The sequence below is a fragment of the Caretta caretta genome, chromosome 3, assembly GCF_965140235.1.
Source record: "Caretta caretta isolate rCarCar2 chromosome 3, rCarCar1.hap1, whole genome shotgun sequence".
Classification (NCBI taxonomy): domain Eukaryota; kingdom Metazoa; phylum Chordata; order Testudines; family Cheloniidae; genus Caretta; species Caretta caretta.
In genome coordinates, this window is record NC_134208.1 from 64,563,298 (window position 1) to 64,807,090 (window position 243,793).

The window sequence follows — 243,793 nt, forward strand, 5'->3', positions numbered from 1 at the left end:
CCTCTTCACACCCCCATCTCTTCCCACATGGGGAGGAGGTGGAGTGGCGAACAGCAGGTGCCTCGGGGGAGGGGGCAGAGAGACGTGGGCGGGGGGGCCTCAGGAGAGAAGAAGAGTGAGCAGCGGGTGGGGGGGGTCTCGGCGGAAGGGGTGGAGAGGCGTGAGCAGTGGGTGGCCTTGAAGGAGAGGATGAGAGGCGTGGGTGGGGGGCCTCAGGAGAAGAGGCAGAGTGGGGGTGGGAAGAGGTGAAGTGGGGGCGGGGCCTCGGGCAAAGAGGCTGAGCTGGGGTGAAACGTGGGTGGAGTCTCAGGGCAGAGCGGGAGGCAGGGCACGGTCTGGGCATCGGTGCCCCCACACACTTCTAGGGAGCTTCTGGTGCTCACACCCAGCTTCCCCAAACACAAGAGTCATGTGTCACCTGTATGTATAGTCCAAACTGAGCCCCTTCTTGGGGATTGCTTTCACTGGTAATAACACAACAGATATTTCCCCAAACTTGGACATTCCTAGGGTCTTCCCTACAGGACCTCCTTTGTCCAACCCCTAGTTCCTTCTCTCACCAACACATATAGTCCCTTTTCTAGTGGTCTTTCATCCCTAATCTCAGTCTGCCAGCCCATTACACTATCCTGCATGCTTGTAAAATTTTAGGGCCCAAAAGTGCACACACACACCCCCATGCAAACTAAATCCATATCCAGCCTAAGGTAAACACATATTCAGGGAAACATTTTCAAAGCAGATATGAATGCCAAAAGCAAATGGGGAGCCACTGGAGTTGTCTTCAGCTATGGTTGCCCTCCTATAGATCCGTAAGACAGCAGCAGCATTCTGTACATACGAGATTTTGGAGAGCTGAGACTTGTGGAACAGAGAGAAGGGAGTTGCAATGGTCAAGGTAAGAAAATATGAAGGCATAAATTAAAAATGCAGCGGAGTGGAAAGAGGCTTGCGTTGCAGCGTTGTATATGTGGCAACAGGCAGATCTGCAGGGAAGTCTGTTGCTGTAGCCTTGGTCAACAGAAGCAAATGAGAAGTCCGAGTTGAAATCTGGGATCGAAGAGATGAGGAAGTTCCTCTATGACAAGCACGTATGTTCCTCAGACATTTTATGAAGGGAACTGATGTGAAGCTATAGGTTGTGGGATGTTCACACTGCAATTGACGGTGTGATTTACAGCTGAAGTAGACATAATCTAGCTAGCACGGCTAAAAATTGCATTGAAGATGCAGCACAGGCTAGCTATGCAAGAATATATCCAGAAGTATGTATCCAGAATCCCTAGAGTCCTTGCACAGCTCATACTGATGTCCATGCCAACGCATCTTCACTGCTATTTTTTAGCATGTTAACTAGATAAAAACTAGCATGGAAATGCCCACACAAGTTGCAAATCACACTTTTGATTGCAATACAAACATACCCTTCGTCAAGACAAAGACTACAAATAGGAAGGAGTCACCCTTTAAAGGAATGCCATCAATTTAAGAGTGCTAGCTAACATCGAAGGCAGAATCTGTAGGGAGATGGCAGATAGAAACTGCCCCCAGCAGACAAAGTATTGATGTGAATGTTACGTAGGACTCCAAAATGCAGCCCTGGCAGAACACCAGGTCTGCATTTGGCCTCTTCTAAGTATAATAGCAGGTTAGCTTTGTTGCTGTGGCCTACATCCCTAACTGTATTACATAAAAAGGTTATTGGATTGAAAGATTGCCCACAATGAAATATAGATACAAAGCGAAATGAATCCACCAGCATCTGCAGCACAATGCACTAGATCACAAGAAAGCAGCTTCCCATGCTCCCTACAAACTCTCAGCTATTAGCAAAACAAATATTAAGAATGTGTGAAAATAAATTACTTTTAAGATGAATACAAATAATACAGTACAGCATATGCCTAAAGATTAGTAGCATGTGTCCTTGAATTTCTTGAGTGACTCAGTGTTATATCCCTGAAGACCAGAGCAAAATGCCCTGTCAAGTGAGAGAACAGAAAGAAGTACAGGACTAAGGGTGGACTCATGGGAAGCTTGTTCTTTAAAGTTCAGAAGTGGCTGGATGAATTAACTTGCATGCTTTGATCACCCCACAGCCATATCAGAGGATTTATGAGTCGCTTTGGGATGCTTCTGGTTGCTATTGTTTCGATTTACTGTAGGTTCCCCAGAAATGCAAAAAAATCCTATTTTTCACCATCCTGAGATGTTGCTGATGGTCGCTTGCTTCTTTATATGTAAACATATATAATCCTCATTACTTACTATCAGTATTAATGTAGACCTAAGGGATGCAGTCAGTGAGTTGTGTTTAGCATTGTACTCAGCCCTGTTGTGCTAAGCAATGTACTAACACATATTGAAAAAGACAGTCCTTGCACCCAAAACCTACATAACTATTACTCTTTCTCTAGAGTTATCATTCACCTGTGATTTCTGCAACAAAACACAAGAGGCGAATGAAATAAATAAATCGAGAAAGCTGAAGTTGGTATCAGAATAAAGAAATAAAGATATTTTAGCACAATAACTATTAATCATGGCTATGAAAAAAGTTGTAGGGATGTTAAAAGATTTGACTTAACCCTATAAGGATTAGGTTGAGGAAATTCAATCATAGTTAAGGCTGCTGCTCCATCTCTCTCATAACTCACTCAGCAGTGTCTTTGTTCAGCAAGGATATCAGATAAAAACACGCAGTTATATTCTATATCCTTGTGCAATACTCAAGCACAGCAGGTTCAAGTTACTGATGGAATAGAGTGAAGACTATCAAACTATCAAATGTCCTTATTTTTATGGACTGTTATTTTTATGTAGTTTTGTGCCTGTTATTTCCATATGTTTTGTCATAATTTTTAGTGGGGATTTATCTTTCAAATAAAGAGACAAATCAATATTTTAGTTGAAATGTATAAGACACTCCTAAAGCCCATACATTATTGTTCTAACAGGCCAAAGTTATCCCTGGTGAAACTCCACTGGGCTCAAGTTACACTAGAAACAAATTTAGCTCATTCTCCATTGTGGTCTATTGGGCAAATGTGTACTTTAGAGCAGAGGTGGGCAAGCTACGGCCCGCAGGCCACATCTGGCCCACGGGACCGTCCTGCCCGGCCCCTGAGCTGCTGGCCTGGGAGGCTAGTCCCTGGCCCCTCCCCTGCTTTTCTCCCTTCCCCACAGCTATGCCACCGAGCAGGCAGCGGGGCTGCGAGCTCCTGCCGCTCTGAGTGGCACGGTAAGGGGGCAGCAGCGGAGCATGTGCGTCGGTGAGGGGTTGGGTAGGAGGACCCTGGAGGAAGTCAGGGGACAGGAGGCAAGGGGTGGTTGGATGGGGCGGAGGTAAGGGGTCGGGGAACCAGGGGGTTGGATAGGGCGTGGGAGTCCCGGGGGGGCTGTCAGGTGGCAGGGGTGTGGATAGGGGTCGGGGCAGACAGGGAGCAGGGGGGGTTGGATAAGGGGTGGGATCCCAGGGGGGGCGGTTTGGGGTGGGAGGTCCCAGGAGGGGGCAGTCAGGGGACAAGGAGCAGCGGGGGTTGGATGTGTTGGGGATTCTGAGGGGAACATTCAGGGGGTGAGAAGTGGGAGGGGTGAATAGGGGGCGGGGGCCAGGCTGTTTGGGGAGCACAGCCTTTCCTACCTGGCCCTCCATACAGTTTTGCACCCCAATGTGGCCCTCGGGCCAAAAAGTTTGCCCACCCCTGCTTTAGAGACAATTAAATTGGAGATTTTTTTATGGCCTGGACTGGAACAGCTCTTTCTGAACTATCAGTTGTGTCAGTACATACTTGATCTTTAATCCTCATATTACTGAAATAGACTGTCCCCTTGGAGATATGTCCTGTTGTGCTAACACACTGTTAACTACCTCATTGCTGTCTGCCATAGCAGGTACATGGGGCAAACTGGATCTCTAGCAGTACTCCATGTACCTGTTGCATCTCTATTGAACTGCGAGTTTAAAAGAACAAAACCACATTCCATTGCCACGCAGAAAGTAAAATGAATCAAAGTACTTAAAAAGGTTACTCTACAGGAAAAGCCAAACAACGTCTACAAGGTCTTATCCTGCTTTGCAGAACACCTGGTTCCAATCCCAATTCTAGCCCCTCACTTCCTGGAGCAACAGGAGGTAGGAACATTGTCATGGAGGTAACGCTGCCAATTCTGAAAGAGGAAGGCTCATATGCTACAACCATGACAACCCCTGTCTGCTGTGGGAAGCTATTTTAGCTGGAGTGGAGTTGGGGCGTATAGGAGGTGGAAGAAGGCCACTTAGGAAGCTAGACTGTAATTTTTATAGCTGAGCTTCCTTCATGATGGATGGCCTAAAACTATATATATTTTAATAAAGGTAATCCATATACAAGCAGTGTATTATACAGAATAAGCACTGAAGTACAGTATACTCATTTTAAAATTCACATAGTTAGTAGTTCCTATGCCTACCAAACAGGCCTTGTTTGAACTACAGTCTTAGCCATTATCTATATTAGTTGTTTGGGGGGCGGTGGGGAGAGAAGAAAAAGGAATATTCACATCAGGTGATTCTCCTTCAAATGCATCTTCAATGCTTAAAAAAGTCACGTGACAAATGGCAATCTGGTTCCATGTTTTATTTTTCTTTCAGTGACTTACAGATGAAACGTGCTGAGTTCACAGGCAAAAAGATTTTTTTTTAACTCCGAGTCTTGTAAACTCAACTTGAGATCTGAGTCTCAAATTCGATTTTCTTGCTTCTTGAGCATTATCACTAGTAATAATGGTTCTGTGTGCCAAATTATGCCCTCAATTCCACCTTTGCAACCCCTCTGTGTCCAGAGTGTGCCCTCAAGTAAACCTGAATAGCCACATTACCGGCAATGGGTCACTGGCTCTGTAAGTGCAAGTTGGTAAACAATTCTGTTTATAATGCTCAAGGAGATATAAAACCTGGTTCATTCTCTTTAAGCAATGTTGACTATGCAGGGATAGCAGAAGAAAAAAGTAGTAAAAATTTGTCTCATCATTAGATTTAGCAGCTATCATCATGAACACACATGGTATAGAATGGATGAGTAAGAAACGTCCCATGTTAAAGAGTTGTTTTCAAAGTAGAATTGCACTTTAAGGAATAGCATCCTAACAGATATTTTCAGCTAAAGTTGTATAAGGGTTACAAAAACATCTCAGAGTATATTCATTCATTTCTTGCTCCCTCTGACCTGACTGCCATTAAGCAAATGTGACCCAATAAAATCAAATGTGCTTGGAAAACAAAATTTTCTTTTGGACTGGAAGCTTGTGTGTCAAATTTTAATTTCCAGGTCCCTGTAAAGAACAGAGTTATAAACATGCTCAAGATAGGGTTTAGGTGAGAATGAAAATGCAGAAAGACCTGTAAATACAGGGTCTCAGTGGGAAAGTGATCCTACTGCACTAACTTTAAACTTCTGGATATGCCGATTCAAGGTCACTCTCAAAAAACGAGACTAGAGCTCTGATGCTAATCTTTATATCTGCACTTCACAAATCCACCACACAAACTGGGATGGAGATGATAGGCAGGAGAGCTGGCTGTCTTTTAAAGAATCCTTATTGAGGTTACAGGGACAAACCATCCCGATGTGTAGAAAGAATAGTAAATATGGCAAGGGACCAGCTTGGCTTAACAGTGAAATCCTTGCTGATCTTAAATACAAAAAAGAAGCTTACAAGAAGTGGAAGATTGGACACATGACCAGGGATGAGTATAAAAATATTGCTCGGGCATGCAGGAGTGAAATCAGGAAGGCCAAATCACACCTGGAGTTGCAGCTAGCAAGAGATGTTAAGAGTAACAAGAAGGGTTTCTTCAGGTATGTAAGCAACAAGAAGAAAGTCAAGGAAAGTGTGGGCCCCTTACTGAATGAGGGAGGCAACCTAGTGACAGAGGATGTGGAAAAAGCTAATGTACTCAATGCTTTTTTTGCCTCTGTCTTCACGAACAAGGTGAGCTCCCAGACTACTGCACTGGGCAGCACAGCATGGGGAGGAGGTGACCAGCCCTCTGTGGAGAAAGAAGTGGTTCGGGACTATTTAGAAAAGCTGAACGAGCACAAGTCCATGAGGCCGGATGCGCTGCATCCGAGAGTGCTAAAGGAGTTGGCGGATGTGATTGCAGAGCCATTGGCTATTATCTTTGAAAACTCATGGCGATCGGGGGAAGTCCCGGACGACTGGAAAAAGGCTAATGTAGTGCCCATCTTTAAAAAAGGGAAGAAGGAGGATCCTGGGAACTATAGGCCAGTCAGCCTCACCTCAGTCCCTGGAAAAATCATGGAGCAGGTCCTCAAGGAATCAATTCTGAAGCACTTAGAGGAGAGGAAAGTGATCAGGAACACTCAGCATGGATTCACCCAGGGCAAGTCATGCCTGACTAATCTAATTGCCTTCTATGACGAGATAACTGGCTCTGTGGATGAGGGGAAAGCAGTGGACGTGTTGTTCCTTGACTTTAGCAAAGCTTTTGACACTGTCTCCCACAGTATTCTTGCCAGCAAGTTAAATTATGGGCTGGATGAATGGACTAGAAGGTGGATAGAAAGTTGGCTAGATTGTCGGGCCCAACGGGTAGTGATCAATGGCTCCATGTCTAGTTGGCAGCCAGTATCAAGAGGAGTGCCCCAAGGGTCAGTCCTCGGGCCGGTTTTGTTCAATATCTTCATAAATGATCTGGAGGATGGTGTGGATTGCACCCTCAGCAAGTTTGCGGATGACACTAAACTGGGAGGAGAGGTAGATACGCTGGAGGGTAGGGATAGGATACAGAGGGCCCTAGACAAATTAGAGGATTGGGCCAAAAGAAATCAGATGAGGTTCAACAAGGACAAGTGCAAAGTCGTGCACTTAGGACGGAAGAATCCAATGCACTGCTACAGACTAGGGACTGAATGGCTTGGCAGCAGTTCTGCAAAAAAGGACCTAGGGGTGACAGGGACGAGAAGCTGGATATGAGTCAACAGTGTGCCGTTGGTGCCAAGAAGGCCAATGGCGTTTTGGGATGTATAAGTCGGGGCATAGCGAGCAGATCAAGGGACGTGATCGTTCCCCACTATTTGACATTGGTGAGGCCTCAGCTGGAGTACTGTGTCCAGTTTTGGGCCCCACACTACAAGAAGGGTGTGGAAAAATTGGGAAGAGTCCAGCGGAGGGCAACAAAAATTATTAGAGGACTGGAACACATGACTTATGAGGAGAGGCTGATGAAGCTGGGATTGTTTAGTCTGTGGAAGAGAAGAATGCAGGGGAGATTTGATAGCTGCTTTCAACTACCTGAAAGGGGGTTCCAAAGAGGATGGATCTAGACTGTTCTCAGTGGTAGAGATGACAGAACGAGGAGTAATGGTCTCAAGTTGCAGTGGGGGAGGTTTAGGTTGGATATTAGGAAAAACTTTTTCACTAGGAGGGTGGTGAAACACTGTAATGCGTTACCTAGGGAGATGGTGGAATCTCCTTCCTTAGAAGTTTCTAAGGTCAGGCTTGACAAAGCCCTGGCAGGGATGATTTAGTTGGGGATTGGTCCTGCTTTGAGCAGGGGGTTGGACTAGATGACCTCCTCAGTTCCCTTCCAACCCTGATATTCTATGATTCTATGATCTGTTCAGGAGTGGAGGCACAGTATCAGAGGCATGTGAGAGGCTAAGCGAACAGAAGACCTTTATGAGAAAGCATCTTCCATGCGAATACAAAAAGATAGATAAGAGTAAGCCGATAAATAATGAGCCAGTATTCTCTTATCAGCTCATTCTATTATATGCAACATAGCTGACATATGATTATTGTAAGAGAAAATAAACAATACACACAGTTAGAAGACGAACTGGCCAACCTATTTTGAGCCAATACTGATGGTAACAATAAAAGCAATTATGACATAGGATCATTTGTCTTTCCTTAGATTTCTATGAACCTGGGGCAGGATTTTCAGAAGCACCAGTCCCCATTTTAAAAGTGAACCCCTGGACTGCTACTGCAGCTGCAAACAGCATGACTTGGCAGGAGCAATCACAAAAGGCTACGGTGAGCATAATTTACTCCCCTACCAGTTACCCCTGGAGTTAGATCCTTGGAGTAGTTTGAAAATAGGGAATAACTAACTCCCTGCATGTTTAAAAGTTTAATTTTAATATATTCTTTAAAAATAGCATTTACACAGTGTTCCTCTGATCATCAAGCTAGTTTTAAAGCAGGATGGAAATTGGTTTACAATCCCTGATATCAGGCTTCTGATATGGTTGTGTGAGAAATGAGAGCACTTTTTGGCTGCTTATCAGAGGCTCTGAAATGCTCTATTTCAATTAAAAACAGTAAACTGAAATACAGTTGACAGTGTATATATATGGTGAGAGCTGCATCTTATCACAGGAACTTCTAAGAGTTCTTTGCCTAGCAAACTAGCCCTCAATTCTCGCTCTCTGTCAGCAAGGGGGAGAGTGAGGAGCAGGCTAAAACTTCAATCAAGACCAGATCCTAAATTGATGTAAATCAGCACTGCAGTCAATGGAGGCTCACCAACTGACACTAGTTAAGGTTCTGGCCCTAAAAATATGCAGTTAGATCAAGTACTAATAATTTACCGTGTGCATCTATAGCACTGGTAAATCCTCGCTAAGAATATGTGGTTTAATTCTAATCCCCAAATTGCAAAACATAAGTAAAGGAAAGTTAAAAGGAAAAGATAAACTTGCTCCTACTAGTAGTTATAAGTAAAGGAAATGAAATGAGTAAATGAAAGAAACACTGAAAGTTTTTATTTAATCTGCAGTTTGCAGTCTTGGAAAGAGTCTGCAAGCTTTCAAATCCTCTGTAGTTAATTTCAGTGCAAGCTAAATTATTACTTTTAATTTCCCATCAATGCCAGAGCTGGGGAACCTTCAGCAGATATTTCTGAAAAGATTCGTGTTACCCCACAGGAATTTTCAGCAGATCACTGTAATCTGCTTCATTTTACAGCATATTTGCATTCAGTGTACACAGGAGTCCAAAACAAACTATCTCAGAAGAGAAGACAGAGTTTTGAACAGGGACAGGAAAAAACATGTCTTGATTGACTGTCTGGGCAAGATTGCTCAGGTAACACCAGATGTTTAAGAATCGATTTGATGCTTTTGGGGCATATTTCAGAGACGTGAAAGCAACTGCTCATATTTTCAGGTCTATGATTCTCTCTTTCTGCCCTTCTACTGCAGGAGTCTGAACAAAAATATAAAATCACAAGAAGATAACTGAATAGATCTCCTCAGAGATTTTTGATGAACTTCAACAGTGGGGAGAGAACAAAGTTGTTTAAAAGTAGGGTGACCATCCATCCTGTTTTGGCCGGGACGTCCTTTTTTTTATCCATTGGCAAGAGCAACCAGGACAAATGCCCACCTTTGTCAAAAACATGGGGTGCAGAGGAATGTGTGAGAGGCGTGCGGAGATGTGTGGGGGGAAAGGGTTCTAGTGCGCAGGGGGTCGGCAGGGTTCGAGCGACCAGCAACAGTCTCATGGGGAGAGGGGCGGGTACCTCGGGTGAGCAGCTGGAGCTAGCCCCACGGGGATGGGGAGGTGCTCGGGCCAGACCCATGCAGTGTCCTGTTTTCCCTTTGGGAAATATGGTCACCCTATTTAAAAGGGTATTGAAAATAAATGCAAAGACTAGCCCAGAGTACTGGAATTTCATGAGACAGAGCTGGGTTCATCCCAGAGGGCCATGGGAATGAAAACAAAACAAAACAAAAAAGACAAGAGATCTGGAAAGGCATTCAGAGAGTGAAAAGTAGTATTAGAGAGGATCAAGAAGTAGCTGGGGGCAGGGGAACTTTAGAAAGACAGAGAGCATTAAAAGAAAAAAAAAGGCTTCCAGTTTGGAACCAAAGTCAATGATTTACACCTTGTTGCTAAACTTGAAATCTGACCTCACAGTGAACATAGAAAAAGCCATTCTGACTAGTAATTACCCAAAGTTGACAAGGCAAGACTGCAGAACCAGTCGCTGTGGTATGTGAATTAATATTTGGTGGCCTGTGTGAACTGAGCTGATGATCTCAGTTCTCTTCCTAGTAGATAAATGTCCATATCACAAAGACACAGCGACAACAACTGGTGTAAATTAGGACACCTGCTAGCAGTCTCAGCAGAACCCAAAGAATGAATAGGTATGAAGACTGGGCTACCTATCACTGCAGAAGACATTTCTCCAGGACATGGTTAAGAAACATTTTTGGAGCAGTATAAGAGGAAAGATTGAACTGTCACTGTCTACAGAGTACCTATACTATGGATAAACAAAGGATTTTAGTTTCCAGATCTGTCAATCCAGAACTTGGTCACTAGCACTAAACAGATTTAGGAGGAAGGAAAAAAGTATATGATGCTTGCACTTCATTAGGTCTGACCAGACCTTCCTCATCATACAGTGCATTTTAATTCTACTTAATTATAAGGTATACTTCTCAGTTTTTGACGCAAATTTAACTCAGCCCATACAAACCTGGCATCATCCCACTTCTCATTACTGTTAATTACTGACGGCAGAAATGCTGATTCATAAAACTGAGGTTACAGAAAACTTTTCACAGTGTGCCATATGTTACAGAACCTTCATCTTTTCAAGCTTCCACCTCAGATATTTAGCATCACATCCCTCGTTTGTGGTCTGAGTCACCACAGATTTTGAAGGTCAGCATTACACATTTAGTTGTAGACAAGTTGAGAGCCATGTTCCACGCGTATGCAGTGGAACATAACTAGATTCCTATTCCCCAAAGAGGTGAATGGAAATCAACTGAAGCAGGGTTTTAGCTATCTGGATAGATAACATACAAACATTAAAATATATATTTGCCAAGAGGTGGAAGGGTACACTGTTTACAAGCTGAAATCCACTGAGTGATCCATAGCTTATAAGGAAGAGAAGCTAAAGTCATGCTGTGGGAAGTAGAAATACCAGGCTGTTAAATGGGGTTCTTAGAAATACAGTAAGAGAATGGAAATAGAAAAATGCTAGGATGAAAGTTAGATCGAGAAAGTGAAAGCAATAGTCTGAACTCACAGCAAAAAACTTAAGCATCAAGCTGTGAACATTTACTCTCAAAATACTCTTATAAGCAGATTTTGATCTGAGTTTAGAACTGTATCAACCTCCCTTTCTGGAAGGTCCTGTATTTCAAATGCTGATTTGGAAGTACAGTGTGGTAGACAGTCATTTTCCTCATTTGGTTCAGAAAAGCACAAATAACCAGAATGATATATAAATGTAATTGTCACTGTCTTGCAGTTATTTTTTAGTAACTACCACAAACCTGAGCTTTGGTATTTAATGAACATCCCAGGCAACCTACTCAGATTAAACACACAGTGCATTTTCAAAGCTGTAATTTCATGAAAACAAAATGCCTGGAGAGAGAGAGAACAAGCTAGCACTATTGTTTTAATATCATTTTTAAACTATAGCAACAGGAAGGTTGAAATAACCCGCCCACCCACTCTTCACCGGATATCAAGAGGTTCAATTCACCTGATTCTGCACTACTGAAATCAAGGAGTGTTTGCCACTAATTTCTCATGGGAGCAGGATCCCTACTCTTCCCTGTCAACCATCATCCTTTATTTCACTTTCCTGTCCATGGCAATCTCTTTCCCCAAGACTGTAAATTTGTTCATCCCTTGGTTTAACAGTGCTCCCCAAGTTAATCTGCAGAATGATTTGGTACCCATAACACATAAGAGTTAGCAGTGAGCCGGGTAAGGGATACGACCGAGAAGACAGCAGTACTCAGATGCCATAGTGACAAGAGTGATATCAGACCCACAGGAGATCAGGGGTAAATGTGAATGCTATTACTCAAGTAATCAGATATGTGTCACTTGTCTGCCTACTTCCTGCTAGCTCTAGGAATTAATAAATGCTTCAAGCTATGGTTAGTCAAATTTTCACTTTGACAAGTGATGGCAGTGGTTTCACTTTTAACCATAGCTCTAAGTAAAGTCAGTTTGGGACCAAATTTTAATCTCCAGCCCGCACAAATCTGGATTTGGAGCTGGAGAATGCTGTAGGGAGGTAGATAGGGCACTGAATGGTGAAAAGGAACAGTAGAGGGATATGGGGAAGTGAGGGTGTTTAACTTAAAAATACCTCCCCACTCCCCCAAAAATGCACACTTATCACTATCCTGGTCACATTGCTTATGTGCTGTAATGCCTTCCCCAAGCCCTTGTCCATCTTTGTATTTTTAGACTCTGGAAAGCACCTAGCATATTTTATCTTTCTAAAAGATATGCTTTAGTTCACCCACTGGTTGCTGGGCTAGACATAGGAATCACTGAGTAATATCTGTGCCCTGTTATGCCTTCTGGCCTTAAAAACCTAAGAATTGTAGGTGCTATCAAAATACAAATAACCAGCATCCAACAGGTCTCACACTTTTATCATCACAATTTCTCTTCATCCTAACAAATGCATTGTGGAAATTTGATACTAGTTGTTGTAAAGAAATTACTCCCTTGGCATGCTGGATTCCCATCTGCCTGTGTCCTTCATTGAAATGGAGTGTGACATGTCATAACAACTTGATTTGGGAAAATAGGAGTTGAGCACTGATGAGGTGAAAAACTGTGGTGTTTTAATGAGATCTAGGTTACAGCCATCTTCACCTCTTGCTCTCTGCTGTCCTCTCCACTGTCCAAAGGGCTAGTGCCTTTTCACTACGTCTTTGGTTTACCATTATGGCTAGATTGTTCCTGCTCAAAGCCATACATGGAGGGATCCATGAGGAAGGGGAGACTATTGTTGGTGTTGGAGCCACAATGGGGGAGAATGTGCATCATCCCTCCCCCTCAGCTTCTGCAGAAAACAGTCTAGAGGAGGGATGATCTTGTGAATAGGGCCTGAATTTGGTAAGCCAGGAAGTTGTCACCTGACTTCCTGTATGGCCTTGGGCAAGATGCTTAATTTACCCTATACCTCAGTTCCCTATCTGTAACATTGAGATAATACTTCCCTACTGCTCGGGATGTTGTAAGGTTGAAATCTATTTTTGTTGTAGTGCTCAAATACTACAGGGATAAGGGCCACAAAACCATCTAGATAAGAGTAAAAAGAAAAGGAGTACTTGTGGCACCTTAGAGACTAACCAATTTATTTGAGCATGAGCTTTCGTGAGCTACAGCTCACTTCGAAGTGAGCTGTAGCTCACGAAAGCTCATGCTCAAATAAATTGGTTAGTCTCTAAGGTGCCACAAGTACTCCTTTTCTTTTTGCGAATACAGACTAACACGGCTGTTCCTCTGAAACCTAGATAAGAGTGACTCCTGAGTGGATTCTGTGCGGGCACTCCAGAGCTTCTCCACTCTGTGGAATTTTCCTCCTTCCCCTTTAAGGAGGAGGTTCCAGAGCTGCAAACCACTGGGAGTGGAACTGGTGACGAGCCATGTCAAGGACTAGAAGGCACTGCAGAATCCTTTTTATTTCCATACACACGGTGGTGGCCTGTGCTGCCTCACCTGAAATCCATGATGGTTGGGGCCTCAAACCCCTGCTCCTTTCTGAGAGAAACCCTAACCGCCCCTCCCCCACCCCAAAAAAACATGTTGTGAGAAGAACCTCAAAGGATTTTAATTCCTCCCTCTCTGAGCTCACTGCTGTAGGTTTTGCAGTGGGAGACAGCAACCAGGACCAAAGGCCCTTTGGAGTAGGGCCCTCAATTTTACATTTGCCTGTAAAATCCTATGCCTGTAAAGTCCAATGCTTATAAACAAGTGTTGTGTTTCAAGCAATGCTTACAATTTTATTCCAACTGTCACAATATTTGGTGTTTTTCTTGAAGCCCCAGCTCTCAAAGTCTTGGGACTATGCAAAAATCTCAACTTGCATTTTTTTAAAGCAAGTTTCTAATACTTATAGATGCAGAGAAAGGCTGGGGAATGTGTGACCCAAGTGTGACAGAGACAGGAATTTCCTGCAACAACCTTGAAAAACCTGATTGAATTAAGCTTAATCATCTTCGGGATCCATTACATTAAATGGAATGTTTATTTACTACTGTAAATAGGGCTGGGATTGTATGTAACCTCTCTAGGGGAGAAAGGTGATATGAGGCGTAGGAGTTCAAAGTTGAAAACATGAAAGACAAGAATGGAATTTTGGGACAATAAGTGTGAAGTGGACTTCCTGGGGGACACCTAGAGAGAGGTTAATGCAAATCTCCCCTCACCCCATTATGCAAAAATCTTGCCTTTTGAAGCTACATCCTGAGGAGAAAGTTTTTGTCTGCTGATAACCTGTAGACAGAGACTGGAGATCAAAGGGCCAAGCTGTGTAAAGAAATGGATGAACTGCTGAGCTGGTTGGTCTGGCTCTGAATCTGACAGTCATAGGCACTGACTCCATGGGTGCTTCAGGGTTGGAGCACCCATGGGCAGCCCACGATCAGCTCCTCCCCTTCCCCTCAGCACCTCCCACCCACTGGCGGCCCCACCGATCTGCGCCTCCCACCCGCCACAATCAGCTGTTCCGCAGGAAGCGCTGGGGGGAAGGGAGAGGAGTGACGGCAGGGTGTGCTTGGGGCAAGAGGTGGAACGGGGAGGGAAGAGGCAGGGCAGAGTGGAGCGGGGCAGAAAGATGCAGGGCAGGATGGGGCCTTGTGGGAAGGGGGGCAGTGGGGGCGAGGCACATTGGAAAGTCCGTGCCTCTGCTGATAGTTATGGACTTATAGCCACAGGGAAAACCAGTTGTGGGTTTTGAAGGACTGACACTTACCAGAACCAGAGCTGGAACTGGGGGTGACCTCTGGTAAGCATTTTAACATGCATGCAGGTTCTTTGGTTATTTTTAATGTTTTCTTTGTAGTACTTTCATCTTAAGAATAAATGTGCTTGCTTAGAAAAGGCTGTGAAATAACTTATAACTGCTAGCAATTATGCTGCTTATAGCCTTTGGGGAGAAAGCAGAGCACAGACGCTGGCCTGCTGAGGTGGTCTGGCTTGCTGGGGATATAACAGTGTAAGGCAGGGAACTGTCCTCAACCTAATCCTTATAGAGTTAAGTCAATCTTTTAATATCCCTACAACTGTGCAGCCTGGGGGGAAAAAACCTGATCAGGAGAGAAAGACACAGGTTTCTGCCCAAGAGAGGTGGCAGCTAGAAGCCAGGAGCCTTTGAGTGGTTGCCCAATGTGGACCACAGATGAGGAATATAAATGCAGTTACCCTGAAACTGTGACACTAACTACACCCTAAAGGCTCAAAAACAAGGTAAACAAGAACCTGTAAATAAGAACCTGTAATGGGGCACCTCCCTCAAGTACGTGGCTTTGTGGCCCTGTCAGTGCACAGCCCTCAACATCCACTCAGGGTCTTCCAGTCAACTACCCAGACCAGATTACTTCAAATCAAAATCCCTCCTGGGGGGGGGGGGGGCTGGTTTATTAACTCTTTACAGGGTGCATGCCACCTCTTTTAGTCTCTTGAGTTCACACACACTCAGGGGTCTGTATAAGAATCCCAATCAGTTTCCTTTCCTCCTGTTCCTTCCAGAGCTGGGTTGTACTTTTGGCCAGCTGCAAGTCCTCAGTCAGCTTCTCCTCCAGCTGGGCCCTTTCCCGCAAATCAGTCTCTTTACCTTTATTCTTTGAGGAGTCAACACTACAGGCAGACCTTCTCCTGATGGTGTTTCTCTCTGTTATGAGGGAGGAGGCATCAGATATGCTGATCCCCTTCCCAAAGCTCATCCCCACTGGGGAAGAAAAGAGGGAACCTCACTCCACCTACTCTGCAAAGGTCCTGGTCCCAGGTCCTTAAGAAACAGTAACAAGGATTTCTCCCAAACTCGACTTATTCCCAGGATTGCTTCCTCTCTATCAATATCTCCTAGGTCCTTGTATGTATAAGACCTCTCAAAAGCTTAAGTGGCCATGCCAGGTGACAGGGGGTGGACTGACCTCTAGGCACTACTACCCTTAAAAGGATTACCCCATCACAAAATCCAGCTTTTTTAAAAGGTATGATTTGGGGGTCTGATTCTTGATTTTTTAATGTCTGAGGTTGACAATGCTGGTTTGCTCTGTAGCTAATGGGTGTGAGCTCTTTCTTGAGGCTTATTCCCAACTGGGCTGCTCAGAGCTGGGAGATTAGATGGGGAAGGATTTCACCGGCTACAGGTTTGTTTACACATTTCTAATTTTAATGCCTGAATCGGATGAAAATATTAGCCTTGACATTTTCCTTCATTGAAAAATATTGAGAAAACAGCTAAGAAAAAGAACAGCAAGCCAAAGTATTCAGTGTTGCAGAATATAAAGCCATGTACTGTGCTGGCAAAGGATGTGACCACTGTACTGTTCACAAATGAGCTACTAAGACTGAATGAATGCTTTGAATTTGAGTAAATGTTCACAAGCCTCACAAAAATGTTGCACTCTTTCTGGCATGAGCTTTTAAGAAATTCCTGTGCCAGAGACTGTGCATCACGCAGTAGGCTCTCAGGTTTTAAGTCAGATTTCCCCTTTTGGGGAAGTATAATAGGTTCATATTTGGAAGCATTTACTGGTGTTTTTCAAAAGCAATAACAAGTTTGCGCACTGAATTTATACAGTGGAAAACAGCAGATGTAAAATCTCCTCCATGCAGAGGTCATTCTGGAGTTGCTCCTACTTTAACAGCAATATCATATTATCTGAAGTCCAAGCTGTGATCCTTTGTTACAGAACAACGTGCAACGTGATCCACATAGAGCCCAATCAACATATCTGAGTTGGTTTTAGTGGAGGGGGCTGCCATTTTTAAGAGGAGTGAGCGAGTTAGGAATACATAACATGGGCAAAAAGGTCTACAAGAGGTAAACCAAAAATGGTACAGTCAGGCTTTTATGTGGGCCTGGGATACATGAAAACAGGACAGTGGAAATCCCTGCAGAGATTGTATTTGCCCCTTCCTCTTGGGTTTCTTCAGAAAGTTGAGCCAGCTGGCTGTCTCTCTAATGCCACATTGGTAAGTAGTTATTGATTTGAGAACTTTCAGAAAAGCCTTGTTTGCGTTCCACCTCCCAATGGCAACCGAGCACCCTATGTGCCAAGACCCGAGCAAATTCTGATTAAGTGCTGGTGGCATCTAATCTCCGTTGTTGTTTATTTTTTTAAATTACAGGGATACAGCAATGATCAAAGAAATACTAATAAACACAGCAATGTGATTTCTTGAGATTGATCCTACAAGATCATTAAGTCTTCCCTCAACCCAGCGTTCACTTCCAAGTAATACAATTTCAACACTTACCATACAATTAAACCATACACTAATTGTAGTGTTCAGGAACAAACATACATTCTGGCATGAGCAGCTACTAAAAGTTTACGTGCTCAGTAGCATTGTCTCCCTCTTTGCTTATGGTTATGAGACAGTGGTTTCTTTGTTGTTTTCCCACTTAAGCAAACAAATGTACAAGCACCAAAGTCCTCACCCCTTCTCTCAGAAAACATACATCCCTAGCACAGTTCATAGAGTTCATTGCAAGCTTAGGGGGAATATTTGAGAGTCCCTTGCTGACATATATACTGGCATAGTGAAACCAGCAAAGGTTTCATTTCACTCAGGAAATAGAGGAAACTTATTCAGAATCGCACATGGGACTGAGGGGGAGTGTGAACCACTGACAGCTGCGGGTAAAAAGAGATCTAGGCTAAGATTCTAACAGCTTTACCAGTAAGGCTTCTGTCTGAGCTGCAGTGAAAATGAAGGTTCCAATGTAAAACAAATGCTCTTCATTTTTAGGTCTGAATCATGAACCAGATCCCGAACCTTTGAAGTCAATGGGAGTTTGGCCATTGACTTCACAGATGAAATATCTTATTTTACTTCCACAGAGCGGGCTGGAGTCCACAGATAGCATAGCCTTTGTGACACTCTTGCTTTTCCACTATGACTGAAAAATAGTCCCCTTGCATACAGTAGCTGCAAGGGGTGTTGAGACATCTGTTGTGATGCAATGAGAAATAACTACACAAAATTACAAAGCATTGTACTTCAGTTATCTTGCAAAAAACAACCACCACCAAAAAGAGGCAGATATGAATCTGCGGGTTCCCTTTTTGAGGTACATGAAGAAGGTGAGCAAAAAGAAATCTGTCTATGATTAATAAGCTTTTTTTTAAAAATCAGGGCAGAAAAGTTAAAGTATTTTGTGCTGAAAGGTGAGGAGCCAACTTCTGCTCTCAATGATACACCACTAACTTCATTGGGACTCCATGCAGGTAATTGCATGTGTGTGATATCCAAGGATAGTAAAGATATTTCTCCAATATCCATCAAAGAACACTGCAGTAAAATCAAGTTGCACCTAAAATTTACAACAAACCATTTCCCTAGGTGACGTGAGTGTTGAACATAAATATATTTTTCACTACAAGGAAGATATTATCAAGTTAACAACAGAACATCACTCTCACCGGCCTGCCCCAGATTTTATTGTGAATTAAATGACAAAATGTTACATGCTTTGTTTTATTTTAACCACCATAGTTTACATCTTGTTCAAACAGGAATGGTCACCTTCTTAAAAAAAAAAAAAAGAAAAAAAAGAAAGAGGAAGCCGAGACTTTTCAGTGACGTCATCTAGACATACTCACTGCATTTAGATCAAACTTCAATGGGCTGTAGTTTTTCCTCTCAGCTTGTTTCGTCACATCTAATATCACACACAACACCCACTGCAAGCAAGCAGTCTGAGCTCTGCAAAGAGGAAATGTTATAACACAGGCAAATAGAATGTGTTTAATGTAGCAGATCCCCATGCTAGGGTAGCCTTAAAATACTGAGAGTTAGACAGAAAGTGTGTTTGGACAGAGAGCTGTTTGGTGAGCTGTAGCTCCCGAAAGTTGATGCTCAAATAAATTTGTTAGTCTCCATGGTGCCACAAGTCCTCCTGTTCTTTTTGCGGATACAGACTAACACGGCTGCTACTCTGAAACCAGAAAAAATATGAAAGATGATGGAGTGGAAAAAGGTACCATTCATTTATTTCTGCTAATGAATTAACAAATCGTGGACGTTCAGCATCTGCAGAGACAGATGCCCTTACAAACTATCTTTATTTTCCTGAGTCTCAGTACTGTCAGCGGATACAAATTAAGATCTCTCATGTCATCCATCCTACTGTGTAACACCAAATTATACACACCAGAGTGTTGGGGGTTTTTTTGCGTGGTCTTTTGCGTTGCCATTTGCTCTCTTCTCTAAGTGATTGCACTGTTATTAATTAGAGGCTACAATGAATTGGGCTATATCTGTACAACTTATGAATGCTGATTGAGACTCTGAAGTTTTATTATGAAAAACTGCTGCACCATCTGTGCCTATATTTATGTGGCTGTACCGTGGCTTACAGTTCCTGTAGCAGAGACACACCAGACAGGGCCAGTGTGAAATACTTACAATTAACGACAGTACTTTAGACGTCACAATAGATTATGCTAAAAAAAGCAGCTGCATCCTTAGAAAAAACAGTTTAGCTGATTCCTCTGAAGGCGGGGGAAGGCAGAAGCAGTGGGAACTTACCTGGAGAACAAAAGATGCCAGGTAATGAGAAAGGGCTTAGATAAAGAAATGCACCTGAACAGGGGCCAGACAGGAAGAGGAAGAGTGAGGCAGGAGAGATCAAGGTCACAGAAGCTAGGGTGGGGGGTGAGCTCCAGGAATGGCAGCTGTTGCCTCATGAGACACAGAGGCCTGGCCTGTTTCCTTAAGCCCAGATCTTGGCCCCAAGTATCCTGGACAACCCAATGGACTTGGATTCCAGCCCAAATAATGCCCTGGCATGGTGAGGAAACTGAGGCAGGGACATGTGTGTAGTGTTTATTGTTTTGTATAATCTATACTCTCTTGTGCTTTACATGAGAAAGCATAAAAGAGCATAAACATGTTAGTCTGCACAAAGTATATGTGCTGACTGCTTTACAACTACTGCATGCCCCAAGAGAGTTAAACTGGATTCCAACTCTGGGTTTCGTGAACATTAGTTCCCATTGAAATATTAGAACTAACAAAGGTTTGCCAACACTTCTCATAGGCTTTTATAGAGAGATGTCCACCAAACCATGTCAATGACACAGATTCAACAATTCAAAAGGGAAAGGGATCATTGTGATCATCAAATCTCATCTCCTGTATGGCACAGGCCATGGATCTTCCCAAAATAATTCCTAGATCATGTCTTTTAGGAAAAACATCCAATAAAGAATGTCCATAAAGGACGAGGAAAGGAAAGGAATGTTTCTTTAAGGTTCAGAACCCAGCATAGCTCATCCTGAACAACCCAATTTTAATCTCAGTTCAAGTACAATATTTGGCAACTTTTTTATCTTTTAGACATTTTGCAGATACCTGTGCTTTGGGACTGTGGGGGGCGGGGGGACATGAAATTTTAAGAAATTGGATTAACCGAAAACAAATCATGTTTTTTTTCTATTAAATGTATGCAAAATCCCTGTTTTAGTGCTCTGTATTATCTTTCAGCTTGCATCAGAAAGATGGCAAAATATTGTGAACAGCATGCCTGCTGCCAGTTTTATACTGTTTGCTCTAAAAAAAACAGAGAGGCAAGGTCTCGTTCACAGGAAATAGACAAGAAAGGTCTTTTATTCTTTGGCACATAATCTAATGGTTGCCACACCCCCAAAACTTCAGGCAGATTTGAACTGTACATGCATAAATAGTACGAGTTATATTGATCCAGTACACTTCTGAATAAGTGAATCAATGGAATGAAGGACTCAAAGAGCTGAATGTTTCTTGGCAGCATCTAGGTTATCAGAAAAGCAAATAAATGGAGATTGGCCAACGTAAAAGTTCAACAGATGTCCAAAATGCACTGTAGACATAATGGGTCACTGAGGCTAGGGCCCAGCTTCCCTTTTTGCAGGCATAATTTACGCCTAAAATTCTCCAATTTGCTCCCACAAAATAATGGAAGACTCCCCTAATTAACAGTTACCTCATCCTCATATGTTTTTAATAAAGCCTTTGATACGGTGTCTCAGTCTCTTTTTTATGTGGGAGAAGAAGAGTGGTCCTGTGGTTAGGGTGGATGCTGGGGACTCAGGAGGCCGGGGTTCCTTGCTCTGCCACAGATTTTGTGTGTGACCTCGGGCAAGTCATTTAGGCTGCCTACAGTAGAGGGTGTGATTTCCCTGCCTCGTGTACATATACTTGTGCTAGCTTTCACTGAGGTAGCACAAGCAGAAATAGCAGCGTTGCCCAGATAGCAGCAGCAGTGTCATGGCTCAGCCACGCAGAGTACAAACCTTCCTGAAACCAGCGGGTACGTGCACAGAACAGCTAAGCCATGCTGCCGCTACACTGCTATTTATACTTGGGCTAGCTCAATGAGAGCTAGCATGAGAATGTCTACATGAGCAGGGGAGCCTTAGTCTCTTTGTGCTTCAGTTGCCCCTGTATAAAATCGGGGAAATAATACTTCCCTAAGTCACAGGAGCATTAGAAGGATAAACACATTCAAAACTGTACGGTCATTAAGTATTATGGTAATCGTACCTAAGATAGACATTTAGAGTACATGTTTATTTTGGTGGGGGGGAAATGGGGGAGGAGGGGAGGACTTACAGACACCCACCAGAGTAAGTAGCATTAGCACCACTGCTCTTTCATCAGGAGCAATAAGAACAAACATCAGCTACAGGCTAACCTAAATAAGAATGCCTTGCATGATGCCCCAAAGCTAATTTCTGACTCTGGTCAACCATCACGAAGGGCAGCCAATACCAGAGGAAGAGTCCCTCATAAAAAGAAAGCCCTGCCACCAGTTGTGGGATAAATGAGAGCAAGCTGATCTTAACTGCTGCAATGGGGATAGACGGAGAGATGGCTCACACGGCTTTGTAGATGGTCCTTAACACTGACTTGCACCCAGCTACGAACAAGAAGCTGGTAAAACGTGTTCCTAAAGGCTTTCCTCCCACAGGTGGTGGGCAATTGCATTCCCCACCAGCTGCAGCTTCTGAGTGGACTTTAAGAGTAGCCCTAAATACATAGCATTGCACTAACCTACCCTGGAGATAACAAAGGCATGAATGACCATTGCTTGGTCTGCATCAGACAGGAGTAGTCACATCCTCCTGGCAACTTGTTGTTGCTGAAAGGCACTGGAGACTACTACCATACAGTGCAACAGCTCCAAATGAGACAGAGGTTGCAGGCCACTTTGGAGAGAGGTAGAAAGTTGACAGTGCATGCCTTCTACTAAGTATTTCCCATTGACAACAAGCACCATTGCCATGTGGCTGAGTCACGGTAAGTGTGTGTTCACCTATGACCCTAACTCTGTCAGGGAGTAGGAGAGCAATGACTCAGCAGCATTTCAGTTTAATGAAAAGCGGATAAGGCTGCCCTCCTTCACATCACTCCCCAGTGATCTAACTGCTGGGAAAACCAAACTCAAACTCCACTCCAGGGAGAGGGGTGGGCCTGGATGGCCACAGCATATACATATTCTAACAGGGCTCTGCTTTGACATACAGGAATGTTTTCAAAACTATCAGTATTGCTTAGATTTCACCACCTACGTTGCTGTCTACTCTCTGTGGCTCAGCCATGGTTTTGGTCATTTCCAGAAGTGATCTATCCAGGAATGACACTGAAGGACTGAAAAGATTGATTGGCAAAAAATGGAATTTTGGCCGCCAGTACGTTGAGGATGGATTTTACAAGATGGCTTTTGAGGTACCCCTGAATATGGGAGCATTGTGTGTGTGGCGACAGTTAACAGGTATTTGCTAGTCAGTTCATATTTAAGCACATATGCAGTGCTGCACATGTACTTGCCACTTGTAGAATAAAATGTTTTCATGTCATAAAGGGTATGATCACATAAGAAATCACAGAATGGACCAGATAAAATGTAAGACAATAGTTTAGGTAAGAATGACATCAAGGGAGTCCATCCTTATTTTTCTTATCTAATTTAGCGTCTGTCTAAACAGCTTTTACACAGCGCTCATCTCCATGACATCAGGGTGCTTCATTTTAGATACGGTACATCAAGGACTGAGGTTACCATAAAACAACAAATTCCACCTTTTCAATAATGGTCCCCAATCCATGATCAAAGCCTTCAAGTGGACCAGGATAAGAACTGTAATACACTGCAGCTCGGTAGTCCTCTCCCATCCTTCAGTCTGCTATTGATTGTTCAGCAATATGGCAGAAATGTGCCAGCTAAAGATTTTTGGCTACACAGCCTTTTCAGCAGCTTCTCCCAAAGGCAGGATGGAAATCATCTCATGCAATATTTTAAGAAGCCAGGGAAAGCATAATTAAAAACATTGCTGGATTACAAAGTAAAACACAGGCCACATTAATATTTGCTGTGGAGTTCAGTAGAACAAGAGATACCAGATATCATTCTCACGAAGACTGATGAGCTGATTGTCGGAGGCACTCAATACCTCCATGTGAACCAATGGGAAGATGTGGGTAATCAGCATCTTGGGGAAAAAATCAAGCAGTGAGTTTCTGATGCATGAAGAATTGTGTTTCCTTCATTTCTGGTCTTTGAAGCCTCAGCAATGGGTGACAAGCGTTCAATAGCTATAATTAAAGATGTAAAAAGATTCTGCACTTGGAATACTGATCTGTAAATGCTCAAAATAATGGCAGTTACCTTTTTCACTATCGACTGTAATCCACAAGGTCCAGGTTGAATGCTTAAAATGTACCTCTCACAAAAGCATCTGTTCTGTCAGAGTTTGCATTTCCCCAACTATTGTGCTACCATCTACAAAGCACAGCATTGTTCAACAATAGCTACGGAACGGAACATGGATCCAAGTTGCTCACACTTCAGCCTTACTTTTGGGGCAAATCCAGTCCTCAATCCCAGCATCCCCAAAGAAGGCCCTGAAGGACTGGTGCATTTCTAGGGTGCAGAGGCAAGAGGGCAGAACGTTGGGAATCTATGCAAAGGCAGTGGCAGCGGCAGCAGTCACGTAAATGTGCCGTATCTTTAATTAGGTCTTCAGGGCCACAAAAAATAGCAGCACCGGCCACTATAGCATAGTAACTGAACAGGGAAAGCTGTGTGGGGCTTTCCTCTGCGCAGGAGTGTGGAGTGTTCTGCCTTTCTGTATGAGGGAGGGAATTTAATGATGTGATTGGTGGAGGTGGGTGAGGCCCATGACTGGCTAAGGATATGGCCATGATTGGCTCTCTGTTTTGACAAAGAAGTGGCACTGCTTCCAACATTTCTTGCCCTTCCTATGAGATTTGATGCGACTGTCATGGACCCCAAAGGAATGCTGCTGTCTTAGCTCTGCCTGTCTGAGACGATATCTTTATCTCATGGACTGCTTCCAAATATACAGTATTAAATCTCCAGGTGGCAATTTTAACTGATACTCTACAATTAACATTTGATGGCCCACAAATGCAGTATGAAGTTCACTACTCAAAATGATTTGAGCTTCTGGGATTGAAAGAATTATGCTCTAATCGCTTGGCTTCATCCAGCCCATTTGGAAAGTTAATGTTTTTCAATTAAATCTCCCACTGGGATTCATCTACTTTCACAGCACCAGCACAGCCAGGTTACACAGATTAATTACCAGTACTTGCCCCTCTTCCTCAGAATATCTCAGTAAGATGTCCAATAACTAAAGTGTTTTAGTAAAACTACAGGGTGAATCAACATGTTATGTAATTCTTAATCTGAAACTTCAAAGGGTTTTACAAATTGAAAAAAGGAGCCAAAGGATTACAGGCCTCCAGCATTTAAGAACTTGGAGTATGCAAGGTTCAGACTTGACTCAGTACCCAAACAAATAAATCCCAATTCATACTGGTAAGCCAGCCCACATAGGTAATCACAGTTCATCAAACAGAATATGAACGTAGGAATTAAATTACACTTTTAATTCTGGAGAGGCAATAGATCTGCCAGATTTACAGTCCTCAATTTACACTATGTAGATCTTAAATATCAAGTGTGTAATACAAGGGAGGAAGCCCTCCTTACAATTCTATCGCTCATGGAAGAAATTAAGCCCAGTATTTTCATTATTATGGAGCCTGCATACTGTACTGACCGCATAGAGGATGTAAGATCATTTATATTCTAAACCCAATTGTGGACACAAACCTCTCTCCAGTTATTGCAAAGAAAGGTGAAAGCTCATTTCAGCCTGAATTTTGGTAGGCTGAGCCTTTTGTGACAAGTTTAATTACACAGTAATTTCCACATTGTGAGTCTTGAGGAATAAGTGTTTTCCCCCTAAAACTTGTTTGACTTTTTATCTGCTCATGAGTCAAAACCAGTTTTGCCTAAAGACCAAGTTGTTCTTCACATTTATACCAATAAAAACAAGCAGATACGCCTTCTTTTGTATTTTTGGAATTCTTCAGTTATTCTGTAGTTTTTCCACCAACACTCAAAACTCTATAAAATAGCTATGGAGTTGTAAAAGTCTGTTTTCCAACCAGAGAGATTTCAAGACTCACAGACATCATAGGCTCTCTGTTGGCTACTGCAGCATGAAAAGCATTCACATGCACAGTTAATAATCATTCATCTATTTTATTTTATTTTTAAGTTGTTCTCAACTTGTTCCATTTCCCAGCTTCCTTTGTTGTACCAGACCACACTGTGGTACCTTGCCAAGGGGTCTAGCTGGGACTATGTCAGCTGGCACTACCCTCCAGTATACCTCTTTGTGGCCTCTCATGGCCCTGCAGATGCATTGCACTCAGCACCCTCCTTAGGTTCAGTCCATTACCCAGACTAGATTGGTTCAGAATTTACACCCCTTTCACAGGGTCTGCTTTAAGTCTTTCTACAAAGAGTAACTCATTTAGTTAGTTGCTAGGGTTCCTCCAGGATTGGCCTGGAGTCTCCAGGAATTAAAGATTAATATTTAATTAAAGATTATGTCATGTGATGAAATCTCCAGGAATACATCCAATCAAAACTGGCAACCCTATTAGTTGCCCCAGTTCACACCCACTCTGGGTCCATAAAACAGAGTCATAGTCAGCTTTCATGCCCTTGTTCAGAAGGTCCTCCCCAGAGGGCTGTAACACTCAGTCTCTCTTAAGCCAAGAGTTCCCAGCTCAGCTCCATGGAGCTGGGTTGTAGCTCATCCTCAACTGATGGGGCAAAAGGGGACCTTTGCCCATAGGCACAGGAACTAGAGGCGCGGGGGTGCTGATTGGTGGAGGTGCATGTTCCCAGAGTCTCGGCTGCCAGCCCCATGAGCCCAGGGTCCTGGCCTTAGCTCTGCGGGGCCGGGGGGAGTGGACAGGGGTAAGGCAGCTGGCTTTCAGCACCCGCACTATTAAAAATGGCCTTGCCCAGCCCACCCTGCAAGGCTCCAGGCCCCACATCCTTAAAGAAACAGTAACTGATTTGCTCCCAAAACACTACTTATTCCCAGGGCCACTTACTCTGGACCAGTACCTCTTATTTAAAAAAAAAAATCTTAAAAGGCTAAGATAAGTGATGGAGATGGAGAGGTGGGCTGACCCCTAGGCACCGTGACCATTATGGGACAGACTTGACCCCCTCATACACACTCTTACCATTTAGCAACATAAGAGCAGGGTGGTCACAATCCCCTGGCACTTGTTTGTAGTCCCCACCTTAAGCACCCCTGTTTTTAAATCGTTTTGATTATGGTGGGAAAGCTGATCAAAGAGGAGGGTCCTGCAGCATAACCTAAATGAGACCAGTTGTTGGATTAAACAAATCTTTGGTAGCTTCTTCTGCAGATGAACTCACTCATCCTACATGGTTTTATCTCCAGCTCTCAGATGCTTCACCTGGGGCTTTGTATGCTGTACTGTCCCAAAGGAGCACAGCTCTCTTGGGGGACCCAGAGAGAAATGTGGGCTCGGATCCACAAAGGGACTTGGGCATTGCAACGTTGAGCATTTTGGCACCTAGAAAAATCACAGGAATGCTGCAATCCACAAAGCCTGAGTTATTCTACCTAGCCTCCCTAGACAATCAATGGGGAGAACCAGCTGTCTTACCAGAGATAGGCATTTAAGTCACTCCTGGTGAGAACTCACCTTATGACTCTTACCCCATTGATAAGCACGCTCTCTGAGCATGTGAAAGACCCAGGTTCAATTCCCTCCTCTGCCCAAGGAGGAGAAATGATTTGAACAGGGGTTTCCCACATCCCTGATGGGAGTGCTCTACTCACTGAGCTATGGGATATTGTTATGCCGGGCTCTCTCAATCTCTCCTGAAGAAGCTGTTCTACTGGAGATAAATAAAAAAAATCATTTGAGCAAGGGGACCAGACCCTGGGTCTCTCACTTGGGTGCCCTAGCCACTGGACTACAGAGTCATCTCTTTCTCTCTCTGGCCCAATGACTAATTATTTATCCACAGTGGATAAACTTCAACAGGAGAGACTGAGGGAGCCCCACATCAGTGGTTAGACCATCTCTTCTCAGGGGTGGGAGACCCCCGTACAACTCCCACCCCTCCGCCTCTGGCAGAGAGATGGGAATTGAACCTGGGTCTCCCACATGAATGCTCTAGCCACTGGGCTAAAAGTTACATGGTTGGTGGCACCGCTACCTTTTTCTGTCACCAGGCTTTGAAGGGGACCCACTGCAGTAGGCACCCTGTGAGCACACCTACCGGATCAGGCACCACATGTGACTAGGGGGATGAATGTCCATCTTGCCCTGGTTCATGGATGGCCCTGGAGCTTAGGCAGGAGACAGGTGTCTGCATACATAAGGCAAAAAGGTAGACATCAAGGGATGTTTAGGCACTGGGTGAGTTTAGGCACCTCCAGGGTTCAGCATGGGACTTAGCTGGCTAAGTACCTTTGTGAATCTGAGCTGTAGTTGCTGTATCCTGACCATTGACAGCTCAACCTCTGAATAGCCTCTTTTCTCTCTACACAGTTATAATGTTGACTAACTAGCTACCCTCTTCCTTATGCTCCCGCAAGCTACTCTACATGCAAATGAAGTGCTCCTACTGTCTGACAAATTGATAAACAGGCCAGTTTTTGAACGGCATGGGAACGAGGTGGAAACACTGAAGCAAGTTCTCACCAAGATAATGAAAGGTTCTGACATATGATTCTTCGTATGGGGGTTAGTGAAAACAAAAAGCATACATTGATACTGGCCCTACCTGCCACTTACACTATAGGTCCGCTTTCTGTCATAACAAGCCAAAACCATATCAGTTTCTGCCATCCCTTCTTCATTATCATGACAATACCCAGGCTCTGCCAAGGAATCACTCAAAGCATGATCACCTGGCTGCTCCAAGGACTTAGTTTCAATACAGTCCACAGATATGCCACTGCCCCCATTCCCAGCCAAAATATAGAAAATAGCCTCTGACCTGGTTAACCCAGATCAATTTACAAACTCTATTTTCATTTGAATTTAAAGACAAAACAGAGCACCTTCAGATTAACAGCTCAATAAATGGCACATGTATGTATGTACTGCGGGATTGGTGATAACCATATCGTTAGATCAGTTACTGACACATGGATAAACCAAGTACAGCTTACTCAAGCCTATACCTGCAAATAAGCGTCCCGTTCTTTAAAAGAGAAGGTTTATATTCAGGCAGTATGATCCCAAAAAGAGGCCCAAAATGGACTGAAAAGACACAAACTCTGCAACAGTGCCACTTTGTACACCCATTACTCACACAGGAGAGAATTTAAGAACCAGCCCTTCCACTCCCATTCTGCATCTCTGCGTCCTGCTAGCATTCATACACCAATAACAATATTTTTCTCCTGTGTAACTTCAGCTACAGTCTTTCACACAGTCAGATTTTACTTTGTCATTTACATAAAAAGGCACCCACATCAATTGAAATTTGGCACACATAGATACCGTAACACGTGGCACAATAAAACCACACAAAAGCTCCACTGTGGTATCTCTCTTGAAACAGACCATCTCTTATTCATAATCGATAAACACCAGCTGCATATCTACCCAATTACCCATGTGCACATCAGCCTCTTTTGTACCCATCACTGGACTGTAACTGGATACAGCATGTTTGTGTATATCACTGGTGTATCAAGTACCCATGCAGATCCGGTAGAGCAATACTGCACCAGTACTTATGTTCTTATCCAAACATGATGCTATACCTATAACATGAGGTTTTTGCCATCTTTGATTCCAATAATGTACTAAGTGAAGGATGGTGCCTTTAAAAGCACAGTGCGGCTGTCGTGGGATGGAGAGAGGCCACAGAGGGGGAGAATCCCAGGAATAATTGTGGCCCCGGCAGTAGGCACTCTGCCGCCCTGTTAAAGGACATGACATACACTCCTCCCCATCTGCACCCAGCCAGCCCTGACGGTTTGTGATGAAGGGGTAGGGCCTCACCCTAACCTTGACACTTCTGGGAAAGCTAGGGCTATTAGGACTAGCTCTGCACTATACCTGCCCTCTCCAGCCGTAGGACCCAATTCTGCCACCTTACTCATGTTGAGCAGTGCCTTGCCCTGTGAGCTGTCCCACTGAAATCAAAGGGGATTAGTCCCGGGACCAAGTACCACCCACAGTGAAAGAGGCTCATAGCAAGGCTGGCCCATGTGCCAAGGCTCTCTCCCCCAGTTATGCACCCTCATGGGTCATGCAACAATTAGGCCTTTAGTGTATGATTGTTTGCATCCTTGAAACTCATCTATGTTCCAGGTGTATCTCCTTAGCTGAACTTATTGGTAGCATAACTGAACAACTTAATGAAATAGCCAGGAATAAGGTTTACAAATAGCTACTTGTACAAAACCATTAAAAAAAAAAACCCTAACCTCAGCCTAGAGATATTGTGAAGCAAACTGCCCTGTATTGCGGAACTGTTAGCCATAACTCTGACAGACAGAAAGGCCTCTCTTGCCTCAGAATAATATATGATGAAAACACTGTAGCCTTTAAAGTTCTGGGGTTAGCATCAGTTTGTACAGGACTGTAATAGATAGGTTACAGAGAATACTCTCAAGCAAATACAACTGTCCCTCCATATCCAGGGGCAGAGGGTAAATGTCTTCATATGACTTTCCCCCAGCCCGTGGTGGAAGGGAGATCATCCATCTCTGTTGTACCATTCTCACACCTCCCTGGCCATGCAGAGGACAATGATGAGTGGGAGTAGGGCCAGGAATAACAAGCATCATCCATAGGCAGCAGGTGAACCCCCCGTTCAAGGAGGCTAACGTGCTGCCCTGTCCGCGGATTGAGGCCCCGCCTCTACCCTTCCCCCCCATCACCCGCTGAGCCAGAGTAGCCCTGAGACCCCCACTGCAGTGCTAGCCCCCCTGGGCCCTGAGCCAGCCAGCCAGCCAGCCCAAGCCCCAAGCTCCAGGCTACTAGCAGGAGCTGAGCCGACGCTGGTTTTGGGGGAAAGGCAAAGTGAGGGCGGGGCCTCAGTGTGGAGTGTGGGCAGAGCCATGGCGTGGTGTTTGGGGAGGCTTAGCCTCCTCTAGCCTATTATACCCACCACCCATGGCATCATCCCCCCTTAGGCCCCAGAGGGGAGAAAATGACATAGCTCCAGCCTAAGACTAAGACAAACCATCAAGAAAGGAAACGCCTCCACATTCTAAGGTGTAGTATGCACAAAACAAAATGGCAGTGTTTCCTTTCAGTTACACAGCTACATGCTCCACAACTTTTAGATTTCTGAGCACTGTTGAGCACACACAACTCCCACTGACTTCAGTCTTTTCATTTAGTATACAGTAACTAGCCTATCAAATGGGAAATTAATGTATATTAGTTTAGGACTCTTCATTTAAAGTGTTACCAACAAATGTATAGCCTTCAGTAGACGCTGAAATAGAGCATAAGGATTCATGTGTTATTCATACTGGGAGATGGATGTTGTGATGCAAATAGGGTGTGTGTTAATATATAAGGCTACAACAGCTGATCAGTATGTAATTATTTTTAGAGGACACTCCTGAGGTTGTGTTCTTTATTTAATCATAAAAGTACTTGTTCCTCGGTGGAAACAAAAACTGACTGCAAATTACAAGGGCACTTCTCCCCACCCCCATCCTTTTCCCAATACAGTGAAAAAGAAAAAAACTGTGCTAATTTGCTCTGTCATTTTAAAAAAAGGCACAAAAAGAGACCTACAACACTGCTGATGTCCCTTGTAGACAAATTTCTACTGGGAAGAGAGCTCTAAATACTATAGTGTATTGATCCTGTGCATAGTGAAGTGGCAGATATATGAGACAAACTCCTAGGTTCATAATTTGGATTTTATCAGTACTTAATATACGTGTAAGTAAAACTTTTTTTAAAGTCAGTTTGGGTGGACTGGCTAATTGGCTATACTAGGTAGCTGGTACAGAATAAGAACTTTCCCTCATTAACCCCCTACTTTGTTGGCATATAATTTCCTTGGCTAATAAAAACATCCTTAATTTTGAGCAAAGAAGTGGAGGAGCTTTCATCAGAGCTGACAGATGTGTAGAATACACTACATGATATAGGGACCAATCTATTCTAATATAATGAGCCAGGAACTCCAGAAGTGACAGGAAAAGGCAGTAGCATTGGGCCTGTCCCAGGATGAGACCTGTGTGCTCCGCATGCCAGTCAAGCAGCGAAAGCAACAGACGGTAACATGGATAGAGCAGGAGTCTGGGGGGGATCTAGGACACCACTGGCAAAGGTAGATGTAGTGGCTGGGAGCTCAGGGCCTACAGCTAGTATGAGGGTTTCCTTAACAGAGGGAGGGGAAAAGAGAGGCTGGTGTATGGCTGGGTTGGAAACTCCCTGTGACTGCTAACTTGCAGAAACACACCTGTCTCTGGTGTTACTTTGTCCTCCCACTCCCCTCTTGCTTTATTCACCTGTCGGGTATGGGCTACCCTCACATGGTAAGCTCCCTTGGGCAGGGACTGTCTCTGTGCTATGGGTACATATAGCACGTAATGCAATGGAGTCCTGGTTGGGGTTATTTACGGTGCTGGAACTAGGGGTGCGGAGGGTCCTACTGCACCCCCAGCTTGAAGTGGTTTCCACCACATACAGGATTTACAGTTTGGTTCAATGGCTGTCAGCACCCCCACTATACAAATTGTTCCAGCACCCCTGACTGCCGTGGCCTTGGACAAGTCACTTCTCTGCTTCAAGAAGTCCGGTGGCACCTTAAAGACTAACAGATTTATTTGGGCATAAGCTTTCGTGGGTAAAAATACACTTCTTTAGTCTTTAAGGTGCCACCAGACTCCTTGTTGTTTTTGTGCATACAGACTAACACGGCTACCCACGATACTTCTCTGCTTCAGTTTCCCAATCAGTAAAATGGGGCTAATCCTTACCGACATATTTCAGAGGAGCACACTAAGGATTTATTATTACCATCAATAAAGAACACCAAAGTTCTCAATTTGCAGCACCAAGTAGCTTTGACCTGCTTCCAGAGTGAAAGTGCAGACTAAACAGACAGGAGGATGTTGTCTTAATCTTCTTTCACACTTTAATGTCTTCCTGCCAAACATTAGAGAGTTCCCTAGGGACCTTTCTTTTGTCATCATTGTGTTATTCTTCTCTCAGAGAGCAAGCCTCTGCTTTTCTAAATGCTAATGCTGCTAACCCCTATCAGTTATCACATGTGGTTAATGCTTTCTCAGTGCTCAAGATAGATATAGGAAATGGACCCCCCACACACACTTGTGTCAAACACCAGAACTCAACTGTGAACAGTCTGGTGTTCAAGCCAAAAACAAAGCTATGCAATGATGTTTTGTTATCCCTCTATAGGAAAGAAAGTGGATTCAATATATTATATTCCTGGCTAGCTTTTGATAGATTCAGAAATGAGAAGCTTGTTGACAGTGGCAGAACATTCATCATCATCATAACTTCATTATTTGTTCTGCAGAATCAGTAAGCATAGTAGAGTTTCTGAGGCTATGTGCTTGATCATACCTTGTTTCGGTGTAAAACTCCTAAGAAAACAATAAGATGAACTCCCCCTCCATATTTTGTACTAGATTTTTCTAAGGGTTGCCAGACAAAAGGATAATTAATTAACTCTCCATGCCATCTAACATTCTGATGGCTAATTAAATCCATTGTGCCACCTGCCATAGCATGTCTTGTTTAATCTAATGTATAAGTCTATACCAGTAGGGCTAGATTTTGCCATCATTTACACCCTAGCCAACCCCAATAAAGACAACGGGTTTGCATGCGGTATGATTGAGGTCAGATTTATGATTTTAATAATTTAATCCACTGATTAACGGTAACCTGACGGCCAATATGTCTTTCTGTTCAATAAATAAATGTTCTTTGAATTCCAAATTGAATAATTTGTTATCCAAAAGCCCCTCAAACATGACAAAGTGCCTCCAGTCTAATGTCACTTAGAAGAGAGTAAACAAAATGAAGCTCAAACTTTGTGCTTGTAACTTTCTTTCTCTACAGAATTCAGCTGGGTGGATGGGGTCCGTATAAGGAAATGCATTGTGTATACATGACAAACAATTCATCAGCAGTCAAAAATAGACAATGCAGGTTGGAAATACAAACAATGAAATATGTGTGAAACAGGAATGTAACAACATTGTTTAAAATGGACTATACAGTCATTTAATATTGCAAATAAAAGCTCTAGGCTTGAGACTGTGATAGTTAGAGCCGCTCTTTCACAAGAACATAGTATGCACCATCATATTAAAAAAAAAAAAACCCAACCCCTAGACTATCCACAAAGCTTAACCACCAAATTGCCTAAGTAACTGTCTTTTGTTTTAAAGTCTTCAATTTGTTGGACATGGAGGAAGTGGTAAACCAGAAGATGATTGAAATCTATGATCTGTCACCACAGAAAGCGTTGATGCATGGACACTGTGAAAACAAAAAGCAGTAAAACAGAAATAAGATAAGTCAACCAGATAAGTACAAGATGGTGCCTCTAACTCGCCTGCAAATTATGAGAAAATGGTGACCTTATTGCATGGGAAGCCCACAGAAATAATGGCACGTTACACTATGTCCAAAGCACAGCGCAGATGGTGAATAATGTACAGTGTCAAAATGCATTACCGTTCATGTTCTTGGAGATAATATGATTACATCCCAACTAGCCATATTGAGTAGATGCTATTTCTGGTTTTCATGGATTTCAGTCACTAGAGGCTGGTGCCACATGCTTGCAAAAGACTACCCAAATAATACTGTGTGAGAAGACAGGCAACCTCTGTCCATGCCAATTAAGAATACATGCTATGTCACATCACCCGAGAAGACATTACATAGCACATCCACATAGACCACAGCCTAACATGCTGACCAATATTGTCTCATTATTTCTCTTCTGTAAGTATCTTTCTGTTGTCTCTTGTCTTATACTTAAATTGTAACCTTTTCTGGAATAGAATGTCTTTTTGTTCTGTGTTTGTACAGTGCCTAGCACAATGAGGTCCTAGAGATCCATGACTAGGGCTTCTAGGCACTGTGGTAACACAAATAATTAATAACAACAAACAACAACAACAGCATAGCCCCACCTGTGAACACATGATTGTGCCATCAGATGAAATATCACCTATCAGCCAACCAAATATTACACATGCACTTACCACTGATTTCATGTGGAGTGTGGATATAGCCTCAACATAACAAAGCTACACTGGCTCCTGAACGGAATACAAGCACTTGGTACGTCCTTACAGGAGTGCTAATCCTCTTAAGTTTGCCATGGTTAGTATTAAGGCTTCAGTTAACAGCCATATTAATGACACTGAAAAACCTGATGATCATGGCACTTGCTAGTTTTCCCCCAAGTTATTTTCAATCCTCATTGCCTTAGCTATCAGCCATACAGGCCCCACAACTCTTCCCTGAGAAGATGACTATGAGCCACATCAGGCTGAATAACCAGGAGGCAGGAAAAAGTTTCTTCTTTATTTGGTATAATATTTACTAGTACATTGGGTCTGAAGAAGGAGATTGAAAGGCTGTAAATATTTAGGTTTTAAACCAGTATCCTACAAATACTATTGCACTGCACTACAAAATTACTAATAAAAAAAATTGACTCTGGGTTTTTCTGGTGACTGATATTGAGAACAAACTGTCATAGCTAATACATGAAATACATTATTTCTGATCTGTGACAGAAACAGACATTTTCAGGGCATTTATTGGCTTTGCCAGAGCTTCTGGAAATTTGGTAAATGCTGTATAAGGCATGGAAGAGCAATGAAGTTTTTCCCCTATTAAATAGTTGTCTTGTAATTGTGTAAACCTTCTTTAGTTAAATAAATATGCCTGAAGCCTGCAGGTTTTCATTTTCTATGGCACCTTAACAGTAGCAATTGCTTCAGTTCTTGCATACTGGAATCTCCAGGAAGCAGCCAGCATTTTTCTCTCTCACTAAAAAGGATCCTATTCCCTTTCTTTGAGCTGTAGGATTTCATTATCAAAACCTTCCTGAATTAAACCAGATTAAGCTGAATGGCTCAGAAAAGCAGAACTGCACAGCATAGCTGTGAGTAACCACCAATTTATGTAGCATAGGAGTTAATTATTAGCATCATTTGATTTCTAATGAGTAAATCCCCCTGGAGATAAATTCTGAAGATTTATCTCAGACCATCAACAGATTCAGCTCTCTTTTCCCCATAACCAAGATCCACCTTCTCTCCTACACACATCCAAATGTAGCCCTAGTGTTAGCAAGCACAATTACACTGAAGCCAATGTGCTAGAAATATATGTTATTTCAAGAAATTTGAATCACACTTTTAAAATTGTTTAAATTTCAGCATTAAAGGGTTTTTGAACTTCTTTGGGGGGCCTATTGAACTAATTGAAGTTTCCCCTACTTGCAACAGATCCTTCTTGAGGCCCCTAACCTCTCTGTAATTAAGACACCCTCGAACATAAGAACAAAAGAACTGGCCAAAGGTTCATTTAGCTCAGCATCCTGTCTTCTGACAGCGGCCAATGCCAGGTGCCCCAGAGGGAATGAACAGAACAGGTAATCATCAAGTGATCCATTCCCCTGTCATCCATTCCCAGCTTCTAGCAAACAGAGGCTAGGGACACCATCCCTGCCCATTCTGGCTAATAGCCATTGATGAACCTATCTTCCATGAATTTATCTAGTTCTTTTTTTAATGAAATTCAAATTAATTTAAAATGAACTAAGACCCCTTGACCTCTGAATGAGAGCATCCACACAGAGGGTTAATGTGCTTTGAATAATACACTTTAACATCTTTAACTTTTAGTTAATCCACCTTACTTTTTCTGAGGATCCTTGTGTAGACAAGCTTTCTGACAGACTAATTTTAGAGTGTAAGCTCCTTAACTGCAGGGGTGATACCTGGAAAGTGCCTAGCATATCTGTGGTGCTGTCAAAGAGAAAAAACAACAATGTTCCCAAAACATGATCCTCCAGAAGACTTGCTTTTTTCTAGTAAAAGTTACACCATTTAAGCAAACTGCTTAGAGAGTTGTACGTTTAATACATTCAAACGGCTTTTTGCAATAGGCTTCTCCAAAACAGATTCATGCCTCATTTATTACATACATTGTATTTGTATGTTGCACAGATACACCACATATCAAATCCTTTTCCCCAATACTTTGTCAGCAAGGTTTTGGATCCTGGATCTTCAGCATCAGAGAACAGACTTCTACTACTTGAGCTCCATTAGTTGGTAGCAATGGTGGACAACACAGAAGCCATGCATGCTCATTCAGAGTTTCTTCTTAATTCTGCCATTAAGGGCACAGCTTGGCCCCCATGGAAGAAAATAGGGTCTAGCTCACAAATTCCACATACCCATGATCTGCGGAGATTAGGTGCATAGGCCCAAATGTGCAGAGGTCCTCTGTGCCTTCAGGATCATTGCACCTCTGCCTCATCTCTATTGGAGCTGCCTCTATGTTGCTCAATTCCTCCGCTTAGAGGCAGCACTGCAGAAGTTGATATCGGCTATGGTTGCACTAAATTCCTCTGCCTCTTGCTGCTGGGTACCCTGGGGTACCCAGCCCCATTCTGCCCACTACCCACTAGTGGATCCCTGAACCTGCAGCAAGTTCTCCATGGGGGTCTAAGGAAAGGTAAGGATGGTTAACGATTCATTCTTCCACATGTTGCGGAAGGGGGAGGGAATCTACACTCAGATCCGAAGTATCCATTTGTAGCAAGGGGGTTGCTACAGAATGGTAACCCCAATTGCTCTGCCCCTGGAAAAAAAAAGTCTGAATAAAAATAAAATAAGACTGGTTTTGAGTTACAGGTCATTAAAATTAGCACCAGAGGTCAGCGGTAGGTTGGGGGCCCAGCACAGCTCCTTGGACTCTGCAGGGCACTGTGCGCTAAGGGAAAATGGGAATCATGAAGAGTTTATAAGCTCTGCAGGGGAGAGAAGAGCAGGGGAGCCAGGAGTTTGAGCTCCACAGGGAACACAGCTTTTTAGCTCAGTATTTTTAAAAGACATGGAAATTAAACAGCAACCATTTAATTTAATGTAAACAGCAACCTTTCAGTTGAGGTTGTTACTTATTGTTATTTATTATTTGAGTTGCAGCAGCAGCTAGGAGCCCCAGTCATTGACCACAACCCCATTGTGTTAGCTACTGTACAAATACAGAACAAAAGATGTTGCATTCCCCAAAGAATTTACCAAAGTTGATGTGTACGTAACGTACTGTACCCCAAGGAACACTACAAACTGGAGCAGTTAAAGATATGCCAGTGAACAGGTTAATGGACGATATATTCCAGTATTTTCACAGTTCACACATTCCTTTAAACGAGGGCCTGATCTAAATCCTAATGAAGTCAGTAGGTCTTTCCATTGATGGAAGTTGATTTAGGGTACATCTACACTTCAAACTGGAGGGTAAATTCCAGTCTGAGGAGACATAACCAAGCTAGTGTGCTAAAAATGGAGCATAGCCACGGTGGTGCAAGGGGCTAATTGCCACAAGTACATACCGGGCATCTTAAGCAGGCCTATATTCAGGGTGGCTAGTCCCTTCCACCACTGTGACTACACACTATTTTTAGTGCACTAGCTTGATCAGAGCTAGTGCAGGTATGTCTCCTTGAGCTGGAATTTATACCTCCAGCTCAAAGTGTAGATATACTCTTTGGAATCAGGCCCTGGATATATAAACACTATATCACACGGCATAGTCAAAACACAGGCATAATCCAAATGGGCAGAATTCTCAGTGAGTGACGCAAAGAAAGCTTTTTGTATGTAGCCATGAACAGGGTAATGGTTTTGCACCTAGCATAGCCAAAAGAGTGAAGCAGCAGCAGTGTTCCCAGAACCATACAGTTTTTAATAGCATGAGCCATAGCACCCAGGGAGGTCAACCTAGTCTCTACATAGTCTCACTCTCTATAATCATGAACACCAATCCCAGATGGAAAAAGAAAATTGAAGCAGGAAGTGTGAGACCGGAGGACTCTTGACACAAACCACACTCTTTGCAGCTGCTAACAACCATCTTCAAAACTGCCTAAAACAAAATTCAAAACAAAACAAGAAATAATTGCTCCCTCCCAGTCACCCACGTTTAAATGTTAAGGAATCAGAACAAAAGCATGATTAAGTTACTCCTGGGGGAATTTTGCACAGAAATTATCATTCTGTGCAGAATTTCCTTTTCCCCCCGCCCCACAGAAATGGGCTGCAGAGCTGTGACTGCCATGAGTGGCCGATGGACCCGGCAGAGCCCAGCTCACAAATAGAAGACATTGCTGGGGAGGAGGGGGACAGAGCTGGAGGGTTCCAGGCAGCTGCAGCTCCCCCATGTGCCAAAGGAAGGAGAGGGCGGTGCACAGGAAACTCCACAACTATCCGGGACTCAGCATCAGGCTGTTTCTCCCTCCAGATCCCTGGACTCTAGGAGGGTAGGGGGTGCGTGTAAGTGCCTGGGCTGTGGGGGGCAAGGGGCTGGGCTCTTGGCGGGGAATGGGGAGCAGGTGTCTGGGCTCAGGGTGCCCTGTGGCAGGGCTGGGGAGATAGGGTGTGCAGATGGCTGGACTAGAGGAGCCCTGTGGCTGGACTCTGGGGGTGAAGGGGTGTGGGTTACTAGCACCCCCCACTGGGCTCTGGGGAGAAGGCAGAGAAACAGGAATTCAGTTATCATAGGGATTTCTTTAAATCTCTACTCCTGGGGAAATTATTTTGTGTCTATATTGTTACAGACATAGTTGCTGACAGGTATTTTGAAATAAATTACCAAAATAATTCAAACTGGCATGATTATATAGTGTTATTTTGACAATAAAATATGCAGAATTTTAAAATGTGCACAGAATTTTTAATTTTTGGTGCAGAATTCCCCCTAGGAGTATTCGGTTCATAACTATTATTCAGACTTCAGCAGCTATGCAGCCACCAGAAAGCAAAATGCTTTTAAAAACCTACTTTATTGGCTTTTTTATTAGTGCTGGGACACTGAAGTCATTCTTGTTACATTTCCTTCTACTACCACCACAGGCTGTGTCTGAAACAATCTTCAGCATAGCTGGCATTAACAACTTCAGATTACCAGTACAAAACCAGTAACAGTGACATTTAATAGGGCAATGACCAACACATGCCTATACCGTCTGCTCAAATCTTACATCCAAGGCAGTAATTTAGTACCAATGGGCCACAGGTGCTGAGCACCCCTCATTCTGTTGGAAGTCAATGGAATCTGCAGATGCTTGGCACCTCTCAAGACCAGTAATTTAAGGCTCCAACATGCCACGAGACCCCTGCTGAGATCAAGGTAAAGTGCTGTAGGCTAAATCTCTAGTTTCTAATGTGTGCACACTCCATATGGAAGATAAGGGGCCATACATTTTGCCCCAACTCACACCAGTGGTTGAATCATTTTTCCATCTTTGCCTCCTTTGTTCTTTGGCATTTATACAGCTAAAATTCAGTAAAGTCATTTTATTCTTCACTGGAGCATTGTACACTTAACTTTGATTGATTTGCAAAAGGAGAAAGAAAACCATCTCCCTTTCTCTTTGTATGCTTTTGTTCTCTTATAAATAGAAGGTTCTTTGTATCCGACCTTTGGTTTGCAATGACTCCTCCACCCTATGGCTCAGGAGAAGACATCACAGTCTTTCTGGTTTTGCATTTTTCCCAAGAATATAATTTGCTTTAAAAAAAAAAAACCTCCCCTTCATATCAAAATCCCTTCAGCCACTCCTAATTTTAGTTTTCCTGAGCAAACACTATCCTGTAATTAAAACACTGACGGAGGAGAACATTATAGAGCTTTCTAGCTCCAGTCAACATTATTGTTTAATTCCAGAACCTTGTGTCTGAGAGTTTGGTAAAGTGACTGATTATGTAAAAACTTAAGGATTATTGAGGCAAATGGAGGGATGGCAGCAAAATGGCCCTGGTGGGGTTTAGAATAATTCCTTGACTATAGCTTGCCTAGGCCTTTAATCCTAAATACCCTGAATGTATCCAGATCCTCCCACTTTTGTGTCTATCTCTGCCTTTGGACTCTGTGGGTCAGATTCTCAGCTGATGGAGATAGATGTAGCGTTTCTCTCCTTCAATTTCTCTCCTTCATTCACACCCCGTAGGTACTAGACAACAATGCCAAGTATTATTACTTCTTTCCCCAAAGGCCAGACATGCGGTTTCCACAGCATGCTTAGTTCCTACTGGCTGGGGAAACCAGGGCTTCAGGTCGGGGGCACTGTCCCAGGGAGCAGAGGAGGCCCCCCATCTCTGACATACCTAATAACAGGATTTTTGTGTGTAATTAAAAAATCCTGTTGAGAAGAGGTTTGAAGCAACAAGGGGATTTTTACATTGGGCACATGTGGAGAGTACTAACAGGAGCCGTACTGGCTTTACCATTTTCTAAGCATCTCTGTTAAAGATTTTAAATTGACAACACAAAATATGTAACAAACACTGTGTGTGCCATGGAGCAAGGGACCACTGGGGATGTGAACATCCATAGGGCAGAGCTATTGAAGGGTTAATACAGAAAGGAAGTCGGGTATTATCAATTTCTATTATTCACACAATATATAGAGCCCGCAAGGAAGAAACAGAGAGACCCAGTTGCAGGAAGCATGCTACAGGGGTTTCTTATTTCTTCCCTTCCTCTTTCTGCCCTTGCAATACAATAAGTAGAGAGCTCTGCATGCTGTTACTTGGGCGTGCACCTTTCTGCCCCACCTGAGGGGTCTCTAACATCAATAGCACTCTCTCTTGGACTCTTTATTTTAGGCCATGTGAGAGGGGCTGGCTCCTTACACCCTCGCACAGCCCCATCTGGTGTTGCAGCTTCCCAGTGAGGAGAGGGGAAATTGTTAAATATGAATTGCTTGTGGGTTGTTCTGGTTCATGGGGTGGATTGGTTGTGGTGTCACCCTGCTTTCCTGTTATTCAGGGGAAACTTATTGTTAATTAAGAAAAGAAAAAAGGAAAAAGGGAAGCAGATTGGATGAAGCTAAAAAGAGGAGCTAAGGAACTAGAAAGGTGATTTCAACACCCCAGCTGCTCAGTCCAGGTTTCTGACGGGAGTCGTCTCAGACGTAAAACAAAGCTTAAAAAGGGGGTAATAAGGCCACTATTCAATTTTGGTCTCTTGTCCTTTGTAAGTCAAATTAAATTTACTTTTAATAGTGTTTTAAATGTGAGTCCCCTATTTTTGGTACCCACAGTGACCTCTTGACTTCTTTCTGCCCTTTTTTTCCCCTCACTGCTTCAGAGGAAGGCAAAAAAACCCAGAACAAATCTGGCCAATTGTGTATTGCGAAGGGTGGGGGGTGGAATCCTTTCTGACCCTTGCAGGCAACTGGCAGAAGTTCTGAAGCATGAGATTTGATTATAGTAATTGTCTTAGTGCACAGCTGTAAGTGTTATGAGCATGTTGAGGGCAATGCAGAACTTCCTGTTCTCTCCAGGGCCCATTGAGGATGGGGAGATTCACAGATTCCAAGGTCAGAAGGGACATGTGACCATTCAGCCTGACACACATACCAGCCCACCCCACTCACAAAGACAGGCCATAGAATTTCACCTAGAGCTAGAGTAAGGTATATATTATAGAATATTTAATCTCATTTAAAAGACTTCAAGTAATGGAGTCCAGGTTTCAGAGTAGCAGCCGTGTTAGTCTGTATCAATAAAAAGAAAAGGAGTACGTGTGGCACCTTAGAGACTAACAAATTTATTAGGGCATAAGCTTTCATGAGCTACAGCTCACTTCATCGGATGCATCGGATGGCTTTACTGGGTCAGACCAAAAGTCCATCCAGCCCAGTATCCTGTCTACCAACAGTGGCCAATGCCAGATGCCCCAGAGGGAGTGAACTTAACAGGTAATGATCTAGTGATCTCTCTCCTGCCATCCATCTCCACCCTCTGACAAACAGAGGCTAGGGACACCATTCCTTGCCTGTCCTGGCTAATAGCCATTAATGGACTTAACCTTCATGAATTAATCCAGTTCTCTTTTAAACCCTGTTATAGTTTTAGCCTTCACAACCTCCTCAGGCAAGGAGTTCCACAGGTTGACTGTGCGCTGAGTGAAAAAGAACTTCCTTTTATTTGTTTTAAACCCGCTACCCATTAATTTCATTTGGTGGCCCCTAGTTCTTATATTATGGGAACAAATACATAACTTTTCCTTATTCACTTTCTCCACACCATTCATGATTTTATCAGAACTATCCCTATAAAATCAGGACATCTGGTCACCCTAACTTGATATCCCCCTTTTTATCCATCCGACAATCACGTTAGCCCTTTTTGCCACAGCATTGCAGAGTGCTCAAGTTGAGGCAATTATCTATGATAGACCCCTAAGCCCTTCACTAAGCCCAAGACAGTCTCCCATAGTGTAGGTATAGCCTGCATTCTTCATTCCCAGATGTACTACCTTGCATTTGGCTATAATAAAATGGATTTGTAGAATTGCGATCATTTAACTAGGCGATTCAGATCACTCTGTTATTAAGTTGCCCTCATCATTACTTACTACCCCACCAATCTTTGTGTCCTCTGCACACTTTGCCAGCAATGATTTTATGTAATTGTCTAGATCGGATAAAAATATTGACTAGAGTTAGCCCAGGAACTTGTGTGACTATTGTGGTTGCTTGGAGTAAAATCCTTTTTGGAAGTGTGTAGAATAAAGCAGATGGTTCAGCTTACTGAGATCTTTGCTCTATTTTCATTACAGTACACATTATTTTGGCTTATTCCACCTGTCTGCATAATTTCCCTGCCCTGGTGAACCTACAATGCCTTTTATAAACTAGTTTCATGCATCTGAGAACGTATTCTCAGCCTCTCAGGTGCCAGGAGGCAAGCTGTACTAACATATCGTATTGCCACTGAAAGCCAGCATATCTTTTATATCTTTCCTCATCCTGAAAACTGGCTGACTACTGTAGTTTAAAGAGGTTTCTCGTGCCTAAAATGCATGTGATAAAACAAAGTTACAAATATTGCCAAAGTTCACAGGAACCCACGTGGGTGAATCTATTGACTGATATGTTGCAACTTGACAGGAACACGTTATTCTTTGAAAGTATGGGAATATCTCCAGTTCAGTTCTTCAAGACTAACTCACGGAGAGAAGAGCCATATCACACATACATGAGTGATTGCTGCTTGAACCAAACTAGCTTTACAGAAAGTTATGCTTAATATCAGCCAAACTAAGTCTAATATTCCAGAGTCTAAACTTATGGATCTGGAGCAATCCAAGCAGTGAATTTATTAACAGTACAATCTCCAGACAGCACAATGGTGGCAGATAAAATGTTGGGGATGGAGTACAGTTCATATATCTGGCACGGGATATGCATTTCAGCATCCTCCATTCCTCCAAAGTCCTGATTTTATTGTGCATCTATGCTGAACACGGTCCCATATTTTTTCCTGCATCAACGTCCCAGAGTCATCTAAACTATAAGCTTTTTCGGAAAGATCTTGGTCTTACTTTTCTGTATGGATTGGGTCTACACCCAGAAGCTGCATCTGTTTAATTTTGATACCAGGTTAGTTAAACTGGTGCAACTTTGTGTGTGGACACTCACATCAGTTTAAACCTCAATATAACTGGTTATAGAAATGTACATATGCAAGCTAAACTGATATAAGCCAGGTTCACACTGATATCAGAGTGTATTAAAACATTTAATCTGTTACAACATGTGTAGAACAGGCCAAAAGCAGCCAGCACATTGGTTCTATATAACTAATGAATCATGTGGAATACTAGGAGACATTTGCAAATGTAAGCCTCACTTCTGAACACAGGTAAATGAGTTCATTATCCCATCTCTAACTGTCTGGAATCTAGATAATTACAGTTCACCTTTCCCTGTTCATAAGCTGATTTCATTTGATGGCATTTGCAGACCGTGAGATCACTCCTACTCCATTAAACTGATGCTAGATACAGGTTCAGGTACATTTATTCTGCCTACATCTACTTACAATGTTTTCAGACAATGACACCTTATCCATTAAAATTAAATCTACATTTGATTCCTGGCTTGAAGCCAGGAATCCCTGTGTTTGAGTCCCTTGATTGATACATGTTAAGTCCAGGAGGACCATTAGATCATCTAGTCCAGCAATTCCCAAACGGTGGATCGGGACCCCAAAGTGGGTCATGACCCAGTTTTAATGGGGCCACCAGGGCTAGTGTTAAACTTGCTGGGGCCCAGGCCAGAAGCCCAAGCCCAAGCCCAAACCCCACCACCCAGGACCAAAGCCAACCAAGGCTGAGGGCTTCAGCCCCAGATGGTGGGACTCAGGTCCTGAAGCCCTTGAGCTTCGGCTCTGATCCTCCCACCCAGGGCAGTGAGGTTCAGGCTTTGGCTCCCCTGTCCAGGGCAGTGAGACTCGGGCTTTGGCACTCCCACCCAGGGCAGTGGGATTCAGGCAGGCTCAGGCTTCAGTCCCCCGTCCTGAAGTCTTGTAGTAATTTTTGTTGTCAGAAGGGGGTCATGGTGCAATGAAGTTTGAGAACCTCTGACCTCCTGTATATCACAGGTCAATAAATTTCACCCAGTTCAATACACAAGCAACTTGTTATGTATCTACAGAATTCTATATTTAGAAAATTAGCACCTTTATTCTTTAAACAGACTTTTTGTTTTACTGTTTTAAACCTCTAGGTTACTTTTGAATGTGTTTCTTCTACACCTGCATGGGACAGCCCTTCCTTCCCACTGTGAGAGACTGCACTGAGTCTAACACTTCTAAATGAAATCTTCTTCAACTTATTCTTAATTTAGCAAAGCTTCGCTGACAAGAAATGAAAAGCACAACTGAGGGAATTCATGACACTGTGGAATACTGGCAACTTAATAGTGCGGATAGTTTTGCCTTAGGGAACCAGTACATTCCATCTACTGTAGGTGTTACCCCTTTCCTTCAGTTTTTGGTCATTCCCAATAATATTCTTTTTTCTTCTGAATTATTTTTATTCTTTTTCAAAACTCTGAATGATAGTTATTCCTGTTGCTCTCCTGACAGGCTTACACCCCGTAGACAAATTAGAGGGAATTCAGCTCAGAGCAATGAACATGATTAAGGGGCTGGAGGGATAGACTTACTGCATAAAGAAAGATTAAAAGAGATAAATACAGTATACATAGCAGGCTATGCAATGATTAAGTGATGAGGAAGACATGATAACAGTCTGTACTGCAAATATTTGAAGGGTATAAACATGAAGGCGGCAGAGCAATTATTTGGGATAGAAGTGATAGAATCCACACCATCTCCCTTCTTAGATATTTAAATTAATTATATTTATTACTTATTTTAGCAAAGTAGCATCCCAGAATGGGCGAGGCACTTTCTAAACACAGGAAAATGTGGCCCCTGCCTTGAAGAGCATACAAGACAAAGACAGATGAGAGGAGAGGGGAAAAAATGCAATGCACAAGCAAGATAGGAAGGGATAGGCACCTATCTTAGTAGCTGCAAGGCTGTTCATTTGTTTGTTTTATTTAAACACACCAAATTCCCCTTCTCTCTCTGCAGTTCTGCCTCCTTATCTTTCCCCCACACCAATCACCTGGTTTTAATGCCACTGTCCTTATTCCAAGCTCTTCACACAAATGAGTGGCAAACTCATAAACTAAATAAATACAGTAAATAAGCATACGACTTAGCTAGTTTTCTGTAGGTTTTGCCGAAGAAGTGGGTCTTCAGGAAGGACTTAAATGAGAAGGTGTTGGATGGCAGAGGCTGTTGTGGGCCCCAGTTACCATAGCATGCAGAATTTAAATTAAAAGGAAAATTTAGACTGAATAAAGCAGGAAAAGCATCTGACTGGTCAAAGGAGCAAAGCACCAGTAAAATAAGAAGCTGGTCTCTGTGGAGGTGATCAGTGAGCTCCACCAGAGCTCTTGGGAGAGGTATGCGGATTCCAGCCAGGGTAATGAAGTGCAGAAAGGAGACCAGAAGGGCCATTGGGAAAGTGACCATTGTACTACAAGATAATGCTTGGAGAGCTATTTAAACCAGCTGTGCTAATCTCTGTCCACACTAGCACCTGAATAGTTCAAAGTTATCAAGCAGGGAAATTTCCCTTTGGTTCCTTTACATGCGGTTAAATTCACACACCCTTGTTTTTATGTTTGACATAAGTAGAGACTCTCGTGTAGCTCATTGAGTCTCCTTCTTACTTTATATTCATTTTTAGAAGAATACTATTCTTTCTAAACCTTTTGAATTGTGGTCCTTGAGACAGTACCATTCCAGTGGCTCTTTGCTAACTACTACTAATAATTAACACGAATTAGCAGTTTCCATTCATGAATTCCCAAGCATTTCACAAAGGCAGCTAAGATTATTACTCTATTTTACATATAGAGTAGCTGAGGCACAGAGAAATTAGGGTCTATATTTTAAAAACTGACTTTGGATTTTTGTTGCATCCTAGTTTTTGGGTGCCCTGATTTTCAGGTGCTCAGTTATCCTGACAAAGAGAATACCATGCATTCATGACTGATGGCACAGTCAGGGCCCAGAGGTGCTGCTGACAACTCACATCTCTTATTTATAGTTATGGGTGTGTAAAACTTTTGAAAGTTAGTCCCAAAGTCACTCACGTTAAACACCCAGAAACAGGTCCTCAAAATCAGAGACTTGGACCAAGACTAAAAAAGAAATCAACAGCACAGACAAAAATAGAACCCAGCTCACCTGACCTATGTTGAATCCACTAGACCATACACCATAGAAATAGTCAAGTGAAGAAGTGGAAATAGAGAAAAAACATTTAGCTGTGACTGACTGTGGTAAATTCCACTGGCATCAAACCAGTAAACTGTGCTTTCTCCAGTTCTACAATATCCTTTTCACACTAAAATGAATCAAATTGCAACTATTATTCCAAATATGTCCTCATCAGACCCCTTAAATGGCAAATACAATGAAATACTCTCCTTCTCTTCTCTGTTAGCACTGTGGATTTTACTTTCAAATATATCTTGTCCTTTACATTTGACTCTGCTTCCCTCACATACTATATTGTTCTACCATCTATCACTTTTGCCTGCTGTTTATCAGACCCAACATGGACTGCAACTGCAGACTTAGAAGATGTATGGAAACTGTGTCCCAATCTCTCCAAAACTTGTCATCTTTCTTATTAACAACTCTTCTCTTTCTCCCTTCCCCATCATCAATGACAACCAGGAAGATGTTGTTAGCACTGTGCATCCCCATGCAGCCCAACTGCAGAATCTGAGGCTTGGGAAAGTTCAGTGAACTCTTAAGGTGCTATGCCATGTAGATGCATATTACCCTAACTAATTTCTAGACCGCTCAGAACTGGGTTTACTTGCTTTTTTCCCTGCTATTTCTCTAAGTGCCAAAGTTTCAGTTTAATTGCCCATTAGAAATTTGGATGTCTGTCCTGCTATGCATTTTGGAATGTGACTAAGGATGTGATTCAAGACATGTTCTCCTTTTGTGCTTCTTTATCACTGGCCCCATTATCTAATGTTTCATGGCTGAGCCTCACTTTATCTGGAAGATTTATTTGTTTCATATGTTCCTGGTTGCAACCTTCTGTTCAGCCAGAGTTGGATAGCTCTGCATTCCAGGGCTTTCTGCCTCAACGATCTAAAGCAGAAAATGCTGTTCCTGGATCCTTCCAGAGTGCAGTCTATTAGATTAGTACATCTAGGCATAAAGTGCGAAATGCATGAAACCACTTAGCTGCCTAAACTCAGATTTCAGCACCTAAATCCCATTCTTAGGTACCTATGTCCCCCACTGTGATCCATAAAACTCCAGCCAAACTCTGCAGGTGCCTGAACTCACTCGGAGCCCAACTTTTTCAAAGTAAAAATTCCCTAGGCACCTAAATTTTTGCCTCTGGACATTCATGCTCCTGCCTTAATCTAGGCATCTGGCCTCCTAGCTCCCACCTAAGCTCCAGAGCAATTCACAAACCAGGAAAAGGTAGGCGTTTGGCCAACAACTCACCCAAGGGACCCAATCCAGTAGGCACATTCAGAGGTCATCTATCTGATCAGGCCAAACCGGGTTAGAGGAATAATGTTTATCCCAGTGGTTAGAGCACTTGCCTGGGATGCGGGAGGCTCAGGTTCAATTCTCCACTCTCTGCCAGAGGAGGAGAAAGGTAGGAGACCCCTTTTCAAATCCTAGGTGAGTGCTCCAACCATGGAGCTATGGGATAGTCTGATGTGGGGCTTCTTCAGTCTCTCATGTTGAAGCTGTTCCACTATGGATTTAAAAGGAAAGAGTAATTGGGCCAGAGAGAGGGGGAATGACTCTGTAGTCCCGTAGTTTGGATACCCACCAAGGGTGCAGAAGACCCTCCCTCACATGCCCCCTGTAAAACCACTACTTCGCCACAGTGGAACAGCTTCAGCAGGAGAGACAAAGGGAGCCCCCACCTCAGAATATCCCATAGCTCAGTAGTTAGAGTACCCTTCTGAGAAACCCCTGCTCAACTCCTTCCCTCTCCCTCCAGAAGGGTGGGAGGAATTGAACCCAGCTGACTGTGCTAATCATGGGCCTAAAAGTTACATGGTGGGAACCTGCTCCTCTGGCTGTTTTGTGTGTGGGGAGGCAGGCTCCTAACTTATTCCCTCAAGAATCTACAAAGGTGCCTAACTCAGGTGACGGGCTCCCGTTCGTGGATTCCCATGGCCAATGGGAGCTGAGGGTACAGTGCCTGCAGGTGCAGGCAGAGCTATGTGGTCATGCCTCTGCCTAGGAGCCAGAGGAAGATGTTGCTGTTTCCTGGGAGCTGCCTGAGATAAGCGCCGCCTGGAGTCTGCACCCCAAACCCTGGCCACACCCCAGAGCCTGCACCCCCAGCTAGATCCTTCATCTCCCCAACCCCCTGCCCCAGCCCAGATCCCCCTCATGCACCCCAAACCCCTCATCCCTAGCTCATCCCAGAGCCCGCACTCCCAGCCAGAGCCCTCACCCCATCCCACATCCCAACCCCCTGCACTAGCCTGGAGCCCTCTCCTGTATCCCAAACCCCTCATCTTAGGCCTCACCCCAGAGCCTGTACCCCCAGCTGGATCCCCCACCCCCCAAACCCCTGCCCCATCCTGGATCTTCCTCCCACACCATGAACCCCTCATTTCTGGCCCCACCCTGGAGCCCACACCCCCCAGCCCAGAGCCTGTACCGCCTCCCACACCTCAACCCCCTGCCCCTGCCTGGAGCCCTCTCCTGCACCCCAAACCCCACATCTCTGGTCCCACCCCAGAGCCCATACAGCTAATCACCAGTGCAGGCTGTTGCTATATTTGACTAGTAATGTTGTTAGTTTAGAGATGCACCTGGTGGAAGCTTTAACAGATAAATTGTCAGGAACAAATTTGTAAGCTGCAGGTGCCACTTACAACCAGTTGCAGCCATTGGAATTTCTGTGGTAGGTTCCTGTGCAGGCCATGCCTCATGCATGCCTCTAAGTAAGTGCAACTTTTGTCTGGCACAGTAAATAGACCCCTAATTGTGCTCTCCCTTGAAAATACTTAACAAGCACAAGTAGAATTAGCAATTGCTAGTATAGGTGCAAAATTCCAATGCAATGCTGCAAACCCTTTGAAAACATAGCCCACACGGCATCAAGTCTTGTCTGAAATTGTATGTTTTGGCTCTATGGGGATTCAAGGGTGGTTTACTTTTCTTAGTCTCAGGGTAGAATGCTTCACCTCTTGTTTACCTGACCCAAATTGTGAGCTAATAACTATGTAGCAGGCAGCAAAAGTCTGTACTCAAAAAATACAAATACGCTCGCTTTACAATGCAATAGAAATACAGAAGCCATTCCCTATTCTCTTTCTCCCTACCCTTTCCTGCTCTGCTGAGCAATGATCACAGGTGTGCTGTTAAGCCAGACACTTTTTTACAAGAGGCTGAATAAAATTGCTTCTTCAGTTAGACCGCTCATCCTTGAGGAGTGTTCAAAGAATATGCTTATTTGCACATCGAGCCTTTAGGAAGGCAATAGCAGCAAGCAGGACCAGGAGAATGAATAAGATGTCCTTCCCACAGGAACGGAAAAGAACGTGCTTATAATAAAACTTAGAATGTGGAAACCCAAAAGTTTCTGTGCTCTTATTGGACACACACATGCACTGCTGCCTACTTTACAAGGGGTTGCTGGAACAGTTAAACTGCTGATTCTTAGAAGCAGGCTTCTGTGACTATTCAGAGGGCTGGAAATAATGTTCTTCTGGGTCTCTGCAGAAATGTGCTTTTTAATGCAAGAAAAAAATCCCTCTTTTCTCCAGTAACATTCCTGTCTGCAAATGTATCAATCTCTTCTCCACCTGATGGAGTTTTTCCATAATGGGGTAAAGAAGAAAACCTGCTATTATTTCTGCCAATTGCTTATTGTTCTTCCTTTGAAGTAGTCTGTAAATTGGATATTTTATAAGCACTAACTAAAAGTTCATAGAATATCAGGGTTGGAAGGGACCTCAGGAGGTCATCTACTCCAACTCCCTGCTCAAAGCAGGACCAATCCCCAATTAAATCATCCCAGCCAGGGCTTTGTCAAGCCTGACCTTAAAAACTTCTAAGGAAGGAGATTCTACCACCTCCCTAGGTAACGCATTCCAGTGTTTCACCACCCTCTTAGTGAAAATGTTTTTCCTAATATCCAACCTAAACCTCCCCCACTGCAACGTGAGACCATTACTCCTTGTCCTGTCCTCTTCTACCACTGAGAATAGTCTAGAACCATCCTCTTTGGAACCACCTCTCAGGTAGATGAAAGCAGCTATCAAATCCTCCCTCATTCTTCTCTTCTGCAGACTAAACAATCCCAGTTCCCTCAGCCTCTCCTCATAAGTCATGTGTTCCAGACCCCTAATCATTTTTGTTGCCCTTCGCTGGACTCTCTCCAATTTATCCACATCCTTCTTGTAGTGCGGGGCCCAAAACTGGACACAGTACTCCAGATGAGGCCTCACCAATGTCGAATAGAGGTGAACGATCACGTCCCTCGATCTGCTGGCTATACCCCTACTTATACATCCCAAAATGCCATTGGCCTTCTTGGCAACAAGGGCACACTGTTGACTCATATCCAGCTTCTCGTCCACTGTCACCCCTAGGTCCTTTTCCGCAGAACTGCTGCCTAGCCATTTGGTCCCTAGTCTGTAGCGGTGCATTGGGTTCTTCCATCTTAACTGCAGGACCCTGCACTTATCCTTGTTGCACCTCATCAGATTTCTTTTGGCCCAATCCTCCAATTTGTTTAGGTCCCTCTGTATCCTATCCCTGCCCTCCAGCGTATCTACCACTCCTCCCAGTTTAGTATCATCCGCAAATTTGCTGAGTGCAATCCACACCATCCTCCAGATCATTTATGAAGATATTGAACAAAACCGGCCCCAGGACCGACCCTTGGGGCACTCCACTTGATACTGGCTGCCAACTAGACCAAGTTACCTAAACCAAATTAATAGTTAAAAATAGGGGGTGCAGAGGTGTGTTAAATCCCTGAAGATTTCTTTAAAGGTACAGTTCATTACAAACAAGATGTGAGAGGGCAGAGAGTACGCAGTCTGGAGTGGCACAAGGGACGATCCTGGTTGATACAGAGGGTCAGGCATGATACACAGGGAGGTCTTTTCCAGATCTATGTCATCTATGATACAGAATAAATCTTTTGAACAAATCTTTGGTGGAACAGCAAATTCCCATTGACACTGCCAGCCCCTTTTGGAGGTCATGTTTCTGTTGAAAATATAAAACGGACTTAATTATTTCCATCCCTGACTAATAGTGTCTTTGGTTGTGCTTGCAAAATGTTGAGCTGCTTTCACCATTTACCCACTGTTCGTTTGGCCCCTTCACAGGAAAGAAAAGTATTAAGTATAAACCAGCCCAATCCAGCAGGAAGGCTGAAGTACTTCTGAGCTAAGTTTCTACGAAGAATGCTTTGTGTCACCTTTGCACACCCTGAGCTTTGCTTTAGGTTTTGGATTTGAAACCAAACCTGAAATTGCTGAATTTTGCCAGGTTTCAGGTCAAAAGTACGTGAAACCACAGGGTTTTCCATGATTTCCACCCAACAATAAATTCCTCTTTGCATCTGAAATTCAGCCCAAGCTCGCTTGAAAAGTTTTGCTGTAAAAGTTTCTCACAGTTCTAGGTTGAAGGGAGTTGGAGCACTACACTGTTCTCTTAGGGTTTGATCCAGCTCCATTTAAGCTGATGGGAGACGTCATTGATATCCACCACGCCCACCGCGATTAATCCTCCATCTGCAAGTCAATGGCAAAGCGCCCATTGATGTGAATGGAGCAGGATCAGACCCTTAAATTGTACACCGTTGATGGCACTGTGAACAGCACCCAGTTGCATAAAAACGTATAGCATTGTTTCTTATTAATTTATTTACAGGAGCAATGCTGAGGGCAGGTTTTCTGTGAGTCCTTTCTAATACTGCTTTCCTGCAGACTGCCATTCATACAGAATCAGAGTTCAGAAGCAGTAAGCAAAGTACTGTAATATTTCATCAAAAATGTGGAAGCCATTAAGGTTGAATTACAGCACAGTCTATAATGATAGACGCACGTACTTTTTCTCAGATAGTATGACCGATTAGAACATTTTTCTAACACCTCTGATACACAGATGTGGAATCAGATATTGCCACGCACTCTTCTGGTTATGCTATACAAGCAATCCATAAAAGCCATTTACTTATACCAGATACAAAGTGATTCAAACAAGGATTTCTGAAGAGCCCTGCTGAATTCTCTGTGCTCCCTATAAAGATGTAGGGGGGGAAATGGATTATATGCAGTGGTACTGGAATAATTTGTATAGTGGAAGGTGCTGAGATCCATTGAACCATGTGTAAAGCCTGTATATGATGGAAACCACTTCAAGCCAGGGGGTGCAGAAGCACCCCTCCTCCCCACTCCTTTAATTCCAGCACCTATGATTATATGAATGCAGAATGGGACTGTGTAAAGATTATACCATAAAGCCACACAAGAGATCTGTTTACATGGGTGATCATAACTTGATATTTAGTAACCAGAAAATCATACTATTTTTAATCGGGATTTTGATAGAATTTTCTCAAAGTTGTTGCTTTGTTTTTACTTTAAGAAAAAAAAAAACAGAAAGCCAGACCATGCCAGAATGCTTATTCTATGCACCATTCAAAGGCTATGAGAGAGAGCATCTTGCTTTCAGGTCTTATGAACATCACAATTGTTGCCCTACAAGATATACAGAGGCTGATGCTTTGCCTCAATCCTGGCACATCCACAAGATGCTCCTGGAGAGCCCAGCCTTATTCTCTGCCAGTGGTCAAAGTGGGGGAAAAAACTGATGGGGCTATTCTTCCATGCTCCACCCATGAGTATGCTCAAAAGACATTGATGAGCAGATGCCACTTTGAGGGTGTGACCTTAACACACAGAATAGAACTAGAGTGAATTTCACCCCATAGAAATTAGATAACAAATTACAGGAGCCAGTTACAGGAATGATAGAAGTGAGATGAGAGGTTTCCTTCCTTGTGGAAACCTGCAGGGATTGCAATGGTGAAAACACTACCTGCTTTTGTGTAGCTGAGGCACCTTTTGTGCAATGTGGCTTAGTGCATAGAGCATTGGCTTAGGAGACCGGAGTTCTTTTCCTGTGTCTACTGCTGGGTGACCAGGGACAAGTCACCTCCCCTCTCTTGGTTTCCCCATCTATAAAATGGTGCTGATCAGACTGGCCTACCTTGTCAAGTGCTTTTAGATCTCTGTATGAAAACCAGTAGGTATTATTCCAGTCAGAGGTGAATGTCCCTCCCTGTGGATTTTTGGCCCCATGCTGGGTGAGCTGGATGTCTCAAATTGAAGTGTTGTGGCAATGAAGGAGAGGTAATGATCTACTAAGTGATCCCTAATTAGGAATTTATTTGCCCCAATGATCATTAGCAGTAAGAATAATAAGCCTGGCTGACTCTGCCACGGGCACTGAAAGCCTCTGCTCCTGAACACCAGCACTTATGTGAGCTTTCACTTGAAAACAATGTTTCCAGGGGCTGGGCGCTGAGAAAAGATGGGAAATGTGACTCGGTGCACTCCAAGGGCTCCCAAAAGGTTATTTAAAAATAAATTTTATGATTCTTAAGACAATTTCCTGATTTTTGAACATTGGGAATTTTCAGAGACCCTTCCCCTTTAAAAGTCCTTCCAATTATAGGGACACTCAGTCTCCAAGTTTTACAAAAGCATCAGTGGAGGTCTGTCTAGTTTATAATGGTTAAATACAGCTACACCCCAGGTCAGGGCTTATCTTCAACCCCTCCCTACTGCAATCAGCTTGTACCTTGGCTGGTGAATCCTTGTGGGTGGCAGAGTTCACAAGGTGTCTTCCCTACAGCAGCTCTGCTGTCAGAGTCAGCTAATACACAAGCACCTCCTGCCTGCTTGCCACTCTTTCCTGTAACAAACTCTGCCTTCTAAAGCTCTTTTTCTCCGCATAGTGCAGGCTCTCTAGCAGTGCTGATTTACTACCAGCTGAGCCCAGAGGCACTTGTTAGGCTTTTCCTAATTGGGATGGGGGTATGCCACACCACCAGTTCCGAGCGTTGGGTGCTGCTGGTCCCTATCTGGTTGCACTGAGGATTTCTCGTTCAAGTGCTAAGGGCCTCCGATTGGGGAGTGTCTGATGCTCCCTACTGGTTAGCTTGGGTTCAAGCACTGGAGTCCCAGGTTCTTTGCTGGCTATGTGAGAGCTGGGACGGGGTCTCAGATCTTAGGAGCCTGGCTACTGTGAGGCTTCTGTTGATCCTGGGCAGTTTCACCAGCTAGGCAGCTACTCTTCCTTGGCATTGGAGGTTGCTGGCATTGGAGGTTGCAGGCACCCACCACCACCACCGCTGCAGTAGCTCCTCAGACTTGCTCCTGCTGCCCTTCACCAGCCTGGAGGAAAAGAGCCATTACAGTGGCTCCTCTTCCTGTTCCCCTTGGGTGACTAGTGTGGCTCCCTTTGCTGACAGCTCATGCCCCAAGGTCAGGCAGCAACTCTCTTTAATTTTGTTGTCAGGCTAATACACCTGACAGGCTACTGGCAATGATAGGCAGCTTGGAGAAATGCTGGGACAGCATATGAGCATGTATAAAATGTCAGTTGTAAGAGATGGTCCCACAACACCTCAGCACTGTCTGGATTGTTAAACAATTTTGAAGTGACATTGTTAAAAAAGCTTTGTTGTGAATGGGGTGCCCATGAAAGGGGCCAAACTGCCAGCCTGTGATAATATTATCCATTACTTCTGCATGAAAAGCAAACACTGTGGGCGGGAGTCCTGCAAGTAGACGTGGCCAGAAAATTTTTCATCTTGACCTTTCTTTAATGAAAAATGTCTTTTTAAACAAACCAGAAATGTTAGTAAAAAAAATTCATTTTCTTCAAAATGTTTGGTCTTAAACTGAAATATTTCAGTGTTTGACTTCTTGTTTTTTCAGCAAAAACCTAAACAACTTCACAAAACTAAAAAATATTCTTTGGAACAGAAAAAATTTTCCCAGTCAACTCTACCTGCTAACCATAGCCCTTATCCCTGAAGGCCCTTACTATATACTGTATTCAATCTCTATATGACTATACAAAATACTAACTCTAAATATCAGTGCTGGCCAAATTTTCATTTAAACTCTTTCATTTTAATCTGAAAACTTTTTTTGAAAAAAAATTCTGATTTTCAAAATTATCTGCATTGTTGCTGAAACCAAACATTTCAAAATTTCAATTTTTTAATCCCTCCTTCCCACTCTTTTTCCTTTTTGCCCCTTAACAGAATTAAATGATTGAGGTCCAGGGTGGGTCTTTCTTTCTTTCTTTCTTTCTTTCTTTCTTTCTTTCTTTCTCCTTTTGCCAAATTTTTCCACAGGTGAGGAAGTTTTGAAAAGTTACATAGGAGCACAACGAAAAAATGAGGAAAAACTGTGAATTCAAAAAAAAAAAAAATCCCAACACCCCAAACACAACCCCCTGAACCTCATTCATTATTCTTCACACAGTGCAAAAATGAAGTAAGGCACAACAAAAACAAAATTTGAAATTTCAGAATTTTTTTCATATATTTCATGTGAAATTTAAAAACAAAAACTTGTTCCATGTCTAACTCTGAAAAATCCAGGGAAACCTCTGAAATAGCATGTTAGATATTGGCAGACACTGAGAAGCGACATCCAATCCAATATTTGTTGAATATTTAATAGATTCAAAGTCCTTGAGGAAAAAAATGTTCTATGTAGAAATCACTTTGAAGCTTGATTTTTTTCACTGCCAGATTATCTGGGACAGTCATTTTTTCCAGGCCCTGTCTAATCCTTGTTATCACTATTGCTGACGCATCTCCTAGTGCTGAAAGTAAAAACCGTTTTATGGGAACACCAAGAGGGCCTAATTGAATGAAGAACAGGAGTATTTGTGGCACCTTAGAGACTAACCAATTTATTTGAGGATAAGCTTTCGTGAGCTACAGCTCACTTCATCTGACGCATAAAAGTGGAAAATGCAGTGAGAATGTCTTTATAGTCTCTAAGGCGCCACAAGTCCTCCTTTTCCTTTTGCGAATACAGACTAACACGGCTGCTACTCTGAAACCTAATTGAATGGTTTTGTTTGCCCCAAATGGCGCGGCAGGTACTTCTCCACAGTGCTATGAGACAGATCCAGGTGTCATAGTTTCTGGCCCAAGTGTAGTGGGCCCTGGGCAGAAAGGTGCTAGGTGACTTGTGGAAGATGCCTTGTGAGGAAGGAGTGCCTCACATCAACCTACAGTGACCCTTTGGCTCTTGCAGGAGTCTCCCAAGGGAATCGCATTCAGGTTTATCTAGCTGGAAGGAAAGTTTCCCCAGCATAGGTCCTTATGAGGCAGTAAACCAGGGGACAATGCTCAAGACATGCTAGAAAAAAAATACATTGAATTATTTGCCTTACCTCCAAACACCTGACCGATTATCCTGTGTGCTCTCCATATTCAAGACAGAGCTGAGAAAATAATCACAACAAATAACTTCTTCAGCAAATTTCACCTTTATTTCCTGTTCACAGTGCTCACAAACACTGAAATTCTCAACTTTATTCAAAATGCTTTGTGAATTTCTTTGACAAGTAATTCTTGGTTTGCAGATTACCTGGGAACACTTCATTGTAAATATTTGGATTTACACTGGGTTAATTAGTTACATTAATCAGGTGAGAATGTTTCTGTTTCCTGATTGAGGACAGAACTGATGTGGTGCAAACTGAATTTTACAAATGATTTATAATATTCAAAATTCACTTTCAGTGAGTCTGAATATTTGAGATAAAATTCATTTTCAGACATATTCATAGCAATACCATGGGTTCAAGGTTTCATGGATGGCTACCACAAGAAGGTTATTAATAAAGATGACCTGAAGTTCACTTTTTAATCTGAACAAGTATTCTCATTTTCCCCCATTATATCCTCTGCTGTATTGGATGCGTATAAGGGCCATAGGCAGACAGATAAGGCCAGTTTAAGCCTATCTGGTGAAAATCCCCATTCATCTGGTGAAAAGTCGAATGACCCCTTTGAATTGTAGTTATAGAGCTATGTCACTGTCTCTCGGCTTGTGTGTGACACTGGGCCATTCTGATTTTCAAATGCCATTTGATGTCCATGTCAGTTCTGCAGACTTACCTGGATGATATCATTAACACAAGAGCCTGAGTTGCTTGGGCCGTTGCAGAGACACACCCCACAAGCAAGTTCTAAGCGCAATAGCGCTTCTAGAGAGACAGTCTCCAAACTCCCTGCAATGCAAGGGGAAAGTGCAGTGGGCCAGCTCCACAGAGCAGTGAAGAGGAGAGGCAGGGACGCAGCCCCACCTCTCTCTGTTTCCTTTGCATTCCCAGTAGTGCTAGGAGCCAACAGACCCTGCATATCCCTGAGTATAGGGATTGCTGTTGTGTCTGGATATTGTGCAGAGAATACAAGAAGGAAGGTTCCTTGTCCTCCCAAATCTCCTCTCCCATGCTCTCCCGTCTTTATACACTCATGCCAGGGCAGATACATCCTGGCTGCTAGCCTGGCTGCAGTTTAGAGAAATCTAGTGTCTGGTTTCTATTTGCTCTCATTAAGTCTTCCCCCCTACTTCAGACTCGGAGACTCTGCTTTGCAAGGCTAGGAACTTGACGAACTTTGCTCCACCTGAATCAATCACTCAGAGTCTTCACTCAGACTTGGAAGGTTTTTCAGTAGGACCTGCTGAGAGAAATTGAAATTGCTGTGATGAAAAACGCATGAATAACTCATCTCAGTACATGTCGAGATGAGAGACAATGGCTCAGATTACTGCTGGCATCATATGCTGCTGAGCATTTCCAGTTCTGGCGCACATGAACACAGTGATAAAACATAGCTGATGTCAATCAAGCCTTACTTCAGAAGAGTTCTCAGTGGAATAAACAAACTTCTAAGGGCTGTAGTGTGGGATTTTTTTATGCACATATCATCTTTTCCTTTCCAACTGAAAGTGTCTTTCATCGAAATTTTAAGATAGATAGGAGGGCAAGTACAGTACACTTAGCATTTGGTGTTTATCAAAGAAAGCCTCCAAAATAGGCAAAGAAGCCCTAGGAGTTCGGTGGCTTCATTCCACATGGTGGGAGATAAGCTCATTTGCTCATCTTCACACTGCCAGCTCTCATGCCTGAAAAGATTTTGCCTCCACATCAGCCACCTTAACAAACAACACTTTAAGGATTTAACTTGGGAGGCTGATGAAATGACAAAGAATGAACCTACAAAGGAGGGTATAGCCCCAAATACTCCCCTCCTTGGAGTTTTACTCCCTGAATTGATGTAATAGCAATCACAAAACTGTGATGTTTTCACACAGAATAACCATGTGCTTTCAGCCTGAGTTTGATTAAGTAAAAATTTGATTAAGTAAAAATAAGAACAAAAGTAATATCTCCAAGAGAGAGTGCAGCGTATGTCTCCACTGCAGCAATTAAAAGAACAAAATCCCTTCTTTCTTTGCATAGGCAGCATTGTTTCAAATCTTAAAATGTAGTAAACAGAAACTAAAGACCTCACAATCTCACAGCTATTGCTTTATAGCTCTTTCATTTCTCATTGAAAAAATGACCTGCAGAAATCCTCATATCCATCTCTTCCTGCCTGTAGCTTTTCAAAAGTACATCAGTTCCTCTTGGTTTCAAATTTTGTTTGTATATTTCCTCAGAAATTGCAGACAATGGGACATTTGCATTGATTTCCATTCTTGTTTTTCACATGACATACATTTACGCTAATTCAGTGTGGAGCATTTAAGTCCTCTTCGTGCCACAAGACATGTTCTCAGAAATTGGATAACTCATGTGCCATTAGGAGGCATATATTCTGAGATGGGGTCTGGCAAATGCTAATGCAGACAGGTTTGAATCAGCAGATGAGTTATTTGTAACTTCTTCTGTACCCTTTTGGTATGCGACAGGCCTGGACACATTGGGTGAAATCCTGGCCCACTTGAAGTCAATGCGTGTTTTGCCACTGACCTCTGCGGAGCCAGAATTTCTCCCCTGGGGTCGTCTTACCACAGCCCCTGTACTGCAGCTTGAGGAAGAAATGTTAATAAGGTCCCCAGGCAACAGGTTTGCTGACGTCTTCAGAGGCACGGAGATCCCTGTTTACCTTCATCTTTGGAACAGCCTTTCTCCCTGCACACAGCACGCTGACAGAAGCATTTATTTGACTATAGACCATTTTTCCATTGTCAACTGGAACACTAAAGCTGTATCCAAAGCTCTTTCCAAGGTGTGTTTACTCATATAAATAGTGCACAGCAGCCTTTCTATTAATCCACAGTTCCTTGTTCCAGAAACAAAACTCTCTCTAGATGCTGCTCACACAGAAGGTCACCAAGAGACAGCTCTTTCAGACAGGCTACAGGTTCAGAGAGGTTTTCTCCTCCAACACTGATTTCTTTTTAGGTAATGTGACAAGGCTTTGTTCCTAGCCCAGTGAACCTCTGACCTAAAGTGGATTCAAGAAGCTCAAGAATAGTGAACTAGTAAGTATAACAGCAGTTCAGAGTCTGCCAGGGGTTTCACTGGAAAACTATGGTAGAAATCTCTACAGCTTTCAAGTCTGATTCCTCCCCAATTATTTCCCCTGTTTCTTTTTCTCTCTGATATCTTTACTATTCAACAGGAGGTTCCCTTGTGACGTTATCTTGAGATTAATTTTACAGGTGCTTAATTTGATCATGTATAGCTGTAAGAAAATGTTTTTGCCCCAAAAACCCTGTAAAATTGTTCATTACTTTGGCATCAATTTAATGATTTTTGAAGCTCATCTTTGGTGCACTTCACTTCTGTGAACATCTCTCAACTCAGAGTGGAGCCATTTACAGGTGGAGAAGGTGTTTACACCAAATACAATTCTCTACCAGATACAGCTGATCCTCGCTGACCTTTGGCTTGAAAGAAATCTTGGTATCAAAGTCTTTCCATTATAAATCTGTTATGTGTTGCAGAGCTTGTGATCTTTTTGGTAATAAGTTACAAGATGTGTTGATGATCACTTTTTAACCCAGACATCAAGAGCATAAGAGCTTGATAGTTGTTCAGAACAGCATTACACTATCACACAAAGCCTCTGTCTCTCTCTGGTTTCAAAGACTTATGGATTGTGAGCAAGGCAATGATGATAAAGCAGCAGGGTTGTGGATTTCCTACTTCTCGACTGCATTGGAAGTGAGCAGACTGGGACACCATGGAAAGTTTCAACAAGAAATCAGATTCTTGTCTGAGCAATGCTAAATTCCACAGAGATAATATTTATTCCCAACCTCAGCAATTGCTAATGTGACTCATCAGAAATGACTTCATTACTTTGGAGACCAGTGAGCACAGTGTAAATTGGGGGTCCCTACTGTATTACAGTAAAAAATAAATAGTAATTCTTGCCTTTACATATCGCACCGTAGAAGTCAACTGATCAACATGGCATACATCTGAAGTGGAGTCCACACTGAATGAATAATAATTTGCTTTTCTTAGTTCAGAATAATTGCAAACAAAACTTTCTCTCCCATCTGGGTGATACATTCTTCAAAAATATTCACAGATAGGAACAAGACAGTCTCCTTCCCAGCATTTCCACATTTCTTGATGTGCTCATTCCAAAGTTCCCACATAACTTCCATTGTGCTGTGATCCTATGATCTGAGCGTCTCCTCGGAATGCCAGACTCCTTGATGCCAAGAATTTCACAACTTGCAACAATTTATTTTTAATACTTCCAGCCACTAAAGTTGTTCACAGTTGAGTTGTTACACTAATTTTGAGTCAATACGACCAGCTTCCCTTTGTCTAGTGTCATATATTAACATACAGTTTCAAGGCTCTGAATCATTTTCATGGTCAGAAATACATCTAGGTGCTTGCTTCCAGTCATTAAAACCAGCTGTACTGAATGCCAAATCATTAGCGGAAAATAACCAGCACATAAAACAGTAGATTGATCCTTGTGATGGAGAATGTAACAGCCGTTCACAATTTACAAATTTGTCATCACAGTTCTCGCTTGAAAGTCGCTTGCATTGAACACCTTTTTTTGTGTGTTTTATCACCAATTTGACAAATGGGGCAGATTTACTAAAATTGCCAACCTGATTCCAACAGGTGGAAGGACCATTATGGATCCAGCAGGAATGTAATTAATTCATTGTTAATAGGATTCCATATAGCTGTGTAGGCCCCCTTTACTAGAGGGGCCTCTGAACTTTATTGGGAGTGTTCCAGGGGGAAAGCCTGTGTGCCGCAATCTAGCCTCAGAGACTACAACTCCCATGATGCCTTGGGAAAAGGGGGGTGACTTCCTCGGGCAGGGAGACCAGGCAGTGGACTCCATTTTGGGAAAAGGAGTGAGATTGCTGCTGTGGAGCTCTGTCCATTCCAGGAGCTGCTGCTAGGGAGCCAGATGCTGCTGCTGGGATCCTGCAGGGGTTTTGATCGAGCCGGGAGCCTCAGAGGCTGTTGGTAGCTTCCCTGGAGTCAGAACAGAGACTGTTGCTATGCCTAGAGCTGACTGTGGCGGGCCTGCAGTGAAGGGCTCTGAGTAACCCTGGTTTGGGAAAGTACTTGCAAGGGAAGGGGCACAGCAGAGAGACTGAGTCTGAGGAGAGGCAGAGTGATCTTCCCACCGAACCAGGACCCAGAGCTGCTGACCTTTGGCGGAGCCAGCTCCAGACGTCAGAGGGGTTGTGCAGCTTGCTGCCTTGGCTGGACTGATACACAGAACCGACAGAGCGCTGTCTCCAGCTGCAGATCTTCCAGCGCGCCCACGCAAGCCTCTAGGACTCTGAAATCCAGAGGAGTGTGCACTGCGGGGTGGGGTAAATGGGGGTGGGGTAAATGAGAGTTACATAAGTTTCATTTGTTACTGTTTACTATATTTGCTAATTGATTTTATTCAACTGCCCCTGTGGATTTAAATTAGCAGTGACATTTCATCTTAGTCCGTTATACCGTTTCTTTCAGTTGTTAAGTAAATGAGTGTTAGCTCTAATGTAAGTATATTGGCTGCATATTATTTATAATTGGTATTTGAGTTAGACCCATGCCACAGGTTATGATTATGATTATTATTATTACTACTATTTGAAGTGGTTTATTCCTGGAGGTTCCCAAGGCATGCCATTGAGTGTGTACAGGGGCCAGCCAGGTGGAGGAACCGCCAATTTTAACTTCCTTTAGGAGTAAAGGGACTGCAGCAGAAGGGTGGATAGAGGATTCCCACTTATTCAACATCACCACTGGGATACTCAGGATCTCCTTTAACGTCAATAACAGCAGGCACCCAGGCACACAGGTGAGTGTTGCCTGTTCCCAAGTAACTCAGGGAAGAAAGCGGGGGTTACAGCTGGATCTGTTGAAGGGCACAAAGTGCTTCTTGGTTCTGATATTCTTTAGCTTCATTTTCTTCACTTGCCGTTGCAGTTGCAGTTTGCATTCTATATGACGCAGTAGATTTTTCTTTATCAGCAGGAATGTCTTCTCTTTGACTATGCCTCTGAGTAGGAGTAGCATTAGTAGATGGTGTGGATGAATGTACAGGAAAAAAGCTACCAAAAATGGTTGTATGTGAGCTTCTATTTTTCTACAGGTGCTATTTTTCTTTTTGCCTAACAAAGGCAATTGCACGACCTGAAACTGGATAAAAAAAAAATGATATACATCAATGCCAGGCCCCCTTTCGGCAATTCGCCCAGTCCTTAGGACACCATTTCTCTGGAGCAAAGCTCAGAACCTTCTCAGTGTAGGAAACAAATTAATTCTCAGTTTGAGCTGTGGCTGGATGTAAAGAGCAACAAGTCTACATTTACTTATTGTTGCTTGAAACGATTCTCACTACTTGTACATATTCTTACCTGTCAGTGGCACACTGAAACTCTGATTACAGAAAGTAAATAATTAAGAGATGGTCCTAAACCAAAACCATTTCTGTGAATTTGGATACAAATTCGCTCCTTCTTCTATGACGGAGCAACATATAGAATCCAAATACCCCCAAATTTTGGAAACTTTGAGTCCAGCTCTAGACCTGGATCTCAACTTTGCAGCTTGGGCCTAGTTTTAAGATATCCACCAAGTTTTAAATCTCTCTACCTAGAGAGGAAAGATGGGCTTGTGGCTGAGGCACAAGGCTGGGAATCAGAAGATTAGGACTTGATTTCAAGCTCTGCCACAGGTTTTGTGTGATTTTGGGCAAAACACTCACCTTCTCTCTGCCTCAATTCCCCTGCTCCAAAATGGGCATCTGACTTTCTTACTTTATAGGAGTGCTGTGAGGACAAATTAATTCATGTAAGTGAGATGCTCAGATGCTACCATGAAAAAGCCTAAAATATCAAATTTTAAAAAACTTTAGTGATCTTTTCCTAAATAAAAGGAAATCCATTCCATTTAGCCACCCTCATAAAGGACCAGACTGCAGTACATGTACACACATTGAGTGGTGTCTTCATCCACAAGAAGCTCCATCCATTTCAGTAGGATTACTCATGGTGAAAGGCATTATTCAGCTTGAGTCAGGGTATCAACAGTCTGGTCCAAAAGCAGCAGATTCCTAGTACATGCCATCAGAAGTGCATGCCAAAAAGACCTAGTGCTATATTATTCACTTCAGATGCTGTTTAAGAATGCCATAGCTTTAGCTGGACAAATCATTACTCTTGGATATTCTTCTCGTCTCCTTACTATCTGGGGTAGGTTTAATTTTGCTGCAAATGTCTCCAGCCATGTTGTTACACTTTTAATTTCTTTCTATTTTTATCCCCTATATTATTCATAAAGCATTGAATGATGGCAACTCAGATTTATCAAGGACAATAGTTTAATTAATTACCGTAAGACATCATTTAAAAGCCACAAAGAGCTCACATTTACTCCTACACTTCATCTGGATGATGTCTTTTTGGTTAATTAACTTGCAAATGACTTTCTCTTCCATTTTTTGCCAGAAGTCTTACAAGAACAAAAATGATGAGTGTGCTGAGATTGCTAAAAGAAATGTCCTGTTCTTTCCAGTGGGAGGGAAAGTTCAAAAGGAATTATTCTGGGGACGTTCGATGGCCTGTGATACAGGATGTCAGACAAGATGATCACAACTGTCCTGCTCTGGCTTTGGAACCTATAAAAGGTGAACCACTGTCACAGGGTAAGAAGGATAGATCTGTAGTTAAGAGACAGGACTGGGAGACAGAAGATTTGAGATTCTGGCTCTGTCAGAGAGTATCAGGGCCAAAGTCTCTGCGGGTATAAATGAGTGTTGTTCCACTGATTTCAACAGATTTTTGACCATTTACACCAGCCGAGCATTTGGCGCAGGGAATCTTCATGCATCTGGCTTGAGGTAAGTGGTTGCTCATGTGGAGCACAGGGTGGTAACTTTATTATTTATTTATGAGGGTTTGTCCCTATGCTCAGCATGCTGTCATTTTCACCAGCATAGCTTCTTCAGGTGGCTAGGGCTTACACAAACCAGGACCAGACTCTGTTTTTCTTAAAACTGACAGGATCACATTGTTCCAGGAACGGTCCTCGCTGTTTTTTGGGAGAGGCCAAAAACATTATCAGTGTCCCCCAGCTCCCACATGCAGCACAAGAACACACAAACAAACAAAAAACCAAACAAAAAACACAAATCAGATGTCAAGAATTATAACATTCATAAACCAGTCGGAGAACACTTCAATCTCTCTGGTCACGCAATCACAGACATGAAGGTCGCTAGATACAGGCAAACAAAAAACCGCAAACCCAAATGAACAGCTGAGTGGCTCAGAGGTATGGCACCCCATGGAAGAAGGTACCCAGAACAACCACCCTCCTTGCCTGCCCCTAGAACTGGCCCTGCATGGTTACCGTGTTTATTTATAAAAACTGTGATTGTGCTTCTCATTTGGGTGTGCTGCTGTGCTGGACAAGCCAGGTGAATTTAGTTTTTGAAGGCTGTGTAAGTGAGCAGAATTACACAGACTGGTTGGGGTAGCTCCTGCTCTCAGGGCACGTCTACACTTAAAATGCTACAGCGTTGCAGCTGCGCCACTGTAGCGCCTCAATGTAGACACTAACTACAGCAACGGAAGGGGTTCTTCCAGCAGAGTAGTTAACCCACCTCCCCAAGGGGCAGCAGTTAGATTGATGGAAGAATTCTTCTATCGACCGAGCATTAGCTACACCAGGACTTAGTTCAGCATAGCTTTATCTCTCGGGGGAGGAAGGGGGTGGATTTTTGACACTCCTGAGAGATGTAGCTATGCTGATGTATTTTGTCGGTGTGGACCAACCCTCAGCTACGCCAGTGTATGTTAAGAGTAACTCCGTTAACAGATGCACACTAGGGGCATGGCTACACATGCAGATGTAGAGCGCTGTTAGTTAAACCCGCCTTCGTAGAGCACAGCAGGGAAAGCGCTGCAGTCTGTCCACACTGACAGCTGCAAGCGCACTGGCGTGGCCACATTTGCAGCACTTTCAGCGGCATTGGGAGTGGTGCATTATGGGCTGCTATCCCACAGAGCACCTCTTCCCATTCTGGCACTGTGGCTTGTGGGAAGGGGGCGGGGAGTGCGGGGCATTCTGCGTCCTGTCCCAATGCCCTGTGATGCATCGGTTCACATCCCAGCATTCCCTTTGCTTCCATCCACATTTGGCACCATCTTTCAACGTTTTTTGTACTGCGCGCTCTGTCTTCCCTTTCGGTCTGCGGGAATGGAGCCCAAACTGCTGAGGAGTATGCTGACGATCTCGCCAGCACGTTAGGTTTGACAGTCGAGTTATTCCTTATGATCCAAAGTGACAGTGAGAGCTCCAATGATGATATCGACTTGAGTAACGCATATGACACAAGTTTGCTTGTGGCATTCACAGACATGCTCACCACCGTGGAACACCACTTTTGGGCTCGGGGAAAAAAGCACTGAGTGGTGGGAGCACGTCATCATGCAAGTCTGGGATGATGAGCAGCGGCTGCAGAACTTTCGGATGAGAAAAGCCACTTTCATCGGACTGTGTGAGGAGTTCGCCCCCACCCTGCGGCACAAGGACACGAGATTGAGAGCTGCCCTGATGGTGGAGAAGTGGGTGGCTATTGCAATCTGGAAGCTGGCAACTCCAGACAGCTACCGATCGGTCACTAACCAGTTTGGAATGGAGAAGTCAACCACTGGAATGTGTTGATGCAAGTTTGCAGGACCATTCATTGCATCCTGCTCAGAAGAACCGTGACTCTGGGTAACGTGCATGACATTGTGGCTGGCTTTGCACAAATGGGTTTCCCTAACTGCGGAGGGGCGACAGATGGCACGCATATTCCAATTCTGGCACCAGCCTGCCTAGCCTCTGAGTACATTAATTGGAAGGGGTATTTCTCGATGGTTCTCCAGGCACTTGTGGATCACTGTGGGAGTTTCATTGACATTCACGCAGGCTGGCCCGGAAAGGTGCATGACGCACGCATCTTTCGGAACACTGGCCTGTTCAGGAAGCTGCAGACTGGGACTTTTTTCCCAGACCAGATTACCATTGGGGAAGTTGAAATGCTGATTGTGATCCTTGGAGACCCCGCTTACCCTTTAATGGCTCATGAAACCCTACACAGGGAGCCTTGACAGCTGCAAGGAGTGGTTCAACAACAGGCTGAGGGAGTGCGGAATGACTGTGGAGTGTGCTTTTGGCCATTGAAAGGGCCGCTGGCACTCTCTGTATGGGAAGCTGGACCTGGCCGATGACAGCATCCCGCTGTTATATCTGCATGCTGTACCCTCCATAACATTTGTGAAGGGAAGGGTGAAAGATTCACTGAGGCATGGAACTCGGTGGTTCAACACCTGGAGGCTGAATCTGAACAGCCAGAGAGCAGGGCTATTAGAGGGGCCCAGTGCACGGCTGCAAGGATTAGAGATGCCTTGAGGGAGCAATTTGAGGCTGAAAGCCAGCAGTAATGTCTGGTGCCCTGCACGGGAGTGAAGTGCAGTGGTTCCAATGTTACTAGGAATCTGTGTTTGCTACGCTGACTTGCAGTGCCTGTTTCTTTCCTGGGCTAAGGTATCTTTTTCTTTATGCAATAATAAAGAATGTTTTCAAAGCCAAAAAATCCATTTATTGAAAAGAAAATTTTTGTATTGAAAAGAGACACAACTGCTTGGGAAACAGAAAGGGCAAGGGGGTGGGGAACAGTACAATCACAGATTTGCGTATGTCCTGTCTGGAGTGCTGTGCAATGGGTGCTGTGCTTCAGGATGGCTATACTGCATGGTGATGGGGGTTGAGTGCAGTGGGTAAGGGTCGTAGTTTTCAGGGCTGGGTGGTGAAGCTACACGTGTTGGAGGCAGCTGGTGGCGGTAAGAACCTGGATGTTGGGGAAAGTGGGTTGGAGGTGAAATGGGGGCACAAGGGAAAGAGTTTTGGGACAAGGGCTGCTGGGGGGTCGGGTCTGGTAGTGCTCCACCTGCATTACTCTGAGCACCTGTATCGAGTCCGCTTGGCGCTCCATGACAGATGCTCCATGACAGATGCTTAGCAGCTGCTCCGTGCTTTGGTGCTGGCGATGCGCATTCTGCTGGCGGACCCTCCTTTCACTCTCCCGCCACTCCTGCACTTTTTGATTTTCATTTCTTGAATGCTGCATTACTTCATGCAGCATGTCTTCCTTGCTTCTACGTGGCCTCTTTCTGATTCTTTGGAGGCTTTCGGCCGGTGATAACACGGACGGCTGAGATCTCAAGGTTGCATTTGTAAAGGCAAAATGCAACACCTAACAGAGGCAGCATTGTTCACACCAGACAGAGCAATGATTTCCCCGTACTTAAGAGCAAGCACAGTCTACACAATAGCATAATTTGCCTGTCCCAAAGCAAGTGCACATAACCCACGGGAGCCCCAAAATGGTGAGTAAGCACAGGGTCAAGCATGACTGATTGTTTCACGGCTGTACTGTCCTCTGGGTTTCTGTGCCTTGGGGAGAGCCAACAGTGTTAGGGGGCCCTTATACTGAACACTGATCCCATATTTTCCACAGGAGTTCGTCCTGGAAGATATCTCGCTGCTGAGGGTGACCTGGGAAGCAAGGGAGGGTCTTCTACTGCAATGCGGCTTCTGCCCTGGCCCATATGCAGCTTGCCTGTGTGCAGCAGTGGTCCCCCCACCCCTCATGGCACAGTGGCACGTACAAGTTAGCCTGACTGGGACAAGGACCACAGTGGCTCTCCCGAGAAACCTGCGCAAGCGCCTTGCCCAAGATCTTTGAAGAGATCACTGAGGCCGATTACCGCGATGTGAGAGACCACATCAACGCCCTATTCCACGTCTAGGCATGCATTCAGCCCTAACCCTCCTCGCCCCAAGAGCCCGCACCGAATAACTTCCTTCCCAAAATAAAAGCCGCTTACCGGGAACCTCCTTTGGTGTTTGTCCTTCCCCAAGCACCAGCCGCCGCGACTGGCTACCTTCCTCCTGGCTTGAGAATAGCTCCTGGCTGCATGCATCTAGGGAGTCCGGGATGTCTTCCTCCACACCCTCGCTCCCGCTTTGCTGCTCCTCCTCCTCCTCCCCCTGCCTTGTTGCACTGAGCTCTGAAGTGTCCATGGTGGTCCCCGGAGTGGAGGTGGAGTCGCCCCCAAGTATCATGTCCAGTTCTTTGTAGAATCAGTAGGTCGCAGGGGCAGCACCAGAACGGCTGTTTGCCTCGCGGGCTTTGCAGTAGGCATTCCGCAGCTCCTTCACTTTAATCCTGCAGTGCAATGCGTCCCAGTCATGGCCCCTTTCCATCATGTCCCTTGATATCTGCCCGAAGGTATCGTAATTCCTACAGCCGGAGCACAGCTGGGACTGGATAGCTTCCTCCCCGCAAACACTGATGAGGTCCAGCACCTTGTCATTGCTCCATAGTGGGGCTCGCCTGGCGTGTGGAGGCATGGTCACCTGGAAAGATTTGGTGAGAGCACTCCACACGTGGCTGAGCAAACAGGAAGGGGATTTTCAAAATTCCCAGAGAATTTAAAGGGCGGGTCTGACAGTTGGTGACCTGAGGGCAGGGCAGTAGAGTTCAAAGTGATGACCAGAGTGGCTAGCACAGGCATTGTGGGACACTTCTGGAGGCCGATCAGAGCGCACTAACAGACCAGGGCGTCCACACTGGCGCCGCGGCACTCCAGCGGGGGCGCAGCAAACGTTATTCCACTCGCCGAGGTGGAGACCCGCAGCGCTGTAGCCGTGGAGTCAGAGTGCTCTACGTGCCTTGTCAGTGTGGACGGTAGTGAGCTAGTGCGCCCGGGGCTCCTTTATTGTGCTGTAACTCGTAAGTGTAGCCAAGGCCTAGGTTACCGAACAAGCAGGATTTGGCCTAAAGCAGCAATTTCAAACAGAAAGGAATAAGGTCTGCTGAAGGATGCGGTTCATTCTGAGCACACCACCGTGGATGCTCTGCTCTGTGTACTATCTCCCCATTGAACACAGAGCCAAGTTCAAGGTCTGTGTCCTGATATTCAAAGCCCTCCAAAGGATTGGCTAAACCAACTCAATGTAGTGTTCAAATGGAAGGTTGTACATTAATAAGTAGTGATGTGCATTGTGGGGCTTAAGATGAACAAATGAACCTTATTATTTCTCTGAACTGTCCATGAGAGAGTTGGACATTGTGGGGCAGATTTGTTTGCGAAAACTTGGGATTGGCAGTGTGTTGGGATCACCTTGCTGCTTGTAACCAAGGCTCGTGGAAGCCAGAGTGAGGCCCTGGGACTGTAGACAGGCTGCTGGGGGTAGAGCTGCTGAACCAGGGCCACCTAAGCACACAGACACTCGGGCTGTGACCTGCATGTTTGTAGGCTGATTGTGAACATCCCAGCTGGGAGCTACAGCTGCAAAGCATTGTGAGACACCCAGGGTTGCAGGGCCAGTGGTGACACAAGCCTTCACAGGTCTGCGTTGCAGCCTGAACTGTCATGGTGCCCCAGAAGCATTAGGAGAGACTGCAGTTGTAGTTGGTCCTTTCATGGGAGAGCATGGAAGACAGTGAGTAGGCTAGGCCTATCCACAAACTGGCCCTAAACATTTAGGGTGCTACTTATAGCATGCAGCTGACTCACTCTGAGCTGAACCACAAAGTGGTTGAGTTTATTTAATACAAATTTCTGGGGATAAGGCATAGATTATTATTTATATAAAACTGATTCAGACAGTTCTATTGGAGATAACCATCAGAGCTCCCAACCTGAGTCTTACTGTTCATTATAGACATCTCTGTCATTATTCAGATAAGCACGAGCACTATTAAAAAGAATGATGGTTTACCATGGTCAATCAACTACCTTTAAAACAGGTTGTGATATTCCTGAGGCACAAAATCAACAGGAGGAACTAATCCAATTATTACAAGTCAGCTAAATCTTCTAGAACGCCTAGACAGACATTCTTCATGAAAGGAAAACCAAAGGAAATAGGTAATGGAGCGCTAACTAATTGGCATTCTCTGTCTGTAGAGCAGAAAATAATACTTACAGAAAAATGATGTTTTCAGCTCGGTTTTCTAGCAAGAATACTTGAGGTGTGTCTGTAGAATGCCATTTTTGTTCTCCACCTGTAATTTAAACATCTTCACCTCAGTAAATATTTGTTTTGACATATTTATAGCTGAACAAGTAACAGGAACAAGTGGCTCTTTCAATTTCTTTTATTAGTGTGCTTATTAATGGTTTGAGATCTTCTGGCCAACAGACCATTTGAAATATATACCCCTTTCACTCTATAAACGCCTACTTTGACACACCTTGCTCCATGCAGTTCGTCAAGTTTATCTCACACAGAGTTGTGCAAATAGTGTTATTTTGGGGGGTGAAGGAAGAAAACTGTGTCATGACTAAAGTGCAGCACTTCCTGGTATAACTGAGATCAGGGAAATTGTTGCATCAAATGAAAACTTTGCCCTTGTTGATATCCTGAGAAACAAACAAGGTCTGAGCTCCATCCAATGAAGTATCAGGTACTGCCATGAGGTTAGTACCTTCAACTCTCATTGACTGCATGTGCTCAGGACCTCACAGGATCAGACCGTTTTATCACAAGCAGACGTGAGGTAGAACTACTGCTTATGAGCCTGAAAGGCTTGACTGTTTACTTATTGTATAGTAGTTTACTTGTTACCCCTCAATTAACCAAGGCAACAGCCTTTGCCTGATAACCATAAATATGTTTCTGTTTAATGGACCATCTCTTGCAGTTCACCTTTGCTTATAAATCTGAACTGAGGCTGTCATGCCCGTTTTTATACGAATTCATGTGAAAATCACAATCTCCAGTGCACATCAGATTACACAGGCCTGATCTGCACCTGTCCATTTCCATTCCTTTTAATTGAGGGAGAATATTCCTTGGGAGTTTGGTCTTTGGAGGGGTGGGGATAGGGGGATGCTGATATAACAACTCCTCTTCAGTGCTAGCTGAATGACTGTGTAGAGAAATGATGTTTTCATCAACCAAGCAGCACTTTTGGGTTAAGTCCACGTCAAATTGTCATTATTCTCAATGAAGCATAGGACCAGATCCTCAGCTGGTATGAATCGGGGCAGCTCCATTGACTTCAGTGAAGCTATGCCAGTTGATCCCAGTGGAGGATCTGGCCCTAAGCCTTCTCCCTAAATTATGGGAATCGTTCATAATACAGCAAACTGGACACCAAGCAAATGAAAATAAGTAGCATGTGTCCTTTATTTCCCACTGGGTTGCTTCTCCCCTGGGATACAATAAGTAAATGGGGCCACAAGGCCGTTGAGCATGGGGATGTGGGGAACGAATAGTGCTGCCACAGAATGCTCCCCCTGATCCCACCAGCCATAGAAGCTACACCAGGCAAGAACTGCATCACAAGGCTCCATGGATCTGCAAGAAGCCAGGGGCAGAATGCCAGAGGACAGCTTTGTAACATCATTCCCTAGGCTGGGGGAATTACCCACATAAGAATGTTTACTGACTAAATCCCTGAGTCGGCAACTATGTGTCCAACAAGTGAAGCTATCCTGACTGTGTGCCCCTACTTTAAAGCACCATCTTGGAGACCCCATTGTCCTGGTTACCATCCTTCTGACAAAAGATTGGGAAGAAGATTCCTTCTGAAGTCAGTGCCCCTTTTAAAATTGGCTACTCTCATTATTCAGCGGCTGAGGCACTCCCAGCCAGAGGAGCAAGACATGAAATCTAATATAATCCAGGACTCTGGATTGACAGCATAAGGAGCCTGGCCACTAGAACTTTGTCTGCAATTACTTTTCCACCCTCTGTTGAAAAGAATGTATTTAAGAACACTTTAAGTTTGCTGGCAGCCAAGTTGCTTTCTAACACAACCGAAAGAGACATTGTAGCTGGGGCCACGGTGACTGTGCTGGCATCGTCTGTTTTACTAAAAAAAAAAAGGATCTGGCCATCCAAACTTTTGAAGCCATTTAAGTACATTTGTATGTATTCTTCGGGTATTCCATTCAAAAGAAAAAGGGAAAAGCAGTCGTAAGAGGCTTCTGGGAAAATGTGCCCCTTTTTTAAAAAGCCCCTCCCCAAGAAAAACCCTCCTCCGACTGACTAGGTGCACATGCAGAAAAATCATTTCATGGAACTACAATATTAGAAAAGATTTAACAAAAAATATTACAACTATTCATTAACCACAGTCAACTGTAAGCTAGGATTGCACAAGAGAAAATACTCAATTTAGAACAACTGGCAAAGTATTCCAAAAGCACAGGAATTTAGAATCTACAGGGGATGTGTTTATTTACACCAGATGTTGCAGCACTAGTGAAGAGTGGCATACGCTCTCCAAGTCTGAAAATATTAAAGCTTTTCAAGTGTGACTAGAGTGTGAAACTCATAAATACGCCAACTATCTACTGAACATCCTCCATCTGGAGTTCTGGGGCATCACCTTTTCCGGCAAAAATATTTTAGTGGACATCTTACGTTGCCTAAATATTTCTACAAAAGTAGCTGGCTAAATCAAGCATCCTTCAGTGCAACCAGTTTCCTTTTCCCAGGAAACCCAGCCATGAACCTTCCCATCTGTGCATATATACAATGAATGAAATCAGTTCTCCTCTCTCCAACCCAGTGCATGGCATAGAGGAATGGTACTGCAGGAGAGCTACTGCTGGCACTAGCTAGCTACTGCTGGCACTAGCTAGCTAACAGTACTAGCTGTTCCAGTGTCCGAGTGCAGTAGCTGCCCAATACCTTCATTTTCGGTGGGAGACTGCACTTGCCTAAGCTCTACATGCACCCATTACTTAAGAACATTTTGAAGGGATAGGTGTTCCTCAGTGCATTATATTTGCTGCCTGACACGTGACCAGATCACAATCTATGGCACCAAACCCTGGAAGAGCTGTTCTAACAACAAATATAAAGGGTGGAGAGAAATGGCATGATGGTACAAAATTACCAGAGCTTGATCTTATTTTCTCCTGACTGGAGCAGTAACTCAACAGATTTAGGTGTAGAGTAACTAGATCTTCCATAGGCTAGAATGTATTATCCTAGGCTAATCACAAACTAGGGGACGTTTAGGCAATAAACCCTGTTTAATAGTTGCTTTTGTTTCTTTTTATAAGCACATACAAACTGTGGGCTTTCTTTTTTCTTTTGGGACTTAAAAGGTAAAAAGAACAGAATTACCAAAACAGTATTTATTTTTAAATTTAGTTTTAGCTACCTTTTTTGTCTTGTTCACAAGGTTGTTGCCCTGGGAGATTCTAAACAGAGAAGAAATGCAAAGGGATTAAAGGGATTTATCTTTAGGAGAGAATGCTGAACCAGGGTAATAAATCAGCAGGCGATAATGAGGCCTTTGTGAAGTCCCTTGCATTAACTGAAGTTGTAGTTTACCAAATGCCATAAAAAGGGACTGTGATCATGGTTGGTCTATAGTCACCATTAAGAAAAACAAACACATGAGATGGTAGAACTGACCTACATCCTATATATTATGACAGTAATTTGTTATATGGTCATCATACTGGGATCCGAGCCTTAAGGAAAAAATGTTCTACTTAGCAACAGTTTTGTTGATACTGTGTAACATATTTGCTGTATTTTCCCTTCCCCTGTTCTTTATTACTAAGAATATTTAGACTGAGATGCTTCTGAAGAGGTCATCTGTTCCTCCTGGCATTTCCTCCTTCGATATCACCAGCAGCTGGTCAAGACTTTGAAACAGAGAATAAGCTGCAGGGACAGATGAACGCTTCTGAAACTAAAGGTTCTGCTGCTAATTCAAGAGCAAACAATGCAGTCTAGTGGCAGAACCGCAGGTCTGGGAGCCAGGAACTTGTGAAAACTAACTACAGTTCCACAGTTGGCTCCTTGAGTGGCCTCTCTGCAAGGCCTAGTTAATTAGTCTATTGTGCACTTTGAAGTTAATTGCCAGTTATTATTGTTAAAAAGAGCTAAAATAATGTTCAGATTTTTGCTGTCCTCCCATGGTCAGTCTTAGCCTGGGAGGAAGGTAGAATTAAATACCCATATTCCTCTCCATAGACCTGTGGTGCCCAAACTTTTCCTGTTGCCCCCTGCCCCTTTACCAGGAATGGAATCTGTCTGTGCCTGACCTGACCTCCCCATTACTGCACAGTTGGCTCAGCAGAGGAGTTTGGGGGCAGAACTGGGAATGGGGGAGGAGCTGGGGCTAGAGGTGGAGCTGGCCTTGGGGCAGAGCAGGGGTTGGAATGGAGCTGTGAATGGGGCCAGAGCGGGGCTGGGGGCAGAGCAAGGATGGGTGGCACTCCCTCCATGCCCCCTATAGGGGCTGGCCCTGGCCCTGCTGTGCGCCCCAATGTTCCTCACCACCCCCACTCCCAGGGGGGCATGCCCCACAGTTTGGGGACCACTGCCATAGAGCATGCCTCCCTCTTCTCCTGCTTTGTCGCCTGCTGTGAAAATCAGAGAAGCTGTGGAATTGTAATGTTTTGTTATGTTGACACAATGTAGTTTTACAGAGATATTTATTTAGATTTAAAGCTGCTAGAGTCACCCATCACATACCTTAAAATATACAGTATAAAACAATACAGGACTGCTCATCTCAGACTGAGGCATTAATAAACAACCACTGGGAAATATAATGAAGACAATAAACTGAAACCTATGCGAAATGCCGCTTAATAAGTGGACTGCTGCATTCTGCACTAGCTTTACTTTCTAACTGGATGCGAGGCACAGCCCTGTGGAAACAACAAGGTAGAACAGGCTTTTCAGCTGACATACACAGCTGTAGTTCTAGCAGAGTGAAGCTGACTGACACCAGCTGGGAATCTGGCCCTTTCGATGACAAGTGGATGAGTAACAGGGGCGAGGACTGCTTGGAAAGGAAACCCCACAACTTCTCTGAGAGCCCGGGTCAAGAAAGTGCTCTTTGGCCACAGCCAAGCTGAAACTCTGTTGTGCAGGAAGGAGCCATTCGATTTGGGGAAAGAAGTGGAGCTTTGCCCTTTGTACTGATTAGAAATGCCACCAACCTTCCTCAATGAATGGGGCACTTGATGGGGCTGGTGGAGAAAGGAGGACAGCCCCAGCAGTAAGGGAAGGAGATATTCGCTGAGGGACATCCAGGTAACTCCACCCCACTGGGAGTCTCTGGCACCGACTCGGGGGGAGCAGTTCCAATTGGCAAGCAGTCCCTCAATCCCAGGATTTAACTTGGCCTCGTGAAGCCTCTTTTGGTTTCATTCCAGCAGCCCACCCTACCCCCCCTACCCCCGACCGAGGAATGGAAACCTGGCCTGACAAAGGCGGCGGGTCTAGCCAATTACCCGTTTGGGGCTCAGAAGGAATTTTTTCTCCCATGAGCCAACTGGCAGAGACCAGAGAGTGTTTTGCCTTCCTTGCAGCATCTTCAAACCACAATAGGTTAGGTAGGCATATGCTTAGTACCTAACTGACGTAACTGGTCAAGTTGTTAAGTCATCGCAACTTGGGGCTGGTTTCCAAAGTGGTTAAAAAGAATAAATGAGGTGAAAGACCCAGAGGTGAAAGACCTGGGATTTTTTTATGGGCCTTGGGCTCATGTAATAGGGTTTGACCCTGTGGCCTTTGTGGGCTGAGGTCAGATCTTGTGGTCCTCACAGGCTGAGGTCACTACCCTTCTCCACCTTCTCTCCCCCTGGCGGGCTCCGTGCGTGTGTGTGTGGTAGGCTGAGGAGAACGTACCCCAAGTGACAGGTTATATGGTAGGAGTCCTGTAACCCCCACACTGGAACCAATTAAATGCCCGGTATGGTTGATGGGCAGGTAGCACCCTGCCCCTGTATTTCAATTTAATATAAGTTGCAGCCTGCTGCTTAAAATCCATCCAAGTGTCTGTCCTCATTTCACCGTTGTGTCTGCATCATTTAGGACCCAGTCCTGCAAACCCTCCAAATGCTGAATCCCCCTTCGTTTTCAAGTTTCTTGCAAGATCAGCTCATTAATCATTTCATGTTGAGACTGCATTTTCTGCCTTTTTTTATGTCTGCCAGTGATCTGCCTTTGCTGCTGAGATTGTACACTTTTCTAAGGACAGTTTTGTTTTACCTTTCCGTTTTTCAAAAGTTGCAGTCGGGAGATTGCTGCAATCTCCCTATGAAGTCAGTGAGCGTCAACATAGCTAAAAGTATGAAAATATTTTGATACCATATTGCTTAGCGTCTCATTCCTCTGTCCAGTAATCTTGATAGAAAATGGTGGAACTCCAGCGTGATATCCAAAGTAATATCTATCGTGCTATGCAACCCTGACCGCTAGGACTGAAACAGGAGCATGACTCAAAACTGTACAATCCATTATGAAGAGCGCTCAGTATTATGGTGGAACAGTGACAAATCAGATGACCATCTTCACCACTGCCAGAGAATCTGACTCAGGTCTCACCACAATATTTCTTTTGGATTGGATTCTGCGGATGAGACTGCACAACACTTGAAAACCAGTTACCGGACATTTGTTTGACGGGGAGTAGTTTAACTTTTCCATCTCGTCAGAATTGTCAGCCTTTGGCAGGAATTCATAATCTTATAAGCCTCTGAAAATGCCCTCAGTGGTCGCAGTATTTTACACTGAGTCTGCCACATAGAAATTTGTAACAGAGTTGCTGAAAGAAAAGGAGTACTTGTGGCACTTTAGAGACTAACAAATTTATTTGAGCATAAGCTTTCGTGAGCTACAGCTCACTTCATCGGATGAGACTATCTCGCAAATGTGACATGAGAATCTTGGACAAAGTAGTAACACCACAATAGCAGACAGACAATAATTGTCATCTGCCACCATCTCAGGCTCTGATCTTCTCAGCTCTCACTAGGACAAACCTTCAAGGAAAAGTATGACTCTGCAGCAAGAAGTGGTGTTGGTGAATCAGTAAGTGGGACTTTTCCTTCTGAGTAATGGTCCATTTCAACTCCCTTTGAAGTGAAGTGTCTTTCCATTGACTTTAATGGAAGTTTTTAAGTGTTGAACCCACCTTTCAGTCTGAAATGAAATGTTGTGGCCCTGACTACTTGGTAAAGATCCTACACTACTTTTTGTAAAGGTGTTATCCCAGATGTCCCAAATATAGTCATGGCAAATAAAGAGAAAATGGGGGTTATGGCAATGTTACTGAGCAGGAGAAGGCGGCAGGAAAGGGCATTTTTGTGGAGGATTTGAAAGAAAAAAGAGGGCCCTTGGAGAAGAAGAGGAAAATGGTTCTAGGCACAGGGCACAGTACAACGGAAGAGCCAAAAATGAGACGCCAAAAAAGAAACTAATGGCCTAATCCAAAAACCATTGACGTCAACACAGTTCTTGCCATTGACTTCAACGGGCTTTGAATCGGTCTCAAAGGGACCAATAAGATTAGTGGGTTGGGAGGAATGAGTCTGGTATTCTTCATTTCCTGTTTTAAATTGCTGTAGAGCACCGTTATGCACTTTTAAACAGCTTCCATGTCCCATCCCAGCGCTGGTCAAGCAGTCCTTGTGCAGGGCTGCAGGCCATTCAGGGGGAAAGGAGATCTATGAATGTGGGATGATTATTAATATGAATAAGTGTCGGCACCCCTTAAAAATTAAAAAGTTCCTCTACTTTCATACAGCCACAACGAATGAGCCTGTCCAAATGCATTGCATGGCCAAAGGGTCCTTTGGGGACAGAAATTAATTCTGGGCTCCTACTTCCAAGGTATCTTACAGACAGGAACAGAATAGTTTGTGTTCACAAATCCAGGATTCACTGGCCAGCATCCTTAACCAGCTGTTTGAGTTATGGGAGTGAAAATGCAGACAGCATATTTCAAGAAATAAGATAAATTACCTTGCAGTGATGGCTTCTGTTTTGAATTTTCAACTTTCTGTATTTCAGTGGGAATAAAAAATGAAGACAGAAACACTGTGAAGACAAACCAGGACTGGAATTTCCATTTCCCTTACACTTTATAGATGTTGTCATTCCTTACTTGTAATTCTTTACAAATAGCTTTCAAATGAATGCTTTCAAACTGAATTTGGTGGCCATTTTCCAAGCACAGAAGACCAAGTGTCTTCAATGTATACTTTAGATTTACAGTTCTGCAATAAATTTTACAGGATAGTGCAACACACAGCCCATTTATTGCAGAAGGGTGTTGGTTTTTTCCTCCCACCCTCTCCTGAAAGTGATTCCAAGATTTCTTTTTGACAAAACCTCCACAACGTTACCATTCTGGTTCTATAGTTTGGCTCTGAAAACAAAATTACTAGTACAGAACAAGACAATAAAATTTTAGCTATAAGAATTTTGTGGAAAGAATTGATTACCTTAAAACTAGTGCAGAGGGCAAAATATGTATGTATGTATTTAGGACAAAAAGAGTTTCTTTTTCCTTCAAATGTTTTCAGACTGTACTAACGCTGTCTGCAATTTACTCCTTACCTGCAGCTTGCGGACCACTTCGATGCTCACATCTGTTCAGTTGTATTTGATCTTTTATCACAACCTGCCACCAGCCTGCTGCACCTGTTCCTCCTTGACCTTTCCCTTGAAAGATATTCTCTCAAAGCCTATTAGACTCTATTGTGCTAGGCTGCACTTCCTCCAGGATGAAGCACAATCCTGGTAAGGAATTAGATGCTCAGAAGGGGGCTTATTATTGATTCAAAGCACCAGGGTGCCCACATGGGAGGAGCACAATTACACAAAGCAGAGCAGAGTTTTGCAAGTTGTTTCAGTCCAACCAATAAAATGGTGATGCTGAAGAGAATTAGCAGCAGATATGTGAAATGTTATGCTGCACAAGAGAAGAAACACAACTCATTCCGCCTCCTGTTTTTAACAAACTCACCTTGTCAAGCATCCAGGGCTTGGAAGTGACAACCAGAGAAGCTGCTCGAAGAGGGGCCTCTGCCTTCAACTATGCTACAGCTCTAAGGGTTAAGTCCTTCACTGTGAGTAAATAGAGTTTTGCCTCTGCCTTCCTCAACAGCTGCTTTCAGGGCATAGCTTCATAGATGATAAATCCAGGAGAGACCATGGTTATCATCTAGTCTGCCCACCTGCATAGTATGGGCCATAAGACTTCTGTGCATTAATTACTGTTGCAACAAGAGCATATATTTTAGAAAAATATCCAGTCTTGATCTAATAATTGCCAGGGTTACTGCAGGAGGTGCCGTGTGACATGGAGGAGCAGATCCCTTGAGCTCCAGAGCCATCCATTAATATCCTTTTCCATCCAAAGTCCTGGGCCCCTGGCCCCCCACCTCCCACACACAAAGGAACTGCTGGAATGTCAGCAGGCAAAAATTTGTCTACAGGGAGCTCTACAAGTAGTCAAAAACCAAGTAGATGCAGGTCCTCCCCCCGCCACCCGCTGAACAAGATGGCTGCTGCTTAGGGCACTGTGGCTATGATGGCCCTGCTGGAGAAAGTTGCTGCAGACCCTGTAGATATCAAGGTCACAGTACAACTGACTGTTACCTTGATTAACTCCTCTCTGCAAGCACTGACAGGATGAGTGAATGAAGCAGAATGGAGAGGCACATCTGCAGAAGATCAGGTACAAGGATTCTCTGCCAAGGTACAGAAAAGCCTCACAGACTTACCCTCTCTTAAATCTAAAGTGGCAGCACTTGAGGGAAGATGTCCCTGCAATATTTTGAGAATTAAAGGCGTACCTGAAGGAGCAGCAAAAGGCAACCACTTAGAATTTGCTCCCTGGCTCCTTTCAGAAGTGCTCAGCCTGCTGGATACTTCTACATTTGGTTTAGAGAGAGCACATAAGTCCCTGGCCCCATACACAACCTTAAATCCCCAATCTCATGCACCGATTGTCAAATTTCTCAGATTAACGGTAAAACAAACAACAACAACAACGCAGCCAGCTTGTGGGGGGGAAAGGAGAGTTTTGGGGAATGCCACAAAATAAGATGATGATTTTTTCAAGCTTTTGCAAAAGCTGTGGTTGAACGCAGCTCAGCCTTTAGAAGAGTAAAAGAACTTGCCAAGCAGCAAGGGCTCAAATATTTTATAAGGTTTCTGGCTCAGTTTCATGTCAAGGTTGGGAAGTGCCTCTGTTCCAAAAGCCACAAGCAGCAGAATGTTTTTTTTAAATAGCCTGCAGTGAACTGAGTAGCTGTTCTGTTTTTTCATCCCAAGTTTACTTCCCAGTTGTTGTGTCTGCCCTACCTGCAATTATGAACATATCCAGTTACTGTGACTGACTTACTTGCTGACTTGGGTTATCTCTTCTGCTCCAAGCTTTTATGTTATTAACTTATGGGCCATGTAGATTAATTCTCAACAAATGGCTGAATGTGAAACACCCTAGCAGGGTAGTTAAGGGAACAACTCATCCCAAATGGAGCTGATGGGAGTGCAGTGACTGTGCAAAGATTTATTTAAGTGGTGTATGAGCGCTATTAAGTGCCTTTGCTCCTGCATTTGTGCTGGGGAAAGAGATCACCGGGGGGCAGTGCAGCTCCCTGTTGCTCTGTAGAAATTTGAGAGGGCTCAGGTACCACTTTTTAAAGTTGGTGCCAGTGGGTTACCTGGCTGTGTCACCACTCCTCATTACAGGCCAGGGTCTCACTATTTTCTGGGAGGGCGAGAGGTATCTCAGAAAGCTGCAAAGGAGCTGAGCAACATAGTTGCACCCCCTGGGGCAATGGAGCAGAGACGCCCAACACAGGTTGCTGAGCTAAATGGATAGTGATTTCTGCTCTCCCTATCAGTCCTACTTCCTTCCTTTCCTCTGCCCTTTTTTCCCCACATCCCCTGCCCTTTTCTCCCCCATACTCTCTCTTCACCCCCCTTCCCACGTTCCCAATCTCACTCCCCTTGTTGTCCCATCCCCCACCCTCTCAACTTCTTCAGGCCCTTCCCCGAGATTAACACTGTCTATAAGCTCAAACCTGACAATCATGAGCATGGAAAGAAGGAAGGAATAGTCACTTGCACACATACAAAATGGGAAATGACTGCCAGGAAGGAGTACTACAGAACGGGATCTGACGGTCATAGTGGATCACAAGCTAAATATGAGTCAACAGTGTAACACTGTTGTAAAAAATAAAATGAGCAGCATTCTGGGATGTTTTAGTAGGCGTGTTGTAAGCAAGACACAAGTCGTAATTCTTCCACTCTACTCCGCGCTGATTAGGCCTCAGCTGGAGTATTGTGTTCTGCTCTGGGCACCACATTTCAGGAAAGATGTGGACAATTTGGAGAAAGTCCAGAGGAGAGCAAGAAAAATGATTAAAGGTCTAGAAAACATGATCTATGAGGAAAAATTGGGTTCGTTTAGTCTGCAGAGGAGAAGACTGCGGGGGGACATTATAATAATTTTCAAATACATAAAAGGTTGTTACAAGGAGGAGGGAGAAAAATTGTTCTCCTTAATCGCTGGGGATAGGACAAGAAGCAATGGGCTTAAATTGCAATAAGGGCGGTATAGGTTGGACATTAGGAAAAACTTCCTAACTGTCAGGGTGGTTAAGCACTGGAATAAATTGCCTAAGGAGTTTGTGGAATTTCCATCATTGGAGATTTTTTTAGATCAGGTTAGAGAAACACCTGTCAGGCATGGTGTAGATAATACTTAGTCCTGCCATGAGTGCAGGGGAGTGAATTAGATGAACTCTCGAGATCCCTTCCACTCCTACACTTCTATGAAGATTGAAGTTAATATAGAAGAGTCACTTTCTCAGCTGGATTGTTTGTTGAGTTCTTTGGTGCAGTAATTTATAATTTGAGAGAACAGTCAGATTTCTCCCCCGTTAGCTATGTGTTTATTTAATATGGGGAAAGGAAAGTGATGTTTAGTTGTAAACTAAAAGGCGGTATGTGGCCCTGGGCAAATAATCCCCAAACCACTCCATGTATCACCCACTGTGCCGAGTTGTGCTACTGGTACTCTGGTGCTTGGGTTGTCAAACAAAAAAGATTACAAATTAGAGGATAATCCATGGGCATAACCTTATCATACTAAGTTAAGAAATATTATATTTGTGGAGTGTGTGCTCCCTTTCTGTCTCCTCAAAATGCAGTTACTGCTTTGTGGTATGACAAGAATATGATGCCTGTTAAAAGAAAAGAAAAGAAATAAATAATAGTTTAAATAAGGGGTATTGATGAAGCTGCTGGCCTGTGTGGTGCATCTCCCCAGTCAGCCTCCTCCAGAACTGACAATTGGTTTAGTTTTGTTTCTAGTGTTGAGTGTTTGAAAATTTATTTTTGCTTTAACTTGTCTTTTGTCCTCTTTCCTCTCCGCCCCACCCCCCACCTGAAGCCCTCTCCTTTTTATTCCCTGGAAATCTGGCAGGTGGCAAGCGTCTGGCAAGGTAATCCAAAATCTGTGAAATAAGTGTCCGATGCTTTTCATCCTTAGATTTCCCTCCTTCTGTGTAGGATGGAATGTAATAGAGCAAATGACACAAACATTCCACCCCCCTCTGTTTGTAAGACTATGTATACAAAAATAATTCTTAACACAGCCAAATGGTCCTGATTCTTCTTTTTATTTCCTGGAATGTAAAGGGTCTCAACACGCCAGTTAAAAGAAAAAAGGGAACTCATTATTAAAGAAAGCAGTGGCAGACATCTTGCTTTTGAAGGAGAAGCACTTGGCAGCAGATGAGGCTGCAAAGTTAGAACGTAACTGGGTAGAAAAAGCCATGTCTTGCTGCTTCTCATCCAGCTCCAGAGGGTGGCCAGCTTCTTGCACAAAGCACAGGCAGTCTCTGAGTCCATTTCAGATTGTCAGGAGAGCTTTTTATCCTTAAAGTCACCATAAATGCATCTGAACTAATCATTTCTAATATGTATGGGCTTAATCTTGATGATCCTGAAAACTTTCATGGGATATTTTTTCCTAAATTATATCCCTACCGTGATTTCTGGGGAATTTAATGAGGTGTTTGGTGCTTTGGTGGACAAATCTCGGCTTCAGGAGCATAAGCCAACTAAAACTAGAATGGCTCTGAAGTTGCCCTTTAAGAGCTGGGATTATGTGCAATCTGGTGATTTACCCATCCAATGGGTAGGGACTGTTCATACTTTTCTCTGGTACATGGTTTCTATTCCCGTATCGGTTTCTTTTTGATCTCCAGTGAGTTGGTTAATTCTGTAATTGACGCCTCTGTTAATACAATTGCTCTGTCTGATCATGCCCCTATAACTCTTCAAATAGCAACAAGGGTGAGAAACAGCCATGTAGATTAGATCTGCACTTTTATTAGATCTTCACTTTTATTAGATCTGCACTTCAAAAATTTTATTCAAAAAAGAAATTGGTCTGTTCCTGAAGACAAACAAATCCTCAACATCTTCTAGCAACCTACTGTGGGAGACACTCAAGGCCTATTTGAGGTGTAGAATTATAAGCTTTGTGTCTACCAAGAAGAGGGAACATGGATACAACATGATAGCCCTTGAGGAAAAAAAGCAAAATAGCTTGAGATTTGTCTATGCCACACCCCTTCTCCATATGCGCTATGATCCTGACCTCAATAAGCTGCACTCGGTGCAGGCTGAATTCGCCCTATTTGACTTAGGAAACAGGTGAAAAACTAGCAAGTTGTTGGCACACTGCCTAAGACAAAAGACTTCTGCGTGTAGAATCCTGGCCATCCACGAACAATATGTCGAATTATGTACATCACCTAAGGATATTAATAAAGAGTTCTATAAAGAGCTGCACAAATTGGACACAAACCCGTTCACAAATGCTTTGGATCAATTTTTCAAAAAATGTCATTACTGCAAATTACTACAGCCCAGCATCGAAATCTTGACATGCCCCTAACTGAGGTGGAGTTAACTGAGGCAATTAAGAATATGAAAGTGGGGAAAGACAGCAGGTCAGATGGCTTCCGTGCTGAATTCTATAGACACTTCCTTGAACTCCAGTCTGACAAGATGCTTAAAATGTTTAATGATTCACTCCTAGAGGGCATCCTTCCGCTACACTGAGGGAAACCCTAATATCAATTCTTCCAAAGCCAGGACAGGATGCCACACTATGTTCCAATTACAGGCCAATTTCACTTATTAATAGTGATGTCAAAATATTGGCAAAAGTTCTGGCGATGAGACTGGAGAAGGTTTTGGGTTCTATCGTACACCCAAATCAAGTTGGGATTGTTGGAGGCCACCATGGCTCTGATAACCTTTGACAACTCATTGCTATTAGAACAGTGAAATATGATGACTCCAAATGACAATGCATATTAGTCTGAGGTGCAGAAACGGTTTTTTGATAGAGTGGGCTGGAGGTATATGTTTTATACCCCAGAAAAATGTGGATTTGGACCTGTAACTGTGGATTTGGCCTGTAACTGGATCCAACTGTTGTTTTATCAACCTGTGACATTCCCCAGGGTACAGTCTGGACTGCTGGACAGTTGTGTCCCCTTAATTCTCCAACCTGAAGTGCCTTTTACACTACTTCACTGTGAGAGCTATCACTTCTGGTCTGCTCGCACGCAGCCTCCAGCATGTAATCACTCCTAGCCATACTGCATGAGTGCTAAAGCCAGCCACTCATGAATTACATTACAGGGCAACACCAGCAACTTTTCAGTCCCCGCCCTTCCCCCAGAAATGTATGTCTTGTACTGCCCAGCCCCTCCTGGACAATACAAGCTCATATAAAGTCCATTATTTCATTAATAGAAAATGATATGCACAAATCTTGTTATCCCAAATGAAGTTTCCCAAATACTTCAATCCAAGCACACTGATTTACATAAAACACTAAAACAAGCTTATTAACTACAGAAAGATTTTAAATTATTACAAGTTTATTTATTTCATGTATGCAATCTGGTCAAGCCAAGCCATAGTGTTCTTATCAACAATGTTCAAAACACAAAGACTTTCAGTAAGTTCAGTCATTTTGCAGTCCTCAACGAAGTGTGTCATGGTTTGTGGCTGTCCATATTGACACAGTGGACTGCCTCTAAAATGCGAAATTCTGCTGCAGCACAAATTTCATATCTGGTACAAAACCGGTTCAGAAGGCTCCATTTGAGGTAAATCAAACCCAGGTTCATGATGAATGGGATCCGAGGTGAGATAATTATTTGTCACTTTCTATACGGACCATGAAGCTTGCCACACATCCTCTACTGTAAATCCCTCACCCAGTTAACTTATCCACAGCAGGCACCGTGAGGGCAGACAACCATGTGATGGATTAAACAAGTCTTTAGTTAATGGTAGATGTGGTATATCATGCAATTGCATCACGGGCTTTGCTTCGCTTTCCTCTCTGTGAAAACTGGGTGGAACAATATTGCAAAGAACCGGTAACCCTGGCAGAGGCGTAGATTTAAGTGTGCCTGAAATAATAATACATGCTGGAATTAAGTTGTATGTCAAACCTCCTTGTGTGAGATGAGCAAGCTCCTACTGGAGTGCAGTACTCCACAGCCGAGTAACAAAGTGCCAAGGCTGAAGTGTGTAATGTTTGGGCACTGCCACCCCATGTCGTTCCAACCAGTTTTCCAAGCAGGATGTTGAACATTTTGACGTTAGTCGCTGTCTTTGTACGATGGTCATGATATGTGAGAGTTCTATCCAACGTGATGCCTAGATAGGCTGCGTGTGAATCATGCTTTATTCGCTGATCATGGAGGACTGTGTTCGGCTCTCTGTCTGTTTCTGCAGGCTGTAAGTGGAGGACACTCAACACAGTCTTACTTCCACTTGGTGTCAGGTGCCATCAATGACAATAATCAGCTATAGCCACCATATGTGCTTTCAAAACACTCTCAAGTGTGTCAAAGGAATACAAGTAATGAGGCATAAAAGTCAGAATTAGTTACAAAGAAATATCAGGTAAGAACGCAATACCAAACTTAAGCTAAAGTGAATTCAAAGCAAAAGGTCTCTCTCACCACATGTTCTAATAGTCTTACAAGCTAAATCTTTCAGCCAGGATCCCTCCCCAGTCCAATGATGCTTCCTTTATCCCTCAAGTGTCGTTGATGCTGTCAGTAGAGAGGAAGGGAGCAAGAAATTAGAGCATTTGTTCCCCATTCTTTATACTTTTTCCTCCTCTTTGAAAATCATCTCCATCTGGGGTTCAGCAGGCAGAAGGTCTGTGGGGAGGGGAATCTGCAGCTGTTTCTTTGCTCAGATGTAAATTTCTCACTCACACCCTCTTTCCTATCAAAGAGTGGCCACTTAATCAGGTGATGGCCCATTTGATTTCATTGACACCTTGCTGAGGTGTCAGTTTGCTTTTTTTCTCTGAGGAACTGGTTTGTGGCTGTTTTTGCAGACTTGAAATATGTCTCATTTATGTCATACAGTAGAATCTTATAATTTTACATGCAGGGTTGCTACACACATTTTACAAGGACAATAATGGTCAGTAAATTTATGAGTTTTCAACTGATATTTCACAAGGCATAATTTGTACAAAATGTATCATAGTCTTGAAAAAGGGGTGAAGATACAGTACAGACTGTCACACGTCCAACCTCTTGCATCACAACCAACAATGTGACGTATACAATGTTATAGAACACCCCAGAGCAGAGGAAAAGGAGCAGGCTTAGGCACTCATTCACATTTCCTCTGTTCCTATGCACAGCACAGGTTTGTGGGGGTGGGTGATAGACGATGGCTTGGTTCCTCCCAATCTCTGGTGACATAGTGGGCCTCAGTGTGAGAAAGATTTGTCAGCGATTACACTTTACTGCCGGAGCCCAGAATAGCTGGAGCAAAGCATGCTCTGGCCACATCCTTGCTAACCCTTGACATGTCCTTGCCCAACCTGAGCTGTGACCCTCTGCCAGGAACTGTGAGGGGGCAGGGTAAAGCCATTCCACTGAGGTATTCCATTTACAGCTAGTCATTGCCAGCAGAGCAGGCTGTAGGGGGCCGCAGGGAATTGATGAATCAGGACCCCAGTTTTTAATGAGCTACCCTGATTTTCCTCTGACTGCCACTGCCCCCCATTTCAGGCATTCCCAGGCAGTGGCTGGTAGGACAGCCTTCTGGCTACCTACTGCAGCTCTCATTCCATCCCTGCTCCCACATGCTGTATGAATGCCTCAGGAAATGTACAGAATGCAGGGGCTGAAGAGCCAGCACATGCTCTGAGTGTTAGTCAGACCAGACAGTCAACTGCTCAGCAGCATAAGAAAAGTTTCCCCCAGGTAATGGCCCAGTGGCGGGGAAGGAAAAGAGGTGGGGTGCTTAGAAGAAGTCAAGGTGACCTAGGGCTCCAAGGAGAGACAAAAGAACACTGTGGAGAGCAAGGAAAGACCTGAAAACAGAACAGAAAGAGTTGAACACTGAGCGGGCAGGGTTGCCAACTCTTGCACGTAATGTGATTTTGGCCCCCGCTGTAGGTAGTCTCACTAAGTTGGAAAAAAGCTTCAGCCTTTGTGTCATTTTGAGGGATGATACTAAACTGGGAGGAGTGGTAGGGGAGGGATAGGATGCAGAAGGACCTAGACAAATTGGAGGATTGGGCCAAAAGAAATCTGATGAGGTTCAATAAGGATAAGTGCAAGGTCCTGCACTCGGGACGGAAGAACCCAATGCACAGCTACAGACTAGGGACCGAATGGCTAGGCAGCAGTTCTGCGGAAAAGGACCTAGGGGTGACAGTGGACGAGAAGCTGGATATGAGTCAGCAGTGTGCCCTTGTTGCCAAGAAGGCCAATGGCATTTTGGGATGTATAAGTAGGGGCATAGCGAGCAGATCGAGGGACGTGATCGTCCCCCTCTCTTCGACATTGGTGAGGCCTCATCTGGAGTACTGTGTCCAGTTTTGGGCCCCACACTTCAAGAAGGATGTGGATAAATTGGAGAGAGTCCAGCGAAGGGCAACAAAAATGATTAGGGGACTGGAACACATGAGTTATGAGGAGAGGCTGAGGAGCTGGGATTGTTTAGCCTGCAGAAGAGAAGAATGAGGGGGGATTTGATAGCTGCTTTCAACTACCTGAAAGGGGGTTCCAAAGAGGATGGCTCTAGACTGTTCTCAATGGTAGCAGATGACAGAACGAGGAGTAATGGTCTCAAGTTGCAGTGGGGGAGGTTCAGGTTGGATATTAGGAAAAACTTTTTCACTAGGAGGGTGGTGAAACACTGGAATGCGTTACCTAGGGAGGTGGTAGAATCTCCTTCCTTAGAGGTTTTTAAGGTCAGGGATGATTTAACTGGGAATTGGTCCTGCTTCGAGCAGGGGGTTGGACTAGATGACCTTCTGGGGTCCCTTCCAACCCTGATATTCTATGGTTCTATGATTCTATGAAGGATTCTCCACAATGCCCTTCAGCGTAGTGGAAAGTGTACTAAATCTTAAGCCCAAAACCCATGAGTTCCAGTGCTAGCTCTTACACTGACTGCTTTTTACACAGGGTCTTTCGCAACCTTTATTGTGGACCAGGGATTCATATCTTTTGATTCACCAATTAACAGATAAGTACATTTCAAGCGCAGCTGGGATGAGAACTCAGCTCTCTACTATAACAGAGCAATCTCCCATTGATGTTGTCATCCAGCCTTTCAGGAGGACCACGTCAAATTGGGTACTTGTATAACCCCCACTAATGCAATGTGGCTGTGTGTCACCCTTTAGGTATACAGAAACTCTCACCTGTAGGTCACCAGTTTGAATCCTGCCCAGCACAGCAGGCATCAGAAGTTATTACCTTCAAAAAGATGTTTGGTGGTCCATATAGGACACAAGTTTGGCCAGTTCCAGCTCCCATATCACAAACTCACCCTCAGGCTTTGCACTAGAATGTAAAGTTTTTAGGTCAGAGATTATCTCCTACTTCATTTTTGTACTGCACCTAGCACAATGGGGCCCCAACCTCAATTGAGTCCTCTAGCATTAGCTCCTGCTGCAGAGCCAAGACTGTCTTACTTGCTATACATGTAAAGAGTGGATAACATTGTCTCACACAAATTAGAATTGAAGAGGGTACCGGAGGAGTTCAAAAGTCTTAAAAATAGACCAAAAACAAGTGTGGGTATTTTAAAATCTCATTTTGGGGTGTGGGAAGAGGTCTGATTTTTGAACTGCTGGGGTTGCCATACTGGGCTGGGAGGAGGAAGATAAGGAAAGTAACTGGGAAATAAAGGGATAAGAGACTGTGGAACAGAAAAGAAGGAAAAGAATTGGTCCCCAAAAAAAGGAAGATAATAGGCAAGGACAGAAAGAACAATGTGGCAGGGGGAGAAAGTGGAGACAGAACAGAAAAGGGCGGAAAGAGGAGATGCAAATAAATAAATTGGAGAACTGGGCTATAGACAACAAAATGAAATTCAACAAAGATAAATGTAAGGGGCTACACTTAAGGAAGAAAAACCAAATGCACAAGTACAAAATGGGAGGAAACTGGCTTGGCAGCAGCACTGCTGAGAAGGATCTGGGAGTTGCAATGGGTCTCAACCTCAACATGAGTCAGCAATGTGATGCTGTTCCAAAAAAAGCAAATTAAATTTGGGATTGCATTATGTGACATTATCTGATTAAAATATGACAATATAGATCATTGTTGCAACCAATGTTATATACTTGCAACAAATCTTCCACAAAATGTGGCATGTAAGATGTCCATGGAAAGGTTATGATTTGCTGAATATGATTATGCTACTTGTATGCATGTATCATTTTTGTATTTGAAGTTATGAGTATTAGCTCTATACCTGGATTTTAAGTGTTTGCTCCTGGGGTAACGACCACAAGATAAGAAAAGGAGTACTTGTGGCACCTTAGAGACTAACCAATTTATTTGAGCATAACCTTTCGTGAGCTACAGCTCACTTCATAGCTCACAAAAGCTTATGCTCAAATAAATTGGTTAGTCTCTAAGGTGCCACAAGTACTCCTTTTCTTTTTGTAAATACAGACTAACACGGCTGTTACTCTGAAACCGACCACAAGATAGTTAGCCTGCACATCTTGAAGGAACTATTCAAGTAGAATGGCCCATTAAAGGACCCTTAGTTCACAATGGAAGACACCTCTCTACTCTTAATGGACTTTCCTGCTATGACTAAGAGATATGCGGGGACATGTGACTTGCCCATGTAACTCCAAACTCCATCTTTTGCCTGTAATTTTCCACTAGCTGTGCTGAGGGCTTTGTTTGAAACAATTGGTGTCCCTCCACATGGCAGAAGCTATAAAAGTCCCTGGAAACACCTCCATTTTGCCTCTTTCCTGCTCAAACCTCTGGACTATGGACTTATGGGAGCATTCTAACCAAGGGACTGAGGTCCTTCCAATGATTTGTAAGCAACCAGAGACTTATCAAGCCAGCAGTTTATTGGATCACGGATACAAGTCTGAACCAAGAACTTTGCAATTACTGTATGTATTTGATTCCTTTAACTGATTTTTAACTCTCACCTTTCTTTCTTTTTATGAATAAAACTTTAGATTTTAGATACGAAAAGATTGCAATCAGCGTGATTTTTGGGTAAGATCTGAGTTGTATATTGACCTGGGTATGTGGCTGGTCCTTTGGGATCAGAAGAACCTTTTATTTGAGGAGATTGGTTTTAAAGAACCACTCATCTGTAAGTTTAGTGGTTTTGGTGGTGATACAAGGACTGGGATGCCCAAGGAAATTGCATTTATGACTTCCTGTTAGCAAGTGTGGTGAAACAGAAGTTTACTTTTTTTGCTGGATTGGTATAGATCGTAAGAGAATAACCTCTAGTTTTGGGGTGTAGCCACCCTATTTCTTAGCAGTTTGTCCTGAATTTGGTATTCCCAGTTGTGACCAGTGGTGAGCTGGAGCCGGTTCGCACCGGTTCGCTAGAACCGTTGGTAAATTTAGAAGGCCTTTTAGAACCAGTTGTTCCATGAGGCACAACCGGTTCTAAAAGGGCTTCTAAATTTAACCGGCCAAAAGTGGCGCCTTAGGCACCGACTCCATGGGTGCTCCAGCCCTGGAGCACCCAAGGGGAAAATTTGGCGGGCGCAGAGCACCCACTGGCAGCTCCTGGCCCACCTCCACTCCGCCTCCGCCTCCTCCCCTGAATGCGCAGCCCCGCCCTGCTTCTCCGCTCCCCTGGCTTCCCGCGAATCAGCTGTTTGCATGGGAAGCTGGGGCAGGCTGAGAAGCAGGCCGCGTTTTCCCACTCAGGCCCAGGGAGTCGGAGGTGAGCTGGGGCGGCAGGGGAGGGCACGAGGAGGGCCGCCCACACCGCAGCAGGTAACCCGCGGGGGTGGGGGCCACGCAGGGGAACCGCTCCTCACCCCAGTTCACCTCTGCCACACTCAGCCTGAGCGGGAAGCCGCCGCCTGCTTCTCAGCCCTCCCAGGCTTCCCGCCGAACAGCTGATTTGTGGGAAGCGGGGTGGGGTGGGGGAGAAGCAGAGCGGGGCGGCACGTTCAGCAGAGGAGGCGGAGCGGAGGTGAGGTGAGCTGGGGCTGGGCGCGGGACAGGGAGCTGCCGGTGGGTGCTCTGCACCCACCAAATTTTCCCCATGGGTGCTCCAGCCCCGGAGCACCCAGGGAGTCAGCACCTAAGACACCACTTTTGATGTGATCAGTGGGAGAGCGGCTGCTCCCTCTGCTCCCCCCCAGCTACGCTCCCCCGCCCCTAGGAGCCAGAGGGACCTGCCGGATGCTTCCTGGGAGCTGCCCCAGGTAAGCACCTCCGGGATTCCCCACCTCACCCCCCTGGCAGGTGCCTCTGGCTCTTAGGGGTGGGCACCCACTACGTGGCCCATGAGACCCTCCTGCCCGGTTCTGGGGGCAGTCAGGGGACAGGGAATGGGGGTGGATGGGGCAGGGGTCCTGGGGGGGCATCAAGGAACACGGGGGGGTTGGATGGGGCAGGAGTCCTGGGGGGTAGGGGTGGGCAACGACCCCCTCGTGGGGTGAGGAGGGAACCCGTTGTTAAGATTTTGGCAGCTCATCACTGGTTGTGATCCACAAAGGCACTGTTATACATGAACAGAGGCATAGCACGCAAGTCACAGGAGGTGACCGTGCCACTCTACTCAGTGCTGGTTAGGCCCCAGCTGGAGTACTGTGTCCAATTTTGGTCACCAGTGTGTAGAAAAGATGTAGAGAAACTGGAAAGGATCCAGAGACAAGCAACAAAAATGATCAATGGATGGAATGCAAACCATATGAGCAAAGTTTGAAGGAACTGGGTGTGTTTAGTTTGGAAAAGTGGAGATTAAGGGGGGACATGATAGCAGTCTTCAACTACTTGAAAGGCTGTCATAAGAAAGATTGAGAAAAATTGTTCACTTGTCACAGAGGGCAGGACAAGAGGCAAGGGTTCAAACTACTGCAGAGCAGATTTAGATTTTATTGCAGGGCACAGGCACCAGCTTCCAACTTTCCAAAGGGGGGCTCAACCCCCATTCAGCTGCAGGCCCCCCCACTCCACCCCTTCCTCCAAGCCCCCACCCCGCCTCGCCTCTTCCTCACCCACTTCTGCCCCCTCCCCCGAGCGCGCCCTGTCTCCCCACTTCTCCCCCTCCCTCCCAGCACCTCCTGCACACCATGGAACAGCTGATCCTGGTGGGAGGGAGGCACTGGGAGGAAGGGGGAAGAGTTGATTGGCAGGGCCGCTGGTGGGTGGGAGGTGCTGGGGGGCTGCGGGAGGGAGGGAGAGAGGGGAGCCTGGCTGCTGGTGGGTGCTAAGCACCCACTAATTTTTTTCTGTGGGTTCTCCAGCCTTGGAGCACCCACAGAGTTGGCACCTATTTCCCTATATCTCAGGGAAAACTTCCTAACTGTAAGAACCGTAGGACAATGGAACAAACTGCCTAGGAAGGTTGTGGAAGACCCGTCACTGGAAGTTTTCAAAAAGAGGCTGGATAACCAGCTGTCTTGGAAGGTTTCGACACAACAAATCGTGCATCTTGGCATGGGGTTAGACTAGATGACCCTTGTGGTCCCTTCTAACCCTATGGTTCCATGATTCTAAGTGGGAACTGAGTGATCAAACCAGGGAGGGAGCTAGTGGGGAGAGACTTGGGAGCAGGGATGACACAAACCAAGGGCTTGTAGGAGCTCAGTTTTTCCCATGCCAGATTAATTAGCAACAGCATGGCAGGAGGAGGGAGAGGAGCCAACCACAGTGCTGCCGGAAGTGTCTCCTCCATTCCTTCTCAGAGTGCTGGCTGTCTCATCCCAGCCTGCCTGCCTGCCGGGAATGCTCTTCCCTCTTCAGAAACGGCAGGGCTGCTCACAGCTGACTCATTTTTCTTGTGGCGGTGGAATTGTGTCTGCTTCTGAGCTTCTTCGTTCTGTGTGGAATGTCTCTGGTGCCACAATCCAGCCAGAAAGCATGCTGCTATTTCTCTCAGCAGCTTGTGCTGCCTTTTGAAAAAGGTGCCTAGTAATAATGAGTGTGAGGCTTATTTAGAGTCTGAGCCCTTGGAAAAAGATATTGGTATATAGACAACATTGCAACATTTCCCCTTTTTGAAATGAAGAGGGGAATTAGGATACTGAATTCTAATCAGTTCCCTGAGTTTAATGGACTTTTAAGCAATACAGTATTCATAAACACACCACGTTTTCATTAAAAACCTAGAAAGATAAAATCAACATGACACACATGAAATTGATTATAAAATCTGGCTTGCAGATCTCAAAATGTAATTGTAAACAGGGAATCAATATCGAATTGATGTGTTTCCAGTGGGGTCTGCAAGTGCTCAGTTTTTGACTGTACACTTTTTAACATTTTTATTACTGACCTGGAAGAAAACATAAAATCATCACTGAGAAAGATTGCAGATGGCATAAAAACTGGGAGAGTGGTAAATAAGGAAGAGGACAGGTTGTTGATTCAGAGTTATCAGGATCAGTTGATTAGCTGAGTACCAGCAAACAGTATTTAATACAGATAAATGTAAATGTATGCATCTAGAAACAAAGAACGTAGGCCATACTTACAGAATGGTGGACTCTATCATGGGAAGAAGCATGTCTGAAAAAGATTTGGGGAGTCATGGTGGATAATCAGTTGAACATGAGCTCCCAGGGTGTCCAAAAATGCTAATACAATCCTTGCATGCATAAACCAGGGAATCTCAAGTAGCAGAAAAATTATTTTATGTCTGTATTTGGCACTGCTATAACGCTGCTGGAACCCTGTGTCCAGTTCCGATTACCACAATTCAAGAAGGATGTTGATAAATTGGATAGGGTTCAGAGAAGAGCAACAAGAATGATTAAAGGATTAGAAAACCTGCCTTAAAGTGATAGACTCAAAGAGCTCAATCTATTTTGCCTAACAAGGAGAAGGTTAAAAGGTGACTTGATCACAGTCTGTAAGAACCTACACGGGGAACAAAATATTTAATAATGGGCTCTTCAGCCTAACAGAGAAAAGTATAACATGAGCCTATGGCTGGAAGTTGAAAGTAGGTGTAATTTTTTAACTGTGAGAGTAGTAAACCCTTAGAATACCTTGCCATGAGTTATGATGAATTCTTCATCACGGGCAATTTTTAAATTGAGACTGGATGTTTTTCTAAAAGTTATGCTCTTGGAACTATTTTGGGGAAGTTCTATGCCCTGTGCTGTACAGGTTGGACTGGATGATCCCAAAGGTCTTGTCTGGCCTTGGAATCTATGAATCAATGAACTAAGCGACACTGTAGATTGGGAAGCATTATCATCCACATTCCGCACAAAAAGTTTAAATGATTTACACAAAACATCTATGACAGAGACAGAAACTGAACTGGTGCCTTAACCACAGGGCCATGCTAGACGTCTCAGCTGTGTGGCAGGATGTATGTTTTGAAAAGTGAGGGACATTGGAAAAAGATTTGTAAAGCCTATTTCTAGGCACTGTGACCCTAATTCAGAAAAGTACTTAAGCAAGTTTGAGCATTTTAGTCATTCTATTGATTTCATAGGCTCAACGTTAGACACCTGCTTAAGTATATTGCTGAACTGGGGCCTATATAGCCACACCCAAGAGTGTTATAATTAGAATAGCAGGAATAAATGTATTTTACTGCCTATCACCAATATTGTCTCACCGTTTCCTTGTACTTCCCCCTTCTGTCTGTATCTATCTCTTGTCTCTTGTTTTATACATGCATTATAAACTCTTTGAAGCAGGGACTGTCTTTGTATTCTGTTTGTGCAGTGCCTAGGTTCTGGTCCATGACTAGGGCTCCTAGAGTAATACAAATCATACAGTAATACAAATAATAAATAATCAAATAAGAATTTTCTGATTCAGCTTTTACCTGGGGGCATCCCAGCAGAAGAGGGAATTGTAGAGAATGTCAGGGAAAAATCACAGCAGTGCCGGAGCAGCATTCAAAAAGACTATATTTTAAAAGACCAGACTAACATTGCTACTTCAGCTATTCAAGAAAAAAATCCATTCCAATGTAGTGCTGTAAACATCTCTCTGGTAATCCAATTTAAGTGTACTGTTCTGAAAGGCATGGAAATTTATTAATCAGACAATAGGTAGCCAATCTTGGGGCCCACATGATGCCACTGATTTTTAAGGAGAACACTCTCTCAGTGGTTTCAATGGGAGCTCTGTGCATAGAACCGTGACAGAATATGGTCCATTGGGATTAACACCATGTTACAAGATTGATATTAAACTCTGTGAGACGGAAAGGGAATCACATCTCCAGAGGAAGAAACAAAGCTGAAGAGATGCTGCCCTTGCAACTATTCGCCTTTTCTGCCATTTGTCATCATACAAAAGCTGATTGAATGCTCTATGTTTCACTTCATTGCATTGGAAAGTGTAATTAGGTCTGTCATTAGAAACACAAAAGGATTTCATGTTGCCTTTACCATCTGTTTAATCTATTTGAAGCCCCTTACACAAAGAAGTCATAAACTTTTACACCATTAAAATGCATGTTACTATTTCTGAAAAGAACTTCTAAAGGAAATTCAAAAGAAATGTGTTTGGTTCCTCAAATGGTATGGTTTTACTGAGTTTGGCTTGGCAGGTGCTAATAGACAAATGTACAAATGCTGTTACTGCAAGAGAATTTTGAGAGATTTAAAGTGACTCAGTTCCCCAAGACAACAAAACACAGTTTACCAATTGTAATGGATAATGAGTAGTTCGCTTTGCCTGCCCAGCTGTGTTATATGTCCTTGCCAAAGCGGTGGGCTAGAAGTCTCAAGTGATCAGTTTGTTCCAACTCAACACTCTATAAAGTTCTAGGAATCCTCTCTGGAAGCCCCTCTTCACAAGCAGACCATTTCAACAGAAAATGAAAGATCATTAGGAATTTCCTTCGCCAACACAATTACAAAGTCTCCAACACAATTACAAAGTCTCTTTATTCTGTCGTTATCTTGGCCTGCTTTCCTATTGGTTGTGTGGAAGGAGGGTGAGAAAACACAAAGGATTACAGATAAGCTTCAGTTTTCCCTTTGATTAAACAATACTTGACATTCTTTTTTTATCTGAAGCCAAACAAATTGGAGCTGGGATCTACTGAACCGATGTTGGCAGAGCTCGCTCATTTACTCCCATTATCTCTTTCAAAAATAAGACACTGGTGGCATAAATTAATGGCATCATTGACATTCTCAGAAGTGAACTGGAAACTAACTGCAGCTTCCCCCTTATTAAGTGGACAATATTCAGTTCTGCCCTCTTTAATCTTGCTAAGGATTAATAATTTCTCTGTATTTTTCCCTGCTGCAATTTTCTTAGTATATTTTAAACCTACATAGGTCATTATTATTAATGCTTTATTGGGATGCTAAGACTGTCCTCTGCCCCTTCCCCACAAACAAGATACAGGTAAACACCATCCTGTGTTGAGACCAGCTCAGTAACAGGAAAGATGCCTTCTCTGAATGCTCCGTTAGTCTAGCCCGACGTATAGATCAAGCAGCTACCTCTAACTACATGATAATTGTGGTTGTGACAGGATCTATTCTACCAGATGACTGGGCATCGGCAGTGCTCAGAGAAGGAAGAAATAAGTGAGGGGATCTGCTGTAATACTGCAGTGTAGACATGGGCTGGGGACCCTTAGCACGTAAGCACTGTAGAGCAAGTCCAGTAAGATCTTCTTGTTAACTATTCACTTCTCTCAGGTTTTATTTCATTTTAACATACTGGCTTTGTCCACATGACAAAATTGCACTGATTTGAATATCTGTTTTATGTGCTTATATGGCCCCTGTTACCATAGTACCTGACTGCCTCACAATCAGGCTAGCAGGAGAAAGAAGAACAACTAATGTTAGCAAATGAATGAAATAAGAACCTTGAACAATACAGATTTACATGGCTTAATGGTCACTTACTTACAAAAGGCCCAATCCTGAAGTCCTTATCCAGGCAAAACTCCATTTGAATTTAGGATCAGCCCCATATCATTTTGTCCTAATCTGTGCTCCAGGCACTAATTAAATGCCCAAGAACAATCTAGCTGTATAGTGCTGATATTGATTGTCATATACTTGATTCTAAAAACATGCAGAATTATTATTAACAAATCACCAGCTGTATACTGGTTCCTTTGCAGTTAAGCATGAAGACAGGGTCCCTACTCTGGAGAATTTACAGAGCTTAATGCATCAGGTTTAAAGCATAAGCCACATCCTTCAGTTTATGTTCACTGAAACCATCTTTTCCCATGTGCTACAAATTAATTCTAATTTGTATTCCCAGAAGATTACAGCTGATGCAAACAGAATACTATCCAAATAATATTTTGTTTTGTTTCAGCATTTGCCAATATGAAATTACAATTATTTCACAATCAAACTTAGTTATTAACCTTAATAAAACAATCCTCAAGCTGGAGCAGCAATAAGATTGCAAAACAGTTACCATTCTAAACTCTTATTTTCAGACACTCAGAACTTTCTAAAACTTCCACCTTTGGGTCTAAAATTGTCCAGGCTTTGGTCTCTGCCTTGGCCTCAATCACTTTTTCACAATAGATATGGTCTGAGGGAAGATTTGTACAGGGCTGGCCCAGACTTGGTATACACATCGTATACCCTGGTGGCAGTCTCTCTCCCATCTTCACCAATGCTTGCATAGTATCAGCTGTATTTGGTACAGTTTTTTTAAGTGGCTTGCAAAGAGGTTTGGGGTTTGTTTTTTTTTTTAAAAGGGGTGGCTGTCACCTTTTCCACTTTTCTTTATGATGTATAAAAATAGCCCTGAAAAGTTTGTTTACTTGCTTCTTTTAAAGCAGGGTGAGGGTGGGGGGAATGGTTGCTTGTTTTTTACCTTAGGGCTCATCTACACTGATATAGTTAAAGTGGTACAACCCTCAGCTGTGGATGCAATTATACTGGTATGCTTATTCCCATAAGTGACCTAAGCACCTTTATACTGGTATATCTGTGTCCATGCTAAGGGACTGCATTACTTTAATAGTTTTTAAACCCATATTGTTATAGAGGTACAAACACTGTGTAGACCAGCTTTCAGTAATATCCTGAATGTCAGTTTTGTGGTATCTTCTCCTTGGTATCTTAGAGAGATCTTTTGTGTATTTTCACATCTTACTTGAAAGAGCCAGGCTGATGAATCTTCAACAAAGTCATCCTCTCTTCAAAGAATTAATTAGTCCTTGGCATTAAATAGGTGCTGTTAACAAAATCAACATGGGGAATAGATGGCCAGCCCTCTGTGGAGAAAGAGGTGGTTAGGGACTATTTAGAAAAGCTGGACGTGCACAAGTCCATGGGGCCGGACGAGTTGCATCCGAGAGTGCTAAAGGAATTGGCGGCTGTGATTGCAGAGCCATTGGCCATTATCTTTGAAAACTCGTGGCGAACGGGGGAAGTCCCGGATGACTGGAAAAAGGCTAATGTAGTGCCAATCTTTAAAAAAGGGAAGAAGGAGGATCATGGGAACTACAGGCCAGTCAGCCTCACCTCAGTCCCCGGAAAAATCATGGAGCAGGTCCTCAAAGAATCAATCCTGAAGCACTTACATGAGAGGAAAGTGATCAGGAACAGTCAGCATGGATTCACCAAGGGAAGGTCATGCCTGACTAATCTAATCGCCTTCTATGATGAGATTACTGGTTCTGTGGATGAAGGGAAAGCAGTGGATGTATTGTTTCTTGACTTTAGCAAAGCTTTTGACACGGTCTCCCACAGTATACTTGTCAGCAAGTTAAAGAAGTATGGGCTGGATGAATGCACTATAAGGTGGGTAGAACGTTGGCTAGATTGTCGGGCTCAATGGGTAGTGATCAATGGCTCCATGTCTAGTTGGCAGCCGGTGTCAAGTGGAGTGCCCCAGGGGTCGGTCCTGGGGCCGGTTTTATTCAATAACTTCATAAATGATCTGGAGGATGGTGTGGATTGCACTCTCAGCAAATTTGCGTATGATACTAAACTGGGAGGAGTGGTAGATACGTTGGAGGGCAGGGATAGGATACAGAGGGACCTAGACAAATTGGAGGATTGGGCCAAAAGAAATCTGATGAGGTTCAGTAAGGATAAGTGCAGGGTCCTGCACTTAGGACGGAAGAACCCAATGCACAGCTACAGACTAGGGACCAAATGGCTTGGCAGCAGTTCTGCGGAAAAGGACCTGGGGTGACAGTGGACGAGAAGCTGGATATGAGTCAGCAGTGTGCCCTTGTTGCCAAGAAGGCCAATGGCATTTTGGGATGTATAAGTAGGGGCATAGCGAGCAGATCGAGGGACGTGATCGTCCCCCTCTATTCAACATTGGTGAGGCCTCATCTGGAGTACTGTGTCCAGTTTTGGGCCCCACACTACAAGAAGGATGTGGATAAATTGGAGAGAGTCCAGCGAAGGGCAACAAAAATGATTAGGGATCTGGAACACATGATTTATGAGGAGAGGCTGAGGGAACTGGGATTGTTTAGTCTGCAGAAGAGAAGAATGAGGGGGGATTTGATAGCTGCTTTCAACTACCTGAAGGGGGGTTCCAGAGAGGATGGTTCTAGACTATTCTCAGTGGTAGAAGAGGACAGGACAAGGAGTAATGGTCTCAAGTTGCAGTGGGAGAGGTTTAGGTTGGATATTAGGAAAAACTTTTTCACTAGGAGGGTGGTGAAACACTGGAATTTGTTACCTAGGGAGGTGGTAGAATCTCCTTCCTTAGAAGTTTTTAAGGTCAGGCTTGACAAAGCCCTGGCTGGGATGATTTAGTTGGGGATTGGTCCTGCTTTGAGCAGGGGGTTGGACTAGATGACCTCCTGAGGTCCCTTCCAACCCTGATATTCTATGATTCTATGATTCTAAATCAAATAGCAATCAAAAAGTTTTAAACAATCCTATTGCATACCCTCACCACTTTCAATTGCTCAGGCCTGCTCTACACTGCAGAGTTAGGTCGACACAAGGCAGCTTACATTGACATAAGAACGGCCATACTGGGTCAGACCAAAGGTCCATCAAGCCCAGTATCCTGTCCTCTGACAGTGGCCAATGGCAGGTGTCCGAAAGGGAATGAACAGACAGGTTATCATAAAGTGATCCATTCCCTGTCACCCAACCCCAGCTTCTGGCAAACAGAGGCTAGGAATACCATTCCTGCCCATCCTGGCTAATAGCCATTGATGGACCTATTTTCCATGAATCAACCGAGCTCCCTTTTGAAACCCCATTATAGTACTGGCCTTCACAACACCCTCTGGTAAGGTTCCAAAGGTTGACAGTGCTTCGTGTGAAAAAATACTTTCTTGTGTTTGTTTTAAACCTGCTACCTATTAATTTCATTTAGTGGTCCCTTGTTTTTGTGTTATGAGCAGGAGTAAATAACACTTCCTTATTTACTTTCTCTATACCACTCATGATTTTATAGACCTCTATCATATCCCCCCTTATTCGCCTCTTTTCCAAGCTGAAAAGTCCCAGTCTTATTAATTTCTCCTCATACGGAAGCTGTTCCATAGGCCTAATAATTTTTGTTGCCCTTTTCTGAACCTTTTCCAATTCGAATATATCTTTTTTGAGATGGGGCGACCACATCTGCACGCAGCATTCAAGGTGTGGGCGTACCATTATATAGAGGCAATATGATATTTTCTGTCTTATTATCTATCCTTTTCTTGATGATTCCCAACATTCTGTTCGCTTTTTTGACTGCTGCTGCAAATTGAGTGGATGATTTCAGAGAACTATCCACAATGACTCCAAGATCTCTTTCTTGAGAGGTAACAGCTAGTTTAGACCCCATCATTGTATATGTATAGTTGGGATTATGTTTTCCAATGTGCATTACTTTGCATTTATCAACATTAAATTTCATCTGCCATTTTGTTGCCCAATCACCCAGTGACCTAACTCTGTAAGTGTCTACACTAAAACGTCACTCCCACCGACATAATTCACCCGCTACACTGACTTAATAACTCCACCTCCACAAGAAATATAGAATTTAGGTCGACGTAGTTAGGTTGACACAGTGTCAGTGTAGGCACTGTGTTACTTACATTGACTTTAATGGTCTCCAGGAGGTGTCCCACAAAGCCGCACCTTGACCCTTCACAAGTTATTTTCCCTTTATTTATTAAGTTTTATTCAGTTATAAATGTGTCTGTTTGCTCCCCCCAAAACATTCCTCCATGCCCGGCCCCCCCAGGGCAGCACGCCCCGCTTTTTCAGCAAAACTGATTATTTATCCTGTTTGCTCTTGCCAAAGACCATGTGGCAATAAGAAGGATCTGGTGAGGGTCTGGCCTGCACCGCCCTTTATGCCCTTGATTCAGAGCACAAGGAGAACTGCGCATGCGTGGACCAACACACACAGCTCACTAAAAATCTCCAGACTCAGGTGCATGGTGTGTATGCGTACCCATGTGTGGAATATATACAGGGACCATCACTTGAAGAACTTCTTGATTCCTAGCCTATGCACTATTTGACTGGCATCTTTTAAAAACATTTCTTGCTGCCCATACATTGATGCAGCACCAGTAACAAGAATTTCTACCTTCTCCTAAAAGCCAACTTCTCTGATATGATAAACTTTTGAGCACCTAAAAACCCCTGGTTGTCTTGAAATATACATCTTTATAGACTTTATATCTGTATGAACCATAGATCACTTATGATTTACTGTCTCCTGAGCTCTTGTTATCCCATTTTTCTATTTATTAGGATCTGTCTACAATTCAACTATTGACATAGGCCCCAATCCAGCAAAATCTATGGCAAAAAGTCACTATGTAGGCACAGCTGTAGACCCATGTTCAGTGAACTACAGTATTGGAGCCCCAGTGAATGATCAGTGAGAGAACTGGTTCTGAATGTGATTGCACACAACATGGCTAATATTCAGCTAATAATCATGACAGCTAACAGTGTTCTACTCTGCCAGGAGCCAAGGTATGATCGTCTTCATGAAATACGATTGTCGTCCTGTTTATTTGCAAAGTAGACAAGATACTCCCTCCCCCACAACTCTGCCTGCATAAGCAAACTTGGCTGGTCCTCCTTTCTCTCTACTCTGTGAATTAAACAAAGACTAGTTACTTACCCTACAGTAACTGAAAAGGGATGGGAAAGGAGATGGGCAAGAAGTGGGAAGGGACTGGACCACGTGTCATCTAATCCCTCACTAGCGTCTATAATTTCTCTGCACAAAACTTGACATGGAGATAAGATGACTCTTGGACCACATAACACTAGGCCTGGCACAGATGTTTGAAGTAACCCAAGAGCCACGTGTAGTGCAGAGAAATTATAGAAGCAGATAACACAATGAAGATTATCCTAAAATGCTCTTATTTGGATGGGCATTTACCTGAGATAATATTTGTTTATTTGTGTTCTGATTCGTGATGCTAAAGCAAGGCTGGGATCCCAAATGAGGAAGTTTTGAGCTCACATAATGAGCACACTTATTACACTAATCAGACTTTTTTTCTCATGCAGGTGCATAATAAAATCCACACATCATTAAGCTCTCTTTATGAGTTTTCTCTTTAAGAAGCCAAAACCCTCTGCTAGCACAATATAGAGTGTTTGATAGTTTGGTACTGTGTGCTGTAACTGCAATGAGATTAATATAACCTCAAATAGAAAACTGTACCGGGCACACAGAGAATTGCTCGTTAGTTTGCCTGAACATCAGCCTGTAATTCTACATTGTGTCAAAAATAGTACTGACAAAACATTCAAAATAAACGTCAGTGATTAAGACCAACTAAAATGCCACTTATGAATGTTACCTTCATTAGTGGATATGACTCATTGTTTTGCTGTTTTCAGAAGTGTAAAGCTGCATTAAAGCCCACAGAGATGACTGGTAGCATAACATCTTGCTAGTGTAACTAGCAGAGCTGGATTAGCAACTCAAGCACTGAAAATCAGAGAAACAACGAGGAGTCCTTGTGGCATCTTAGAGACTAACAAACGTATTTGGGCATAAGCTTTAGTGGGCTATGACCCACTGCACCTGATGAAGTGGGTTATAGTCCACAAAAGCTTATGCCCAAATAAATTTGTTAGTCTCTAAGGTGCCACAAGGACTCCTCGTTGTTTTTGCTGATACAGACTAACACGGCTACCCCTCTGAAACCTGAAAATCAGAGGTAAGTCTGAGTCAAAACCTTGGTTCTGATCACCTCAGTCCCTGGGGAGATTGGATCCAGATCTGAACTTCAGTAGGTCTGTTCTGTGGGATGTGTCCTGAGATCTTTACTCCGTTAAATTCCCATTGGCTTCCGTTGGATTTGGTCCGCTGAACTTTGCTGCTCCTTCCCAAGGCTAGTAAAGATGATGCATTCATCCCGTAGGACACGACAGTCACACTAAATACAAACCCAGCCATTCTTAAAAACCTTCCCTTTTTATTCCATGTATGTGAGGCAACGTTCATGTCAGCTTTGGAGAAGAAGCTGTCTGCCATCATTTCTCAGCTGCAGAAGAACCGATGCAAAGATAAACAAAAAATGTTATTGAAATTGTCAATAAAAACTAAAATGGGAAAGCTCATCACCCAGAAATGCTGACTCTCCCCCTGCATGACTGTATGGTAAGCCAAGCAGTTTCAAGTTCTAACCAATCAGCCAGACAGAAAATAGGTGAGACAAAAGGTGGTTTCTCAATGCAACGTAAACCTGAGCTGCCAGCATATTCTACACCCAGACTTGGAAGTCCTGTTGGACAGATTTCCACCAATCACATATTTTGTCAAATAGAATCTTTTTACAACCATTTGAGTGGCTTGCAGAAGACAAAGCACATTGTTCCACACCTACTACCATTCAATCCCTACAAATGCAATAAAAATTGCTAGAATCCCAGGCACTCCAATTGCCTGCTCCAGCCTCACTAAAGATGCTTTCATTTTGCCAAATAAGCTCGAGAGTTGTAAATGTGCTTGCACAGAGAGGGGGGGAGGCAGTAGGGGGCGGGCAGCAGAGAGAAACGAGAAGAGGCATTTGAAACTGATAGCGTGTTCACTGAAAAGCAAGTTTTTCAAAGTTGCGCCCTGGTTTTTATATCTCCATATAAGAATTTAAAGCATTTTATGAAACAGGGAGGGATGGCAGTTTGGTATGAAAGCTGAGATAAGAAATGAGGATTAGGATAAAGACATAGAACAGGAAAGAAAGAGAGGTAAAGGAGACAAGAGGATAGGGCAGAGCAGGAGCCCAGCTTGCAAGAGATCATAAAGTGTTTATATTTCTGGGGTTATACTCATGTTCAGGGGAAAATGAAAAGACAGACTCAGGATATTTATTTGTTGTCTCTGTCTCATTCACAACAGCCAAATCTCCACTAGCTTGTTTTCTAACTCCAATGGACCTTCACCAAGGGTAACAGCATTTGGAGCGCTAGCGTATACAAGGCACCATGCCTGATTGTGTCTTAACCACTCTGTTGTCTAGATCAGCCATGAGCAAGGTTAGAAAACATTGATATCTAAATTGCCGGTGAACATCAACACTATGTCTGCACTAGTATTCCCACCAATGCACTGACGTTAACAAAGGTAGGAAATAATAGGGACAAATAGCCAGTATAAAACACAGTGAGCCAAATCCTGAAGCCCTTATTCAGGGCCAGACTGAGGCTGAACCACCCTCTATGTCAGTTGTTGCCAAACTGTGGACCACTGATGCTCCACAGAGTTCTTGCTCGTAGACTGAAGGTAGCCAGCTGATCAGAGGGTGCTGGTTCTCCTCCTTCTTTCCAGCTGCTAAATTGTGTGAAAAGTTGCCACAGGAACGTTGTGTGATCATGAATGGTAGAGATAGCCTGCACCACTGTGAATCAGAGGGCCAGAGGTCAAGAAGGATCCTTAGTTAAGGTTCTGATCCACCCTATGAAGCTCTTTGAGAATTTCTGCTTTATTTTATCCCTCCAAGTCAGCATGCAGGCCAACTGAGAAGGAATTGTGGACAAAGTTGCACTCCCACTGCCTATACGGCACCCTTTCTTTAGAGAAATCGAGGACTTCAGTTTCCAGGGCTGTGGTACACGTCTCACAAAAGAAGAAAAGAGCACCACGGAGGGCTCCAGGACAAGTTGCCTTGAGTCCTTTTGAATGGGAAGGGTGGTGGCTTTGATTAAACTAAAGGCGGTGAAGGTGACTAAAGTGAAAAAATGGCAGAGTAGTCATAAGTACTTCTCAGGGAGATGGGTGATGTCCTACCCCTCAGAGAGAGAGAGCATTTTGTATGAAAGGTTCTATCTCTAAATCTAATCTGCTTTATTTTGCACGTGTTATTTAGCCAACATTGTAAATTGAGTCAAAACTTGTATTCTCCTATGCTATTTCAGCATTTTCTCTTAACCTCTTTCTTTTTTGATCTTGAAATTCACCTGTATCAGCTTCATGCAATATTGTTAAATGTTCTTTTCTTACTGTGCAGTAATTATTCCCTCCCCCTTCTAGCTTTCCTCTTTGAAATTAAGTACTAACTGGTCAAATAATTTTGGATTAAAACATATATTGTACAGTCTAACAGCTGATCCCATGCCACTAACTGCAAGTGCTGCTGGTTGGTTCTGTATTGAAATAGTGTTTTAGCATTGTTCTCACTTTTCTCATCACATGGAAATGTAATCCTTTACTTAGGATTCATTCGTAATGTCTGTAATAACATCCAGAAGAAGATCATGCTACTATAGGTCTGTTTGTACTAACCGTAAATGCTAACAGTTAAAGTTAGAAAAAGCTTCGGGTAACCATCACCACAAGCACTATGGTTAAACTAAAAATATCACAATACAATTGGATGGGTGTTGATCACTGTGGTTTAGACAAGGTTTTTTCCTTTCTTGCTGGGTTTAAGGCAAAGGTCACTACAAAGTCAACTATTATTATGCCAAGTGAAGTCTAAACTCTACAAGGCCTCATGCTTTCTTACAAAAAACAAGTTCTAATTACCTTCGTTCTAATTACCTGGGGAAAGTTTATTCAATCCCAAGTCAAATAATTGACTAATGGGTTTTATTATTAACTATTACGACAACATATTATAAGGTTATTTATTACTATTTATTATTATTATTATTATTAAAACATTAGGGCATTACAGGGCATATTTCATGCTGTAGTCTTAATATGTCTCCGGAATATTATTCAGCACAAGTCCAAGTGTCTTAGTTAAGAAGGTATCTGTTAACTGAGCAATAACAGATGTGATGTGGGAGAATTGGCTGGCTGTTTCCGAGCATCTGGAGGAGTTGGGAGGGCGGGAGAGCTCATTTAGCTATTATAATCCACGTGAAACAGAGAACGCATATATAAAGTAATTGTTTTATCCTGTGTTTCTTCTTCCTGCGTATGCTGCATCTGGGTGGCACTGCTATGTATTTTCATTCATAAGGACCAACTTTTTGTTAGAATCTAAAATTGTGAAACTTGAATGCCTGAAGATGGGCACCTAAAATCCATATTTATGCTGCAGATGTGCCAACCACCTGCTTCTGCTAAACTTGAGGCACCAAAGTTTCAGAATCTTGGTCATTGCTTTTAAGAACTCAATATGTTTTTTAAATGTATATATTTTACATATACATGCACACGCACACACACGGAGTATAGAATCTGTGTCTTAGTGTCACTCAAACAATTCAAGGCTCTTGAAGCTTTAAAGAGCATTTAGAGTGGAGGTGCATATGAGAAACGACTTGTTGATAAAATAAGATCAAAATCATTTCTGGTCATACTTTAAGCAAAGGTAACTTTAGAGCAGTGAAAATTGATAGTCTGCTCAAATCTTACTAGTCAACCATGCTGCACTAGATTTATGTTTTGGTGTCTATTAGTTCTTTAATTATTTTCACTTCAAGAATTGATGTGTGGAGATTTGATAGCTCTCTTGGGTTTTATAAATCACTCTAAAAGAATTTCTCCTCACAAATTTGTCAGTGTTCTTAATAAGTCACAAGCCTGAGTGCTTAGCTACATGATTCATGAATATTAACTGTTATTAAGAACTTACCACAACAAATATTAAAAGTTCAGTGTAGTAATCACAGCCTTTTATGCAGAAGCTTTGTTCATAATAACTGCCTTTGAAAAGGTCCCTGCTTCAGGTTAATGTCAGTGTTGACAGCGGGTGTTTCATTGCAGGCTGCTGATAATAACTTTTGACTAACCTCTAAGTAGCAGGGTATCTGTTTGAGGCATATCACAGTTAAGGTTACAAGAACTGCCAAATCCACCATCTTTTACTGAAACACATTTAACTCCAGGGAGGAAGTTGTTAGCATTTTCAAAAGAACCTAAGTGATCTAGGATCACAAATATCATCTGGGTGCAAGCAAACAATGTGTATTTTGATATGGCCGAATGTAAGGTCACATATCTAGGAACAAATACTGTAGACCATATGTACAGGATGGGAAGCAGGATGATCAACTGAACATGAGCTCCCAGTGACATGCTATGGCCAAAAGGGCTAATGGAATATTTGGATGCATAAACGGGAGAGTATAGAATAGCAGTAGGGAGGTTATATTGCCTTTGTATTTGGCAGTGTTGCAGCTGCTGCTGGAATACTGTGTCCAGTTCTGGTGTCCACAATTCAAGAAGGATGTTGATGAATTGCAGAGGGTTCAAAGAAGAGCCACGAGAATGATTAAAGGATTAGACAACATGCCTTATAGTGATAGACTCAAAGAGCTCAACCACCCCTGAAAAATTAAAAGCACCAGCACAAACTGCTGGAAACTTATTTGTGGTCTAGAACAAAAGTGGTTTAGGAAAGGGAGCTATCAGTGGGGTATTTTCCTTGGGCAGCTTTGTACACACCAACGTGCAGGGCAACATAATTAGCAAAGATCGTTGTGAATGAAAATTGTTTCCAGAGGACTGTCTAAATTTGAAACAGTAGGTATATACTGAGCAGGTGACCAACTATCCCTTTCTGAATTAGTACAATGAGAATGAAGAGGCAGGCCAAGCAGTGAGATGAGGATTTGGGCACTATACCTACAAAAAGGGCAGCTGATTGAGACTGTGACATGAAGGCTATCATCAATGGAAAAGAGAGACGCTTAAATTGAAAAAAGAATGTCTTGTACTAGTGTTTGCAGGTGAAAAGTTTCACCAGTATGTTCAAAGACGAGCAACCATTGGAGTAGAAAGTGAGCCTAAACTGCTAGAGAGCATTTTTTAAAGCCCTTGCTTGCAGCCCCAAAACACTTCCAATGCATGCTACTGACACTGCAATGCTACAACTTAGATATCTGCTACATGAAACAGACTGAGATATGCACAGCTGACTTCTTATCCAGAGCAGCCTTGCAGCATGAAAATCTGGCAGTTGAACAAGAATGAGTTCCTTAACCTAAGAGAAAGCAACAACCAAGCCAGTACTGGGCCAGTTTCAAAGCAGGGGCTAGAAAGAATCCAAGAACAAACTATACAAGACAAAGATTTACAAGTGCCCCGGTCGGTCTGTCAGAATGTCCAGATGCCAGGGGTGAGGCCCCACCTGCCTCTCAAGAATACTGAAACTACTGATGTGAGCTGAGTGTACAAGATAGCATCATGTACAATGGCAATCAAATAATAATACCCAGATCACTGAGAAGAGAAACTCTCTCAAGAATACGTCAGAACCACTGTGAAACCAGAATGACAGAGATGCCGAAACCTAGCCAAAAATGACCAAAGATATCAGAGACCTGGTGAGCAGTTGCGATACATGTGGAGAAATGCAAGCCAAGCAGCAAAAAGAGACAGTGAAAATACCCAGCATTCCCAATAAAGTAGGGATGAACTTTTTACTGCAAACCACACAAACTATCTCACTTACTGTAGACTACTATTCAGATTTGTGGGAACTAAACTAACTGTCAGATGCTACCGCAGAACCCCATCATGGACAAAGCAGTAAAGTATTTCAGCAGATGTGTTATCCCAGACTGTGTGATTTCAGACAATGGACCTAAGTTCACTTGCAATAAGTTGTGCAATTTATCTGGAAATGGGAATTCAGTCATATCACCTCATCACCATATCACAGCCAGTCAAATGGGAAAGCCAAATTGGCAGTTAAAATTGCTAAGACCCTATTAAATAAAGTTACCAAAAGCAAATAAGATATATGTCAAGCCATTCTTGAATGGAGAAAAACTCCCACAAAAGACCTGGTACAACGCTTGACGTCAAGACGCATACGAACCTTGGCGCCTGTAGCCCCAGCATTTCTACAGCTGGCAGTGGTTGAAACAGCAACAGACAAAAGGAAGGAGACACACATCACTTAATATGATTAATAAAGCTGTGGATTCATTTGTAATCTCTTCTTTGTGTTTCAAATACTTTCAGAAGACCAGACTTACCAGGGCAAGTGGCAGTCCCTGTAACTTTCCGTTGGCCAGCATGGCTAAAAGGAATTTGACATCCAAAGAATGAAACTAATCATTGTTCCTGGCTGGCAGCTGCAGCACTAGAATCTGAAAAGGGTTTTAATAAATGTGCTAGAAATATTTAGACTGGTGTGAAACCCAACAGCTAATTCCTTAGCCTTTGGGGATCAAAGTATTATTTGCAAACTCAAAATAAATATTTATTAAAAAATCACTTCACAGTTCTGTATTTGTGAAGTTATTTTATTAAATACCTTTCAGCATCAGACCCTCCTTCTCCCAGTATAGAAAGTAATTACCTGCCACCATGTAGAAGATAATCAGCTTTGCTTACATGATAAGTCTGTCAGTGATAAAAGTGTATGCGGTGTTATTTGTCTGCCATGCCATGCCCCACCCCTGTGCTTGCTGCTTTGAATGATTGTTAACGTCTGCAGCAGAAAACACAGAAAACACTTCTTGCATCTTCCCAAAATGTCAGAAGCGACAACTATGAAATACAGTGACTCTGAAAAAGCTTTCATCCTTTTTGGCTTTATTTTCTAACTGAAGGGAGCTAAAGATACAGCAGCTGGTATGAAGGGAAATACTCCTATTGGGGTACATCTACACTGGAATAAAAGACCCGCAGCATGGCCAGGGCTGGCCTGGATCATAGAATCATAGAATCTCAGGGTTGGAAGGGACCTCAGGAGGTCATCTAGTCCAACCCCCTGCTCAAAGAAGGACCAACACCCGGCTGACTCAGGCTGTGGAGCTAAAAATTGCAGTGTAGACATTCAGGCTCAGGCTGGAGCTGGAACTCTGGGACCCTCCCCCCTCATGGGGTCACAGAGCCTGGGCTCCAGCCTGAGCCCAAATGGCTGCACCACAATGTTACAGCCCCGCAGCCCAAGCCCCACAGGCCCAAGTCAGCTGACTGGGGTCAGCTGCAGGTGTTTAATTGAGGTGTTGATGTACCCTTGAAGTCCAATAGGAGTTTTGCCTTTGGCTTCTTTAGGAGCAAGCCCTGTATTGGCAAAGGTAGCCTAGAATGAAAACTTTAGTGTGTAATTCCTATGGTCAGAAGCAACTGCGGGAGGATTAAGGTGGAGGAGGAGAAGTCTGCTCCCTCTATTGGTGAAAAAGGACACGAGGGAAAGGTACCGCCACAGAGTGCTTTATTTGCATAGACTACCTAGGGTTGCCAATTTTGGTTGGACGTATTCCTGGAAGTTTCATCACATGACATAATCTTTAATTAAAGATTAATCTTTCATTCCTGGAGACTCCAGGGCAATCCTGGAGGGCTGGCAACCCTAGTGACACCTGAGAAGTCCCCATAACTATAAATGAAGAATGGGTGAGGTGGTGCGGCCAAGAGATTGTAGGACACTCTCACAGCTGGGTGGATGGGAAGGGAGTTAGACAGACAACTGTCAAAGTTACTAAAAGGGGGAGGAGGGTATTTTACTTTCTCTTTGCATAGAGTCTCTTTTGCTCCCCCACCCCAAATTTATGACTGTTCCTTTTCCCCTAATATTCTTTACTTTGTACAGTTTTGGAATGATTGCAAGTGGGGAATTTCTGTCTGTTAAGGGCACTTAGGGAGGTTGTCTTTCATTTCCCCAGGTTTCTAAGTGAGGGCTTGAGTCTGTTGAATTATTTGGCATGAATGACCCTAGATCTTGTGAACCTGGCCCCTGTTGCTGCCACCACCTCTGGACAAAAGGGTTACAGGTGAAAGCCTTACAACTCCCACACCTGGATCCCAAGCAGAAAACAGGAGCAGGATGTTTGAATTCCTGCTTAGAGGAGAGCAGCACTCTCTCATCAGCCAGTATTGCCTGGGATAATAGAACAGAGGCCTAGATCAGTGCACGTGAGGAGATAGGGGGTGGACTAGATAGCTTTCCAATAGCATTCTACCTTCCTCTAGAAGAGGTGATATAGAAGTATGTGTTAGGGTTGCTAAATTTCTGATTGCAGAAAACTGAACTCCTGTGCCCTGTCCCCTACCCTGCCCCTGTCCCAACCCTTCTCTGAGGCCCCACGCCCCGCTCACTACATCCCCCCTCCGTCACTCACTCTCCCCCATGCTCACTCACTTGTTCATTTTTACCAGGCTGCGGCAGGGGTTTGGGGTATGGGAGGGGGTGAGGGCTCCGACTAGGGGTGCGGGCTCTGGTGTAGGGCTGGGGATGAGGGGTTCCTGGCCAATGGGAGCTGCTGAGCTGGGGCTGGGGAAGGGGAAGGTGCATGGAGCCTCCCTGCCAGCAGCTTCCAGGAGCTGAGCGGAGCCAGGGCAGTGAGGGAGCCTTCTGTAGGCCAATTGCACCACTGACCAGACTTTTAATAGCCTGGTCAGCACCGCCAGGGTCTCTTTTCAACCAGGCATTCTGGTCAAAAACCAGATGCCTGGCAACCTTAGTATGCATTATGTCACAAACAGCTAAAGCCTTTTGATCTCACCAGTGCATTTCCTGATCAGCTTCTTTCATAGAATCATAGGATTGGAAGGGACCTCAAGAGGTCATCTAATCCAGTCCCCTGCACTCATGGTTGGACTAAGTATTATCTAGACCATTCCTGACAGTTGTTTGTCTAACCTGCTCTTACAAATCTCCAGATTCCACAACCTCCCTTTCTCCTGCCCCAGTAAGAATTTAGTTGCACTTTGGTAACCAACCTATTGTTTTAAGATATAAACATCCTAGTTTTCAGAAACAGCCAAAATATTCAGAGCTTGACTAAACTAATTTGAAACATCCAGTAGACCAGACATTTTGTCAAGACAGCAGTGCTGCAGCCAGAAAAGCACAGTTGAGAGCTGGTCCATAACAATGCCACTAGTCTCCGTGCACTGTTTGCTACTTTGATTTTGCAAGGGCTTTTCAGAATGTGCAAATCTCACCTACTACATCTAATCACAGGACACTTTTTCAGTCACATTTTCTTAAAGAACAGTGAATGTAAATTTTTGGAATATTTTCATATATACGCCACTTACATAGTGAATGAAAGAAAGCCTGACTCAGCAAGTATGAAATCCAACTTCAGAGCTATGTGAATTCAGACCTTATTTGCTTCAGTTTATAAAAGTGCTCACCTGAAAATCCCTCAGTCCTGAAGAGTATTAAAAGAAAAACACACAAAACTTACTGACCAATAACAGTGCTGGAGGACTCTCCTGCAACACTGAGCTACAGCCTCTGCATATAAGTAGTAAGAAAGACAGGTCTTTAGGGCTGTGTCTACATCAGAGATCCTTACCCCCCCACCAGTGGCAGAAGTGGAGAGGCTTAGCGTAGACAACGCCCCTGCAGCCACCAGCCTGTCTAACATGTCTTCTAGCACTGTTCAGAGCAGGTCTTAATTACACAGCATTAAACACGCCACTAGGTCCCAAAATTTTATCTACACTAACCCTCTTATTATTGTTACCACCAGTGGAGCTGCAATGGTGGGAAATTTTTGCAAAAAGCCAAGTAGTGGTGGTAGTGCGGGAAGGAGGGATGTAAAGCTTAGAGGTAAGTTACTCTGGGGAAAGCAGCAGGTTGGCAGCCGCAGAATTTACTGCTGAGCAGGAATTTTAGATGCCAAGAACAAAATACAGCTTGTAGTTGACTAATGTAGCACCTCTTTCAGAAGTCTTTCTGAGTTCAAACGGTCATCCAGACTGTTACTCTCTAGGACTACTGTTACTCCCAAACTGTCTGCATGCACCTTTGACCCTTGCCAACAGGGCACTGTGCCGGCCAACATGCCAAATGACTAGATTGGGGCCGAATCATTTGTTTTAGAGGTGATCTGCATACAACATTTTTTAAACACACAAATTGTGCTTGTGTCCTCTTTTAGTCATCATGTTTGAAGTATGTCTGAAAGGTACGTTTATTTATTAATGCTTGTTTTTTTTTAATCTTGGAAAATAGTAGGCATCTCAAGTTAGGCCTTCCTTTCTTTTACTGGAGGATTTCCTGGAGGTCACAGTGCTATTTGTTGTTTGCTCTCACCACTTAATTAAAGGAGCAAGGATGCTGAATCTTTAAACAAAAGTTTTTTTTCTTCCAATTGTTTATTAGCCATTGGTAGTAACAACGCCTTCACCCCCAAAAAACCTAACCCTAAACACAAAACAAAAACCCAGCTCTAATCAGTGATTAAAAACCCCTTCCCTTCTCAGTTACTCCGCTTTCAATCTCTTCTTTCTTGTAGTCCTATTTTCACTGGTAGTTCTATCAGAACAGGAGACCTGAATTTCTAATGCAGAAAAGGAAATGGATTAAATAAACCCATTCAGACCTTCTTTATAAATCATAAACACAAAAAGGGGCACAAACTCCATTTTCCTTTCTTTGCAGTTCACTTTTAAGGGTCTCACTCAAAGTCACCATCACATTTTCCAAGCAGGTAGTATATATCACTTAAGGACTGCCTTGTCTTGTAATTAACATGACTGCAGTTAGGCAAAGTTCTCCAGGAGATGGCTTATTTAAGAGATAACATTGCAATTTAATATGTATAAGTCAATTTTTTGAGGATTTGTAGATTCCAAGGCCAGAAGGGACTATTGTGATCATCTAGTCTGACCTCCTGTATAAAATAGAGGCCACAGAACTTCCCCAGCATAATTCCTAGACCATATGTTTTAGAAAAACATCAAATCTTGATTTAAAAATTGTCAGAGACAGAGAATCCATCTTGGCCCGTGGTAAATTGTCCCAATGGTTAATTTCTCGCACTGTCAAAAATGTACACCTTATTTTCAGTCTAAGTTTGTCTAGCTACAACTTCCAGCCATTAGATTGTGTTATACTTTTTTTCTGCTAGATGGAAGTGCCCATAATTAAATATTTGTTCCCCAAGTAGGTAGTTATAGACTGTAATCAAATCACTCCTTAACTTTATTTTTATGAAGCTTTGTTAACACCATGTAAACTGACTCAGGGTTGCACATAGTTAGAGCTCCAAGCACTTTTAGTACAACCCTCAAAGTTTATGGGACTACCACTTGCTGGTGCATAGAGAATACAGGATAGGATGAAGACAAGATTAATTGCTTCATGCCTCCTCCCAAGCATACGAACAAAGATCTCATCGAAAGCTTGGCAACTGATTGAATAGCATTCTGGTAGCAAACTTAGGGCTTGTCTACACTGGCAAGTTTCTGTGCAGTAAAGCAGCTTTTTGCGCTCAAACTGCAGACGTGTACACACTGCCAAGCCACTTTCTGTGCACAAACTCCTCAGTTGCAGCGCTGCAAAAAACCCACCTCAAGGAGAGTTGTAAGGCTGTTTGCGCAGAGGCTCCAGCGCTCTATTGCCCGTGTAGACACTTGATTGCTTTCTTCATTGTAATTAGCCTCCAGAGCTGCCCCATAATGCCTCAAGTGACCACACTGCTCATTGTTTTGAACTCGGCTGCCCTGGAGTCATGCGCCCCTCCCCTTTCAAAGCCTGGATTCCGACAGCTGATCTGCTCCGGGACACAAAGCAAATCAATAATGTGGAATGCTCCTGCTGTGTGTGTGTGTGTGTGTGTGTGTTTCCCCCTGCCTCAGGATTGGTTGCTTCCTGCTGCTGTCGGAACTTACAAGAGAGCCTGCTGACACCCACTCTCTCCCCCGCTCCATACACACACACACTCTCTCCCTCCCTCCCTCCCAACCCCACTGGACTTCAGTTGAAAAGCAGCTGGCAATGTAGTAGGATGTCCATGGAACAATGGGATTGGGAACCCTGCATCATGGGACGCTGTGCCTGCCCCACTGCAAACCCTTCCCAAAGCACCCTGCTGCCAGTTGCACAGTGGGATAGCTCCCACAGTGCACTGCTGTCTGTCCCGTTGCAAGAGCTGCTAATATGGATGCACTCCAGCGTCACAAGGAGCGCAGTGTGGGCATGCAACAGTGGTTTAATTCCAGTGTTTTAATAAAAGTGGTATAACTTGTGGTGCAGAAACTTGCCAGTGTAGACATACACTAACTTACTTGAGTTCATAGAATATCAGGGTTGGAAGGGACCTCAGGAGGTCATCTAGTCCAACCCCCTGCTCAAAGCAAGACCAATCCCCATCTGAATCATCCCAGCCAGGGCTTTGTCAAGCCTGACCTTGAAAACCTCTAAGGAGGGAGATTCCACCACCTCCCTGGGTAACCCATTCCAGTGTTTCACCACCCTCCTAGTGAAGAAGTTTTTCCTAACATCCAACCTAAACCTCCCCCACTGCAACATGAGACCATTACTCCTCGTTCTGTCATCTGCTCCCACTGAGAACAGTCTAGAGCCATCCTCTTTGGAACCCCCCTTCAGGTAGTTGAAAGCAGCTATCAAATCCCCCCTCATTCTTCTCTTCCACAGACTAAACAATCCCAGTTCTCTCAGCCTCTCCTCATAAGTCATGTGTTCCAGTCCCCTAATGATTTTTGTTGCCCTCCACTAGATGTTTTCCAATTTTTCCACATCCTTCTTGTAGTGTGTGGCCCAAAACTGGACGCAGTACTCCAGCTGAGGCCTCACCAATGTCGAATAGAGGGGAACGATCACATCCCTCGATCTGCTGGCAATGCCCCTACTTATACATCCCAAAATGCCGTTAGCCTTCTTGGCAACAAGGGCACACTGTTGACTCGTATCCAGCTTCTCGTCCACTGTAACCCCTAGGTCCTTTTCTGCAGAAAATGTTACAGTAATAGAATCACTGAAATTAAAAAATTCTTATCAGTCCAAAGATTAGGTTTTGGGGCAGCTTATCTTGCAAACAGCTGCAATGCTACATGTGGTTAGAGCAGAAGGCTCAGAGAGGAGACTTTGGGCTCTTTTTCTGGAACTGCCAGGAATTTACTGTCTGATCTTGGGTAAATCAGCTACCATCTCTGAACCTCTGTTTCCCCATCTGTGAAGCTACGCTAATTGTGCATTACTACTGTGCCTCACTCTAATTTATTAATGTTTGCAAAAGATGATGAAAGGCATTTTTAATTGAAAAGCATTATTGAAAATATATGTATGAAAAAACATTTTATTTGCTTTCTTATTTTCCGGCAAACAGAAATGTACCATGTAAACAGAGAAAGCTAAAGAGAAACAAATATAAATATTTTGCAAACAGTATTGCACCCTTTTTAAACTATATGAACACACACACACACACACACACACACACAAAACCGGTTAGTAAAGTTACAAATAAAACTCAGGGTTACCAATGATGCGATCAGCACCCTTTGTTGTGTTTATAGTCTTATAGCTCAATTTCACCTCCTCTGAGTATGTACAAGTGGGCGAGTATGTATCTGGAAAACATCTTAAAATACAGACAACAGGAAAAGGAGCAGTAATTTTTTTCTTTGCAATAAAGGCTTATACAAAATACAGTGTAGGATCAAAGCTCTGAGTGTGAAAAAAACACTTCTCTAGTTCAATCTTTTTTGTAAGTGCCATTTTCTCCACTTATTGTTTCAACCACTATCATCAGGTGAGGCAAGCATAGTTCTCTGAGGAAGAGTTGGGTTGTGATCAAGGACATTTAGCAGATGTGGCACGGTGCTCTCCAGATCAAAGCTACTAGTATGAAATTAGACAAAAAATAGCCCTAAAAATGAGTCATAATGCAAGATAGTGCAGCTGATGATTCGTCACAACTGCAGGAAAACAAAGAGGAGCAAATAACTTGGGTTTTTACTGGAAAGTAGGTGATCCTAACACAAGTAAACAGTGACCTATGAATCAGATGTAGCTGCGATGAGACAGGAAAACTAATGTTTAAGGCTAAAGGCATATGACGCTATATCAGGGGTTTTCTCAACAGTGAGTTTCCTATGGAAAACGCAGTAGTTTTCTTTCAGCCCTACCACTGACTGAAGGATGCACTGGACACTTTCCTCTAGAAGTAGGATGGAAAAGAGATTTTTAACTAACGGAAGGCAGGCCCATTTGTACCATACAATTTACACTTAACTGAGTCTATGGATTAGGTCTTCAGCTGTTATAAAACAGGTATAGCTCTAATTCATTTACAATTGAAGTCAATTGATTTACACCAGTTGAGGAGTCAGCCTCAAATGTTTTGCCTTTATGCTTCAATTTTCCCCCTCCCTCATCTTTGACATTTTCAAAGAAATGAAAAAAGATGGGAAGAAATCATAGGACTGAACACCAAAAATTAAACTTTTAGGATCATTTCCCTTACTTTCTCATTTCTTTGAGAACTTTTCAAGGCAGATAGAAACTATTGTTTCCTGCTGAGTAAGAGGAGAGACGGTTGCTACTTGGTTTACTCCCAGATGTGTATTCTCCATTTCAGAGCAGTTGCAATGGAGCTCTTCCAGTCAGTTCTTAAATAAACTGAGTATTCCAACAGAGAGTCACTAAACAATTTCAAACCATCAAAGATAAGGTCCTCTGCTGTGCTTTGGACCTTCTGTGAAAATTCCAAGCACTGGAGCAAGGAGGATCTACACATGACTATGGCAGTTGAGATGGAGCTACTTGACATACCAGCTGTGCTGAGAGAAGCCTCCAAGATGGTTCTCATCAAAATCTGCCCCTCTGCAAAAATATCCTGAAATTGCTCCTTGTGGTAAATGCTCAATGAAAGACCTAAACTTGGTATAATTGATGTGGTTATATTTTGCCAGAATTGCCTGATAATTAGCAATCTGGAATTACAGGGTTGCAGACGAAAAACTTTTACAACCAAAAAAGTCTAAGCACTTCTGGTCCTTACTGTGTGGGGTTACCTTTGAATGGTGTTACCTATTATGCTAATTCACTGCCTCCACAATCACAGAATGAGGGGGAGGATGAGAAAATAAAACTTCTAATGCTCTAGCCAGGGCATAATATTTTTTAATCTGCCCTCTTAGCTGTCAGGGTAAGGGAGCAGCAGGAGTCTGCCCAATCATTTTGGCAGGTTTTAATAGCACCTTATTTGTAGAAAAGGCTGACAATGGTGCATGTACACCAAGCAATTTATGCTGGGTATCTTGGACTTCTTCTAATGGAATTTGTAGAGTGACTGCCACTCTTTTCATCAAGTTCTGAAATATGGGAATGGAGGAGGCTGCCAGGACTGCTCATACCAGGGAAGACACTTGGCAGATCATGGTGGTAAAAAGCCTGGAAGTATCCTTCGATTATGCAGTTTCTTGGTAATCAAAGGTGGTCAGCCAGCCAGCAGAGCCCTGTACTGAGATCTGAGAGTCTGAAAAACTCTCTTCCTTTGTCTGCTCCTTTATCGGAATATGAGGAAGAGGAATTATCCATCTGTCAGTGCATATTGATACACCAGGGAGGCAGGCAGTAGTAGTGAAAAGTGAGGTCCAGGGATAAGTTAGGCTGCAGTACTGGGAGTCTTGAGCTCAACCCAGGAGACTCTAGTTCCTCAGAAACAAACAGATCTCTGGAGCATATGAAATCCTGTGGCATCAGCTGCATTTGTGCAGATATTTGATGAGTCCCGGATATTAAAGCTTATAGTACCGAAGAACATATGGGATTTTCTGACTCTTGCTGTACCAACACTTTCAGTTCTGGGAGGCAACAGCAGAAGAGGGCAGTATCAACTTCTTCAGTGCTGAGTGTTTAGAGTCAGAAGCACTTGATGAAATTCTATGGTCTGTGTTATGCAGGAAGTAAAACTGGATGATCATCACGATCTCTACTGGCCTTAGAATCTATTAATACTACTTTGCTGAAACTATTGGCAAAAAACTTTTAAAAATGCAATCTACTGTAGTCGTTGGAGTCAGAAATAAAATCATTTGATATCTGTCGCAATATCAGCAGCAACATCCAAATGCAATGTGAAGACATTGCACCACCTTTACTTTGTGGCTGCCCGAGTCACTCAAGAACAATGGAATGGCTTAAGTGTTCAAGCATGGTTTTAATTATTGGATTGCTTAACATACAAGACTCATTGCTATATAGGGAAATTTTAATACATCTATAAACTAAGGTTTTTAATTGCAAAAAGATGCTGTGTGAAAGATTCAGATTCAAACAGTGATTGTGGTAACAAACTTATCTAGGTAAGCAAAATTCCTTCCATCAGTTTTCCTACAGTAATTCAATGAACAACATAAAAAATATTTAGGAAAAAGTAAACTATTCATTAAGAACTGAAAGAAAAAAAAAATACAGTACCCCACTTTTGTCTCTAGAGAGCTATTTCCCAACCTCACCACTGCCTCCACGTTAAAGACTAAGGAACTACTAACAACTATGCTTCATGCATCCGATGAAGTGAGCTGTAGCTCACGAAAGCTTATGCTCAAATAAATTTGTTAGTCTCTAAGGTGCCACAAGTCCTCCTTTTCTTTTTGCGAATACACACTAACACGGCTGCTACTCTGAAACCTGTAACTATGCTTGTGTTATTCACTATTCACTGTTACTGAGGCCTCCACTTCCAGAAAAGAAAAAGACTGACAATAGATTTTCTTAATCTGTTAGCACATCTCAGGAGACAAAATAAGATTTATTGGTGAAATCCAGGCCATACTGAAGTCGGTTGGAGTTTTACCATTGACTTCAGAGGAGCCAGGACTTCACCCCTTGTGTTTTGAACTTACCGTAAGGCCTAGTCATCACATGGTTTTTGTAATGGTGCAACTATTTTGGTTTGGGGTCTGATTCTTCACTGAAATAGTTATATTGGTACAAACCCTAATGTGGATGCAGTGATGCCAGAGTACATGTTTACCCCATAAATCTTATTGCCCTTCCCCTATGGGAATAAACTGTACCAGTATAAGCACTTTATCCCAGTATAAGTACATCTACAGTAAAGGGGTTATACTGCGTTAACTACAGATGTATAGTTAAAGTAGTACAACAGTGGTTACTGCCATCAAGAGGTTCCTACAACAAGTTAAATGAGCATATGTGGTCAGTAGTCTCCCTCCTGTGAAATTAAAGCAACAGTATGTATTATAAGATTTTCTCCTGCATGCTCCATATGGAGTCTGCTCATAAACAATGAAGGTTACTTGTAGACTACAGCAATTACAGCTATACTAACTGATTGAAATCACTCATTTGGTCTCCTCTCTAACTAATCTATCCTGTGTTGCAAAGTAACAGATTAGCCATATTTCTGAAATGCCTTAGAGCAGGTGACTTATAGCACAATGCTGTATGGTATCAAGTGCCGGAAACTTCAATAGCCTGGAGTTACTGCAGCAGTATAAAAAGAGACAAATTAAAATTGTTTAAACATAATATTGTCTCCATTAGAAGTGAAAGTATTGTTTTCAAATCAGCCCCTCCCCCCTCCCTTTTTTTTGGAGGGGGGGCAAGTGGCTTTGAAGTTTGAGATAATGAATGAGAAGACAAATCAATAAAGTACTTCGGCTAATCCTTCTCAAAACACTCATCCCACCCAGCAACTGGATATTTGCATATATTGAATCAAAAGCCTTTTATTAACTTCCCAATTCTTATGCCAACAAGCCATAATGTGAGGAGTTTTGAAATTACACACCAAGATGCCATATGTTCATTTCACTGTAAACAGTGAGGCGCTGCCTTTTGTAGATACCAATTTACATTAAGTCCTGGAAATTTAACCCAGGAACTAGACAAATTTTTGATAAATAACTATTTTACCAAAACATAATAGGTAATAAAGATAATTACAAAGTTCCTGGCTGTACTAAGGCAGGTTATTATAAAAAGTTACTAGAACTGATCATAATTAGATTTTGCATTTCATTTCTTCATAAAGGTAGGATTTTTATGCTTATCTTTACAGGAAACACACCACAAATTCAAACAAGGCATAGTTGTTTATGAACAGATGCAGTGGCTCCCTTAACAGTTCACAGTGCAGGCATTTTTTACAGAGTGTTGAGCCACTGAAAAGGACAGAACTGCCGCAGCTTTGCTTGCAACAGTTTAATCTAAATCAGCGGTTCTCAAACTATGGATCGGGATCCCAAAGTGGGTTGTGACTCCATTTTAATGGGGTCACCAGGGCTGGAGTTAGACTTGCTGGGGTCTGGGGCTGAAGCTCGACCCCACTGCCCGGGGCTCAAGCCCAAACCCAAGGGCTTCAGCCCTGGGTGGCAGGGCTGAGGGTACAGGCCCCCTGCCTGGGAATGTCTAGTTGGCAGCCGGTATCAAGTGGAGTGCCCCAAGGGTCGGTCCTGGGGCCGGTTTTGTTCAATATCTTCATAAATGATCTGGAGGATGGTGTGGATTGCATTCTCAGCAAATTTGCGGATGATACTGATATTCTATGATTCTATGAAGTCCTTGGGCTTTGCCCCCCCCCCCCCCCCCCTTGCCCAGCGGTGGGGCTTGGATGGGCTCAGGCTTTGATCCCTCCTGTAGTAATTTTTGTTGTCAGAAGGTGGTCGTGGTGCAGTGAAGTTTGAAAAGCCCTGATGTAAATCTATTCCTTCCTGCTATAGCTAGATAAGAATTGGAATTAAGTGCTAGTATACTGTATAGACAATACATATAGAGGATTTGTCTTTGTATAACAGGGTTTTGAGAATTAATTTTCAAGTTATTAAAATTAGCTACATGGGAATCTTGACACAGAGTGCTAAAATGGAAACTCTTGCCTTGAAGTTTTTGATGGTTTTGAATAGGTGCCATGTATTCACAGAATGCTCTGATTGGGTTTTAAATAATTGGCAGAAGGGAGCATGGTCATAACTAGGAGTCGGTAAGTCTGGGTTCTACACCCAGCTCTACAACCGGCTTGATTTTTGATCTTCTGCATGTCACAACTTCTCTTGCGATATGAGGCATCTGAAAGTTAGGAAATGCCAGAGTTACAGTTGCTTGTGCAACCATAATTTAGCACCCTTGTGCCTGTGCATTATGATCTTTAATTACGTCATCACATGCTTTTTTTTCCCCGGAAGAACCTGGCCTCATTAAGTTCAGAGGTTGGATGCACAAAGGGGCCAAATTCAGGTTACACAGTCTCTACGTAAAAGAATAAATGGACACAAATCAGATGTCAAGAATTATAGCATTCATAAACCAGTCGGAGAACACTTCAATCTCTCTGGTCATGCGATTACAGACATGAAAGTTGCGATATTACAACAAAAAAAATTCAAATCCAGACTCCAGCGAGAAACTGTTGAATTGGAATTCATTTGCAAATTGGATACAATTAACTTAGGCTTGAATAGAGACTGGGAGTGGCTAAGTCATTATGCAAGGTAAAACCTATTTCCCCTTGTTTTTTTCTACCCCCCCCCCCGATGTTCTTGTTAAACCCTGGATTTGTGCTGGAAATGGCCCACCTTGATTATCATACACATTGTAAGGAGAGTGATCACTTTAGATAAGCTATTACCAGCAGGAGAGTGGGGTGGGGGGGAAGGTATTTTTTCATGCTTTGTGTGTATAAAAAGATCTACACTTTCCACAGTATGCATCCGATGAAGTGAGCTGTAGCTCACGAAAGCTTATGCTCAAATAAATTGGTTAGTCTCTAAGGTGCCACAAGTACTCCTTTTCTTTTTGCGAATACAGACTAACACGGCTGGTACTCTGAAACAGGCAATTGTAAATCTGACATTTCCTAACTTTCAAGTGCTTAACTTTGCAACCTAAATAATGTCCTTTTCATGAAGGTTTTTGTATGTAATATGTTAATTATATTCTCAAATTGTGTTCTCCCAGCTTAGAGTAACTCCAATTTTAATAGCAACTGGTAATTACTATCAGTTTTGGTAACTATCAGTTAACAAGTTCATAACATTCAGATAGTTTTCCCATGGGGTAGTTTAATTGTTTCCTAATTATTGCTGGAAGAATGAAAATATGTACATGTATTTAGTTAACATACATTTTAACATGGCTTGGGATTTGTCATTCTAAATAAGTTTTATACGTGTATGCTACTAATTTGTTTGTCATTAATATAACTATTTCTTAATACTTCCTTGGGCAGTAATATATTATTCATTACAACCAAAGAAAGTATTGTTAAAGAGAAGGTGCTAATTTTAAAGATTATTGAGGTAAAATTCTCTAAAGAGAAAACTCATGCATGTATTTCCTAAGAGATGCTTTTAAAAAAAGGATTGAATTGATAATCTCAAATTTATTTCACTGAGTTGATGCTGATGTATCGTTTAGTTCAAGAAATTAAAACATTCATATACAAAATTGTTTGATAAAATAAGACTGGCCTTTTAAAATACCTTTCTTAAATATTTAAATGCAAGCTTTTGGTGACATGAACCTCAATCAGGAAAACAGAATAAAGTCCTATATTAGTACATGAAAATTAACATATTGCAGACTAATGGCATTATACTTGTATCAGGACAATTTGGCATTTTAGCTTTTGTCTATCCTATCAGTCACAACTCTTTAATCATATCTATAAATAAAGGATTTCACATGTTTTTGAAGAATTTCTGTCTTCAGATTACGCTTTTTAAATTTCACTTCCACAGCAATCCTCTCCCCCTTGTAGGGGTTTACTTGACATTTTATCTTGTATTAAGCACACTGTTCATGCGCCACATAAAATGAAAATACTTTTAGAATACTCCAATTGCCACAAAAGTCAATTTTTATACAATGGCACACAAAAATTTAAGTACACAAATTTGTGTGAATCAAGATTTTAATGTTTATTGAATTTGTTTACACGGGGTTTCTTTTTTAAATGTAGCTCACCTGAAGCCATTAGATGCAGCTACATTCTTTTCCAAGACTCAATTTATCACATAGTGATTGCTTTGTATATCCATCTGGGTATACCTTCTCTAAGCTTGATCCTCTCCAGTTTGCCCAGGATCTGTAAACGCTGAGATTACTGAAACTGGTAAGTCCACATTTAACTACCCAAACACAACACAACCCAACAAGACAGCATATTGTACATAAGGCTATTAAACAATTTTTATAAATCTGTTCAGAGAAACCAGGCACAAAGAACTTTTTGAATACACAATACTGAAAAGCCAGCCATGAAATCTTTGCAGGTTAGGCATTCTCAAAATCCACAGTTAAGCATTCGTCCTTTTAGCTCTAATATTTAACATACAGGTTTTGCATTTCCTCAGCACTTTAATACAGTGGTTCTAAAATTGTACCAATTTACCAGAATACACCATGGATGATCCAACTAGTGATACCACATCCCACTGAACTGTGTTTGTTTTAAGCCATAACAGAGCTTGGGCGGCTCAAAATGTCAATCTAACAACAGTGTAAAAACACACACAACTGAACTGGAAGCAGGTAGTAGCAGAGCACATCAAGTCCAGCACAGAGGCTCACCATGAAGACTAACAGTCAAAAGTACTAGCCACCATAGCTGAGAGAACCAGTACTCATACACACACATCAGAGGTTATGAAAAACTGCATTTTCAAATGGTATTTTTAGACTAAATTTAAGCAAAGATACATTTGGGATATTTCTAATCTGTCATGTCAATCCTGATTAAAACACCCACATTTAAAAGATGCATAATTTTGCACCATCAGTTTTACAATAATCACAAAATTAGGGCCTACTTTTTCCCCACCACCTGTGAATTTAACAAAAACCCTTACTGTCCTAACATGGACTAAACCTCAATATAAGCAAATGTATTTTCAATCTACAATTTTATATAGAATGTTATTAACACAGGGTATGGTAAAAAGTTTGTTGTCAAAACATACATACATCATATGGTGTGAATAATGGACACTAACAAATTATAGTCTGCATTCTCTCCCCACTATAATCAGATGCATGCAGATTATGTGCAGCATTTTAAACACTGATACTACATTTACAAGACTGCTCCCGCACTCCAATTCTACCTGTAATAAAAGTCAAAAACTCTGAAGTAGACACATCTTCATGAAATTCATGATGGATTAGCTTCAGTGCTTGTTCCACAAAGGTGTTGCAATAGGTCCCTGTGGAGCCCTTTCAACGACAACAAACTCATCAGGGTTGTCAAAAGCTTCGTAGTGGATTAGCAAATCCTGAATAGCACGCTCCTCAATCTGAAGGACGAAAGAAAGAGAGGAGGGGAAGGGGAAGTCAGCATTTTATAATCAGGTCTAGAAGAAATCATCTCATGGGGGATGGAAACTGTTCAATGTATAACAGCGTTACCTTTTAAAACAAATTACCATTGCCAATAAGGTTTAATGGCCCTGAATAATGATACATCCTGCACGTCAGTAATCAATGAATATTCTTCATTTCATTCAAATACAGATATGTTTTGCATGCTAGGTCTTTAAAAAAAACCAACCTGTTAGCCAGGCAGGTCCTGGGGCCATACATCCTAACAGATTCTAAAACACTCATGGACTGGCTGAGTGGGAGAAGGCAACACACTCCAAACCATGAGAGCAGGCAAAGAAAATTGGGGAATATAGAACATAGCCCTAGCAGTTAAAGTCCCCAAATACTGTCAGGCTAGCCCAGGGGTGGGCAAACTATGGCCCGCGGGCCGGATCTGGCCCACCAGCTCCCGTTGGGGAGCAGGGTCTGGGGCTTGCCCTGCTCCGGCGCTCCAGCTGGGGAGCGGGGTCAGGGGCCGCTCCACGCGGCTCCCAGAAGCAACGGTTATGTCCTCCCTCCGGCTCATACGCATAGGGGCAACCAAGGAGCTCTGCTCCGCACGCTGCTCCCACTCCAAGCACTGCCCCTGCAGCTCCCATTGGCCGGAAACCACACCTGCGGATGGGGCAGCATGCAGCAGAGCCACCTGGCTGCACCTCTGTGTAGGAGCCGGAGGTGGGACTAGCCGCTGGTTCCAGGAGCCTCTTGAGGTAAGTGCCACCCGGAGCCTGAACCCCTGAGCTGCCACCCCCACCCACCGCACCCAACACCCTGCCCCAGCCCTGATCTCCCTCCTGCCCTCCGAACCCCTCGGTACCAGCCCAGAGCACCCTCCTATACCCCAAATCCCTCATCCCCAGACCCATCCCAGACAGAGACCTCTCCTGCACTCTGAACTCCTTATTTCTGGCCCCACCCCGGAGCTCGCACCCCCAGCCAGAGTTCACACTCAACCACAATTTCGTAAGCATTCATGGCCCGCCATACAATTCCTATACCCAGATGTGGCCCTCAGGCCAAAAAGTTTGCCCACACCTGGGATAGCCCTACCCTCCCAAAACGAGCCTGAAGTTATGTTTTAACAGCTGGTAGACACGATGCAGCATATGAATAGCTCATTCTAAAATGTCATCTCTAAAAGAGGTAGTGAAAAAAATACATCTTCCTTTACCTGGATCAAAGCCAAAGGTTTCTCTCTGCTCCTGATAAGAGCTGCTTCTTGCTGGAGCTCTTCCTCTATAATAGCTGCAAACGTGATAGGTGCTATTGCAGTAGAGCTAGTCAAGGATGTCACTAACCATGGACTGCAAGGTAATACATTACACAGTGAAGTATATCACTGACATTCTGAAACAAAAGCAGTATAAAGAACTAACAGAAAACATGCTCCAAAATCTTTATATGTCAGAAATCAAACTTACTTATGACTCTCCAGTTGTGGTAAATCAGAAACACGATCTTCTTCTCTGATTGTGCATCTGGGAAGAAAAAATATGAAAGTTGCTCATTCAATACTCTCTTGGAATATAACAGGACTGTTGGCAACCTTCAGACTTATTCTACTGTGCTAAACATGCTACTTTGGGGAGAGGAAAAACTTGGAGAGGGGAATCTCAAGCCACTAAAAAAAAAAAAAAAAAAAAATCAGTGAAATGAGCGTCCTTTGCAAATTGCAGTGTGACAGCCCACAGTGAACACAGTTACTAAAACATATTCCTATATTGTTCCTATTCAAACAACTACTTCGGTAAGAAGCATACAGGTGCCCCAGCAGAAAATGAATTCAGACAAAAGTTCTTTGCACATTCACTGTATTGTAATATAGTAGCAATTCCAATATTAAATCCAAGACTTCTAGGCAGAAGATTTTTGAGTGTGATGTACTGGTAGAGTACAGGCTCTCAAGTTGGCTTCTTGATTACTAGAACCGTAATGGACTTACGGCACAGGCAACCTTAATTACGGCATTTCCTAATTTCTGAGTGCCTGACTTTGCCACTATTCACAATAAATCTAGGAATGATATGATCTCCAATCCTATAATCGTTGTTGTCATGGAGTCCCCAGGGCGATGCTCTGGAACTGCTCCCTACAAAGCCAGTCAGGACTCTGGTGAAGTCTCCTCTCTGTGAGCAGCCTGTCTTCAGAGCAAGAAGCTCACACGACTTCCACCAGAGCAGCTCCAGAGCATCGCCCGGGGACTCTGTGACAGCAACCTAAATAATAAGTTCATGTAATGTTTTGTATTTAAAGATTTGAGCAATGTAATTGCAATATAAGCACAGGATATAAGCCTATTCACAATAAATCTAGGAATGATATGCTCTCCAATCCTAAAATCGTTGTCTTGAAAGAGGTGGCTGTAGTGTTAAGTCAATAGCACTAGTGTATTATTTCTCAGAGTATGGTATTGATTATTCACTGCCAGAGATGGTGAACCTTCAGCACACATACCCAAGTACCTTCCCGCACAAATATATGATCTGGATTCTGATGAATATATATAAAAAGGTCGTAAAAATAGGATTCATGGAATGAAACTAAACAGGAAAAATAAAACCACATGCTTAATATCAAGAAAAAAAATCTGACAGTAAAATGTGTTACCCTGTATAATCTATCAAGAGAACTCACCATTTGGCACATTTCAGTCTAAACCAGACAGAAACACTAAAATGCGCTGACCAGAATAATCCTGCACTAATAGGGGAATGGAAGAGTCCTAAAATGAGTAATTAAGCCCCCTCTAAATTATATGAACCTCTGACAACATGCAGTTTAAAAGCATGGGAGAAGTATTATAGCAAGATTTTTTAAAAAATAAAGTTCAACATTTATTTTTCAGTTATTCTACAGCACCTTACATGCTTTAATGTGTTGGTATAGTCAACTCTCAACTGATTTCATTTCTACATAACATGCTGTAGTTAAATAGCCACAAATTGTCTGAGAGTAAATTCATAGAAAAATTCCTAATAGGAGAACTCCAGTGACTGGTGAGTTCTCAATTTCTCTGTCTGGGATTTCTTCCACAGAACACAATTTCATGGACAACAAGCAGCACAACTCCTATTGCTGGGAGAAGGGGATTTTTTTTGGGGGGGGGGGGGAGTATAAATAAGCAGACATCTATCATCAAAGGCTACATCCAAATTAACTATGCCCTTCTTTTTGACATAAGATGTGGTTTCAAAATTGCCCACTAGGATCTGAATCATTTCCCCCAAAGAACAGAAATACATTACAAGATCAACAAATTACCTAGTGATCCAAAAAGCTGTAGATAGATCTTTCCCACTCAGACACCAGAATTTATTGATCATGAAATCTCAACTGCAACATTCATCTGAACTTAGGTGAATCACTGAATATGGTGAAGCAGCAACAAAAATGCCTTCTTAAACCAAAGTTAGGCTCATGAGCTGAAGGAGGGCACACTTTGTAGAATCAGTTAAAACCCTACAGTCTCATAATGGATGCCACATTAAAGCTTGTGTGACACTATTGGGGATAATTCCTTCAACTCAACATTCATAAAAACCTTGCTATTTCTGATTCAGTGGCTCAGTTGTAGCATTCCACATTCCTGTGTGTCAGACTTGTTTGCTCTCACTGTGGGTCTCTCTCACTCTGATCAGTCAGGAGCTGGAAATAGGAATAGAAGTTACATGCTCCAGCAGCAGGATGGAAAAGAAGAGCCTTGTGTTGCTCAACAATGCCTTCATTCTACTAAGGTAGAACACTGATGGCCTCCACAGCAAATCCTGTCCAATCTTCTGAGCTGAAACAACGGTGTCTGCGATTCAGGTACTTGAGAACTGTAAAATCATTTACGTTTTTGAGAACCACAAAGGGCATGTGGTAGCTTTCTTTAAGTAAATATTCCTGACTGACAATTCAGAAGTAGGCTTTTTTCCAGCATCATCTTTGCCACGCTAGGGGGATGTTCAAGTATTCCCAATTCTCAGAGGCTCGTTTTTAAAAACTATCTTTTATACACCTATGTAAACAGAAACCCCCTAGACTTCTCAGAAAGACAAAACCTTCTGTCATATATGTAGGAGGTTTACACTTTGGATGAAAGTCAGATGCACACTCCCTCCTACCCTTGCCCAAAGTATTCACAGCACCAATATAAAGTAGTAAAAAAAATAATCAACTTGATCATAGTAAGTAACAAAGTTCTTTCCAGAGCAATTTTATCATAAGTAGCAGTTGTATTGTCACAATACACTCTAGTGATCAATTAAAAGATAAGCAGAGGATAATTATACAGGTATTTAGTGCACAACAATCATCTATTCCAGTGCTATTGTGACCCTTACATGTACTAATGAGGTTGTCAGAGATTTTACATTTTAAGCATTTTGGATCTAGGTTGTCTTAAGGTAAGAAATCTGAAATTAGGTAAGTACATATAATAGATTAGAAGCAGTGGTTCTCAACCCACGCCCCATGGGACATCCTTAGGGCTATACAGGTAGAATTGGATGCAGCCCACATAACACAGTGCAGTCCACAATGGTAAACAGGTTGAGAACCACCGGGTTAGAGGATAGTGAAAAAGGATTGTATGGAAGTGTCAAATCTACATGTTTTAGAAGAATTTTTGTGTGGGAAGGTCTCTAGATGAGTTCCAGGCCAACTGTTGTCTAAAATGTGTTTTAAGATTTTTAAAAGGTGCTGATTTATAGTCATCAAGATGGATCGTCTCAGTGCGACTGAGCTTGAAAGCTCACTCTCCAAATCTATTCAATACCTCCTTTTTTTAAAAAGTCATCTCTGCTGAAACAGGTAACAAAAGTGCTAGTTGTGATTCTGGTGATGTCACTACCTGTCCACTCAGACTGGATAAGACTATGACCAACTCATTTAATACGGACAACTCAAGAGGCATCGGACCATAATGACTTTTGAACAAAACTAACCTAGACAGGATATAGGACTAGGAACTGTAACTGAAAGGATACCTTCCTCTGAAGCAATTAGTTCCCATTCATGGATCATTTTACCTTTGTAAATATTTAATATATGGTTTTAAATAGTTACTTTCAACAATATTAAATTTTGAGATTGTTACAAATGCATTTTTGAAGGGTCTACAAATTAATTTGTATTATAAATGAGTTTGCAGACCCCAACCAGGATCAAAGCACCACTGTGTTAGGAACTGTACAGACATTAAGAGACAAATCCTATCCCGAAGAGCTTACAATTTGACCAGGCCAAGGGTGTGAAAGGAGGCAAACAAAGAGTGTGACTTGACTAAAGACACAAAGCAGCTCTGTGGCAGAGCCAAGACTAGAACTTCCAGCTCAATGTCCTACACGTTGAACTACACTGTCTCCCATGTAAAAGCCTTCATTTTACAAAATACATATTAAAACTTGCTTGTCAGGTTTCATCATAAATGTAATCTTACTTTTTATAGAGCTTTTATTTTAAAAAGAATATATAATTGAAAAACTAGCTATGTTTAGTTCAGATTAGTAAAATTCCTTCCTTGCAAAACAAACTGAATAACTTTTAATTGCACCCTTCCTCCTTGTGACTAAAAACATTTGAACAGTTAAAATAGGGAAAGTTCAACCAATGCATCAATATTTGAACTAAACACTCTTGGCAGCTTAAATTTAAAGAAAATTCCATAAAAGCTTTTGTTTAGAGACAATTCTGATGGCACATTTAAACACTCAAGTCAGTAAATGCCAGTATTAAAGTTGTTGAGTTTGCACCTACTCTTTGTGCATGATCATACGCAACAGATCCTTTTCTACAAGCTAAGATTCACGTGCAGCACATTTCAGTGCTATATATTATGAAGCAAGCCAGCCAGAATAAAAAGTAATTTACAAGCAGTACAGTGAATCAGGCTTGGCTCTAATGGGGCCAAACTTTCAAAATGAACCTTAGACAGCTGTAGTAAAAACATGACATGATATTTTATTACTTATGTAATAGTATACGATCATATACTCTTGTTCCCCTTTTTAAAGATAGGTACTAAGTTTGCCCTTCTCCTGAAAACAGGGAACAAAGAGAATATGACACAAAGGGGACTCGGCGAATTATAGACCAATCAAGCCTTACTTTGATACCTGGAGATATACTGGAACAAATTATTAAACAATCAATTTGAAGCACCTAGAGGATAACAGGGTTATAAGGAAAACCCAACATGGATTAGTCAAGAACAAAGCACACAAAACCAAACTTATTTTCTTTTGTGACAGGGTTCCTGGCCTACCAGATTACAGGCGGGAGGGAAGCTGTGGACATATTTTGATTTTTTTCCAAGACAGTCTAATAAGTAAACTAGGGAAATGTGGTCTAGATGAAATTTACAACAAGGTGGGTGCAAAACTGGTTGAAACACTGAACTCAAAGAGTAGTTATCAATACTTCACTGTCAAAATGGGAGATATATCTAGTAGGGTCGCACAGGGGTCTGTCAATATTTTCATTAATGACTTGGAATATGGAGTGGAGAGTACACTTATAAAATTTGTGGATGATACCAAGATGGGAGGGTTTGCAAGTACTTTGTAGAACAGAATTAGAATTCAAAATGACCTTGACAAATTCGAGAACTGGTCTGAAATTACTCCTGAGGGAATTCTGTGGTACTGTGTGTCTACAGAATTCATATCCCCCACAGATTTCTTTGCTTCCCCGCAGAAAAATGACTTTCTGATGAGGAAGCAAAGAGAAGCCACAAGAGCAGTCACGTGCCCCTCCTCAGCAGTGTGGGTGTGTCATTTCAGGCCCTCGGAGCAGCCAGCGGAGAGGTAAATCACTGGGGGGATGGTGGTAGCGGAGCTGAGGACAGCCCGCCAGTGGCTCCTACTGTGCACCAGGCTTAGCTGTTAGTCCCAACTGGTCTGGGGGCGGGAGAGGACAGGACTTCCTCTTCCCCTGCAAGGAGTGCCCAGGCTGGATAAGATTTACCCCCAGAAATCTTCCCCGGCTGCACCTAGCATGGAGGGGCAGGGCCCTGGGCTGTTTCTGGGGTAGGCCTGGCCTTTGCGCTGTGTCAGGTGTAACCTCACCACTGAGTCTGTGTCCCTGGGTGGGCGGGGGTCTGCAGGTGATCTCCCACCTCCACGAAGCCACTGGCCTGTACTCCCCACTGTCATGCTGAAGCCTCCACATTTATCTATTGAAAAATAAAATACGCAGAACTTCTCAGGATTTTAAAATAGTGTGCGCAGAATTTTTATTTTTTGGTGAAGAATTTTTCATTTTTGGGTGCAGAATTCCCTCAGGAATATGTAATCAACATGATACAATGCAACAAAGACAAATGCAAAGCACTACACTTAGGAAGGAAAAAAATCAAATGTACAACCATAAAATGGGGATTAACTGGCTTGGCACTGGTACTGCTTAAAAGGATCTGGATGATATAGTGGATCACAAACTGAACATAAAAGTCAACAATGTGATGCAGTTGAGAAAAAGGCTAATATTGTGGGGCATATAAACAAAAATGTCATATGTAAGACATGGGAGATAACTATCCCATATAGCTCAGTGGTTTGAGCATTGGCCTGCTAAACCCAGGGTTGTGAGTTCAATCCTTGAGGGGGCCATTTAGGGATCTGGGGCAAAAATTGGGGATTGGTCCTGCTTTGAGCAGGGGGTTGGACTAGATGACCTCCTGAGGTCCCTTCCAACCCTGATATTCTATGATTCTATTACTCAGCACTGGTGAGGCCTCAGCTTGAGTACTGTGTCCAGTTCCAGATGCCTAGTCTAAGAAAGATATGGATAAACTGGAGAGTCCAGAGAAGAGCAACAAAAATTACAAAAGATTTAAAAAACCTGACTATGAGGAAAGTTGGGTTTTTTTGGGGGGGGGGGGGGGGAGCGGGGGACAGGGGGTGTTGGGTTTTGTTTTTTTTTATAAACTCTACTTGCTTAGTCTTGAGAAAAGAAGACTGGAGCAGTGGAACCTAACAACAAAAGTCTTCAAATATGTAAATAGTTGTTATAAAGAGGACGGTGATCAATTGTCCTCCACATCCACTGCAAGTAGGACAAGTAGTAAAGTGGCCTAATCTGCAGCAAAGGAGATTTAAGTTAGATATTATGAAAAAAAAAACTTTCCATAAGTGTAGTTAAGCACAGAACAAGTTACCAAGGGAGGTTGTTGAATCTCCATCACTGGAGGTTTTTAAGAACGGGTTAGACAAACACCTGTCAGGGATTGTCTAGGTATACTTAGACCTGCCCCAGTGCAGGGGGAATGGAGTAGATGACCTCTCAAGGTCCCGTCCAACCCTACATTTCTATGATTCTACATATATAGACATGAAAAGGGGCAGTGTTAAGCAAGCCCCTGCCTTGTCCAGTGTGCATTTCATACCATTGACAACAGAGTCATACAGGTTTTGTGGAATGCTTAACACTTTTAGCACACAAAAATAATAGTGCTCTGGTTAAAATATATTATGCACCAGACTTTTAAAGTTAAAGGTAAACAAATTTGAATGCATCTAATTTCTGTGACCAAACACTACCGGCCTACATCCATATACACCAAAGTCATGCAAATCCCTTTCCGAGTATATATTACAGATACACAAATACGCTTCTATGTCTTACTGAAAATTCTGACCTTCTATGTAGTGCAAATACTACAAGGATATTGACTGATATAAGACACAGAAGTCTTAGTATATCAAGTGGTGCTTCAACACAGTTCTATTGACCCTGTATATACAATTCCAGATTCATTAAATAGAGTCTCTGTTTAGAAAGAACAGAATCAACTCAGATCACTTCAATTTCAGTTAACAAGCTATGCAGTTTTGCAGTCATTAAAAAACCCCACTACTTAAATCTGTATTTTTTCTAAGCTTTGCAATATCTCACCTTTGCAGTGTTTCACCGATTGCTTTTATATTTGTTTTTAAAGCTAATCTCTTAAAATTTGATCATTTTCCTAACCACAAATTGGGTGCATTCACTTCTGAATGATGAAAGTTAAAATTTAGTTTAAAAAAGAAAAGTTATGTCAAATAGATGTTGTTAGGGGGCCTACTCCTTTACCCACTTACTTCCCTGGTCCTTCTCGCATGAACAGAGAGCAACAATACCTGAAGTCCAAAGGTGCAAACAATTTGACGTTTATTGGGGTGAACTTCCAGCAAGCATGAGTCCAGTTTCCTTCCTTAGTGTCCCCCCTCCCAAATGACACCACAGAGCCTTACATGTGTCCCTGTTCCCATTCCTGCCCTTAGCTAAACATGATTCCAATTTCCCCACCCCCATTCCCTGTTCCTCTTTTTCCCCCCCACACCCTTCCTGATTGACTGCAGACTATATAGTAAAACTTGAGTTCTGCTTAGCTGTACCTTAACCAATCATTTTACTGAAATTTAACTAACCAATCCTAACACATTGTAACATGATTATTTAACCAATTATATCCCACCTTAATTAGTTTACACCCAACAAAATTAATTATACAGCAGACAGAAACAATCACAGAACAAGACAGAGATTATACAGACAAACAATAAGGAAATGGGGACTACAGTGATAGAACAACAAAGAAATGAGGATTTCACATCCCAGCTATTGATAAGTGAGTTTTTGCCAGACAGGATGCTATCAAACTAAGTTTCCTTTTACATCTTCTCAGCACTCCCCTTTCTCTGGAGGCGATAGGCATTATCAGGACAGGACTGTATTCCTAATGGCCCAATAGCGCCTTATTTCAATGTGACTAAGTTGGAATGTGAGGGTGTGACCGGTCGCTTCCCAGCTTATGGCTGCCTCCGCTGCTTAGCCAAAGGCCTTAGCCTAAGAACGGCCTCAGACTGTCACAGTAAGAGGACTTTACACTGGCAGACAGCGATTTTGATTCTTTTATACCTCTGTAACTAGTTAAGTGATAAGAATACACCTAAATTCTTAGAGTATAGGCCTTTACAGACAGGCCTGAATATCCTAACAGATGACAATAGATTAAAAGCAATTAAAGATGGCAAAACAGCTATAACATTTAAAAAAAATTGTAAGGGTCACTAAAGTAGGTCTTATTTTGATAAAACATTTTATACTTAAGTCACACTACTTTCATAGCACTATAATTGCTAAACATCTTTATGTTAGGAAGAAATGGAAACAGACTAAGAGAAAAAAAGTCACAGTGCCATGAAAATTACATCTGGCATGATCAGCTTTAATCATTACTGCTTACCCTCCTTGAATGGCTGATGTAGGAATTTAATCCTGAATTATGAGTTACTAACTTTAGGCCCAGACAAAGAATTTTGCCGTTGCCTTCAATGGAGATTTATGGGGCTATTTAATCTTTGTATAATACTCTAAAGAAACCAAACATAGGGGATTAATGGGATACAGATTCTTTCACTTGTCATTCACCAGTTCACACTAGGGATTTGAGCTAGATGACTATATACAGATACTGTACTTCAGAGGCAGTGAACAAGAGAGAGTTTGGTCACCTCAGTCCAGTTGCTAACTCACGAACCTCATAATTAAGGCTACGATTTTGTCACAGGTATATGTAGTAAAAGTCCTGGACAGGTCACAGGCCATAAACAAAAATTAATGATGTGTGACCTGTACTATAAATACCCCTGACTAAATCTCAGTACTGCTCTGGGGGAAGGGGGGGCATGGAAAGAGGCACCAGCTGCTGGGACCACTGCTTAGGGGGTCCCCGGGGCCAAACCCACCAGCTGCTGCTAGGGCGGTCCCCAGGGCCAGCTGCCCAGAGCCACTTCAGCAGCGGCCGGTGCGGCTGGCCCCAGGGCTGCTCCAGCAACAACCGGTGTGGCTATCCCTGAGGCTGCCTGAGCAGCTGGCCCTGGGGTCAACCACACTTGCCAATGCAGAAGTCATAGAGGTTGTAGAAAATCACGGAATCCATGACTTCCGCCACCTCCATGACAGACACAGAGCCCTAATCATAAATCACAAAACCACCACTATACTTCCAGCAAGTCGCCAAGAAAACTGATTCCAACCCATAAGAGAAATCAAGCAAGAAAATCCACAAGACAGTTTGAAAATGGGAATAGTGATTAATAAAAACTGGAGCTATCAAAACCAGCACCTCCCCACCCCTCTCTCCATATATATTGTAATTCATCTCTGGTTTGAATACAAGTATTAGCAGATGGTCCTGCCCACATGATAGTAAGTATTTGAACCTCTTTAATTTTAATATAAATACTACATATGCTGTTCATATGCTTGCATGGCAGGTAAGAAAATCTGATGCATATAAATAAGAATATTTGGTTTCTATTCATAACTAAACTGCTAGCAGCTTTTTCTAAAAAAACCTGATGTAGTGATTTTAAAAAGGGAAGATCAGTGTATTATTCTAGGATAACTACCTAATCACTAAGAAAGCAAAAATCTTACGTTATACATTTAAGATTAGAAATTGACAAAATTTCGTACCTGATAATTTTCTATCAGCAGCTTCTCTCTCAATTAATTACTCATGGGCTAACTATGGAATGCACCACTTGTGGAATTCAGAGTTGGCCCAGAGTTGCGGCTGGACGCTCCAGGACTAAGCTCCGCCTTTCAGCTCAGGCCACCAGAAGAGTTCGTCCACAGTTGTAGAAATGCTCTTGCAACCAATTAGTAGCATTAAGGTAGGGTGACCAGATGTCCCGTTTTTAAAGGGACAGTCCCATTTTTGGGGACTTTTTCTTATATAGGCATCTATTACCCCCCCGTCCCGTTTTTTCACAGTTGCTATCTGGTAACCCTACATTAGGGTAACATGACATAATTATCTCACTAAATTAACTTTAAGATAATATATGTCTAGGACTTCTTTTAATGAAAATTTTCAAATTTATATTCTGGTCATTTATATGATTACCATGGTGGGTTGAATAATGAGAGAAGCTGCTAAGAGAAAGAAAATTATCAGGTAAGAAATTACACATTCTGTTGCACAGCTTCTCTCCTAATTCATAGGAAGTACAGAGCAGTGAATTCTAGAAGTAGGGAAGGAAAGGAAAGGAAAAGCAGAGTTTAATTATTCTAGTAGAATAATGCAAGAACGGGAGTTCCCCCCATATAAAGCAAGAGCTTTATAAAATATGGAGTTGTGTGAGAAGTAATCCAGTAGAACCCTCTACTAAAGGATGCTTTTTTAGAGGAAAGGAAACTTACTTGAAGATCTTCTTCAGATGAGGCTCAAAAACTTTTCCCTCAATGTCTCTAGAGACTTCTGTGAATAGTTTCCCAGATGCCTAGTATGCCAACTGGTAAGATTTTTACACCTTGCCTGCAGCAACTTTGAGCTGCAAGGCCTTGCTATTTTGGACAGAATGGGATGAACAGAGTACAACTGGCATACATCTCAAGCATAGAGAGTATGTATCTTTATCACTCTAAGCATGCTTATTTATACCACAACCTTCCAAGGATTAGAACAAAACCACAGGATAATTATTTCCCAGCAATTGTGGAAAGAGGAACTTACTTTGGACAGAAATGTTCTGGAGCTGTAAGAATAACCTTTTCCCCATGACAAAGGCAGTGTGATTCTTGTCTGGATAGGAGAACTAATTCTAAAGCTTGCCTTTCCGAGGTAATGGCAGCTGGAAAGGTCTGCCACAGGCTTGTCTAATTTGTCACTGTAATTAAATTTGGCACCTGATACTTAAGTGGAGGATCCAAAGTGCCTATTTTCAAAGTGCCACTATGGCTGATACTCACCTTTCTAAGGTGTTTTCTTGTAGGACAGCAACCAAGCCTCCCAAAGAAACTTTAGTGCAGCTGAGATCACTAGAACTTTGTGATTATTATTATAATTGTATTACAATAGTATCTAGAGGTCATGATCCCATTGTGCTGGGCTTTTGGTTTCCCCTCACACCAGAAATGTAAATTTGATCAGATCAATGAATCCCAAGTGTTGTGTGAATACCAAACTGTATCAGAGTTTAATAGAGAATCCATGCTGAATTACACTTCTCTTCTGATGCCCAAGTTGTTAACTGTTCCTGGTCTGAATGAAAGAGTCTCTGCTTCAAGAGGTCTGTTGTTTACAATGTGGCATCATTGGCTACCTAGCAAGTCCAAAGTGCCTTCCGGGCCAGTGGAGGACAAGGAGGACACCACACTTTCCTTTTTCTTCTTTCCTGTATTCTTTATGTGAACTGTCTTGAAAGGTAGATTCTTCTCTAACCAGGACATTATTTCCATTGCCACAGAGAAACTTTGACCTCTAGTTACTCCCTGGTTGGAAGAGATATCAACACTCATGTCTCAATCACAGGCCAACCCCTAATGGGAGGGAAGGGGAGGCTTTTGCTTCAATTACTGTAATTGCCTAAGGTTTCTTGCACCTTCTACTGAAGCAGCTGGTTCTGGTCATTGTCATAGACAGGATACTGGACTTGAAAGGTCCAATGCTCTACGGCCATGTTTGTGGGTTTTACTTTTTTTTTTTAATTAATTTATTTTAAATAAAATAAACTAAATAAAAGACACACACCCTGATAGAAGTGTCAATATTAACTAAAAGCTATATAGGATATGAGATTCTTGGAAATTTATCTTCCAAGTATGTTTGCTTCCACAGTGAGTATTCAAGGGTCTAGAGCAGTGATATTCAGACCTCAGTGGTTCAGGAGCCAAATTAGTGATCAACGTTACCCAAAAGACCCACAGTAGTGTGAATTCATTGTTTCATTTACTATAGTACTATATATTCATATTTAAACAGTATGACAGGTTAATTACTTAGTGCAAGTTAATAGCTTAATTGGTTAATAACATAGTAAAAGCATCCTGATTGGTTAATAATTAAAGCACACAGTGTTTTAATATCATGTGCTGCAAAGAGCCACAGGAGACATATTAAGAGACACTTGCAGCTCGCGAGCCTCAGTCTGAGTATCACTGGTCTAGAGTGAAAGTTGGGTGTGACATGTGCCTTGCTGCGATTACCACCAGCCATTTATGACTCTGGATACAGAGGGTAGATCAAAAGGAAGAATCTTGTACAAGCACTGTGGCTCATACACAAAAACTATTTTTGTCTTCATCGTCATGAGGATTTTGTTGATTTGGAGGAAAATTTATCTAAGTTTCCTTGCATGCATCTACTCCAGATTTTTCCCTCTGCCAGGGTAATGGCCCCTTCTTGGATACACTTTGCATTGGTAGTAACTAATTGACTTCTATGCTGGCTTTGATAGTGAGGTTGATGCCTTTCTGCAATGTCAGTTACTAATTTCTCTAATGTGTCCTCCAATAGCTACTCACAAGTTTGCATGCACAAGGTATCAGTTTTGAATGAGTGAAGCTATTCCTGGGTATAATATGGCTTCTGTGTAGCCACCAAGTTATCACAAATCACATCAAGGGCTTGACCAAAACAAAATCCAAGACATTTCAGTCCAATCAAAAACCATACCTCTAGACAACGAGCCACAGTGTTTGCCACACTGTAGGCTTTCCTTACTAAATACGTGAAAAACCTATGGTCTGAAAGGGTATAGTGAGGCTTCGAAATTGCAGTGCAGTGTCTAAGGGGAGTTTTGGAAGGCAGTCCCCTTCTGAAGGTGTGACTTGTCTTTCCCTGGTGGAGCTACTGCTACACCAACGTTAGGCTCCCAAAATGTATGAAAAGCCTTTATTTTTATACAAACACATTAGTTGAACATTTGGTTTAATCAGATGTCCTCATTTGGATCTTATGATGCACTCATAGGAAGCAATAATGGGAAAATATACGTAAGAATACTTGAAAGGAAAGATATTTTATTAATATTAATCAGTTCCTGGCAAGTTACCAATTTTTTTTCTTTTTTAAAGCATGTGTGGTACTTCTTCCCCTGGCTGTCTAGGTGATACACTACTCCTCCCAGCACAGGTACCACACAACAGAGGAGCGGTATTGGTACACAGACTCAATTGTGGAAGCAGCTTGCTAGATGTGCCTGGGAACCTGCAAACCTGCCTGCAGTACCACAGTAAGTACCATAGGAGCAGCCTAGTACGACTCGGGGATTTAATTAAAAAATCAGGATCATTGTGAAGGGAAGGGAAGGGATTTCTTATTTACCCATACTCTTGTCAGTCAATGTTTCTCTATGGCTCTCAATTAATTCTTCATTTTCTTCCTCAACGATGTCGACGAAGCCATCACCACCCACTTGTCTGGCCACCTGAACAATGCCTTTCACTTCTTTGTCAATTGTCAGAAAACCCTTAAAATCGTTCACACACCCTTTCCATTAGGTTTCACCAACGTGCGTTGACTGTTTCAGGCTTGATTGCATTACTTATATTAAACAGGCAATGGATGCAATCAGCAATGTTGAAGGAATTCCAACACTCCATCACATTAAGTTTGGGATCAGCATCCATAGCGCTACATATCCGTGAGAATGTAAGAATTGCGTACGTGGCCTTGAAACAGAAAATCACGCCTTGGTCGAGAGGTTGGAGGTGGTATTGTGGGGGAGAAAGACGATTTCAACGTCATTATGCGCAAACCGGAGTGCCTCAGGGTGGCCAGGAGCATAGTCTATGATCAGCAACACTTTAAAGTCAAGTCCTTTCTCTTCGAGGTACCGCTTGACCTCCGGAATGAAACACTTGTGGAACCAATCCAGAAATAATGCTGTCGTCACCGAAGCCTTTTTATTTGATTGCCTTGAACACAGGCAAGAGATTTTTGTTCTTGCCTTTTAGGGCACAGGGATTTGCAGCCCTGTAGAGCACGCCCGGCTTTATTAAATGCCTAGCTGCACTGCCACAAAACAACACAGTCACATGGTCTTTAGCTGCTTTAAAGCCAGGGGCTTGTCTTTCTGATTTCGAAATGTAAGTGTGGTTGGGCCTTTTTCTCCAGAAGAGCCCAGTCTTGTCAGCATTAAAAACTTGTTCCAGAAGATAACCTTTTTCGTCTATGATTTTCTTTTATTGTTCAGGGTAGGCTTTTGCTGCCCCTTCATTGGCAGATGCAGCTTCACCAGTAGTCTGGACATTTTTGAGGTTGAAATGGTTCCTAAAACTGTTAAGCCAACCTTGGCTGGTTTTGAATTCCTTCTCATCGGAAGGCTGTCCCTCTTCAGTGGTAGGTTTGAACAGCGCGTAGAGGCTAAGAGCCTTTTCTCGCAACGTGCTGCCATCGATAGGCACATGTTTATGGTTCATGTCTTCCAGCCATAAGTTTAATGCCTTTTCAGTCTTCACTAAAGTCTTATAACGCACCTTGCTCGTCACCTTAGAAGTTACTGGAGCACTTGATGCCATAGCTTGACGAATTTCTCTCTCTCAAATCTTGATGGCACAGATGCTAAATTCGTTGCGGCCACATTTACACGCCATGTTGGAGACCAACGTACCATCTCTCAATAAGTCCAACACAGCCACTTTTTCCTCCAGCGTTCAAACAGATCGCTGTTTCTTTGGTTGAGCACCAGATGAAGTAGTTGGCTTGCGTTTAGGGGCCACATTGTATGAAAAATACGTATCTTTAAACACTAGAATCACACTCAGCGCGGCAAGATGCTCACACTAGGAGAGGCATGCGGGAACTGAGACCAATTGAGGGAACAGCAGATTCATGTCTCCCATCTTACGCTCATTGAGTGGAATGGTGGGCAGAATTGCCTGCACTATTTACAGGTATCTTTTTTTTTTTTTGTCGAGCGCGTACAGTTGAATTCACGTAAATTAAATGCGTGTATCATGCGACTCACCTGTACTACCGCAAGGACGACACATTTCCGTTTGCCTTTTAGGGACTCTCAGGCGTTTGCAGGACTTCTCCCCGAGTATCATGAGAATTCCTTGACTCCCAGTGGGAAGAAGGGAAGCTATGTTAGAGCCCTTCTCTCCCCTGTGAGCTGAGGGCCCTTTAGTTTCTGGGGACAGGGAGAAGAGGACAGCTTTCAATCCTTTCAGGGGTTTTTCTCCCTCCAGCTCAGGTCTGTTGTGGGACTTACCCCTTGAGCAGGCTTGATTCTCTCACTGAAAGTTCATTAGCGCTGGATTGGTCTTTTCTGCATTAGAGTCGTCGTTTCCTGGGGCAGAATGGGGACCTAACATGCCGGTCTGACTCTGAGCCCCATACCCTGGCAGTGCAAGGGTCGGGTGACTGACAACATGCGAGGCATAATTCACACTCTGCAGAGCTTTGAAGTGCTGCTTCACAAAGGCTTCATAAGTTGGGTGTCTGCAGCACAGTTCATGTAAGGCCTGAGTGGGTGCACAGGAGTTTGGCAGGAAGGAGCCGCAGTGGCAGATCCATGTGGTTGAAGCCACCATGCTGCTATTTACCAGGGAATGGGAGGAGGAGGAGGATTATAAAGTTGCAGCTGCATGAAAATTAATAAAAACAAAGGTTTTAAAAAGAAAATGGTCAGGAGACACTGAACTGCCAATTTTTTCCACAGCAGGAAGCAGAAAATCTGGTGGCCTGAGCTGAAGAGTGGAGCCTAGTCCTGGAGCCTTCAGCACCACCACTGGACTGCCTCCATATTCCACAGGTGAGGGCATTAGTCCATGAGTAATCACTGGGGAGAGAAGTTTTGCAACAGAAATATCACTTACCTTACGGCCTTTTGAGCTTGTGGATCCTCAATTTCTTTAAAAGAAACTTTTTTGACAATGATGCCCGGAGAATGACCTGCACTGACAGATTTTTCTTCTTCCAGTACAAGATCACGGAATGACTTTGGCAAAGCTGAATGTAATGAAGATGCCCTTTAAAAAACAACAACAACAAAAAGCTCAACATTTTAGACTTACATTTCTCAAGACTATATTTGTGAGTTGTATTAAATATGGGCTAGAGATCTACATGTTTTCATGTCACCAAATATAATTTTGCTCATCAACATATCTGTCAGGAATTTTGCTGTGAATATGGCTCAAGGAATTCACTTAGGGGTATACCTACACATTACAATATTTAATAATTTTTAATTGCTAAAATCTAGGGTTAAATACAACTAACAAACATTTGTGTTCTGTCAATAATAGAAATAATTAACGTGTTCACTAACATGATTGTTAACCGTTGTTAAAACGAGACTAAAATGTCAAGTGTAGCTATATGCTTGTAGTGTCAATTTTACTAGATCACAGACGGCAGACTCCTTTGAAGATAGAAGGCTTCGTTTTGTAAAACCCCAATATCAAATATGGGCAAACCCTGGTCCACAAGTTTCAGTAGAATCCTTACTCTATTACATTACATTATATATGCTATGCTGGGTACTCCCCTAAAATAAATATTTTGTTAAGGAAAAGTATAGATGTGTAGTATGGGAAAGTAACTGAGATGAGGAAAGTAAATTCCTACCATGAATACCCAGATCCATGCATTTTCCCCCTGCTCACCCCAATGTGTCCATTGCCCCTTTATTACTGATCTCCAGAACTAATGCAGGATAAAGAATCAACCTTCTAGATAAGTTTAGGCAGAAGTAGTTTATTTTTTGTTGAAGTGCAAATTTCTTGGTCTAAGATATAGTCAAGGTCCAGACTCCAGAGAAAAATAAATATTAATAATAAGAAGTAAATAAAAAGATTTCAGGGCGTGTTCAAAAGTGTCTGGCGGTCCAGATTTGGCCCGTGGTCCACTTACTGACTATCCCTGAGTTAAGGGAAGGGAGGAGAATGACTAACATTCTACTCAAAAGCTATTTCTATTTACAGGAGAAAAGAGTTATCACAACTTTATGATTCCCTCCTGTCAGGATCTCAGGCATCAATCCTGCATGCACTTAAACACATGCTTAACTCTACTATCATGAGTCGTCCCATTCATTTTAAATGGGACGACTCATGGTAGTCGTGTTAAGCATGTGAATTTCATTTAAAAAAAAAAAAAAGCCAGATTTTTTTTTACTTTTTAAAAAGATTATTTCTTTAATGCAGAATACTATCTACACCAAGGCAATGTTGGGTGAAATATAAACCTGTATCATGACCAAAGCAAGAAAAATTAAACATCTAGAAAACCAAACAGCAAGCACTGTTCAGGGAAATCTCAAACACATCAGGAACTGAACAGTTTAATACTACTTCATCAACCTGATGTACGCTTAACCTCAGGATTCAGCCAAAATTCAGCCAAATTCAGTTTTTCTCTACAAGTGATTTAAGCTATTACTCACAAATGCTCTAATGCACTCTTCTTCCTTTGCATGATTCAAGCAGTGCAAAGGGAGCAAAGCAAGTCACCAGCTTGGAATTCCCCTGACGTAGCATGTGAAGAGTCAGCGTGCACCTACTCCACTCCCACTACAGTCTTGGCATATGAGAGTTAGAAAGATATGACCAGAACATGCTGGCTATCCCCAGACAGTCCCTTGTGGTCCATTATTAGCTGGCAGAGGTTACAGGAGCCTCTTCTGGGACCAGTGCAAAACCCGCTAGAGAATTAGAAAACCTAACTAACTTGCTCCATGTCCCTCCTTGCCACAGCTTCATCCAATGGCAACTGGGCACAGCAGCGAACCGGCATTACTATTTTTTGTCATTTTCGGTAAAAACAAAATGAAGCTTATGAAAGCGTTACAGCCTAGCCAACAAACAACTAATGGCTTAAATGCAGTATCTTCACTAAACTCATCTTGCTTTGTGCACTGCACTTTCCACCTAATTTGTAACACACTAATTTAATTTGACCAGACTGTCTTTAAGAGAAAAGATATTTTAATTGTATTGAAGAAACTTAAAAAAATCTTATTCCTGGAATTTTGGCTGTACACAAACAAGTGTGAAGTTTCTTTATAGAAGAGCTATTGACATTCTGGTGTGTTATTGAAGGCACTTTTGACAGATGGAGCACCAGTATGGACTTCAAAAGTATTAAAATATATTATGATGCACAAAACATATTTTTTGCAACTAAAATATCGAGTTTTAATTGTTGTAAGCCTCCATTCCAGATAGACTCTAGGTATCTGAACCATATACACATATGTATCTGAACTATATATATATATATATATATATAACATCCAAATAATATATACACTACACACACACACGTAACATATGTATCTGAACCATACATTATATATAAAATCCAAATAAGGCTAATATTTTGTTTAATTTCTTGTGGGACATGGGAGTGTTTCAAAATAAAAGTACTCCTGACAAAGTTTATTATTCTCTACCAGTCTTCAAAGCACTTGATTTTAGCTTCAATCCCCCAACCTGTGAAATTGGAAGTTTCTTTTGGCATAAAAGAAAAGAACGGTAAAAGTTATATGGTGTCTTTTAATCAACCAAAGAAAGTGCCAGAAGGTCCCACACCCTTCTGGCAAATGTTCTTGCCAGTAAAGCTGCTGAATTTCCAAGACAAGTATCTCCTTTCATTGGAACACAAAAGCTCTATAAGCTCTCAATATACTGCATACATGAAAAGCAGAGTTTGTCATCAGATGTACTCTACATTTTGGATAAAAAGATCCACATTCCACATGGGTAAGTGATGCACCCAAGCTTACTGTTCTATACTTTTACAGAAAAAAAGATGACGTGGATGATAATTGTTAATACAACTTTTTTTTTTTTTTAAAAGAACTAGCACAAGCAACCAATAGTAATATACAGTTTGCCTGTTGAAGTTTAAACTTTATCTAACAAAGTTAATTCCCCTTTCCAACAGCTAGGCTATTTGAAACATTTATAGATTTCTCACTGATTCTCTGCTTTAACTCTTGGTTTAATCAAGATTTTCCATCTAAGTAGGCACAGACAGAGGAATATTGTAGATGAACATTTATAGGCATATGTGGCCACATGAAAATTAAACCAGAAAGTTATCCTTCAGTGGAAGATGCACTGGCCTTTTCACTTAAGATACCTGGGCCTGCATCACACACTATATAAAATATTTCAAAAGACTGATTTAGTAAAAATGTGCCCAACAATCTCTGGGTGCTTATACATTTAATATAAAAAGACACCAATTAACCAAAAGAATTGACTAAAAGTCAGCTCCCGCTAGCCAATAAATTAAACTTCAGCCACTAAAACCAATTTCTGGGAAAAGTTGGATGAACAGATGCCTTCAAACACCCTACAAAGCTTAATTCATCCTTTGTTGGACCACTGAGGAAAGTAAGTTTTGAAAAAAAAACCTCTCAGCTTGACATAATGTACATGATGTACCATCTTAAAGCAGAGCTAAAGCTCACTAACGTATGTACGAAAGATAAACTGCATCTGCCCCAAAATTACAGCACTTACTCTGAATCCAGAATTATTTGATAAAATGCAAATAAACAGTAATTTTTTGTGATAAGACAGATTTTCAAATTAATATTAAGAAATGTAACGTGTCAAGTATTTTCTTTGTCCAGAATGATTATTAATAATGGAACACCACAAATTCTTCAGACTTTCCATTCAATTGACATTAGTTAAAATACTGTGCATAGGTTATACAGTAACTCCTCACTTAACGTTGTAGTTATGTTCCTGAAAAATGCAACTTAAGTGAAAAGATGTTAAACAAATCCAATTTTCCCATAAGAATTAATGTAAATGGGGGGGGTTAGGTTCCAGGGAATTTTTTTTCACCAGACAAAAGACTATTTTATATATATATATATATATATATACACACACACACAAAGTTTTAAACAAACAATTTAATACTGCTACACAGTGATGATGATTGTGAAGCCTGGTTGAGGTGGTAAAGTCAGAGGGTGGGATATTTCCCAAGGAATGCCTTACGGCTAAGTGATGAACTAGTAATTGACTGAACCCTCAAGGGTTAACTCGTTAGTGTAGCCTCACACTCTACAAGGAAGCATGAATGGAGGGAGGGGAGACAGTATGGCAGACAGAGACACACACCATGCGTGTGATAGAGAGATCCGCATTGCTCCTTTAAGTACGCTGACCCCACTCTAAGTAGATCAGCAAGCTGAGATGGCAGCTGCCAGGAAGCTCCCCCCGTCCTGAGCCGTCGTGTGTGTCCCCTGCTCTACGGAAGATGGGGTAAGCGGGTGCAAGAGCAGGAGAGAGGGGGACACCCTGACATTACCCCCCTCTTGCCCTCTCCCCCCACCCTGCACAGCAAGCAGTAGGCTTGGGGAACAGCTCCAAGGCAGAGGGCAGGAGCAGCACACGGCAGTGGCGGGAGGGACAGCTGAACTGCAGGCAATCGATAGCCTGCTGGGCAGCTGCCGCACAGGGAACTTAGGTGAGTGGGGAGCTAATGGGGGGCTGCCGGTCCACCCTGGTTCCAAGCCTTCATCAGCTAGCTGCAACGGGCTGCTCTTCCTGCAAGCAGTGGACAAAGCAGGCGGCTGCCAAATGACTATGTTATAAGGGAGTATTGTGCAACTTTAAACGAGCATGTTCCCTAATTGTTTCCTTATTAAGTTGCTGATCAATGTTAACCAGGATGACTTGAAGTGAGGAGTTACTGTACTATAATTACAACCTTTTTTCAAGTAACTAATGACTATGATATTAAATTGCTATACTGCTATAGTGCTCCTTGGAAAAGAGATGACTAAGAGGGGATATGATAGAGGTCTATAAAATCATAACTGGTGTAGATAAAATAAGTAAGGAAGTGTTATTTACTCCTTCTCATAACACAAGAACTAGAGGGTCACCAAATGAAATGAATAGGCAACAGTCAACCAGAGGAGCTCCTTGCCAGAGGATGTTGTGAAGGCCAAGACTATAACAGGGTTCAAAAACAAAAACTAGATAAGTTCATGGATGGATCACTTCTTAGAATCATAGAATCACAGAATATTAGGGTTGGAAGAAACCTCAGGAGGTCATCTAGTCCAATCCCCTGCTCAAAGCAGGACCAACACCAACTAAATCATCCCAGCCAGGGCTTTGTCAAGCCGGACCTTAAAAACCTTTAAGGATGGAGATTCCACCACCTCCCTAGGTAAAACCCATCCCACTTGATGATTAGCTGTTCTGTTCATTCCCTCTGGGGCACTGGGCATTGGCCACTGTCAGAAGACAAGACACTGAGCTGGAGGACTGAGGTGTACAAGCATTATCAGACACCAGGAGGAAGGTCCTCTGGTGAGGATAAAGAAGGTGTTGGGAGGAGGCCATGGGGAAGTAGCCCAGGGAGTTGTAGCTGTCACACAGCTGTTCCAGGAGGCACTCTAGACAGCTGCATTCCACAGGGCCCTGGGCTGGAACCCGGAGTAGAGGGTGGACCCGGGTTCCCCCCAAATCCTCCCAACTCCTGGTCAGACACAGGAGTCGTCGACCTGGACTGTGGGTTCAGAAAAACGGCCAAGCTGAGGGCTGCCATGAAGCTCCCAGGCGAGCAAATCCACCAGTAAGCGCAAGCCCCACCAAGGCAGAGCAGGAACTTTGTCACAGAACATTGAGCCACAATCACCATCACCAACCACAATTCCTGTTTAAAATTTTTAAGCTAAATGTACAAAAGTAGAAACACCACTGTTTTCTTGTAACTAAATAGAAGTTGTGACATCTAAAAAAAAAAAAAATACTGCCCCAAAGGAACCATCAACACAAAGATAAATAAACTGAGTTAACTAAGATGACATACCATGCGCTCCCTGGTTTTGTAACTTTCGTAGGTGTGGGTGGCGTGGCTGTAATGGAAGTAGTTTCCAGGCTGTTTGTAACTGAGCCGTTATCCTTAGCCGCCATGGCAATCATTTTTCTTTGCTTCTGAGAAAGCCTGATTCCATGAGAAGCAGGTTTACTATGAATTAAAATGACAATTGGAAAAAGAGAAAACAACCGATCATTTAAAATACTAACCTCAAAAGACAGGTTATCTACCAGCACCCCTTATTCGAGTGTATCATCTACATATTCACACTTGAAGCACTAGTGCCTCTAGCGTCGAGTTGCAGAATCTTCTGAAGAGCAGTGCCCTTTGAGGATACTCTCCCTTCCCTCCCTGCCCCTTTCAAGGATCCCTAGAGCATAAAAAGTAAGGACTGGCCCAGACATCCTTCAGTTCCTTCCCTAGTTCAGGAAATTCTTTCCCAAGACTCCAAAGAAGAGGGGAAGGGAAGCAGCAAGTGTCAATATGCAGTGGCAATACTAAGAGCAACAGCTGCTGGTAGTAATTTCTCTCCCTCCCTCGAGCAGCCTCTATAGTCCCACTTGAGGAAGACTCGAAAGCAGTACAATTCTATGGAAGGTGGGCTGAGAGTGTAGGTGAACGCTGTTTGCAGAACTAACAAAATGAACATCAAAAAGAACAGGAGTACTTGTGGCACCTTAGAGACTAACAAATGTATTTGACCATAAGCTTTCGTGGGCTACAGCCCACTTCATTGGATGCATAGAATGGAACATATAGTAAGAAAATTACATACATATACACACACACACAGAACATAAAAAGGTGGAGTAAGAGGCTAATTAATTAAGATGAGCTATTATCAGCAGGAGAAAAAAAAACTTTTGTAGTGATAATCAAGATGGTCCATTTATACAGTTGACAAGAAGGTGTGAGGATACTTAACTTTAGGGAAATAGATTCAATATGTGTAATGACCCAGTCACTCCCAGTCTCTATTCAAACCCAAGTTAATGGTATCTACTTTGCATATTAATTCAAGCTCAGCAGTTTCTCATTGGAGTCTGTTTTTGAAGCTTTTCTGTTGCAAAATTGCCACCTTTAAGTCTGTTACTTAGTGGCCAGAGAGGTTGAAGTGTTCTCCTACCGGTTTTTGAATGCTATGATTCCTGATGTCAGATTTGTGTCCATTTATTCTTTTGCATAGAGAGTGTCCGGTTTGGCCAATGTACATGCTCTAAATAACAGGTCAAGAGTGTTAGTGACTGAAATTTCCTCTCCTGAATTGAGATTGAGACAGAGACAGATTGCTTAAAGCACATATAGGTGCCCAAGTAGCATCTTTGGAAAAAGATGATGAAAACAATAAGAATCCATCTGATGCTTTACCACTCATTTAGTTAAGTACACCTTGATTTCTCAGGTGACCAAATACCTACCAAATCATAAAAGGCATGAGAAAGATACTTGTCAGACTACAGTCAGACTAGGGGCCTGAAAGATTAAACCAGGGATGACATTTTTTAAACTGGAAATTGTGGTGAAGATATGCATAGGACCACTTTTTCTAACTGAGCTTATGCAGACTCAGCCTTCTGGACTGCATCTCACCAACAGCCTGTCCATATTTAAAGCTATGAGGAATGCCCTTTTACATGGCATAGATGACATACACATGTGAATCAGAGCAAAGATCCTAAGAGTTTTGTGAACGAAAGATTTCAATCTCATGGCAAAGGAGAGTCATGCACCAGAGGGAATAACCCAAGGACAGCTCAAATAAATCCATCCACTGCAGAATTGCTGAAAAGGGAAGTCAAATTTGCTGTGTCTCAGATATCACAACTTCCAGGTAGCATTACTAGTACATGGAGTAAGTCTTTCATAAAACTAGAGGACTGTACCATTCCCCCATGCATGTGACAGTAGTTGCTGACATTACAACCAATTCAGTCTCGTAGAACTCAAAACAGTTCTTCAAATGTTTGAAGTGTAATATATCAAAAGTAAGAGAAGAGCATCTCAGATTCATTCTCTTCAGCTACTGCAATGGGGAAACTTCGATATTTACTGCAGAAAGTTTTTGTCTGCTTGGTTTTTCAACAGGATCTACTAGACTTCAGAATAAACCTCCCCATAAAGCAACTCAGTAATTCAGAAGTCAGGCTGTCAACCTGAGAAGATTCAGGCTCAAATGGATACTTTCACCCCAGGTCTAAGACAAAGAACAAGGAGAATGGAAAACAGGATTTGTGGTACTAAAAAACTAAGATGTCCAAAGATGAAAGAGCCAAGACCAATTAAGGCAACGGACAACTTTTTGGATCCATTGTGACTGACCCCCAGACAGACCTCCTCAACCAATGGAATCAGAGGGAAGGCAGAAGAATTCCAGATTCCAGTAAGAAAGAGGAGTATGGTCAATGACAGTGGGTTTTGTTTGACCCTGAGGCAGAATTGGAGACAATAGGTGTTCACTGAATTAAGAAAACTCGCTGGGATATATCCTCAGTTGATAATCTGAAACTTTCACGTTAAGTATTTTTCCATTGGCCATTGTGACTACCTGAGTGCACATTCAGGTAAGTTTACAAAAAAAAAAAAAAAATATGAGAACCCTTTTGAGGTATCTAGTACAGATGACCAAGTTCAAGAAAGGATGAAGGCCCACAGAGGTCTTTCTAGCACTATAGCAGAATAGGTCTGAGGCTGAAGGGCCAAAGATGCAGCACCAGGAAGCCCAATATGACTGGAACGGAGACTTCCATTGCAAAGGTGTCAGGAGTTGCGTCCACTCCCCACAATCTCCAAACACACACAAGCTGCTCTGGAAATTGAGAGGCTCCTGTCAATGTGCAGTTGATCATGCATAAATAGGAGAAGCATGCAGATCCAATGATCCAGCATTGACAGGTGATAGCGAAACAGACTGCCAAATATCTAGTACCGTTGACAACAAGCTACATTAACTCAGATGGATTAGGAGATCCTATTTTCACTACAGCTGGGTAGAGAGCCACTTCAACTAACCGTTCACCAAAGTAACTGGTGAAACTAAGGACATTAGTGCTCTTGGTATTAGGCAAAACTTCAAAACTAGTAGTTCACTAGTACTCAAAGGTGCGGGATTATCAGCACCGGACTTTTGACATGGATGGATCTGAGGACCTAACACTGCCAATGCTGGCACCAGAATACTTCTAGCATGTGGTTTAGAGTAAACTGCAAAATCTTCAGCACCAAATTAGGCTGAACCAGACTAATTTAGGGACTTCTGTTTCTCATTGAGTACGCTAGAAAATCACTGAGCTGAGTCATCTAGGGACTTGGACATTGCTTCAAGGCAGATAAAGAGCCACTTAAGTGAGCAGTTCTCTTAAGTCAATGCTGGACTTAATGCCAAACTTAGTTAACTGGGCCTATGGACCCTCCCCTCATCAGCAGAGATGTCGGAGGCAGCTCTCTCACTTTGTGTGGGTCCAGATACCAGGCACCTTTTTTTTTTTTTTTTTTAAAGAAAAAGAGGACAGCTGACTCATAATTTAACCAAAAAATAACCCTGAAATGGCAACTCTGCCATTTCAGGGTTATTTTATGTTTCTATATATCTCCAGTGAGGACACGGCAATCCTAAACTCTTCAGCCGTTAAGAAACTGAAGGGTAATTGGGACTCTCTCCCTTTTTGTACTTTCAGAGTCCTCCACGATGGGAAAGTGGGATGCATCCCAAGGGACACTGCTCTTCACAAGATTCTACATCTTGGCACCAAAAGTGCCAATAGCATAGCACAAAGTGGAATATGTAGAGGCCACTTGAAACACTAGAAGTCTATATGTTGGGTGGTTTTCGTGTTTTTAGGGTGGAAGAGAAGTCAGTTGCTTGCTTGGGCATACAAGGAATGAGAACTTCCTCCAGACATTACACTGTCACATTGATCCTCATAGCGAGATGGTGGAGGCTGCCCAGGATGTTCCCCTTTCTCTGATGAAGGCAGAATCATTGAGCACTGCCACATGTGGCCGATGACTTCAAAAAAACCACTAAATTTTTGGTTTTGTAGGTGCAGTTTTGCTGAGTGTTTCTGGTCTGATGTCTTGCTTTACCATGAGTTTTGTTTCCAAAATGGTCTTCTTATTTCATTCTATCTTGTGTTAGCTCCCTAAAATCCACAGAAGGGTGTCATTCAGGCTAGTATGTGGGAAAAAAAATCCTGCAAAATGTCCAATCTGCACTGAAATCTTCTCCCCCATCCACACCAGTGGTACTCTTTGGGAAAATACCATGCAACTGGGGAGGCTGGAGGAGGTGGTATGAAACAAATGATACCCGGAGAGCAACCAGATGGAAATTTAGATTATTTTTGAGTGGGGATGGACAGAGAGCAGAAAGGTTGGCCAGCTAGGCCACTGATCCCACATATGATCTGTTATTTTATTAATCTTTCCATTTATGTCTCCAGAGTCCAACAAAAGGTTCTGCACTAACTAGATAAATCAGGCCACTGCAGACAGAGATGTTCATTTTAAATGCATGCACAGAAATCCATAACAAAATGAATAAACAAAGCTGTGCAAACACAAAAAAGGACAAGAAGATTTTTTTCTTCTTTTAAATCTCAAACCATCTGAACCGCTAAGTAAATCCATAATGGCCTATTCTTCAACATCTCTCCTTTTTTATAGATATTGGTTTTTTACCAACCCTGCATTTGTCTTTGGCATAGTTCCACACTTCTGCATATTTTCTTCAAGTTCCATGATGGTTCTTAGATCCACAGCAGGAGGGCTGGCAGGGCTGAATGAAAAATAAAAAATTACCTTTCAAGGCATTCATTTTTACTTACATTCCACAGTTTCCAAACTTCACTGAAATCTTCTACGTCATACTTAAATTATACATCCGGGTACCATCGTATGTCTATTTCCTCAATTATGGCAAACCTCAAATAGAATGTTTCTGACCAAAAAAAAAAATTTTCTATATGTGTATATACAGAATACACAAAAATACTTCCAAGATTCATTACAATGTGAAACAAGAGGCAAAGTGTGATTTACTTTTTAAAAGCCATTGTAAATAAGATATTTAAAATTAGGAAACTTGTTCAGTAGTTGGCTAGTAACTTAAATATTATGGAGACACTGGTCACAACTCCACAGTTAAGGCAGAATTCCACTTTACACTTAAAGAAGCGATTAAACCTTATTGTTTTGTATGGAAAATATTTGTTATCCCTCCCCCTTCCCAAATTACAGCACTTACTCTGAGTACAGTGTGAATTTTCTAAGAATTTACAAGTAAATCCTTAAATTTATAAGAGAAAATTAATATCATGTTTCTCCAAATGATCTTATTAAAACAACGCAGACACTTCAAACTTTCCTTATAGTTAAAACTGAAACCTTGTTATATGCTACATTTGAACAAATTCAACGTTCATACCATAGCTAATTTAACTGCTACAATTATATAGGCTACAACTCTTAAGTGGGGCCACTGTGATGGGCTAATTCAGCCACCAGCATCCCTTTACAGCTGATTTGTATGTAACAATGCTAGCTGTTTTAATGAATTGGGGGTATGAAAGAAATTGGACACCTGGGTGAAGAGTTTTCATTGGTAGGATTACTTGGCCCAATTGTCACAGCTCCTTAAAAGTTCCAAAGCCACAGGATAACCTAGGGCATTACTGCTTGAAAGGCTCCCCACGGCACTGCTGTCTTGGTTCCACTGTGCTTTGACATCACTGTCGGGGGAAATGAGGCAGGCGCATGCGGGAGGCATTTCAAATCACAGAGAAACACCGGGACCCTTGGACAGAGTTCTCCTTGTCCTCCCTTCAGACAGCATAGTCTAATACAAGACTCCAAACCAACCGCAAGTCAGTGTGACCCTTAATTTGCTGCTTTGTGCTCCTCTGGCAATGCAAGGCAGCTTAAACCAGATTAATAGCTTGTGTAGGCTGCTTCGGTGTCTCAGTGACTCTGCCCTTAAAAAGTAAAACATTAAAAAAGTGATTTAAGCTTGATATTTTTAAGTGACTTGAAGATATGTAGTATCACTTGGTAGAATTCTTTCAGTTTCTCATTTAGAGTTTATGTACAAAATTTAATAATTTTTAAAACCCAAGGTAATTCCCAGAGAAAAACTATGTTGAGATACAGCTACAGTTGGGAGTATATATCAACTAACTTAAGAACAAAAAATATTACAGGGATACAGTCTATGCCACTGAATGAGGAAGTAGGCTGTCTTCAGCATTATGCTTCCATCAGACAATGCTGCCACACAGCATCACTATAATTAATCATTCCCGTGGCTCTTCTCTGAACCCTCTCCAACTTAACATCCTTCTTGAAGTGTGGATCCCAGAACTGGATGTGGTATTCCTGCAGCAGTCCCACCAGTGCCAAATATAGATGTAAAATAACCTCCCTACTCCTACATAAAACTTTCTCCGTTTATGCATTCAAGAAATGCATTAGGCCTATTGGCCACAGCGTAGCCCTGGAAGCTCACATTCAGCTGAATGTACAGGAATAAGGTATTGACGAAGATGGTACTATACAAAACAGTACTATCCATCAGCAGATGGAACATTTTTACTACAACATAGTACTTAAGATTTTAAGTCAGACTATACCAAATGTCATTGGTATTGAGATAGGATCTTCAGTTATTGAGACCGGCCTGTGCAGAGGACTGCAAGTCAAGTCACTGAAGATTTCCAGTGCTTGTCAGGCTTACCGGGAGCAGATTTGGACAAGTCAGAAGAATGGCCTCTTCTTGGCCAGTATTAGGGACAATGACTGTTGCCAAGCATCAGCTGAAGTTCTCTACACCTTCTTACCCTGGGCAGCAGAAGTCACTGACTGACCTGAAGGAGGACTGCAGTGAAGGTCCAGAACGCTTCACTGAAACACAAGATCTCCTAGTGCCAGAAGAACCCTTAGCTCCTGAGATAGCATCTCTTGTAGCTGGAGCACTAATTTGAAATTGACTTCAGAACAACTGCTTTCGAGGCAGGACCTCAGTCAGAATCACTCCTCAGAGTTCTCCATAAAAAATAATTTCAGTCAGGCATCACAGGCATTTTGCACAAGAAAAATATCTACAGATTGAACATTTATGACCTTCCCTTAGACAAAAAAGGCATTTAGTATGTCCATCATTTAAAGGCATAGCTGCCTCACAGGCAGGGTAGATTTTAAAACCTGGAGACTTAACTTAAGCCAACAGACCACCACATTGGTGCCAAGGTGAGACTTCAAAACAAAAAGTCCCCTCTTTGGGAATGAAAAAACCACTAAACCTATTCTAAGAAAGCTACAGGGAAGCAGTCAGATACCACACACCATCTCACTGCCATGTGTGGTAAGGAAACAAGTGGTGTCTGAAGCTGCTTTTCCCCTTCTGCCCTCCTCGGAAGTGGAAGATGGGGGGCACAGGCAGAAACCCAACAGATGCTGCTGAACAAAAGAATCCAAGCTCATGTACACAGGGCGCACACACGTACAGTGAGATCCATGTAGATAAAATACTAGAAGAACTACATTAGGAATCTATTTTTATTAATGTAGGAGGCTGAAGCTAACAAATTTGACCTTAAACTGCCTATAAACGCAATAATGTTCAAAATTGTTTGTCAAACATCCTCTCAAAAAAAGGGTACACTACAGTGACAACCCCAATTGCTGCACTAACACTACTGTAAAATGAATGGTTACCTCACAATACTGTAGTACTATTTTTTAATTGAAGGATGGAGGAGTAAAGGATCCAATTAACAGAAAGAGCTACTTTAAAATTTTAAAACCCTTTGAGACAGTGTCCCTTTTAAGATGTATCTAATGGTTCTTTATTATTCAAGAGAAAGCAAGCATATCAATTTGCAAAAAGAAAGCCAACATCCTTAGCCAACATGTCAAGTGTTGCTGGTATCATACGATCAATTTAAACACAGTTAACTTTTCACTTTGAAAAGAAGCAAGAATATTAAACTACTAATGTTCACTATCTTTTACCAAATGGAAAGCACAGTACTTGTCAGCTAATTATTTACAATAAATTTTATTGTACCTGAAAGAAGTAGCAACCCAACTTGGAGAGCTTGCAGAGTTGTTTTTAACACTGGGAATAGACTGTGGAACAGACTGTTTCAGAGCTGATGATCCCTCACATAATTTCATCTCTTTATTAGAATGTGGGGCTTTTATACTCTGAACATACATTTTGTCTTTCATCTGAAACATAAAAGAATTCTATTGAAACAGGGTTTTTTCCCCATTTAGAAAAGGGTGATGTTAGAAGTGACATAAGTTGCGAATATTAAAGTATACATGAAGAGGCTCTACATGTAATATCAGAAGCATCAGATGTATTTTAATTAATCCCAGCTCAATCTGCATTATTTATATTATTTTTAATTGACAGCATCCATCAAAAAACAAGAATGACCTTAGAACTATGTTCAAATACATTACTAGATAAACTAGTATACTACTACTCCTAGAGATTTGTTACAGGTCTAAAATAACAATTTTGATACTGGACACTAACATGCACACAGATATGAATTAGTCTCAATTCTTGTGAACTTAATTTCTCTTTATAAATCCTCTCTTTAATTACACTCTTAAAATTATCCTCGCCAGTAATCTTTTTACCAAATACATCAGGCTAAGAAAATTAGCTTTATTTTGCTAAATCTGAGGTTCCTTTATTCTTTCAGATAAATATGAGGTAGGGATTTTAAACAATATAAGTCTAAGACATCAGAGAGTTGAAAATTTCAAAAAACAAAAGGGGTATAAAACGAAACATGGTGTTTAAAAACTCCTGATACCATACATAAACAAAATATCAGCACTATCTATTAAAACCACAGAGGATTTTTGTTGTTTATTTTAATATTTCAGGATGAGAATGTGACTAAACTGTCTTTCTAAAGGCACCAAAAAAATCAAGGTTTGAATTTTTTTAAATTACACAAAGAAAGGCAATAAAACATTAAGATAAGAAAATTAAAAAAAAAAGAAAAAAAGATTTTTAGGAACCAAAATACCTCAGTTTTATCTGCTTGAAATCCTGTTGTGAAGTCAGGGGATTGTAAGTCTCTGGGACTACTCACTCCTGCATAACTACCTTCAGAATCGGATGTCAGCAATTCTGGAAGCGACTCCACAGAGTTAGCCTTATCCAATTTTATTAAGCCTAAAAGTATTGGATAAGAATAGAACATAGAACTATAACATGAAAAGCAGGATTGTTATACAATGCTTATATAAGAAAATATACAGACCTGGAAGGTGGCATCATATTTTGAACATTAGACAATTATAAAACTATAAATATAAAACTAAAAAGGGTAGTTCATTACATAATCCTATACAGTTGCAGGTAACCATCAATTTTCAAGCATCATGGAGCAGAATAAAATAGCTCCCCCTTCTCTTCCTTTCTCTAATCTGATTCACACAAACTATTTGCTTGAAAAAGGAATGCATGCATTTACTTTTTCTATTTCTCACCAACTGGACAATGAACAACAGGCTAATCAGATTCCAGTCATTTTCTTTCAGGGTTTCAAGTAGTGATTCAATGTTTGGGCTGCCAACATTACAGGGGAACATTTAAGTTACAAAACAACAACAACAAAAAAACCATGGAAAAAATGTCCTTTAGTCTTAGTTTTATAAAAGGCTTGTTTTCCTAAAAATTAAGTTTGGGGCCAAAGTTATATCCCTTTAAAAAGGGAAGAAAAAACAGTATCACTTAATTCTATAATTCAAAAATAAACCATTATAATCCATACTGAACATTTACAAAAAAAGTTGTGTGTTAAGTAAGAAATTCTTCTAAAGATGAACAGATAGCAGAGTATAGTATTTCATATTAAAGTTGATGCTAGACTTTGTGATGCCCGAAAGTTCATTTGCCACTAACCTGTGGAGGGTGGACTCTGAATAATATCCGAAAGATTATATCCTCCAGAGCTGTCTGATCGTCTTCGTGGCTTCTTTTTAGCCTTCATTTTTGCCTTTTTGAGAAGAGCTTCCCTATGCAGAAAATTTTTATATTTGAGAAGTCTTTAGAAATAACAAAGTTAATATTGTTAAATCACTCAGACAATATGAAAACTTATTTATAGACTGGGTTGTTAGCAGCAGTTATGATTATGTATATTGCATCAAGAGTGTATGCATGAGCATGACAAGTCAAACTAAACTACAGTACTGGCGAGGTAGATATATCAAGATTAATATTAAGCTTTTCTTCTCATATAGTCTTGACACTTGCATGTTCATTAAACCAGATATGGACTTTTGAACTAGCGTGTGGTGGATTTAGCACTCCTTACATGTAAGATCTAAGTAAATGGAGATGGTAAAAGAGTAATTGTAAGAAAAGGTACTTGACTGGAGCCAAAAGATGTCCATAGGTGAGTCACAGCAATGGAGACTGAACCTCAGATTCAGAGTTGACTGATTTAAATCAAAGTGATATAAATCACCAAGGAGAAAACCTCAATTTAAAGAGGTGATATTAGTCAACTTTTCCATTTGTTCTTCAGTTATTTTCTAAAGAAAGGTGCTTTCTCATTGGTTGATAACACCTTTAAAACATGTTTATTTACAACTAAATAGAGCCTTTACACTAGATTTGGTACATCTTTTTGCTACCTAGATGGTATAATGTAAGTATATACATTTATTTAAGTAATTATATAGCTTAATATTTTCAGATTCTTATTAACTGTACATTTTAGTAGGTTAGAAAATGGTGATGTCACTTGTTTACTAGATAATTAACTTTTTGCTCATGATTTGTGTCCAGCAGCATTCTAATGGTAACTGGAATTTTAATAAAAAAAAAGTTTGTTTGTTTAACAAAACCATCATAAATGTTGTGGATACATAAACTTCTCCCAGCAAAACATGTTTCACATTTACAACTAAATAATTTACTAAACAGGTATTAACTGAAGTCAGTTAGTTAAACTGATTATTTCAGATCAGCCTGGGGAAAATTTCAAATTTATTTAAGTGAAAGTGAATAGAGCTTAGGTTTCTACTCATCTATGTCTCATTTTCAAGAGACTGTCTACTACGTTACTTAGTGACCCCACTGTACCATAATTATAAAGCCTGACCTCGCAAGTTAGACATTTTCCCCCGATTCTCTCTTTATACAGAAAAGCAGCCTTTAAACTCAAAGTTTTTGATGGAGACTCATGGATTCAGCATATTTATTTTTTTATTTAAAATGTTTTGAGAGACTATAATAAATTTGGAACTTAACATTTTGTATTTAATTCACATTTCATTTTGAACACATTTTTTTTAAAGAAACAATTTTAAAAAGTTTTTGAAAAATCTGGTTTTAAAAAATCCATTTTTAATTTTAATTATTTTTTTTAAAGAAATCACTGATTTTTATCTACCCTGCTGAGCTTTCTAGATCGAAAACTATGTGTCTCAACTGCCTAAGCTAAAACATCTAAGTCTGTGAGCTTAAAGCCATTAGCAGATTCAAACCTCTATTTGTGGCCAAACCACCACTAGTGAGAGACAGAGAGCCCCACTGAGTAAGCATATGCAACCTATGCAGATATTCAGGGTAGCATTGAACAAGATCCGTGTGATCTACTGAAATGGTACAATAATGAGCACACTGAACCAAATGGTAACCTTTGGTGTCTTAATAAAACTACTCTTAATTCTGTTAAAACAGTAGCATGACTGGAAAACAGCTAAGTACGCTGTTGCTGACAAAGGAGGTGCTGTCGTAATCATGAAGAGGTTGGAATATGAACAAGAGGCTGCTAGGCAGTTCTCCACCACCACTATCTACAAGCCATTACCCTCTGATCCCACTGAGGGTTACCAAAAGAAGCTATACCATTTGCTCAAGAAACTCCCTGAAAAAAAGCACAAGAACAAATCCGCACAGACACACCCCTGGAACCCCGACCTGGGATATTCAATCTGCTACCCAAGATCCATAAACCTAGAAATCCTGGATGCCCCATCATCTCAGGCATTGGCACCCTAACAGCAGGATTGTCTGGCTATGTAGACTCCCTCCTCAGGCCCTACGCTACCAGCACTCCCAGCTATCTTTGAGACACCACTGACTTCCTGAGGAAACTACAATCCATCGGTGATCTTCCTGATAACACCATCCTGGCCACTATGGATGCAGAAGCCCTCTACACCAACATTCCACACAAAGATGGACTACAAGCCCTCAGAAACAGTATCCCTGATAATGTCACGGCAAACCTGGTGGCTGAACTTTGTCCTCACCCATAACTACTTCACATTTGGGGACAATGTATACCTTCAAATCAGCGGCACTGCTATGGGTACCCGCATGGCCCCACAGTATGCCAACATTTTTATGGTTGACTTAGAACAACGCTTCCTCAGCTCTCATCCCCCAATGCCCCTACTCTACTTGCGCTACATGGATGACCTCTTCATCATCTGGACCCATGGAAAAGAAGCCCTTGAGGAATTCCACCATGATTTCAACAATTTCCATCCCACCATCAACCTCAGCCTGGATCAGTCCACACAAGAGATCCACTTCCTGGACACTACAGTACTAATAAGCAATGGTCACATAAACACCACCGGAAACCTACTGACCGTTATTCCTACTTACATGCCTCCAGCTTTCACCCAGACCACACCACACCACACCACACGATCCATTGTCTACAGCCAAGCTCTATGATACAACCTCATTCGCTCCAACCCCTCAGACAGAGACAAACACCTATAAGATCTCTATCAAGCGTTCTTACAACTACAATACCCACCTGCTGAAGTGAAGAAACAGATTGACAGAGCCAGAAGAGTACCCAGAAGTTACCTATTACAGGACTAGCCCAACAAAGAAAATAACAGAACGCCACTAGCCATCACCTTCAGCCCCCAACTAAAACCTCTCCAATGCATCATCAAGGATCTACAACCTATCCTGAAGAATGAGCAATTACTCTCACAGATCTTGGGAGACAGGCCAGTCCTTGCTTACAGACAGCCCCCCAACCTGAAGCAGATACTCACCAGCAATCACACACCACACAACAGAACCATTAACCCAGGAACCTATCCTTGCAACAAAGCCTGTTGCCAACTGTGTCCACATATCTATTCAGGGGACACAATCATAGGGTCTAATCACATCAGCCACACTATCAGAGGCTCGTTCACCTGCACATCTACCAATGTGATATATGCCATCATGTGCCAGCAATGCTCCTCTGCCATGTACATTGGCCAAACTGGACAGTCTCTACGTAAAAGAATAAATGGCCACAAATCAGACGTCAAGAATTACAACATTCAAAAACCAGTCGGAGAACAATTCAGTCTCTTTGGTCACTCAATTACAGACCTAAAAGTTGCAATTCTTCAACAAAAAAACTTCAAAAACAGACTCCAACGAGAGACTGCTGAATTGGAATTAATTTGCCAACTGGATACAATTAACTTAGCCTTGAATAAAGACTGGGAGTGGATGGGTCATTACACAAGTAAAACTATTTCCCCCTGTTTATTCCCCTCCCCCCAACTGTTCTTCAGACGTTCTTGTCAACTGCTGGAAATGGCCCACCTTGATTATCACTACTAAAGGTTCCCTCCTCTCCGCCCCCCCGCTCTCCTGCTGGTAATAGCTCACCTTACCTGATCACTCTCCTTACAGTGTGTATGGTAACACCCATTGTTTCATGTTCTCTATGTATATAAATCTCCCCACTGTATTTTCCACTGAATGCATCCGATGAAGTGAGCTGTAGCTCACAAAAGCTTATGCTCAAATAAATTGGTTAGTCTCTAAGGTGCCACAAGTCCTCCTTTTCTTTTTGCGTATACAGACTAACACGGCTGCTACTCTGAAACCAGTACAAACATGGTCTCCAAAATAACTATGTTATTACACTGGTAGTATAGCTTCTAAACAGTCATGTAGACAGGATGCTTATCCTTAGTCAAACAACTGGAAAAAGTGGGGGGAAAAAATCCAAACAGCTTTTATTTATTGTACCAAAATTAAAGAGTTACGTGACCCATAACTGACTACAGTATTCCTATTTCATAGAATTTCTATTGTTCTTTCACACATAACAATTGTAATAATGTACTTTAAAAGGTCCAAGAATGAAATAAAGTAAAGGACACAATGAAACAGTTGTCGTGGACTCCTGATAAGGCTTAGGTACTTTGCGAGACTTTAAGACAAAAAGTCAAGCCTCCCAAAAAGGGCCAAAACTTTTTGCACTGTTGCAACAATTAGCAAATGTAATATACCTTTGTTGTTACACTGGATTATACAGTTTTAATCTTAGCCAATCATTCTTCTTCCTATATTGCCTATTTTATCCAGGCTCCTACACGACAGTGACGTATAACAGATTTTTAAAGTATATTATATATTCATAATTTTAATCTTCTTCACTGCTCCTGAAACACGCACTGGGTGGTACGACTTAGGGTTTAATTAAACCATTTCTGGAGCCTCAAGTGGAAGATAATCAGGAATGTGACTACTGATTAACTGTGTAGTATGAATTTTAAAAGCACTAACTACCCAATTCTAATGTGTCAAAACTTGGAAGATTTGTTATGTTCCTCTTCCATCTAAATGTGGTATGCTGCAGCATTATTTGCATCCATGGTGCTTACTTCTTCTTTCAGTATTTTCCAAAGAGAAAAACTTTAGAATATTCAAACAGGTGTTTAATAAATTATTTGAACACAGGTTTGCCAACGTTCTAGATCAGCAGCTTTTTTAAAAAAGCTATATACATAATACAGCCAGTTAAAAAAACGTTGTTTCTCACAGCACGGTTCATGGGACCCTATGGAGTACTGCAGGATTCAGTGGGTCTGCCAAAGACCCGATGCTTTGTCCTTATCAAGCATTATTTGACACCATTGTATATGCTAATATTACCAGTGCTTCTGTGGAATACTGCAAGCAGCAAGAGGGAATCTAGAAAAAATTATCTAAGACTGGTGGAAGATATGCAAGTGATGTTATGCATACACACTCTTCAGTCAAAGATCACATACAAAGAAGAGTACAATGACATAGGAGGGACAAAGGAGGAAAAATGGTTTTGTGATTAAAAGAAATAGGACTAGGAGACAAGAACTGTTCTATTCCTAGTTTCCTTTGCATACAAGAAACTATAGCTGACTTAGAAAGCAAAATTTTCCAACAGAAATGCATAAAAAAAATTTGATTTTTGAAAATTTTTAATCAGCTCCACAAATCACTTAATTGTGACTGAGTTTCCAGAAATTGAAAATGGGGAATATGCATATTTATCTCAAAGTTGTGGCATTGAAATCCATTTCTGTAAGTGGTTTGAAACCCTCTGACAGAAGGTGACTTAGAGATGCTTAGTATTATTTTTGAACAATTCTTGAATTCTCAGTTCTTACAGTTATCATAAAAGGTCTACTACTCTTCTCCACATACTCTGCTGGAAAATACATAAAAGGTGTTATGCAGTAGGAGGTAGTGTTGCCTAGTGGATATGCACCAGACTTTCAGGAGACATTAATTCTGTACCAAGCTCTATTAATAACCTATTAGGTGACCTTGAACAAGTCACTTCACCTCTGTTCCTCAGTTTCCTCATTTTTTGTAAAATGTAGTAATGATGCCAACCACCTCTGTAAAGCACTTTGAAATCAACTGCTGAAAAGTGTTATTTTTTTATTATTCACAAATTCTGTTCATTCAGCCTCACGTCACTTCTTCCTATGATTCCCATTTGCTACTTGCAAAAATACTGGAGTTAACTGAAGCACACGAAAGCTACATAAGCTACAATAGGATAATAAGAGCCCAATGCCTTTGTAGTGGCTGCACAGAACTCCATACATCTAGGTCGGGGTGGGCAAACTTTTTGGCTTGAGGGCCACATCTGGGTATGGAAATTGTATGACAGGCATGAATGCCCATGAAATTGAGGGTTGGGGTGCGGGGAGAGGCTCCAGCTGGGGGTGCGGACTCTGGGGTGGGGATGAGGGGTTGGGGGTGCAGGTGCTCCGGGCTGAGACCAAGGGGTTCAGAGGGCAGGATGGGGATCAGGGCTGCAGGCTCTGGGGGGGCGTTTACTTCAAGCAGCTCCCAGAAGTGGTGGCATGTCCCCCCTCTGGCTCCTACATGGAGGTGCAGCCAGGCGGCTCTGCGCATTGCCCCGTCCGCAGGTGCCACCCCTGCAGCTCCCATTGGCCATGGTTCCCAGCCAACGGGAGCTGTGGTGGGGCGACGCTTGTGGAAGCCCCTGGCTGCCCCTATGCATAGGAGCGGGGGGGGGGGGGGGAGGAGAGAGAGACATGCTGCCGCTTCCAGGTGCCGTGTGAAGCAGGTACCCTGTTCCCTGGCAGGAGCTTAAGGGCCAGATTAAGATGTCTGGAGGGCCGGATGCAGCCCCTGAGCCTTAGTTTGCCCACCCCTGATCTAGCTGCTCTCTATGCATACACCTGACTTCACCTCCTACAGTTCTACTAACAGTGCCACCAGTCAGAATGAGTGGTAGGAGAAAAGAAACTAGCAGGGGTCTACCACATTTCACTGCACAGAGAGCTCTGAAAAAGCGAAGGTCAGTCTGATCAGACATCAGAGGGAAAAAGCTTATTAACCTTTTAGAGGGGAAAAAAGCCACAATTTTTTTTTTAAAAGCGTGTAGTATGAGGCTCATTTGCAAACAAAATTTCTCTTACATTGAACTTTAATACAGTACAGCAGATGTAAACTTCTCCAGCCCTCAACTATAATTAATTTTGGTTTCTTAAACATTGTTTCTAAATGCAGGTTTTCCATAGAATATTAAATAGATATCCTCGCCTCTCTCTTTGGTGATCTTATTTGTTCCCATGGCTTCTACTACCACTTGAATGCCAAATGCATCCCCTTCTACCCATGATCTCTCATGCTCCATCTAGTCATAGATCTGTGCCTGCCTCTGACACCTCTTCCTGGACCCAGCAAGTCTAAAACTGGGTTTATCATGTCTCCTTCAAAGCCTTCTGCTCTTGAACCCTTTTTGTTAATTGCACCACCATACATCTTGCTACACAACCCCACAATATGGAATCATTTTAAAATCTTCTCCAATTTCAAGATCCAGCAGATCTTGCCACTTCTTCCTCTAGTCCAGAAGTGGGCAAACTACGGCCCGCGGGCCACATCCGGCCCACAGGACTGTCCTGCCCTGCCCCTGAGCTCCGAGCCGGGGAGGCTAGCCCACAGCCCCTCCCCTGCTGTTCCCCCTCTCCTGTAGTGATGCCGCTGCGTGGGCAGCGCTCTGGGTGGCGGGGCTGCACGCTCATGCAGGGCAGTGCGTCTGGCTCCGGTTGGGCAGCGCGGCTCCAGATATGCTGCTCTGAGCAGCATGGTAAGGGGGCCAGAGGGTTGGATATGGGACAGGGAGTCCCGGGGGGCAGGCAGGGGACAGGGAGCGGTTGGATGGGGAAGAGGTTCAGGGGGGTGAGGTCCCGGGCGGGGGGGCGGTCGGGGAAGGGGTACCGGGAGGGGGCGGTCAGGGGACAAGGAGCGGGGGGGGGAGGGAGGCAATTGTGGGCTGGGGGGGGAGAAGTGCAGGGGTCGGATGGGGGCAGGGGCCAGGCTGTTTGGGGAGGCACAGCCCTCCCTAACCGGCCCTCCACACAGTTTCGCACCCCAGTATGGCCCTTGGGCCAAAAAAAGTTTGCCTACCCCTGCTCTAGTCTCTAAAAATTTGTTAATTCCCCTCCTACTCCCTATTTCTCATGCTTTGGTTACTTTAACACTCTCCTCTCCAGCCACCTACACTCCCATCTTTCTGTTCCAACTACAATCCACTCAAACACTGTCACCTCACTCCCAATCAAAGAAGTTCTCTTTTTGATATCATCTCCTCTTCCTCCTCAAATCACTTCAGTGGATTATCCCCACTCCATTTAAAGTTTACGCTTATCTTTAGTTTCAAGGAGCCCCATAACTCAGCTCATTATAACTCCATAACTCAGCTACATAACTAGCCTCATCTCCACTCAGCCTAAACATCATTCTGAACTGCTCCTTTTGCCATTTTTGCTCACCTCATTTTAACTTTGAAAAAGATTTTGGAACCTGCATTTCTTCTATTTTTGTATTTTAACTCTATAAGTTTGGTGCCACCAATGCTCTTGACTTTTAGCTGTGAAGAGAGATAAATCGGTATCCTAGAAGAAAGATACTGCTATGTGTAGTTCACTTGGTTGGAGTGATGAATGCCAAGAACTACAGAGGCCAACTATTTCAGCAATCAAAGGAAGAAAACATAAGACTTACTGAGATGTTAGTTCTGTATTCATTTCTTCTTTCAAAAAGACAAAGTTTTCTCTGTCATCAGGCTCCAAAGAGCTAATGTCAGGTCCATCTTGATATGGAGTAATCACTCTCCTGACCATAGCTGGAATCTGAAATATCAAGAGTTAATGTTACACTGATCCTCTTAAGCTGTATAGCAGAAAGCAAACTATTTCTTGCAGAAGTACCAGATCAGTGGTTCTCAAATTTTTTTTTTCACGGATCACTTGAAAATTGCTGAGGGTCTCAGCGGACCACTTAACGATCTTTCCAAATGTTGTTTGTACCATTAGCTAACTATTGTAACGTGCTTTGGATAAAAGTACCTCATTAAAAAAACCTTAATAATAATTAACTTTTTTTGTTCTAGAAATAAAAGCACACAACTCATTTTCATATCTTCCCTTTCTAATGTGATGGATGTGCCCTCTCTCCCCTGCTGCAACAGCCCCTGAGCTGGGGCTGGGAAAGAGGGGGGTCTCTCCCTCTCTCCCCCTTCATGGCAGCCCCCAAGCTATGACTGAGAAGGAGGAAGGTCTCTCCCCCGCCACAGCACCCACAGAGCTGAGGCTGTGGAGGAGGGCCATCTCTCCCTGGCAGCAGCAGCCCTGGAGATAGGGAAAGTCACCCCTTTCTCTGGCCACCACAGCCCTGTAAGTCCCGAATTCCCCCCACTCCCTCTTCTCACCCCATTTCCTCCTCCCACCTACCCCCTATTCCCCCCAAGGCCACTAGCTCACCATACATGTGCATCTTCTCCAGGATCCAGGCACCTAATTAGCAGAGCCATGCCTGTGTGACTCCGCTAATTAAGTGGGTGGCCCTTCATTCTCTCATGTGTGGCCACCCAGGTGTACACTTTAGAGAGATCTATCTGCGGACCACCTGAATGGAGCTCACGGACCACTGGTGACCCGCGGACTGCAATTTGAGAACCTCTGTACCAGATTATAATCACTTGAATACATAATTTTAGAATCCAGGTATTATCACCATTATGCATTACAGCCTACAAGACAAAGGAAATTGATAATTAAAAAAAAAAAGCATACACACAAACACTGCCACATCTACACGTTCTTTAATTCTTTTAAAGAAAACGTAGAGGTTCAGAACTTAATTTAAAAACTGACTAGGATACTTCATAGAAGAATGGCACAGATTTATGCCCAATCACAGTCTCTTACCATTTAAGTATTAAAGAAGAAAAATAGTTTATACTGTATGCTGACTCTCCCTTGCTTACTGGCAAAGTTTCACTCATTTCTTTTGTTTCACTTAATATTAATTCTTCCTACACTGCCCTACTGATATTAGAACAGGAAAGCAGAATTAGATACTCTTGGAAGCTACCAATTCCACTAAAAATGAGTGTTACCTCTTCCCCCCCACACCACAAATTCTTCCTCTGCATAGAATTACCCGACACTCGTTTGTTTACTAAAGCCAATTTAGAACATATGTTTTGTGGTGCCATTAATACCATTAAATGCATATGACTGATAGTCTTAATGGAACACAGAATTATGCATGTTGCAGTGGTAATAAATGTGTAACTATCAGAAAATTTCCAAAGTAAAGAAAAATTTAAAAAAATATAGATTAAATTTATTTCTGGATTAATGTTTTGAAAGGACCACTGCCCACCTGATGAGCATCTGACACACATTTATCAGCTTAACTCAATGTTCATTTTTAAAGTAGTCAATTTTCACTGACCTAGGTATAGCTTACCATTTTTCTGTAAGACACAGAAAGGTCCCTCAAAACTTCATCACTTAAGACATCTAGAGTCCTAAAACAAGATAGATAGTTATAGCCTCGGTCTCATTTACCATACTTTAAGTCATTTGATTCAAACTGCAAGATATTTGTTCAATAGGATTCAAATAATTACAGTTTAGGGGTACACATATGCACAGGTGATAGCATTAGATATTATGGTGATGGGCACTAACATCCTACTTTAGCTAGATCATCAAATCTTAAATTACTTTCTCATCTACCTTTTGCCTACTTGTTTGGCTCCTTTACAATACAGTCTAACAATCCAAGGCATTGCATAGCTTCTAACAAGCAAGTTTTTGTTTAGTTTTTTAATCAATTTGCTACATAAAGAGTTTGTCTGGGATATGGTGCAGATTAACCCTTTAAGTAAAATTACTGTTGCAGGTAATAAAAATTGAGGTCTTTGCTTTAATCCCATTTACTTGCCTGTAACATATTATATACCTACCATGTGTGAACACAGCAATTATTTTAAAGAGAAATTGTTTACACTGAAACTGCAACAGCAATCATGTATGTAAAAAATACCAACATGATGCTCATGGCTAGAGCTGAGCAAACTGGATTTTTAGTTCGACCAGCAAATTGAAAAAAAAAAAAAAAAATCACAGAAAACAGTCTGTTCCAAAAATGTTTGGCCTGTGTCAGCAAATTGGAAAAAAGTTTGTTTTGGTCCAGCTTCAAGAAACTACGCATGTTCCTCCCCCTCTCCCTTATAATACGTAGCCCAAAGCTCAGGGCACTCGCCTGGGATGTGGGCAACTCAGGTTTGAATCCCTACTCTGAAACAGGAACTTAAACACACATCTCTCCTTGCCAGGTGCTAGGCTATTCTCGGGTAGGTTGCTCTCAATCTCTGCTTTTAAAGGTGTTCCACTTCGTATAAAAACTCAAATATTAATTGGGCCAAATAGAGGGACAGAGTGAGAATGATTCGATAGCCTGGTGATTAAGGCACTCTCCTGGGAGGTAGTAGATGTGGATTCAAATCTTCTCTGCTTGATTCAGAGGAGGGATTCAAGTCCCTGCTCCAGAGTAGGGATTCAAACCTGTGTTTCCCACATCCCAGGCAAGTGCCCCTAGCTCCTCGGCTAAAGTTATAGAGGGCGATGGAAGGACAAACAGTTTTCTGATGCTGATCCTGAAAAAAAATCTCAGGTGAAAACAATGATAAATTTGGGGTTGTTCATGAATAAATAAAAACTGAAATTTTTGTCTGAAAAAATTTCACCTAGCCCTATTTATAACCATTTTGAAATGTCTTCCAGAGCTACCTTGCAGGTCTCCATTCTTAGGACTGATTCAAAGCCCACATCAGTGGAAAGATTCCTACTAACTTAACTCAGTGGGCTTTGGAACAGGCTCTTTTTGCCTCAGGATTACGGAAGTAACACTTTATTATGTGTTCTAGTACAGGTGAAACAGATACATAACTTGCAAGATAGGGCACAGAGTTTCAGCACAAATGTATACCACTGCAGCTGAGGATTTTTGGTTACATTCTCAACTATCACTCGTAACATTTCCTGATGATTCTTCCAACAGTTCCACACTTTTGCAGTATTTCACTTTTATGGTTCAAAGCATACTGTAACACCTACATCCACTCTTACCTCGCTTCAAGCAAGGCTGCCATATTTAGTCCTATGAACTGCAAGCAGGACAGTTTTAACTGTTCAGCACTGTATGTTGCTGAAAACTCCAGCAGCTCAGTAGCATTCTTTAAAGTGACTGGAAAGAAGAAACATCACAGACTTAACTAGAGAACATACTGCAATTTTGTTCTGTAATCACTTATTACATCAAGATATACAGTATGAATTGGGGGGGGAGGGGAGGAGAGATCAGGTTATGAAAAAGGAATAAAAATAAACCCTTTTCCTGTTTCATTAGACAGGAGCACTAATGCTTAAGTGGCCCTGACTCCACCCAAGGCAACACTATTATTATTAAATACTTATGTAGCGTGAATTTGACTGATTCTTTACAGAAATACAAAAGATAGTCACAGCTATGAAAAGCCTACAATCTAAGCACAGATCAGCTTTGAAAATGGAGCAAACAGACAAAGAGAGTGAGAAACAGAGGTTAAAACAACAGTAACATGAATAAATTTATATTGTGAACAAAGCTTAAGCTCCAATATTTTTCTATAGCTGAAAAAGATGTAGTGAGAGAAGGCAGGAATGGAAGTCACCAAGGAAAGCCAAGTAGATTCTGAGAAGAGAGATGAAGGAGAGGGAGGATGATTGGTGTGCTAGAAGAGGGAGGCATTTCCACCCAAAAAGACATTGTCAAGAGAAGTATGAAAGCACAAAAAGAGCAACAAAAAAGAGTTAGGGAAGGACATGAGATGGGAATTAGGTAGAAACATGAAAAAAATTGTGTAGTGCCTTAAAAAAGTGAGGACAAGGAGTTTGAATTTGATGAGGTAAGAGACCCAGAACTGGTAAAGATACTTGAAGTGAAGTGACATGATTGAAGTTGCAGGCCAAGAAGATTATTTTAGTTCTAGAATGTTGGGCAGTCTGAAGGGGGGTGACCACAGATGTCTAGGCAAGAGAGAACTATGACATGAACTGGAGATTCGCGCCTTCATTCCCATAGCCACAGCCAGAGTTAAGCAGCGTCACACTGCAACTCACAAAAAAGCTTAAACACTTACCTTCTAAACAACTGGATTTATTTTAACAAAATGAAAAAAGGCAGCCATTTCATTAAGAAACATAGTAAAACACTCACGTTTTTCAGTAATGGCTACTTCACACATTTCTTTCAGTCGAGATACAAGAAGTTGGTCTGCTACCACCAGAACATTACAAATAAATTCCACATTTTGAGAGTCTGGAAATGAAGAAAAGTTGCATGAGAAAGATGACTGGTTACGTGAAAAATGCTTCAGAAAAGTTTCAACAAAGGCCAGTTTGCTCCACTGTGCTTTGTAGGTGTCATGGCATAGGTAGCTTATGAAGTGGGATTTAAAATAGGACAAGATGGTAGTGGCTTTGCAAATCTTGTAGAGAAGGAGTTTTTCTTATATATAAAGGGGCAACATAGAGAAAACATAGAAGTGCTTGTGGAAAAAGCAGCTGATCATGATGTCTTCAGCAAAACGAAGGTCGGGGCGGGAGACAACACTTGCAGTAAAACTACAACTGACTCCAAAGTATAAAATGATATCATATTGGTAGGGGTTTACCAAACATCATATATGATTCAAAAGGCAATACAATATATCTTTTTAGTAAAAAAGGTAATCTAATTGTGGTACTTACGGTACCACTTCCCCATAACACACAAATGTCTCTAATTTGAAAGAGTTCACACTGTAGAGCATAATATCCAAACTTTCTGCTCCCTTCAGGCGTCTTTTCCTTGTTTATTAAAATGAAAATAGCAGAATTATTTGAAAGATCAAGCTGAAATTTATTCCGTTTAAAAACTCGCTGTCAGCTGTTCATGCCCCCAACTCTACAATTTCCAGAAACAAATATATTGTCAGCACCTTTTATTGCAGGAGCTTCATCTGTATAGATGTAATCCAGGATAACCTGCAGTATGTCAGAATGGATTGGCATTTCCAGAGCTGCACAACAGGATGACTAAAGGAAAAAGGGATAAGAAGAGTACAATTTCAAAAACTGATCATTTAAAAATCAAAGGTGATTACAAGGAATTACACGGGAAACTCCAGTTCCTCCAAAACAAGTAGGTCTCTCAAGAATCTGAACTCCTGCAGTACTGGATGGGTTTGAAGGATGGGACCCTATTCAGTTGTCAATACCGATGCTATATGCTGCTTTGGCAAGTCTATTCTGATCAGAGTAGTCGATGCTTATGAGGATGACTTGGGGGGCGCTGAGACCATATGGGACATGACATCTTCCGGGTACCAAGGCCATCTTAGTGGTCAACTTAGATGTAGACAGTACAGGAATTGTGTGTATAGTTCTCTTAGTGGTTGAATGCTCCCATGATGCAGTGCCCTGCTTGTGCAGCACCAAAGGTCTCAATACAAGGCATGCTTGTTGTCCTTTTTCTCTGCTGAGCCCAGAGCCCCAGGCACAGGACTGGTACCAAGAATGTTTGCAGCCTCAGCCATACCCAGGGTGGGACACAAGGACTCCTCAGCAGTCTTCACAGGGACTGAGGTCTTTTTGAGATGGACTCTTTCTGGGGACAATGACTCCATTTTCTATGGGTTTTCTTCATGAATTTACCTCAGGTAAACAAAGGTGAATGTGCTGAAATTGACAGGGCACTGTGTTCATTCAGTGACTGATGTTTGGGTTGGGGAGCAGGAGGTACGAGAGGGGTGTCTCCTGGCCTGGACATGAGGCTAGTTGAAAGGAACACTCCATCATTAAGAACCTCAGTTTCAGCTCCAGATTTTTTCTTGCTCAGTACTTAAAAAAGTAGAGCAGATGGAACACTTTTGCAGGATATGAGACTCTCCCAAGTAGTGGATAAAATGGGAATGCCGGTCACTGACCGGGAAGGACACCCAGCAAGAGACGCACTGCTTGAAGCGAGCCTGGCATACCCTGGGGCAATGGCATCTAGCAGGGGAAGGCACCCCTTGCCCAAAGAGGAAAGAGATAGAGAGAAAATCCCCCTGAATCCCAAAATACAAAAGTTAAAATAAAATAACTAAAGAAAAATAATAAAATAAAGAAGGGAAACTAGGCTAAGAGACTTTGAAAGTAAGGCACATTAACCCTACGTCTCAGGCCAAGACAGGTGAGAAGGAACTGAGGGCGGTTCGCTTGCATAGTCATAAGTAATCTCAGAGCAGGGCATGAGGAAATGCAGCCCAAACAGGCACTACTATCAAAAATCTCTGATTAAAGACACATTGTGCGTGAGCGCACCTGAAGTGGAGCACTCATAGGGACATTACTTGAAGACTAATATTATCTACATGTCATTTATTAAGACCTACTGCAGGAAGGAAGTTTAATACACCTCCAAGGATATTAGCAATTCAAACTCACTGGGGGGAGGGGTGGGTTTATAATACTAAAGATTATTTGCAGTAGAAATTTCTAAGATAGCAATATACTTACTAACTCAAAGTCTGCTTTTACATAAAATTACCATGTCTCATAACATTTATGCTTAATTTTTTTTATTTAATACAGTTTCTGAACGGTTCAAAATTAGTTTCTCTGCTAAAATTTCCCATTTTCCTACAAGTTTTACACAAACTGTATTTTAATTTACATTCCAGTTAATGGCAAAATCTCATTTGAGAAACAGGAAAATCTTCATTCACTTACATTAATGTGAAACAACTAACACGGCACACATATTTTTAACTGGCAAGCTTACCTCAATCCAAGAACTGCTTAACATCCTATGAAAGTAGTCTGTAAAGAAAAAAAAAAAACAAGCTCATTTTGAGACATAATATGAGAAGCAAGTTATTGTGAACAAAAGAATCTACAGATATTACATACATACCAAGTCTTGCACAGAGTACACATTTGTGACAAGGGAATTCCTTTCCATCTATAGATTTCATGGTCACATCACAGAGGTCCGAACTACAAGACATTTAGAACGGTTATAATCCTGAAATTATTAGCAAATATAAACTCTATAAACAGTTCATTTCTCTTTTGTGCTTGAAACCAGCTTTGACAGGATTAGGCTTCTTGTCCTCTCAAAGAGGGGAAGGAACGTACAAATATTTAACTAGAAACACAATACATTTACCTTTATGATGGTAAACATACCAAACAAGACTTCTCAGCAGTCTTAAAAGGATTAAAAAAAAAAAAAAGAAAACCCACCATAAGCCAAGCTAGTCATAAAGCAAGCTAACTAGTGAAGAGGATTTCCTCCAAAACCAATTCTATCTTCCAGTTATTGCTTCTCAAGACTGCTCTGAAGGCAGGAGCAGCCAAACTTCCTGCAGACGCAGGAGGTGGGTCTGATCTCCCCTGTGGTGCCAGGAGTGGCCCAGCAAGGGGCTCCTAGCTGCCAGTCCTGACCAGGTTGGGGAGGGAGAGGACTTCCTCTTCCCCTACATGGGCCCTCTCAAGGGGAGGCCAGACCCAACTCCAGGGACCTCTCCCTGCTGCAGGAAGGTTTGAGCTGGGCAGGAGCTCTGGAACTTCCTACAGACACCTAGCTGCTAGTCCCGGTCAGGCTAGGGAGGGACAGGACTGCCTCTTCTTCTGCTCTTGAGTACATCTCCTGGCTGCAGAAAGCTCTGCACACCCTCCCCCCGCGCGCGCGCACACACACACACTCACTTCCTGCCCCCATTGCTCTGCAGCTGCAGGTGGAGGAGTCACTGTACAGGGTGAGCCCTGCTGCCCCCCTTCCAGATGCAATTATTAGCTTGTTTCAATAAAATAAAGGTCATGTGAATTTGACAGAATTTATTGATGGACATTTTACAGCAGCAAAACAACACTCAGAGCTCAACTCTCTGCTTGGTAGATATGGGCATCTGATATGGTTTTGTAGGGTAGTGATCTCCATTGGTAGCCTCATACTGGAGAGCCACTGCCTTAAGTTAACAAAAGCAAGCGAAAAAAAAAGTTCTGGTTCCTAATGTTATTAACTGAACGTCAACATGGAGCATCCAGCAACTGTGTCTTCCCTCATTCCCTGTCTGAAAACACCTGTTCGTGTTCAGACATAGCTCTCTCTGCATCCGTGGAGTTCGTTGGAATTGTCAGCCAGTTCCGAGCTAGCCTTGCAAGATGGGGGATTCTGCTTTCCACTGAGTTTCAAAACTGTAGCACAGGCAAACTACAGTCCGCGTCTTTTGTGATATTTTTGTAAGAAGGAATCTCCAGCCCACAATTCTTGTCAAAGCCAGTAACTGCATTAGGCCAGGTAAATCCACCATCAACAGGTGCATTTGTGCAGGGTCAAAAATACACACAACTTTTAGGAACCCTGCTGAATGTTGTTGAAACTTTTGAGCAGTTTTTGCTGCATTGCTTGACTCTTTCCCATAGCAATAGTATTGTTTGAGCTTCTTTGCCATGCAAGAAAACACCTGCTGAGCACTGGCATTTAACTCAGCATTGTCAGAGTGATTTTCATTTGATTGTGCTTCAGCCCAGAACAGGACATCCATTACTTTGTTGTATGCTTGGAGGATTGTGACATGTCAAGATTCCAACCAAGTGATTAAGTCTATCAGTCCTGTGGCATTCTTGGCAATGAACTGAACTTCCTCATTCAGCTGAGCATTGTTTAGAACCTGCATTTTTGGTGTCAGTGTGAGCTCTTCTGAGATGAACTCCAAATAGTACATCAGGTGAGCTGCATGATATTGTACAGCCTCAAATCAGAAATTTCAACAAGTAATTATTGGCTCTGGGGGAAGTTCCATTTTTTCCCCCTGATTTCAGTCATTGGTGCAACGTGCTGCCTTGTATCACAGTTTGTGGCTAGGGCAGCATTTAAAGATATTTTAATGTAGCTGACCAGTTATCAACTTTCCCTAACTCACATCTCCACAGCTCCCTGACAAGACAAATTATATGTGCATTACATGTAATATGGATAACATTTGGCATTAGACTTTGGTGAACAGATTTGAAAGATTTCATCATGTAAGTTGCATTTTTGCTTATGAAAGCAGATACTTTGACAAAGTTCACACCATATTTTGAAATGATTTTAATTATCGCTTGAAAAACTCTACCATAGTTAACAGCATCGAAGTAAACGCAGCTGGCAAGCACTGTTAGCTTTTCTGTCTGTACATCTTTGGCCTTGTCAGAAATAAAATCAAACAGAACATGCAGTACGTAGTTGTTTTGCTCAACTGTGGACTCATCCGAAATAACTGCAAAAGACTCACATGCGTTAATTTGATACTTCACTTCCTCAAAATGTGTAGCAAAAACCTTAGGAAGGTAGTCCTGTTGTAACTTATTCGCAGTTGGTAAGCAACTGGCATTTTGGGCGATCACGTTTTTCCAGTGGGATATTAGCATTTGCAAACACATCCACAAGTTTCATTCTAGCTAAATGACAGATCTCAGAGCTCTCTGTCATTTTCTTTTTTTTTTAAAAAGAAAAGATGAAATTGTTTTTTTAACTTTTCGTTTACCAGCAATGCACTATGCGCAGCCCTCTTTCTGCCTTGATGAGTTTCCAAGTCTAAGTGGCGCTGAACTGTTGCCTGACGTGTATGATCCAACAAAACATTGCAGTCTGTACAAAGTAGTTTGTCACCATCAGCATGTAGAATTTGGAAGCCAAAATTCTTTCACTTGATCCACTGTATTAATGATTTTAGAGGTTTTTGATTTACTTTGGACACTCATTTTACACTTGTAATTTCACTTGTCTTCCGGTAGGATGCCAATTGAGATTACTATGCTACAAACCTGCCCCAATGTTCGTATCTATCGATCAGTGAGTTGAGCCGAGTGTGATTCACTGCTGTAAAGTGTCAATCAAAAAATTCTCTCAGTTCTTCATCTTTCTTTTTATTTTTATTGAAACAAGCTAACAATTGCATCTGGAAGGATGGGGAGGGCAGTTCTCTGTACAATTACCCCTCTCCCCACAGCTGCAAAACGATAGGGAAAGGAAGCAAGTGGAGGGTGAGGGGGGCAGAGCTACTTGCACCTGGGAGAGGTACCCAACAGCAGGCCTGCAGGGCAAGAGAAAGTCCTGTCCCTCCCAGCCGGTTGGGACTAGCAACCCCTTGCTGGGGCCCCCACAGCACAGGGGAGATTGGACCCACCTCCACTGCCGGAAGCCTCCTCTGGCTGCAGGAAACTCTGGAGCTTCTGCCCAGTCCCAGAGCTTCCTGCAGCAGGGGAAGGTACACAGAGGTGAGTCTGATGTCCTCCCCAAAAGCAGCTGTGCAGGGGAAGGACAAGTCCTGGCCCCCCCAGCCCAGCCAGGATTCTCAGCTAGGAGCCCCTGGTTGGGGCATTGCCAGCAGCATGGGGGAAATCAAACCCATCTCACCAAGCCTCCTCTGTCTGCAGGAACCTCCAAGGCTGCTGCCCAGCCCCAGAGCTTCCTGCAGCGGGGAAGGCACTCAGAGGTGGGTCTTATCCTTCTCCCACCCCCAAAGAGCAGCCGCGCAGGGGAAGGACAAGTCTTGTCCCTCCCTAACCTGGCTGGGACTTGCATTTAGGAGCCCCTGGGCTGGGGCACCTCAACAGCATGGGGGAGATCAGATTTCATGGGGAAGGGCTTATTTCATGGTCTATGAGATGTTTTTCACTGCCGTTAAATTTGCCCTAAATATAGCCTATTCCAACGTAAGTTAAAGAATTAAGCTTTAGTACCACTGTAAGCATTGAAACAGGACCAAGTAATTCAGATATAAATAGCAGTAGGGTAAAAATTCAGGTAATTTCCCCTCATGGGAAAATATTTCAGAGATTCTTCTCATTAAGCAACCCTGTAAATTTCTAATTGAAGAAGTCAAAATCTATATGGCTTTAGTAGGAACAACAACATGTAGCCATGCAACAGACAGAGCATGTCAGACTGGAAAAGTCAAGTTTTCTTCTGATGTTACTATTCTAGAATATAAATGAAGCCATGGAAAATGTGAATGCACAACAGACAAACACAATCATTGAGATCTGGTTCTGAGTACTAATCCAGTATCTCAAATTACAAAAGCGTGGTAAATACAAAGAATCTCTCTCCAATGACCATTAACTGTGAAATACACACACACACCCCTGACAAGTAATAACACTTTACAAAAAATTTCAGGTTACAAAATTTTGGCTGCATCTGCTTAGTGTCTACTTAATTCAAAATGAAGTGAAAGGTACTAAAAAATAAGGTCAGATACACGCAGAGACTTGACGTCGCTAGATTTTAAAACTTACCATTTTTGGGGGTTTAACTTTGGTTTGGTTCCATTTTTCCTGTTGACAACATTAATTTTTCCATTTTCTAGTTTAACTCCATCCAATCTGCAGGCACAAATATTACAAACATCAATTATTATACATTACTGATCGTTATAATGATAAAGAAAAATAGGTTTGAAATTTAGTACCACTTAACATTGTGACCACAAATGAAAGGACAACAAATGCACTTCACAGAAACCTAGGAAGTCTATTAAGAAACGGACTGATCCTTCAGCATAGATATGAAACGGATATCTAAACAGATAAAAACAGATTGCTAGGCTTCTCTCTACCACTTTATTACTCCTATTTATGTATCCTGGTCCAACTGACAGGTGGGCTATACAGGTAGGCTTAGCCATCCGCATGGTGTTTGCTGCTTCTGGGCCATACTTTGAGGCGGTATGGATTATCTTGAGTGTCGAGAGATGTATAGTGTTAGAGATATGCTATGAGGGTTAATTTGTAAATTGGGTGAACACATATGGTGGCTTTATTAGAAGGCTGAGGGACATTTTTGCTTTTAAAATTACTGGGCTCTGTCCAGGCTGTTCTTTTATGTGCACCCAGCTGTGGTAACTGCTTCCTTTTTATGACCACCACACAATGGCTGAGAAAGCTGAACAACAAAGCAGTATGTTAAAATGCAGAGTGGGGGAAATTGGTTTACAAGGGTTTACTGTCCTCAGTCCTTTTGATGATGGTACAGAGAGACACAAGACAGAAAAACAGTATCATGCAGAAATTTGTACAACAGCAGAGATGTTTAATCTCAACTCCACTGGTTTCATCTTGTAATATTATCAGAAACACAAGGCATCAGTTAACAGGGTTCCAGTTCTTTGTTTCATACTGTTTAATGCAAAGTCTGCAGCATCATCCATACAAAGATCAACATCAACCACAGATAAGAGCCATGACTTTATATGTATCACACAAAGGACGAAACATACGGTCAGTCTGAGGCAAGGAGTAATCTGGAAAGCTACATTATTTGCATCTAAACTCAAACACAGGAGGTCCCCACATCTCAAAACAGAGTAGAATCTTGTACAAGATTCCCAGGACAGGATTAAGATGAGACTAGTGCTGAAACACAGCACTTCCTGCACCATAGAAGGCCTAGTGGCTCAGTTGGTAACACATTGCTTTAGCTGAAGAGCAATCTCATAATTCTCTTTTTTCATAGAACCCTCAGTTGCTGGGGGTCAAACTGGGAGTCATGTCTGCCCAAACTACATTGGTAGTTAAAACCTTTCCATTTTTAGACAAGCTTATATATGGTCAGAAAGGGACAAAAAGCAAGCACCAACTAAAGTGGATGCTGCCAAAGAAAAAAAATTGTAACACACCTTATGCTTAAATTACTGAGACCAAATTTCTTTGCAGCACCTTGCAACATTTTTATGGGGTTGACTTCTTCACCAACAACTTTGCCTTTTTTAGAAGACTTGGGTTTGTTCTTCTCTCTTTGATTTACTACATGCACTTGATTACTTCTGTAAACTTCAAATGCAGGCTTTCCATTAACATCTCCACTGAAACTCATTTGATTAAGGTTAGAAATTAAGGTATCTTGATATTCTTCTGTTTTTTCCTTATACAACATTCTTGGTTTGTAACCGTGAGTCAAAAGATCACAAGTGTCCATGTATATGAACTGCAGAAGGTATGTAAACAAATCTTGATGAACCTTCTCTATCATAAAGAGATCACATCCTACAGCATCTTCATCTTTACGATAGACATCTGGAGAATCTAGTCGATTGTCATCTGAAATGAACAGCTTCCTGAAGAAGTCAGAACGCATGGCCAAGATGTACTTGTGCGCAGGGATCATCCTAGTGCCGATCTGAAAAGTCACATCATGGATGTTGTCCATTTCATCTGTTTCCCCTAACAATTTGCCAAAATCCTCAACAAAACTGGATGATGACACACTTGGAATTTCATATAGGCTATAAAGACAAACAGTTATTTTTTATTTGGTTGAATTTTAAATTCTATCATGAGGGTTTTATTTTAAAATGAAGAACCTCAATTTTTTACTATTCTACATTACTATTCAAAGTTTCATACTGTATTCTTTAATATAAAGAAAATTCCTAAACTGATTAAAAGTGCAATATAAAAGCTAGATATTACACAATACTCCATATATAAATATATATTAAAATAATCCTGCGACATTTTTCTAAAGCACCAAATAAAGATAACATTTTTCTCTTCATACAAAAATGTATGGCTTAATATTTATAAAGTTATCAGCAGTATTAGTACTTTGCATGCTACCCATGTCATTTTATTGCAAGGAAGTGCTTGAAGTAATTCAGAAATGTAAGAATCTTTGACACGCTGCATACTGAAGTCCAAAACAAAAATTCACGTTAAACAATATGCTAGATAGTCTAAAATCTAAAAAGAGAGTGCAAGGAGCAGTACATCTTTCAATGTTTCATTTACTCCAACTTTATTTCAAAGATTTAAGTTTTTGTTTAATTTAAAAAACAGATCTACTTCTGTCTTTCAGTTTCTTATATTACAGGGCATCTCTGAGAAACAAGGAACCTGCATGTTAAGAAGGATTTCTATGACACTTTATGGAATGGAGAGTTAAAGTACATTAGAAGGTAGGTTTTAAAGGGGACTTGATTATAAGTGTTTGGCTTGAACATTTTGCCTTTGGATAAACTAAGGGCTAGGTCTATCTATATCGCTTAGGGGTGTGGAAAAAAAAAATCACACCTCTAATACACAGTTAAACTGACCTAAGCACCGTGTACACTGTGGCTAGCCCAATGAAAGAATTATTTTGTCAACCTCGTTACTGCCATCTCAAGACTAGTGGATTCACTACAGCAACGAAAGAACCTTTCTGTCGCTGTAGTATGTGTCTACACTGCAAAGTTTCTAGTGTAGACATTCCCTAATTAATGGCTTTTTCCTTAAACAACCTCTACATAGTTGTCTACAAGTAAGTGCTAAGCCAAAATGACCGTATTTACTATGATCTCTGCAGTAGCCAAAGATGGTCCTCTGTAAAGCAGAAATTTTAATTGAAACTGAAGACAAAACAAGACTTAATGGAACAGAAAAATACTTTACACCCACAACCCCCTCAGTACTTTCAGTAATTGAAGTTACAGCCATAGATATCTGAAATATACCTTGTTTTAGGATCTGACTGTAAAACAGCAAAGTTACATCCATTAGGATCTGTGGTAACACTAACAGCTCTGTGGACAAAAGCAAGCTTCTCAAGTCGAATTCTTTCAAATACACTGTTTGTATCATAGTGACAAGACACATCATATGAGGAATTCTGAAGACTTGATACAACCTCTGTTAAAAAAGAGATGTTGGAAAAACATGGAAGGGTCAAACTAATTAAGATTTAACTGATAAAACAAAGGACAAAATTAATTACTGGTGTGAGTCCACTGAGTTGAGGTCAACAGAGTTACAACAGAGATCAGACTGAAGACTTTGGCCCAAATAGCGTTGACTGCAATCAGGAATGGCATGCCTAAAGAGATAAGCCTACCTAGATTCTGATCCCTGGACTTGGGAGATCTCCCACCCAATGAGTACTCATCCAACCCAACCCTCCTCATTTTGTGAGATATCACACCCAAGATGGCATTGCTATGGATTAAATGAAGCATACTCTGCTTTTTCTATTGTACTTCAGTTACAACACTAGTAAGATATAGTACACAAAATGTCCCTTTAGTATTTTCATGGTATATCTTCAGTTTGGAAAACTTAAAAGAAATTATTTTATTAATTATAAATTTGTGGCAAGTGAATTCTGAATAATGAACATTGGGGAATATTACTAAAATATTTCATTCCATTTCTGCTTAAAAAGATATTAAAATTATGTGCTTCTTAAACTGTAGTCTTAGGCAGAATGCAAGAACGCTATTAATACACAACAAACAAAATGAAAATCTTTCTGCCTATCCAAAATCTTTCTACCTTTATAGGGTCACCAGTCCAGCACAAGGCCAGGGAGAGTGAACCCAAACTACAAAGGCCTTTGGTTCAACGTCTTTCAAGAATAAAGATATTTTAGTGCATTATGGAACTGTAAGACCAGACCAGCACTAAGACAGACCAGTGCACGATACGTTGCTATGTGGAAGGTCCAAATTAAACAGATTCCCTTGTTCTGACACTTTACAGAGCTAGAAGAACAGAGATGAGGAGGAAGAATTACCATGACATGTGACCTTCTTGGAAAGTAGAAAAGCAAAAAAGGAAACCTGATGGGTTAACTCAGTGTTTTGAGGAGGGAAGGAAACACCTTGCAATGAAGGAATGCAAGATTGGAGGCTTAAAACTGAAATAGTAAATTGGAAATTAAGGTCATGGAAATGTGATATGGCATTCATCTGTAGGCCATAAAAATCCAAACCCATCCAGCTTGGTGGTAACAAAGCAGTTACCATCTGTGGACTTTCAGTTGGTCCATGTGAACAGAGCTGATTTTTTCAATCAATTCCTATGGAACAGGTGTTTGCAATTACAAAAAACAACTTCCTACTGCTGGGACCCTTAGTCAGCAGATTCAGCTAAGAATACAAGGATTGAATTCTTCTGGAAACTGAACTACATGCTGATCTATATAAGCAGTGTCCATGAAACAAGATAAAGTTACCCTAGCAGGGCAATGTGAAGAAGCACATACTCTTTTCACTTGTATCAATTCTTTACAGACAGGAGGACCCAATGCTGTACATCCAGTACATTTCAGGATCACTAACATTCACATAAGCGTTGGACACTTATGACTCTTTTCACCATGAGTTATTCAGGATACAGATTGTGCACCAGAAGCTCACTGTAAACTGAGAGGAACAAGTTAAACTGAACATGGCGGGGCAAACAAAAAACAATAGCAAAAACACTAAACTAGCTGAACAGTGCCAACTCTCTCCTATTTCTTTTATCTATCTGTCAGTCATGGAGGAAGTAGAGATAGCCCATCACATACTACCAATAAATCAGGCAGATTGTATAAGGGAAAATTCCCTCTCCCAATACAAAACCTGAAAAAAATTACAAATGTTGGGTGCGAGAGGAGAGAGAGGGAATGTAAAGATATTTATTGAATTAGAAATCGGTTATAAAACGTAGTCATGTACTTTCAAAAACACCTTAAAAGCATGAACTAACCTTTCTTTTCGGAAGTTTTTTTCCCTCCTTCTACCCACTTTCCTGTAAAGGCGTCACCATCCTGCGTGACAAACATTATTTCATTCCTATTTAAAGCAACGTCAGACATGAAGACTTGGCGGCCATAGACCCATCGACACTGCTTCATAGGACTGTTGGATGACTTCCAGCAAAACACCTAAAATATTAATGGTGAGGTGGAGGGGTTAAAGAGAATTTAGAAACCTACAGAAAAAAGCAAGTCACAGTGATGTGCACTACAGCTTTATTAAACCGGAAGCACATGTTACCTCAAAATTATTGAGGAACAGAGGGAAGATTATGAATTGTTAACAATGCAAGTTTATTTGCAATGAATGATTTATTTCACTGTGAGCAGTAAAGGAAGATGCTCAGATATCAAAAGTTACCTGCCTATTAAAAAAAAAAGCCTTAAACACTTTCTACTAGATAACTTTCCTTGTTTTGATGTTCATACCTACAATTTTTAGTTGCAAGTACCATTCTAAAAACGTAGGAGTCTACTGTTGCTATCTGCATTTTTAGAATAAAGCAGCAGAAAACTGAAGTAATTACTATGAAGTAGCTAGATTATGAAGCAATTAGGATTCCAGTTGTACTTTCCCTCTTTCTTCTTGCACTTCAATAGAACCCAAATGAAATATCTTGTTCAAGGAGAACCAGAAGCATACCAGTCTTTAATGAGGGCAATGCCTACCAAATGACAAGTAGATTCCACCTCTTAGTTATTTAAGTACATTTGTCTTCTAGTTCCTTTGCTTCTAACACCAGGCAACATTCAAAATATATCTATTTTTTTTACAAGAACAAAGATAGTCTAACACATTTCAAGAACACAATATGCCTGTCTTTAACTATCAGACTAACACCACCAAAAAAACCTCAATGCTTTTTTAAACTTTAAGAAGATAAAAACATAAGAATGGTATGACTCAGAACAGTCAATGGCCTTCTAGGCCAATATTCTGTCTTCCAACAGTAGCCAGTGCCAGATGCTCCAGAGGGAATGAACAGAACAGGGCAATTATTGAGCGATCCATCCCGTCATCTAATTCCTGCTTCTGGCAGTCAGAGGTTTACAGACACCCAGAGCATGGGATAACGTCCCTGACTATCTTGGCTAATAGCACTGATGGACTACCCTCTATGAACTTATCTAATTCTTTTTTGAACTCCATTAGAGTTTTCACCTTCACAATAGCCCCTAGCAACGAGTTCCACAGATTGACTGTGCGTTAAGTGAAGAAGTACTTCCTTACATTTTTGTTAAACTTTCTACCTATTAATTTCACTAGGTGACCTCTGGTTCCTGTGTTATGTGAAGGGATAAACAACACTTCCTTGTCACCTCCTCCACACCATTCATGATTTTTATAGATCTCTATCGTATCTACCCTTGGTCATCTCTTTTCAAAACTGACCTGTCCCAGTCTTTTTAATCTCTCCTCATCTGGAAGCTGTTCCACACGCCTAATCATTTTTGTTGTCCTTTTTCCCCCCCACTCTAATATATCTTTTTTGAGATAGGGCAAGTAGAACAGCAAGCTGCATTAAAGGTGTGGGTGTCCCATGGATTTATACAGTGGCATTTTGCTATTTTCTGTCTTATCTATCCCCTTCCTAATTGTTCCTAACATTCTGCTAGCTTTCCTGACTGCCAGTGCACATCAAGCGAATGTTTTCAGAGAACTATCCACAGTGACTCCAAGATCTCTTTCTTCAGTGGGAACAGCTACCCAACGTTTTTTATGTAAAGTTGGGATTATGTTTTCCAATGTACATTAATTTGCATTTATCAACATGAAATTCATCTGCTATTTTGTTGCCCAGTCACCCACGTTTGTGAGATCCCTTTGTAACTGTTCACAGTCAGCCAATTTGGTCTATTTTGAGCAATTTTGTATCATCTGCAAATTTTGCCACTTCACTGTTCACCCCCTTTTCGAGATCATTTATGAATATGTTGAACAGCACAGGTATCAGTACAGACCCTTGGGGAACCCCACTATTTCTCTCTCTCCTTTGTGAAAAATGACCCTTTTAACCAGTTACTGATCCACAAGAGGCCCTTCCCTCTTATTCTATGACTGCTTACTTTGCTTAAGAGCCTTTGGCATGGAACCTTGCCAAAAGCTTTCTGAAAGTCCAAGTACACTATATCAACTGGATCACTCTTGTCCACATGCTTGTAGACTGCCTCAAAGAATTCTAATAGACTGCTGATGCATGATTCTGTTTACAAAAAGCCATGTTGACTCTTCCTAACCATATTGAGTTCATCTATGTGTCTGATAATTCTGTTCTTTACTATAGTTGTAACCAATCTGCCTGGTACTGAAGTGAGTAATTGCCAGGAGCCTTTTATAAAAGTCAGCATTCACATCCATTCATCTGGTACAGAGGCCGATTTAAGTGACAGGTTTCATACTGCAGTTAATAGTTCTGCTATTTGAGTTCCTTCAGAACTCTTGGGTGAATTCCATCTGGTCCCTATTACTTATTACTGTTATATTTATCAATTTGTTCCAAAACCTCCTCTATTGACACCTCAATCTGAGACAGTTCCTCAGATCTGTCAATTCAAAAAAAAAAAAAAATGGCTCAGGTGTGGGAATTTCCCTCACATTCAGTGCAGTGAAGGTTAATGCAAAGAATTCATTTCACTTCTCCACAACCTTCTCTTCCTTGAGTGCCTCTTCAGCACTTTGAACATTCAGTGGCCCCACAAACGTTTTGTTTTACACAGGCCAAGATTACAAAGCAGAATCAGAGATTTGGTTATGATCAAAGATCACCCATGGAACATATTTAAGGCAGGACAGATTTACAGAACTGCAGGTGGGGGAAAGGGGTGGGTGTGACAGTCTGTACCCCTATGTTCACCTCTTTTACAAGACTATGATAAATTCTGTACAAAGTATGGCTTGTGAGGTATAATTCAAAAACTCATTTTGCTGATCATTATTGTCCTGGTAAAATGTGTGTGGCCCCATTGTACGTAAAGTTATAAGATTCCTCTGAACGTTAGTATTAAGACATATTACAAGTCCGGGGAGCAGTCACAAATCCCAGAGACAAAAGACTCAACAAAACCTCAGCCAGGTGTCAACAAAATCAAATGAACCATCTCATGGTTAAGTGGCCATTGTTTGGCAGAAAAGAGGGTGTGTGGGTGGAAAAAAAAATTACATCTTGACAAAAAAAGCAGCTTGGGGTTCCCGTCTACAAAGACTTTCTATCACCTGAACCTCAGGTGGAAATGTTTCTCAAAAGAAGAGAAAGAACTATAAGAAGGGAGATTAGATGCCCTAAATTCTCTCTCCTTTTCTTGCTACCTACGGCATCGACAACACCTAAAGAAAAATTAAGCGACATTAGATTGGGGGAGGGATCCTGACTGCAAGAAATTCATATCAGTAAGCCTGCTGAAACATGTGTTGAAAGAGATCTATGTTCTGAATTCACTTAACTTGTTAAGTTAGGCATTAGTTGCATTTTACTTTTATTTTCTTGTAACCAATAATGACTTTTATGCCTCATTACTAGTAATCACTTAAAAATCTATCTTTCTGAAGTTAATAAATTTGTTTTATTGTTTTATCTGAACCAGTATGATTGGATTGAAGTGTTTGGGAAACTCCATTTGAGATAACAAGATTTGTGCATATCATTTTTTATTCATAAAATGACAGACTTCATATGAACTTGTATTGTCCAGCAGAGCTGGGCAGTACAAGATGAACATTTCTGGGGAAAGTCTGGGACTGGGAATTTGCTGGTGTTCCTCTACAGTGTAATTCAAGAGTGACTGGTAACAGTACTAATATACTATAACTGGGAGTAATTTACATGCTGGAGGCTGTGTGCAAGCAGACCAGAAGTGGTCGCTCTCACAGCAAAGCAGTGTAAAATGCACCCCAGCCTCGGAGAACTGAGGGGATACAGCTAAAATTGGCATAACAATCTGGTGTAAACTGACATAAACACCACTGAAGTAAACAGAGCTATGCTGATTCATATTGGCCCAGCAACTCTATGAATTAGAAGATATTGCAGCCACACTGGTGATCCCACAGGCACAGTAACTTTACGAGTCACATGGCTTACAGCATACATGTGCGCACACATAAACCTCTTGACAAAATATTACCATCTAATTTGAAAGACTAGATGCACCTATCAAAAATCTGCTTTATCCTATAAAAAGAGCTCAGTCATGTTGCAAAAGTGAAGACAGAAAAATGCAGAGAGGAACACCAGTTCAGTTCTGTCCTCTTTATTCTTTATGTGCTGGCACAATTTTAGATTTCTCTTCCACTGCAGCATTTTTGTTAAACAAAAATTTTACAAACACCACTAGATGGTGCTGCAAGTTTAGAATTTGCAGTGAACTAATTCCAGGATGCTTTGAGTTTTCAGGGTTTCTAAGAAGAGTTGCTGTAATATGGAAAGCTTTAGTAAATTCTTCTGCATTGTCATACTAACCAGAAGGTACAATTGTCCGCAATTAAACATATATACTAAGCCATTCATTGGGTATAGCACATAAACTTTTAAGTGTGGTCAGACATACTGTACATTGTATCTCTAAGGTAATGGTTTGAGAGTGGGCTGTAGTCACACTCAGAAACAGAAGAGACACAAACAGAGGTTCTAGCCTGTTGTACACTGTTGCAGTGGTTCATGTGAGAGTATCAACCGTAACACTGGCAGCTGTGTACAAGAGGGATGGACATTTTCAGATAAGGATATTGGCCTCTCTTAACATGGCAATTTAGACCAACATCTGACCAATATTAAGTGTAACATCATGCACTTGTGGCAAACAATGAACACAGAACAAAAAAAAACTAAGGACCTAAAAACCAGTGGCCCACACTTAAGTAACCATTAATTCTCTCAGTACCATACCCAGGTCATCAGGTTCTTTTTCCAATGTCTCGCTCACATTGCTGTCAGCAGAATGAAAGTGATGTGGAACAAGCAGACAGTTCTGTGATGAAATTGAAGGGATGGCAGGAGTGGAGAAGACAGCTTGCAAAGAAACTACAAACCAGGGCAGAGGAGTTCTTAGATAACTGTTCTTTGGGTTAACTTTGATGAATTTTTCAGCCAGATGACACCCACTCAGAATTCAGATGCCATCCTTCTCCCATACCAAAAAGAGAATTCTACTCAGAGAAGTTAAAATACACTTGGGAGCCCCCGTGGTTCTGTTCTCAATTTACCTAGCCCTTTCAATATACTTCTTGTTTCAAAAGAATTAATACATTAGGCAGACAACTTACTCGTCCAGCTTCATCCAGGGCAAGAATGCAAGTCTTTTGACCCCCATTTTCTTTGAGATGTTGAGGATCCATCTTGTATTCCAAATATCCCCCATTAACAAGAACCTTTTTTAGGTTCAGCTGTCTGAATGAACACAAAAGCAAAGATAACATTAATATTTCTTTTACATACAATTGAGATTTTACATTTAGAGAATCACTTTAAAAAGCAGCTAATGTAACATACATAGTTTATTGTTATTGTGATTAATTTTCCCTCGTCGTATATTTACCAGTCCTTAGAAACAAAATATTCTCATGGCTTGAGACATACAGAAGTTGTCTCATGTCCATCCATTCTTCAAAATAGGTTATCTTCATCTCCACAGAGAGAATACCCTCCTATGGTAAAGAACTGATGGACAAGTCAAAAAAGATGAAAATGAACCTCAAGCTCAAGACCCCAGGATAGAATTACAGCTACCTTGTACAGCTATGGCATATTACACTTTAAATAAAAATAATAATAATAATAAAAAAGTTACTTCTGTTGAAAAAAAAAACAACCCACCACATAGCACAATATGAGAACAACAAAATTAGTTACCAATTCATCTTTCCTTTTTGGTGTGTTTCCTCAGCACAAACTGATCCATATGACCAACCTCACCCAGACAGAAGGAAGTAAAAAAGACTCCCCCTACCCTTCCCCAGTAGGCAAACTGGCACACAAAGGTTCTACATGATGACTAAACTGGGCTAGCAGCAGCAGTTTGGATGTGTGTGAGGGAGCTCAGGGCTAGGGCAGGGGGTTGTAATGCAGGGGTGAGGGGGCGACACTTCCTCAGGGAGAGGGGAGGCCTCCCCGGCTCCGACTGGCATGTCTCTGCAGCTCCTAGGTGGAAGGGCCAGGGGGCTCTGTGCGCTACCTGCACCCACACATGCCGTCCCCCACAGCTCCCACTGGCTGTGGTTCCTGGCCAATGGGAGCTGCGGAGCTGGTGCATGTGGTGGGAGCAGCAGAGGAGCCCCCCGACTGCTGCTCTCCCCCTAGGAGATGCAGGGACATGCCGTTGGAGCCAGGTAGGGAGACTGCCAGACCCGCCAACCCTCCCACAGCACCAGCGGGAGTCCCGGGCCGCACACTGCTGCCCCACCCCAGCATGGGTCCCAGGCCATGCAGCACTGCCCACACACACACACACACACACACACACACACCCCCCGCAGCAGGGGTCCTGGGCTGTATGCCACTGCTACCCCCACCCCCACCAGCGCAACCCTGGCCCAAGTTTTAGTTAGTAAAAGTCCTGAACAGGTCACGGGCCATGAATTTTTGTTTACTACTTGTGACTTGTCCACGACTTTTACTAAAAATACCCGTGACTAAAACGTAGCCTTACTTATAGTTTTCACACAGACTCCTGAAAACACTAGAATGCAACACATAAAACTTTATACATTGAAAGATCCATTTTCCTCGAGCTTCAAAAGTTCATACCCATGGCCCATTAATAAAAATTTATTTATTTAAAAATCCATACTTCATCCTTACAGAATTCATCAAGTTTCTGGGTGGATAAAATTGATTTAAAAAAAAAATTAGATTCTTTTAAATTGAAATACTTTTCTTTTAAAAAATAAGTGTTTTAATTTTCATAATTTAAAATTTTATTTTATTAAAGTAATTTAAGTAAATAAAAAAATATTGTGCATGAATAAATCCTCCTCAAGATGTTGCTTTACTTATATACAAAAAAAATCAGGGGAAAACATCTTTAACTTTTGAGGTTAACTTTATGTATGTGTCACAATATCATGTACTGCATTAAGTATCTATATATTATTTTCAGTTTTTACAACATAATGAATGCTAGTATGTATTTCTTCAAATGTCTTTCATTTTGTTGGGCAGAAAAGCTTATTCCTCAGTTACTTTTGGTTTCAGTTCAGCTAGCAGGTGCAGGGATCACATTTTCTTCATTTTCAATAGTTTAAAGTTGAGAAACCAATTGAGAGTTTAAAAAGCAGGAAAGTTTGTTTTGTTCTTCCACTATATTAATAAAAGCCACATGGTGGAGGATCAGATTCACTAATTCTAAGAACTTGAACAATTCCATCCAGATTTTCCAAGGTTTTGAGGCACCTTAAAATACAGGATTTTCAAATGCGCCTAAACCAGTTAGGCTCCTAACTTTCTTTGTTTCTAGTCACCATGGGTCAGGTTTTGAAGGTTCTTAGGTGCTGATGAAAATCCCAATGGTATCTAAGCAGGTAACTCCCATTGATTTAGGTGCATTTTAAGGCAAAGAAACTTCACAAATCTGGCCCATGGTGACCAGAAAAAATCCATCAACTACAGTAACTACAGTTAATACCTCCTTTGTTAATTTTACACTTTTTTATGACATTTCTTTACTAGATCTTTTTTTAACTTGGATTTGTGCCAAGCTAAATTTAGACGGACATTGGAATTCAAATAATATACACACAAACAATATTTTAAGAGTTTTATTTGACCTTTAATGTGCCAAGTACATAGGAAAGTAAGTTTATAAAAATCTGTTGTTTATTAAATCAGTTTTAAATGCAATCTGAATAAATCTATGTTAAAGCTATAGAATTGCTTAAATAAATATGTATAGATATAGTGAAAACTTCCTGGTGAGCACAAGTACCCAATTTATAATTTAAAGGCTACATTTGGTTGAAAATCTACATTTTTAATGGTTATACCAACCAAATGAGAATTAACCTTTCTTTAGGAAAATAACTAAAAATCATTTATTTTAAATTGATTTAAAGTAAATAAACCCTGACAAATTTTTAAACTACTTTCTTCTCCCCGTTCTAAATTAGAAGGGATTTTAAAAGGGTTTACATATAAGTATGGAAGTTTCTCCATCATCATCAAATTGAGAAATAAGACTGAGGATTCAAAAATGACAGCTGCTGGAAGAGAAAATTAAGAGTAACCATTTGGCTAGAACAAAAGGAAGCTTCTCTTAATGTTTTCCCCCGCATCTGATTTTCCTGCATCTGCAACCGTCACAGATTTGTTTCATTTAAATATTCAGTAATTAAAAGTATCCGCAAAAAGAAAAGGAGTACTTGTGGCACCTTAGAGACTAACACGTTTATTTGAACATAAGCTTTCGTGAGCTACAGCTCACTTCATAGCTGTAGCTCACGAAAGCTTATGTTCAAATAAACGTGTTAGTCTCTAAGGTGCCACAAGTACTCCTTTTCTTTTTGCGGATACAGACTAACACGGCTGCTACTCTAAAAGTATCTAATTATACATACTCTAATTTCTAGAAGCCTTTTTAACAGTTGTATTTTAACTCAGCTATTAGCATATGGCTATTTTACACACTCCCAAATACAAAATAAATCTATTTAGTAAAGAAACAAGCCCAGCCTTCAATGCCTCCACTAAACAAACAATTAGATCAAGCCAAGCTCAAGAAGTCCAGGAAGAAGCAACTGTAAAAGTGACCCGGTATATATTACTTCTTGAACACGAATATCCCCCCTCCAAATCTCTTCCAAAATAGTTTGAAAAAAGAAAAAGAACAGTGAAACTAACTTAGTATTGTACTTCCCTGTAAAGGAAAAAATACATACTTGGAAGCCATCTTCTTGCACTGATAGTCTGTGAGCAAGTAAATATCCCCTCTTTCAGTAACACATACTGTAGCGCCATCACTTGCAGCGACTAAGGACAAAATGATGTCCTTATGATGCAAAGCAGAGACTTGGCGAGGAGCAGTTACACACTTCTCTCCATTAGGATCCAGCATATATCCTACAACAAAATACAAACCCCCCATTTATGTTAGTTATTTGAGATTCCATAATTTGTCATTTGATTTTGAGAACTCTTCCCCATTCTCTCCTATAAATATTGCTGAAAAGCCAATTAAAATTTAATTTTTCTATGTTACCAACTCATCTTCACAATTATTAGGCAGAAACGAATCAAAAGGTACTTGTCATTTTTTGTCAATTATCACAAAAATGAAGCTTTGAAAAAAGGTAATGGATTTCTGGCCTACACAATCACAGACCATAGAAAGATAATTAAATATGGTTAGCCATTACAATCACACAACAACAGCTGCATTTATCTTGCTTACCACACTAAACTGGAAGTTCATTAGCAGGACAGATTACACTGTATAAACTCAATTTTACTTTGACTGTGGCAAGACTGTGATATTAGTTGCCACATCACATGAACACAGCCTCCATATATCCATAACTAGTTATTGGCAGGTGCCAAACCAGCTCCTGCTGCATGAATTGACTGTTCAGAAATTGAACAAGCCTGTTTGTAAAGGCTCTTGTACCTAGTTGTAGGGTGGGTTTGATTTTTTGTTTTGTTTTTGGGGGGAGTGGGGCAGAGATAAAAGGGAAGGATTCAGACACTCAATCCCATTCCTGTTTCCTATTTTTTAAGAAAACTATTTTTATAAGTTACTAAAAGTCAGCTATTAATTACACATGGTATCTCTAAGCATATTCTTGATGCCAGTCACCTCAGAGATTATAAATACATTTATTTTAATTTTCTGTTTGACTTTTTCCAGAATATACACAGAACTCTAAGTGCTTATTTTCAAACAATATTTTGTAGCAATTAAAAAAAAAAAAAAAAAGGTCTTCCACGTTATTGCTAATTTGACTGTCCTTATATTAGTAATACCCACCACAATATTCCTTGTGTTATCATATTCACTAATACTTTATCCCACTTCCTCCACAGCTGTTTAGCCCACCTCTTCCCCAAATACTCAAGAAAAGAAATGGATTTTGTGATCAAGCCCAGCAGGTAGACAAATCCAGGCTTTGGCAAACTATACTGTGTGGAGAACATTTCAGAACCCAAAACCCCTTCTGAAGAACTCTTAAGAGGCTCCAAATTCAATTGATCAAGACTTTGGTAGTACACCTCTACCCCAATATAACGCAACCCGATATAACACAAATTCAGATATAACGCAGTAAAGCAGCACTCTGGGGGGCGGGGCTGCACGCTCTAGCAGATCAGCGTGTCAGCATGCCTGGCTCCAACACGCTGCTCTGAGCGGCGTGTTAAGGGTGCCGGGCCAGGGCCGAAGGGTTGGATAAGGGGCAAAGGGTCTCGGGGGGGCGGTCAGGGGACAGGGAGCAGGGGGGGTTGGACGTTTCGGTGGTTCTGGGGGCGGGACAGTCAGGGGACGGGGCGTTGGAGTCCCGGGGGGCTTGTCAGGGGGCGGGGGTGTGGATAGGGGTGAGGGAAGTCAGCGGGGGAGGTTGGATGGGTCGGGGGTTCTGAGGGGTCAGTCAGAGGGCGGGAAGTGACTATTAATAACAGAAATGCTCGAGGCCAAAGCAAGCTCGATATAACGCGGTAAGATTCTTTGGCTCCCAAGGACCGCGTAATATCAGGGTAGAGGTGTACTGTATAGAGACAGAGACAGATACAATCCCTTAAGTAAACGTTGTTAATAATTATTAAAATAGATTTAAATTTATTTAAAATGCTAAAAATTGTCTAAAATGATAAAAACCTGTGCAAGTCAGACATTAATATAAATACTTACAAAGTAAAATATACACCCAAAATAAATAACTGTTTCAGTCTTATTGTTTTTACAGTACTGGCGGGGGTTAGAAGACAGAGTTATTGAAAGAGTGAGAATTTACACAAAGCTGCATTTCAACAACATTGTTGTAATTTAACCACCATACATTCTCCCCCATCCCTGTACTGAAAATGTGGCTTATGACATCAGGCTCTGCTGTCGCAGGAGGAGTGACAGAGAGGATTGAGCCACATTGGTCTAGCAGAAGCAAGAATCCTACTGTATATCCCACTTATTGGAGTAGCAGAAATTGTATTAGGGTGTACTAAGAGGGCCATGAAATAGCATGGAAACACTATGAACTTAAATTTAAGAACAGAACATGAGATATTTTTAAAATATTTCCTATTGATGACAATTTTCTTATCAATAAAGGTTGTTTTTTATTCCCCAACAGTAATATACAACATTTAACCACGGTTGCCTTGCTCCAACATAGGAGAGATAAAAGCACAGTTTCCAGAGAAGTGCCTAAGCTTCATGGAGTCAGCATACTAGTGCACGTAAACAGAAAGCACCAGGATTAGCTAACAAAACTTTTCAATCTGCACAGATGTAAACCCAGAGAAAGAGAAACTCAGTCTAAACACCAATATCAGTCTGAGGTTCTAAAGTGTTAAAATGGCAAAAATATTTCATTTCACACAGACCCTTAACTATAAATGAAGTTCACTGCTATGTGGTATGTTTAATAAGCTATCGTCTTAACTCGTCAAATGAAGATTTATTCTGGAAGCAAGAATAAAAGACAATTCTAGTAATGGCTTAGCAAAAATAGCAAACAAAAAACCCCACAATGCATATTCAGATACGTATCTTGCTTTTAAAAAGTTAGTAAGGATGAAAAATTGAGGTAATTCCCAACAGTATATTTACAGATAGGGGAAAGCTGGATAGAGAACATAAAAAAGTGCCAACAGCGTGCCCAGTGCTGTGCACAACACAAGCACTCCCCTTGGGAAATTACAAATTTAAACAATGTTGTCTGCAGTGTTGTTATAGCTGTGCTGGTCTCAGGATATTAGAGAGAGACCAGGTAAATTAAGTAAAATCTTTTATTGGAACAACTTCTGTTGGTGAGAGGCAAGAGCAGCTCTTTGTAGCTCAGAAGCTTGCGTCTTCCACCAACAGAAGTTGGTCCAATAAAAGATACTACCTCACCCACCTTGTCTCTCTAAATTTAAACAATGACATTCTGTATCCTGAAAGTCTGCACTGATGGGCCACACAAGAGTCACAGAAGAGAAAGTTGGCCAAATAAATTTGAACAGTAAAGCTACATTTGACTTACCCCACTCATCCTCAAGCATAAAAATAATCATTGACAGCAGTAAAAAAAGAGTGTGTTCTGGAGCCAGTGGAAGACAAGTATAAACCAACATTAATTAAGCTTCTTTTCTCATACAGATGACGGCTTTTACTTTGAGTAACATTTTTAAAGGCCGATTTTTATTTGTATAACAAAACATTCTTACCTAGCTGGCCACCATTCAGTCCCATGGTATATATAGCTTCTCTAGTCCATAGCACTGTATGGAATCTGCCTGCAGCCACTCCAATCACCATTCTACCTTTCAGATTTTTTGCCTGAACCTACATATAAAAGCAAAGATTTTCATATAAGTGTCAAATCCCAAGCAAATAAAATGTGATGTGCATAAATCAACTTCTTATTTGGCAATAATGAAGTCCATACTAATTAAACTCTTAATGGTTGTATCAGTTTCACTGAAGATTTAGTATAACTAACTTTTGAAATGAACCCTGCTTTTTTTAAGTGAGACACTGTTCCACCAAAGACAAAGAGGAACAAGAAAAATCCAGAAAGGGTTAGCCTATTTCTCCCCTCCTCCGCGCCACCACCACCACGCTAGATTAGAGCCATGCCACCTTGGGCTATCAACAGATCTCAGAATTAAGCAGGGTTAAGTTCAGTTCTTAGGTGAGACAGCCAAAGAAAAATACAAGTTCTGTAAAAAGTGGCTATTGGAAAGCTTCACTCTGTTTAAGTACCAGTGTCCTAGCATGCTGTAAGAGAGCATTTTGATGCTAGATTTCATCCAACAGATGGCAAGTGAAATTAAGAAAATGACCACTCGTGGTCATTGGAGAAGTAATCCCATTCCCTGGCGAAACTTTGACTGCCTCCCAACATCTTTCAACAGGTTCAATTAGACCTGTTACTCTTCACTTCCTCTTGCTAGCTGCCGTGTAATGCTGTGCTACTGAATGCTGTTAGTTGTATTTCACTCCAGATGGCACTTCCCTTCAGTAGTAGGTAAAGCAATTCTTGCATGTATAGTTGCTTTGAGATAGTAAATAACTTATTCTGAGGTATCACCTTGGGCAAGTTCTCCTCCCTGAAATACTGTGCTTCTTGTCTACAACTATCAGGAAATGTCATTGCAGAAAATTTTCTTTTCCTCTTCTCACTCTACTATCCCTATTACTATTTTTCCCAAACCACTATCAACCTCTGACATTAAAAGGGCTTTCAGGGAAAGGGTGCACTGGGGAGTGCGGGGAAGCCAATGACTTAATGTGCATGTCTAACCTTACAAAGACACAAACCAGCAGCCTAAAACAATCCATGAAAAAGGATACCACTTAGTAAATATGTATTTTTATTTTCACTCATTTGAAATGGAAACCTTTAACTAAAGGAAGTACTTCAGAGTAATATACTTCAGCACTTTTCTTGCAACTGTGCCTGGTCATCAAGTACAGGATTTAGTACTTCTATAACAGGGGTCGGCAACCTTTGGCACACGGCCCATCAAGGCAATCTGCTGGTGGACCACAGGACATTTTGTTTACATTGACCGTCTGCAGCCACGGCCCCCCGCAGCTCCCAGTGGCCACGGTTTGCCATTCCCCGACAATGGGAACTGTGGGAAGCAGCGGGCAGCACATCCACAGCACATGTGTGTGGCACATCCACACCACTTCCTGCAGCGGCAAACCGCGGCCACTGGGACCTACAGGGGGCCATGTCTGCTGACGGTCAATGTAAACGCAATGTCTCGCGGCCCGCCAGCAGATTACCCTGATGGGCCGAGTGCCGAAGGTTGCTGACCCCGTTCTATAAGCTTAGAATCCAAGCAGAGCACAGACAGGCAAACCATCTGATTACATTACACAAATATTTAACATTGAGATTGTGTGCTAATGAATTGGAGAAGATGGTTTTATTCGACCCCATGTTCCACTTGAATTATCCCTACAAAGTTTACATATAGACATCAATATGATCTTAACATTTCACTCTCAGTGAGGAAAAGGTCCAAGTAGTAGCTAAGCAGTTATTACCTGTCTGGGAACACTGCAATTAGTAGGAGGAGGAAGAATACCCAATTGATGGTAAGTATTTAGGCCAAAGGTGTAAACATATCCATCTTCTGTTAAAACAACAGTATGATCCTTAGCTGCTGCTACCTGGGAACACTGATGGCCAATTAGACCTTCCACAAGTCTTGGAACCTAGTACAGATCGACCAAGTGTTGAAAACATTAAAAACACTCATTTCTGTACTGAGAGAATTTTTTTAAAAACCATACATACCCCCCCATCACCAAATCACACCAAAAACCCCACACCAAAAATAGAAATGCAAAAGAAAACTCATTTAAAAGGTACAGAATTGTGTAATTATTGTTTGATATATTAACACATTGCATATCACATGGAAAGAAGATTAATATGACAAAATACTTTTAGCATGTACCTTTAGAACAGATCACCTGAAATCTACTCAGAAACTAAATCTAAAACATCTGAGCAGTTTTCAATAGTCACAATTAATTGTGTGTTTGTGTTTGTTTTCTGAAGTTACTCTGATAGAAAAAGGCTTCCTTCTTTCTCCTAAATACGTATTTTTCCTCCAAAATTACAGTGATGCAGTACGGGTTTGAGGTCCAGTCTCTCAGTTCCACTGAAAAGAGGAGAATCACAGCTTTCCAAAAGCCACTTGCTTCTAGCCCTGATTAAAAATGCTGTTTCAGCTAATTTTCAAGTGGGGGGAGAGGGGACCACACAAACACACACTAAGGGATTTTGTTTAAAATCAATTAAATATATAAGGTTTCTCTATAATAGTATCAATCTCCATAATATCAAGGCCTTCATGGCTTTCCGTCAGGACATCTGTAAATTGGATTCATAGTACTAAAGAAGCTTGGCGTTATAAATGGAGTGATCAAAAAAACTCAGCTATTTCTTTTTTAAATGTGACATTTACAGAATATAGGTGAAGTGGTCAAATGATGGTATTGGTACTTGTTTGGGACCTAAATCAGTCATTTATGGCTTTGCCATTCATTTGGCATTCATTCACATAATTCATATGGTTATTCCAAATTCTAGCCAATAATGTCTTTACAGCACACAACTTTATAATATTGTGGGGGAAATTGCTGTTAACCTTGCTGTTGAAACTGACCCCATCCCATTCTACAGCAAAATCTACACACTATATGCAACATACGCAAAAACTGTAACGCAAGAGGCCTACAGGCCTGTATCCTGTAAGACTTGGCTTAAGCTAAAGCATTTACTTATACTAGGCTGCGGCACTTGACCGAGATAATGGACTAGGCCAATCTCTAACTAGAAAAGAGCCAAAAGGGCCTCCAGAAGAGTCCCTAGCTGTCCATTATATGAACCCTCCACACTGCAAAAGTTCCTAGTCAAAATGCTGCCACAGCAAACTGCAGATCTTGATAAGATCTTGATAAGAACATGGTGCGTCAGCACTGTGCTAGTTATGAAACTGCCCTTCCATTAATTCGTTATAAGGCTTTATTAATAATGCTTGAGTGGTAAGGAAATGTATCATTTGGCTTGAATTTGGACCTATATAAAAGTCTGGTATTATAGGGGCAGGGCAGAGAGAGACCAGGGTGGCACCTGCATGTGACCATCTTGGTCTCCTTCTCCCTGCATGCTTGTATTCAATAAAGGACCTCAAACTGTTTGAATCAAACAGATGGTGTGACTCGTTTTCCACAACAATGTACACACGTATACATATACTTGCAATTTCTCTCATAAATTGCTCCACTCTCAGGTTTCTCATAAAATTTTAAAAATGATGTCATTTCATGTAAAATAAGTACATAATGTTGGTGGTCCATACATAGCCCTGAAGTCTTCATGAAGACTATTACACACAGCACCAAACTGAATTTTAACGTTTTTATTCATCGATTAGCATAATGCAACTACGTACTAGTCAAATGAAAAAATAGGTACTAATCAGTTTCAATACAAATCCATTTAAAATATAAATTCTTCCTTTGTAAATAATTTCTGAACAAAGACTGTCATTGTTTAAAATAACCTACAACTGAACAAAATAAGACATTTAATGAATTCTGAGACTGCATATCTGAAACAAGATTTTTTTGTGCTAGACTATACACTCAATATTTTTAAAGATACCAGGCATGTTTGTTCATCACCATGACCCAAGCGTCCTCCTTGACCATGTCCACAAGTGTAAATCTGTCCTTTCTGGGAAAGGAACACCGAATGAAATTTACAAAGCACCACCTGAAAAAAATATATACAGTTACAGTTTGAGGGGTAGCATTTTAGCATTCTTTTTGTAAATTACTTTGTAAATATGCTGCCTTCACTGAGGAAATACAGTCTGTCCACACAAGACACAACAGAATGTATATCAAACTAGTACACTGTCCATCTTCAATTCATTGTCTATATGGCACTGGAAACTACAACAGCACCATCCTCCTACATGGAATTATTTATCATCATCATCTGTTGTTGCAAAACATAGTTTCCATTTACAAAGCTAGGAATGTACTATGGCTTTCAAATCAGAAGTCAATCCAACATTTTACATCATCGTAAAATACATCCAAAAGGGTATCTATACATCCAAAAAGAGTTGGGAGTCATTGATCTGTGGACTGAAGGGAAAATAGTCCAGGAGCACTTAATCCCCAGAGCAGTTTCAATGACTAAAATAGTACTGTTATATGAGAAAGGGCAGCAAGATCAGCTCCAATATTGAGATTATTTCTCTGTGGAAAAAAAAAAAATCTTACTCATGATGGTATATGGGTTATTAATCTTTGTTTTTTCAGAATACCTGTTTGATGTAGACTCCATTTCTAGGAAACAGATCCACCAATTCAGGATGATGTTTGCTCTGTTGACCACCATGACCCAAGGTAAAATTTATGTTGTTTCCCCAAGTGTAGACATCTGTGGGATCTAAAATTCAAAGGACAAATTCCATCTGCAATATCTGCTACATCTGTGTGTGAGCTGCATTAATTTAACTCCACCTCTGACATAAGTGTGAACTAGAACAGTATACGTTACTCCAATTAAAAATAAAATTTGAAGAAACAAGGTAAATTCTATTTTAAAGGTATATTTTAAGATTCTTTTGAGAATTTAGAATGATTATTAAGCATGAAATATTTGATCATATTGCATGTCCTGTACATTAGGTCCCTTGTTCACATATATTTCTCACAATATTTGTCCAACTTCACAGAGCACACATTCATCAGTAAGAACTATTTACATGTCAAGTCTGCAATACAAAACTGCATGAACTACCTTAATTGGTATGCAAAGTTTTGTCTTCCACATATATAAAAAAAAAAAAAATCAATCATGCTTGGACTCAAACGGCTAAATAGATTTTCTTCAACTCTTCCCATTTAATTTATATTCTAGACCAACCACAAGAACTTTCAACACAAGAGAGACTTTTTGGCTAAATGACAGGTTTCAGAGTAACAGCCGTGTTAGTCTGTATTCGCAAAAAGAAAAGGAGTACTTGTGGCACCTTAGAGACTAACCAATTTATTTGAGCATGAGCTTTCGTGAGCTACAGCTCACGGATGAAGTGAGCTGTAGCTCACGAAAGCTCATGCTCAAATAAATTGGTTAGTCTCTAAGGTGCCACAAGTACTCCTTTTCTTTTTGGCTAAAGTTATATAGATTAGAGCTGTGGAAATAGAGTACCCTCTCAGCTGTAATTACCATGATACTAGAAAGTGAACTTTAACCTATTTCCCTCTGACAAACAGATAAAGTCAAATCAGTTCTGATGCAACACTAAGTTTATATTTTATCTAAAGATTCAAAGCATGACTGTAAAGTAATCAATACATTTTAAAATCAACTAAATATCAAAACAATGATGAAATAGTGTTTAATAAATAGAACATAAGGTAATGTCAGCCCAGAATTAGGTTGTATATATTTCTACCACCAAAATACTAAACTATATTTGTGCAACGAAATATTACAGCAATCAAAAATTTAATTGACTAGCAAAGGAAACTGACTAATCTATTTTCATTGCACAAAAGCTGATTGAAATGGGGGGAAAAGCACAAGTGGAGCAGAAACAGGAAAAAGCAGGTTAGATTTTTAAAATTCAATTATAATAATTTAAAGGGATATTAGGAACACAGATGGGGAAGTATATTCAAAGAAGATTTTAAACTTAATAATGTCTTTTAAGAAAGTTCCTATGTACTCAAATTAGCAGATCACATTACTTAGATATAACAATAACTTGCCAGTGACTAGAATTAGTTTACTTTTTAAAAATCATATAAAAGTTGCACTAAAGTGTTTTGAAGATTTATAATTTTGTATCCCAATTTTTTTAAACTGGCTGCGATGAGATATAGGGAATTCATTTAATCTATTAATGCTGGTGTTAAAACCATGAGGGATGTAATTCAATGTCAACAGATTTATTTAAGTCACTGAATCCCATCAATTTTCTCTAGGCAGGCTCTTGAAAAATAGCTGAACCAAGATGAGGACATCAGACAGAATCCCTCCTAACTAACCTAATGTTAAGACCAGGGTGGATAAAAATCAATGATTTTTTTTAATTAAAATCAGATTTTTTTGATGAAAAATACCTATTATAGCTCAAAGATCTCTCATCATGGAATAGGGATTATAAATTCTAATTCTATAGCATGAGACAATATATTCATGTAATGTTTAAGGAAAGTTTTGTAAATGAGTTCCAATAGTTCATGTATTAGGGATCTAATCTTATGGAGTTCCATAGGCTTCTGTATAGATTATTTAGGTTAATCTTTTTATCTACCCATGGGACTCAGTGCTAAGTCTAAAAGGTACCATCAGAGATGCTTAGTTTTGCAGTTCTCAAACTGCGGATGTGTCTCCCCATAGGTAACATGCTTGTTAACAGCAAAAATGTTTTTAAATAAATAAATAATATATAGAGGTGAGAAATAACAGACCTCAACTATTTTGTCCCTCTGCAAATTTGTGTACACAGAGTCGATCCCTTACGTCTCTCTAAAAGTGCAAAGTCTCAAAAAGTTCAATGAATAGAAGATTGTTGAGGGCGGAACAGATCTGGACAAGGAGAAGAAGTCTGGAGATAAATGTGAGAAGCGAGGGACATACACTTGTTTTGGTAAAATATTATAGGTTTGCTCTTGAAGAAAAAAAATCAAGAATACTTAACGTTGTTGTTTTAGTTAAATAAAACAATTTAAATGTCTGTCTGGTGATGTTCTCCTAATACAACAAGGCAAGAAAATCCTCCAAATATTAATGATTAACCTGTTGAATTGGAGATATTTATGAGGTCACTGGGAGGTGAACTATCTGCTTCGATTACCTTTGGTAAATGAAATAACCAAACAATCATGCATTTTCTGATATAGCTGTAAAACTAATCTGAAAAATTTTCAAAATAAATCACTGTTTAAAAATGTATAGCGTGCACCTTCTAAAAATGAAACCTACATCTCTCTCTGAGTTGTGAAGCATATGTACTAAGGTTATACAAACCAACAAGAAAGCACTTTTATGTAGAAAACCAGGATTAAACTGAGTCTTCCTGACTAGTGATTTAAATCATTATTTAAATCAAATTGATTTAAATCAAATCCACCCTGGAACTTAATACCATAGGTACTTTGAATTTCTCACCCGTAACTACAGTAGCACGTGCATCTTCATTCATTGCTGACAGTTAGTAGAGCACCAATACTGAACTCAAAACAAGTTCTCAAGACATGTTCCAGAACATTATTTAGCCCTATTTACCCTAGGACTTAAACTTCTGCCATCATGAAGTGCTGTTGCATTCTCTTCTGACAAAAAGGTATAGAATGTGTATGTGTAGACAAGGTTTTCTTTCTATGCTCTGACCAACTTACCATGTTGCCTTCACATCTTTTGTATCACATCTGTAAGTACTACACCATTAGTACAGTCATAATTAGAAACAGATAGTACTGTCTACGCATGCACACACATTTATATGTTGATAGCAGTACATATCTTACAGGAATCTCTGTATTAATTTGATGCCCTACCCGTTTTCTTGAATACTACATAGGCTGGTCTGTCCTTCATCACAAGGTCCAAGGCAGATAAGCCTTCTTTATCTTGCATGTATAAACTAACCCCATGCTGAAAGAGGAAAAAACACCTTGTATGAATATTATTATCACTCCTCATTTCACAGCTAGTAAAGAAATGAATATGATAAATATTCTTAGGTGATCTCAGTGGAATTTTACATTGGAGAAGCTAATAAATTCTTTGCATTCCAAGACATTCTAAAGATGGATTTAAACTCAGTAAATAATAATCAGAGACAAGTGACATGGACTTACTATACCAAAAGAAGTCTACAAAGAGGCTTAACTGGACAAGCTTCAACAATAACTACTGTTCTGTGTACAGTGAAAAAACCACAGGAACTGGCACTGACTGCCACAGTTGAAAATAGGCAAACAGGTCTCCCTATTGTGCTTTTAAATCTACTGATGAAAAAGCGCTACACAAGAGCGAGGTATTATTACTACTGTTGGGCACCTTCACCAATGGTAGCAAGGGGGTGTGACAGAAGCGTAGCTGCTCTGTAATAATTTACAAATACTGTATGTTTACTTGTTAACTGGAATATTTTCTCTATGAATGTTGGTTTACTAATAGGAAGATGTGTCAGGAAAAAACAAACAGGAAAGAAAACAATGGCTGAAGATACACCACCCCACTTAACCCAGAAGCTAACACACACACTGTTGGTTGTTATTTTTTATTTAAAGGATAGCAGACTAAGTCATTTTCACTAATAGGATGGGGGCTGTGTAATTTTTTTTTTTTTTTTGGTGATTGCTGTGCACATTCAAAACACATAGCAATCTGGACTCCGAACTAAAAGAATCCTTCAGATCATCAGTCTGTACTTCAAACTGTCTTTTGGGGTCTTTTGTTCATTCCTGCAGAGGCTGCAGCCTCTAACACTAGAAGACTAACAGATTCATCTTTGGATGAATTATTCAAATATTTGCCGGACTGATCTAACATGATTAGTTCCCCAAAAGAGTTCATTTTAGCCCTGGAAGCAGTTCCAAAGAAGATGTCAAAGGAAGAAGTCTATATATTTTTAGTGCAGCTATTGTTAGATAGTATCTCGGGGCAAAGAGAAGCAAGTCACCACACGCACAAAAAAACAACAAGAAACAGCAGCTTGGAGTGAATACATATGAGACACAACCTATACTGAAAAAGTTTTAAAATTCTCCAGTAATGAATCTCATACACTCTAAAATGTTAAGAGGTCATTAGAAAGTGTTGAGAAACATACTACTTGGAAACGTTCCAAGGAAAGAATGCTTAGGATGAAAGTAAGGTGGCACATGAAACAAGCATTTTAGAAACGCCAATGCTTCTAAAATTAAAACTGTTGGAGCCACAACCATTTTTATTTATCTGCCAGTTGAAAACAGATAAGGCTAGCAATGATCAGACAGTGTAATACTTTAAGTAAGAAGGGCAGAACGCCCTGGCCGCTATCTGGTCAGTGACTGGCTAAAGAGACAAGTGGGACAGAGCTAAAGCCCAACATTACAATCAGCTTCTAATTAATTTCACTTTCATGTACTACTAATAAAATGCTACAAATTTTTGAGCTGTAGATACCTGATTTGTTAAGTACTGTTTCCATTTAACAATTTTTAGTGTCATGGAAACATTTCCGTTACTATATTTGGTAAACGCTTATTTTTACAGAAATTCAAAAATCTGGTGCCAAAGCTAAACCCAGACTGTTTTGTTAAGATCTCTACCCTGCAAGAGTTTCCAAGTAAATGGAAACACATGCAGCCCATTGACTTCAACAGGATTCCTCACAGGCTCAGGGGTCAGGTCCTGTGGAGTCACTTACAAAATCAACACTTGAGATCCTGTCTATATTCCAAGCTACACAGGTTTAACTTCAGATTGGCCCAATTGTTATTAGAAATAAGGAATCAAGTTAAACTAAAATCAATGCAATTCAGGTTTACATTGAATTAAGCTGTGTCCACAAAGCGTTTTGTACTAGTTTAGCTCAATCAGTTTAAAAGTCACACCTTGAGTGAAATTTTGATATAGGAAAAGGCATTTCAATACAAGTTCATGTATCACACACCACAAACATTAAAAAAAATTAGTGTGCAATACATGAAGTCAGATACTGACCTTCAGCAATGACCAAACACAGTCGATGTGTCCATAAAAGATGCCTCTGTGCAAAGCTGTCCATCCAGACTCCTTGTCTTTTGCCAATAAATCCACTCCTTTGGTGTCTGCCAGCCAATCTAGCACGCCTTTCTTACCACAGGATGAAGCAAGATGGAGGACATTCCTGCCAAAGGTATCCTTTAGAGTTGCTGCATTGTAGCAGTAAGAAGAAAGAAAGGCCTTGATCTGGCCTTCACTTCCTCTGGTAACTACAGAAATAATATCCAAAGCATGCTGCAGGGAATGACACTTCAGAGTGCAGTCAGGCAGGATAGAATTCATTCTCACCTTTCTGAAACGGCTCCCTCATTAAGAGGAGCAGCCAGTAAGAATGCTAAGGCACTCCCTTTTTACAACACAATACAGTGCTGGAGAAAATTCATGATTCCTAGTACTTAAATTCAGTTTCATACAGCAGCCATGAGAATCTTCATGCACTTATGTTTGGCACTTAATCAAAAAATACAAATATTTATAAATATAAATTTATATTTTAAAGTCTTATTTCTCCATATTATACAACAAAAATCTTGTTATTGTCCATAGAAAATTCCAAGAATCAAAAGAGTGGGGAGGGGGGCTCCCCCTCCACACCGTCTAATTCTTCTAAATCTCCATAATTGCAAGGGAGACCTGCAAGAAAAGGGATAAAAGGGGAAAGAGACAAATAAGGATTATGCAACATTCAATAGACTTTTACACCAAGACCGTACTTGTTTGTGGGTTTGGGATTGTTTTTTTTTTTTGTTTTAATAGATATGAGAAACATTGAATTTTGGTAGGCCCAATTTTTGGTATCTATTGCATTGATGTCTCCATATATCATAAAAGCCCCACCTGATTCCTGTAAAAATATGAAACTTCTCAGTCATGCCCCACAGTTACTCCAGTTGACTGAATCACCCAACAGCCCCCTTGATTATCCAAATGATTTAAATAATGTATGGATTAAAAGGACAGTAAGAACTTTAAAGGTAAAACTGCGCCATAATCTACATCCACCCACCCACCCACAAAATACATGTCATTCTTTAAACGTGTTTGGGGGGAGGGAGGAAATTGTTGTGTTTTTTTTAGCAAAATTTTATTTTAGAAAAACTCAAATTTATTCTCTCAGAGGAAAAAATAAATCTGGGTAAGGAAAACATTTCAATTTCAAGATTCTAATGATTCATTTTCAAGTCTGACCAATGAGACTAAGAAGGATTCTTAATTATAGGAAATATCCTAGGCTGCCAGACACTATAGTATTGTGTTTTATTCATTTAAAAAACAAACAAATCATACATTAAATGAAGTACAAACAACCAGCATTCAAAGCCAAAAAAATCCCAACCATTCAGCTAAGTACATAATCAATTAGAATCGTCAGTGACCTACATACACCTCTCAGAAAAATTAAAACTGCTGTTCAATCTGAATTTGAACTCCTATTCAAGCTAAACAAAAAATAAAAAAAAACACAACACACAAACTTTAAAACATCAACCTTCTCCAGCACAAACGTCACATTCTGAGCCAGATACTACTCTCATCTACATGTGTGCAACTCCCTCACTTTAACAGGGTGACAAAGTGAATGGTGTTTGGCCCTCTATATGTAGGATTTAGAACTTTTTAGCTTACGAATGAAACCTGGGTTTGAAATTCGCCTAGAAACGTGAGTGGTATATCCCAAAAGGACCAGTACAATGTTTTCACAAGAACTTGATTAATAATACATCAATGAGTCCTGTTAATATTAACTCAATATGAAACAAATTTAACATAGCTATGTTCAAAAACCAGTCGGAGAACACTTCAATTTCTTTGGTCACTCAATTACAGACCTAAAAGTGGCAATTCTTCAACAAAAAAACTTCAAAAACAGACTCCAATGAGAGACTGATGAATTGGAATTAAATTTGCAAACTGGATACAATTAACTTAGGCTTGAATAAAGACTGGGAATGGATGGGTCATTACACAAAGTAAGACTATTTCCCCATGTTTATTTCCCCACCGCTGTTCCTCAGAAAGAAAAGGAGTACTTGTGGCACCTTAGAGACTAACAAATTTATTAGAGCATAAGCTTTCGTGAGCTACAGCTCACTTCATAGGATGCATACAGTGGAAAATATAGTGGGGAGATTTTATATACACAGAGAACATGAAACAATAGGTGTTACCATACAGACTGTAAGGAGAGTGATCAGGAAAGGTGAGCTATTACCAGCAGGAGAGCTGGGGGGGGGGGGGGCAGGGGGGGCGGGGGGATGATCTTTTGTAGTGATAATCAAGGTGGGCCATTTCCAGCAGTTGACAAGAACAGTAGGAGGGGAAGTAAACAAGGGGAAATAGTTTTACTTTGTGTAATGACCCATCCACTCCCAGTCTTTATTCAAGCCTAAGTTAATTGTATCCAGTTTGCAAATTAATTCCAACTCAGCAGTCTCTCATTGGAACCTGTTTTTGAAGTTCTTTTGTTGAATTGGTCACTCGATTACAGACCTAAAAGTGGCAAAGAGATTGAAGTGAAGTGTTCTCTGACTGGTTTTTGAATGTTATAATTCTTGACATCTAATTTGTGGCCATTTATTCTTTTACGTAGAGACTGTCCAGTTTGGCCAATGTACACGGCAGAGGGGCATTACTGGCACATGATGGCATATATCACATTGGTAGATGCGCAGGTGAACGAGCCTCTGCTAGTGTGGCTGATGCAATTAGGCCCTGTGATGGTGTCCCCTGAATAGATATGTGGACACAGTTGGCAACGGGCATTGTTGCAAGGATAGGTTCCTGGGTTAGTGGTTCTGTTGTGTGGTTGCTGGTGAGTATTTGCTTCAGGTTGGGGGGCTGTCTGTAAGCAAGGATCGGCCTGTCTCCCAAGATCTGTGAGAGGGATAGCTCATTCTTCAGGATAGGTTGTAGATCCTTGATGATGCGTTGGAGAGGTTTTAGTTGGGGGCTGAAGGTGATGGCTAGTGGCGTTCTGTTATGTTCTTTGTTGGGCCTGTTCTGTAGTAGGTAACTTCTGGGTACTTTTCTGGCTCTGTCAATCTGTTTCTTCACTTCAGCAGGTGGGTATTGTAGTTGTAAGAACGCTTGATAGAGATCTTTTAGGTGTTTGGCTCTGTCTGAGGGGTTGGAGCAAATGCGGTTGTATCGTAGAGATTGGCTGTAGACAATGGATCGTGTAGTGTGGTCTGGGTGAAAGCTGGAGGCATGTAAGTAGGAATAACGGTCAGTAGGTTTCCGGTATAGGGTGGTGTTTATGTGACCATTGCTTATTAGTACTGTAGTGTCCAGGAAGTGGATCTCTTGTGTGGACTGATCCAGGCTGAGGTTGATGGTGGGATGGAAATTGTTGAAATCATGGTGGAATTCCTCAAGGGCTTCTTTTCCATAGGTCCAGATGAAGAGGTCATCCATGTAGCGCAAGTAGAGTAGGGGCATTAGGGGACGAGAGCTGAGGAAGCGTTGTTCTAAGTCAGCCATAAAAATGTTGGCATACTGTGGGGCCATGCACGTACCCATAGCAGTGCCGCTGATTTGAAGGTATACATTGTCCCCAAATGTGAAGTAGTTATGGGTGAGGACAAAGTCACAAAGTTCAGCCACCAGGTTTGCTGTGACATTATCGGGGATACTGTTCCTGACGGCTTGTAGTCCATCTCTGTGTGGAATGTTGGTGTAGAGGGCTTCTACATCCATAGTGGCTAGGATAGTGTTTTCAGGAAGATCACCGATGGATTGTAGTTTCCTCAGGAAAGCAGTGGTGTCTCAAAGATAGCTGGGAGTGCTGGTAGCGTAGGGCCTGAGGAGGGAGTCTACATAACCAGACAATCCTGCTGTCAGGGTGCCAATGCCTGAGATGATGGGACGTCCAGGATTTCCAGGTTTATGGATCTTGGGTAGCAGACAGAATACCCCAGGTCAGGATTCCTGGGGTATCTGTGCAGATTTGTTCTTGTGCTTTTTCAGGGAGTTTCTTGAACAAATGCTGTAGTTTATTTTGGTAACCCTCAGTGGGATCAGAGGGTAATGGCTTGTAGATAGTGGTGGTGGTGGTGAACTGCCTAGCAGCCTCTAGTTCATATTCCGACCTACTGATGACGACGACAGCACCTCCTTTGTCAGCGTTTTTGATTATGATGTCAGTTGTTTCTGAGGCTGTGGATGGCATTGTGTTCTGCACGGCTGAGGTTATGGGGCAAGTGATGTTACTTTTGCACAATTACAGCCCGTGCAGGTCAGCGGAAGCACTCTATGTAGAAGTCCAGTCTGTTGTTTCGACCTTCAGGAGGAGTCCACCCAGACTCCAATGAGAGATGGCTGAATTGGAATTAATTTGCAAACTGGATACAATTAACTTAGGCTTGAATAAAGACTGGGAATGGATGGGTCATTACACAAAATAAAACTATTTCCCCTTGTTTATTCCACCCTCTCCCCCCTTTACTGTTCTTGTCAACTGCTGGAAATGACCCACCTTGATTATCACTACAAAAGGTCCGCACTCCCCCGGCTCTCCTGCTGGTAATAGCTCACCTTTCCTGATCACTCTTGTTACAGTCTGTATGATAACACCCATTGTTTCCATGTTCTCTGTGTATATAAAAAACTATATAAAATCTCCCCACTATATTGTCTACTGTATGCATCTGATGAAGTGAGCTGTAGCTCACGAAAGCTTATGCTCTAATAAATTTGTTAGTCTCTAAGGTGCCACAAGTCCTCCTTTTCTTATTGTTAAAATATATAGACTTTATTTCCAGTCTGAGTTTCTCTAGCTTCAACTTCCAGCCACTGGATCATGTTATACCTCTATCTGCTAGACTGAAGTGCCCATTATCAAATATTTGTTCCTCATATAAGTACTTCTAGGGTGTGATCAAGTCACCCCTTGTCCTTCTCTTTGATGTGGGAGTGTTCCACAGTCACCCTTTCTTGAAGGATATGCAAAAGAGAACTGACCCAGTATTGGATATTGATAAGGAAGTCGTCATTCAATGAGCACCAGCCCACCTCCTTATTCCAAGGAAGTGGAAGAGGTGTTTGAGAACCATGACAACTGCCGAAAGTGATAAACTAGAAATATGACACTACACCCTGCACAGATACAGAGATAAGTGCTCTCTTACAAATATTTACTTTCCTTTATAAAGCATTTTGAGATCTACAGATTAAATGTATTATAGAAAAGCTAAGTATTATAATTCATATAATCTGTCACACTTTAATACCGGACCTTGGTTCAAAAATTAAAAAGGGAAAAAAATATACATATATAAATATTTAGCTTTGACACGTCTATGAGAACCCTGCATTTTCCCTCTCCTTCACTATGCTCCCAAGAATTATTCAAAGTTTATAACAGTGCTATGACTGTACACAGCAGTGCATTCCATATGATGGCATCAATACAAAATTGACATTAATTATAATGTCATTGCCAGCTTTCATTTTAGAGCCCACACATGGAAAGTTCTGACCAAGCAAATCTCAAATAGCACCAATTACAAAGACACTTTCATTGGAGATACTCCAGAGATAAGAACATAGGGTAAGGAAAACAGGAAAAGATGCAGAATTTTTTTTTAAAAAGGGGGGTGGGCAGAAAAATCAACAGAGAAACAGACACAGACTTACTGTGGACAGACAGATCAGGTATTAAAAAGGAAATGCAAAAACTACATGGCTAGGAAGCCATGTACAATATTACATAATAAGAAACCAAGAGACAAGCAGTGAGTTACAATAAACTAATTCCATTCTGATTGCACTTTTGCAGCAAATGTAGAATTTTGACATGATAGAATTATTGTCATGTAAGTCAGTTCAGCCCTCCTTTATTACAGTATTACAAACAGGGTTGCATGTACTATTAGCGCATTAATACACCTCTTCCGGCATTTTATGAGGCACAAGGTCGTATATATCTCCAAGGCAAATACTAATAGATCAATTAAAGCACACAGTCATATTATTATAGTGCTCAAAAACAGGTTAGCAATTCTATTTAATTTTTTTTTTTTAAGAAACATAACAGGTCCCCAAGCCAAAAAGTTTATAAATTAAGGCCCCAATACAGCAACTGATCCTCATGTCTATGTGAAACGCTGTTGACTTCAATGGGGCTCTGCACAGATGCAGGAGTCTACCCACATAGATTCCCAATGAAAGGGATCAGAATCTAACAGAGAGGGCAGGGAAGTAGCACAAGCGTGTGGTGTTGTTTTGTAATTCTGTTTTTGTATGGTGCATAAGCCATGGTCTATTTCTCTTTCTGTCCAATGACCTCTGCCTATATTTCTCTTTTGGTAATTATTAACCCTTATTTTAATTTGTGTTATAACACTAGCCTTTTTTCTTTTTTAAACCTGTAATTATTGAGCTTTTTATTCTTTCAATAAGAACTAAAACTCCATGCCTTTTTAAAAAAAATATTTTGTTGTTACAAAAGGCCTAGAATGTCAGTGTTAACTCTTTTTGAAGAGCAACTTCCAATTTTAACATACTCTTTCATTACAGAAAATGGTTTGCAGCAAAGAGAGGAGGAATTAAAAAGAACGGAGTAGCAAGAGTATCATGAAGATGTTTATGTTTGATCGTTCATTTTGCGGCAGGATTGTTTCTAAATCCTTACCCACAACAAAGACTCTTAGGACTTGTCTTCACATACAGCACTACTGCCGTGCAGCTGTAGCATTTTAGTGAAAATGTTCCTACACTTCTCCCAACAGTGTAGTTAATCCACCTCCCCAGGAGGCAGTAGCTATGCCAGTGGGAGCAGCTCTCCTATCAACACAGCACTGCTTACGGGGAGGTGTGGGGTGTGTGTGTGTGTGTATAGAATGCCAGTATAACTATGTTACTCAGGGGTGTAGACGGTTCACACCCTGAGTGACATCGTTATATTGCATGGGTTGGTAGCGTAGACCTGGCCTTAAATATGACCGGCTTTTTCCAGGAGCAGAAATCCTCTCACTAGACTCCTCAGCAGCCCACGTGAAGAAGAGAGATCTTACAACTATTGCCCCTCAAGAGTTGCCTATTGGCAACAAGCACATGGGACTATTTCAAAGCCTTGTGAATCAGGGAGCACATAAGCACCCTCATTCACCATCTTACATCAGACACCCTAATGGGTACGCATTCTCCCAACCTCAGTTTCTTCTCCTGAACTGCAGAGTTCTGTATGTCATCAGAACTTTTTGGGCAGAGGAAAAGATGACTAAAATTGCTGGAGTTGCAGCCAACAATTGACTCAGTTCTTTATTAGCACCCCACGTAGAAAGTCCGGTCCATTTGTCTGTCACTTCTCAAAGTAGGTAACAGGGAGACTGCTCAAGAGAGCAAAGTTATGTATGTGTTTGCAAGATCAAGGCCATGGTTATCACTATTCAGAATTTTTTCCTTTTCTCTCTCTTTACTATCTTTACATATTAAAAAGGCAATTTTTCCACCACAAAAAGCTCTAATAAAGGTCAAATATCTTTTCTGATCTAGAAGATTTTATCAATAAATTAAATCTTGTGTAACAATTTAATGTAAATTTAAAGCAGCCTTTAAGCAATTTAACCCCAAAGGTATTCACAAAATTCATCTATATTAATATGCAGCGTAAAGAATCTGTGACAAGGAAAAGGGGTGGCTGCATGTGCAGGAGAGAGCGGGGTAGGGACTGATGGGATAAATTAAACAGAATATGATATTAAGAGAGAAAGATTTGAGGGGAGATTAGGAAAAGAAAGACAGAAAGTTAGGGAGAACATAGAGAACACAATGCAGAGTATGAAGGAGAGAGGTAAGTAGGTGAAGAGAAAAAACAAATACCGGAAATCACTCAAGAAAAGTAAGGACCATGTGAAGCATAGCAAGAAAGCATATCAAAACCATGAGATCAGGGGTTTTATTATAGTGTATTAATCAGAAAAGTGACTGACAATATTACATATATCACCAAACTTTTATGCTCTTGAATTGCAGGGAGATGGTTTGGAGAGTACTGTAGCACAATTAGTTTTCACCCTAGCTAGGAAGTGCTTAAATAACACAGCAATGAGCACTATATGTTTAAAAAAACAAAAGAGAGAGATTAGCTAGACAACTTAGTTCTTGGGGTAGCAGTGTCAGGTAAATATTTCAAGTCCTGTTTTATATTAGGCACAAGTTACAGTATCATTTATGATCTGCAGGGTATCTAACAAGACACAGTACATAGATGAAACATTACAAACAATATTTCAATGAATGCACTAAAATTCTTGAACAGAAAATGAGGTTTGAAGCTCTGTTTGCAGTATCGTTGTAGCTCTGTTGTTCACAGAATATTACAGAGACAAGGTGGGTGAGGTAATAGCTTTTATTGGACCAACTTCTGTTGGTGAAATAGACAAGCACTGAAGTTTACAAAGCACTCTTCTTCAAGTCTGATATTTAAGATGACTTTCAGAACTAATTTAAGAGCTGTCATGATTAGAGAAAATATGAATAGCTTACATGTAGATAAACAGTATCTCTTCAAATTCTTCCTGTTCATGCAAAGTGTTGAAAAGTCATTTATAATTTAACATTAGAGAAGGAAGAAAAAGTTGAAGCAATTTGGATAGAGAGCACACCTGTTATAATTTGGAAGATGGCAGAAACATTTTTAGTATACTAAAGATTAAGATCATTGCACTTTGGGCTAGACACCAATGAAACATGTATTACATTCATTCACTCTGGCATCTAATTATTCTGTAGTTTAATTTTTCTCCCTATTTTGGCAAACACTGGGAGTGCTGTAGAGGCAGAACACCTAGCTCCACGGAAAGGAACAGCAGCATGTTGCTCTTCTCCTTGATAGCCTCTGCAATGTTCCAAATCCCTACCAACCTAAGAAAAAAGGGATCAAGACCCAAACCTAAAACTCATTCTTCACGGCTCCAGACGCCCATAAATTTGCTTTTAAGTGTCTTAGACTTCTAAAATTCTATTATTATTATTATTTAATTTAGCTAGGTTTTAGTTCTCAAAACATTTTCTAGTATTTCACTATAATTGTAAACTCTTTCCAAAGTAATCATTATTCCAGTGAATAATTCAAGGTCAAATAAAGTGATTTCAGAATGTATACAACACATACCTTGATACTCTCTGGTCCAAAGTAAAGGTCTTAATGTTTAGCCCATTTTTAATGTTAAAAAGTGTTTTCATAATCTTTAAAATTGTCTTCCATATAATAGTAGTATGATCACCATCAAAACTGCTTCATTACACAGAAGCATTGTCCTTCCAGTCTCTTTAGGGTGGTATAAGTGGTTGTTCAAACAACATCAGGTAACAAACATTACACATGTAGCAATTGAAACTTCCTCAAAAAACTACACCAAACCTGGAAAAAAATTAGAGAGCCTATTTGTAAGTGACCAGAGTCACAAACAGGCATAAAATAAATAAATAAATCACAGTGCATATCCTGACATTACATTAGAACATTTTTTAATCATGATGTAGAGCTGTTCTAACTCAAAGCTATCACATACAAATAAATCATAACCCAAAACACCAGGATAACATGCTGCAATTATTTTTTGGCACCATGCAACTCATTTGACATAACTTCTCCTTTCTCTGCCTTTACTGCTGCAGAAGGGAGGGAGATGGAGGAAAGGAATCCCAGCAGCTCTAGCCCACTTGTTCAATGTTCATTAGTCACGATGTTAATCTCATCACTGTTAATGAATACCATAAAGAGAAAGGTCTGTACTTAATTCATAACAAAATAAAACATCAAAATGGAGCACAATTAATTAACCAGCTTTACTAAAGTATCTTGAAATGACTCCATTTTACACAAATTGAACCCATTTGTCAGAACTAATGAAATACAGATGTTGAAGCCTTTTAAATATAAAAAGGAATGTTGCATGTGGTACATTTGGAAATGGTCAAAATTATTCAGACTTAATATTGTGTATTCAAACACATACAGGCATGCACACACACACTACAGCTCCCCCCACTCATTTACTGGAACCATATGCTGGATCCTTGATTAAGCTCTATGTGTCAAACAATGTTCACACCTTATAATATATTCTGGTGAACCAACAATACCTTTTTCAACATTTCACTGAATTTAAAATTATTTGGTGGATTTACCACTTAAAGTGTGAATTTCATAAATAAATTCAGTACAGGCTGCCAAATATCTATTAGGAAACTTTTATCTGAAATGCGTTATTATTTAAAAGGTGGGTGGTTTGTATCATAAATAATCTGGAGGATGGTGTGGATTGCACCCTCAGCAAGTTTGCAGATGACACTAAACTGGGAGGAGAAGCAGATACGCTGGAGGGTAGGGATAGGATACAGAGGGCCTAGACAAATTAGAGGATTGGGCCAAAAGAAATCTGATGAGGTTCAACAAGGACAAGTGCAGAGTCCTGCACTTAGGACAGAAGAATCCCATGCACCGCTACAAACTAGGGACCGAATGGCTCGGCAGCAGTTCTGCTGAAAAGGATCTAGGGGTTACAGTGGACAAGAAGCTGGATATGAGTCAACAGCGTGCCCTTGTTGCCAAGAAGGCTAACGGCATTTTGGGATGTATAAGTAGGGACATTGCCAGCAGATCGAGGGACGTGATCGTTCCCCTCTATTCGACATTGGTGAGGCCTCATCTGGAGTACTGTGTCCAGTTTTGGGCGCCACACTACAAGAAGGATGTGGAAAAATGGGAAAACATCCAGCAGAGGGCAACAAAAATGATTAGGGGTCTGGAACACATGACTTATAAGGAGAGGCTGACGGAACTGGGATTGTTTAGTCTGCGGAAGAGAAGAATGAGGGGGGATTTGATAGCTGCTTTCAACTACCTGAAAGGGGGTTCCAAAGATGATGGCTCTAGACCGTTCTCAGTGGGAGCAGATGACAGAACGAGGAGTAATGGTCTCAAGTTGCAGTGGGGGAGGTTTAGGTTGGATATTAGGAAAAACTTTTTCACTAGGAGGGTGGTGAAACACTGGAATGCGTTACCTAGGGAGGTGGTGGAACCTCCTTCCTTAGAAGTTTTTAAGGTCAGCCTTGACAAAGCCCTGGCTGGGATGATTTAGTTGGGGATTGGTCGTGCTTTGAGCGGGGGGTTGGACTAGATGACCTCCAGAGGTCCCTTCCAACCCTGATATTCTATGATTCTATAAGACAGGCAGCAGCCAATCTCCTCAGTGGAAAGAAGAGTGAGACCAAACTAAAGAAAAGGTGGTGGAGCACCAAGAAAACCCAGAAAGGTCTCTGGTTTTTTGAACTCTATTAAAAAGTTTCATCACTTTGGTACTTCTCCAAGAATGTTTCTGTACACCGGGTTTGAAGCCTACATCACTGGAGGCCACTGCCAAAAAGTCTAGAATAAATAACCTGAGAGCCCACGAAAGGAAGAGGACTTTCGAGGCTGTCTGTCTGGATAAGGACAGCTGCCCAGATCCTTCCTGTGGTCCCTTTAAGGCGTTTCAAAGCGTCAGTGCCAGGCAGGGGTCTGTGTCTGGGACACGGTGCACACACCTCCCCACTCAGGCTCCTATGGCGAGGGGGCTGCCAGGGGAGGGCTCGGACTGAGCTACCGCCAGCCTCAGCGCCGCTCTCCTCCGCCAGCTGTGCGGCGGCCCCGCCCCTCCCCGAGCCTGTCTGTCCATCTTCCCCCCGCCAGCGACTCTGTCCCCGAGTCTCGCCCCCTCACACCCGCCTATGACTCTGCCTCCTGGGAGAGTTCACGCCCCTTTCCCCCTCGGGGCCCTTGTCCGCCTCCAGGCCAGCTCCCGCCTGTCTCTCCCGCTCTGTCTCTCGCCTTGGTCTCCGTCCCCCCGCCCCGGGAACCGGTCCCCGCCGCCCGCCCGACACGTCGGCAGGACTCTGCGCCTCCTCACCAGTCGCTAGATGAAAGGGCTCGGACAGGGTCGGCGGGACGCGCGCTGCGCGGCGCGGGGACTCATCCTCAGTGCCTCCCACTCAGGGCCAGGCTGCCAGAGGGCTCAGACCGCCCGAGCGGAGCAGAGCGGCGGCAGCCACGGCTACAGCCCAGGGCCGGGGGGCAGGAGAGGGAACGGCTGCTGAGTGCCCACACCGAAACAAGAGCTCACGGGATTGGCGGGAGCGCTGTGTATCCCGCACGCCTATTGGCTGACGGTAGCCACCGCTCCGGCCAGCGCCTTCGGGCAGGGAGCCAGGTGTGACTGGCACGCGGGGTCAGAGGGCGGGCACCGCTGACGGGGCTAGGTGCGCGTGGCGGGGCTGGGCTGGGCTGGGCGCGCGTGTGTGGCGGCGGTGCAGAGCCCGGCATCGTGGGCAGCGCGCTTTCCCCTCCCTTGTCCCGCACAGGGACGGTTCATTGCGGCAGGGGTCATGAGCACGGGCGGGACATTTCTAGGGACGGGGAGATGCCACCCCGCTCCCGGGAGAGCCTGCTTTAATGTGAGGGAGGAGAAGCAGCCTCAAAGATCCAGAATCACGAGTCAGACCCTCCCCGCCCAAAAAGAGAGATTTGTTGGGTTTTGTTTGTTTGAAGCTATTGGAGTTTTGTTCAGGCTCCCGCTGTTGACCTCCCAGCCCGCCCATGCCCAGGGAAGGTGTGGGGCAGTTAGTGTTGCCTGATCTCCCAAATTTAGTGCTAAGATTATCTTGACCCCTGATGTGGGCGCACTCACTACCACATCTGCCCATCCTGCGCAGCAGTTAATTCTGTCCCCACCTCCAAATCTATTCTGTACAGCAGTTTAGCCCCCGGCACCTCTGCTCCTCCAGAGGCTCTTCACCCCCCCCCCCACACACACACACCTTTTCTGGGCCTAGGGTGGGCTACAGTGGGGTCCACTCCCTCTCCCCGTTCCAGAATGGGGGCAGGGGTGTTGCCCCTTCCCAGCCTTGTTGCTGTGAGGTGAGGAAGACGCATAGATACCATCCTGGGCATATTGCTTACTGGAAGGGAGTGTGGCTGCCCTGAACTGCCTGGGTTCTTTAGCTCTCCCCTCTCCCACCCCCCAAATGGCTTTGGGTTGGTGAATGGAGGGGGAGAGAGAGCTGTGTCAGCAGTTGTTCAGCTCAGGAGGTAGGCAAGTGGGGCAGGCAGCCACTCAGGGTCAACGTTGCTAGAAAACTTGGAGCTTCTCATTGTAAGACTTGCTCCAGCCCCCGCTAAAATCCTGTTACTCAGGAAAAAATGATGAGTTGGCAACACAGCAAATCACAACGCACTGTGATGATGTTTAAAGGCAATGCCAGTGTCCGTACAATGCAGTCACCATGGTATACACTGTGTTGGCACCATGCACCTGGGATATACAACACTGGTACCAGGTGCCATAGGATGGAGTTTCGTAGTCCATGAATGTTCTTGCCAGACATGCAGATGTTACATTCTCAGACGTGGGGCTAGTTTTAAACTGGAGCATTTTATCAAAACATTTGCCATAATCCAGCTTGTACAGCTTGTACTTGGGGGGGCTTCCAGGACCGCAGTTTCTGCAACAACCCGTGGTCACATGTCCCTCTGATTTGTTCAGCAGAAAATTCCATCCCTTAAAGAAATGGAAAATAGAGCCCTCGCATTCCATCCAGTTCTTATACCAAAAAATAGTCCAAATTTAGACTAGCATTCATATCATAATGTAGAAGTGCTCCACAATCCCCCACAATAAAACTGGAAGAAGCAGGAGATGGAAGGGGTGTTGTGGATAACTTGTAGTCATATATTGAACACAGTTATGGTTCTCTTATCTCTAATAAGAAAGTGCAAAGACCCTGGACACTTCAGGACCCAACATACCATGGTCTATCTAGATCTCAGCAGCTCATATAAAAACGTTGAATGTCACCTCTGCAGTACCTGGACAGTAATAAGGAAATATTGCGGATAGAGGGGGACCCAGGACTGCCAACTACCTCATCTAGGCACAGTTGAGTGACCTTGCTCCTGACTATTAAGTTTTGTGACCTGAAGACTCACCACCAAATACTGCGCTCAAACAACATTGGTGAAAGAATGTCAATGGGATTGCATGAGTATCAGGGACAATTGAAAATGGCTCATATTTTTTTCAGTCCAGTCTATTGATGCAGAGTATTTAGAAACAGGCCACATGAGCAGGTATGTGGCCCCAAACCTCATTTGATAGAATTTCATAGATACAGAATTGAAGGCTAGAAGGGACCATTAGTAAGGATGAGATTCTGTCGCGGAAGTCCTGGATGTGACGTTGCACTCTATATGCTTATAAGTGTAAATATAAAATAACTGGAATATGCTTTGTGCTAGGTATGCCATGTAACATATTTTTGCGGAGATTATGATCTACTGCATATATTCATCCTATTTCTGTGCATGTTTCATTTTTATGTCTGAAGTTACGAGCATTGGTTCTATGTTTGTATTTGAAGTGTTTGCTGTAGGAAACACATAAGGGAGGTTTGGCCAATATATTGTGAAGGGGCTATTCAAGTAATTGGAAGTACTTAACTAACAATGGACTTTGGGAGTTGCCAATCCACATCTGAGCTTTCCTGGGAACGCTCAAACTAACATGTAAACAATGGCGTTGGCCTGCAAAAAGATGAATCATTCATGGACATGTGACTTGCCCAGGTGGCTACAAGCTCCACCTTGATGCTGTGATTTTGCACAGAAGAACAAAGGGGTTTCCGTCCATGAGAGAGACTATAAAAGGCCCTGGAAGCCTCTCCATTTTATCTTCAGCTGGCTCAAGAGATGGCTTCTCTACCCAAAGAGATGCCTGAAAAAAGCTAGAACAAAGGACTGTAACTATAGGGGTGTGAGTGATTGCTGGACCCAGGCTATAGATTACAACGTTGGTCCAAAAAGTACTGTACCTGAGGTAATATCTAGGGAGAGAAGTTAGTATTTGTAACTAGATCCTTAGTGTAGTAAGTTAGCCTTGCTATTTTGGTTTATTTTACTTGGTAACTTACTTTGTTCTGTCTGTTATTACCTGAAACTACTTAAATCCTACTTTTTATACTTACTTAATAAAATCACTTTTTTGCTTATTAATTAAATCAGAGTAAATAATTAATACCCGGGGGAGCAAACAGCTGTGCATATCTCTATCAGTCTTGTAGAGGGAGGACAATTTATGAGTTTACACTGTATAAGCTCTATACAAAGTAAAGCGGATTCATTTGGGGTTTAGACTCCCAGAAAGACTGGGTGCTGGAAAAGTCCCTGTTAACTGAGAAGCCCCTGGGCTAAGTGAATCTTAGTTTCTGTGAACTGCAGGGGGGCCTGGCCCAACCTCTTGGTCTGTGCTGGTGCCAACTTGTGTGTCTAGCTCAGCAAGATGGGAGTGGAGGGAAGCCTTTTCTGGCAGGGGGGTTTGTTCTCAGTGGTATTCCAGCACATCTAGTGACAGTCTTGGGGGGGTTTCTGTGACCCAACCCATCACAATGGATTCTGTGACTTTGGCAGCTGCACTGGCTGGTGAGGCTAATCCTAGGGTCAGCTGCTGGGGAACCCTGTGTAGGGGCTAGCTGTCCAGCGCCAGGAGCTGCTAAGTTTTAGTCAGGGGTATTTATATAGTCAAAGTCATGAACAGATGACTGGCTGTGATTTCTTTGGTTTATTGCCTGTGACCTGTCCATGACTTTGACTAAAAATACCGGTGACTAAATCTTAGCCTTAACCATTAGATTGTCTAGTCTGACCTCCTCTATATCACAGGTCATTAAATTTCACCCACATTGATATGCCTTTTATAATTTTTAAAAGCACTAATCTTTTCCTTTTGCAGTCTCCTCTATATTTAGCTTTTTATTTTCAATGTTGTATGTGCATTGCTCCTTTTAAAATCTTTGTGAACACTAGGAAAACCTATAAGTATTTTTCTGCAGCTGAAGTGTAAACAAACAGGCTGCATGTGTTTTTACAATTGTGTTGTCATCTAACCTTGCTAATTGGTGTTGAAGACGTTAGTTTGCCCACCCCTGGTTTACATGATTTTTTTGGCCTGAGAGCCACATCGGGTTTCCAAAATTGTATGGAGGGCTGGTTAGGAGAGGCTGTGCCTCCCTAAACAGCCAGGCATGGCCTGGCCCCCAACCCCTATCCGACCCAACCCTGACGGTCCCTGCCCCAGGACTCCTACCCCATCCAACCCCCCCGCCCCATTTCCTGTCCCCTGATGTGTACCCCCAGCTCAGGACTCCTGCCCCATCCACCACCCCCTGCTCCCTATCCCCTGACCACCCCCGGACCTGCCTCCCCTGACTGCCCCCCACCGTCCCATCCAACCCCTCCTCTCCTTCCTGACTGCTTGGGACCCCTACCCCCATTCAACCCCCCTGTTTCCTGTCCTCTGACCGCCCTGACACCTATCCACACCCCCCAGCCCCGACTATCCCCTCGAACTCCCCTGCCCTCTATCCAACCCTCCCTGCCCCCTGTCAGGCTGGGGCTCTGCAGCTGCACTGCTCCAGGAGCTTGCAGCCCCCCCGCCCAGAGCATTGCACCGGCGGTGCAGTGAGCTGAGGCTGTGCGGGAGGAGGAACAGTGGGGGAGGGGATGGGGGTGAGGCTCCTGGGCCAGGAGCTCAGGGGCCGGGTTGGAGCGTCCCGCGGGCCGGATGTGGCCCATGGGCTGTAGTTTGCCCACCTCTGATCTAAACAATAGCTCACACATAAGCTCCAGGGGTGTTATATTCTTTGTATAGGTAACCTGACCCTTGCAACTCTACCAGTGGTGGAAGCTGTTGTGGCACACAAGGACTTTTACCACTGTGTTATCTGATCCTGCTAATGTGGCCTGTGTGGTCTGCTTTCTGTACTCCACTGCACAAAGGTCAAGTTTGCCAGAAGTCATTTACCCATATAAATACACTTTTTAGTTAATTTTTTACTTTAGTATTTTTTATTTCTTTTTAGCACTATTTTTTAGTTCTTTTTAGTTCATTTTAGGAGTTCATTTTTATACTGTTTTCCCAGGGATCAACTTCTTTTGCTTCAGTCAATAATATTTCTCAGAGGTGGCCTTCCTATGGGTGTGTTGGCAGCTGGCCTGTGAACACTGATGACCATCATAAGGAGATCAAAGCCCAGCTGAATTCAATCATAAGCAATTCTTTTTTGTATGATGAGGAATTCAAGTGACTAGCTGAGATAGTCATCACTTGGAGAGGCAAGTAGTGCTGTGAAAAGATCAAGGAATCTAAGCTAAGGTTGAGTACAGTAAGGCTTGGGATAATAGTAATACGTGGAAGGAAAAAACATGTCGGTTCTCTGAAGAGCTGGACTGAATCCTCAGTACTCTTTCACAGCCCAATATACAGCATGAGACACTGTAGTAAGGGATAACAAAAAGGAGAAAGAATATAAAGACCATGCACTGAGCAGACCAGATGAAAAACTAGACCAAGAAATCTCAGCAAGTTCTGAGGTACAGGTTTTAGGAGCCTCAGGATCTGACGTGGAAGCAAACAAGCTAGTGGCAGTTTGTTTACATGCAGAAGTTTAATCTCATTTACAATTGTTAGAATCTTTTAATGGAAAGGTACTACTGTGATTGTTAGAGACTTACTTTAATTGTCTCCGGTTTGTAGGTCTCCCACAAAAGCCCAATGTTTTATGCTTTCTTTGCGAAAGAGTTAACTAATGAATACTGTTCCCAGAACTGGGATGATATAGTTTGGTTCAGAGAGATTTTGATGTGATAAGGTGATACATCAGTACTTGTTACAAAACAGAAACAGCTGAAACAGGTTAATTTGAGCTGTGTGTGTAAATCACTGTTTTTCAAATGGAAAAGGACATAATTGGTATGGAAAAAAAGATTATTTTTAAGCCTTTGAGAAAGAATGATAAACAATGGAGAGGAAAAGTCAATAAGTCACCCTCCTGCCACTTTAATTGGACATTCCAAACAGTGCTCTATGTACAGATTTGTATTTGAGGTTAGTAATAAGTCTGCTAGCTCGGAGCAGATGACCTGCTTTTTTCAGTTTGATACGTATGTGTGGCACTTTCTTCTCAAAACTCTGGGTTTTATAAGGCACTTTTTAAATTATCTCATAGGAAAAAAATTCTCTCCCCTGATCTTGTCTTTCTGCACCAGTTCTGTAATTTAAACTCTTAAGGATACTCTCCTCCCCACAAAAGTGGAGATAGAGAATCTTCAGGCTGAGAAAACCAGTGTATTTTTCATCAATCTCGGGAGAAAGTTCAGTTCAGAGAGGTCTAATTAGCTGTCAACGTTTGTTTTATTTGTTTGTGCATGCACAGATGGGGGTCACCCATGACAAGACTGTAGAGTCTGTGTCTTTTCCATATGACCTGGGAGGATAAGTGGTCTATTAGTGAGTCTGGGAAGGCTGCCACAACTTAGTGGTCCTCGGCGCTGTCTAAATATGCTGGGGGCATCTCCAACTACTGGGAAAAAAGATAAGGCTCAGCAAGGCACAAGTATGAATTAAAGCTACCATAGCCTCCCCTCAAGCTGCGAGTTCTGTGGTACCCTGCCTTGCGTAGATCTACACTGCAATTAGACACCCATGACTGGCCCAGGTCAGCTGACTCGGGCTCAGGGGCTGTTTAATTGTGGTGCAGACTTTCAGGATTGCACTCCTGATAGGATCCCAGGGCTCAGGCTTAAGCCTGAGCCAAAATATCTACACCACAGTTAAACTGCCCCTTCGCTCAAGCCTTTATGATCCTTGGGTTTTTGGTTTTTTGGTTTTTTTACAATAGGAACATCAAGTAGGATCTTAGTTTTGTGTGTCATCACAAAAGACTTAAACTTGGTCTTTACCTACCCTTAGTTGACAGAGAAGGAGATGCTGTGTTAGACTCTTTGAATTTTTTTCACCCTGATTGTTTTTATTAAAAATTGGAGTGAAAGCTGGGTATTTGATCAGATGACTAAAAACACTTATTGAATTAAAACAGATGTTTTATTTATATATTGCACACTGTCAAAGACATATCATCTATCCAGTAAACAAGTATATCAAGTATTAGAAGGGTAGCCGTGTTAGTCTGTATCCACAAAAACAACGAGGTGATTGTACTAGGTGACTTCTGGGTACCCATCTCACTCTGTCAATCTGTTCCCTCACTTCCCCAAGTGGGTATTGTAGTTTTAAGAATGCTTGGTACAGATCTTGTAGGTGTTTGGTCAGATAAGCACCACCCTATACCGGAAACCTGCTGACCAGTATACTTATCCACATGCCTCCAGCTTCCATCCAAACACATCATACGATCCATTGTCTATAGCCAAGCCCTAAGATACAACCGCATTTGCTCCAATTCCTCAGACAGAGACAAACACTTACAAGAGTTCTACTAAGCATTCTTAAAACTACACTACTCACCTGAGGAACTGAGGAAACAGATTGACAGAGCGAGTCATGTACCCAGAAGTCACCTACTACAGGTCAGGCCCAACAAGGAAAACAACAGAACACCACTGGCCATCACGTACAGCCACGAGCTAAAACCTCTCCAGCACATCATCAGCGATCTACAACCTATCCTGGAAAACAATCCCCCAACTCTCACAGGCCTTGGGAGGCAGGCCAATCCTAGCTTACAGACAGCTCCCCAACCTGACACAAATACTCATCAGCAACTACCCACCATACCACAGAAACACTAACCCAGGAATCAATCCCTGTAACAAACCCCGTTGCCTTCTCTGTCCCAATATCCACTCTAGCAACACCACCATAGGACCCAAACACACCATCAGAGGCTCATTCACCTGCATATCTACTGATGTGATATATGCCATCCTGTGCCAGCAATGCCCCTCTGCCATGTAATTGGCCAAACTGGACAGTCTCTATGTAAAGATAAATGGACATAAATCAGACATCAGGAATGGTAACCTATAAAAGCCAGTAGGAGAACACTTCAGTCTCCCTGGACAGTCAATAACAGATTTAAAAGTAGCTATTCTTCAACAACAACAGAAATTCAAAAACAGACTTCAAAGAGAAACTGCTGAGCTACAATTCATTTGCAAACTTAACGCCATCAATTTGGGCTTGAATACAAAAGCAATTTTCCCTCTCTTGGTATTGATACCTCCTCATCAATTATTGGGAGTGGACAACATCCACCCTGACTACATTGGCGTTCAACATTGGTTCTCCACTTGTAAGCTAACTCCCTTCTCTTCGTGTGCCAATATATATATTTATGCCTGTATCTATAATTTTCACTCCATGCATCTGAAGAAGTGGGGTTTTTTACCCACAAAAGCTAATGCCCAAATACATCTTAGTCTTTAAGGTGCCACCGGACTCATCATGCAAACTAAGACTACATGCCCCAAATAAATAAATGGAGCACCTGTCACGGAATTTTGTTGTGAACAGCTCTACAACAGGGATTCCCAGTTTTTGAGGATCTGCTCGAAGACTTTTACCTTTAGGGGCCCCTCCCTTGGAAGAATTTGGATCAGCTCAGCCAGTCCACTGTGCAGCTGAATTGAACCAGAATGAGAAGTGTTACTGAGCAGAACCGCCTCCATCAAGAAGAACAAAAAGAAGATTTGCATCCACCTTAGGTATTAGATACATAGCCACTGCTTTTTTTGTTTCCTGACTGTAGGAGGATACGCTTTCTGGATGCTAAGAAGGCTAATCCAACAACCCATAGACTGAGGGAGTTTATGTAAAACTTTCTGCGGGGTGGGGGGGATCTGTGGGGGACATGGATTCTGCACGTGTAGTGGTGCTGAATTCCCCCAGGAGTAATTATCACAATGGCTAAAAGAGAGTCCATTTTGAATCTGAGATTTCCTTAGGAGAGGTTAGGGCACTGGCCTGGCACTTTGGAGATCCAGGTTCAGTTTCCTGCTTCACCATAAATTTATTGTGTGACCATGGGCAAATCACATAATCTCTGTTCTGTGCCTCAGTTCCCCATCTGTAAAATGGGAATCAATGCTTCCCTTCCTCACAGGGGTGTTGTGAGAATAAATATATTAAAGATTTTGAAGCACTCAGATACTACAGCAATAGGGGCCATATAAGTACCTAAAATATACAGCTAAAACATGTCTTCTCCCATCAGAAGATCTCATGCCTCCTTCTTTGGGGTCACAGTGAACCTGGAGTAAGCCAAAAAAAAAAAAAGCTGTTCACCGTGATCCAAGATCACGATCCTCAATTCCTAGAGACAATTTGCAGAAAAGGGCCTTTTCTGATGTGCGAAGAGAAAAGAGCTGAAGAAAATGAGAATACCCTTGAAAGACCATGGGAAGGGATCCAGGAATCCAAGGCGATGGCTTCTCAATAGGGTAAAATAAATAAATAGTGAAATCCTCCTTCCCAAAGCAAGTCCATAATGGGGGGAAAGGTGTGTAGTCCCCTACTTCAGGGCTGAGAAGGAAGGCTTTTTCTTACTCCTGGGATACGAAAAAGAGTAAAAATGTTAATACTTCTGTCACATGACCAGGGTCAGAATCCACTGATTTCAATGGCTACTGTTACACCCCTTCCCTAAAACTGGAGTAACCCTGATACTGGGGAAGGAACCTCCTGACTGCAAAGGAGTAACTTTTCCCTCTTTTCTTGGAAGCCAACACAGGAAGACAGATTTGTTTCTAGGCAAGTCAGATAGGGTTGAATCCAGGGTTTTTCCCTAAGACCTATCCCATATGAAGAGAAAAGTGATTTCTGGGACAAGACACCTGCCCTTTCACGCTAAATTCATAATGCTCAACAAGTCATGAGAGAGGAGCTGAGGATGGTAGCAGAAAGCCTGTGGGAGTCCTGGGAAATATCGCTCAGGCAATTGATCAAAAGAACTCTGGCTAGGATTATGTTTAAAAAAAATTTCTAGGAAGGAACAGAAAACCTCATATTTTAAGTTAGACAGACAGCAAATAGCTGACCAGTACATATAAGATGGCTAGACAGCTGCTGAGAACAGCATGGCACCCTCTTTTCCTGCTGAGGGGAACCTTTAAGCTGATTGTGAACTCTAGGGATGTCTGTCCTTTCTAGTGTGACAAAGCTCCAACCTTGTCTCAGTGGGTCCCGCGCTTCCAGATGGATTTACGCTAGCCTGAGAGGCTCACTGTGACCCTTCACATAGTCCTTCTCTCTCTAGAGGCAAGGGTCACAGTCTACTGAGCCATTTTCATCATAAGCCAGCAAGGGAGATGGGAAGAAGCAACCCTCCATCACACAGTCTCTGTTGTCTCACAGTTTCTGTGATTAATCGTGGGTGGGGGGGAGGGGGATCCCAGGCCCGCTCTCTACTCCGCGCCCCAGCCCAGGGACCCTAATAATAGCAGTTATTGTGAGTGGACCTTTTGAAACAGGACAAGTACAGTTCCCTGGGCCACTTCCCCACAGCAGCCCCCACCACTTCCTCAATATCTACTTCACCCTTACCTCAGGGTCTCCTTCCTTGTGCCTGCTAGGGTTTGTACTGACTAGTTTCTTCAGCAGCGCAGCTTCCTCCTACAGCTCCTGACACACACACCTCACTGACTAACTGGGAAGCTTTTAAACTCATTCCAGCCAGCCCAGATTGGCTTCAGATGTCCCAATCAACTTAGCTATCTCCCTGCTTTCTAGAAAGATCTTAATTGGCCCCAGGTGCCTTGATTAACCTGGAGCAACTGCCATTTGGTTACCATGGTACCAGGAATTTGTTTAGCCTGGGGCTAATATACCTGTTCCTCACAACTTTCCTATAGCCATCTGGCCTTGCCCCATCACACTAGCGAAGGCATAACTGTGGACTCCCTCTAGGTGAGGAGAACTGCTTATTCCCCAAAGTCATTTGGGAATATATTCAATCCCCAAGCAAATTTATTTAAAAAAAAACCTCAAAGCATGACTGGCATCAGGAGAAGTCTAGGAAGTCTCTGATCTGCCCCCACTACCCACCCTTCACCTATCCAACATATTTTTTGTGGAAATTTATATGTTTTGTCAAAACAGCATATTTTATTTAAATGAATTTTTGATTAAAATGTTCTGACCAGCTCTAATAGTGAGTTTGTCCCTCAGATTCTGAGCTGGGGGTGGGTGGGAAGATCCTATCCTTCTTCCTATTCTGATCCTTGGCCCACCAGAGCTGTCATGAAAATTCAAGACCATAAGAGTGGTGCCAGCAACTGAGAGATTCTTTTTCTAAGAAAAAGGATCTGTATTCAACCAAATAAGTGGCTGAAAATAGTGGATGAAACATGAGAGTAAACCACAAAGGATTTTAGATAACATCAGAGGAGAGATTAAAACCTCCTGTTAAGATTTAGCAGCCAGTAATGACTCATTAATTCACTCAAGCACTGGATGATCTTATCTCCCCTTCACACAAGCCAGGTGGGCTGACTTAGTCTTTCACAGCCCCAGAGACCACCTAAAGTCATTGCCTTGCTCTGCTGCTGTTTCAGGGACAACACTGACCTTTTAGGTGAGCTTTTCTACACCTTTTAGGGAAGATGAGTAGGCTGGTTTTGTCTGTCACTGTCCCAGAAATTGCTTCAGCCTGTGCCTCTTTCCACTGAGATAGTGGAGGTTTTTCTTAGAATCAAATAATCATAGAAGATTAGGGTTGGGACCTCAGGAGGTCATCTAGTCCAACCCCCTGCTCAAATTAGGATCAACCCCAACTAAATCATCCCAGCCAGGGCTTTGTCAAGCCAGGCCTTAAAAACCTCTAAGGATGGAGATTCCACCACCTCCCTAGGTAACTCATTCTAGTGCTTCACCACCCTCCTAATGAAATAGTGTTTCCTAATATCCAACCTAGACCTCCCCCACTGCAACTTGAGACCATTACTCCTTGTTCTGTCATCAGCTACCACTGAGAACAGCTGAGCTCCATCCTCTTTGGAAACCCCTTTCATGTAGTTGAAGGCAGCTATCAAATCCCCCCTCACTCTTCTCTTCTGCAGACTAAATAAGCTCAGTTCCCTCAGCCTCTCCTCGTAAGTCATGTGCCCCAGCCCCCTAATCATTTATGTTGCCCTCTGCTGTACTCTCTCCAATTTGTCCACATCCTTTCTGTAGTGGGGGGCCCAAAACTGGATGCAATAGTTCAAATGTGGCCTTACCAGAGCCCAATAGAGGGGAATAATCACTTCCCTCGATCTGCTGGCAATGCTCCTACTAATACAGCCCAATATGCCGTTGTCCTTCTTGGCAACAAGGGCACACTGCTGACTCATATCCAGCTTCTCATCCACTGTAATCCCCAGGTCCTTTTCTGCAGAACTGCTACTTAGCCAGTCGGTCCCCAGCCTGTAGCAGTGCATGGGATTCTTTCTTCCTAAGTGCAGGACTCTGCACTTGTCCTTGTTGAACCTCATCAGATTTCTTTTGGCCCAATCCTCCAATTTGTCTATGTCACTCTGGACCCTATCCCTACTTCTCCCCCCAGCTTAATGTCATCTGTGAACTTGCTGAGGGTGCAATTCATCCCATCATCCAGATCATTAATAAAGATGATGAACAAAACTGGCCCCAGGTCCACCTCATCTGGAAGATCAACATAGCTCACCAGAAGCAGCCTGCCTCTGATGCTCGAATAATCCAGGCCAAATTGTAAAGTTCAACTGGAACAACAAACTTTGCAGCATCCATAGTTAAGTCAACTGATGTTGGTGGCCAGGAACAACTCATTCCAGGACTGTCAGCCAATGCACTCTTAATGACCAGTGTGGCTAACTGACTTCACATCATGAGCTGGTGTATTTAACTGTTGATCTATCGGATGGCAGATCAGCTTGTGATGGAGAATGAATTTGCTCCTCTTTGCTCAGAGCTGTCCTTGCATCCAGGGGTGCTGGAACAATTTGTATAGTGGGGTGCTGAGACACACTGAACCAACCTGTAAACCCAGTATATTTTGAAAACTACTTTAAGTCATGGGGTGCAGCAGCACTCCCTCCCACCCACCGTACCTCTAGTTCCAGCACCTGTGCCTGAATCTGATCCAGCCTCTGATTGATAAGGAAATCTATTAATAAGCATATGTGTTGACAGTTTGTCAACATACATCATCTCACTAACGTTCTTGCAGTGTGAGGTATGAAAGGAGAGCTTAGGGAAAGTCACGTTTCAGATGATATTTCAGTCTGTCAACTCTAATATAAAAACCATGCATGATTTCTAAAAATAGGGTTCTCCACAGGGACATTGATTGTTTTCGTAAGGCAAGAGTCTTGCTACTGTGTTTTAAATTTATATTTTACAATTGCATTCAAAATTTACTACGAACTTAAAGGTTAGAAAATGCTGTGATGTTTACAGTTCCAGTTGTCTCTACCATGACTGTGCCTAAATGATTATGAAAAAGTCTGCCTATACAATGTCTCTCTTACCTGTAATTTGAAACATCAAGACTTCATGCATGTTTAGAAGCTCAATGAAAATCTGGGGAATTCCTCTTATCTGCAACATCTACAATGAGCACCTGGTGCATGATAGTAGAAAATTGTGTAGGCGTTGAGGTACAGATGCTCAGTACGAGTGGGCTCATCCTCAACTGCAGCCTGTGTCAAAAATCATGTGTAGTCTCTAACTGTGACTCAACCGCCACACAATCTTGACCTTTTATGTGAATGAGCATGCTCTGAGCCTCTCAACTCTGCAACTCTTTTTAACTTTCCTGCACCTGTGGTTTCTGCCTGGACTCATTGATCCTTCTTGTGTTTATGGGGCACAGTGATGTACAGCTCCCTTTTCTTGCATATGATGCAGATGACAGGGACTGATCCTGATGCACACACACGGAGGCCATATTTTGACTGAAGTGTCTTCCAGGAGCTAGGCAAAGGTGTGGAACTGATGCTGGAGGAGGTAGACTGTCCATCATCCTGTTTCCCCTGAAATATTGACTGCTGAGCACAGCGTTTTCTTGTACTGTCTCTACACTTTTTGTCTATAAACCACACAGAGCAGTTGGGGTGGAACCCTGGATCATTAGGGATGTCATCAAATTCTTTTGGCAGGTGCTGTTGAAATGATTCAGCAATGTATCTATTATCAGCATGTAAATCCAACCATGCTTGAGCACATTCATGGTATTTAAACCACCTGACATGTAAATGTTTGAGTGGACTCCTTGATTGAGGCTAGAGGCATATAGCAATGTAAACCAGCTATAAAAGTAGATTTCTTGTGACTCTTAGATGATTGATTTCCTGATCTTAGTCACCATCACTGAGCATGGCCATATTGGTTCTGTATGAATACATGTGTTAACTGGTCAAATCCAAAGCCTCCAAGCTTTACTAATGTCTCTTTTTTTTGTGCTGCAAGTGGCTGGCTCAGTACTGGGTTAAGTTTCCCATATTTGCACACTGGAGGCTGAAAAGTGAAAAGGTCTAGGAGAAAACAACTAAGTTACTTCTTGAAAATCTATATGGTTGACAATGTTAATTGCTGTGCTTGAAATAGCCTATAAATATTAATTGTTATTGCTAAGAAAATGTAGTGGTGCTAGGTATAAGCACCTTTCATTGCGTTCCTACCCTCTCCTTGTTTTGTTTGAAATTAAATGTATCATTCTTTGAGACATCAAAACCTCCCTTTAAGATGTAAAGATTTTATGTACTTTTTATACAATGCTGCCACTAAGGAAAATAGGCTGTTTGCCATGAAACCACATGTAACTATGAATATTTAGGAAGAAACTAATTTAAAATACCATGCATTTATCATCCAAATAGTTTGCCTGGAGTCAAAATGGAACACATTAATAGCTATATTGAACCATGAGTATTGCTGATGATAGATAAAATTAGAGAGTGGGGTACCGTTTTGCCCCAGTAATTTTACCAAAATAGAGAAATGGCTGATTATTACACATTATCTGTTTGCATGACCAATGAGGAAAATTTGGTGTATAATATGGATGAGACAGACCAGACTTCTGGTCTTTCTAACAATTTCATGCACACGCAAAGAGCCTTTTAAACATGTTTTCACCCATGTATTATGTATAAGTGTATGATGTTTTCACTATTTCAATACATTTTGAATAATATTTCAACTATTTTGGGCCCAGATTAGGCAAATACTGTGGAAATTATATCCAAAAGCTCTTTAATTGATATGCTGTCAAAACAGGTTGACAGCAGGTAACTTTGGATGTGCAGTGACAGAAAATTGCAGGATTTCTTGCAGAGAACTTTTAATACAAGATCTCTTAGACTACTGCCTACATAAAATGGCATAGAATTATGTAGCGCTCCTCTTGCTGGTATGGAACACCACAATAATGGGCCTCACTATACGGCCTAGTCCTAAAGTCCTGGTTTAGGCCCAGATCAACCTTCACAGGATTTAAACTCAATGCTCTCCCAAACTTGACACATTCCCCAGAATTCACATGAGGCCAAGATACACAGCTGCAGTTCTACTACATGAACCCTTCAGGACCATGGGTGCCCCCAGAATTCCCAGCTGAAGGTAACTGTGTAGGGACTATGGTGTGGGTGGTCATGCCTAGTGATCCAGAGCCAAGGATCAGAATCCGGGAAACAGAGCCAGAGCCAGGGTTGGGGTCAGGATCACACCAAGCATTAGATCAGAAGTCATGCCGAAGGCTGAGCTAGAATCAATGTCAGGAATCACACTGAGGGTCAGGACTGCAGTTAGAGTCAGATAGCAGTATCAAGGATCAGATCGGAGTCAGGGAATAACGCCAGGGCAAACCAGAGTCAGGAGCTAATGTGCAGTACAGCACAGCAGCAGATCAGGAGTTCATGCAATTGTTCAGACAACTGCCTGTGCCTCCTTCTGGCTTAAATAGCATGTCTGGGCCAATCAGTGGAACCAGACATCTGCTCCAATCCAGAGCTTCATGAGAAGAGCACGGGTGGGCCAGAATTGTGCAAGCCCCTTTCCCTAGTGGTTCTAGAGAGCTGTCAAGTGGTGATCATGGTCTGGAACTGCTTGGGGACCTACAGGCCCAGGTTTGGGCCCTGCGAGACCTCACACTTTGTGGAAGAGTTAATAGCACCCAGATTGTATTTCAGGGACTCTCCATGGGGCACAGAGACTGCATCCTGAGCTCACCTACCCACTCCTCCACATATATCTTCAGCTCATACACAGAGACCTCTGCAGTGTCTGGGGGAGGATGGGGCCATCAAAAGAGGTGAGCTCGTAAGATGAGTTTATGGGTGCAAATGTGCCAGGAAGGTTTTATTGCTATTCTCTGTTTTTTAAGTCTTTGGTGTAACTGGACAGGATAGAATGATTGATGGAGAAAGGTGAACTATCAGGACTATCAAGCATCTCTTCTGCTACCCTTTGTTAGTGATTAGCCTCACTTCCCCTTCTAGTCTCCCCTTACTTCCTTCTTGGCTCTCAGTTATGTTAGTTCAGATTCCATCCTTATAAATGTACGGTAAGAACCTAAATAGAACAGAATCTCAGCAGTAAGCAAACACACCCTTCTTGAAGTGCCATTTATGGTCTTAAATCTACGAACAGCTCCTGTGACGCTCAAGCTGTAGCACTTCACTACACCAAATTAACTGTTCTCAAATCACCAAATTAACTGTCTGATTCTTGAGAGAAAACCCTGCCGTTTCTTTCTTCAATATCCGACCTGATACATACTTTTCCCTGTTACTGTAGTTTGCTTCATTAAGGTTGGCAGCTGGTGGGAAAGTGTGTTCAGCGTGGGACTATGACTCAGAAGAGCTGTGTGCTGTTCTCAGCCCGGCCACTGATGCATTGTCTGATTGTGGGCAAATTGCTTAATCGCTCTGTGCCTCAGTTTCCCTGTTTCTAACATGGGGATGATGATTGTTTTCTAAAGTGCTTTGCAACCAGTGGGTAAAAGACTCTATTATAAATAAATATAATAAATACTGTTAGGTAAAATTTCAGCTCTAACTTCACATCCTCATAAAATAAATGGTATTAGCAGTGCTTTTCCTAAAGTTTTAAAAACAAAGTCCTGCCAAATTGTTGAAAACCCACATTAAACTGAAAATCATACCTTTATCTTTTCCTGAAACTCAAAACCAGCCAACCCAACAAGGGTACAGCGGGTGAGAAACCAAACACACAAAAACCTACCAATGCCCAAACAAGACAAACCCCACACACCTCAGACTAATATCAGCTGAAATAGTTTTGCTGAAAAAGATATGGTTGGTTAATAAAACAGGAGATTTGATAGAAGTCCCTTCTCAACTTTAACTGTAGCAACTTTGGTGCAATGCTATAGATAGATGTGGTCCCATTTTCAAGAGCTGTTTCCAAAACCAGTTGTTTTTCCTCCATATCTGTTCTAATTTTGACTGCACAACTATCCACATATACTAATTTTCTCATCACTTGTCTGATTTTTCAGGGGGGATGAAGACTAAAATCCAGAGGGCGTAGCTGTGGATTGCCAATTTACTTTGCAAATACAGAGTGCATTTTTCCATTACTCATCACCACCGAAGGAAGGTCACCTTAAAAAGTCACAGCTTTTAAAGATAGTTAAGAGCTCTGCAAATTTCTCTACTAAAATATCTACTGGATTTTATTTTGACATTGAAAGCATGTTGAAATTAAATTAGGTTGACTAACTAATAGTCACAGTTGAATTATCATTGTTTGGTTTATTCTGGATCCTCTAAGAGTAGGCATAATTTTTACTGATTGAGCTGATTTCCAATTTTTGATACAACAGTCCCAGTTTTGAAAGAATGTTTTGGTAGGTTAGAGCTTTTCACTTCTCTATATGTATACATATTGCCTGACACCACGAATTTTTGGGAAATCTGTTAAAACACTAATCACTTTGTAGTTAAGTCCCTAAATGAGAATCTTCTAGATAGACTTTATCACCAAAAATTTGCATTAGAATGACATGTATCAGAAATATTGACAGTCAGCCAGCCTTGCACTCAGAACAAGATTCTTCTCACCTACTTCTTGTGAAAACAGCAAGACCTCTGCTTGCAAATGATCTGAAATAATTTCCTTTAAACTCTGATGTCTGTTATATAATGTTGTGGTGCAATAATGACCATTACCACCAGACTCATAAAATAATGAAGATAGAACACTACTTGGTGTGATCTGTTAAATTCTTATGCAAGATTTGTTCCTATTAAAATCTTGGTACAGAGGAACTACAGCTCACAATTAATGTCCATGAGTTACAGTTTGTGCATGTTAATTTGCAAGAGGGAAGTATCTTGGGCAACACTGGAGAAACAGAAAAAGATCAAGGTGCGAATAAAGTAGTTTACTCAATATAATTTTGTTTTTAACTATTTTATTTTCAAACATGCAAACTCTGCCCCTTCATTCTATATACTCTTGACAAACATTATGCATTTGTGTAGTCCTATTCAGTTCACATAAATCAGCATTTGTAGGATCAGTACCTATTAAAATGCAATACTTTTCTGTAACATTTATCTACACTGCTAACTACAGCAAAATGAATCAATAGTGTCTTCAGACATTTATAAGTATTAATTACATATCAAGGAAACTATTAATGTTTGAAATACCAAAACATTATATCATTTAATGAGATCAATAACAAATAAAATGTTTGCCTGCATTTTTCAGCTCTTGCTGATTTGAAAGGTGCTTTGGGGAGAGAGGATTACATCTGCAATCTCTTTTAAGCAAACTGTCTCAGCCACCTATGAACGGTTAGCCCTTTCTGCCTGCCAGCTAGACCTAGGCAGGGAATATACCCTAATATATCCCTTATATGATGTAATAACAAACAGAACCAGGGATTTGATAAACTTCACCAAAATCCTAGCAGATGCCTACTTAGCAGGTTTGAAAGTCTTCTGGTTTATATTATTTTAAAATGTTTTCTCCAAACATAACAAGGGTCTCTTCACAAGGAAGGACTAGTCCTGTGTCAACTTTGCAGGTTTTTATTTTGCCATTTTTGAGCTCTTGGTTTTCCCATAACTTAGAAGCAGCTGGATGGACTATCTTCATATTTTCAGAACAATTCACTTCTGAGCTGACATCAAGCATGGAATGTTTCAGCCCCAAAAGGTGAATTTTGCAGAGTTGTAAACAAATAAAGAAGGCAATTAATAATGGACCTGCAGACTAGTATATGGTATAAGTCTATAGGGCATCATGGATACAAATGCTAGCAATAAGGCAAACACCCAGCTCTCTATTCCATGCTAATAGTATAATCAAGTTGTCCTAGTTCTTGGCTGAGAGCAGCACCTGGAAGCATGGAAGGCAGCATGCTAAGATGAGCCCAAGTAAAATGTTTATGGAAATAAGAAAATATTATGGAGCAATAGCCACCACCACTGCATCTCCCTCTCTTAAACACCTGCCCTCAAAGAGACTCGGATTCCTTCTGGACTCCTCACTGCAAGCTGCGCAGTGGGCGCTGGAATAGATATGCTCTCTAAAATGCATTCTTCCATCTGCAGCTGGTCTGCAACCCATACTGTCAGATGATGAGTTGGACATGGATTATTATAACCCATTATATTTGGGAATGAGTACTTTGATCTTAAAAAGAGGTAACATTAATCCAGAACACAGTAGCACATCTCTCAGCAAAGCTAGAACTAGTTGGAAAACCCTGGGGTGGGGGAAAGGAGGAAGGAAGAGAAATAAAAAGCTTTAATCATTTCCCCTGTCTTTATTGACATTTTATTTTGATAGACATTTTCCTATTTGTGGTGCTGAATGAAAGTACTTTACCTTGTTTTCCCTTCACTGTACTGGTTCCCCTAGAACACAAAGTCAACTTCATATTCTTGCTCATTTTTAAGGCCCTAAAATCATAGAATATCAGGGTTGGAAGGGACCTCAGGAGGTCATCTAGTCCAACCCCTTGCTCAAAGCAGGACCAATCCCCAATTTTTGCCCCAGATCCCAATTGGCCCCCTCAAGGATTGAACTCACAACCCTGGGTTTAGCAGGCCAATGCTCAACCACTGAGCTACCCTCCCCCCACATGACATTGGCTCAGGCTACCTAAGTGCACAATTCTCTCTTGGAGACCACAGTCTCCCTCAACAGCTGCACTTTACAGGAAGTATCATCTTCAAGGGTTAATAAAACCTTTCTTTATGAGTGCAAAGAGCAGAGCTTTCTTAGCAGCTGGACCAAATCATGGGACTCTCTTCCAGAGCAGTGAGCGCCTCTGATCTCACCGCTTTCTGTGAAGAGTGTTAGTAGAGTTAAGAACTTTCCAATCTGTTCTCAGTGGAAACTTTCTACAAGTCACAAAATGGCATCACTAGGGAAGCTTTCCAGAAAGAATGGATTCATGGAGTAGTCAATTCTCAGCAGTTAAAGGGATTTGTTGGGCAGCTGGCAATGCTATCCTGCAAAATATTATGAAAGGCTCTTGCTGGCCGCTGTATACATTTGTACAGCTTGTTATCTTTTTGCCACTAGATGACAGTGTTGAGACACTTGTTTTCCTGTCCCAATGTTTCTCCAAGGCTACTTGGTAGATTAAATGTCACCAGCAAAATACTTGTTGGTGTCCCTTTGGAAGCATTATTCTTGAAATATGATGACCTTAAAATCTTAAAAATCACCAACCAAACATACATCATCAATAACTTTTACTGCTTCGGTGCTTTATAACAGAACATATGGTTACATCTCTGCACTTTTTTTTTTCAAGTGAACACACAGTACACTGCAGTGATAATAATAAATTCCTTTTATTGAGGCCTTTTGAGTTCAGAATGAGCCCAAAATGCTTTACAAGCATACTCATTTTACATATAAATCACTGAGCCACCACTAAAAAGCAGTCATCTTGGAGGTGGAGGAGACCCTCAGTGGAGGTTTAAGAGGGAGCGATCAGAGTGTTCTCCATGAAAGGTCTTTTCTTGTGGAACGTGCTCCATTTTGTGCTCTATTTCCAAGTAAACTATGTCTCCTTGAAATTCGCAATGATGATAATTTGGTCCATTAGAGCCTCAATTTATAACTTTCCAGACACATTACAAAATCCATATTTTTCATGGACATTTGCTGAGGAGGAGTCCTGATGGGTTGAACTAAGTACAGTAGATTAACTGGAGGATGTGACTGTTTGCCATTTTCCACTCCACGTATCTGATTAAGTGGGGTTTTAGCCCATGAAAGCTTATGCCTAAATAAAAGTGTTGGTCTCTAAGGTGCCACAAGGACTCCTCATTGTTCTACTACAGTTATCTAGTGAGGCTGTTTCAATCAGATTTGTAATATCTCCTCCCAAAAACCAGGGTAGGTTCAGATTTTCAACAAGTCGGCAAATATCTGCCTACTTCATTCATTCATTATTGTGGACAAGAGAAGATGATACTAGAAATCCCAGCCTTCTTAGTCTATTGCATGACCAACAGCAACAATCTGACTCCAGTCTTATTAGCAGTAGCTCTGGAAAGCCATTATAATTCTGCTATAACCACAAATGGATATTAAACTGAGACATGGAATGTTTTCCAGAGAAAGATATAATTAGTAAAGAATTTAAAAATCACTAGTGCAGTCCGAAAATGCCATCTCAGATCATCATATTAACTGAACTCTAGCTGCTTTGATCATTAAAATGTAGACGTGGGGGGGACAGTGGGAATAAAGAGTCTATTCTCCCTGTCACCAGAAAGAGCACAGAGAAAGGTTAGGTTAAAAGAAAAAATCACAGATTAAAGTGATAACAAAAGACCAGATATATTGTAAATGCCGTATGTCAGATTTCACAATAGATATGGTTAAAAAGACATGTGCAGACACCCATCTGGGGTTAAAAGAAGGTTACTGGATGCACACTGCAGTTCAGTGTTGCTACATGTGAACAAGCATATCACATGGGCTGCAGGCCATATGGGGCAGAAGGCAAAGTAAGTTATAGTTCCAGATGTAAGGATAGACTCATAATCACAGCACTCCCAAGGGCAACAAAATATTCTGTTATCCGGGGCTTACATCCAGAGCAGAGCTCCAGTAAATATTTTGAAACCTGTGGGGCTGAAAATTCTCATACACTGGTTCCTAGAGCCCCTCACTTCTTTCCCCACTCCCATTCGGAGGCCCAAATGCGGGGTAGAGACAAGAAATGAGGGGCACTGGGAAAGAGTGCATGAAAATTTAAGCCCTGTTTGTATCTGAACTCAGAGCCAAATCTGGAGACCTCACTGAGTTTTTACCTCTGTCTCAATTTTCAGAGGTGCTGAACACCAGCAATTCCAGGTGAAGTCAGTGGGAGTTGAAGTTTGACGGAGATAAAATGGTATGTTTGCCAGGTGGTGTTTCTTTGCTCTCACGGCTCTATTATTGTAGAGCGTATTAGCAAAGTATGTCTGCGACCATTTTTCATGCCAATGCTAATTAAGCAAATGTGATGCAGCTTCTGAAAAAATTAAAGTGAATAAAATAATGGGAGCCAGTTGTTCCATGTTGTTTTAGCATCCTTAATGAGCTGACCTGTGAGAAACTATTTTTACATTCTATTGATTTCCCTTACTCAGTGTTATCTTGCTTCTGGACTCAGCTACACAGCAGCACAAAGGAGTCTTTATTATGTTCCCACTAGTGCGGCTACATTTTATACTAATATATCATTATGTTGACCTTCCACTAAAGTATAGAAAACTAAGGGTCAGTGCTATGGATAACTTATTTGAGGTGATATGCACTTGAGGTCAGTCATAGTAAGGAACTTTCAGGTTCTCAGTATTACACTGTCATAGAGCGGGGCTACCCTGCAGCACCCCTTATCTGCTGAGTATGGGACTGCCTGAACTCCCTGCCTCAGTTTCCTCCCCCAAGGTTAGACTCCTTGACTTTCCACAAACAGGTCTGTCCTGGAGATGTGGCTTGGCCCTTCCAGTAACAAAAGTCCAACTAAAAAGACCCAAAGTTCTTCCCTTTGTGGGCTTCTCTTCAGCCCACCCTCTTCTCAGCCCATTTCTAGGCTACTAGAACACTAGGCCCCACCCTGGTTCTCCTGGAATACTCAGACTTCTGCTGATCCTGGCTCAGGGCCTTCTACAGGTGCCTACCCACACCCTGCATCTATGCTCTCTCTATGCATCAGACTGCTCTCTCTCAGCCCTCGTATGAGGCCCAGGTGTCCATTAAACTATCACCTGACTCTTTTAATTCCCCTGAAGATGGGAAGCAGCTAATGAGTTCTGGCACAGGCGGGGCTGGTTCCATCTCTTCTTAAGGGGTTGTCTACACTGCAGCTGGGAAGCGAGCCTCCTAGCACAGGCAGACAGATTCGTGCTAGCGGGGCTTGAACTAACATAATAAAAATAGTACATGGCTGTTGCAGCTCAAGTGGTAGCTCAG

At 42.0% G+C, this 243,793-nt stretch overlaps 1 protein-coding gene across 3 annotated transcripts; it reads right to left on the reverse strand.

The window, feature by feature from the left end:
* Positions 1-125,862: 125,862 nt before the first annotated feature.
* Positions 125,863-220,615, reverse strand: IBTK (inhibitor of Bruton tyrosine kinase). 3 transcript variants are annotated; one of them, XM_048845150.2, is made up of 30 exons: positions 220,436-220,615; positions 217,657-217,905; positions 208,500-209,174; positions 206,345-206,441; positions 203,098-203,222; positions 202,425-202,535; positions 200,294-200,464; positions 198,460-198,577; positions 194,982-195,162; positions 191,376-191,499; positions 186,067-186,244; positions 184,053-184,227; positions 182,238-182,843; positions 180,859-180,945; positions 176,483-176,565; positions 176,351-176,388; positions 174,525-174,621; positions 173,762-173,863; positions 172,633-172,750; positions 170,966-171,026; positions 169,214-169,341; positions 160,817-160,929; positions 159,936-160,084; positions 158,951-159,114; positions 155,573-155,665; positions 150,883-151,041; positions 144,906-145,058; positions 128,750-128,806; positions 128,500-128,632; positions 125,863-127,261 (listed from the first exon to the last, which is right to left on the reverse strand). In XM_048845150.2, the coding sequence occupies exons 3-30, from the start codon at positions 208,821-208,823 to the stop codon at positions 127,136-127,138; spliced, it is 4,071 nt and encodes a 1,356-aa protein (XP_048701107.2). In that variant the 5' UTR covers positions 208,824-209,174; positions 217,657-217,905; positions 220,436-220,615; the 3' UTR covers positions 125,863-127,135. The 3 variants fall into 3 exon arrangements, with proteins under 3 accessions (XP_048701107.2, XP_048701105.2, XP_048701106.2); XM_048845148.2 differs by having other exon boundaries at positions 217,657-218,245; XM_048845149.2 differs by lacking the exon at positions 217,657-217,905.
* Positions 220,616-243,793: the final 23,178 nt, after the last annotated feature.

Excerpts from the sequence above, each read along its gene's own strand:
- IBTK (XM_048845149.2), bottom strand. The coding sequence starts at position 208,823 with ATGAATTCTATCCTGCCTGACTGCACTCTGAAGTGTCATTCCCTGCAG. Across the intron at positions 160,085-160,816 it reads TCAGAGTCCACCCTCCACAG|GCTTAATAAAATTGGATAAG; the intron begins GTTAGTGGCAAA and ends CAATACTTTTAG. Across the intron at positions 127,262-128,499 it reads AACCTTTGGCTTTGATCCAG|ATTGAGGAGCGTGCTATTCA; the intron begins GTAAAGGAAGAT and ends TTCGTCCTTCAG.